The sequence below is a fragment of the Ascaphus truei genome, chromosome 8 (genome assembly GCF_040206685.1).
Source record: "Ascaphus truei isolate aAscTru1 chromosome 8, aAscTru1.hap1, whole genome shotgun sequence".
In the NCBI taxonomy this organism is placed as follows: domain Eukaryota; kingdom Metazoa; phylum Chordata; class Amphibia; order Anura; family Ascaphidae; genus Ascaphus; species Ascaphus truei.
Window position 1 is genome coordinate 41,454,400 of NC_134490.1, and position 288,358 is coordinate 41,742,757.

At 44.4% G+C, this 288,358-nt stretch overlaps 5 protein-coding genes across 8 annotated transcripts in view; 3 read left to right on the forward strand and 2 right to left on the reverse strand.

The window, feature by feature from the left end:
* Window positions 1-15,332: 15,332 nt before the first annotated feature.
* SPPL2B (signal peptide peptidase like 2B) lies at window positions 15,333-51,714 on the reverse strand. Of its 2 annotated transcripts, none has more exons than XM_075611653.1 (15): window positions 51,509-51,711; window positions 34,033-34,158; window positions 32,559-32,741; window positions 30,420-30,509; window positions 26,724-26,863; window positions 25,313-25,458; window positions 25,036-25,132; window positions 24,729-24,845; window positions 24,242-24,323; window positions 21,208-21,282; window positions 20,827-20,889; window positions 19,419-19,518; window positions 18,377-18,454; window positions 17,571-17,731; window positions 15,333-16,111 (listed from the first exon to the last, which is right to left on the reverse strand). In XM_075611653.1, the coding sequence occupies exons 1-15, from the start codon at window positions 51,554-51,556 to the stop codon at window positions 15,878-15,880; spliced, it is 1,740 nt and encodes a 579-aa protein (XP_075467768.1). In that variant the 5' UTR covers window positions 51,557-51,711; the 3' UTR covers window positions 15,333-15,877. The 2 variants fall into 2 exon arrangements, with proteins under 2 accessions (XP_075467768.1, XP_075467769.1); XM_075611654.1 differs by having other exon boundaries at window positions 15,972-16,111; window positions 17,504-17,731; window positions 51,509-51,714.
* A 595-nt stretch (window positions 51,715-52,309) lies between these two features.
* Window positions 52,310-60,743, forward strand: LSM7 (LSM7 homolog, U6 small nuclear RNA and mRNA degradation associated). Its single transcript, XM_075611660.1, has 4 exons — window positions 52,310-52,557; window positions 54,716-54,806; window positions 56,128-56,199; window positions 60,372-60,743. Exons 1-4 carry the CDS (start codon window positions 52,552-52,554, stop codon window positions 60,512-60,514), a joined length of 312 nt encoding a protein of 103 aa, XP_075467775.1. The 5' UTR covers window positions 52,310-52,551; the 3' UTR covers window positions 60,515-60,743.
* Window positions 60,744-60,882: 139 nt separating this feature from the next.
* On the forward strand, window positions 60,883-78,111 carry LOC142501589 (kelch-like protein 23). The gene is made up of 4 exons (XM_075611655.1): window positions 60,883-61,822; window positions 68,402-69,372; window positions 70,532-70,943; window positions 72,381-78,111. The coding sequence occupies exons 2-4, from the start codon at window positions 68,487-68,489 to the stop codon at window positions 72,697-72,699; spliced, it is 1,617 nt and encodes a 538-aa protein (XP_075467770.1). The 5' UTR covers window positions 60,883-61,822; window positions 68,402-68,486; the 3' UTR covers window positions 72,700-78,111.
* CERS4 (ceramide synthase 4) lies at window positions 74,897-124,316 on the reverse strand. Of its 3 annotated transcripts, none has more exons than XM_075611659.1 (11): window positions 124,012-124,316; window positions 109,596-109,775; window positions 102,311-102,428; window positions 97,225-97,343; window positions 95,883-95,940; window positions 90,341-90,391; window positions 88,183-88,275; window positions 86,173-86,301; window positions 82,335-82,441; window positions 77,113-77,269; window positions 74,897-75,950 (listed from the first exon to the last, which is right to left on the reverse strand). In XM_075611659.1, exons 2-11 carry the CDS (start codon window positions 109,766-109,768, stop codon window positions 75,771-75,773), a joined length of 1,185 nt encoding a protein of 394 aa, XP_075467774.1. In that variant the 5' UTR covers window positions 109,769-109,775; window positions 124,012-124,316; the 3' UTR covers window positions 74,897-75,770. The 3 variants fall into 3 exon arrangements, with proteins under 3 accessions (XP_075467774.1, XP_075467771.1, XP_075467772.1); XM_075611656.1 differs by lacking the exon at window positions 124,012-124,316 and adding an exon at window positions 122,769-122,818; XM_075611657.1 differs by lacking the exon at window positions 124,012-124,316 and adding an exon at window positions 119,191-119,370.
* A 163,861-nt stretch (window positions 124,317-288,177) lies between these two features.
* Window positions 288,178-288,358, forward strand: part of FBN3 (fibrillin 3) — a 181,428-nt gene continuing 181,247 nt past the window's right edge. The window contains exon 1 of the mRNA XM_075611661.1: window positions 288,178-288,318. The gene's annotated coding sequence lies outside the window, so the exon portion shown is untranslated. The remainder of the gene's footprint in view (window positions 288,319-288,358) is intronic.

The following is a 288,358-nucleotide window of genomic DNA, read 5'->3' on the forward strand; positions in this document are numbered from 1 at the left end:
CAATCATTCTCAGTGCTAGAATACTTAAAGGTAAAGAGTATTTTTTAACACCAATTTAATCAGTGAACACTTTCTGCTGACATTTCCTTGGGAGGGCCCCATAGGCAACTAACTGATGAATAGCCTTTATAATGTCAACTAGGTTTATGGGGAGTTTAAGATTCGAAGTTTCTCCGTATCCACGGGTCAATTTAGTCTGTCATTTTAGTAGGTGAAAGCAGCAAACCGCCAGGCCTCCGCCAGGCCTCCACCCGGGCCCCTATCGGCCTATTTCAACATTTCGCCCTCAGCGCCTCAGGTTTTGTTGGGAGTTACTGTAGCAGAGAGGTCTCTTTAGTTGACCCTACAACTCTTTTTAGGGTCCTATCTCCCTCCCGAGATATATGGGGGAATTCCTCTTACAGCCTGGTATTGTTTCTGGGTATAAACATTACAGACTTCCTTATTATACCTTAAGGTTAGTTGTCACTGGCGAGTTTAACAAGTGTGAAGGAACTCTCCTTATACCAATAACATTAGGGGTATGTGTATTGTCACAACTTACATGACTCCAGCCCCACGAAAACTATCTGCAAAGACAAACCATTTTTAGTAAACATTTTTTGCAGATGAATGTTCAGTGGGAACCTTTTTTGCCATCATTTCAGTCACTGAACACAGTTTATAATTCCCCGGGAGGGCTCCTGCAGGCAACTAATAAAAGGTTAGTCTTTAAAACTCCCACTATACTTATGGGTAGCTTAAAGTTGAAAGATTTCAGCGTCTATGAGAAATGTTAAGCTACCACTTTATTGGTGTGGGGAGTATATAGTCAGGTCACCACTCAGGCCCCTTTTTTGTTATTTCAAAATGTATCCCGCTGCGCCGCGAGTTTTATCGAGTGATAGAATGGCCTCTAGTCACTCTCAGGGTCTCACCTTTCTCTCGTAGTTTATGAAAAACTCCTCATCTAGTCCGGGGTCTTTCCATATTGTTTTTGGGCTAGACCGCCGTAGATTCCGATACAAACGTGTGCAGATTGTTGTTATTGGTTAAACTTGCAAGTGGGGTGAAACTCTCGCTACTTCGAAAAATAACTTAGCTGGTAAAAGCCGCCTAGTCTGTGAGGGCTTGGTCAATTCTGACAGCATAGGGACAGTGGTCCAACACTGGAGCTTTGACCGACCTTTCCGAGGGAACTTCATCGTTTGGCCTCTGCAGGAATTATGTTGGGTGAGACTCCTTCGGGGCTGGCGTCCGCGGTATCAAGTCTCTCTTCGGCTGCTGAGACATTGTTACGCTGTGCTCACCACGGACAAGGAGGGACCCCGAAACTGAGGTGAGATGGGTAACAAACTGCACCCACAGCTACGGGGACACGCCTGGAAAGTGGAAAATAGGTGTCTGGGACCGTCTGGGAGTATAAGATAAAGTAAGATACTCGCCAGACGAGAAGGGAGATTCCAGAAGATAGGTGGTACCGAGGGCCTGGGGTCCAGAGCCGGGAGGTAGGTCGGAATCCGCAAACCGAGGTAAAGGGGTCAGGGTGTCCAGGAGGTCAGGATACAGACCAGGGGTGTCCAGGAGGTCAGGATACAGACCAGGGATGTCCAGGAGGTCAGGATACAGACCAGGGGTAGAAGACCAGAGCGGATCCACAGCCAGGGCGGTTCTGTACGCAAGGGATCACTGAGGAGACAAAGAGTCAGGAACTGAGGCAGGCACGACCATGGTTAACACAGGTCATACAAAGCTATGCTCAGCCAAAGAATGAATGGCTGAGCAAGGCATAAGTAGGAGGAAGGACCAATAGGGAGAGGGGGAGTAACGAGGGAGCGGCCCCAGGGAAGATAGGGATTGGTAGGGAGACTTACCACAGCTGTGTTGGATGTGCAGCTTGTGAGCGGTGCACGCGCATCAGGCGTGTGCGCCGCGCAGGAGAGACGCGCGCGGCCTCAGCTGGGGGCGGGAACTCCCCCCAAGGGATGACGCAAAGGTCCCCTGCCGTGCGCGAGATCAGCAGCCGCCGCGGGAAGCGGAGGAGAGGGGAGATCCCGCGGCGGCGTGGAGGCACAGCAGGAGCGGCGGTGAGTACAGTCGCGGTGGGAACCCCTTTAGAGGAAGGTATTCCCCCGGACCTCGCAGACATCCAGCTTGGTTGTAAGTCCGGGAGGCTTGTTGGAAGTGCCTGAGAAGATGGAGGGGCTATGCTTAGTTTATTTAGAAAGGTCTGGCCCTCTTCCAGATACCTTATGGAGAAGATAATACCTTCTTTACTCACTTGGAGCCTGAAAGGGAAGGTCCAATGGTATTTAATACCGGCCGATCGTAAACTTGCAGGTTTCTTCTGCGGTTCAGGGTGATAGGAGAAAGGTCCTTGAAGACTTGGAGGGGAGTATTTTCAAAGCTCAGGTCACTTCTTAGTCTGTAAATAATGGAATCTGGTGATCACATCACAAGGTCTTTCCTATGGTTGAGGTTTAGCCCTTAGGGCCCTGTGGCATCTTTCCAGCCTTCAGGATTCTTCTGTGGAATCCGGTACAGTTTTTTTCAGTGAACATCCCATAAAGTCTTCTACATTATATATCGATTCAGGGACTCCTCTGATCCTAACATTATTCAGACGTTCCCTATTTTCTGCATCTCCTTGTCTTTCTTGCAGTTCCGCAATCGGCGCCTTTACCTCCCTCATGTTGGCTCCCGCTCATCTCTGATGAACTATTGTGTCGTCCATTTTATTTTCGAGCGTGTCGGTGCGTTCACCCAGCCCGGTGGTATCTCTTCTCATTTCAGAGACCGCGTTGTCTAAGAGAAGTTTGATGTTGCTGTAGAGGTCGATTATCTCCTTTTTAGTGGAGGGCAGGGTATCTACCTCCGTTTCTGAGTCGGAATCCGACTGCAGGTTTGATGGCTCGGAATGGCCATCAGCCGCTTGTTTTTTTTAAGTAGTCCTCTAATTCGCTTTGGATGTTCTTTTTTTTCCTTTGATTTATCCATTTTTGGGGCCATGGTGCTTTAGGAAAGCTAACCCTCTTCTTTTGGGGGAGTTGATGGCGAATTTCCTCCTTTTAATCGCTTTTAGAGCCCAGGCTATGCTGCCATTTTGGCTCGCGCCATGCATGCGCCCCTTACTAAAAATAATTTTGTGTAAAAGTATGTTTTTCTGTGTATCTTAATTGTTTATTTCTGTGTTGTAATGTTATTGTTTAAGGCTAGTAAATCCAATAAAAAAAAACTTTTAAAAAGTTGTTTTAATGACGTTACCATTTCACCAGATTTTGATTTGATTGCTAATCCAAAGGAGCTCTTCCCTTGCCCCTGCAAGGATTTGTTCTCTATGTTTATTACGCCCCTTCTAGCCTGCACCAGCAGCAGGTAGCGCAGCTCTGTTTCCGGAAGGCCCAGGCAGAGTGCATTGCAGTAGTCCAAGCGTGAGGACACAAAGGCATAGACAAGCGTAGTAAGATACTCTGTAGGGGGATCAAGTGCTTAATCCTAGTATGTTCTTTAGGTGGAAGAATGAAGATTTGATTGTGACTGACACCTGATGTTTAAGGATCATGTCACAGTCAAGGACAACACCAAGATTCCGCTAACGGACAGAGTTTAGCAGCTGGGAACGCCCAAGCTTAAAGCCAGTGTCTTGACCTAGCTGCAGTCTTTTGGTCTTCTGATGGTGAGCATCCACCACAAGCACTTCTGTCTTATGATTCAACCTCAACCAACTGGAACTCATCCACCCCAGGAGCTCAGATAAACAATAATTGAAGACTGATAATGGCTTCTTAGTGACTGGTGCACTAATAAATGGTCCTCTGTGGATCTGGGCCGTAGACACTTCTGGAGGGATTGCTACTTTAAATGAGATTAACGAACCTTAATTGTATTTATTTTTTGCTAGCTGTTTAATTTAATTTTAATTTCTAAAGGACCAAAGCCTACAGTGAATTGTCCACATGGCAAATTGTGCTGTTTATTCTCCCTATCTCCACTCCCATCATGGAGCAGAGCTCGTACCCAAACCTGCCTTACCCCCATAATTACACACAATACATTACTTCAAAATCCACTTTAACGCGTATGCCTTTATGCTTATGCCTTATGTTAAAATGATCTATAGTATGTTAAATTTGATTGCAGGTTTGGTGGACGTCTGAGACATGTGAATGTGCTCATTAGTGTTGGTTATCATTACTGTAATCTGTACGGGGAAGGTGTTTTGTCACTTTTTTTTTTTTTAACTCACCACGATTTTCTTGTGTAAAAAGTGGAACAAATACCAGCCCAAAGAAAAATTCAAGGAGGAATGTTTAATGGTATCCTTGATCGAGAAGTAATTAGGAGTGTATGTAGACAGCAGGCTTAGCCATAGTGCTCAATGTCAGGCAGTAGCTGCAAAGGCTTATATGATTTTATTTTGCATAAAATGGGGTATGCATAATTTTGCCACTGTAAACTCTTAGTAAGACCACACTTTGATTATGGAGTACAGTTTTGGGCATCACTTCATAAAAAACATAATGGAGCTGATAAAAGTGCAGAGAAGAGCCACCACATTAATACATTAATAATAGGTGCTCTGATTTATGAGGACAGGAAATCCACATTAGTCTGAGAGAGGCTATAACTACTTACAACTTTTAAGGTAATTTTTCATCCCAAGAACAGTAAAAATGACACAAGGTCATACCTTGACATTAGGGGTAAGACGATGTCACCAGCAGCAAAGGAAAGGGTTATTTACAGTAAGATTAAAGTTAAACACTGTAGTTTACTACTGATGGAGACTGATGGCAAATACAATAGCTATCTTCAAGAAAAAGTTGGGCATCTTCTTAGAAATTAAAGGGATACAGGGATATCTATATCTGTAAAAATAAAAACATTGTTTGCTGAAAACGTATATTTGCTGTGCCTCAGGGCAATCTGATTGGTCCGTCGGTCTGTCACTCAGCCTCTGGCCAATCTGATTGGTTCGTGGCCCGCTCCCGTCCCCGCCCGCCTCATTGGCCTGCGTGGTTCTATGACCTCACATACCCAACTGCCACAGCAACGTCTCCATCAGCCGCTTCCCCTGTTTGTGATACCACTGCACTGGATCCCCCCTCTCCCCCAGACACTACAGGATCCAATCCCACCTCTGCTACTGTCAGGTCTGGACCAGACCCCCCTGCTGTGAGTAGCGATCCCAGGGAGGGGAAGTGTGATCCCGCTGCTGACCTGACCATTCCCAGCACTGCTTCCATTCCTCCCACTGGTGTCTGGGGGGTGGGGGCGAGCAGCAGCGGAGCTGACAAGCCCCCCACTCTTCCAAAGCGCAAACGTGGCCGGCCCCCAAAATCGCAATCCCTGCCCAAGAAGGGCTCCAGCCCGACACTGCATAATGACCGAGGGGATAGCTCCCTGGATGAGTCCCCTAGCCCCCAAATCACAAGGCCCCATCCCCGGTGGAAGAAGAGGCAGTCCCAGCCTACAGCTGTCCCCCTTACTGACAGACTCCTCCCCTGGGGCGGAGCAGGACGTGGGCACATGGACCCCGCTCACCCGCAGTGCTAAGACACGGCTTCAGTCCTATGGCCAAGGGATGCCACTTCTACCTACTTCAAACTCTACTCTTGTTCCCAACCCCCTCCGAGGGCGCTCCCCCCCGCCCTGCCCCCCACCACGAAAGACCATTCGCCAAACGGCGCAAGTCTCTCAGTGGTAGCTCTGCCAGCCCCCTCTCCTCCTCTCCCCACGACAGCTCCAGCGAGAGGCAGGCAGGGAGCAGGAAGCGTCAGTGTCACTCCGCAGAGCGCGTTAGGAGGAGCACATTCACAGCCACACCCGCCAGTAACACACGCTCCTCCCGCCCCCCAATACTCACAGCAGCCACAGAGCAGGAAGGCCAAAACGTGAGGAGTGTGCACTCACACCAGAGCTGGCTGCATTTAACCCCATGGGGAGAGCCCCCCCTCACAGACTGGAGGGAGCCAGAGACAGCACAGGCAAGAGACTCCAACTGACTGCACTGTGTGTGTGTGTGACACTGTGCTGCGCAGGGGGGCCAGAGCTGCGCAGGGGACGACGACCAGAGCTGCGCAGTGGGGGGGGGGTTGGGACGACCGGTGCTGCGCAAGGGGAGGGGGGGGGAGCGGAGAGAGAGGGGAGCAGAGAAAGACAGGGGGAGTGGAGAAAGGAGGGAGCAGGAAATGTTAATCCCGGGCAACGCCGAGTATCTCAGCTAGTACCAAATAAGTGAAACATAGGAAGGGTGTTGGCCACAGAGAAATCTGATTGCCATTACTGCAGTCAGGAAGAAATGAATATTTTCCCCTTAAGGAGACATAATTGCGAATGTATAACTGGGTTTTTTGTTTGCCTTCCCCTGGATCAATATAGAATGAGTATCTCGACTAAATTCTGCATCTTCAAGGTGGGAGAAAATCATCGAAAAGGCAAACAGAATCAGCGCAACCTCCACGGTCCAATATTATTATTATTTTTTTTAAAAGAGATTAAAAAATATGTATATAGAGATGCACTTGCTTACAAAAAAACATCAGCAAGAGAGGGGAAGGATCGATGGTCCAGCCGCTCCAAAAAAGAAGTGGAACTCACCAGCAAGGAGGTTAAAAATACAAATTTATTAAACTACATAAAAACAAAATAACGAACAGTACAAAAACTCTTTCCCACGCGTTTCACGCCTACTGTGGCGCTTTTACAAGGAGCGGCTGGACCATCGATCCTTCCCCTCTCTTGCTGTCACGTGACGGGATCAGCGTTCACCACCGGATGCGGATGCAGCAGCAGACACGGAGGGAGATGCTTCCGCATTCATAGCGTCAGGACCGGAGCAGCAAGCAGGCAAAGCGGAGCGGTGATCTGGTGAGTCGCGTGGACTCCACACCGGGCTTAACGTGGCCAGGGCTTGGGACGGAGTAAGTACCTCTTGTTCCATTCAAACTCACAGCCCTCTCTTGCTTGTACTGCCAACCAGTCCCCTTTTTCCTCATCCCGGTGTCAACTCCATTTACTCTTCATTATTGATTTTGCCCTGCCTGGCAATCATTACACGTGCTCATAGAGCTTTTACACGGTTTGTTGCTTTCTAGTACAAAAAAACATCAGACAGCTTATCAGTGTTTAACGAGGCACCTCCATTCCCCATTCCCATGCTCCCAACAGGACTAGGCTCAACACAAGTGGCATTGAAAGGGTCTCCTTGCGCATGTTCCTGTAACAGCAATAGGTCACTTTGGTCCTACGTGGGACTGACCCTTTAACCACGTCCCTGCCATTAGGTGACTTTGCTCCTAGATCCAGAAAACCCTATGATCTTATATGGGATAGCAGTTTTAAGGTCTCCTTCCATATTCGATAAGTTCTGAAGCCATGATCTAACGGCAGGGGAAGATTTTAGCTTCATTTAAATGAATGGGACTAAACTCCTCGTCTTCACAACATATTGAATATTGTCCTTCGTATCTTACAGAGGCTTTAAACAGCCAGAAAAAGAGCCGTGTCTGGCAGTGGGTTATCTTTAAATTCAGGGCCGCCAAGCTGCCTATTTGGGATCATTTACACAGATAGTATCTTATAAATAGTTCCTAGGCCTTACTGCACCCGTAGCAAACCCGATCAACCAGTTTTTTAGCCTCTCTGAATGTGGGAGCCAACCTTTCAATTTCCTTGGCAACAGTTTAAACGCAATTGTCTACAAGTGCTGATAGGGTTTTTTTGTGTGTGTGTGTGTCTTTATTCCCGTAGTATCCTGTAGGGACAAAGGGTTTTCCAAATATTTTAGAGGATTTTTTTATGAGTGAGAGAGAGTTTTATGTTGAGTTACATTTGCTACTTGGCTTCAGATAAAGAGAAAATTTCCAGCCAAAGCTTTTTTTTTTTTTTTTTTTAATCAATTGGATAGGAGATTTTACTGGCCAAAAAATGAATTGGGTTAAAAATCAAAAAGTAGAATTTACAACTAAGAGAAAAGTCGGCATTGTAAATAATCTTCTGTAGTAGTGTGTGATAGATGTCATTATTTCGTGTCATAACTCTTTGCTATAACCCTCTATTTGCAGCATATAACTGCTTCCTATAACTCCTCCTGTTGCTCTGTATAACCGCTCCTTAAAGCTCCATATAACCGTTTCCAATAACTCATGTTGCTTCAAATAATTCCTCCGGTTTCTCCATATAACTTCTCTCTATAACTCTGTAGAACCGATCCCTATAACTACTCATTGCTCCATATAACCACTCACTACAACTATTATTGTGCCATATACTGTACCTGCTCGCTATAACTCCCCCTATTGCGCCATATAACCACTCCCTAGAACTATTATTGTGCCATATACTGTACCTGCTCGCTATAACTCCCCCTATTGCGCCATATAACCACTCCCTAGAACTATTATTGTGCCATATACTGTACCTGCTCGCTATAACTCCCCCTATTGCGCCATATAACCACTCCCTAGAACTATTATTGTGCCATATACTGTACCTGCTCGCTATAACTCCTCCTATTGCACCATATAACCACTTTATATACCTCTTTTTTTTCTTAAATAAATCAGTTCTGTAGTATTAGATAACTTACTGTATTTTAATTTTTATTAATAAACTTTTAATGCAATTTTTAATGAGTTTAAAAGCATCTTTTGATTTCTATAACAGGTTTTAAGATCTTTACAACACTGTCCTGTTTGGGATAATTTGTTGCCAATACTCCCAGCAGTTTGACCTGCAAACTGTAACAATGTTACCTTAGTACAGGCAGTCCTCGGTTATCCGACACAATGCGTTACTCAAAATGGCGTTGGATAGCGAAACGTTGTAAAGCGAAACACGTTTTCCCATAGAAACACTGTTTAAATGAAAGGTTCCGTTCCTGAAGGCATTTTTAATGCTAAAATACACCAAATATTTTACGCAGACAATAAGATATGCAGCATACACAAATTATATAGTGTATATACTGTATTATATATATAATATAAAAATATAACATATTATATAGTATAATATATATTATATACACAAACAACTTTGCAAAGCGTCGTAAGAGTGTTGGATAAGCCGTTTTGGCGTTGTAAAAATGAATATAGGTATGCATTGCATAGCGTTGGATAAGCCATTCGTTGTAAAACGAGGACTGCCTGTAATTGAAGGATACCTTGTAGCTGCTGAGTTACACTGACTGAAGCAGCCATAATGGCACACAATTAGAATTTTTACAGATTTATAACAGGATTGCCAGCTTAGATAAGGATGTAGAATTATACATTGCCACATGCTTTATATATATGAAGGGGAGGGGGGGGGGAGAAGAGGGCGGAATGTAGAGTTGGTGCTTTAAATAGGGCTCAGGTCTTACCAAGCAAGTGACTACAGAGAATTTGTTTTAGTAGTGTCAACATGGGTTGGACGAATGATAGCAAACGTTCCATAAGAACACAGCTTCTCTACTGCCACACAGTGGACATTTGCAGCAATTTCTAATGCATAAGGCCTCGGACATGTGCTGCTGCTCGGCACTGAGCCCCTGCAGCCGAAATGAGAGCGGCTTTAGCAGGGGCTCGCGCACGCGTCCGCACGCTTGGGGAAGCGTGTCTCACCGAGTCTTCAGATTTTCCTGCTTGCGGGAGCGCAGGGCCGGTCACGTGAGCGGTTCGCCCAATGAGGGCGAACCAGCTCCGTGACGTCACTGGCCCGCCCCCAGACCCGCCCCCGACACGCCCACGGACGTGTAAGGCCAGGGAAAGCGGTGCTTTCCCTGAGCCTCAGCGCGCCTCCGCGCTCGGCAAACCACTATGTCCCAGGCCTAAGAATGGCATCTTCCATTCAAATGTATTTATAAAAATGTTTTACCAGGAATAATAAATACATTGAGAGTTACCTCTCGTTTCCAAGTATGTCCTGGGCACAGAGTTATAACAATACATGGTTACATTAAAAGAACAGAGGTTATTCAGTCATTTCAGACATTTCATGGACAGAGAGAGTTGGAAAATTGGGTATAGGAGATAAAAGGGCTGGTGATATTCAGATTGAAATAGAGAAGCTTTAACATTAACAAACAAATGAAGAAGAAAAAAGGAGCACAGCAAAAGAGAGAACTGGAGGCAAAAATAGAAAAATGAACAAAGTTTTATTGAGACATAACAGCCTAAGAAAATGTAAAAAAAATAAATAAAAAAAAGGGAACCTCTAAAAAGTTTTCTGCCGCTTTATCAAAGGCGTTCCAGCATATCTGAAATGTACTTTTCCCAGTGGGTTGATTACCTGGGAGAATGTTTTGCGGTTCTTCCGGTGGGGGAGTTCCTATCAAGAGACCCCATTTGGCTGAAAGAATCACTCTTTGATAAAGCGCCATCACGGCGGGGAACGCGTTAGAGATTTCCTTTGTTTAAACTTTCTAGGCTGTTATGCCTCAACTAAACTTTGTTAATTTTTTTATTTGTGCCTCTAGTTCTCTTTTGCTGTGCTCCTTTTTTCTTCTTCATTTGACATTTCATCACAAGAAGGAAGCCCGCCTGGATGCCGAGATGTACATACCCGGTATCACAGCTCCGTGAGTACTTTTAATTATTTTTGACAGTTGAAAATTTGCTGTGTTCTATCAGGATTGGACTTTTTTATATTTTCACTAGGGGTTCATTCTGATGTCGGGTTCTGCTGGCGGGGCCACGTTGTGGGGCTGCCGACTTTTCCCGTTCATCAGTCTGTCCCTTCAATTTGTGGATCATTTGCATATATCTCCTGCAGCAGCCTCAGTCCGTTTCACGGATTCTCGACACCTGCTTCATTCAAGGGTTTATTATTGTCTCTCCTGCCTTATTACTATAGTCCAGGGTCTTTGTAGCACCTTCTTTGGAGGCTCATGTCTCTTATTTGTGTGGTAACATCAACAAACGGCTCACACCCTTTAACTGCCTGCCTTTGAGGCGACACAGATGTACACTGAAGGGGCAGCTGTGAATTCAGAGTCCTTTGTCCTCTTGGCTCATTAACATTCCAGTGGGTGGGGTTGATGTTCAACATAGTACAAGCAAATGTTAACCCTTAACATGCTGGTCCTGTGCAGAGGAGAGTAGTTCTTGGGGAACCCCATCAGGTGTCCGGCTTTGGGGCGACACAGGTGTACACTGAAGGGGTTCAGATTTAATGCATCTGTAAACTCCTTAAGGAACCAAAGGGAACTACTGACAGACACGGGTAGAGATGCAGTCCCCCATTCATTCAGGTTTTAAAATCTTGTAGAATAGTGTCTGTTTTCTCCTCCATTTAAAAATCAGTGAGCAGGAAAACAGTGCGTTTATTCCTAAAAGAGCTCCAAATCTAAATTAAAATGGTTGCCAAGGCCCTCATAATTGGTGATATTTGACTACATAGACCATAGCCCTCCAACTGGCGGCCCAAGTGCCTTGATGTGGCCCTTGGACTAATGTAAATATATATGGTACACACGTTATAAATGCTGGCAACATTTTGAAATTTAATCACTTTCAAGTATTTCAATGCATCTAAAATTACATTGTAATAAACTTGTGGCCCTACCACTCCTAAATGTTTTCTGATCTGGAGAACTGGTTGAAGAGTCCTGACATATACCATTAATAAAAAAAAAAGCTCATGATAAGACAGATTCTCCAATAAGTCATCTGCTTTGAAAACAGCTCTGTGCTGCCTGCCAGAGTAAACGGTAGGAGTTGCCATGTGAACATGTTAGGCTCAAGGCCTTTTAAAATAAAACAAAAAAACGCAGCACCTGACAACTGTGGAAGGATCTCCCCCATGTGCTAGCCCGCCTACCAGCGCAATGATACGTATGGAGTCATCACGCCCCACCCGCGACAATGGGAATCGCATCATGACGCGCCGCTCAACCCCAGAAAGACATAATCCACCCATGTGAAGCATGGCAGAATGTGGATGTGATGGTAGGGGTAGATTTGGTTGCTTTTAAGTCCGCCATTACCCCTACCAGTCAACAATATATCTGTGTTGTATATATCTTTGTGTTGTGTAGCCTGGGTCAGGGACCAGTGAATAACAGTGTTCAGGAGGAAAGGTTGCAAGTTTCATGTAACTCTTTCATTTAACGAAACTTATGTTGCAGTTAACCCATCAATCAGGGGTCCAAGGAATATTGGAGGCATCTGTACCCTCCCTATGTGTATCCATGATGTGCCATGGGGTATAAAAGTTGGGGAGGGAGGCCTCTGTAACGGTAAGGGTAAATGTGACTGCTTTTAATAAAGGTCAAGACTGCCATTTCCTGTCAGTAATACATCTCTATTATGTATGTATATATCTGTATCGTAAGCCTGGTTCCAGCACTTATCAGGAACCAGGGGTTAATGTTATGTTCAGCTGGAATGTTGCAAAGTGGTCTGTGATCTTTACAAGTAACTCTTTGCATGTAACTGTTTGTTGTTGCATTTCTATCCACCAGTCAGGGGCTGGGTCATATTGCAAACACCTGGGGGGAGGGAGACCCTTAGCTAGATCAGATACGATCAGCTCAGCTTTAGCTGTCAGTTCAGAGTTCTTTAGCTGAGGCAGCCAGAAAGAAGCTGTAACTGGGAGAAGTTGCATGGGACCCTACAGGAAGAAAGAACAGGGGAAATCTCTTTAGGGTGGTCCCCGCACCTACATTTATAGAGTAGCCCCAGTTTCTCAGTTGCAAGTGTGTGTGGTTTTGCTGTAAATAATTGTGGATATTTTTTTTTCCAATTAATTTTTATAAACTCTGTGTTTGTCTGGCGAATTGATCCCTGGTGTGATAGTTCTGGTCTCCCATGACAGCCCCAGTTGGCTTTAGTCCCAGTACCTGTTTTAATTCCAATGAGGGTTCCAGGCATGAGTCCAGTCTGGTCCAAGGCCAGTCCAGTCCAGTTCGACACTGCATGGGGGTAGAATGAGGAAAATGGAGGTCCCCGCACCTAGGCCTGTAGAGTGCTCATGTTACCCAGTTGGGAGTGTATGTGACATTTTCCAATAAATTCATTTTTATTTACTCTGTCTGGCGAGTTGATCCCTGGTGTATTTGTCCTGGTCTCCTGTGACAGGCTATTTTCAGGTGGCAGCAGTGGAATCGCTAGGTTCAGCAACGATATTCTTCTGGGAATCTGTCCTGAGTAAGGCCTCCTTTTGAAGACCACAGAACTCAGTTACGACTGCTTCGGTACTCTGACACACGCCCTTTACCATTCTCTAGCTTAGTCAACGTACGGACAAGACTACACCGATGTCGGACAGTGGTGATGATGGCAGTGTGTATCCGACCATCAGGAGATATGGCGAGCAGAGCTCTGCCCAATCTCCTAGGGCAGGCTAGGCAGGGAGGCTTTGTGGAGGACATGGGGATCGGGTCCCAGCTTGTGACTCCCCAACGGGAGCAACCGCGAGAGTTGTCAGGAAGATAAGGGTGTCTGTTCATGGACAAGCCTGGATGGACTCACCTCACTGATCATCCTGTCAATACTGGTGATCAGAAGCCCCTCTGTAAGTCCATGTATCGATTGTCTGTGGAGGTAAAGTGGAGCCTGAAGGAGATTGCAGAGATGTTGGAGATGGAGGTGATCTCCAGGTTGCATTGCAGAGTTCCTGGGCCTCGCCGGTAGTCCTTGTCCCCAAAAGGGACAGAACCACCCCGTTCTGCGTGGACTACTGGCAGTTAAATGCCCAGACCGTGTCACATGCATATCCATGTCCTAGATGGATGAACTGTTAGCCGAGCCCGCCAGGGCAAGGTATCTGACCACCATGGATCTGAATCGGGGGTACTGGTAGATCCCATTGGCCCAGGAGCAGCAGCCGAAGTCAGCTTTCATCACCCTGAGTGACTTGTACGAATTTTCAGTCATGCCATTTGGGGTGAAGTACGCGCCAGCTACCTTCCAGCATCTGGTCAATCGCCTGCTGGAGGGAATAACGGGCGTACTTGGACGACCTGGTAGTTTTTAGTAACTCCTGGGATGACCACCAAACCCTTGAAGCTGCGGTCCTAGCCCGCATCGAGGAGGCCAGGCTCACGCTAAAGCCAGCCAAGTGCCAAATTGGTTTGACAGAGGTTATATACCTCAGGCACTGGGTAGGTGGGGGCATCTGAAGCTTGAGTCCGCCAAGGTGGAAGCTATTGTTGGGTGGCCTTTTTCCAAGACCCAGAAACAAGTGCTAGCATTTTAAGGGACCGCCGGGTCTTACTGCATAAATAGTAAAATGTGTAAAAAATAGTAAAAATAATCAACTCCCTTGCACGGTAATCTGGTCTCCAGATTGTGAGAGTACTTTCTCCGCTCTCAAGGCTGCCCTGTCAAACGCTCCGATCGTGCCAGCTACCAACAGTAACAAGCGGTTCCTGATTCAGACCGATGCTTCTAACTTTGGCATCAGTGTTGAGTCAGGTGGGTGCCGATGGGGTTGAATACCAAATCGTGTACCTGAGCCGCAAGATACTAGATTGGGAGGTTGCTTATGCTACAATTGGGAAGTATTGCTTGCCCATAGTATGGGCTCTCTGGAATCTCCAGACATGTGTACAGCCAGTAATTACGGACCACAATCCCCTGCGCTAGTTGCAGTGGGTCTCAGCTGATAATGCCAAGCTGCTGCGGTGGAGTTTGACCCTACAGGAGTATGACTTCACCGTACATCACAAGAAGGGAAGTGAGCACAGCAATGCCGATGGACTTTCCCTGCCGGACAATCAGGGGCCGGCTAAGCTCAGACCTTCTAGCGTCAATCTTGGGGTTGCTACCCCCAGAGCGATCAACCCATTGGGGTTGCTAGCCCAGAGCTCTGCACTTAAGGGGGGAGGAGTGATTGCAAGGGTAGCTTTGGCTGCTTTTAATAAAGGTTAAGCCTTATGTTGCAAGTTTCATGTAACTCTTTCATGTAAGAAAACTTATGTGTCAGTTAAACTACCAATCAGGGGGCCAAATAATATTGGAGGCACCTGCTATGGACCCTTCCTCTCTGTATCCATGATGTGCCATGGGGTATAAAAGGTGGGTAGGGAGGCCCCAGTTAGTTTTAGTCCCAGGCGTGAGTGCCAGTGCCTGTTTTAGTCCCAGCGTCTAAATATTGTAAAACCCTCAAGCCTTGGTTTACCATTGAAACGTTACGTTTTAAGAATAAAAAAAAAAAAGACAAAAATAGAAATAGGTGTCGGGCATCTCTATTTAACCAATAAGACGGTCACGGTCCTTAGCTGACTTCTGCGCAGGTCAGGACTGCGCCTTTAACCTTTTCACTGCAGGAGGGGATCTTGCAAGGTGCTCCAGGCTCCCTCAGGCAGAAAAAAGGGTTTACATCCAATTCAAGATGAACACAGAAAGAATATAAAGAAAGGGAGAAAAAATAAATGACTGCCTTTATTCAGACACTTCGCCTCTTGCAACCGACATAGCTGGCGTCTCTCCAAGGCAATGTTACAATAATTAAAAAAAGAATAATCATAATAAAGTACAACAGCCACAGTGTGGGTATAATAAAAAATATATATATTATTATACACACACTGTGTGTACACTGTGTGTATACTGTATTATACACACACTCACATACACTGTTCTGTCCTGATATATTACAGAACAGAAAAAGAAAATATTAAAGGCTTCCACTACATTTTATCGCTGAAGTCCGTATATAGAATTATTTTTTAAACATTTTTTTTTTTTTTTTTTAAAGCACCAAGTTTTCTAAATAGGATCGCTAACAATTTATTTTATTTCTCCCGAGGCAGAGAAAGTCACTTTAATTGAAGTATGTGGATAAAAGTCCCGGGTAAAGTTACGCAGTCTGCACATACACGTGCAAAAACGGGGCTTTCTTCTTAACCTCCTTGGTGCCAGAGGAGCTGGCAATGGTCTGGCACGGAAGAGGTTAAATTGCAGCTAACTCATTCTTTTGGCTTGTTTTGTTGCTGGCCACTCTGCTTTGGGCTGGTTGGCACTTCACTCTTCAACGGTGAGGTAGCTGGTAGCTCGGTTTGTCCTGCGGGATCTGATGTGTCCCTGGCATCTTGGTTGTTTTCTGGTTCTGCCGCTTGCTCCTCTTCCTCAGTGTTTTGTCCCCCACAGGGCTCAGGGCAGCTGGGGCCAATCACCAGAGGAGGGTGAGGTATGTCTTTTTGCTAAGGTAGAGAGGAATATATACACACACACACATTATATAGATAGATACATACAAACAAACAAACAATGCGTGCATACACACGATGTTACGGTGTATCATGTCTATGTACATTTACAATAAATATTAAATCATTTGCCTGCACTTCTGGTTTTGGGGGTATTTATGTCACTTGTACTGTCCATGTTTCTGCACCACTCTGAGGAAGGTCTTGTTTTGAGGACACACACAAATAGAAGATGTCACGGTGTAGAATGTCTATGCACATTTATAAGAAGTTTAAAATCATTTACACATACTCAAAGTCTGTCATTGTTCTCCTGTTTACCTTGTTAACTGAAGGTTCCGAGCTTTAATAAATGGGAGTAGTGGAAAGAGAACTCACACAGCAGTGTAAATGCCAACACACATACACCAGTTACTAACCAAACCTGTTGCTTCAGGTGCACTATAGAACTTGCAGTGTCTGATTTAAAGCAGTTCATCTTTATTGGGAAACCCTGTATCTTGAAATTAAACCGTATGCACTGCACTAGAATACTCTACATCAATATACAACCCCAGTGTCTGAAACTCCCTCAGCATAAAGGAAATTGCATATAAACCTTTGCCAAATGCATTTTATACTGCAGTGCACTCATATTCATGAAATCATTTGCTGCTGTATATAGAAGGAAATATCTCAGAACTTGTGTGCAATACCGCTTCAGTGCATTTTCCTGGTTTATCAACAACCTGATTGGCGCTAATATTTTCTGTCGATTAGGTCAAGAGGACAAGGTGACCAATTGGTATGTCCTTACCGGAGATACATAAGGTGACGTTTGGCGCATCATTAAGTGAAGATATTAGGTACTAATAAAAGGTAACGATATATCAAAATGACCTATGGTTCATCCCAGGTCAAGAGATACCAAGGGGACTTATGGCCCATTCCAGGACAAGATTACGTATTGCTCATCGTTTATCTGACTAAGATGCCAAGGTGACACAAGTCCCATCCCTCAATCAAGAGATGCAACGGTCCTATTGCCAATCCATAGGTCAAAAGATGCCAGGGTTATCATCTATTTTTTCAAAAGATAGCAAGGTGTCCCATTTGTCACTCATCTGGATAAGAGAGATTTGGGTATCTCTTGTTGTAATGAACTAGAGTTTGCTGACAAGCTTTAAGGAACTAATCTTCTCGGTCATCTAATGAGAAGCCATCACAACAGAAGGGCTGATACATTTTCTTCTATACATGTGCCTGGATTAACACCACTATCTTTGTTTATATGCAAGGATAAAACACAACATAACGGTTTCAAAATAGTTAGTTTGGAGAATTTACACAACACATAAAATATATAACATTATCCCCTTTGGTAATTACTGCAAGGGTTTACTCAACTTTAATCTGAGTTAGGGTTTAAAATATTAGTATTTCTCGGAGACAGTCATATCAAACTGGTATTCACCACAAAGCCGCTGCCCGTCCAGAACATGGTCAGCTCCTTGCGCCAGAGGGCTACTGCCAGGCTGGTGAGGAGGGTGCAGGGAACTAGGTAGAGCAGAGCGGGTTGACCCATTTGCATTAGGGCCAGTGCTACAAAAGTCACCAGGAGACCTATTCCATAAGCTGGGAGGGAGAGGGGAGTGAGAAAGCAAGAGAGGGAGGGAGAGAGACAAACAATAAATCCCAGTTACAAAAAGAGCTCACACTTTTCTGCATTGAAAAAGCAAACGTGACAATCAACAGACCCCTTCTATCTGTGTTACTCTGGGGTGAAAGGTACAGGCATAATGGGTCATAGGCATCTTCTGTTTGAGTCACCTGCAACTGGTCATAGAACAGGATGCTATAGCTTATTTGTCCCTTCTGGCTGTCACGGTGTAGAACAGACTCCGTAGGCCATAGGATAAGTCTGTCCATGTTACTATAACCTTTTGGTTGTAGTTACAGAATTAACGGATCATAGGTCCCCGATACCCGTATGTCACTCTGCCACTGTGTGTGTGGGGGAAGGGTGGACGATGTCATGGATCATTAAACTTTCCTGTAACCCAGCACCAGCAGAAGGAGGGGCAGCCTACATATGCCATAAGTCTACATGCCCCCATTGCAGTCATCAGTGGCCACAAATTAAAGATGTCACTGCTCCCTATAAGAAGGACCACTGAGGTAGATCAACTCACAGACTTTTTACACATCACATTTTACACATCACAATAAATTAGGAGTTCATAGACCATGTAGTCACTACTTGGTAACACTGACACTTACCTATAGTGCAGGCTACAAAATAGATCCTGGATGACTGCATCTGAATGTCAAATCTATGACAGTAAGCAACCAGCAAGCCTGAGGAAGGAACACCGAGAGGCAATATATAGGACATCATTGTAAAACCTGATAAACATGTACACAAACACATAGATGTATCCAAGCAAGTCTGCTGCTTCTTATCCACATTGAGTAGTAACCTCCCTCTAACACACTCCTCTCCCCAACCCCCCGGGTGGAAACCAAGGGGTGTCCGGAGTCAAATCGCATTAATGTTGGCTCCGGGACCTCTTGTTCCCAAGATACATACTGGAAAAGATGCCGGCCATACTTCCTTGTATTTAAATCTCCCTCATCAAGCTGGGCAATAAGGAAGCCATGACAGATGATGTGGCTTTTGATTGATGCGCATGACATGGGAGATTTAAAACCCCATTTAGTTGCATCTGGATGGGATGCATGGGCGCTAAGTTTTTGGCAAGAATCGATATATAGAGTAGGGGCAAACTGCACCTTTAAAAGATGGTTGCCTACAGGGCAATTCCCCCATCCCTTGTAAAGCCCAGCATGCACCCACATACATCTTCATCATCCTAGAGAAAATCGAACTTACAGTGCTAAACAACTTTGCCAAATGCAACACTGATGATCGAATAAACTGAGGGGTATTTAACAGAAATAGGCTGATAGAACACACCTCCGATGTTTTAAGAGGGCTTCTCACCCGTGGCATTCCTACAACTGAGGACCGCACAATGAAGCAGAGCAACTGTATCGTCCAGGAATCCCATCAACTATCTTTTAAAGCATATTGAAGTCAAACAATTAAAAATACAGTTGCCACTTTGGTGATGTTACTTATGGCTGCAAACCGGCAAACCATAAGGACCATTGTCTGGATGATTTAGCTAGATTATTTGATATTTAGTCCTTCCTTGATGTATTAAATAAACAAAGTTATTACCTGGAAACATTCAGATATAAGGACCAAGTTTTGCCGAAACATACATGTGCTGTGGCACAAAGATAACTTTGTCCATACCTGGCACCAAGATGTCCCCAAACCCAAGGAGAGAGAAGGGCCTGTCACAGAGAGCCAGGGGTGAGGAGTTTAATCGTGGTACCTTCAAAACCATTGGAAGCTAGAAGAAAGAGAGAACTCTATTCACGAGTTTGATAACCATTACTGATTGTTAAATGCCCACTGACGTAAATGATTGAGACTGCTGACCAAGGTCTGTTTACACTTGAGCGAAGAGAACACTAACCAACACAAACTGAGTATGTATGTCTATTTATATAGCACCCACAATGTACTTACTCAGCACTTTATAAAGACAGTACAGGAAATTATAATACAATAAATGCAAACAAAATAAGACAATAGGAAAGGAAATCCCTTCCCCCGGAGAGTTTACAAACCCAACCTGGTATCCAACGTCACTCGGTGCCGTCGGAGAGCAGGTAAGCGAGGTAGAGGCCTTGCGCCCTTCCTGGTATTTCATTTAAAATGCTTTGGGGAAGAGCGCAGGACCTCTGTAACCTCCCCCTCCTATAAAATCCCTGGCTTTTCCCAGATGTAGGATGCCCTTGTGCGTATTCTAACAATGACTTCAGACTAAGAATCAATAGCTTAGCCGAACTATGCTGTGTATTTTTTTATGTTCATTTTTATTTTAAAAGGCCCCGAGCCTGGAACTGGACATTTGGCCACGACCAAACTGCCCATGGCGCTTCGCCGCCACAACACACCGTCGGCCACCTCACTGCTTCACATTTGGCCGCGACCCATACGTCATCTTTAAATGTCCCACGTCGTGCCGGCCATGTCAATGTCCCGGATGGCCGCTAGTCCGAGTTCCGCGACCCGGCCCCATGCATCATCTTTACGCATGGGACATTTAAAAGATGGCGCGCAGGAACTCCGGGTGAGCGAGACAGTGACGTGATGCCAAATTTCAAGAGGTGAGGTGTCTGGCGGCGAGTTGTGGTGGAGGCAGAGCACCACGGGTGGTCTGGTCGTGGCCAAAAGGCCGCTGCCAAACGTCCTACACCACGCAGAGCCTGCAGTAAAAGGTTCACATGGCAACTCCTGCAGCCCCAGCCGGCAGCACAGAGCTGTTTTCCATGCAGACATCAGAAAGGCCCATTAGTGAATCTGTCGGATGCAGCGTTCCTCTGATAACATTCTTTGAAGTCTACTAATGTTACCAAGTGAGACATGCTTAGCAGATATTTTCATGTGGGCTAATTTTTTTAGGAATAAAACACAGTTCAAAAACAGTGAGCAGGAAAAAAATAATAAAAAATAAATAAATGAACACGCCCCTTCCAATAAAAAAAAGTTAGTGCTGTAGACAGCAGGAGGTTTACATTTATGGACAGGTTTGGGAGGGGGAAATCAGAAAGTGAATGCGCTCAACAATGGGCATTTCAGAGCACCCTCCTACCTTTTCGTGAGTAAGAGAGTCAGATGGGCCAGCAGCGACCTCCACCATGATACTTTCCCCGCTCTGTAGGTCAAATGCAAAGTATCAAAAGTCAAGGGAAGTCAAAGGAGATGCATACAGCTACTACGGTTTTGTTTTACACTAGTAATGTCATTAGGGCAGACTGTCCCAAACGTAGGTATCCCTGAAAACAAATTGTTTTGTCTTTGGGACCAGTGGTTAAATTTTGAAGCTACTACAGGGTACCATTATATGCTTCTACACCCACAGTACTTTGTGCCCATCTAGTATTTTCACACTTTGACCACTGTCCATCCAACCCTTGCCTTCTTTCATTAAAAGGTTGGGTGTGGGGGAGTTTCTGACATGCTAGACACGTACCTTTGTAAGAAATGGCGTGATAAAGACGAAAAAGACGTCGTAGATGAACAAAACGAGCAGGAGTAAAGTGCAGCCCTGGGAAAGGAGAGAGAGAGTGCAGATTAACGCACCACAAGGCGGCTGTTCCAGTTTTAAGCATCATTTATTTTTATCTTTTAAAACATGCCTCCACTTAAGGGGGCACCGCAATACTTTACAGTCAATTTAAGAGCAACTAAAATGATATCTGGGAAATTAGACAGGACTCTAAGGAATTAGCTCACCTCCTGATCCTTCACTGTGCAGGTTCCGATTTGGGACAACCTAGTGTAGATCAGTGTAAGGTCACTGCTTTGTCATTGCCTTAAAGGGGAGTAAACTGTTCAAATCTCAGGGTAAACGCTCCTTGGGAAAGCCACTTTTCCCCTATTTACCAAATCTTCTGCCTTAAGACACCTTTCACTTGAATAGGCTGTAAGGAGTCTTCCAGAAGACTTCTTATTAAATATGGTCCTTTAGCTCTCTCTGCCTCAAGCACCAAAATAAGATTACAGGCATACCCCGTTTTAAGTACACTCGTTTTACGTACACTCACAAGTACGTACATTTTTTTTAAATTGCACCTTACCCCCTGTGTACGTACACATGCTTCACGAGTACGGACACCAGGGGGCAGCGTGCGCATGCTGCGGCGGTGTGCCCTCTCTTCCTCTCCCCGGCGCTTCCTTTACCCGGCTCCCCTAGCTCTTCAGTTCCCCAGCTTCCTCCTGGCTCTTCCTATCCCCGGCTCTTCCGAACACCCCCCACCTCCCCCGGCTCTTCAAATCACCTCCCTGGCTCTTCCGATCACCCCCCCCACCCCCCCCTGGCTCTTTCCGATCACCCCCCCCCCACCCCCCCTGGCTCTTTCCGATCACACCCCCCCTGGCTCTTTCCGATCACCCCCCACCCCCCCTGGCTCTTTCCGATCACCCCCCCACCCCCCCTGGCTCTTTCCGATCACCCCCCCTCCACCCCCCCTGGCTCTTTCCATCACCCCACCTCCCCTGGCTCTTTCCATCACCCCCCCACCCCCCCAGGCTCTTTCCATCACCCCCCCCCCACCCCCCTGGCTCTTTCCATCATCCCCCCCACCCCCCCTGGGCTCTTTCGATCACCCCCCACCCCCCCTGGCTCTTCCGTTCACCCCACCCCCACTGGCTCTTCTGATCACCCACCACCCAGCCTGGCTCTTCCGATCACCCCCCCCCCCCCCCCCGAGCCCGCTCAGAGCCTCCGCTTACTGCCGCCCGCAACCTGCACGCTGCTTCAGGTAGGGGAAGAAAGGAAGGAGGGACATGGGGGGGTTGATGTGAGGGACATGGGGGGGTGATGTGAGGGACATGCAGGGAGGGGGGTGATGTGAGGGACATGCAGGGAGGGGGGTGATGTGAGGGACATGCAGGGAGGGGGTGATGTGAAGGACATGCGGGAGGGGATGATGTGAGGGACTTGCAGGGAGGGGGGTGATGTGAAGGACATGCAGGGGGGGGGGTGATGTGAAGGACATGCGGGGGGGGGGTGATGTGAGGGACATGCAGGGGGGTGATGTGAGGGACATGCGGGGGGGATGATGTGAGGGACATGCAGGGGGGGATGATGTGAGGGACATGCAGGGGGGGGATGATGTGAGGGACATGCAGGGGGGGGGATGATGTGAGGGACATACAGGGGGGGATGATGTGAGGGACATGCAGGGGGGGGATGATGTGAGGGACATGCAGGGGGGGGATGATGTGAGGGACATGCAGGGGGGGGATGATGTGAGGGACATACAGGGGGGGGATGATGTGAGGGACATACAGGGGGGGATGATGTGAGGGACATACAGGGGGGGGATGATGTGAGGGACATACAGGGGGGGATGATGTGAGGGACATACAGGGGGGGGATGATGTGAGGGACATGCAGGGGGGGTGATGTGAGGGACATGCGGGGGGGGGGGGGTGATGTGCGGGACATGCAGGGGGGGTGATATATGGGAGACGCAGGGTGGTGATATGAGGGGTGTTGGAGGAGATGTGATGATTTTACCCGTGCGACCCGATTTTTGTATGGGGGGGAGGGGGGATCTTTTAAAAATGTATTGAGGCGGTGGGGGTCTTTTAAAAATGTATAGGCGGGAGCGGGTATTTTTATTATGTATTGCGGAGTGGGGTTACATGTATTTAGAGGGGTGGGGGGTTTTGGTATGTATTTTGTGGGGGGGATTGAGTGAGTGGGGTAATTGACAATTTTTACATAATTTTCTGTTCATCCATTTTGCATCTGTCAGCACTAGTAAGAAAAAAAATCAGCTGACATTAAAGATTTTCTTTCTATAAAGCCTACTGTATTTATTTTGGTTACAAATGCGTTATTTACATCAGTTATGCATGTATATGATGTTTGCAGTACAGTACATGCATCGTAAAGTGGAAAAAAAGTAGTGCTTCACTAAGTACATTTTCACTTTACATACATGCTCAGGTCCCATTGCGTATGTTAAAGCGGGGTATGCCTGTATAAACTCTTTGGTGCAGGGACTCCCTGTGGCTGCAAAATTCTATGTACAGCACTGTGCACACAGTCAGTGCTATATAAAAAAAACTATACAACTATCAAAAGATGCAGTATACCTCCCCCCCTCAAAGGACTTTGAAAGTTCGAGCTCTGTGGGATGTACTTTAAAGCAGATGAACCAATTCCCCCCTGTCCAATTGTATTTTTGTTCATAAAGGCCCAAAACCTGCAGTAAAGTGTCCACATGGCAACATCTGTTGCTTATTTGCACTTGTCCAATCCCAGCAGACAGCACCGGTTTCCATGCAGGCTTCATAGAGACTTATCAGAGACACAGTCATATCCTAAACTTCTCGGATAAGACTTTGTCATTAAGTAAAAGGGGATTAGCAGCAGGGTTAATTTAATGTTTGGGCTAATTTTTTTTAGGGATAAAACAATTAACAAAATGGTGAGGAAGGGAAAAAAAACGAGATGTGAAAACAGACTACTGCACGGTACCGTGAAAACATACCTTAAATGTAGGAAGGCGGATGGTTTTCAACATGTAAAGGCAGAACGCAATTCCTAGGATGTCTTGGAGAACCCAAGCCCACCTGAGAAAGGAAAGATGTAACAATGTGTGCTGGAACTGAAAGTGAGCACCTATAGATCAGGGGTGGCCAACTCCAGCCCTCACAGCCACCAACAGGTCAGGTTTTAAGGATATCCCTGCTTCAGCACAGGTGGCTCAGTAAACGACTGAGTCACCTGTGCTGAAGCAAGGATATCCTTAAAACCCGAGCTGTTGGTGGCCCCTGAGGACTGGAGTTGGCCACCCCTGATCTATAGGCACCAAGTTGGTGCCTAGCAGTAAACAGAGTCTGGAAGCAGAGAACTTGCCTAACCCGCCAGCCACACCTGCTGAGGGTCCTCTGTTTAGGATCCCCTCGTGTATATCCCAAGGTCAGCTTTCAATCCCCTTTGCCCTGATAGCCTCCCTGCCTTATAGCGTTACTTACTGGTCTTCATTTCTGAACACTCCCCATGTTATGCTGACGCCAATGCAGAAAGCCGCCAACAGCAGCGTCCGGACCTGCGGTCGCTTGTGGAAATATGGCAAGTTGTTATCTGGAACCCTAATGGGCAAAAAAAGGTTATTTGGCCAGGGTAAAGCAGCAGTGCCACATAGCATCATACTGGAGCCGCCGCGGCGGCAGGAGAGCGCCATGCACACCCTCAGTACTGAAAATACATCAAATTCACTTCGTGTCGGAAGAGACTGGATTACCTCATTGCCCCTCCCTCAGCATAGGACAGCGTTCTTACCTGCATTTTCCATATGGTAATCTGCGAACAAATGGTGACAGGCAGCTGTACAGACCGATGGATGCAGCCAAGCAGAATATCCCTATGATTGCATACACTGCAAGGAGGACAGAGAGAAAGGCGGACATAAAATGGGTGAAGTGTGCTCAACACACACACACACACACACACACACACACACACACACACACACACACACACACACACACACACACACACACACACACACACACACACTCACTATCTCGTGAGAGACCCTTGGGGATCATCTCTGTACCTAAATAATCATAGAAGTAGTAGAGGAGGACCAGCATGGTGCAGCACATCACAACGAAGACGCAGATCATGATCGGGGTTACGTCTACCGTCTCATCATCGTGTTTTTTGTCAGCCCCATCATCCCGTTTGTGTTTCATGTACCGTCTGAGAGAGACAGAGAGACAGTTATGGAAAGAAATACTACAATATTGTGAAAGGAGTATTTGCAGAGTATTGCCTTGCTGAGGACACTAAAAAACCCCATTTTTTTTTGTTGTTTTTTAGTGCAAACCCTGGCTCAGTCTTTCTGAACACAGATCTGCCAGGACTCGCTCATTAATAGCATGAGTGGCATCAAACACTTCAATGGAGTTTCACCATCAGAAATGTCAAGACTGCGCTCTACTGATCCACACGTAGAGTAAATGAAAGGGTCAGTCCTTCCTAGTAACAAAGTAAACGAATGGCAGTTACATGATATACGGGTTAAATGTAGCCAACTAAGTCACTTAAAAAGAAAAACTAAAATGAGTAGAAATATTTTTCAATTATTTAGGAAACGTAGTGTTTCCGTTGTAACCAATTGATTTAAAAGGATTTTACAAACTTTACCCAATCTCATTAAAAGTGCAAGTCTTAGAATTTAAAGGAATCTTTCCCCCCCCCCTTCTTCGCTATGTGGGAAAACCACTTTAAAGCAGCACTCCAGGTTGTATTTCTTGCTTTATTTTAGTTCTAGGATTGAACTATGTTAATTAACTATGTTAATTTCGGCTCTGGGACCCTCTGCTGCACGAGCTGTAGTACGGTTGGCGGTTTCGGCATCTTTGGAGGTAGCAGCTCCAACGGGTCCTGTTGGGGCCAACAATGGCGGCTTTAAATGTCCAGCATCTTGCGGGCCAATTGGAAGTCATGACCTTATCACTTATGGCTTCCTATTGGCCTGCGTGATGAGGGACATTTAAACATGAAAGAGGCACCCCCTGTGGATGCACGTATCTCGGGAAGCAGGGGGACCACGGAGCTGAAATTAGCGCAGTTCTGCTGCGGAGACCCCATGCTTGAATCCTATAACAAAAAAAATAAAATAAACAAAGCAAACAAGTAATGCAACCTTGAGTGCCGCTTTTAAATGATAATCACTTATAAAAAGACAAATGTAAATGGGGAATGACATGTTTAAACAGGCAGAGGAAATAAAATCCCTCCTAAAAAATAATAATGCATTCATTAACAAGATGAACCCCCTTAAATAGGTGACTGGAATTGGTTCACTTTAGTCCAAGGATGGATTGCCCCTTTAAAGGGGATTGAATCCTAAGGAAGCAGATTAGATACTTTTTTTCTTTTTTCGATCTGCTACATGGGTCTGAATTTTAAAAATGAATTTCCGAAGTCAATATTGCTAGGCGGATTTTAACAATACCTACTTCTTCACGTCTCTGCTTCCTGCCCAGTAGCCACCGATAGCTACTGTCCCCACGGCCATCACGAAGATAATGACCATGTTGTAGTCCAGCACGGGCTCGTTGGGAGCGTACATGGCCACCTTCACTGACCGTCCAAACGTCTGATACAAGAACACAAAAAGGGAGTCAGACACTTATGGTGAACCGTCACAATCTGATGCGCATGCAGTCTTTCCCCTGCCAAGCCAGCCAACGCGTACTACAATTGGCACGCCCAGAATACAAGGTTCAGTGTGCCGTGCAGACACCCACATCACGGAAGAAGCATTCAATGGCATCGCACACACAAAGTCTCTTTATTAAATGTATTCAAGACGTTTAATGGATACAAATCCATTTACAGAGTGGAGGGTGCTAATGGAATGCAAACCTGAACGTAGACAAGTCAACAGGCCACACGGGATACATCCAAGTGTACTAAAAACAGTATCCTAGGGTGCGTTTAATATTAATAGAACTATTTAAAAATCAGTCAAATCTCAACAGGTGCAGTTCACAGAAGGAAAAAAAAACGTAGTCCCAATTCAAAAAAGTGGATGTAGAGTAGAGGCGAGTTAGTGTAGGTCAGTGAACTGGATGTCAGTAGTAGGGAAATGAATGGAAACAATATTTAAAGGATTGTGGAATATCTAAAATCCAGGAATTTACAAGACATCAAGCAGCACTAATGTACTGACGGGAAAATCATGCGAAACAAATCCAATAGATTTCTTTGTACTGGGTGACTAGGGGTAAAGATCAGGGTAGTTAGTAGAAGTAGCATACCCATTTTTTAGCAAGTTCTTTGATACTGTCCCACACAGAAGACTGCTAACAATATGCAATGCTAGGGATTGGATTCTAGGGTGGTTGAATGGATAAGACATTGATTGAAAGATAGGCAACAGAACAATGGGAAATGGATTGCATTCCGGGGGAGAAAATGTTACCCGTGAAGTACCTCAGGAACCTGTACTGGGACTGGTGCTCTTTAAGATTTAATTAGCATTTTTGCATGTGACACAAACGATAAGCAAACAGGGTTGGCACACCAGGGGAATAACCAAAATAATTCATGACTTAGGTAAATTAGAATAGTCAAAATGCTAAATCATGCACGTGGGCCACAAAATACAGGGCAGAATACCCGATTATGGGCACTATAATGTCAACCACTACAGAGGAAAGACTTAAAAAGTAGGCATGCAATGTAACAAAGCAATGGGGAAACCAGTAGGATGCGAGTTGTAGCAGAAAGGAAGATGTAAAGATGCCACTTAATAGATCATTGGTGGAACCTCACCAAGAGAACAGTGTTTAATGTATGCCCTGGAGATATGGTCTCCAGAATGGGAGATTGTGAAAATAAGGGCTACTAAAAGGATGCATGGTGTCCATCATAAAACTTATTAGGGAAGGACCTCAATGCATACTGCTTGAATGAAAAGGAGAGGCGGGTATGATAGAAACCTTAAAATATATAAAAAAGGTTTCAACAAGGTACAGGAGGGAAGCATATTTCAGAGAATGTGTTAGAACCAGAAGTCATGCTCTGAAGCTGGAGGGTGGAATAGTGGGGGGGTAAAAGATGGTAGAGGCCAATACAGAAAGGGAATTCAAAAATGATTGAGAGACGGCTATCCTAAATATGAAAAAAATCCATGTATCAAATAGGGTCTGAGGTTTTACAGCAGAAAGTTAGGCAGACATTGTGGGCCAAGAGGTTCTCATCAGCCACCAAATTCTGTGTTTCTATGGCTATATGTTTTATATTCCGTAAATGCACCAAAAGAAACTACAGTATGCTGAAGAAACCAGTCAGGCCCTTCAGAGCAGGATGAATCACCACAAATTCACTATATATCAGTCACCAATACAACAACTGCTGTGGGACCGCACTTTTCTGAAGCAGAACATTCACTGTCAAAGTTATTCCCATCAAATCTCGAAGAAAATAAATAAATACAGAGCAGAGAAGAGCATGGCAATAAAAACATATCCAAAAAGGAATCTAGAATGTAAGGTTAGCACAAATGCATAACCAAGTCAAAAACTATTTCAATTAGGACATAATCTTGATAAAGCATCAAATTCATCTTGAAATACGTCGGATCATGTTTAGCTGTTCATATGTTTTTAAATATGTGTTTTTTTTAACCAAAATATGCTTAATTTTTCAATACTATCCTTGTTAAGTGTTTCCAGTTTGAGGTTGCTTTTGTTGATGCCATTTTAGCGAGATGCTTCCAGAGTGCCGTTTGAAGATTATTTTGTGGTGAATGCTGCTGTTAAACCTGGAGGTGGTGAAAGAGCTCTACAATGGTTGAGTCTGGTCAGAAAGATGGGACTGTGTGGAAAGAGTGATCCGATGGAGACCAGAAGTACAGAGCCGATCCCTGATAGTACCAGGATGGGACGCCAGTGAAAGATCCTGGTTAAACTTGTTGTTACAGACCTTCACCTACCAGGCACAAATTGCTGGCTATACACATGGTGAGGTGACGTTGTCCACATTCAAGTATGCAACTATTGGTCTAATGCAAGTTGTTTTTTACACTTATTTTGAGCGTATCTTAGATTCTTATGTTTTGCTATATGTGCATAGGTTTATAGCGCCTATACCACTGTTCTTTCTGGACAATGCAGCACCTTTTTTGGCAATTTCTTTTTTTTATACATGCATATTGGTGGACATTTATTAAACTATATCCAACATCTGGAAAACAATGGCTTGGATACTGGACTCTGGATATTATGCCACTATGTCACTTGATAAAGACCTCTGAGGTCGAAACGTTGTGTTGGCTCAATAAATGAGTTTAGATTTCCAAATCCGTTGTGCCCTGTGTTCCTTCCACTACTGATCTAGGACTGGCAACAGGCTTTCGTTCAAGCACGGGAGCACCAGTAATTGTATCATTGATATACTTTTCTAGGTGTGCAGCATTCACTTCATATGTCTGGATACTGGACTCTGGACACATTATGGCAACATTTAATCCACTTCCTGTTCAACATATTAGAGGTGTGATATACCAGCCTTTCACCTCGACACACCTTCCTTAATCATCTACCATAATGAGCTTCTTATTTATACCAATTCCCTCAACACTAAATGTAGACGGGCTGCAAAGTTTATATTCAGCCCTACATATCACCCTTGGGTGGATATGCTTCATTCCCTTTGTGCTGGCAACATCTGAGCTTTAGACAGCTGTGTACACCCGTTTTATTTATGAAGAACTTGAATGTCTCTCTGATCATCCCTGCTGCCTGGAGATAAAACAACGTGGCAAGATAGGAGCATTTTGGAGGCGATATGGAATTAAAATGGGAAGCAGAGAGGTCTTCGGAGAAAGGCAGAGCAGATCTCGGATAGATTAGAACAATCAGAGACATTGTTATAAATGTAGCCACAAAGTTTTGTATGGAGTGTAAGATGTGAGGCAGGAAGTCCACCTAACTGGTTGCACTAGTCAAGATGGGAGAGAGTGAGAGCATGGATAAGAGTGCAAGATGTACAGCCCTAGAGGAAAGGGTGGATTTTAGAAATATTGCAAAGAAAAAACAGCAACAGGGCGAATGTGAGAGAAGATTGTGTGGCTATGAAATATAAATATAGTTTACAATACACACAAAACAGTTGGATACAGGAATGTCAATGTTTAAGCCACTTACCTTGCCGATATCCAGCATGTCAATGTAGCTAAGTAAAGCCACGGGAATATCAATTTCTTCATACTGACTCCGATTACCTCCCGGAGGAACCTTGGAAAACCAAGAAAATGTCATGAAATTGGGGGCGAAAAACATAGTTCCTGCTTTAAATAGGGCCACTCCTGACTAGCTGACAAAAAATAAAGAAATAATAATTTGTGAAGCAGGCAACAATCTAATTGGCTTCATAAATGAATTGCTGACCCGTCAGCAAAAAAGGGTTAAAAACAATGTAAATGTGCTTAAAAGGAAAGATCTGGCTGCTTTAATTTATTTGAAAATGAATTACAGATTGTGCATCTTGTTTGACACAGTGTTATCAGACAACAGGATGCAGCCAGAGGAAAAAATAACATTTTGGTAAAAAAAAAAGAAGGCAATTAATCATCCAGGTTCGAGCCTTCAAAATGTATCTGCTAGTAGTACACTTTGGTCCTAAGAGACAGTCCCTTTAAGGCACGAGTGTGCAATCTTGTTTGCCCCCCCTCCTCTCCCATACCTTTTCTCCGGCGTCATCCGACATCGCGTTGCCATCCCATTTGATGCCGGAGACCAGATAAGAGGGAGTTATAAAGGCCTGGTGTGCTCCTCCGGCATTTAATTTAAATGTTGTGGGGAAAAGCGCGGGGCCTCTGTAAGCGCTACAGAAAATTTCACGCGCGTTCCCCCTGTCAAGAGAGAGGGGATTTGGCCCGGGATTAAAGGGGTTACATCCCATTTGGCCACCCTCTACTCTCACCTGGGAAGCAAGGGGTTAACTGGACTGGGGTCCAGTAATGTGTTTGTGCCTTGCTTCAGCCATCCAACTGTTTATTCCCCTGTATAAATGTATTGTTTCTGGGCCAGTGTCTGCATTACACACACACTGGGGCTTTAGGGGTTAATGAGCTGCAATTTAGGAAAATACATTAGGATGCGTGGTGCCTTTTCAGAAATATCTGGGCTTCAAAAGGCTTGATTGAAGTTGGGTGTGAAAAGTACAGAGGGGGTTTGGTGTATGTTAACACATATGGCTGGTAGAGACAGCTAGGACCCAGGCTGGGGCATTGGGTGTGAAATCTAGCACCTGTGACAAATGTTCTCTACACACGAGTCCCTGCTTCAAAGGATTTATTGACCAGGGGTTATGGGGGCCAGGGGTGCGGTTACCCAAGGAGAGATCAGAATGAGTGACCTTATTAAATATAAGAATATTATGAGATGTCCTCGGCTGAACGTGCTAAAAGCTACATATGTGTATTCGTGGGACTGATTCGCACATAAGGATTACAGACACATGATGTCTAGCAGGTACTAAGAGACAGATATTAATATCTCTCTTAATTTTAATATTACACGGTAATATTTAGTCTTATTGGGAGCGTCATGCGTGCCGGAATGTATTAATATGTCTTGCGTGCCAGTAAGTACTACTGAACTGAAGTTATGAAGTTATTTAGATAGGAAAAGCAGTTTTTAAACGTCCTTAGGTGGGAGTTTTACTCTGTGGAAAACTGTCAACCTCACCACTGATTTATGAGAGGGGCTGGGTTTAGGTTGTGTTCAATGGGAAATAATTGTATAAGAACCAGGCTCAGCCTATGGCTATTGTCTTTCGTGTCTTGGTGATTTTTGAAGATTGCTGTATGAACTGCCAGTCCAGAATTATGACTGTTTCATCATTTCCATCTTAAGTGAGTGTCCATATTTTGTCTGTTATTTGTATAATCTCGTGTGTTCACCTTTTTCAAGGAATAAATTAAATTTTATCATATCTAAGTCTCGTTCAGTTCAACCCAGTTATATTTGGTGTGTATTATTAATAGCCTGTCTCAAAGCTACCGTCACACCCCCCCCCCCCCCCAATTTGGCACCCCTGCTTTAAGGAATCCAGTTGGACAGCAAGATGAGTGGGATTTAGCCACATACTTTGCTGTCCACCCCCAGAAGCATTTTGGGACCCAATCAAACATCTGAAGGGGCAGAAATGCTGGCTATACACAGTGCTTAGGAACAATAAGAGACCTCTTTATCAGCCAAGCCTTAAATAAGGTGCCTTACTACCTTATTCATCCGAACCCAGGTGTGTCAACGCTCATATTCCTGTCCTATGCTACTCACCAGTCTCTCCCTGCTGACTATCAGCAACCCCCGTGCGCCATTGATCTGGGCTAGTCGCACTTTATCATAGAAGGTGCAGTTCCCTCGCATTACCATGGGAATTTGGTTGTTAAAACCCCCGTCGGGGACATCTGACGGAGAGCACAGGACTGATGCTGTCTGGTCCTGAAGCTGTAACAAGGCCTGGCGAAAGAGGGAAGCAGTGAAAACTGTCAGAAGACTACACTTACTAGCAATTATATTAATATTCCTTTTTGATCACAACTTATTCCTAATTATATATACTGTATTTTCAAGATACCAACATATTCCCGCTGTAAGCGTCGCAAACCACATTGGCGTTATATAAAAAGCGAAATTTACCCTCAACAGCCTTTTCTTCAAGTCTTTCCTTACCAGCAACTAACCTATGGGAATATTCTCCCCCTTCATCTGAGAGTACAACGGTTAGTTACTGACGAATGCATATCTAGGGGCGTTTCTCTTCTTTAATCAATCTTCAAATATCAAAGCTGAAGGGGAAGAAAATAAATCTTCCGAGGTTGGTAAAATGCTGCTGCCATGGAGGGAACTTGTTTAAGTTGGACAGAGGATATCCAGCTTGTATTATTCAAGGAAAAAGCATCAGGACATGTGGCTGCTCTAGATACTGTATTTCCTTGGGAGACGCCCAAGATCTCTTCCCCAACTTTGGCAGAGATAGAGAAGTATTTGTATCCCCTCTACAAACAGCATCTGATTTTGCTTACTACTGCCTACCACTGTCCCACAAAGAAGCACATAGACAATAAGTACCTAACATTTGTAATACTTTATTACCAATAGTGGTTTCTGCCTGGACTATAGAGTGTTTTTACTCCTGCTAGACAGACATCTCTTTGCTCTTGTTTTACTGCATTTCATTATTTAAAATGTGTTTATTTCTGTTTATTCTTACATTGTGGTCAGTGCATCTCAGAGTTATAGTATAACCACAGTACTTATTTAAGAGCATACCTTTCTACGGTCTCTATGCTCATCTCCTGCTTTTCTACTTAATATAGCCAACAATTACATGTTTAAGTACAGCTTACGGTTCCTCTACATCTATTTGTATACTAGTGTACCGTGTACTCATCTTCACCCTGAGATATAGAAAGCTCTGGCGCATATGTACAGACACACACATATGTACAGACTACTAGTGTATTGTTAATTATATATAGAGTAGGTGCATTTGCATGTGTATACACAAACAGAATATAGTATTGATGTGTTTACTATATCATTCATTTTAGAATATTTATGACATTTTCAGCATAAAATACTATATCATAACATTGCAAAATAGCACTGACAGGTAATATCTCCTCTTTATTTCAGCTAACTCCACTTGTGCCGAAGTGCCGAGATGCCCAATGCAGTTTCAGTGCCTTTCTTGCCCTTCTACTAATAACGGGGTTTTAATCTGGGAGTAGAAGAGAGTGGTACTTACAGCTTTAGCCAGGTCATGGGGCAGATGAGCCCACTGGGAATTGAAAAGAATACAGTAATCCTTCGGGCTGCTACTGCTGCTGCTCTTCTCCGATGTGACATGAACCATCCCATATTCACACAGCACCTGAAAGGACAAGAGGAGCGCGGTGTGAGACATAAGTGTCGTCCCAATTAGCTGGAGAAAGTCCCTTTATCATCATCCGGATCTCATGCATTATTTTAGGCCCGTAAATTAAAAAAAAAAAATGTATACTACTCCATTAAATAAATCCATTTATATACTTCAATAAAAGCAAATCACAACATTTTATGAAAATTTGAGAGATATTGGAAGGATGGTTAAACAATAATTATATTGTATACACTAAAATAAGTTCCCAGCACTCAGTAATGACTAGTAGATAACGGAATAAGCCAAAATGATTTCATATGTAAAGTAGAACAACAGAAGGTAATAAACCCAGAGGGGTGTATGTGATAATGAAAACAATGATAACCAAACCGCGTGGAGTGGATGACAAAGGGAGGGGAGGGATAAACAGGGAAAGGGAAGGGTGGGGGAAGTAAACGCCGGGGAAAAACAAAGGGGAGGCAAAAAAGGGGGTGATACAGGGGAAGGGGGCAACGTTTCGGGGATGAGCCCCTTTCTTCAAGCCCGTTCCCAAAGGTCAAGGATGACCGATGGTAGTTCCTTTAACCGTTACAAAAAAACTCCCTAAAAACAGTGAACTTAAGAAAAGATGCAGTGTAACAAAAACACGCCCTATTAATGTAGATCATAGCAATCCAAATAGGAAATATAACTAAGTGGGTACGGCACCTAAAGAAGTATACTGGGGGATAGTGGTCTCCTAACACACCAATGTACTATATATAACAGAGAGATACAGTTATACCGTGTCTACAGATGTTGGCTCTATCTCCGTTATCTACTTGTCATTATTGAGTGCTGGGAACTTATTTTAGTGAATACAGATATAGCCTGTCTGTATGTTTGGTTTTCCTCAAGTAAAGTCCGGACATCAATCGTTTGAGATGTAATCAATATACATCCTGTTTAGTTGTAGAAAACTGGCGTCAGCTCTTCGTGTTGTTCTTCACACCTGAATTAAACAGGATATGCCAGACGGATTTCAGATTTGTTTGTTTGAAATTCAGCGCCTGTCTGCCAGATGGCACAGTGAATGTGTTAAGTTAGTCAATGTAGTGTGCTGTAAATCTCAAGCAGGTGCAAGACTGATCCAGCAATATACTGTAATTTATTACAATTCCTCATTGTTTTATGGCCTTGACCATTCAAGACGTTATCAAAATTTGGATGTTTTAATATTTTGTTGCAAAAACGTAAATGTTCCATGTGTTCTACTTATAGTTATACTTTGTGGTCACTCACTCCTGACTTTTTCATGAGCCGCGAAAGAGTGCCAATGTCAATTGCTGTAGGGGAACCAGCTTGTAGTATAATCTCATTTATTCAGCAATAAATGATGCAGCAGATAAGAAAGCCCCTGTATCAGAAACATATGGCTATCTCATTGCCAATTATGAATATTTCAGGGACTCAGCTGACTCTAGTAAATGGAAAAATTCAGTGTGCTTTACTTTGTCAATTAATGATTGCTTCATTCGCATCACCCCCAATCCGGGTGTCCGAAGAGGTTTTTGGGTATTGGAACCATCCTTTGCGAATATGTTTGATCATGGCAACTTCAGAAGAAACAGGGACCAACAGATTGGGAAGTATGATTCAATCTCGCAAAGGGACACCATCTGAAAATCATCGTGAAAAGCAGCCCCAACCTGATTATACCTTGACAGGTCCATCTGGTAACCTGGTCCTACCCGACTACTACTATCTACAGCCGTCAAACCTTGATTTTACCTCTAATGCTCAGTATGGATACCTATCCGAATATGATCCAGCGAATATCGTCCGCATCAGCAAGGTTAGAAAGGTTGGCAAGAATTCTAACGAAGGTAGATACAGCTGAACCCCGTTATAGCACGATCCGCTATAAACGCAGTTTGAGCATGGACCCCGAATTTAAAAAAAAAAAACAAAAAAAAAAAAAAAGTTTTTTAAAAAAATAAAAATTTTGCACACTGCTCACACAGCCCCCCTACCTTTGGTGTCACAGCCCACCTTTGGGGGCATCGTGGGGTTGCTGGGGGGAGGGAGCGGAACAGTGCAAGGCTGGGGGGGCGCAGTGCAGGGATCAGCGTGAGGCTGGGGGGGGGGGGGCGGTGCGGGGCTCAGTGCGAGGCTGGGGGGAGAAATAGGCGAGGGGGGGGGGGAAATAGGTGCGAGATTGGAGGATGGTTGGCTGGTGCGGAACTGCTGAGGGAAGTGCGGAGACTGCTGGGAGAACTACAGTGGCTGCTAGGGGCCATGTAGGGCTGCCGGCGCCTCATTCCACCTACCTCCTCCCCCCGATCAGGCGCGCGGTGGCCATTTTTTTTTAAATTAGCGCGACTCCAGTTATAGCGAGGTCGGATCGGGTGGTTCCCAAGGACCGCGCTATAACTGAGTTGAGCTGTATAATATAAAATATGTTACATTTTTTGCCCTATGACACGAATAGCCGTAATACTGATCGTTGATTGATACGATAAAAATCCCATGTCCCCCAGTTTGCGTACCCCTGGTGTATAGTACCTGTATAGTTTAAGCATCCTGGGTCCCCCCCCCCCCAGAATCGCTATCGTGCTAATTCAACATCCAACATACACAGCACACAGCCATCAGATGATGAGGATGATGGCGTGAGATGTCAAAAAAACAATATATTACGGTCCCTTTTTACTTTTCTACACTTTATAAATATTCTAAATCAAGCTTGTTTTGCAATTGTACTTACTAGTCCACTGTATCTGATAGATACTGTGCATGAAATATCACGTGGAGTAAAAATTCACACTGAAATGTTTCCTGTTTCCCCTCACATAACTGTACTGTGAGTGGGTGTGTAAATACATATACTGCAGTCTGTGTACTTTACACATATATAATGTTTGTTTATTGCATCGTCTGTGCGCCACTTTTTTTGATGTTACGGTTAATGGATCAAGCTGTGCTTTGACTCCGCAGTGTCTCCTTCTGTGATGCCTACAGTACTGTAACCTCTGCAGACTGCATACACTATTAAATTACATCCACAAACACCCAAACCCCAATCACCAGCCAGCCTCCCTCGCCGTACCAGAGAGAACAGAATGTAATGTTTGTAACACAGCATACTTCGCACGCATAATAACTACCATCCCGCAACCGACCCCCATCACCAAGACAGGATTAGCCTCCGAAAACAAGATAACTATTCAATTGCGAAGTGAAAAAATTAGGAGAGAATTTTACACAGGTTTTATTTCTCACAACAGTACTGTAGGACTCAATAATAGAATACCACACGTTGTACATACAAACTTATTAGAGATACATTTTTTTTTGTTTCAATCTTTTTTTATTGTATTTTTTGAGACATACATATCTTTACATTGCAAGAGGAACATATTACACCAAATATTTTCAGACATTAAGTAATATAGTAATGGTTATGGTTCTATGTTGTTCCCGTTGTTTCTTAACAGTGAACTGCTGATCTGTAGTCTCAGGTGCGAGCTCAAAGTGGATAGAGAAGATAAGATAGAAAAAGGGTAGAGTTGAGAGGAGGGACGGGAGGGAAGGAACTTAGTAGTGATTGGCACTGGGACTAACTCTCCCCTTGCCTACTTATCCTTGGAGCCAAGGCTCCCATGTTCGGTAGAACTGATCCATGGTTTGGTTTAGTTGGGCAGCCAGCCTCTCCATGTACTTAACTTAGTTTATTCTTTTGTGCACCGTTCCTCTTGATAGGGCGTTAATCTTTTTCCACGCCACAGCTAAGTAACATCTCGCCGCGGTTAGAATGAAAGAGATCAGTTTCTTCATGGGGGACGGGATATTTTCCACTGGTTTGACACACACACACACACACACACACACACACACACACACACACACACACACACACACACACACACACACACACACACACACACACACACACACACACACACACACACAGTAAGGTTTGGATCTCACTTCACACTATTAACTGCCATCCCTCAGCCCCCATCGCCAATACAGTATTAGCCCCAAAAAATAGACACCAAATAAATGAAAAGTTAACCAAAATACAGAAGGATAGAATTTAACACGTGTTTAATTTCTCACAACAACAGGACTGAATACCAACACCACATTACAGTACGGTCACCATTATACGGTCCCTGCTTTGGGCATCTTTTAGCACTATTATTTTGACACTTCACAGCTACAGTACAGGATCTCAATTTTTTCACCAGTGCAAGCAACAATAATTACATATATTCACTTTAAGGCCTATTTTTAGAAATAATCTGATTGATACATTCTTACTACATGCCAGTAGCATGTTCATTTCGCTGTAACACAATGGGCAAAACACTGGCAATGTAATTTATATAGTTGTTGCATTTTTGCACATTAAGAGTAGAAAGCTCGTATTCCCTTTACTAGTTGTTCCTTGTTGGCAGGTTTGATGACGTTCCTCAGGTGATGTTTCAACTCATGCCACACCAGTTCTATGGGGTTTAAAATCAGGTGATCTGCAACATCAGGACAAAAAAAAAGGGGATGTAAGAGCAAATATCCATTCAGTAGAAATCAAAAAGAAACCAGTTACAGTTCAGCACTTACTCCAGGGGAGTCTTCACCCACTTAATTCTGCGTGCGCGAATATGGGCAGCCAAGGCACTATGTTTTAGGTTATTATCCTGGAAGAACCGATGACCAGAAGGGAACCGAGCCTGAATATGGTCAGCAATGGAGTCTATAATCTCTTCTTGAATTTTTTTTTTATCCATGATTCCTGTAAAGAAAAAGGGATATAATGTCATATAGTATATTACAGCACATAAAATTTCATTACCAAAAATGACAAACTGAGAAATACCGTCAAATATTATTATGCACCCTGGTCCTAGTCTAGAGATAGCACCCCACACATGGACCTCGAGTGGGTGCTTGGGACGTGGCTTCAGGGATAGACTTTTTTTTTTTGTAAAAGGCAAAAGTGGCAAATCTTTCTAGGGCAACTGACGTCTCATCTGAAAATATTACATTGTCAAAAGTTTCCCCACCATCGATCCAAGCTTGCGCTTGCTGTACTCTTAATCTTCTTGGGCTCCTTATCATTGGATACAATCTGTAATGACAAGATAGAATTGTACAGGTACGGTTAACTTGCACATGTGCATACTGAACAACAACACTATTGCATTATACAATATTGCAGCAAAACACTTTACTTGACACGTCTGTACTTCCAGCCCAATTCACGTCTCATTCTCCTGATGCTGGCCTCGGACATTGTCAGGTTATGATCCTGCTGCAGAACTTCTTTAACTGCGGCAGCACAACGTTCATCATTTGAATTGCTGATCTCATCCACAAGCCGTTTTGCCACCCTACAAACGTACTAAAATGTGAACGATTACAAGTGTGCATACGAATTTGTCACACGACTGAAGTTAAATATGACAATGGATAAACATTTTTTATTTCTATATAATTGTCCCAAAAATTGTTACCAGAAAGGAGGGAGAAGGGGAAGAGGGGATGAGTGAGAAGGGATAATGGAGAAAGGAGAGAACAGAAACAATAATATTCGCATTCAATAAGATACAGTTAGACTGTCTATACAGCACAGTACTTTGTTCTGAACGAGCGAATCCGCTTTATAACTTTAGTCTTTGCATGGGCATGATAGCAGACACAGCTATGAGTGACGTCGAGGCACAAGCTATTTAACCAGGCCTGGATATGGCTTATTTATTGTCCTTTCAGGTACATCTGCCGTATTCTCATGTTCATCTCCTTTGAAATAACTGTTCTGGGCATTGCGGCTTTTGAAAAGAAATTAAACGAAGCACAGTGAACGTACAGTAGGAATAGCATTTGTCATGTAACGTTAATGTTTACACCCTTTTTTTAAACACCTGTACCATCGAGTCGGGGATACAGTGCATAAAAAAGGTCAACCAAAATGGATCTCCTCCACAATGGCTGGTCTATGAAACAACTGCTTTCTGTCCAAATACTGTATTGTGCTTAATCTTCCGACATGGATCAGTCCCAATTCTACACACGCAACAAGCGGCTAACTGCTCAGGCCCCGAGAATAGAAAGAGAAATGCAGCCGCTGTCTCCGTGCCAAAGGCAAAGATGGCCAGAAAGCGTACAGTGCCTAAAGAAAAGGCACTAAAAGTTACCAAAGCAAAACATCCTGGACCGGGCTTTTGGAGAAAGAAAATTGGAACTGTCATACATAAGGACATTGAATGGGTTCAAGCGAACGTTGCCGAACAAGACGACCCTCGGTCTACCCAAACTGAAGATGACCAAGAAGTCCCCAGCATCTCCTATGCCCAGCCAGACGTCCACCTGACAACAGACGCTGAACCAGACGTCCCCTGCTGCACTTATGCGCAAGCAGGTAGCCCTCTGACAACTGAAGCAGAACAACACTTCCCCTGTCCCACCGACGTCCCCCTCCGATCACCCAGCCTCTTAGAGAGAAGACGATTCCACCCTCACACCTTTTGTGAGCCCGAGTTCCATAGTTCGCATACTGGAATCTTTAAGTGACAACGGAAGAATTTGCAGCAACACAGCAATACAGGGAAAGAATGGAAGTAAAGTTGGATCAACTTTTGGAGAATGGAGGTGATGGAGAGGGGCATGGGTAACATTGACAATGACATTGCTGGGCTCTATTTGGTTTCTGTCCCTTCCCCTGTATGTCCGACGCAGGAGCAGGAGGGTGACCTGGAGGAACGCCATCCACCACCTGCACGCCGCCAAGACAACGCACAGCAACGGAGGAAAGCATCCTACCAGACACTCTACCCTCACCCACTGACAGAAGCACATTTCTTCCACCAACACCCAGAGGTGAACTGGTGCAAATGCAAAGCCCCATAGACCATCTGTCCTCGCCCAGTGAATTAAGCACACCTGCTGCATGACACGCAGCACCCAGGAGTGTACAGCTTCAAATGCAACTCAATCTGGGCACGATCCCAGACATGACGCTAACAAACCTCCTGCAGAGCATACGGGAAAAATACTTTGAGAAGTTCTGGAAAAGTTACCATACTAGCCCTTCTCATAATGAAACACCATACCAGTTATGAGCTGTATCTTCAGTGGTTTAAGGTTGTTAATCATGATGGCAATAGGGGCAAGAAAGCGCTGCCTTCGAATTTGCGAAGAAATATTATGGACGAAATAAAAAGGCATTTCATTATGATCCCGGTTCTTTTCCAAGCTGTGAAAGACAACATAAATGCCTTTTTAAGGGCATAAAAGGCATCTTTCCTGGAACACCCACGGCTATGGGGACGAACACTTGTTTCATTCAATTCACAATAATCAACTAAATGAACTGGGATTGTTTTTCATATACTGTAATAAAAAATAAGTTTTGTTTTATAAAGTGTTCACTGGTTTCATTGTTTTAATACGTTTTTACTCTTTTTAGCAGTAAATTTAATACACTTACAGCAGTACTGTACATAAAGTACTAAGGTTTTCTAGCCCTTGTCAGCATGAAACATTCATTTTACACACACAGCCTAGCCCTTGTCCTCATGTAACATGCAGTACACATTCAGCCTAGCCTTTGTCAGCATGTTTTTCCTACAGCGAGACTGGAGGGGACACAATAACTCCTGATCACCGACTTGAGATTCTGGCTGGTATTGCAGAAAGGGGGGGTGGTCCCTACCCAGCTCTTACATTTACAGTACGTACCGGAGGGGTGCTATCAGGGCTAAAGAAAAAGAACCCCTAGCGATGCACTTACCTCCACTGAAATTTGAAAAGAAATAAAAATGTAATTGCATATCAAAGAAAACACTAACTAGTAATAAGATATCAAAAGTAAGCGCCTATAAATCGGCAGTGTCATTTCTTCTTTTTTCACATTATTAGCTAGGGAATAGGTAAAGAGAGAACAGGAATCCTCTTTGTTGGTGCACACTCTAAAAAAGTAAGGAAGGTGGCCAAATAGGCCAACAACATCAAATTAGAAGAAAGCCATATTGGTGGTCTCTAGAGGCAGATAACGTCTAGATTTAAAGCCTAACCAGTAGCAAAATAGAGCTAATAAGGGCTAGCACCAAATTGTGAGACCTGATGATGAAATGGTAGCAGGCACTTGGAATTATAGGTGCTGCTAATAACTAGCTATAAAAACTATTTTAATGATCCATAGGGTAAAACTATTAACGTCAACTCAAGAATAGTTCTTCTTCCGAAGAAGCCACTAGGTGGTGAAACACGCGTGTTGGGTTATTCTGTAGTCAGACTTCACTACTACTGCTGGTCGCATTTGTGAGAGGTCAGAGTGCAGCATTTGCTGCCTGAACTCCTTGGGAAACACCTGATGCAGCGATCTTGTCCTAGGAACAGATCGAATGTTACCAGGCTCCCTGTACTTCACTTGAGGGTGTATTTATTTCTGCATTGGTTGAGTGGCATATTTTACAGGGTGACTAATCAAACTGTACCAGCAATAATATTGATGGGGTGTGGAGTATTCCAATATTATGATTAGGAGGGGTTCTGACCAAGTTACTCTATTGCCCATTAGCTTCCTGGGCATTTTTTGGTTAACCATCTCACCACTGACATCAGTGGACACTTTTGCATAAAGGTATTACACTATGATAGCTTAAAACAGGATTTTGCTGATTAACAATACCATTTTTACAGTGATACAAGCATCTTAAAGTTGTGTTAACCAATTTACTTTATTGCCATTCATCACTTTGGGCAGACTCTGCCTCCTATTAAGCCACCGACACAATAAAGACACTGCTGGAATAAATGATACAGGCAGTGTGGGCTGAATATAGGCTTTATTTGCGGTTTATCTCATTTACACCCTCATGGTTACCATTAGCAATCATTTCCAATTACACTTACTAGTTCGCTACAAGAAATTAAGTCAAATTGCCTAAATGCACACACCATTGGCAGTTTATGCACTCATATGCCCTCCTCACATTGTTTTAACCACGTCTGCTCACGGCAGCTGTTTTTATTCTTTAGTTGACGTTAATAGTTTTACCCTATGGATCATTAAAATAGTTTTTATAGCTAGTTATTAGCAGCGCCTATAATTCCAAGTGCCTGCTACCATTTCATCACTAGGTCTCACAATTTGGTACTAGCCCTTATTAGCTCTATTTTGCTACTGGTTAGGCTTTACGTCTACGTCTAGACGTTATCTGCCTCTAGACATATGGCTTTCTTCTAATATGACGTTGTTGGCCTATGTGGCCACCTTCCTTACTTTTAAAGAGTGTGCACCAACAAAGAGGATTCCTGTTCTCTCTTTACCTATTCCCTAGCCAATTGCATTTTGATCCTCAGGTGGCACCTCGACTCAATTCTAAAAAGTTTTATACTACATTCATAGTTGGAGCAAAGCCTCTCTCCTCCCCCTTCAGCTACCCTTTTTTACATTATTACCAGAAAACATTAAAGACTGTAAAAAAATTTAAAAAAAAAACCTCCAAAGCTTTTGCCTACAATGGAATATAAAGTTTAAAAAAATATATTTACAAGTACTTAGAATTGTCTTTGTGTGCCAAATAGCTCGATGAAACCTAAAGCTAGGTCCCCGCTGCCGACGCGCACACCTCTCATTAGTCCCTCTCCTCCTTCCTACCTGGCCCCGGTGTCTCCTTGCTTGTTGTCCCACTTCGCACTGTGACGCGTCAGCCAGCAGGGGAAGCAACAAGATTGTGTTCCCGTGCAGCGACGCGTCATATGGTGCGCTGTGAGCCAATGAAGAGGGGATGATCGGCAGCAGTCTGGCATGAACAGGGGAGGGGGTGGATATATCCAGGCACACAAAAACACCATGAAAACATTATATTGGTGACTTACAGTTTGATAAATCTCTTTTATTCAATAGGATTGTTTCCTTGATACTCCCAGGTGAAAGTTTGTTGCAAGAACTGCAGCACATTTGGCTGCATACGGTACACAGACCATGTAAGACATGGAACAGTAGGAGGGGTCTCTCGTCCGTTGAGGTCACGTGTACACACACGCACACCATCTCCTTGAACCAATTGGAGCCTATCAAGTTAATGGATTAGCCCCCCCCCCCCCGCTCATCCGATCGCTGCAGAAATCTGCCTACAGTTTAGCGCTGTGAGTGCCACCAGGCGCGCGTGCAGCGGGACCTTAGCCTTGCAAAACATGTCACTGTCCATCTAAGCAGGCATGTCCCTTAAACTCCCCCTGCCCTCCCACCCCCCCCCCCCCCCGGAGGTGCTGAGTAGCTTCCCAGCTCTAGAAAAGAGATCAGCTTTTATTCACAGCATACAGAATAAGGGCATTATTTTCAATACCATCCTGCGTGCAGCGTGGGCGAAATGTCAAGGGGCAGGATACAAAGTACAAAACTCATTTTTTTCAGGACAGTTCTACTCTAACCCTGTATAGTGGTCCCCCTAAAGGTATTGTCATAGAAAGTGTGGCCTCAGCTCAAAATGAGTCTGGTCACTTCATTCTGCTGACCAAGGCTTCTGGTTTGCTTGTTACTGAATAACTGGTGTGGTGTTCGTTAACGTCACATGGGTACTGAGCATTATTACAGCCCTACCGTGACTTAGACAGATAATTTGTTACTCTGCTGTCAGGCCCATAATTTCTTATATTGAATAAAGTCCTCCAACAAAGTGGTGACCTGTGTCACCTCTGCCAGGAATGCACAAGTGATCATTCAGGACTGATACAGTTTTCTTTGAGGCTGATAGCCCAGGTTCTGGCTATCGTCCTAGCTTTCTAATCTATACATTTCACTTTTGGTGACCCCCTCCCCCCAATTTAGCCCTCTTTTGTAGATCAGCACAGACATATGAAGGGTTTTTACCTGTCAAACACAATAGCTTGTATTTAAGAAACTGCAGCCACATTAGCCCCTGAAGCACCAGATTCATTCAAATACTTAATATTCCCCGCCATTTTTATTACAACCCTATTTAGAGGCCCCAAATAAATTAAATTTGTAAATAAAAAAAAATAAAGCAGACAAAGATTTTCTATGGATACAGAAATATTAGTTTAATCTGAAACAACGGGTCTCTGGAGCTGAACTGCATTCATTTCAGCTGCGGGGACCACCTGCTTCCAGAGATACTTACCTCTGTAGGTGCTGCCGGTATGAGCCCCGGTGGGGCGATCAATATGCCATTTGAAAGTCCCACAGGTGATTGGAAGATGCAACGCCATCCCTTGTGACTTCCTATTGATGCAAGACCTTTAAACAGATCAGAGATACCGGCAGCGCCTTCCGATTTAAGTAACTCGGAAAGCAGGAGATCCCCAGGGCTGAAATGAACGCAGTTCAGCTCAGATGACCCCCTGCTTAACCTAGGGAATTTAAAAATGTTTTAACGTGGAATGCTGTTTTAAAGGGTTAGTTGCTCCTAGGACCAATGTGTACAAATAGTAGTGGCATGCTTAAATGAATAGGATCCACATTTAAAAATAAATAAATCATATTTTAAACTGAATGTCTCCAAAGTAAACAAATGCTCTGGATTTTTTTGTATTTTATTATTATAATTTTTTTTTAATCTTAATCCAATCTCTTATAATAAGGCTGTTTTGCATTTTTTTTAATGTAAATGCACATTTGTGAGCTAACTTCTCCTTTTCAGGATTTGTTTTTAATTATTCTCCCATCATTAGCCAATGAGATAAAGGGGAAGAACATTCATTACCAGAGAAGCATAAAATGACAGACCACCTAAAAACAAAATTACATTTTATATGCCAGCACTTGATGCTCATTAAGGCCTGAGACCTATCCAATGAGAGCGGCTTTAGCAGGGGCTCGCGCACGCTTCCGCACGCTTGCGGAAGCGTGTCTTACCAAAATTTTAGATTTGGTGCTCGCCGGAGCGCAGGGCCGGTCACGTGAGCGGTTCGCTCAATGAGGGCGAACCAGCTCCGTGACGTCACTGGCCCGCCCCCAGACGGCGCGCGCTCTAAGGCCGGGGAAAGCGGTGCTTTCCCTGAGCCTCAGCACGCCTCCGCACGGGCAAAGTGTCTATGCCCGAGGCCTTACTCTGCTACACATGCAGAGACAAATGTTTGCTGACACACAAACATACCACACACACATTCTATGAACAGCCACACTTACACAAAATGATGTACACATTTGCACATGCACACTGTCACTGGTATATAATCCTAAAACTGGAAGCCTGAGCTTTTTATCCTAAATGGCTGCTACACCCGTCAGTAGTTTGAAGTACTTTGTTTACCTTACTCAGAGTTGTGGTTTTCTACTAATATACTAGACTATGTGGTTCTCCGTTTTCCATTAATAATTCATTGGGATCATTGATTTACGCTCGGCCTCCCACTGATGCTGCCTAAATATTGTCCTCTGTTGCTTATTTCACATTTTCATAAAACATGACTTCCTTGCCTTCGGAATAATGTTGCTGTGCTTGTGACAGTGGAGGTTAAGGCCAGTAATATAGTGGCTGCGTGCGTGCCTGTGCGCGACAGGCTTGGAAGTTAGTGCGCGCGTGCGTGTGTGTATGTGTGCGTGTATGTGTGTGTGTGTGTGTATGTGTGTATATATTACAATAAAAAAAAAAGACATGCTGTGAGAATACTTTTTTTATTAATAACACACACACACACACACACACACACACACACACACACACACACACACACACACACACACACACACACACACACACACACACACACACACACACACACACTTCGGAGTCTTCCCTGCTATCACCCGGCTCCACGCTGACTACCGTGCGCGGCCCTAGCATACAATGTCTGGCTAACCACAGCCAACTTTAACTGCCGCGCGCTATATTACGGGCCCAAGACATGAAGGGGAGGAGGACCTGCTCACGATAAGAATTGGCAGCGAAAATGACATGTACTTTAAAAATCTGATTCTTCCCTGAAAAATATGCAAAACCAACCATTTATAATAACCCTGGCGAGATTCACGCACACCTGCACAGGATTATGGCGCCCGAGAAACCGCCCCCATTTCATCCCAATCACAAGACAATAAGGGAGTGGGGGCTGGGGGGGAAATTTGGCCATAGAATGGACTAGCTCAACACACAGGGAAAAGGCCATAGGAAATCAAACCCTAGTGTTATATCTTTCCCTGTTTACAAAGTTAGTTTACAATCCAACTTAAAAAAAAATTTTCTTTAAATCTGCGTGATTGACACTGGTTTTATTTTTTCAAGTAGCAATACCGTTTAGGTTGAAAGTGAAAAAAATAAATAAAAAATTCTGTGTTCGACAAAAAGCCACAATTTCATTTTTCACCAGAAACAATGAATTAATTGACCTGTACCACGTCCATTGCAGCTCTGGGGACCCCATGCTTCCAAATATTCCGGCAGCCGCTCCAGCTGAGCGGCTGGGGCTTAAAGTTTAAAGCTCCCACGTCACATGAGCCAATAGGAAACCCGATGTCATGGCTTCCTATAGGCCTGCAGGGTGGAGGAGCTTTGAAACGCCGCCATAACGTGAACCCTGGAAGACTAGTGGCTACCGGCATCTCCTACAGAGGAAAGAATCTCTGGAAGCATGAGGTCCCGGAGCTGAAATTAATGGGGGTTCAGCGCCCGAGACCCCCTGCTTCAAACCTATGTAAAAAAAAAAATTCAAGGGAGATTGAATTGTTCCAAGGAAGAACTGACCCTTTAACTGCTTACACATCACTGGCTTATTTTGGTCCTAGAAGATCTACACATTTAAGGTATAGTCACCTTCGCAGTTTAACCACTTAGCTGCTGGTAACAAAGATGTTTAAGCTAAGTGATGGAGGAGCTTGGTACACAGTAATGCTTCTGGTTTCCATGCCAAGTTTCTGCAGATCTGGATTACACAACCATCTGCGGTAGACACAGGCCATTACAAAACTCTGCAGTGAAAACACCCTCAGTGTTGTGAAGCATTAACAACTTAGCTGCTGAAACAGCAGCTACTGCTGTAGGATGCTCATTCTTGCAAACACGAACAATGCAAGTACATTTTTAGGTGGGTCTCAGGGGTAAAAGATTGTTATGACCACTTTCTATTATAGGGGTAATCCCCACCCAGATATAGATATATGTTATAACTCAACAATCAGTGTAATATGCTTCTGTAGAAAAGGTTAAAATCACCTTTGAAAGCATTATCATCATCGTTTATTTGTAAAGCGCCAACACATTCCATAGCGCGGTACAATGAGGTATTACCAAAGAAAAGTAAAACATTTTCAATTATTTGCTTTCTTTGTCAAAATGAACACATTCTATTTTTTGCGTTTTTCTATTCTTATCAGGTATTTATGATTTTTCCATGTCCGAAAGAAAGGGCCTTTTGGCTGGAAACGCATTGGTGGGGCGACGCCATCGCCATTTTGTCCTAGGACCAATAAATCATTTTTTATGGAAACGCATTTTCCTCTTCATAACTTTTTTTCAAGTTTGGATGCTTTTGAGTAGTGCTGTTACTTGCATCATTTTTTCATCCCTGTATTTATGTATAACAGGAATAATACATTGAGAGTTACTTCTCGTTTTCAAGTATGTCCTGGACATACTTACATATCCAAACTGTCTTAACATGAAAAAAGATTAAAGATTGTAAAAATACATCCAGAGCGTTTGGATACTATGTAGACTTTAAATTATTGTTTAAAAAAATAAAAAAAAATAAAAAACAGAAAAAGGTATTTTTCAATATTTTTTGGGTGTCGATTAGTGTCGACATAGATATATAACATTAAAAAAAAATATTGAAGTATTATTGTATTAAAAGTATATTAAAACTAATTAAAATGGCATTACAAGTTGAATAAAAAAATTAAATGTATTATCTATTACTACAGAACTGATTAAAAAAAAAATACAAACACATGAAGGGTATTGCTTGGATTGCTCCTTTAAGGCAATTAAGGAGTGTTGAAACATACTGTAATTTAAACAGGAGCAAGCACAAGATAATGATCTCCTTTACAGTACCACATACAGCCCTGTCAATGGGCCTACACTATTTTCTATATTCAACTCACCACTTTATCCTATACACAAACTGACGATTTGCAGATATTTTCTTATCTTTATTTCATTATTTACCCCTCCCAGGATTATTGGATGAGCGCTGTAGCAATCACCAACACATTAGGAGATTACTATATGGTCCAGATAGAGCACTTAACCTAGTTATTTCCATCCCCAGGAACTATCCATCCAGTATACAGAAACTAGATCACTAAACAAATGTATCGGAGGTCACAGCTCTAGGAGTTTTTGATATATTTTAATTCGTATCTCCCCCATGGTTGTCGCTTTATCCCAATTACTTACATTAAAAGTTATATATTTTATAGGGGTGCATCATATTGGGAATCTTTTGTATATAATTTCCGTTCCGAGATAGCACCCCTCTTCTGACTACATTAGTACACGAATTTGGGAAAAATGTAATCGGGCGCTCAATATTATCTGATTAAATGGCATAAAATTCCAAAGTGCAAGTGCCACAAATATTTTGTGAAAAAGTGTGTGTGTGTGTGTGTGTGTGTATACACACACACACACACACACACACACACACACACACACACACACACACACACACACACACACACACACACACACACACACACACACACACACACACACACACACACACGTGAATAAAGTGATCAATTATAACACAATAATACCAACATACAAAGTGACAAAATGTGTATAAACTATCCAAACAGAAATTAAATACCACCACCAAGTTATGTATTGTGAATAAAGTGATAAATAATTGAAAAGCAGCTTAAAACCCCCTCATAAGACCGTTCTTTGGTCTCTGCAGTACTTGGTGATTTTCCAGGTGGGGGAGCGCAGGATTTCAGTCAGAATATGAAAAAGATAGAAAACACACAATAGTGCAGACAATAACACATACATACATACATACATACATACATACATACATACATACATACATACATACATACCAATTCCACTCTCAGATTGACAAAAAGTATAGGGCGTATCAGAGATCAAATTTCTCTCTGATGGGAGCTTATGATGACTGGAACTCAGGTCAGAATACGCAGATTGTGCAAGGAACTTCCAAATCATTATTTCTGTGAATGGATTTGGAAGTTCCTTGCACAATCTGCAGATACTGACCTGAGTTCCAGTCATCATAAGCTCCCATCAGTGAGAGATTGGATCTCTGATACACCCTATACTTTTTGTGGAACTGACATTTTTTGGAGATCTCAATATTTTATTGGTCGCGCTATTGTGTGTTTTCTTTTTCATATTCTGACTGAAATCCTGCGCTCCCCCCACCTGGAAAACCTACATTAGTACACAGCTGAGCAGGCACCCCAATTGTCTTCTATGTAATTTTGGTGTCTGAGGCAAAGCGACTTGCACACAGGTCAATGATAGGAGTGGTCTAGTGTCAATTGTCTCTGAATTGCCTCAAGTAGATGAACCTGGTCTGCACCCCAGCACCAAATGCTTATGACCTTAGTCAAAACCCTATATCAGGCACCAAGAAAATGTAGATTGTAAGCTCTATGGGGTAAGGACACATTGTGCCAGAAAATCACAATATATAGTGCCGTGTACACTGTCATACTAAGATGCATTATATCAACGGGAATGTTTACTGATCTACACCCGTTAATATGCTTATACGTGTATTGTATGTATTAGTTAGATTTATAGGCTTTAGAGGGGTGTTGGTTACAGTGACATGCAGACAGGAGATAACAGGGTGGCATTAGGATTGGAGAGGGGCATTTAGTATAATTAGTGGCAGAGAATGCCTAAAGTATATGGCACCAGGGAAAGAGGGGAGAGACAGATGTAGCCAGAGTACCTTTTCCCACAGATACCTCAAAACACTGAGGCAGGTCTGAAGATTTTCCATAGGATCAAAGTCATGTTGCAACAGAAAAATCGGAACGTTATGTAGAGGGTAGTAGGGAGGTTAAAGTAACTGGGCAATAACGGGAAAGGGGTGGATAATAGACATAGTGCAGGGATAAACAACTGGGTGAATGATGGGGGCAGGGGCAAATAACCTGGTGGAAGGAAAGGCAAGGTGAGCAAATAGTGTGGGGAGGTGAGCAAATAGTGTGGGGGGGGGGGGGGGTGAGGGGGGAAACAGGTTGGGGCAATGGATAGGCCAGAACAGGGGCACGAGGTAGGGGTGCAAAAGGGGAGGCAGATAGAGAAGAAAAAATGGGGATCACAGATGTAGCAGAGGCCTGAGGGGGGGTTAGATTTAAAAGCACAATGAAGGCCTCTCAAAGTTAGCGCTCCTTCTACCTCCCCGTGACAGAGCCTCATAAACTCACCTCGGATACCAGGAGCATCCAGGGGAGCAAGAGACTGAGAGGTGTCATCTTGCCGGCTCTGTCTCACGATCCCCGGGATGGGAGAGTAGGCACGCACCGCGTACAAGGCCTGTCAGCTGTTACTCAGCGCCATACTTCGCGCATGCGCACGTTGCGGGAACCCGGGCCCGGCCCAGTCCGGGGTGCGAGGTTTAGGCCCCACCCTCTCGTCACCCGTGGCAACCAGCGGAGACCACACCTATCGTATCATCCCAACACAGAGGGGGGCGTGATCACCAATGGCAATAATGAGGCGGTCTTTAACGTGACGTTACCCCCGGGATGCAGTAGCGGCCATGTTTGTTTTGGGTATCTGAATTGTCTTTGGGAAAGAGGCTAAAGACAGACTACAAACAGACTAACCTCACAAACATGTGGAATGAAAAGGGACCACAATCCCAATGTTTAAGATATACAAAACGATATTGTTGAACACTTGATAAATATAAACATGTTTATTTCTGTGTTGTATACAAAATGAAAGCTACCCTCCCACCCAGATGAGACTAGAACCCAGCGTTCAATGGCGTGAAGGCTGCGGCGGCCATCTTGACTCCTGGCTAAGTACTTTTGAAGGCTGCTTGTCCAATGAATGGTGTATATGGAGTATTTTCGTTAAGTGTTTACGTGCTTGCCATTTTAACGCTGTTTTATGTCGTAATTGATGGAGAACAAAACATATTAATAGTAAAACACAGACCCTTCCCTCGCGGTGACATCACCCGTCACTCAAAGGTGGGAGGGACAGTGGGAAATATGACTCTACCAACCCGGCGGCGCCGCAGGGGGGGCGATTCCAAGAAGATAAAGGGAAACGTGATGCAAGCGCCTGTTAAAACCTCCCACTGCACGGGGTTAGTAAATAGTAGTATGTGTGAAGGGAATAAAAAGAGCTAAGCAGGCCGCTTCAACAGCAGGAGTGTGTTGCGCGAGGAATAGTCGTGACCCCTCCCGGGCCTGGTTAAAGTGGGCGGATCCAGTGCTGTTGGAAGCAGCGAGGAAAGATGGCGGTAAGTATGCGCGTGGTGTTATGTGGCTTACCGCTCTCACCCCTTTTTATTTCATAGACATCAGGGACACACATCTAATCCCCTCTTAATGACCAGACTTCAGTGGCACGTACCTCTCACCTTCTCCTAATACACGGCAATCGGGGACACGTACCTCGCACTTAATACACAGCAATCGGGGACACGTACCTCTCACCTCCTCCTAATACACAGCAATCGGGGACACATACCTCTCACCACCTCCTAATACACGGCAATCGGGGACACGTACCTCTCACCTCCTCCTAATACACGGCAATCGGGGACACGTACCTCTCACCTCTTCCTAATACACGGCAATCGGGGACACGTACCTCTCACCTTCTCCTAATACACGGCAATCGGGGACACGTACCTCTCACCTTCTCCTAATACACGGCAATCGGGGACACGTACCTCTCACCTTCTCCTAATACACGGCAATCGGGGACACGTACCTCTCACCTTCTCCTAATACACGGCAATCGGGGACACGTACCTCTCACCTTCTCCTAATACACGGCAATCGGGGACACGTACCTCTCACCTTCTCCTAATACACGGCAATCGGGGACACGTACCTCTCACCTTCTCCTAATACGCGGCAATCGGGGATACGTACCTCTCACCTCCTCCTAATACGCGGCAATCGGGGACACGTACCTCTCACCTTCTCCTAATACGCGGCAATCGGGGACACGTACCTCTCACCTTCTCCTAATACGCGGCAATCGGGGACACGTACCTCTCACCTACTCCTAATACGCGGCAATCGGGGACACGTACCTCTCACCTTCTCCTAATACGCGGCAATCGGGGACACGTACCTCTCACCTTCTCCTAATACGCGGCAATCGGGGATACGTACCTCTCACCTCCTCCTAATACGCGGCAATCGGGGACACGTACCTCTCACCACCTCCTAATACGCGGCAATCGGGGACACGTACCTCTCACCACCTCCTAATACGCGGCAATCGGGGACACGTACCTCTCACCACCTCCTAATACGCGGCAATCGGGGACACGTACCTCTCACCACCTCCTAATACGCGGCAATCGGGGACACGTACCTCTCACCACCTCCTAATACGCGGCAATCGGGGACACGTACCTCTCACCACCTCCTAATGCGCCCGCATTGGGGGCGCTCACCTCGCCCACCTCCTCCTAATGCGCCCGAATCGGGGGCGCTCACCTCGCCCACCTCCTCCCAATGCGCCCGCATTGGGGGCGCTCACCTCGCCCACCTCCTCCTAATGCGCCCGCATTGGGGGCGCTCACCTCGCCCACCTCCTCCTAATGCGCCCGCATTGGGGGCGCTCACCTCGCCCACCTCCTCCTAATGCGCCCGAATCGGGGGCGCTCACCTCGCCCACCTCCTAATGTGCCCGAATCGGGGGCACGCACCCCGGCCTAAGGCCTCGGTCCCGCTGCGCTCGGTGGCGCGGGCGGCCACACGCGAGTTCCCCACCAGCAGGGGAATCCTCCCGAGCCGGTCCCGGTCCCCCCTGGCTGCACAGCGCACTACACGCTGTGACGCGTCAGCCGCTATGGAACACAAGAGAATGGTGATCCCTAGCGTTGACGCGTCACGTGGTGTGGCTGTAAGCCAATGGGGAGGGGAGGCTTCGGGAGGAGGAGAGGCTTCGGGGAGCGGTGTGGAGTGAAAGCAGCGTGCGTGTGTGTGTGTGTGTGTGTGTGTGTGTGTGTGTGTGTGTGTGTGTGTGTGTGTGTGTGTGTGTGTGTGTGTGTGTGTGTGTGTGCCTGCCTGAGTGCGTGAGTGCCTGCGTCTGTCTGTGTGTGTGTATGAGTGCCTGCGTGTGTGTGTGTTGCTTACTTATCTTTAATCAGCAGCCCGAGCCCGTGGAGGGAGGGGGGGGAGTAGCGGGTCCCTCCGCTCAAGCCACGCCCCCACTCCCTGTCAAGCCTCCCATTCCCGCCCACCTCCTGCTCCCTACAGACCGCATATCGCGGTCTGTGTATGTCAGCGCCCCGCCTGTCTGCAGTGCGGGTGCGCTGACTCTGGGAGCGGGGCCTTAGCCTAATGCGCAGGTGGACATGTACCTCTCGCCAGCCTCCTTCACATAGATTTTAATATTGTATCCCTTAACGCAAAATTAAATGTTTCTTGTTGCAGGATAAGGAAAAGAAGAAAAAGGAAAGCATCCTTGATCTCTCCAAATACATTGACAAGACGATTCGGGTGAAATTCCAGGGAGGGAGAGAAGGTACGTGCCCCAGGAGGGTGCAAAATATTTCATTTACTTATCAAGGCAACATGGCTTGAGGAATACTGGACACCAGAGTGGTAATTCATTTGAGGCGTACTGGATCATATTCAGAAATGTGTTTACATTTTTTTTTTATATATCTATATCTCTCAAATAAAAAGATCACTTGTGAGCACATTCACATGTCTTAGACAGGTCTTCAACCCTGACTTTCAACCATTATCACTTCGCATACAGTGCTCCCACTGCAGCAAGGGATTCTGGGAAATGACATGCAAATGAGAATACCGTGCCACTTTTTGCATGAAATTAATTTTTACATGGAACCCTTATAAGCTAATGCTCGCTGTTCACACAGCTTTTAAGCTCAGCATGGGATTGGATGCAAAGCCAGTGAAACCACTCACAGACAGCTGTTTCAACCTTTTGGGTCTCATCAGTGTGAGGTTGGTTGTACACATAATATAAATCTATCTTTACTTTCCGCCTCATCATCCACGGATGGGTATAGGCGACTTCCACGGAAAACGTCACTTTAAAAAGATCCATGGACAGAGCCCATTTTGTTAGAAACGAGGGGCGCCACGTGAAGACAGGGTTGTCAATTGATAATGAGGTTCTATATTTGCATCAATTATTCTTGCCCCCTCTATCTCTATCACACTTGTATCCGACAAAAAGACGTTAATGTCGATTTTTCGCGAGATACAAAGGAATAAAGCTGCCCTGTGTGCTCCCTCTCAACCTATCTGGAGGCATTCGTAGTGGTTTTATTCATTTTTACCTTTTTTTTTTGTGTCCCTTTTGACACAACCTACAAATATGGCGACAGGGTTGCCATAGAGCTACAACGTGCATGGAACAGCCCTACAGAAATCTTGGTTCAGGTAAGATTTAATCGAAGAAGAAAAACTGTATGGGATTCTGCTTTAACCCTTTGGGTGCTTCAGGACATGGTCACTACATCATTGGGGCTGGCACTGTATGTGCCCTGTGACCGTGACTACATCATGCCGAAAGAGATGTATTTTCCCTGCTTGGATCGTGTCCTGATTTCCCATGGAGCACAGGATACGATCTGCCCAGTAGGAGCTCTTGCGTTTCATGGAAAATGGTTAATAGTTAAGTGACGACTCTGTGCTGGAGGGCCACTCTGGTACCATAACCACTCGGGCACGCAAGGGGGCTTTGAATTTTTATAAGGAAGCCAATTATACAGATGAGACCTTTTTCATGTGGGACTGGACAGCTGTGTGTGTTGGATGTTCCCCCTCCCAAATCTGATTTTATATATAATATATATATTTTTTTTTTATAGCAAGTGGGGTCTTGAAAGGCTTTGACCCGCTACTGAATCTTGTGCTTGACGGCACCATAGAGTATATGAGAGGTAAGTGCAAGTTCTGCAAAGCTTGATTAGAATTTTACATTCTTTGGAAACTGCTCTTCTAACAAATATTGCGGTAGAAACGCTGTGGGTACAAGCACTGAGGGTAATGTTACATACCCCCAAACAAGTGTGTTTAGATGCACGTGTTAAACACTGCAGTCAGATCTAAGAAACCTGGCAACCCCTTGTTTTTTTTCCGCTGTTGTGGGTTCGTATTGTAGCAAAAGGGTTAAGTGTCCTACATGGAACCCGTTTAAAAACATTCTAAGTCCTGTTTTCGTTGGTTACAAGGAAGGAAACTTTCCCAGGGGAAATACTCGCCTGTCTGCTGAGAATGTGGTATGAATAGCCCTTTATCTTTCCCTGATGCTGGTCAGCAAAACTTTTTTTCAACCTTCGAATCCTTAGACCCAGCATTTCAGCTGTCTTTAGCAGTGTACCTCCAGGCTTGCATAAGATACCAATAAATACTTCATGAATTTGCATTACCGCTAAAGAATGGTAAGGCATGATCGGGAAAGTCTACAAAAGTAAAGGTAGAATCAAAACCAAGGGAGCATGTAATGTTTTACCTTTCTAGTCTGTTGGTGAGCTGCAGAGCAAAGGCTGCAGGGGATTTAAATAGTTTTTTACTGGAGCTCCCAATGTATCACCTATTTAAAAACATGAGGGTAAGGCTAAGGCCCCGCTCCCAGAGTCAGCGCGCCCGCACTGCAGACAGGCGGGGCGCTGGCATACACAGACCGCGATATGCGGTCTGTAGGGAGTGGGAGGGAGAGGGAGGGGGGCGTGGCTTGAGTGGAGGAACCCGCTACTCTCCCCTCCCTCCCTCCACGGCTCGTGCTGGAGCTGCTGATGGTAAGCAACACACACACACACACACAAGCACTCATATACACACACACAGGCACACACATACACACAGAGGCAGGCACTCACGCACTCATACACACACACACACACACAGACAGAGACAGCCACAGACACATACACACACAGACAGGCACTCACGCTGCTGTCACTCCACACTCCTCCCCGCTCCCCGAAGCCTCTCCTCCTCCCGAAGCCTCCCCTCCCCATTGGCTCACAGCCAAACCACGTGACGCGTCAACGCTAGGGATCACCATTTTCTTGTGTCCCATAGCGGCTGACGCGCCACAGCGTGTAGTGCGCTGTGCCGCCAGGGGGGACCGGGACCGGCTCGGGAGGATTCCCCTGCTGGTGGGGAACTCGCGTGTGGCCGCCCGCGCCAACGAGCGCAGTGGGACCGAGGCCTAAAGGAGGAATGAGACACTGTGTGTAGATTGTAAGACTTTACCTGGAGTAAGCCAGTGTGTATATTGTTTTTGCAATGGAGTATTTAGAACACAAAGGTACCTGTTCCCTTTTTAAAGCAAGGCATGGATCGGCTTCTATTGAGTCACTTATATACGTCTAGGTACACTTCCTTTTATTTTTTTTAAATTTATTTCGATTTTGTAACACATATTACTGGCTCAATAAGTAACCTCAAATGCTATTCTGAGCTAATAGAAATGTAAATTATGAATAACATCAATGCATCAACCTGATGTTTTGTGCAACATTGGGGTGTCCCCCCCCCTATTATGATGAAAAACTTAATAAGTAGTGTGTGCCAAGCACGCGCATTTGAAGTGAAACTTCTTTGTCTTTGGTCACTGTTTTGTCACAGATATTGTATTTGTGATGGTGATAGTTTTAATTAAAATTCAAAACTGTCAGGCAAACCGCAAAGAAGTTTGACTTAGAACGTGCGTGCTGGGCACACCCCTGTTTTTAGCTATTTGCACTTACTGTATATAGTTATACTAAGTGTGTGTGTCCCAAGCGCCAGAGTCCAGTCGCCATTGCGCATGTGTGCCGAGACCCAGCAGTTTTTTTTTGCGTGACGGGGCGCGCCTATTAGTATTGTGACGTTACAACGCAAGGATTGTTCCCCATGAATACCCTGTAGGCGCCAGCAAAGAAGTTTCACTTCAAATATGTTTGTTACTTAAACTGTAGCCCTCTAAGCCTCTAAATAAAATGTAACATTTATTGGGTATAAATAAAATAATGCAGGAATCTAATTGTATAAAGAAGAAAAGCCAAGGTGCTCTCTTGTAGTGAATAGCAAATGTTGGTAAATATTCAATAAATGATATGCTGCTCAACCGATGAGGTTCCAACTTTGATCCTTAGGGAATGTTGTTGGTTGGATAAGGGGAGCGCAGGATCATGAAAGAAATGCACTATATACATATTTTAATATTGTATTTACTAAATAGTCTTGAGAAATATTGCTAGTTGTATACGTGATCAATGCCACTAGTCGCATGGCCCAGAGTGTAGGCACAAAGGTTTCTTTAGAAGAATAGTCCTAGTCTATCACAGTCACTGGGAATCTTGAAACTGGGGTTTTTAACCGTGGGGACATCAACCCGTATGTGGAACTGGAACAGATAACCCTTCTTGGGATGTGGTGCCTTCCCTCGTATTGATTTTCAGTACACAGAGAAAATACGTGTTTAAAAATCGATGTATTGGCATAAAAGTAATTGTACAGCACTCTGTACTTGCATATAAAACAACATCAGCGGCCTGAACCTGAGCACAGCAGCAGCCTGGAGAGCGCGTCGCCCGGCTTCCCCAGCTCGTGTCTCTCTTCGCTTCCGTGTTCTTTGCGGAATGCTGGCACTCCCTCAGCGTCCCTCAGCGGCTGAGATGGCTCCAAAAGGTCACGGATTCTCGTCATTAGAAGGCATCTTGAGGACTATATAAGGACCTCTATGTACATAGTTTGGCATATGTTTAACCCTCTCAGCACCCCTCTACTTAGTAAATGCACTAGAGGTTTGAGCAGGTGACTTTCTTTCTTGTATCTTTAAACTGTAGCTTTGAACAACATTGACGTTAATTTCTTCTGGCAAGCCAGTCAAAATCCCAGGCTGGAAACTGGGAGTTTCTGGAGTGGAATATTTAGCTCCGACAACCCCATGCTTTCAGAGATCTAGAACATTTGGTTGCAGCCGTTTCGCTGCGACCATATGGCTGCCAGCACTTCACCACGATTTGCCCCTCTGACCACTTTGCTGCTGTAGTAAGTGCCTTACCCTAAAACCCCTTAAATTAAGCCCATACCCAAATCTCTAAACCCTTAAATAACCCCCTACCCTAAACAGTAATAAAACTTAACTTAGAAGCAGTGGAGCGGGTTGAGTCACGGTGCAGCGGGGTGAGTGACGGTTGCAGCGACCTAATGTCCCATTCCGTCCAGAGATGCCTACCAGTGACCGTACTAGCATTTTAATCCCCTCCGGGGGAAGCAGAATGGGGGTTTAAATCTTCCGTCCCTTGTGGCTTCCTATTGGCCTTTTATGATGGGATACTTAAAACCCAGCGCAAAACCAGTATATACCTTTACCGGTATATCTCTGGAGTTGACAATCTGGTTCATCTCGGTGGACCCACTTGTTCCCATCCTGTAAAGGTATAGGGGGGGGGAGCAGGGTTTGCTACATTTACCATTTTTCCAAATCCTAACTTGTACTGCAGTTTTCCTTCTTTGTGTGTTTTTTTTTTTTTTTTAATATACAATTATTTTTTTTAAATTATTTTTCCCTCACCAGGTGATATCCAGCCCCAAATTCACTGTATTTACAAACCTGTTTTTTGTGTAGAGCCTATTACAACCTGGAAAAGAATGCAGCGGTTTTATGCAAAAATCTTAGTGCGGCAATAACTGGGGTGACATACAGCCATGTTTTTTGGGAGTTTGTCCTAGAATGTACTAGGAAAAGTCAAAACAAAAACATAATAATCTTTGCATTCGGGACATCCCAGGATCTTTGTCCAGCTTCAGCCCCAGAAGACCCCCTGCTTCATGTAGAATAAAAAAAAAGACCTCTTTTAATGTTCTAATGTCCCGGCTATTTGAGAGATGATGAATAAACAATGAACCTCAAAAGTGAATCCATACTAAGCGGTTTTATTAAACTATTGAAATGCATAAAACGTTTAAGGGATGTTTAATCTTCCTACATACTCCAGTTGAAAGCCTCCAACTGGTACATGTGAGACAGCTGCAATATCTCTTGATACATGGTCTGTCTTTGCACCAAGTTAATGGTGATATCATATTTGCACTAGAACCTCTTCCTTTTCCTTTCCAGACCCAGATGATCAGTACAAGTTAACAGAGGATACGCGGCAGCTCGGGCTGGTGGTCTGCAGGGGGACGTCCGTGGTACTAATATGCCCTCATGATGGCATGGAGGCGATCCCCAACCCATTCGTTCAGCAGCAGGATGGATAACTCCGCCACTGTCTCGCCCACTCCACACCTCAGGTCCAATCTGCCCGGCCAGATTCCCTTGGGATTTACCAAACTTCAAGTTGAAGATCATGTTTTTGTCTTTTCTTTTCTTTCTTTTTACATGCAACATGAATGCAGACTTTTTTTTTTTATAGCAGAAATATGCTATTTTAGTCAAGTCGTAATTTCCTTGATATAATAAATATTCTAATTTTTTTGTTCACACCTTTTTCGGGTATGTTCAAATTCCTTTGTGCTGTATTGAAATTCTTGGTTCTTGTAAGTTACAAATAATAGGTATTTTGGGTCACACTTAATAAACGCTGGAAAACCCACTTCAGACCATGGTGGGCTACTGGTACTGGTGGCTATTAAACCTGCTGTAGGTGATTTCTTTAAACTTTATTTTGATTTAAAAAAATAATCATATGGTAACCAGATGCTTGTCAGAATTTATATCTGATATTGGGAGATATTGCTTTTAATTTCCTATTTACTGAGTCCCCCCCCCTCTGATATATTGGGATATTTTTCAAGATGGCCCCCTTTTGTGTTCAGACTGAATTGTCCCAGCCCCCTGGTTATGCTTTGGTTTGAAACTGCTTATGTGACAATAAGTGATTAATAACATGTGTAAACATTTTTAAAACAAAACCATATACATACATGCAAGTGTGCGTGCAATACAGGCTTATTCTTCTGTATGATCCAGAGCTGCCACTTGGGGTTTTTTTTCTTCTTCGGGGGAGTGGACGGGGATGAAATTTCCCTGTGGACTTCAATGGGAAAGTTTGTCCGAAAACAGCCCAATTGGCCGCTTTGGATCATGTACATTGTACAAGAAGTCCTATAATCGGCCGGGGAAGTTTTTTGTCAATTAAGTATTTTTTTTCTTACCCTTATCCCACCTCGTCCTTATCAGAGAGCCAATAAAGTTGGGGGAGGGGCACAATGGCTGTACAAGCACTTGCTGAACACTGACATAAAAAAAAAAGGCAGCAGCTAGAGGTAATCAAACGCCCTAACCGTAAATACTTAACCACTGCATTGGAATTGGTTTACTTTGGTCCTAGGAGGGATTGCCCATTTAAATGGGCACTTAAACCTTCTGGCTCAATTTTTAAAATAACATTTGTTTAATTATCTTCCTTTTAGATTGAATCACTCAACGTAATCGTCTAACTTTTTTTTTTCTCTTGTGAAAAAATGAATATGACTTGCATTTTGTTGGGCATATTGTAACCAAACCTATCGGCTACTTGTGCCTGTTTGACTAGTGATGGCACCATAATTACTTTGTGAACAAAGGTAAGCTAATAATCTTAAAAAATAATAATTTAATTGATCAGATAATTTGTAAAACAGATTGTTTACCATGGAAATGTTATTTTGAACATACTCTTACTAAAAAGACATTAAAATAGTTAAGAGTATCTGTTACATTTAACTTACCACTGTCTTTAGTTCACTTACGTCCTCGATTTGACTGCCCGTTTAAAGCAGCAATCTGTACTGATATATACACACACACACACACTTACACTCTATTGTAGGCACTGATAGTGAATCACCGCCATGGTGCCATGGTCAGAAGAAGATATAAATAGTACTTGGAGTCCTGCACACGAGGCGTCGATCATTAGTATAAATATTTAATTGAACAAGATTCAAGTGCGCAGGACTCAAAGTAATATACTGTATATTTATCTTATTTGAGACCGGGTCCCCTGGAGTAGAACCTCATCACTGCAAGCTACAGGGACCTCGCAGCTGCTGAGAGATTAATTTTGAAATTCCCTTACAAGGATTTTTGCCCGGAAGAAACTGGGTCAGTATCACTGGCAGTCAGTACCAAGCCATAACATTGTGAGATGGACCCATGTTTATTTTTCATTGCAAATGCTGACAAAAGTTAAAAAAAAAAAAAAAAAAAAATCTTAGTCGGGCACTTGGGTTTGCTCCATTTTAGCTCCCCTCTGTTTGGGGGCTTATAATTGCTTCTTTAAGGTAGCAGATTGCATTGGGAATATTTTTTTTTTATCCGTTGGGTCAGTCGGACTATCCCTCTAGCTGTGAATTTGTTTTAACATTCATTTTTTTTTTTTTAAAGAATTTGTGTTTAATGTTTCCAAGCTCCAGCCCCTCCTTCTCCCTGAACTCGTCTCTAAGGTTTAGAACAAATTAATATAGCACCCACATAGGAGACAGGTGATTTCAAGACTCCAATAGCGTTCACTCTAAACCCGTAATAAAATAGATAGTAATATATGCAGGACACCAAGGTGATTTGAACGGCGCTTAAACCTACTTGAACTAAGCGTGAAAATCAATCAAATAGTGAAAAGATCACAAGTGAAATAAATAAGTGTTAGGTGATTTGACAAAATCTCAACCTCTTGTGGGAACTGTTAAGGATCCCCTTTTTGAATATAGGTTTGTCCAGGGACTAGAGGGATCATATATATCAGGATCACCCCAAAGAAAGGAAGAAAACACTAATCGTGTAATATAGTCAAGTACTCTTGGTGAGGGTAGGGATCTTGACTCTTACAGAGTGCCTACTTACAGTGTATACACGATATATGAGCAGGAAGAATAATAGCCAAGCATCTAGGTCAGGATCTGTTGTTCGTAGGAGATTGTCAGGAAAAAGAAGACCGATAGTGCAGACCAATCTGAACATTTATCTTTCAAGCAAAGTATATGTATTAACATTGTGTACATATAAAATGAACACATAAATGTGTTGAACGCTCAAGGTTATCCTGCGCCGTGGAGATGCTATTTCGCACCTTTTTCCTGTCCCCACACTCTTCCCCCCCATCACGATCGCTGGTTGAACTTTCGGTTTGCTGCTTCACAGGGGTCAGTGTCGCGTCTGGTCTTCCAGGGGGATAGAGACGAGATCTCGGGTCGGCGGGTCCTCCCAGCACAACCTACTTGCGTCCTAGTATCAGCCAATAGCTCTACGCGTTTCGCAGAGTCAAGTCAGCTTCTCATGACGAAGCTGACGACTCAGCGAAACGCCTAGAGCTATTGGCTGGTACTAGGACGCAAGGAGGCTGTGCTGGGAGGACCCGCTATTAATAATTACACTATTAGGAAGAAAACCCTTTCTTTGGGATGATCCTGATATACACGCTCCCTCTGGACCCTGGACAATAGTACATGCAGAGTTAAGAAAAGGCCAGAAAATCCTGCATGAATATCCTGGGATCACATGTAGGTAAAGTATAATGAATGGGAATATCCCCTAATCCTGGCTTTGTCCACCTACCGATCCTTTCACGTTCACACCCTACCCCAAAGTCTCCTTTTCACCACACACTACCAACGCTTCCAACCTCATCTCAATTTAACCTTTCCCTTCTCTTGTGCTCTATGGAATGCATAATCTGTCTGCAACAAACTTACTGCAATCCATGATTTATTAATTTCCAACTACCTTCTAGCCATTACACCAACCTGGCTTGTCCCTTCAGACACCACCTCCTGCTGCACTTTCCTATGGGGGGTCTTTCCCGTAGCCACACCCTCAGACCAGGGAATAGACAGGACAGAGGAGTTGGCATACTCCTTTCCACACGCTGCACATTTTAACATCTTGCTCCCTTTCCTTTCTGCTCTTTCTTGTCCTTCGAAATCCACACTGTCTGCCTCTCTTCCCTGTGTTGCATAATCCATCGTCATCCTAGACCTACATCTCAATTTCTTAACAACTTTGCTGCCTTCTTTCCTCACTTCCTTTTTTCTGACACTACTACTAATGTCATCCTGGAATACTTTAACATTCCTGTTCACAATCCCAATGTTACTTCAGCCACCCATTTTCTCTCCTTAACCACTTGTTATGATCTCTCCCAATGGACCACCTCTCCTACTCACAACAATGGATACTTCCTTGGCCTGGTTCTCTCCCACTTCCCTCCCCTCTCTCTGATCATCACATCCTAGCCTTTAATCTTGCTCTACTGTCTGCAACCACCACAAAACCTACTTGCACACTCGCATACTGAAATCTACATGCTCTAGACTCCCGTCATTACAACCTTTTACTCTTTTCCATCTCTACCATTTCCAGCCCTGACCTATTAACCTCTATATACGACAGTGCAGACGGCTTCTGCCACCACACTTCACCACTGACCACATCTAAGCCACAACCATGGCACTCAAACATTACCCACTACTTCCAAAAGTGCTCACATACTACTGAACGTTACTGGAGAAAATTGCGCTCTAAAGTCGATTTACTCCTCTGAATTCATAATCTCCTCCTGTAACATTTCCCTGGCTAATGTCCTCTTACCCTCAATGCCTATTTGCCTCCTTTAACTCCCTTCTCTGCTCAATTAAACAATCGCAGCCCTTCTACCCTCATGGCCCAAAACCTTGCCACCTACTTCACAGACACAATTAAGTCAACCAGACATGACATCTCTTCATGTCAAGCTCCACATGTACCTCTTAACTCCCCTCACATAACTAAAACTAAAATCTACCGTCTGCTTATTTTCCCCAGTGACTGAGGACGAAATCTCTGCTCGTCTCAACATCCCACCCTACAACCTTTCCTCTTGGTCTTATTCCCTCACATCTCCACTCCCTCTCTGGCACACCAAGCCCCACCTGAACACCTTTTCAACATCTCTCTCTCATCTCCTGCACCCATCTTCGTTTAAACATGCCCTCATCATGCCCATTTTAAAGAAACCCTCTCTTGACCCAGCCTCCCTCTCTAACTACCGCCTTCTCTCTTCTCCCCTTTGCCTCCAAGTTACTTGAGCGACTTATATACAACCGCTTGACACACTTTCCTCCGACTCTGCTTGATTCTTTGGAATCTGGTTTCCGTCCTTTATACTCTACTGAGTCAGCACTAACAAAAGTAGCTAATAACCTACTCACAGCTAAGTCTAAGGGTCAATTCTTACTTATTCTCCTTCATATCTCTGCTTCCTTCAAAACTGTTAATCACCCCTTTCTGCTATACACATACTGCACCGACACACTTTATTCGAGCAAATACCCAGTATGTACCTGGCAGATACCTGGAATGCGCCGCTCCTCACCTCTGACAAGCCCCGTTGTGTTTGCCTTCCCAGCCTGGGTTCATGCCTGGCTGACGGGCGGCTGATCTGTTAAATGATTAGGATTTAATAGGCTGCAATGCTTCGCGTGTCTACCAGATGGCATAAATTCATGAATTGTAATGCAGTATATATATATACTGTGCAGTATTGCAGCCAGCGGGAATAAAATGCTTCAATCCCTGCCTGGAAAATACCTCAATGCACTCGGGCAGAAAACAGTCACAAACCTCAATACACCCGAGTATACCCGAATTCGTGGGACTAGCCGAGCTCGAATAAAGTGTGTCGCCAGTGTACAACTTCATTGGCCTCTGTGATGCAGCCCTCTCCTAGTTCATGTCCTACAGTACCTATCCAACGGCTCCTTCAGTGTTTCCTTCTCTTTTATCTCCTCTTCACTCCCTCTTTCTGTTGGGATTCCACAAGGCTCTGTCCTTGACACTCTGCTCTTTTTCTTCTACACCTCTTCTGTTGGGTAACTAATACAATCCTTTGACTTTCAGTATCATCTCTATGCTGATGACACCCAAATTTACCTTTCCCCCTCCACAAATTCTCGCCCTGCAATCTCCTCCAGAATATCCCACCATTACCTGAAGCTTAACATGTCTAAAACAAAACTAATACTCTTTCCCTCTTCCATTACACCTAAACTCTCCCTCAATGTCAATAATTCCACAATCTCATGAACACCCCAAGCCTGCTGTATAGGTCATCTTTGATTTTGCCCTCTCCTTCATTCCTCACATTCAGTGCCCCACTAAGTCATGCCGTCTTCACCTTTTAAATATCACCAAGATACACCCCTTTCTCTTCCATGATGCAACTAAAATCCTAATTCACTCATCTTGTCTTGACTACTTGACTACCTACTAGTTGAAATTCCCCTTGTCCTCCTGTCCCAACTTCAATCCATCCAAAATGCTGCCAGACTCATCTACCTCACTCACCGCTCCACTTCTGCTACAGTACAGTCCTACAGTACATTGGACTTGCCCGTTAACCCATTAAACATTTCACTGTAATTTGGACACTTTGGTCCTACATGGGACTGACCCTTTAACCCATTAAACATGTGACTGCAAAGGACCCTTCTCTACTCATGACAAGTGAAGGACAGGAGCAAACGTTAAACATAGTAAGAAAAGTCAGCTATTTTTGGAACTGCTGAGTATCCAATATGCAAACTCTGCTACAGACAGACTTCGGGTGAGCTGGAAACCATTATGAATCCAGAACAGTGGCAGCAGGTTGGATTAGTAGTAACCTTAATGTCGTATATCAAGAAAGTCTGCACCCGCTTTCAAGAGAAGAACAGAATATTAGGGAGATTTTAACACGATTAAGGACCATGATAAACTGTGAGTGCTGTGTGTAACGGAGCGATATACAGTAGGAATGTGTTACTTTAAATAGCGTCAGGACAGGGAAAACTTTAGTACACCAATGTCTCTTATTAAAAAGAGCACGTTTTTGGTTAATATAAGCTTTTTGAATGCAGCTTTTCCTACTTTACATCATTCTCATTTGCATATTTTACGTAACCTGTAGCACACTGAAAATATCAGATTGTAATTATCTGAATTTAATAACCATCTGCACTCTATAGGCAATAATTGTTGTAATAATTTTTTTTGCAGTGCATTAAAGAGAGTCTGCAGGGCACTTTCAAAAAAACTTTCTTTTTTTGTTTTAATATATGCAGCCTTTGATTACTTTTAAAGCTGTTGATTGATTAGTTCTCCTGTGATTTATCAGCAATGATCCTGCACCCTTAATAAAGAGGCAATCTAAGCGACACCTTAAAAAAAAAAATATATATATATATATATTTTAATATATGCAGCCTTTAATTACCTTTATTGAAGTCTAATTACCTAAGCTACTGATTGATTCATTCTCCTGTGATCGATCAGCAGAGATCCTGCTTCCAAGGGTTCACTAAATGGCTTCCTTTCAGTTTTAATCAATCCTGTCAAAATCAAAGTTTAACTCAGCAGCTACAATGTATTCGGAAATTACTACGGTAACATTATCTATTGTTACAGTTTGCAGCTCAAACTGCTGGGAATATTGGCAATAAATTATAAGGAAAGTGTCAATAAACAGGAACGTGTTGCAAATATTTTGCACTGCTGGGGAGGTGGGCTAAAATCTGCTATAGAAATCAAAGGATGCTCAGTTTATTAAAACGCATTCAAAATGGCATTAAGAGATGAATTAGAAGATAAATAAATTGTAGTAAGTATTAACTAATACTACAGAACTGATTTATTTAAAAAAAACACACGTAGGATAATACATGGATTTCACTTTTTTTTAAATATACACACACACACACACATATCAATATTTTACATCTGCTTTATGCACCCACAGCTGTAGATGCTTTTTTAAATGCAAGCGATTAACATTATTCCTTTTTGGAATACAAGAGTTGTTACACATATACTTCCTTTTTTTATTTAGTATTTCCTTATTTGACTATAAACTGAAGTACAATATGTTTCTAATTGGTTTTGTATTTTTAGTGCTGCCAGCTCGCCCTGTCCCGGTTAGAGCCAAATAAAGATAAGAACAGAGGAGAGAGGGCCGCTTTGCCTGTGCAAACTCCTGTTCAGCACATAGTCACCTCAAACAAAAGGGAGCGGCCAGAGATCAAACCGCTCCCAAGTCTCTGCTCATCGCGTTTACGTTAAATAATGATTTTTTTTTAACGATGTAACAAAGGTGTCAATTTCCTATATTTAACCACTTATACGTGTCACTACAACTGGTTCATTTTGATCCTCAGAGTATCTATAAATTATTCCGAAGGAGGATTTAAACACAGGCCTGATATAGCTTGTGCAACTGGAAATTTTGAAGAAGATTGTATAATGGACCCATTGAATAACACAGTTCTTAAGGTTGGACAGAGATTGTTTCACGTGGACAGATCTGCCCTAGCTGCTCACAGTAGGTATTTTGAGGTCCTATTTAATGGAGGATTCAAGGAAAGTGCTCAGCGTCGCATTATCTTAAGAGGAGTAGCTGAGGGATCTTTCAAGACCCTCCTGGACTTCACCAAAGAGGGTACAATGGACTTAAACAAGGGAAACATTACAGATCTCCTGGAGGTTGCTGATTTCCTAGACTTACAGCGGGCTAAGAGTCTGTGTGTGGGATTCCTAGAGCGTGAGCTACGAGTATCCAACTGCTTGGGCATGATGACCTACTCCCAACAGTATGACTGTCCGAAGCTTTACAAGTCTGCTTTAAACGTGGCTCTCACCCACTTCTCGGACCTGGTGCACCACGAAGAATATGAATTTGACGAGCTTACCAAGGAAACTCTTATGGAACTACTGCAGATGGATGATCTTTTTGTCCCCAAGGAAGACCTTGTATTTGAAGCTGTGATGAAGTGGGTTATGGTGGACTCCAGTAGAGAGAAGGACTTCGAAGAGCTGGTGGCACTGGTGAGACCCACCTTCCTTAGCCTCTCCTTCCTTGATGTCCTAGTCAAGCATATCCAGCACCCAGGAGGGCAGGACACGTACTCGAGGATGGTACAGACCCTGGACACCAGACCACCTCAGACGTGGAGAACTATGGATAAGTTGACGCCCACCAGCAGGACTTATGAGACCTTGTATGTCCTAGGGGGGAAGCACGAGCAGGAGCAACAGGAACTGTTTGTCTATCTGCCTAAAACCTTCACGTGGAGAGCCTGCTCCCCTCTCCAGCGTAAAAATCTCACCCAGTATGCGGTGGCAACAGTAGGTAACGCTTACTATATACTGTGTAGGGGTAGTAGCTTTCTTGGTGAGGAAACAATAGATACAAGGAAGATAGAAGTAGGCAAATACGATGGATGCAATAATTTATACGGGGCTGTTCCTACACTAAAGTCTGTAAGACGCAATAGCTAAAAATGTGTTAGATGGACTCCAAATCATTGAATCACAGAAAATTTGTGGGACAGGTGTGGTGGTCTGTTTCCACCACTGGTCTTTTAAACAGTGCTGTTCTTACAACACTAGCACACAACCAAAGTTAAAATGGTGGCATTTTATAAAGAGAGAAATAATACATGTGCAGATTTATGAACGTGCACATATATAAGTGCATGTATAATTTCCCTCTCTCTAGCAATCTTTCACTCTATACACAGGCACAAGCACACTATGAAGAGGGTTAATACTTGTGCAGATTATATATATATATATATATATATATATATATATATATATTCTCTCTTACAGGGACCCATGTTAAAACGGATTTGAAGCAAAAGGTGACACTGAGTGCTCATTTGCATGTAATTTCTCAGAATCAATAGCTGCAGCTGCAGATTATATATACCATCCTAGCCAGTATATCCATCCTCACACTGATGAGACCCAAAGGGTAATTTCCCAGAATCCTTTGCTGCAGTGGAAGCACTGAATGCCAGGAGATAATGATGAAAAGCATTTGAATATGCTCACAAGTGATATTCTTATTTTCTCTCTCTATGTATATATATGTGTGTGTGTATATATATATATATATATATATATATATATATATATATATATACATACATGTGTATCATCATATACAGTCAGTAGATGTGGATTTTCTATTGAAAGATTTAGGCCGTATTTACTAAACACCTTAAAGCCACATTCACTTGAATAAACTTGGTGGTGTTTTGTGGAATAGCACTGCTTAGTAAACATGGGCCTTATGGTGATGCTTGTAATTCGCTTTGATAGCTGAAAGCGGATTTTTTGTGAAATGAATGTCTTCACTACCAGTCCTGGGTTTATATCTAATGAAGGGTGACCTCCTGATTCCCATTATCAGGTAAAGGCTCAGACAGTCCTGGTTTTATATTAATTGTAGAGATTAGCACTTTACCTGCATACAACCTTTTACCTGTCTTCCCTTATTACAGGCAACCTGGTCATTGTGACAGGTGGATATTTCCGGGGGGACTTTGTATGGTATAGTGTAGACTGGGTGCTCATTTATGATTCTCTGCAAGACTCCTGGTCGGATGGACCACCCATGAAGATGTCCCGGAATTGCCACTGCTCTGTGGGGGTCGGACTCCGCCTCTACGCTCTGGGAGGGAGCACAGACGAAGGAGTGATTGCGGACGTAGAGAATATGGACCTGGCCAGCCTGCAGTGGGAGAGTCGGAGCCCCCTAGTTAGACCCGTCGAGAGAGCAGCAGCTGCCAGCATGGGCACCAAACTATACGTTGTGTGTGGGCGTGATGAGAACGGAGACGTGTACAGTGGGGTGCAGAGACTGAACACAGAGACAGACCAATGGGATGTCATCTCTTACTCCCCTATGGCCAGGTAAGCTGAATATGCTGTAGTTCAGTGGTTAGAACACCAGCCTTTGAAGTGTCTGTAAATTATCATAATTTTAATTCATATTATTTAAAACTACCATAATATGTATATCTATACCCGCCAACATTTCCCATATTACTATAGGTACACATGCGTCTTTTACAGACCACGCCCCTCATATATACCCTACAACCCATAAACCCCCAAACCACTCAATTAGGCCCCACACTCCATTTTCCCCCCTCCACTCATATATACCCCCGCCTCTCTAATAGATACCCCCTCATTATACCCTACACTCCTTATACTCACCTCATATATAATATAATAAACCCCACCCCACTTATTTTATTTACATTTTTCCATTCCCTGCCACAAAGTTGCAGCTTCGTTACCTCCAGGGACTTACCCCTCACTGAAGTCTGTCCCAGGCTGCACCTACAGAGGAAGCACTGCAGAGGGGGACCTGAGCAAAGAGCAGTCTACAGTGCTCTCTGCGGTCCCTGTTGAGTTCAGGTTTCCCCTGCTGCATGTCAGCTCGCTGCAACCACAGGATTCTGATTGAGCCACGATCGCAGCAAGGAGTGTGCGTAGCAAGGGAAACCGGTACACTGCTTGGTGGCCTGTACCGCACTGGCCAAATTGATACAGTTGGAGGGTCCGGTATAACCAAGGTTGTCACCACTCTGGGTTTGACCCAGAGACTACGGGTTTCGGCCATGTATCTCCGAGCTACAGGTTTACCTTGTAAACCTCTGGGTGGCGCCTCCCAGTATCCTCCGGTATCCTTGGCGTCCTCCCGGCATCTCCCCCTGCAACTCCTGTCAATGTTGGCTGTGCGGCATCAAATGGAGTCAAGTTCCCATGACAACGGGACTGCTACGCGATGTCATCTCATGACGGCATTTCCATGACAACGGGACGCTATGTGACATCAAGATGTCACACGCCGCAGCGTTGCTTTGACAACGTGATGTCACGTGATGCCTCGGCGCCATAAGGCGCCCCGTTATCATGGTGCAATTTGACACAGTGCAGCCATATTGACAGGAGTTGTAGGGGGAGATGCCAGACGTTGGAAGGATGCCAGAGGATTCCGGGAGCCGCCGCCGAAGGTAAGCGCTAAATGTAAAAATGTTATCTCCGGGTTAGCCTTCAGTAGAAGGTGACAACCCTGGGTATATCTCTAGATCCACAGTGTAATACTGATCCAATCCTCGTTTTTGTATACTAAGATTTAATGCAGGAGAGCAATGCATTGAAGGCTCCTTAACTCCTTCACTACTCCGCACTGTCCCTATCAGAGACCCGATAGAGAGGGGGAATATTTGCGATTAGATTTGTTTATGGGATTCTATGTGACTGTTGGTCTTTACAAAATGTTGTTTTTGCCAGGTATGTGGTTTTGTACAGTCAAGTTGATTCTTAATGTTTCCCTAGGTATGATCTATGCGCCACAGTCCTTAACGGAGCCATATACACCATTGGTGGGCAGGTGTTCCGGTTTGACCTTGACACAGAGGAGTGGTCGGCACTTGATGAGGATTGTGTGAACAGAAAGTTCTTTATGGGATGTGGCACTGCCAACGGGCGTATCTACCTCCTGGGGCAGAGGAGGGCCAGTGTAATTCAGGATGTCCCCAACTTCGTCCTGTTTGACCCTTACACGGATACCTGCCAAGTGGAGGATGCCAGCCTCCCGTGCCCACTGCCCATCCGGGGCTGTGTAGCAATGAGGCGCGACAATGTTTGGTCTTGAGAACAACCAACTTCACTTGTGTCCTTCAAACGGGTAACAGAGCCCTTTTTTTGCTGGGTATCCAAGGAGTTAACTTCAGCCTGGATAGAACTAGGTTGCTCGATCTTCTGTTCCAAGGATAGGACGCACTGTCTTTGAAGTGGGAAAGACAGATTTGAGTCCCAGTGTAAGTTTCTTGGAAAAATAACAGGCCGTTTAATAATATTGACAGCTATTTGGGTCAGGGATCCCCGTGCTTGTGAGCTCTACACAGGGCTGTCTGCTCTTTATGATGGGCTTACTGTACTAATTATTTTATTTATTTATTATTAGTTTCCTTCACTAAATGGCACTTACTCATTGGGAAGTTAATATTACTTATTGTTAAAGCAGTCTCACTCCTATAAAGTAAATATTACTCACAGGGCTGTCAAACTCATTGAGAAGGCAGTTTTGTTCACTGGGAAGGCAGTCATACTCACTGGGAAGGCAGTCATACTCACTGGGAAGGCAGTCATACTCACTGGGAAGGCAGTCATACTCACTGGGAAGGCAGTCATACTCACTGGGAAGGCAGTCATACTCACAGGGAAGGCAGTCACACTAACTGGGAAGGCAGTATCACTCGCAGTTTCCATCATTAGAAGGCAGTCTCACTCATTGTTATCACCAGTGGTGCATCGGACCTCGACAGAGACTCCCACTACTCAAAACAGAAGAGCTAATTCCCAATACAACTGGAGATCTGTGCTGCACACTCTCACTTCCTTCCCACATCAAGCATGACAGCCCTGGCAAAAGTGCACGCTGTCAACTTTTTATTCAGAACAGTGATGACAAACTTGCCCATGTAGGTGGCTTGTGAGCCTCCACTTCCCTCTTCCCTGCTCCCATGCGGACTTCCACCTGCCACTAAGGCCCAGATCCACAGAGGTCCATTAAGTCAGAGTTCATAACCTCATGTTATCAAAATGAGTAATGGACGTTATGTTCCCTGAAGTAACGCCAACCCACAAAGCTATTTGTATGCAAAAACAACAGGCGTTAGCTATCTCATTAGAATAGGCGTTATGCTACGTTAGGTTAGCACTGCCTTGCGTTAGTTTAACACGATCCACATTACTCCTATCTTAACTAAAGGTGGCATTAGCTCCGTCCAGACATTTTTTTTTAAATATAATACAACCATTATATAAAGTGCTGCTCCATTGAAAAGACTTTCCAAGAGCTCTCAATATCGCAGTGCAGTTTTTATGCGTTTGCACACATGGTGACCCTTTTAAATATATATATATAATTAATTTTTATAGGACCTTATTGTATTTAGATGATGATGTCATTAGCATGCAAATATAAAACCAAGGATTGTAGCAATAGCATTTATAACCTGAGGAAGCAGCAAACACAGGGAGACGCATAGGGCATTTGGTGAGAGAGGAAGGAGAGGAGGGAGTGTACAAGTCAACCCCAGAAGTGACAGCACTCATCCCGTCGGGGATTGTACAACCAAGACGGAGGAACGCTGAAGGATCCCGGAGGCACCCGGGGGTCTAATCTTCTGTGTGGGGAATTGGCAGAGTACACAAACTTCTTCAAATGAACTCTTCTACGTGCTTGAAACTGATATTTTTTTTTTTTTTTTGCGAGTGTTCTTAAATGTTGTTTTTAATCTGCTGAAAGTAAACTGTTTTGACAATGTATGTTCCTTTGTATTCTGAGGCACAATGAGAAGATCATACCAGACTATCAGTATTATTGTGAAGAGCCTGAACACTACTTACCCATGTGAGTACATTGGTAACCTTTTAAAACATTTTTTTTTTTAATTTAAGACATATTACAGTATATACTATTTTTTTTCTCTCTCTTAACATACCCTGGAAGAAGCTGCAGCCCTGTTTGTTTTGGGAATCGATATTGAGACCTAGTAGAAAGTATTTTCAATGGAGCAGCACTTTGGGGGTTGTATTATATAAAAAAATTGTCCCGATTCACTAAATCCTTTTACACTTTTATGTGAAGTTGTTTGCGCTTTGTCTTTTCTGTGTAGTCACTTGCGATTAGGATTACACCTTCTCTCGCTCTCCTTCACACACACACATGTTCAGCATCGTCGGATTGTGTTACCGAAAAGCAAGGCGAAATAATTTCCAGACAGCGTGACGTGCACGTCTACATTACAGAATGATCACATTAGTCGGAAAAAAAGAAGATAATATAAAATATAGACATTTTAAGTGAAAAAAAGGCATAAGAAGTGGTTATAATAGGGGAAAAACACATACAAAATAATATGTAATGTACATTTACAATAATAAACGGTCAGTCCAAAGTGCCCCGACAGTGATGTTTAATGGGTTAAAGGGTTATTATATTTTATAAATTAAAAGAAAGGAATGCATTAATTTACAAAAATTATTTAAAAATACTTGTCTTTTTTTTAAAATGCATTCAGCAAAATGTAACCCATTAAACTAGATCTTTTTGGGACTACATGGAACTGACCCTTTCATTCTTTATACATGTCACTGTCATTAGGTCACTTTGCTCCTATCTGGGACTGATTTTTGACCCAATAAACATGTCGCTGTCATCAGATCACTTTGGTGCTACATGGAACTTACCCTTTAATTCCCTAAACATGTCACTGTCATCAGCCCTATGAGGGACTGACTATTTAACCTCTTAAATACGTCACTGTCATTAGGTCACTTGGATATATTTCTGCTTATCTATACTGTTTTCTAGGCTAATTTTAAAGGAAAGGTGTTAGCGTGAAGGGTTTTAAGGGGGTTAATACATTTTTGCCATAAAGAAGGTGTGGCTTAGTGGTAAGGATAGTGGGCAAATCTCCCCAGGCAAGTACTCTGTTAGATTGTAAGCTGTGCAGGGGGTCATGGTGCCCAAAATGTGTATGCACATCATAGCACTATGTAGGGATAATTTATATTATATTGTGCAGTCTACTCCAGCAAAGTAGGGGGTTAACAGGAGTGCATGATTGGTAGGTTCTATGGACCAAGATGGCAGAGCTTATGTCAAGCTCTTTCTGTATGGCCACTTGTAGCACAGTCCATTGGTAGCCACTGGGGCTAGCTGGCCTTGGAGTGACCGTTGGAGAGCTGAGCCACCCCATTCTCTGCAGCCTTGCGGGGGACACAGTTGTTGTTGCTGGCCCAGTGGCCGGTCCTGTTCTCTCGCTCACAAGGCTTTGAGTTTTCTTGCCCGCTCCCCTCGCTTTCCTCCATGTCGCTTCTCACGTCATTTTCAACCTGTGAGTCCAATTAACAAGAGTGTGGGATTAAATAATTAACCAGCATGCAGCTTTCCACAAAACTCATAAACTCTAATTTTACCCCCCTACAGGAGTATTGCACATGGAATTTAGCAGAAATGATTGGCTCCGGGTGTTGTCAGGGATACACTGAACCTATCCCGCTCCCTCAGCTCTTGTAATATTTCATTACTCACAATCAATGGGGGAGTTCAGATTACATTGTAAAGTTCCAGTTTAATTTAGCACAGCAGGAGATGCAGAACACTGAACATGGAAGCACACAGAGGGAAACCATAAAGTCCATTACTTGGGATTATTTAATTTATTTCATTACCTTTAAGACCTTTATTCATATATAAAACATACACAGAGTGTGGGATGCAACCAGCCTTTAACCACTTAAACATGCTGTTAGGGGTAACATGCTCTATTTGAAAGTGAGAGTTATGTGACATCCTTTAAAACAGCTTAACCAACCTTATATTTATGTTTTCTTAGCTGTCATTGTAATTTATACAGTATTTAGGTATTGAGAAAGGCCCAAAGCCTGCAGTAGAGGGTCCACATGGCAACTCTTGCTATTTATTCTCACTTTCTCAACTCCATCAGGCAACACCGAACAGTTTTCCATGAAGACTACAAAGGGTCCCGTCAGAAAAATGGTTTTATCAGATCCTCAGATCTACTAATTAGGGTGACTATATTTGTCCAGGCAAAAACCAGGACAAATATAGCGAATGCGCAGTCGTGATTGCCGACTGCACATGCACGATGAGTGCTTGCGGGGCGCTTATGTGCATGCGCGATCGGCACTTGCCGACCGCTTGTGCGCATGCGCAGCTGGCAAGCAGCGGTCGCACACGAGCGGCTGGATGGTAGCCCAAAAGTCGGGACAGAGGCCTAAAAACTGGGATGTCTGGTCACCCTACTACTGTTGTTCCTAAGTGAGAGGGGATTACCAGCTATTTCAATTTAGGGAGTGGGTTCATATTTTAAAGAAAAACACAGTTTAAAAAAGCCAGTGAGCAGGGAAATGGTGAAAAAAAGAGAGGTGAAAACAGATGCTGTATTGTACAGTATGGGAAATAGATCTTAAACAAATAACCATGGAGGGGGCACTGCCCCTTTTAATTATGACTCGTAATAGTGACTCTCACCGTGCCCACAAAGGTGAACCTATAAGCCACGTGTAGGATCAGGTATGCCCAGAAAACGTGGAGTATCTGCAGGACCATCAGGAGAACGTTGAAAAAGTAGTATCCAAAGAACGGCTGGAACATTTCCATGGAGTAGTAATAAGTGCTGTAGATGACCCTGAAATAAAAAGGAGTGAGGGTTCTGATATCACAAAGCCAGGTTTACTGTGCATCAATGAAAGGGTCAGTCCCTCCTAGTACTAAAGTGTACTAATGGTAGTGACATGCTTAAAGGGTTAGTCCCTCCACGGACCAGTGTAGTAAAGACAGTGACATGTTTAAGAGCTATAGAAACAAAGGGGACCACACACTCAATTTGCAGACTCGTAGTCTTAACAGCATTATTTCATAAGATGACAAAACACTAACTAAAACCTCACCTCTGCGCTAGACCTAAAATGTGCAGTGTTAAATATATTATAACCCGCAGACTAAATAAAATTAAACAAATAGATACCAAAAATAACCACCTAATGACCCAATTAATGAATAATTAAACTTGGTGGAGCAGCCCAGGGGATCAAAATTTCAAGTTGTCCCCTACAACTTGTTAAACGATAACGCACACTTACAAAAAGAAATCCCCGGCACTGGTACCTCACAATAACAATGAAATAGCAATGGAAAAACTACTTATAAGCATAAGTCCACCGCAACAGTCCACAAGTGGGTTCCAATTGGAACACTGCCAATCCTGGATCTTCGCTGGTAGAAAATCTTAGTAGGAGCAATCCATCCTAGAACAAATCACACAAAAAGAGAACACACTTCATAGTGTAATATGTAACAGTACAACAAAAAAGGCTTGATGAACTGTAGAAATGCCTACTTACAAGATGTACTTGTATCAGGTTCAGTTGATAGAATCTGTGCTTTAGCTCACGTCACTCGTTCCTCCACGACCCCCACGTGTTGTTGAATTTTGAGCTCCGTCGCTGCACTCCCGCACTCGGCACAAATCAGTGTTCCCCAAAAAATGAACAGAAGGGGAAGATAGTGCAAAAGTATTTCCCAGCCCGAGCTCTGGTTCTTGCTCTTCAGACGTATTTCCCAGCCTGAGCTCTGGTTCTTGCTCTTCAGACGTATTTCCCAGCCCGAGCTCTGGTTCTTGCTCTTCAGACGTATTTCCCAGCCCGAGCTCTGGTTCTTGCTCTTCAGACGTATTTCCCAGCCCGAGCTCTGGTTCTTGCTCTTCAGACGTTTATCCCAGCCCGAGCTCTGGTTCTTGCTCTTCAGACGTATTTCCCAGCCCGAGCTCTGGTTCTTGCTCTTCAGACGTATTTCCCAGCCCGAGCTCTGGTTCTTGCTCTTCAGACGTATTTCCCAGCCCGAGCTCTGGTTCTTGCTCTTCAGACGTATTTCCCAGCCTGAGCTCTGGTTCTTGCTCTTCAGACGTATTTCCCAGCCTGAGCTCTGGTTCTTGCTCTTCAGACGTATTTCCCAGCCTGAGCTCTGGTTCTTGCTCTTCAGACGTATTTCCCAGCCCGAACTCTGGTTCTTGCTCTTCAGATGTATTTCCCAGCCCGAGCTCTGGTTCTTGCTCTTCAGACGTATTTCCCAGCCCGAGCTCTGGTTCTTGCTCTTCAGACGTATTTCCCAGCCCGAGCTCTGGTTCTTGCTCTTCAGACTTATTTCTCAAGGTGACTTGTCTTGACCTTTCTCCTTCCCCTTCAGCCTTGTCTTCAGACCAGCAATAGCCTCCCTCTTAGGAGACTGGCATCCGTGGTGTCCCACGATGTGGAGCCTCCAAATAAACTCCCCTCGCTCCTTAACACCGGCAGCCGCTCACTTTGTCTCTGGGCCTGAGGTGTTCCTTCCTGAAGTCTGTTCCGCTCTGCAGCTGGTATCACTACAGTGAAGGGTCCCTAATTTATGGGCAGCCCTACAACAATCAAGACTACCGTGGCTGGGGTCTAACTGGGCCCTTAGTGGAAACCACTAATCTAATCCCAGGCGGCATCACTGGCTCCCAGGACACTCCTAACACCTTGCGTGCTCTGACAGCACTGACTGCGCATCAACCTATTTCATAAGGATCACTTGTTAGAAAGCATCTTCTGGTGAATATCAATTGCCTTTTATTTTCAAAGGAGCAGGCAATATATAAATAAAGCGACGTTTCAGGCCCATAGAGACCTTTCATCAGGTAGGTGATCACAATATATTAAACTAATTTAAGTTTAAATACATGCCCACGGCGTCCTCGGCTGCACCGGAAATGACATCCTCCATTTTCCGGTCCTGGGAGTGGACTGTCATCATGTATTTAAATTGCATTTGTTTGATATATTGGGATCGCCTTCCTGATGAAAGGCCGCCGTGGGCCTGGAACGTCGCTTTATTTATATATTGCCTGCTCCTTAAAAAACACCTTCTGGTGAAAATCAATTGCTTTTTATTTTCAAAGAAGTGTTCCTTATGAATTAATGCTGTTAAGACCACGAGCCTGCAAATTGAGTGTGTGGTCTCCTTTTATTCTACATTTAAATGTTTATGGCTCATAGCTGAGTGATTGACACCTTTTATTACCTAAACCTGACGCCTAAAAGAATTTTAAATCATGTTTTAAAGTCAGTTTGTAAACATGGTGAGCTGAGACTTGGGAGGAGTTTGATTTAGTCTGGTTGCTGCCTTTTCCTGATATCACTGTGAGTTCAACAGGAGTTTGCACAGGCAAAGCCCCTCTCTTCCACTCCCCTTATATTTATTGGGTCTCAGATAACGACATGGTGGACTAAGGCCAGGTCCACGCTGGCTACTGCAGCGCCCGCTGGTCTTTCCCACTGCAGCTCACTGCAGACCGGGGGACTCGGCTGCACCCGCCGCCAGCCTCGCAGGCACACGTGCAGTGCAGGCAGCGGGGCCGTAGCCTAAGGCAGTCAGCGCGCCCGCACTGCAGACAGGCGGGGCGCTGACAGACACAGACCGCGATATGCGGTCTGTAGGGAGCCGGGAGGGGGGCGGGAGTGGGAGGGAGGGGGGCGGGAGTGGGAGGGAGGGGGGCGGGAGTGGGAGGGAGGGGGGCGGGCTCTGATCGTGGTGCCGTCCACACACACATACACACATTAACACATACACACATACACTCACACACTTTAATAACCCGCAGCTCCTTCCCTGCTCCCCGCCAAAGGCTCCTCCCATCTAGCTCCTTCCCTCCCCTCCTCCCCATTGGCTGACTCGCTTACTACGTGACGCGTCAACGCCGAAAATCACTAGATTCTTGCAGCATCGGCCGGCTGACGCGTCACAGTACGTAGTCAGCCCTGCCGGAAGGAGGCAGCGGGGGCAGGGACCATTCGGGCAAGGGTCTGGTGGTTCGCGGCTGCGCGCCTTGCCGGCTGCAGCGGGTTCGCAGCCTTAGGCCTCGGTCCCGCTGCGCTCGTTGGCGCGGGCGGCCACACGCGAGTTCCCCACCAGCAGGGGAATCCTGCGGAGCCGGTCCCGGTCCCCCCTGGCGGCACAGAGCACTACACGCTGTGGCGCGTCAGCCGCTATGGGACACAAGAAAATGGTATTCCCTAGCGTTGACGCATCACGTGGTGTGGCTGTGAGCCAATGGGGAGGGGAGGCTTCGGGAGGAGGAGAGGCTTCGGGGAGCGGGGAGGAGTGTGGAGTGAAAGCGTGAGTGCCTGTCTGTGTGTGTGTCTGAGTGCGTGAGTGCCTGTCTGTGTGTGTGTATGTGTGTGCCTGAGTGCGTGAGTGCCTGCCTCTGTCTGTGTGTGTGTGTGTATGAGTGCGTGAGTGCCTGCCTCTGTCTCTGTGTGTGTGTATGTGTGTGCCTGTGTGTGCCTGTGTGTGTGTGTATGTGTTTGTTTTACTTACCCTCAGCAGCTCCAGCCCGAGTCCGTGGAGGGAGGGGGGGGAGAGTAGCGGGTCCCTCCACTCAAGCCACGCCCCCCTCCCTGTCAAACCTCCCCCTCCCGCCCACCTCCCGCTCCGGCTCCCTACAGACCGCATATCGCGGTCTGTGTATGTCAGCGCACCGCCTGTCTGCAGTGTGGGCGCGCTGACTCTGGGAGCGGGGCCTTAGCCTTAGGGTAACGAAAACAGTTGATTGACAAACACTTCCCCATTCAGAGGCCCCTAAGGATAGTGTGATCAAATCAATTTGATTGTTAAATTGTTTACAAAGGGTTGTTTATAGACGTTTATGTGGGATCACACTGTTAATGGGTTAAATATAGGTGATTTAAATTTTTTTTTACACTTTCAATGTCTTGATAGTAAATAAATGTTTTAGAGGTTTTAAAAGGCTTTACCTAATCTCTGTTTGGAAACTGTTACAAATACAGGAACATTGTTGATCAAATTTGTCACCCTTTATCAATTAGTTGAATCTAATTAAGCTGCCATAGTTTGCCAAAGAACAAATAGAAACATATAACTTTTACGCAGAAAGCAAATGAGCGCAAGTTTTCATTTAAGGATGATTGAATCTACTGAAGAAAGTCTATTACATTGGTACGTTAATTAGTAAATCAGTAGAGTTGAGGGTTGCCCCTTTCTACTGAAGGCCGACCCGGAGAAAAATGGAAAAAAATATTCGCTCTTACCTGCAGCTGCGTGGTGCGATGGTGCCTCCCGGCATCCCCCCACATCTCCCCCTACAACTCCTATGAACTTGGCTGCGCGGCATCAAATGACACCGCGTTGCCATGACAGCGGGACGCTACGTAACGTCATATTGCGATGCGTCTAGTTGCCGTGGCACCGTGACGTCGCTGCTTGAGCTTCACAGATCTTCCCTAAGACAACGAGCATTTTTTGGGGGGTGTAGCTACTACATCCTGGGGCCAGAACCCATGACATTGTAGCTACGTTGTGGGGCACTCAAAGCGTTAAACATGTCAATCTTTTCAGGTCACTTTGCTCCTACATGGGACAAAGCCTGTAACTCGGCCTCTGTAAGCGCCGTGCCCCTCCACCCCCCGAAAATCTCGCACCCCCAGTTTGCGCACCCCTGATTTAACTCTTCAAACGTGTCACTGTTATTAGGTCACTTTGGTCCTACATTTGACTGACCCTTAAAGCGAAGGAAAAAATGAGTGTGGGTAAGGATGTGTCTGTCCAATCGTTTCATTTTCAGTAGAGATGATCTGGCAGGAAGTATATAAGTGTAAGAACTAGACAAGCACGTGACTTCCACATAGGGGAAGTGAAGAGTAAATTCTAGGACTCACCTTGTGGGGAGCAGATACAGGCGGGTGACAATGAAAACCGCAGCGAAGACAATGAACAGGACGTCACACACTCTCTTCCACTTGGTGTAATTAAACATCTTCGCTAACTGGGAAGGAAAGAGAATATCCTGTTGTGAACAAGGTCAAAAAACTTTTACTGACAGAGGCTCCCAGCAAATTTCAAGTCATCACCACCATCACTAGTCCATCACCAATATCACCAGCCCATCCTAAATCATCACCAACCCATCCCAGGCCATCCCCAACATCACTAGCCAATCCTAAATCATTACCAAGATTAGAAGCCACTTCCAGGTCTTTACAAACAGCACTAGTATCACAACCAATCACAGGTCGTTACCAACAGCACTACCATCACCAGCCAATCCCAGGTCGTTACCAACAGCATTAGTATCACCAGCCAATCCCAGGTCTTTACCAACAGCACTAGCATCACCAGCCAATCCCAGGGCGTTACCAACAGCACTAGTATCACCAACCAATCCCAGGTCGTTACCAACAGCACTAGCATCACCAGCCAATCCCAGGTCGTTACCAACAGCACTAGCATCACCAGCCAATCCCAGGTCGTTACCAACAGCACTAGTATCACCAGCTAATCCCAGGTCGTTACCAACAGCACTAGTATCACCAGCCAATCCCAGGTCGTAACCAACAGCACTAGTATCACCAGCCAATCCCAGGTCGTTACCATGGTCGCTGTGTGCTCAGTGCCTGAAGTGGTGGCCTAAAGGTACAATCCCACCAAGCCAGCCAAAAAAACAACCATTGTAAAGAATGTTATCGAATTAGCCTCCTTAAACTAATGCAACTGTGCTAATAGCAAATATTTGGCTACTTTTCTTTCTTTAGAAATTAATTACACATTTAATTGATTTTGGGCTTCTGGATGGAAGCTATTTGTCAATCAAGTGTTTTCATTACCCTTCTCCCACCCTGTCCTTATCAGATAGCCAATAAAGATAAGAGGAAGTAGGGGCAGGGGTATGCCTTTGCAAACTCTTGTTGAACACACAGTGATATCAGACAAAAGGGAGCAGCCAGAGGAAATCAAACCCCTCCCACGTCTAAAATCACCATGTTTACAAACAAAATAATAATAATTAAAAAATACTTTTAAAGTGTCTGAATTGGGTAAAAAAGGTATCACAGAGAGGAGACCCTGTCACTGCCATTGGTACACTTTGTTTCTAGGAGGGACCGTCCCCTTAATTAGTAACAGAGAAGCAGTTACATGGTATAGTTTATTAACTTTGCATGTCACAGTGAGGGCACCTTTAACTGTGGACGCAAATTATTCTTTTGCTTGTCCGATAGTCCCATACATCTGTAACCCATTTATATGGCAGCTGGAGTCCAATGTATAAGGTTTCCATATCTATATCATGTACTATTTAACTTTATCACTTTAGTGAACATATAAGATAGGGGGCTGAGGGACTCTGATGATGTTATCATCATTTCTAATAATAACCTCTGGATTTCTGTCATTGTCCCCTCTGCTCCTTCTTACTGTGACTGTCACATTTCTCTATCACTGTCATTGTGCCTCTGTCCCCACTGCTCCCTCTTACTATATCTTTTTTTTAGCCTTACACGGGATTGACAATATTATCCATTATACATATCACTGTCATTAGGTCACTTTGATCTTGTGAGGCTGGCCTTTCAACCTATTAAATATGTCACTGTTATGTCACATTGCTCCTACATGGTCCTGATTCCTTTAAACAGGTCACTTTCATTAGGTCACTTTGCTTCTATATGGGACTGACCATTTAACACATCACTGTTTTTAGGTCACTTTGCTGACCCTGTAATATTCTGGCAATATCATGCTGCACTGCACTTTATTCATTGGGTTATCTTTACACTTTGCCTTAAACATAAGTCTCGTGCTCTTGTTCTCTCCCCCTTCCCACATGGAAGACGGATGGTGAAGTAGGATGGGGGCCATAATACGGCTTTGTTCTGTCTGCACATGTCGCAGCTCTATCTCAAAGGACCTTTTTTCCCTGAGCACAGTGAGTGGTTTGAGATGCTGATTCTGCAGGGGCCTGATCTGCATTTCACTATAAGAAGAACCTTTGTTCTCCCTACTATGTGGTTTGAAATTCGAAATACCTTTCTATTGTACTGGAGGGGGTGAAAAACGATGGCATTTTCCGTGCCAGGCTCACGCTCCTCCTTTTTTTTTTTTTTAATCGCCGTATTTAAAAGTAGGAGAAAAGGGAGCTAACGACAGTGACGTGTTTAATGGGTTAAAGAGTCAGTCCCATGGCATAGAGAGAGAGGCAGGGAGAGAGATAGAGGCCAGGAGAGAGTGATAGAGGCAGGAAGAGATAGATAGAGGCAGGGAGAGATAAATAGAGGCAGGGAGAAAGAGATAGAGGCAGGGGGAGAGATAGAGGCCAGGAGAGTGAGAGGTAGAGGCAGGAAGAGATAGAGGCAGGGAGAGATAAATAGAGGCATGGGGAGGGAGGCAGGAAGAGATAGATAGAGGCGCAGGGAGAGAGAGGCGCAGGGAGAGAGAGAGGCAGGGAGAACGAGATAGAGGCAGGGAGAGGGTGATAGAGGCAGGGAGAGGGTGATAGAGGCAGAGAGAGCAATAGAGGCAGGGAGAGAGAGAGAGGCACAGGGAGAGAGAGAGATAGAGGCAGGGAGAGAGAGATAGAGGCAGGGAGAGAGATAGAGGCAGGGAGAGAGAGATAGAGGCAGGGAGAGAGAGAGGCAAGGAGAACGAGATAGAGGCAGGGAGAGGGTGATAGAGGCAGGGAGAGGGTGATAGAGGCAGAGAGAGCAATAGAGGCAGGGAGAGAGAGGCACAGGGAGAGAGAGATAGAGGCAGGAAGAGATAAATAGAGGCAGGAAGAGAGAGATAAAGGCAGGGAGAGAGAGAGGCACAGGGAGAGAGAGATAGAGGCAGTGAGAGCGTGATTGGGACAGGGAGAGAAAGAGAGATAGAGGGAGAGAGAGGCAGAGAGAGACAGGGAGAAAGAGATAGAGGCCAGGAGAGAGAATTAGAGGCCGGGAGAGAGAATTAGAGGCCGGGAGAGAGAATTAGAGGCCGGGAGAGAGAATTAGAGGCAGGGAGAGAGAAAGAGGAGGGCGAGAGATAGAGGCATGGAGTGAGAGAGAGAGGAAGGGACAGAGAGAGGAAGGGACAGAGAGAGAGAGGAAGGGACAGAGAGAGAGAGGCAGGGACAGAGAGAGAGAGGCAGGGACAGAGAGAGAGAGAGGCAGGGACAGAGAGAGAGAGAGGCAGGGACAGAGAGAGAGAGAGGCAGGGACAGAGAGAGGGAGAGGCAGGGACAGAGAGATAGAGAGAGGCAGGGACAGAGAGAGAGAGAGAGAGAGGCAGGGACAGAGAGAGAGAGAGGCAGGGACAGAGAGAGAGAGAGGCAGGGACAGAGAGAGAGAGAGGCAGGGACAGAGAGAGAGAGAGGCAGGGACAGAGAGATAGAGGCAGAGACAGAGAGATAGAGGCAGAGACAGAGAGAGAGAGAGACGTAGAGGCAGGGCAAGAGGTAGAGGCAGGGAGTGAGTTATAGGGCAGGACGAACATGATAGAGGCAGAGAGAACACGAAAGAAGCAGGGAGCGAGATATAGAGGAGAGACGGAGAGAGAGATAGAGGCAGGGAGAGAGATAAGAGGCTGGAAGTGAGAGATAAGAGGCAGAGAGAGAGAGAGAGACAAGGAGAGACAGAGACAAGGAGAGAGAGATAAGAAGAATTCATGCTTCCTAGCTCTTTCATGTCCTCACTCTGCAGAGCTCTATCACATTTCCTTAATTGTTCCCAGCACATGCCTCCTTACCTCCAAAATGTGGTCAGCAGCATCATGCAGAAGCATCACCAACGTCCCTGCACGGATGTAGTTAGCACAGTATGAGAACATGATCAGGAAGATCGTGGCAAAGTGATGGACTATCTGCTCCTTCAGATCCTAGAAGGCACAAACAGATCTTATTGTGCTGATAGTATATACAGGAAAGTTTGTGTGCGTGTTTATGTGATTGAGTATTTTTCAATATGTAGCTATTTAATATGTGCATGTGCTCTTAAGTGGTATTTTTATTTGCTATTTAATATGTGAAACGATGTATCATTCTATCTAATAATATATTTATGTATATATGACAAACAAATATGCATAATCTGCGCTCCTCCCAAATTGGCTTGTCATTTATTAGTGAAAATCAAAATGTTGATCCTATGTCTAATAACAAAGGAGTCATTTAGCTGCATCTTTTGATAAAAAAAATGATTCAAGCCTGGTAACTCAGTCAATGTAAACTTAATATATTGTAATAAAAATGGCGGGGAATATTAAATATTTTAATCGATCATGTATTTCAGGGGTTAGAAATTGTGTTTATGACAGATCAAGACCCTTCCTGTGTCTGTGCTAACCTACAAAGAGGGCTTAATTGAGGGGCTATCACTGATCGCCCACGAAAAGTGAAATGTGTGTAGTTTAGAAGACTATTGACGATAGCCAGATACTGGGCTTTCAGCTTCAAAGAAAACTGTAACATTCTTGAATGATCCCTTGTTCATCACAAAGAGAGGTGACAAACAGGTCACCACTTAGTTGGAGGACTTTATTAAAAATGAGGATATCATGTGACGACATCTATTCTGAACTATAATAGGTATATATTTGGCATTGTTGCAATTATATTAATCAAATCATACCACACACTTCATGGGTAAGACGTGCAAAAGACAGATAACTGTTTCTCCTGCAAAAAATAGATGTAAATGCTATCAATTTTATATGCAGGCATGTATGTGAAGTACACAAACAACGGTGAAGATGCGTCTGTCTAAGTATTAGAGAAATTAAGATATGAGGCCTTTCATATATTTAGGCAGACTGTAAACATCAAGAAACTTCGTCTTTTTCTTCTAAGTGGTAAAACTGTCAACCCAGTAGCTGATTTATGACAGGGTGGAATTATGTTGTTTCAATGGGGAAGAGATAGTACAAAAGTCTCACCAAGGTAATATTAAAATCAGAATTTAACAGAGGTGTGTTTTGGTATCGGGACACGTGAATTCTCTTCTACTCTAGTGACCTCTCTGAGACAGGACCCCTGACATATTGTAACTTACCGTTTAGGGATTTCTGTTTGTTTTATCCTTTTATTTTAAGAAACTGTTCTGCATTTATTGTAACTGTATGTTCTTGTAATTAATTTGTATGTAATCTAAGCACTGTCTTTTTGTATATTAAAGCCAAACTTTAATAAGTGATACTTTGGGCTCTGATTGAACTGGTTGCACGCTTTGTAGAGAGTATTTAAATTTTCGGACACATTATGCTACAACAGATTTTTGTGTGTTAAGTGCATAGTTTTTCTTTAATAAACAGACCTGAGACCCTGGCAGATATATATTAATGACATATTTTTGCATATTTCTTGGGTGGTGGAAGCAGGTAGATATGATTGTAATCTAGTAAGGGGTGAATATTAACTTATTAAAAGTACCTTGCGCAGGAGAAAGGTGAGTTGGCTAGAGTAGCCATGTGTATTAACCCTGGTTGCATATCTAAGTCACATGCTCACAAGTGTGCTGGTCGTGACAGATGGTATTTTGGGAAAGACTGAGGGGAGATATTTTTCATTTTAGGGACCTTTGCGGAAGGTGTAAAGTGGGCCAGCTAGAGAGTTGTGTATTAACCCTTGTCCCGTATGCAGGTCATGTGCTCACAGGAGGGCCCTATGTGACACACACACATGACGGAAAGACTGCGTGGGCTATAGGCCCCTTTTCACTGTGTCACCCTGCGGTGGGAGGGACAGACAGGGCAAGGTCTCACCTTCCTCTTCACATCAAATGCTACGGTGAGAAGCAGTGACCAGTAGAATCCCAATTGCAGCATATAATACCAGTACAGAGACAGGATTAAAGGCTGCGGCAGAGAAAAGGGGAACAACAGTATGAGGATAGATATCCTTTGTATCTAAAGCCCTCTCCCGCCTTAAACCTTTCTCACTGACTGCCCCACACCTCTGGAATGCACTTCCCCTCAATACCCGACTAGCACCCTCTCTATCCACCTTTAAGACCTACCTTAAGACACACCTGCTTAACGAAGCAGATGGGTAGCACCGTGGCTAACACTATACACCTGACACACTTATCAGTATGCCCTCCTACTGTATCTGTATGTTCCTCCGACCAATTAGATTGTAAACTCTTCAGAGCAAGAACTCCTTTTCCTAAGTGTTACTTTTATGTCTGAAGCACTTATTCCCATGATCTGTTATTTGTATTATTTGTTATTTATATGATTGTCACGTGTATTACTGCTGTGAAGCGCTATGTACATTAATGGAGCTATATACATAAAGTCATACATACATACTGTACCTATAAATAGTGTGGATAAGTGATAAAGCAAGGGAGAGGGTCCTTCCCATCTCCCTGCGCATACTCCCTTCCCATCTCCCTGCGCACACTCCCTTCCCATCTCCCTGTGCACACTCCCTTCCCATCTCCCTTCGCACACACTCTCTTCCCATCTCCCTGCGTACACTCCTTTCTCATCTCTCTGCGCACACTACCTCCTTATCCACTACCTTCCTATCTTCTCGCTCACACCTCCTTCGGATCTCCCTGTTCACAGTTCCCACTCTTCTCACTACTCACACTCCCATCCCATCTCCCTGCTCACATTCACCTCTGTAACTTCTCCCTCCTAACCAGTCTATATTTACTGCATATTCAATTACAAGTATTATTCTGTTTTCATAGCAAGGCTTCCTGGAGCCAAAATCAGCAAACCTACTAGATTATTCAATTACAAAGTCTAAAGGGGATATGTATCAAGTGTCACGAACTGCAGCATTACTTCAGAATCAGGCGCAGTTTGGAAAGGATTAATAGGGAGCGGTTATAGGAGCAGTTAGGGGAGTAGTTATAGTAAGAGGTTATATTAGCTGTTAGAGGAGGAGTTATATAGGGATCAGTTAGGGGAGAAGTTATAGGGAGAGACTATAGGGGCAGTTAGGGGAGGAGTTATAGGAAGTGACTACAGGAGTCGTTAGGTAAGCCGTTATAGGGAGCTGTTATAAGAATAGTTAGATGATGTGTTATAGGAGCAGTTAGGGGAGGAGTTATAGAGAGCGGTTATAGGACTAGTTGGGGGAAGAGTTATAGGGCGAGGTTCTGAAAGAAGTTAGAGGAGTTATAGGGAGCGGTTATAGGAGCATTTAGGGGAGAGGTTATAGGCAGGGACATTTTTTTAAATTTTCCCGCCCATAGGCACTTACATTTTTGCCACCCTGGCCTCCTCCTCTTGTAGCGTCCCGACGTCACGTGGTGATGCGTTTCCATGACAATGGGACGCCATGTTGTCATAGCAACGCATCGCCACGTGACATCTGCTGCAGAAGGAGGTAAGAGACCTTTACGAAGGCACCACGCTCTCCCCCGGCAATCAGTTTAATTGTTGTGGCTAAGAGAGCGGGGCCCAATAGGCCTATGCCTAAATATGGGTCTGGTTATAGGGGAAGCTAGGAGGTTGTTATAGAGAGTGATCATAGAAGCAGTTAGGGGAGAACTTATATGAAGTGATTATAGGGAGCAGAGGAGGAGTTATTGGAAGCGGTTACGGGAGGCGTTACAGGAGCAGTTATTGGGAGTGGTTAGGGGAGGGGTTATTTATAACAGTTATAGAAGCAGTTAAGGAGGATATATAGGGAGTGGTTATAGGAGCAGTTATAGGAACGGTTGTAGTATGCGTTTAGGGGAGCAGTGTGCAGACTGCTGCATATGAATATTTTGACGTTTCTGAGAACATGTCACCATTTGACACCTATGCTTTCAATGGCGTCACTTCCCTGCAGCTCTAACAGACATTTCCACTTGAGCACCGATTGCATGGAGAGATAAGGAAGTTCTGATCTCAAGCAGTTCTTATATATTTAGGATGTGGCTTTGTTTTCACACTGCCTGCTGCTCTTGATACTCACTTGATAAGGATATTCTGTCCAGAACTCGCGCTGGTTCCAAAGCCACGGCTTCTGTAACAACAAAAATCCCCAGAGGTGTAGTGGTTGAAGTATGATGTACCACTACTTTTTAATTTACATACCCAGATTATTACTGCTGTTATATTTAGCATTACTTTTTATTTTCTCACCCAAAGTACAGCTTTTTAATTGTCACACCAGAGGACCATTTTTTAATTTTCCCAAACCAGATTACCACTTTTACATTTTTTGCACCCAGAGTACCACTACTTTTTTTATGTTTACACATGCAAATTACCACTACTTTACTGACACACACAGTGCAACTCGGTTTTTATTTACAGTACTTTCTAATTGACTCACCCAGAGTACCAGTGTTTTTTTATTCACAGGCCCACAGCACAGCTCCTTTTTTTATTTACTAATTTACACTTCTACGTTCTTATTTAAGAAATGTTTGAATTCATCTACTAATTCATCTACTTTAGGAAGACCTTCTCTGATCCCAAGGAGGCAGTATCAGCATACTAGGTCCCAAAAATCTTTTTTCTATCACTGGCTCCTTAGAAATATTCAATCACTTGAAGATACAAAAACATTTCGGTAAAATTCAATATGGCCGACGGTACCATCCAATAGGAAGCCACACCTTCCTATTAGCCATCAGAAACTGCCAGATTGGGCAGCCATATTGTATCCCCAGGAGGGAACCATGTAAAAAAAGAATAGACAGGATTGCTGCTTTAACCCCTTTGGGTCCCCCAGGACATAGCTACTACGTCATTGGGTCTGGCACTCCAGGGGGCCCATGATCTAGCTGCAACGTCATACAATTTTTGTGCTCATTTTATGGAGCGCAATGACATGATCGCTCACAGAAGCAGTCACGCAAAGGGTTAAAGTGACCGATTTCCTTAATTGCATCTTGTGATAAATAAATATGTTTTGCTTTTCTTCAGGAACACTAAAATGCAGCATATCAGCTACTTCTGTTCATCAGTTTGACCATTGATGGCTTCATATTTCCTTTGTAAACAAAGAAGGGAACAAAACAATGAATCTGTGTCTTTGAGGACTGACAAACATTCTTATCTACAAAGGATGTTAGAGAAAGATGAAAAAAAAACCCTAAACATTTTGTTTGCAATAGAAAAGCTCAATGTTTCACAAATGATGTTTAGCAAAAAGTGTCCATCAGCTTCTCCTCTATTTAACCAATTAAAAATGTCACTGTTTTTGGACCAAGAAAGGACTGACCATTTAAAGCCGCAGTCCCCAATGTTCTCCCTTTTATTTCTTATCGTTCCTCCCGATTCCTGAGATATTTGCAAATAATCTACAAATATTGCCACAGTGTCACCAATACAAAGTCACTATGTCCTCTCGTGGTGTCACATCTCCAGGTGATGTTGCAGCTTTCTATTATCCATTGGAGCAAGCGAGCCTGACCCCACGACGATATTTTGTCCACCGGGCAAGTATTCACGCCTGCTGGACAAAACCAGTTATATCTCGGAGTGACAGGGCTTCCAGCAATGTGTTGTCATGGTAACGTGGCATCAAATGACGCAGGGGGGTCACATGATGTCAGAAGAGGCCGGCCACCAGGTAACAGGGGGGGGGAGCAGGCAGGGGGGGCGCACACTGAAAAGTTTGCACACCCCTGCTCCAGCACATGGGAGGTGAATGCTGGCAGAGAGGGGTCCCAGGGAACCAGCCCCTCTATTCCATGACACAGCGGCCACTGGAACTCGCCAGGAGGTGCACCTCATGGACCCCAACCCAGAGCGAGGGAAAAAGCCCAATATCACCTCCTTGGACATTGGGTGAGAGGTTGGTAAGAGGCATATTCTCCCAGCCCTGCATATAGGGACTGGGAAGTATTAGTTAGCCCTTACAAAGGATAAGGCTGATTGTGTGTGCTGCCTTAAAGCTGTATTGTTTGAAGCTACGGACTGAAAAAAGCCAAGGTTTATTTTCCCAATCTATATCTCCCTGGTTGTACCGCTGCACTCGTCTTCTACACTCGGGAACAAGGTTGGGGGACCCGGTTTAGGTTATAAAAAATTAAATGCCCCCACCACAAAAAAGTCAAGCAGTGCAGACTGCTGCTTTAAAACAATCCAGGTTTTTAGAAATGCACTTTATACCGGTAAAAAATGATGGGTTGTGATGGTGAATTCATAAAAAGCCTGAGTATTTTTACCCTTTGAGTGCCCCAAGACATAGTCACTTTGTCATGGGGTCTGGTAGTTCTTGGGCTCCGTGATGTAATGACCACGTCACGCTCAAGGAATTTTTATTTTTCAGGTTAGATCGTGTCCGGCGTTACCATGGAGCCCAGGTCATGATCTGTAGTGAAGGGGATTGGAAGAGGAGGGCTCCTCATTGCCCATTCCCAGGTTAAGGGCCACGGCAGTTACGTGACCACTTTCAACTGTGACCACTGTGCCGGCACACAAAAGGATAATGTCAAAGTCCTTAGTTCACTTAAGTCCTAGGAGGGATTGACCTGTTTAAGAACAAATAGTGGATTGCACAAGGAGGGCTTGACCGAAGTCTTCCACCATGGTTGTGTAGAACCGTCCCATCATGCACTTTTGCCTAACTGCAATTACAATGTAAGATTTCAACGGCAGAAAAAGGAAAGATTTTTTTTGTGTTGTTGTTGCCTTTTATTGCTACACGGGACGCTCCTGAAAATTGTCTCACTGCTTTCTCCTCCCCCCTCGCTCCTATATCCCCAGGGCGTCATTCCCATCCCATGCATTATCTCCCATATCATTTTACAGCTATGTGCCAAGGTCTCTTTATCTAATCTGCTAATCTGTAGTTACTCAATACAACAATGTGGGATAAGAGAGCAGGAGAGGCCCTGGTAAAGACTCAATATGTTGCATGCCCCTCTGGCACTGAAGGGGGTTAAAAAAATGAGGACATATCTGTGGACCCTATATTTACACGCTACACTAACAGTAGCTATACACAGTGCATGAGACATCCTTTTAACCCTTTCTCTGATGGAGAGGCCACAAACGCATTCAATTAAATAATAATTATTATTTATAATATTATAATTAAATAATTGATTAAACACGTTGACCACACCCACATATATGTGTGAGAAAAAGTGTTTCAGCGCAAAAACTTATTTCAAGTGATAATTGTGACTTGATGTTGGTGATAAAATATACGAAGGGGTAAAATAAAATACAACCCGTTTAATAAATGCGAGGTGCTGCTCCAAAATCCTGCCCGGGGTCAAAAACACGGTAGAGAACAAAACAGGAGCAGAGCTCTCGTGGGATATGAGAGAAAAAACACTAAATAGTGCCACACAGTGTGACAAAAAGGTTCCATTTTACATCGGAGAAGACTGGCGAGCTTTTAAACATTAAGGAATTTATCAACTGTAAATCTGATTTTGTAATTTATCTCCTTTATTGCCCTTCTGGCAAGCATATAGTGGTAGAACAACTAGGATGTTGCGTGTTAGGATCTTGGAACATAGGGCTAGAAAGCCATAGGGACCCACTTGACTATAAACAAGTATTGTACATAACTCTGATCCCACAGGAACTACATTTATTTCACTCAAACATTTTCCTTTAAATTGGGGGGAGTGATTGAGTCAGAACTTTATCCCAAAGGGAAACCTTTTGGATATTTAGACTTGGGACTTTGTCACCTGTAGGTCTAAATGTTGATATTGACTTTTATAAGTTTGGCCTCAATTGGAATTGGATTTGTACATATTTATTTATGGTTTTATATATATATATATATATATATATATATCAAATGGAAATATTACTGTATGTTCACTTGCATGTCTTAGACAAGTCTGCAACCCTGTCTTTCACCATTATCGCCCAGCATACAGCACTTCCACTGCAGCAAGGGATTCTGGGAAATGATATGCAAATGAGCACACAGTGCCACCTTTTGTCTAAAGCTCATATTACACGAGCAACCCTTAAGCCAATGCATGCTGTTTTAAACACAGCTTTTAAGCATAGGCTGGGGTGAGATGCAAAGCCAGTAAACCCACTCACAGACATGTTTCAACCTTGATGGGTATCATCAGTGTGAGGTTGGTTGTGCTGGCTATGCTGGTTTGAGACTAAGAGTCGGTATTCACCACACTTATTAAGGTTATGGTGGGTAAAAAAAGTGACAAAAACCCTCCACAGTAAAGCATATAGCAAATGGAAATATTGCTGTATGTTCACTTGCATGTCTTAGACAGGTCTGCAACCCTATCTTTCACCATTATCGCACAGCACTTCCACTGCAGCAAGGGATTCTGGGAAATGACATGCAAATGAGCACAAAGTGCCACCTTTTCATTTCCCAGAATCCCTTGCTGCAGTGGAAGTGCTGTGTGCTGGGCGATAATGGTGAAAGACAGGGTTGCAGACCTGTCTAAGGCATGCATGCAAGTGAACATACAGTAATATTTCCATTTGCTATATGCTTTACTGTGGAGGGTTTTTGTCACTTTTATTTTACCCACCATAACCTTAATAAGTGTGGTATATATATAGTTCTTGATTTTACTACTAGCTTTTTGCTATTCTACTATGTTTTAGCCTAGTTTTTGCCCTTTCTATCATGTTCTGTATCTAACCTCTCTCTCATTGATACAGATTGTCACTCCTGAACGTCATTCCATGTCCACTGTTTATTACTTTATTGTATTAAAGTTCTGTTGTCAGTGGAAGTGTAATTCTATCCATCATGATGTATCTGATGTCACGGATTGTACAACGGCGCGCAAATTGGCTGTTATTTAAAAACAGACTTTGTAGACTTGGATATTGTGCCCTCAAGGAAGCTGGTTGCCAGGTGAAACGCATTTTTTGCGTTTTTTGCGTTATTCCACTGAGCCTAAGAGGACCTTGTCCAGCTTGCACATATATCCTTTGAGGACTACCCAAGAATAGAACTGATTCCACGTGGAGGTGACTGCGTGGGGAGACTATTTGTGTTCATGCTGGTGGAGTCTGTAAGCTCAATACGCTCTTAACAATTTGTATCTACGTTGATTTTATTCTTTCCTGCTTACATAAAGTGTTTTACAGAATTATGCTATGTTGGCATTTTATCTTTTTCATACTTAAAACATCCTGGAGTGTGTCTCTGATCATTGCCTATACTCAGACCATCGCCATATATTCCACCATTGGTTCATAATGCTGAATTTTTTTTGGTGTGTGAATGTGTTTGACACTGGTTAATTGATCCTCCATGATTTTTTGCCATACTGTGTTGCATATGTTTGTGTGTGTTTCGGTTTTAGTACTGGTTTTTGTTTAAAAAAAAAAGTGTTAAACCAACTGGAGCTGTTTGGCTGGTTTGTATACTAGCAGAATAAATATTGTGCTCTCTGTATGCCAAACACTGTACCTGACATTGGCAATGCAATGGTGTTAAACTAACTGGCACTGATTGGCTATTATAGTAGCAGAGAAAAATCACCAATATATAATATATTTTTCAAGCACACTGTTAGTAATGAATAATCAGAGTGTATACTCACGTCGTACAAAACCGTGAGGCCAGTGATGAATGAAAAAAGGTAGAAAACAAACCTCCAGCTTAAGGAAAAAAAGAGATATTTTATTAAACCGTGTTGTAATCAACCCCTTCACTGCATGTTATTACATTGCTCTGCATGTTATTATGTCGCTCTCCACGTTATAACATCGCTCTGAGGTGTTAGCAAATGAGACACTGAAAGTACGATGAGGGAGGTAAGAGGAAATCCAGGCTAGAGCTTTGTTATGGATACTGTAGAGGGAGAGGGGGTTTGGCCCGATATTAAAGGGGTTGCACCCCATATGGCCACCTCCCGACCTCACCAGGGAGGCAAGGGGTTAACTGGACTGCGGTCCAGGAATGTGGCTTACACCTTGTCATGTCAGGAAAATGTATGTTCCCCTGTTCCCATGTTTCATTATAATCCTGTATTTTAAAAATGTTTTAAAGTGCATTTCTGTATCTCCGGTTCTGGAGGTCGCAGAGAGTTGAAATTTGGCCAATATGTAGTCACTGTAGGCATTAGAAACTGGCAAAATTTTGACCCACTGGGCCCACCAGAACGGAACTTATTAATATGTGAAGATATTAAAGTGTATATGGTATTTTGGATCTGCTCTGAAAATGCAGACTCCATCTGCTATGCTAATAGGTCAGGAAGGGCAGCCGGATGATTTAGCATAAGCCCTGTGATCAAAAGTTAACTGCCCTGATTGTTTACACTAGGAACCAAGTACTCATCAAAAGACTCTGCCACTCTAACTGTTTACCTGAGGGCAGAGAAGCATCAAACTGGAGTGGTTTGTAAGTGTAATATCTACACCTACAAACAATGAAGATCCTGCCAGATACTTTATCTGGTAGACTGGTCGTCGCCCCTGATTTAATTATGGGGCTACAGAAATAAGACCCTCAGAGTCCCAGTACGCATGGGCTAACTAGCTGGGGGGCATGGGTTAAACTGTGTTTCCACGTTAGGGATTGGATACAGAAAATTGTTCACCAATAGTCTGTATTCAATGTTAAGAATAGGGTTACAAAGGTATATAAACTGTGTCAACCCTACAGTTGTGGTTCTTCTGATTTCACCTTGAATGTCACCGGATTGCTGGAGAATTGCTAGCTGATACTTCTCCATTCCCCAACCCTAATTAAGTGTTACCTTCTTGCCTGTTAATTGTACTATATTACTGTGTTCACCTTTTTAAGGAATAAATATATTTTATTATATCTAAGCCTTGTTCAGTTCAACCCAGATATTTGGTGTTTGTTATATCTTGTCATAAGTTACCGTGACAGATACCAAGCATTGAAGAAGTGAAGGAGCACTGCTACCCACTCACCTGGCCTCACAGAATTTCTTGCTCGTGGTGGGCCTGTCTTGGTTTCTGCGGCATCTGAACCATTTCTCAACTTGGCGACTCAGCATATTACACTGCACAGATAAGCTGCAAACTTCAGCCTGCAACACAACCCAGAAAACAGGGTCGTAAATAAGACTAAGAGTCAACGTGACAAAGAAAAGACCAATGCTGTTATTTATTGGCTCGTGTCATTAGGTCACTTTGGTCCTACATTGGACTGACCTTTTTAACCCATTAAACTTGTCACTGTCATAAAGTCACTCTGGTCTACCGGAGACTGGCCCTTTAACCCATTATACTTGTTATTGTCATTAGGTCAATATGGCCTGGATCAGGGGTGTACAAACTTTTTTTGCTGCGCACCCCCTGCCTGCTCTACTGTTGCCGCGCCCCCCGTCACGTTGCCATGGTCACGCATCCTGAAGCCAGCTGAATCTCGGTAAGTACAGGTTGCAGAGGTCTCGCGTGGTCCCCCAGTATTTAAATGCCTTGGGGAAGAGTGTGGGACCTCTGCAACCACCAGCGCCCCCCTTAAAAAAAAAAATCTTGCGCGCCCCCCAGTTTGCACACCCCTGGTCTGGATGGAACTGACCATTTAACCCATTAAATACTTCACTATAACCAGATCTCAATGGTCTTAGGCAGAACTGACTCTAAAAATGATCCTATAATCTCATTCAACTGACATTTCCTTGAGGTAAAAAAAAAGTTGCTAAACATCCACAACAGCACTAGGTTTAGACACAAAAATACATTATTAAAGTAGCAATCCACCATAAATGGGGGCTACAAAAACCCAAGAAAGAGGAAATGCTCCGGTAAAAGAAATGTGTTTCTTAACACAGCTGGTGCCTTATTAGTTATAAAGCTGGGAGTTTTTGATACTGTATGTAGGGCCCTAGAAAAGTCACCTGCGTCATAAATTTCCCATCTAAGGTTCTGAAAAGCTAAAGGCAGCTACAACCCAAGTAAGAAGGAGAGTAGGCGACAGAGAGAGACAGGAGGCGACAGAGAGAGAGACTGCAGGAAGAGGAGGAGACAGAGGGATGACAAGGAGGAGGGAATGGAGAGTCGTGTGCACATGAGGCACGAGGGAGTGCAAAGAGAGGGGAGGAAGAAACAGAGAGACAGCAAGGAAAGGAGACAGATGAGAGAAGTAGGAGGGGAGTGTTTAGTGTGTGCAGAAAGGAGTAGACACAGTAAGCCAGGGACTGCAAAAAGAGGGGAGGAAAGAGTGCAAAAGAGGAGCAGAGCATGATGGTGGGGACAAGAGTCGGCATTATCGGGAGGGGTGAAAAGAAAGAGTAATGTTTCATTAATAACCTTTCAGATCTCCTAGATCGGCGTATGTTATGCTGGGTACGGCTAGATTTTAATATAAAGCTCTCATTTCATTCTGAGTTTCTTTAGTAGTGATGTGTTCCCAGTGTTAGATATATCTCTGTTGCTGGATCATTTGTTACATTGTATCTTTCTGTTACATGGGGGAGCTGACAGTTATGGGAAATTACATTGCTATCTGTCATACCTGCAAGTTCCTCAAAGTGGCAATATAGAGACTTTAAAAATGGTGACCGTGTGTTAATTGGTGTAATAGAAGGAGTAATAAGGAGCGGTTATATAGAACAATACGAGGCGTTATAGGAAGTGGTAATATGGGGCAATAGGAGGAGATGGGGAAGGGTTATAGGGGGCAATAGGAGTTACAGGGATGGGTTATAATCGAGCAAAAAGATGAGTTATAGTGAGTGGTTATATGGAGTAATGGGGTGCGGTAATATGGAGTAATACAGTAGGAGGAATTATATGAATGGTCATTCAGAGCAATAGCAGGAGTTATAGACGGAATTATAGGGAGCGGTTTTATGGAGCAATAGTAACAATTTGCATTAAATAAAGAAAACATAATTATTAGCTTCTAACATCTATCGTGATCTACATCTAAAAGGTGATCTCAAAGCAACACCAGTCTGTACATTTACATATAGCACCCAATATACAAATGAAGATGGCCTAATGTTCCCGTGAGCCGTGGAATTTCCCTCAGCTCCGGGAAAGCACCCGCTGCCGCTGCTGCTCCGCTATTGCAGTCTAGATGCAGTTTCTTCCGCGGCTGTATTGCAGTCTACATGCAGCTCCTCCCGCGGCTGTATTGCAGTGTACATGCAGCTCCTCCCGCGGCTGTATTGCAGTGTACATGCAGCTCCTCCCGCGGCTGTATTGCAGTGTACATGCAGCTTCTCCCGCGGCTGTATTGCAGTGTACATGCAGCTCCTCCCGCGGCTGTATTGCAGTGTACATGCAGCTTCTCCCGCGACTGTCTTGCAGTGTACATGCAGCTCCTCCCGCGGCTGTATTGCAGTGTACATGCAGCTCCTCCCGCGGCTGTATTGCAGTGTACATGCAGCTCTTCCCGCGACTGTATTGCAGTGTACATGCAGCTTCTCCCGCGGCTGTATTGCAGTGTACATGCAGCTTCTCCCGCGGCTGTATTGCAGTGTACATGCAGCTTCTCCCGCGGCTGTATTGCAGTGTACATGCAGCTTCTGCCGCGGCTGTATTGCAGTGTACATGCAGCTCCTCCCGCGACTGTATTGCAGTGTACATGCAGCTGCTCCCACGGCTGTATTGCAGTGTACATGCAGCTACTCCCACGGCTGTATTGCAGTGTACATGCAGCTGCTCCCACGACTGTATTGCAGTGTACATGCAGCTCCTCCCGCGGCTGTATTGCAGTGTACATGCAGCTCCTCCCGCGGCTGTATTGCAGTGTACATGCAGCTCCTCCCGCGGCTGTATTGCAGTGTACATGCAGCTCCTCCCGCGGCTGTATTGCAGTGTACATGCAGCTTCTCCCGCGACTGTCTTGCAGTGTACATGCAGCTCCTCCCGCGGCTGTATTGCAGTGTACATGCAGCTCCTCCCGCGACTGTATTGCAGTGTACATGCAGCTTCTCCCGCGGCTGTATTGCAGTGTACATGCAGCTTCTCCCGCGGCTGTATTGCAGTGTACATGCAGCTCCTCCCGCGACTGTATTGCAGTGTACATGCAGCTGCTCCCACGGCTGTATTGCAGTGTACATGCAGCTGCTCCCACGGCTGTATTGCAGTGTACATGCAGCTGCTCCCACGACTGTATTGCAGTGTACATGCAGCTGCTCCCGCGGCTGTATTGCAGTGTACATGCAGCTCCTCCCGCGACTGTATTGCAGTGTACATGCAGCTCCTCCCGCGACTGTATTGCAGTGTACATGCAGCTGCTCCCGCGGCTGTATTGCAGTGTACATGCAGCTCCTCCCGCGACTGTATTGCAGTGTACATGCAGCTTCTCCCGCGGCTGTATTGCAGTGTACATGCAGCTTCTCCTGTGACTGTATTGTAGTGTGCATGCAGCTTCTCCTGCGGCTATATTGCCGTGTACATGCAGCTTCTCCTGCGACTGTATTGCAGTGTACATGCAGCTTCTCCTGCGACTGTATTGCAGTGTACATGCAGCTTCTCCCGCGGCTGTATTGCAGTGTACATGCAGCTTCTCCCGCGGCTGTATTGCAGTGTACATGCAGCTTCTCCCGCGGCTGTATTGCAGTGTACATGCAGCTTCTCCCGCGGCTGTATTGCAGTGTACATGCAGCTTCTCCCGCGACTGTATTGCAGTGTACATGCAGCTTCTCCCGCGGCTGTATTGCAGTATACATGCAGCTTCTCCCTCGGCTGTATTGCAGTGTACATGCAGCTTCTCCCGCGACTGTATTGCAGTGTACATGCAGCTTCTCCCGCGGCTGTATTGCAGTGTACATGCATCTTCTCCCGCGGCTGTATTGCAGTGTACATGCAGCTTCTCCCGCGACTGTATTGCAGTGTACATGCAGCTGCTCCCGCGACTGTATTGCAGTGTACATGCAGCTGCTCACACGGCTGTATTGCAGAGTACATGCAGCTTCTCCCGCGGCTGTATTGCAGTGTACATGCATCTTCTCCCTCGGCTGTATTGCAGTGTACATGCATCTTCTCCCGCGGCTGTATTGCAGTGTACATGCAGCTTCTCCCGCGACTGTATTGCAGTGTACATGCAGCTGCTCCCGCGACTGTATTGCAGTGTACATGCAGCTGCTCACACGGCTGTATTGCAGAGTACATGCAGCTTCTCCCGCGGCTGTATTGCAGTGTACATGCAGCTTCTCCCGCGGCTGTATTGCAGTGTACATGCAGCTGCTCACGCGGCTGTATTGCAGTGTACATGCAGCTTCTCCCGCGGCTGTATTGCAGTGTACATGCAGCTTCTCCCGCGGCTGTATTGCAGTGTACATGCAGCTGCTCCCGCGGCTGTATTGCAGTGTACATGCAGCTGCTCCCGCGGCTGTATTGCAGTGTACATGCAGCTGCTCACGCGGCTGTATTGCAGTGTACATGCAGCTGCTCACACGGCTGTATTGCAGTTTACATGCAGGTGCTCCCGCGGCTGTATTGCAGTTTACATGCAGCTGCTCCCGCGGCTGTATTGCAGTTTACATGCAGCTGCTCCCGCGGCTGTATTGCAGTTTACATGCAGCTGCTCCCGCGGCTGTATTGCAGTTTACATGCAGCTGCTCCCGCGGCTGTATTGCAGTTTACATGCAGCTGCTCCCGCGGCTGTATTGCAGTTTACATGCAGCTGCTCCCGCGGCTGTATTGCAGTTTACATGCAGCTGCTCACACGGCTGTATTGCGGTTTACATGCAGCTGCTCCCGCGGCTGTATTGCAGTTTACATGCAGCTGCTCCCGCGGCTGTATTGCAGTTTACATGCAGCTGCTCCCGCGGCTGTATTGCAGTTTACATGCAGCTGCTCCCGCGGCTGTATTGCAGTTTACATGCAGCTGCTCCCGCGGCTGTATTGCAGTTTACATGCAGCTGCTCCCGCGGCTGTATTGCAGTTTACATGCAGCTGCTCCCGCGGCTGTATTGCAGTTTACATGCAGCTGCTCCCGCGGCTGTATTGCAGTTTACATGCAGCTGCTCCCGCGGCTGTATTGCGGTTTACATGCAGCTGCGCCTGCGGTTGGCTCAGGCTCTTACACTAAACTTGCCTCTGTAGGTTTCTTTCTTTGCTTAGCATAAAAGGCTTCCAGCACTGGTATAGCAGGGGGCTTCCTCCCATACTTCTCCCTTATACCCAGCTGCCTGCTCAGCGGTAAGGCCACAAACCTGCAAACAGAGTAATAATAGGATGAGGCCTGATCTGTTTGCAAACAGCAGAGTTAACCCCATAAACATGTTATTGACTTGTTTTGGTCCTACATGAGACTGTCCGTTTAACCCATTAAACATGTCACTTTGGTACTACAGGTGACTAACACTTTAACCTATTAAAGCAGCAATTCCGCCAATTGACCTACCTTTTTTGGGATCCAGGGGGTCTCCCGGACAGAACCACACTATATTCAGCTCTGGGGACCCCTCGGTTCCTATGATACTTAGCGGTAAAGGTACCAGCGTTCCCTCCTGTGCGAAGCCTCAATGTATGACAGTGGCTGGTGCGAAGCCTCAATGTATGACAGTGGCTGGTGCGAAGCCTCAATGTATGACAGTGGCTGGTGCGAAGCCTCAATGACATCACAACTTTCTACTGGCCCATGAGACACACAAAATGTAAGTCCCCATCTTATTTTCTACACAGGGGACTGAACGCTGCCACCTTTACCAATATGTATCTCTGAAACCAAGGGGTCCAAGAGCTGAAATTAGAGCGGTTCAGCTCCGGGGACGCCCTGGCCCCCATCCAGTAAAAAAAGGCGTGGTTCTTAAAAAATAAAAGAGAGAGAAGCTGGAATTGCTGCTTTACACTTTGCTGCCATATACAATGTGTGTGTGTATATTACACACGCACACACGTACATAGATTACCTGTTCAAATAGAATTATATCATTAATACACTATAAATGTATTATTATACATATTTATAGACATTTATTTGAATGTTATACTTCTACAGTATATAATTTTTTCATGCATTATAAAGTATGTGTATGTATCATCGTTATAGAGGTAGACCTCCAAGTGCATTTTTGGTAAAAACTCACTAAAAGCCCTTCCTGACTTGGAATTTCTTGATATTTCTATTGAAAAGCTCATTCCTTAAGTGCCTATTTAGTTACACTTCAGAGTTACCAAAACATAAAACTCATTAAGTATGATTTCGAAATAATGTCAAAGAGTACATTTAGTCGCCTTTTCCTCAGTACTCAAATAATGTAGTTAATGATTTTTACATCTACAATGAGATAGATAGATAGACATATATATACACACACACACACACACACACACACACACACACACACACACACACACACGAGACAGACAATATTTTTAGTAGCTGAGAGTTTGGTGGGGGAGAGGGTGGCTGTCCCAGCACATCCCCACCCCCTTAACACCCCAATTGGCGATGGCTGGGAGTCTCCATGAGTATTTGTTACACACACACACACACACACACACACACACACACACACACACACACACACACACACACACACACACACACACACACACACACACACACACACACACACACACACACACACACACACACTGCTGAAACTTATAGTATAGTTTTCACTGATTGAAACATAGGGGCCTATGCAGAGAGCAGCGCTTTTTAAAATTGGAGAGGGGAATAAAAAGTAGGTTTAATGGAGAGTTTTATTCTCCATATGCAGAAATGGGCGAAATCCGCTATTTTTAGCATTACTGCACGTGGAGAATTGTAAATGAGGCGATGCGCGCAGCTGAAAGGGAAGAAAAAAAATCGCGCATTTTTTTTCTCCCCTATAGCCGGCGAGCTCCTGCTTCTTGCCAAAATTGAAGAAAATCGCGCTAAAAACAGCCGCTAGATGGCGAGCGCGCCTTTCTGAATTCGGATATTTTTCAGACTGGCGAGATGTAGTTTCTCGCCAGCCGCGCGGCGAGATTTTCAAATAGAAAAAAAAAATGGCGCGTTTTTCCTACCTCGCCATTTTCAGCTGTTTTTTGCGCGATTTTCTCCGGAAAATGGCGAGATTTTAAATAGCGCTGCTCTCTGCATGAGGCCCATAGTTACATGTGTCAGATTTCGTTACAATAGGCTCAGTCACCTAGACCAGCGGTGCGCAAACTGGGGGGGCGTAGGAATTGTAAGGGGAGCACGGGCGGTTACAGTGGCCCCGCGCTCTTCCCCACGGCATTTATATTAAATGCCGGGGGAGGCGTGAGGCCTCTGTAACTCACTTACCTGCTGCCACTTGGGCCTTCGGCGATGCGTTGCCATGGCAACGCGCATCAAATGACGCGGTAGGGTCATGTGACGTCACATGACCCGCGACGTCATTTAACGCCGAGCCATCAGGAGAGGGCGGGGCCGTAGCTCAAAATGTTTGCACACCGCTGACCTAGACTGAACCTAATAAACAAGTCAGTGTCATTGTGAGACTTTGGTCTTGAGTGGGACTACAGCTTTAATGTTCTTACTCCCTGAATATGAACAGCAGATGAGACAGGGAATAAGAGGATTAATTTAGTGCTGCCTTTTAAATGATCCACATCACAGCTGCCCAGGGCTGTTGTAAAGGGCACAGCCACTTAGCATTGCATGCGATATACTGAAAGCGCTTAGTCATTTAACACTTTCTGTTCTATTTTTAGCAGCTGCTTTACAAGTATCTGTTTGTCTCTGTTTGCTGTTATTATCGCACTGTGTGGGCTTCGAGTGAAGGCCTGTCAGTGCGTGAGAGTGTGTGAGACACACTCGGAAGGAGTGAGGTGTATTGCTAGTGAGGGGGACACTGCTGAGGGGTGAGACTGCTTTTCATTGAGAGACAGCTTCTCAATGAGAGACAGCCTTTTATAAGCGAGGTTGCCATTCAATATGTGAGACTTCTCTTCAATGCATTAAACTGCCTGTCAACCAGTGAGTACGCTCCCTTCAAGCATCAAGACTGTACCCAAGCAGTGGTAACCCCCTAACAAGTGACACCACCTCCAAAATCGGCAAGACCACTCTCCCCAACTGGCGAGGCTGCCCTACTATCCAACGAAAGACCATCTCTCTAACCATTTGCCCTAACCTAGCCCTTCAGTTAGTAAGATCAACCCCTCCCCCACACACTTTCCAATGAGCGAGACCACCCTACTCTCAAATGAGCGGGACTTAATACTCTCGAATGAGTGAGACCGCCATACTCTCGAATGAGTGAGACCGCCATACTCTCGAATGAGTGAGAACGCCATACTCTCGAATGAGTGAGACCGCCATACTCTCCACTGAGCAGGACTGCCACACATAATAAATCCCAAACCACTCTGTACAGACAGTGCATTGGTGGCCCCTGAGAGCAGTGAATGGTCAATATCCAGCACCAGGGATATGGGTGGGAGGGGTAAGTAACCAGTGACCATTTTTGGCAGAGTTGGAGGTCTCCTTGTCTCATGCAGGAGGAAATACCTCACTCCACCAGTTACATTTAATTCTGGCTCACGGTGTCCAAGTTAAATATTGACACACAGAAAAGTATAAAATGCGCTGCTGAGGCTTATAGAAGCGTGAAGACTGACCTGACAATCAGTTCCCACAGACAATGTTGCACACACACAGCAATCCCTCCTAGAACCAAAGTGTATAAATAGTGAAATGTTTAAGGGGTCACATCTGGGTCATTGAGATATTTCTTACATAAATCTGACTCGTAGCAATATTTTGAAACCCTTTTTAAAATCCATTTGTAAACATTGTAAGCTGAGACTTGGGAAGGATTTGATCTCCTCTGGCTGCGTCCTTTGTCTGACATAACTGTGTGTTCAACAAGAGTTTGCCCAGTTAAAGCCACCCCCTTTTGCCCCGTCTTCTTATCTTTATTGGCTCACTGATGAAGACAGGTTAGGATTAGGGTAAAGAAAACATGGTTAACAAACACTCATACAGAGGTCACAAAGAAAGGCAATTAGCAATTAATTTCCAGAGAAACAAACGCAACCAAATATTTGCCTTTAACACGCTTAGATTCCTTTAAAAAAAGCCACTTACCTTGGGTAAATAATTTACAAATGATTGTTCCAGTGGCTGGCTTTGTGTGATTGCACCTTAACCCATAGTGTGCCCTTAAGATGTTCTCCAAACATATCACTTTGACCCTACATGGGACTAGCCCATTATACCCTTTAACCAAGTACAGCTGAACCCCGTTATAACGCGGTGCTTAGGGTCCACATAATGAGACAGCGTTATAACCGGGATCGCGAAATGGTCACCGCGCGAGGACTTGCCAGCATCTGCAGCTCTCTCCACTCTGCAGGTCTGTCCTCTCTGCAGCTCCCTCCTTGTTTTTTTTAAAATTATATAACATAAGGCAGTCTCTCTTGGCTGTGAGCCATATGGCTGTGTGTAACATCAAAGTGTCACATTGAAAGTGTCTGGAGTTAATTTTGGAGTTGAAATTGGAGGTGAAGTTTAGAGGAAGATCTGGACCCTGCACAACAACAACATATTTGCAACTGTGAGAACTTGACTTTCTAAATGCTGTGATTATTTGAAATCTTCCTATCCTCCAATACCTGGACTGTCCCTCCTCCTGCATCTCACTATGCCCTCCCTATTGCCTTTTCTGCTTACTTTTTCCTCACTCCTTTGTGAACGTCTCTGTTCTCTCCAACTTCTCCACTCCCCACTGCACCATTATTTATACACCTCCCTCCCAACGTTACCCCGCAATAAAAAGCACACACACACAAATCCTCTATTCACCCCATCTATCTACTTATTCCTGCTGCTGGGGATCTCCCCTATGCCTGAACCCAGACATATACACCTGATCTCACCCACGTCTCCTTGCTATCACTTCCCCAGTAACTGGTGTTAACCCAGGGGTGAGCAAACTTTTAATGCCGAGCCCCCCTTTTCATCCATAAAATTTCTCGGGCCCCCCCTGCCTGATGTAATCAAAATCACATGAAAAAAAAAAAAACCTTTATTAAACGGTATACAATATAAATCCAAATATGTTTAAATACTTATATATTTCAACAGCTCGTGCTTGCAAAATTAGGCTGAGTCCACGCTGCCGCTGAGAGCGGTGGCATCACCAACTCTCCAAGCATGAGCACAGGGTGTCCTGCATAATTTTGCAAGCGTGGATCGGGGCTATTTGTGTGTGGCTGTGTGTATTGACTGCTGCTGAGTGCACTTCAAAGTCAATTTTGTTTGTCTCCCCAAGCGCCAAGCTTGGGAGAGCGTACGTGCACAAAGGCAATCCTTTGGGGGGGCATTCATCCACCTCTTTGCTTCCTCCCTTCCCCCCTTTTTTTCTTCCTTCCCCTCCATGCTTTTTGTCTTGCTATCCCCATTGTCATCCAAACTCCTACCTACAGTATTATTTATTTTTTTCCGTTTTCAAAGTTTTTTTTTTAATTATTTCTGTACATTCATAGTATGAGTGATATAGTGCAGCCTACCCTTACACTTGCAGAGGATCGCAGCGAAGCAGGTTGCCAGCGGAGGAGAGCAGGAACACAGCGCTATTGCAGGGCAGACACCGAAGGAGGGGCGTTTGACTTCACCGTGCTCGGGCGTGCTCCTCCCTGTACGTCCGAAGCCCCCGCCACCTGCACTATCCTGTTCAGCCACCCGCACACATCTTCGCCTACCCGCCCGTGCACATCTTCTTGGCCGCCCCTCGCGCACAGCGTCTGCTGGCCCGCGCACACCCAGTTTTCGTCGCACGCCGCCTGCGCCCCCCTAAATAATCTTGCGCCTCATTGCCCCCCCAGTTTGCGCACCACTGCATTACAACACACACTCTCTCTCAATCAATCAATCACCACACACACACACACACACAGCCCCCCCCACACACACAAACACAAACTCAATCCCCACACAAACACTCAATACACACACACACACTCAATACACACACACACAAACTCAATCCCCACACAAACACAAACTCAATCCCCACACAAACACTCAATACACACACACACACACACACACACACACACACACACACACACACACGCTGCTGAAAACTGGTGCGGGAAGCAGACAGGAAGAGAAGGAGGGGCTGTGTGTGTGCCGAGAGAAGCCCCGCCCCCTCTGCAAGAAACAGACACATAGAAGCAGCAGCACGGAGCTTCTGGCCGCCCGTTTCCCTGCAAGCAGCCCGCGTCCCCCCTACATAATCTTGCGCCCCCCCAAGGGGGCGCGCCCCACAGTTTGCGCACCGCTGTGTTAACCTTCTTATTTAATACTGACTAACCTTAAATCTCACCCCACAAATTAAGCATCCCCATAGCCTGCACTCATGGCTATTGTTCCACAGTCACTCCTACCACCCATTGTGGCAAAGCACTGCCATCTACAGCACTTATTCCCTCACTTGCTGTCTCTGTAAGTCTCCCATCATACCTCTTAGATTGTAAGATCTTCCAGCAGGAATTTCCTTTTCTTTCCTATTGTCTGATTTTCTACACTTAATGTATTATTATAATTCTTGTATTCTTTGTGAAGCGCTGAGTACACTTTTGGCGCTATATAAATAAAGACATACAATACAACACTTTATTGCTAACGGACACACACACCTCTCCCCCCACCACTAATAATATTAGCATAATATGCAGGAATCAAACCCATGACCCTTCATACACTGGGAGCTATGCTTTACCTGTTACACAATAGGATTCGTGTCATGTCATTGACTCTATTATCAAACTTAACTTCTCATGACACTGTCATGAGATCATTTTGGTCCTATATGGGACTGACCCGATTACCCATTAAACATATCACTGTCTTTAGGTCGTTTTGCTCATACATGGGACTGACCCTTTCAGTGATTCCCAAACCTTTTGGAGGCAACCACCCCCATTCTATTCATATATAAATTTGGTGCATTCACCTGTGAGCACATGCATTTATTATTCCTAAAACTTGTTGTGGCATGTGGTCCCTGGGAGAAGTTTGGGAAAAACTGAACCCATAACCCTTTGCGTGTCCAATGATGTTGGAGAAACGTCATATTAAGTGGCACCATGGAGGCCTTATGACTTTGCCCCAACGTCATTTAAGTTTTGCTAGTTTCTATAGGAGATCCCAATCCCAGCTCTCAGTGAGCTGAGATTGCGATTGGAACTGAAGAGGATGACCTTTCCTTCCATTCCTGACTTTGGGTAGATCGAGGTCATGAGATCCCCACACTAGAGATCCCATGACTCAGGAGCCGGAAAATCCACAGCATGGTGTGCCGCAAAGGGATAAACATGTCACCCGCTTCAGGTCACTTATGTCCTACACGGAACTGTGAAGGCCGTTAACCATTTCGCTGCCAGAGTGATCTTACCTCTCAAACAGGAATCTGACCGCAGTAAAGATCAGTGTACAGGGGATGGTGAGCAGCAGGTCCCGAGGCCGAGGGTACCGAATCTCCTCTGTGTCCTTCATATCCTCCCAGGTGACCCCGGCGGGAAGCCAGTACTCGTGTCTCCAGAGCCACTGATTGAGAAGAGCCTCCATCTTGAGGCTGAAGAAAGAGCATACAGTTGGGTTATATTAAAACATATCTCCCACTTCCCATCAACAGTGTATCTACTCTTACCATTGTCTGTGTCTAACTGACCTCACATATATCCTATATGTATATGTGCATGCAAATTCATAGATATGTCTAAATATATGTACACACCTACAGTATACATATACTGTATATAGTGCCTATATATTGTACTTATCTATTCTTACCAATATATGTACCCACACACATATATACAGTGTTCGACAAACCTATACATTTGCTCGCCTCGGGCGAGTGGATTTAACATTGTGGCGAGCTCCTATTGGCCCAAGCAGCACACGTTTGGTACTAGGTGGCGAGTAGATTTTTTTGTGTGGCGAGTAGATTTTTTGGTGATTTGTCGACCACTGCATATATACATATAAAAGGAAAAAATAACCAACGCTAAGAGGGTATAAAAATAAATGTAAATGTGATAAATAAAAACCATCATGTGAATTAAGACAAGTAATGATCTGGTAAATGAAAAACTATAAAGGTATGCAGCTCAAATGAGGATAAATCCAATCCACAAAATATGCAAAAGAGAAAAAAAGCGCAAACCTCTATAGAAAAATACCAATGTGGACAATTTATTAAAAAAAACAGATGAACACATGGTGCCTGCAATATACAGGTATAACAGACAATATATACATATAAAAGGACAAAGTACAAATAAGTATGTATTATAACCAATGAGTGTCCGATCAAAAACTAATGAGAGGAGGATTCACAGTGTAGATTGAGATAATAACTGCAGCCTGTGGCCATGGAAGTGCAGTCAGCTGATAGAAGCAATACAATGTAAAGCAGCAAATAGTACTTTTCAATCTTGAATGAAGACAATAAAAGAGTTAAGGCAATGTATAGCCAATTCTTGGTGGTAGAGGCAAACAGATGCAGGAAGTAGGAGTGTAAGGACGATCTCACTAGTAACACGTAGGCAGGTAATCCCAGCACTAATCTGTTCTGCGCAAAACTGGAAAGTGACTTTCTTTCCACCTGTCACTTGAAACCCCTTACATACCTTTGGTACATCGATGACATCCTCCTGATTTGGACCTCTGGTGAACAGGACCTTATACAGTTCCATGAGAACTTCAATACGTTTCACCTGACCATCAACCTCAAACTCACCCATTCCCCGGACGAAGTACATGTCCTAGACACCACCAGTACTATAAAGAACAACCAACTACAGACTTCTGTATACCGCAAACCTACAGACAGAGCCAGCTATTAGAGGGACAACAGCTTCCACCCCACACACTAAGCATGCAACCATCTACAGTCAAGCCATACGATACAACCGGATTTGCTCTGACACAGCAGACAAAGGCCAGCGAATTACAGCCTTGAGATCGGATTTCATAAACCGTGGTTATAACCACAGAATTGTAGACCAGCAAATCCACAAAGCCATCAGAATACCAAGAAGTGATCTCCTTGAATACAGACAGAAAGAGACAAGCGACAGGGTACCTCTGGTTGTCCCATATAACCCACACCTAGAAGCCCTACGCAAGATCGCCAGGGAACTACAACCCATTCTCCAGGAAGATACAAGACTGCAAAAGGTCTTCCCTGAAACACCCTTATTCTCATACAGACAACCTCATAATCTCAAGAAAACTATGGTGAAGAGTAAAGTATTCAACAGTACAATTGAATGCGGGACAAGACCATGCCAGGACGCAAGATGCAAAACCTGCGCATTGCTCCACACAGCAGGCACAATACAAATACCACACAGGAATTTGGAGTACAAAATCAGAGGAAGGTTCACCTGTTCCTGCAGCAATGTTGTGTACCTCATCATGTGCATGAAATGCCCAGGGGGCTGCTACTCCATAGTTGAGATGGGACTGGGGCTAAACAAGCTAATGAATCTGCATTGCCACAGCATCAGTCGCGGAACAAGAGACAGTCCTGTCAGCGAACATTTCTCTGACTCTGGCCATAAGATGAACGATCTGAAGGTGGCCATACTCAAAGGTAATCTTAGAACACCGAAAGAGAGATGGTTGCATGAATACAAAGTTATGAAACGGTTCGGGACACTCACCGGAGGCCTAAACCGAGACCGCAGTTTCATGAGTCACTATTGACACAAGAGAACTCTCTTCCCATGAGTGCTAATGGCCATGTCTATACAGCTTACGCTATATGAATGAACACACAGCTGTCTCTTACACATACAAATGTACAATGTAATTCTATCCCTATATACCAATAGGGACCACATAGTATCTACACACATTAATAGTAGTAATGCAACACCCTCTTACATTTCTACACCTACTCACACCATTGGTATACTCCCACTCCACACCTTTTGTAAAGCGCTGTATACACTGTGGGCGCTTTATAAATGTATATATATTTATACACACACACACATCACTAACATTCAGGGACCATTTAACACCTTAAGTCAGGGGTGCGCAAAGTGGGGGGCGCTGGCGAATTTCCACGGGGGGGGGGGGGGGGTGCGGCGGCCACAGAGGTCCCGCGCTCTCCCCCAAGGCACTTAAATTAAGGGTAGGGGGGACCTTGTGAGACCTCTGCAGCTTCTCCTACCTGATCTTCGGCAACACCACGCTAGGGTAACCGGCGTCAAACGCCGCAGGGTCACGTGACATCACTTTGCCATGGCAACGTGACATCACATGACACAGCTGCGTCATTTGACATCGGAGCCTTGCAGGAGGGGGAGGCACGAACTGAGAGGTGAGAAGGCAGGGGGCGTAGGGTCAACTTTGCGCACTCCTGCCTTAAGGCTAGGTCCCCGCTGCCTACTGCAGTGCCCGCTATGGCATGCGCTGCAGGGACAAGAGCCGCCCCTGTCACGGTAACTTATGACAGGATATAATATACACCAAATAACTGGGTTGAACTGAACACGGCTTAGATATAATAAAAATAATTTATTCCTTAGAAAGGTGAACACGGCAGATAGTACAAATAACAGACAAGGAATAGCACTTACTTAGGGGGTTGGGATGAAGAAGTAATCAGGAAAACGATTAGCAATTCAACAGCAATCAGGCATCAATCAGTTGGTAAAAATGAAGACAAAGGATATAGGCTGACACCAGTTTATATATAATTTCAGCCCTATATCTATCATTGAGTGCAGGCTATTGGAGAACAATTACCTGCACCCAATCTCTAACGTGGGAACATTGATAACCCATGCCCCCCAGCTAGTTGGTACATGCGTACTTTGGGCCCTGGGGGTCTCATTTCTTTAACCCCACACAAAAGTCAGGGCGCCGACAAGTCTACCAGATGTGGGACCTGGTCAGGAAACTCTTTGTTTGTAGGTGTGAGTTATAGCACTTACAGACCACTCAAGCCCTGCATTTCTCTGCCCTAATGTATACAGCTAGGGTGGCTGAGCCTTTGATCAGGGGATCTGTTGTAGACAATAGGTCTCCCCCCTCAGCATTTACATTCCACAGATGGCAGGAATCTTCGCGGGCTTTTATCCCCGCTTTGAAATTCAATACAGTTTTTAATATTAAGACATATTAAAATAATCCGTTATGTTGGGCCCAGCAGGCCGAAACCGGCCAGTCTCTCATGCCGGGAGTGACTCTCCATGGTGGCCAAGTTTCAGCTCGCTGCGACCTTCCAGACTGGAGATACACAAATGCAGTTTAAAACTTTTATTTCTTTAACACAGGATTCTCCGCTTTAAAATGAATCTCTGCTTTTCACTCTTTTCCCATTGAAATCAACTGGCTCTGCCACCATGGGCTTTCAATGGAGCAACTCCACCGTTGAAGTCAATGGGTTCCGCCGCCATAGACTTTCAATGGGGCAACTCCGCCATTGGAGTCTATGGGACTTCTCTGCCATAGCCGTTCAATGGAGTAACGCCGCCATTGGAGTCTATGGGGGAAATTACCAATCTTTACAGTTGCCCACACTCCGTCTGGTTGGTCGGAGAGGGCTGGGAATGGCCATGCAGTCATGCCGGAACAGGGACTACAGGTGACCCAACTCCCAGCCCTCGGGTCCTCCCAGAACCGGAGATATGGGCTTACACTTTTTATGGTTTCGGACTTAGCCGTTTTCTCGCGCTGTTCTTTTCTCCGCCATTGGAATCAATGGCGCAACCCTCTTAGCACGCGCGACCCTTTATGGGGGTCCTGGATTCTCGGACCCGGTGGTGGTCGAGTGTGGGGAGGCCTAGGAGCTAGGGGCAAAAATAATTTTATTTCTAGGTGCCCTAGAACCTAAGGTTCCCACGCCAATTGCAGTTGAACTTGAACTGATAGTGATTAAAGCTCTTTTTTAGACATTGTATCCGCTTCTGCGGTTTCGCGGTTTGGATGGCTGCCAACCCGTTCCTGGAGATCGGCGTCGAGGAATCCCCATTGAAGTCAATGGGCCCATTGACTTACAATGGGAAACCGCCGCTCCTCCTCTCGGACGCCACCTGCTGGTCTTCGATGGAAATGGGCCAAAACCGCCAGATCTGCCATTGGAATGAATGGAGCTGCAATGGCGACCTATGGGGCACTGCAAAATGGAGCCTGAAAAGGCGGGAACATGGAACAAAGGGCTATAATCACTTCCTAACTATTAACCCTTCTCCTCCCGGATGGATCCCAGTGTGTGTGGTGCAGACACTGACATGATGACAATACATGATAACGGGAATACACGTTTGGATGTTGCAGCAAGGTAAAAACCACACTCCTGGACCGCAGTCCAGTTAACCCCTTGCCTCCCTAGTGAGGTCAGGGGGTGGCCATATGGGGTGCAACCCCTTTAATACCGGGCCAATCCCCCTCTCCCTCTACAGCCCCTCAATGGAGCCGGGCTCGCTACCCACCTTGCCCGCCTCACGACCAGATGTCTCTGAAGACAGGAAATCTGTACTCGGAACTTGAGACGGAGTGCTGGCCATGCCCCTGGCAGTTCAGCCAATGAGGGCGAACCTGCTGGGTGACGTCATGGCCTCGCTGGGGCGTATTGGCGGGGAATGTCTCCCACCGCGTCCACGTGGCGGGAACTATTGTGAAGCCCCAAGGCCCAGTCACGGACCTCTTGTTTTGAGGGCACAAACATGGTTATGGCTTGGTTTAATGTAGCTGCTGGTTTGGGCACCCCAGGTCTGAATCTCAGCAATGCCTCCAAATGTAGCTCCCTTTCCCCCATGTCTAGGGTGACTACGTGTGGTGCGCTGCTACCTGAAGGCTCACAGGAGGCCTGATCCTCCGCTGCAGGGAGCCTGTGGTGTACCTGGTTCGACCCGTGACAGCGCCTTCACCTGTGAACGATCCTAGCACTGCTGGATATCCCTTACACAGGACCCAATGCAATACACACACTTCTGTGTATATACAGTCATTTGAAAAAGAAAGTACACACTCTTTGAGAATATAAGAATATTACAGTTTCCATAGGAGTCGATTAATATGAGTGCAGAATATCCCAACAGAGGGAAAGATGAAATTGCTGTGTGTGTTTGTGTATGCAAATGAGCATATAGTAATATTTCCATTTGCTATATATATATATATATATATAAAAATATATATATAGACACTGTTTTTAAGTATACCTTTTGCTTGCTTCATTCATTGTAACATCGCCGGAAGAAGAGATCAGTGTATCTCGAAAGCTCGCACAAATAAAAGCATTTCGTTAGCCACAGAACGGTATCATCTATTTATTTTTTGATTATTGAAGCTCGGCTAACACTGTACTGATACCTCTACATGTGTGTGTGTATGTATATATATATACAGTGTTCGACAAACCTATACATTTGCTCGCCCCGGGCGAGTGGATTTAACCCCCGGGCGAGTAAATATTGGCCCAAGCAGCACACGTTTGGTACTAGGTGGCGAGTAGATTTTTTTGTGTGGCGATTAGATTTTTTGGTGATTTGTCAACCACTGTATATATATATATATATATATATATATATATATATATATATATATATATATATATATATATATATATATATATATACACATATATATGCATCTATGTACACACACAGCTGTGAACAGGTTGTGCAGTAGAACCTCACACTGTACCTATTGTGTATCAATTGTAGTGCTGTAACTTTATAACTAGAAGCCCCTCCCTACCCCTAAGATGTTCATATGCTATATGAAACAAATTGGTTCTTGTAGACGGATATTCTGCTTTGTGAACATGTTACTGATATTTTATCAGTACTGTGGTTTGTGTTATCTGCACAATGATACAGTTACATATCACAAGTACTGTGAAAACTTCCCACTGCAAATACGAAGGGAGCTAAAATCTTCTCCAGCACCAGGTAAATCACTAGACCGCATACTCAATATGGGGCAAGGAGATAAGGGCTATTCTGCATCCACATAGTCAACGTACACTAATCAAATATATATATATATATATATATATATATATATATATATATATATATATATATATATATATACAGGCATACCCCGGTTTAAGGACACTCACTTTAAGTACACTCGCGAGTAAGGACATATCGCCCAATAGGCAAACAGCAGCTCACGCATGCGCCTGTCAGCACGTCCTGAACAGCAATACCGGCTCCCTACCTGTACCGAAGCTGTGCGCAAACGGGGAGACTATAGAGCATGTTACAAATGTGTTATTTACATCAGTTATGCACGTATATGACGATTGCAGTACAGTACATGCATCAATAAGTGCAGAAAAGGTAGTGCTTCACTTTAAGTACATTTTCGCTTTACATACATGCTCCGGTCCCATTGCGTACGTTATTGCGGGGTATGCCTGTGTATATATAGCAAGGGTACTCTCAAGGATTTATTTATAAAAGAGCAACGTTTCTGTCCTGCGCAGAGGAAGTTTCTCAAAATGCCTGAAATGTTGCTATATATCTACATACACACACACATCTACAGTATATACAGTATATTATTATAAAAGGTGTATGTGTGTATGTAGAGATAGATACATATATGAATATCCTAATATTCAAATATATACCCAAAAACATTAGTCTGTATATATGCACACACACACGTGTGTGTGTGTGTGTGTGTGTGTGTGTGTGTGTGTGTGTGTGTGTGTGTGTGTGTACAAATATTCAAACACAAATATATAAATAAATAAATACTGTAGTTAAACACATATGTATATTCAAATATACATATATATTAAAATATGTAAATATATACATATATTTCTCCCAGATCAGTATTTGCATATGTGTGTGTTAAATTATATATGCCACATGTGTAGTTATTATCACATTACATGCAGACCCTTACGTAGTGATGAAGTAATATTGCTGAAATAAATATACTGTTGATATGACTGAAATGGAGTGGGGGGGCTGGGGGGTGTCTCTGGCGAAGGATTGAAGGGGTTGTTCTGATTCCATTTTGTCTGTTATGTTTTCAGTCCCCATTTTGTGTGTAAGAATGTGTGTGTGTGGTGTGAATGTGTTTTGCTCACAGTAGATTTACGACTGTGTCTGATGTAACGCCCACAGTCCTGGTAACATGAAATGTCTGGTTCCTAGAGAGAACTGTTTTAAGCCAGTTTTAACCCGGTTTTAATGATCTGTAAGGCCAGGTCCATAGTGACTTCGCCCTTGCGGAGGCGCGCGCAGCCGTGACATCACCCACTTACAGCGGGTGCATTTTTTGGGCATGGTACGCGCGCTGTCCGTGGGCATGTCTGGAGGCGTGCCAGTTACATCACAGAGCTGGCTCATGTGACCTGTCTGTCGCGCTGAGAAACCAGTTTAACCGATTTATCACGCAACGCACGCCCCCTTCTGCTTCCGCGCGGATGCGCCCGCACGCAGCATGGACGCGAACACTGCCTTAACCCAGTCTGTTTGCTCAGCGTGCGGACGCCTCCGCACGGTCTGCTGTGCCATGGCCCCAGCCTCTGATGATTGGATTAAGGAGTGGTTAGTATATTCTGCCTGGTAACCTATTTTGAACACAGGAATCAAAAATGTATAAAAACCCTGTTTGGATACTCCCTGCAGAGATTCTTATAGACTTTTGAATGTGTATGATCATATATTTTACAATAAACTTCTCATTATCAACGAACCCCGTTTGTGAGTTTGCAAACATTGACAGTAGAGATACAGTCAGTATTATAAGGATACAGCCGCTGGGGTATGTATTGGCTGTGCAAACTCACAATGTATGTGATTTCCCACAAACCTGCACAGGGGCTGAGAAGTTTCACAAGGGGGAGGCTGCTAATCACATCCTTCCTCTCAGGGCCAAAAACTCATCGCATTGCAGAGGGAGGCTACAACCGCAGTGTAGCAGAGGTAGTTTCCATTAACCCCACTCCTGCCAGAATGGGACTGCACCGCATTGCCAGTCCCAAAGTAGGACCATTGTGACTTTGTTTAAAGGGTTGAATTGGTGCTTAAACTTGTCACGGTCATTGTGAGACTGAACCTTTAACCTATGCTTCTTAATAATTATCAATATTAGGAATGTGGTATGCCAAATATTACCCTGTTATTAATCCCCATCATGTAGTACCCAGAATAATACCTTTGTATTAGTCCCCATTTTACAGCACCTCAAATATTTCCCTAGTAGTAATCATCTTGAGCTACAGTGCCCCAATATTACCCTAGTAATAGCTGATGTATGTATATTTTTATTGATATAGTGCCAACAATGTATGCAGCGCTTTACAAAGAGCTGATACCCCAAAGTACAACAAATATCAACCTAGTACTGATAACCATCAACTATATTTAATACTAGTGAGGTACTAGTCGCCCAGTCTATAACACTGTGATTGTACTCTAACACCGTAGTAAAGTAACCCAAAATGTTCTTGTAATACTTATTACCACTGTATTTACCAAATAATTCCTCCTTAGTAGTATTCAAATCACACAATACTCAAAATCATACCCTAGTACTAATGAGCAGATGCAATACAGAATCACAGACATTACCCCAGTACTTGTGAAAATTCCTAACACTAATTATACTATCACCCCCTAAAGGCAATCCCTTTTAAATACACCAAACCTTTACACTTTGAATGCTCCTAAATATAACCCGTTAATCTTCTGCAATATCTCAAAATTTACCGAAACCCCTGATAGTACCTTAGTACTGAGTCCAACCTGAGAGCACTCCCTATTATACCCAAATACCCCCCCCCTCCCAACCCCCCGGGTTGATGCCCCTCCTGGATGATAACCAAGTACTAAAACTCTCTCCCCTGATAAATCCCCAGTACGGAGCCCTTAATCTGAGACCCTCTGGATTACTGCAGTACTCCCACCTCTACTGCTAATACTCTCACCTCTACTGCTAATACTCTAGTACTGAGTGTATTTTTTTTATTATTAAATCAGGTGTCTGTCTCTCACCTGACTCGGGTAACGGGGCCCGGGAGCAGCTGAGCTTGAGAGGTGAAGGAGGGAGAGAGAGAGGAGAGGAAAGAGGGGAGGGGACGGGGCACAGGGGGAGGTGACAGAGAGGAGGGGGAGGAAGAGGGAAAGAGAGGGGGGCAGCAAAGAGAGAGAGAGAGAACGAAGAGGAAGGGACATGGTGAAGAGGAAGGGACATGGTGAAAAGGACAGGGAGAGAGAGAATGAAGAGCATCGCATATAGGGGACAGGAGAGGGGGGGGGACAGGAGAGGGGGGGGACAGGAGATGGGGGGGCAGGGGAGGAGGGGACAGGAGAAGGGGGGGGCAGGGGAGGAGGGGACAGGAGAGGGGGGCGGGGAAGAGGGGACAGGAGAGGGGGGGCGGGGAGGAGGGGACAGGAGAGGGGAGGAGGGGAGGAGGGGACAGGAGAGGGGGGGCGGGGAGGAGGGGACAGGAGAGGGGAGGAGGGGACAGGAGAAAGGGAGGAGGGGACAGGAGAAAGGGAGGCGGGGACAGGAAAAAGGGAAGAGGGGACAGGATGGAGGGGGGACAGCAGAGAGGGATAAGGGGACGGGAGAGGAAGGGATAGGGGAGAGAGAGGAGGGGACAGGGGAGAGGGAGGAGGGGACAGGGGAGAGGGAGGAGGGGACAGGGGAGAGAGAGAAAATTAAGGGACAGAAGAAAGGGGAGGATGGGACCTGAGTGAGAGAGAAAGGAAGGGGAGAGGGGGCATGTGAGAGGGACAATAAGAAAAGCCAATATTTCTTGGAATATTTAAACACCTTTTTACAACTAAACTCTTATTGCCCCATAATATACAAGTATTAGGGTATCGGGTTTAAGGATTCATTACAGTAACCCACTGGCAGAAAATGCATTTAGCTAATGTTTGTACTGTGTATATGGTCAGTCCTTCCTTGGATCAAAATTACCTTGTTTAATAGGTTAAATGGAACTGGTTGACACAATATTTAAAACAAGTGGACACGTTTAAGTATTTTAATTTTATTTTTAAACTAACATTTCCCTGTTAAACAATTTTTTTTTTAGAATATGTATATAATGTATTTGGGTAATAAGACTGTTTGTCAGTTTTCAAAATCCTGTATAGTTTGTTCCTTTTTCTCTTTTCTCTGCAAAGTAACTACGAAGCCATTAATCAAACGGGCGCACAAGCAGCTGATATCCTGGAATTCAGTGTTCCCGTGGAAAAGCAAAACATTGATTTTTCACAGGATACAAATAAATACAATTCGGAACTGTGAATAAAGACAGAATTGTTTATAATAATAGCGTGATCGTAGCAGTTAGCGGAAAGTAAGGCCGCGTCCATGGTGAACTCACGCGCGACCGTACTCGTGGCGTCACTCGCGCCTGTACATGCAGTGATTTGTGGCCTAGGGGTAGACGCGACCGGGAGGCGTGGTCGTGACGTCACGGAGCTGGTTCGCCATCAATGGGTGAACCGCTCACGTGACCAGGCCATCGTGCGACAGAAACAAATGTATTTGTCTGCTCATGGATCGCAGGCGCCGGGTCTTCTCATCGCGCGCGTTGTCGCGCACTCTATGGCCTGCCTCGTAGAGGCAAAGCATTTTGATCACGCCGCGTGCGCGGTCGAACTCACCATGGATGCGGTGTTATAGGAGTAGTTAGGCGAGACGTTATAGGGCGAGGTTATAGCAGTGATTTTCAACCAGGGTTCTGTGGGCACCCCCTCAAGGGTTTCGCGCCTGTCTGGGGGGAAAGGAGGGGGGAGCTGGGACAAGTGTCCCAACTACCCCAGGCCTGGTGGCAACAACCCGACGGTGGCGATCCTGCAGCTCCCCAGCAGCAGCGGTGTCCCAGCATTCACCTCCCTCCTCCAGTCTGCGCCAGAAGTTGGGTCCAATTTCTGCCTGACTGGAAGAGGGAGCTGCGGACCGGCGGAACACGAGAAGCCTCCTCGCCCAAGGCAAGATTGGGGGGCAGTGTGTGTATGGGCAGGGGGAGGGGAAGAGAGGCGGGGGGAGAGGGGGGGAGGAGGGGAGAGAGGCATGGAGGGAGGGGAAGGAAGGAGGGGGAGGGGAAGACAGACGGAAAGAGAGAGGTGGGGGAGGGGGAAGAGAGGGTGTAAGAGAGGAGTGAGAGGGGAAGAAAGAAGGAATTAGGGAGGGGAAGTGAGACGGATGGAGGGGAGAGAGAGATGGGGGAGGGGGAAAGAGAAAGATGGGGTGGGGGAAGAGAGGGTTGGGGTTCCCCACAATTTCACAAAATAATTCTACGATTTTTAATCAAAAGGAGGTTAAAAACGACTGGGTTATAGGAGCAGTTAGAGGAGGTGATTATAGGAGCAGTTAGGGGAGGAGGTATAGGAAATGGTTATAGGAGCCGTTATAGGAGGAGTTACAGGAGCAGTTAGGGAGGGTTTTTATGAGCACTTAGGGGAGGAGTTATAGAGAAGATATAGGAGTAGTAGGGAGAGGAGTTATATGGAGCGGTTAAAGGAGAAGTTGGGGGAGGAGTTATATGGAGCGGTTAAAGGAGAAGTTAGGGGAGGAGTTATATGGAGTGGTTAAAGGAGAAGTTAGGGGAGGAGTTATATGGAGCAGTTGGGGGAGGAGTTATATGGAGCAGTTAGGGGAGGAGTTATATGGAGCAGTTAGGGGAGGAGTTATAGGTAGTGGTTATAGAAGCAGTTGGAGAAATTATAGGAAGCATTTATAAGAGCAGTTAGAGAAGGTGTTATAGGCAGTAGAGATGAGTGAACTTGTTCAAGTTCGGTTTTCTAATTTTTAATTTTAGCATTTTAGAAAGTTTGAAAATAAGTCAAAAAGTTTCATAGAGCTTTTAAAGACACCAAAAACTTGTGCCAAAAAAATATCGAATTTTGGATGAACTTTGTGCCTGAAGGATTCATTCTAAGGCTGCGTCTATGGTAATTTCAGCCGTGCAGAGGCGCACGGAGGTACGCGCGCTGTCCGTGGGCGTGTCTAGGGGCATTCCAGTGACGCCAAGGAGCTGGCGAACCGCTCACGTGACCGGCCTGTCGCGCCAAGAAATCAGTTTCAACTGATTTCTTGCGCAACGCAAACCTCCTGCTTCCGCGAGCACGCGCCCACACGCCGCATAGACCCGAACACTGCCTTTAGACAGTCTGTTCGCTGGGCATGCGGACGCATCCGTGCGGTCTGCCATACCATGGACGCAGCCTAACGCAGTGCATGAAATACAGCTTGTGAAGGAACGAGATCCATTGACTTGTGTAACTCCCAACACTATACAACACGTGGAGAGAGATCATCAGGAAGCGCAAACATGTGAAAACAAAAAACAAATACTGATGGTGCAGTATAGTAATAATAATGGCGTGGGTGATATATTAGCAGGTCTATGTGCAGAATACTCACAAACGTGAGGTGATTATGGACACGTAAAGGTATCTTTGGGTGGTGTGCTGCAAACAGTGCAATCAGAATGGCAATCTGTCACCAACCAGATGGATCACTCCAATGGACCTTAGTATAAAATAAATCCGGACATTGTGCAGACTGTACAGGATAATTTATAAGGGTAGATAAAATCCAATACACTCACATGGTCAAAGGTTTAAAAAAGCATTCAGATCTCATGCAGTGGATCTCTGCAACCGGATGAGTGGTGTCTCTGCTATCCCTCTGTGCTGGCGTGCGTGTCACGGATGCATCTCACCGAAGACCGGAAGTGACGACATCGGCCCCCAAGATCAGATGTAACTTCTTGTGTTTCATAATAAGCAGGAAGGCTTTCTCAAAGAATTTAGTTTGGATTTCTGACGAATGTTACCTTCCTCATACCTATCTTAACCACAACTATTAGAATCTTTCCTTCTCTGTCAGTTTTGATAAGGTCCAATGAAAAAGAGACGTTTGTTCCTATGAGTATGGCTAACCGACGCACCCCAAACCTACCCGCCCTGAATGACCAAACCACTCTCACATCCCAAGTCAACACCACAGCTAAAACTTCAGTCAATGCTCTGAGAATGATAAAGAGGATTGCCCATCTCCTGACAAAAAAAGACCTCACCACCATTACAGTCGTTCTGGTCCTTTCTCGACAGGACAGTAATAACTCTATGTAGGAAGGCCAACCTACCGAGTTTTTCTCCTCTGTAAGCGATCCAGAACTCCGCAGCCAAACCTATCAATGGCACCAGGAAGTTTGACCATATCACCCCTCAATTGAGAAACCTTCACTGGTTGCCCACCAAGTAAAGAGCAAAGTTTAAATTCTTCACTAGTGGACACAGAGCTCTCCATGACCCCTGTACCTTCAAACAAAATGTAAGTTCCACAGACCCACCTCGCATCTACGATATGAAAACCTTCAACTTATAAAAGTGCCCAGATTCAAACGCATTAGACGAGCTGGTTGTGCCCCTTCAGTACAATTAGCCAGGGAATGGAATACTCTCCCCATATCCATCAGAAACATCAAAGACCCTCCCACTTTCAGAAAATGGCTCTTCGAAATCGCCTTTCAGAACCCCAATTGATTCTTCACTTCACCTTTGGCGTTTTCTAAAAGCGCATAGGAACAGGCTTTGCTCTGTATATGGGCTATATACAAGACATTGAAACAGATAGATTTAGATAGAAATCCATAACCCTGGCACAAGGGATTAATGAACCTTTGTACAAAAGCATATAATTGTAGCCCTTATACCCACCCCCTAAGTGAGATTGGGGTGGGTATGCTCTTTTAGCTACTACTTGCTAGGTGTTGTACCTGTTGGTAAACAGGAGGGCTGAGTGCTCCGCGGTGTTGTGGGGAGAACCAGGACAGGGGTACAGATTACCTTTATCTTCCTTGGTGCAGCGCCTCCAGACAATATGGATCCTCTGTGATGAGCAAGGGATGGCCCATACTGACAACTCTCCTTGCACAGCAGCAGACAGTAAACACACTCTTTGTCTTTTCTGAGTTTTATTGCATGCAGATGATATTCACCGAGTTATTACATTTCTGGCATCAGCTTCCTCAATGATAGTGACCTACTTCAGGCTTTAGGCCTAGAGCAGGCCTGGTGTACCCCTCCTCCATCTCCTTATGAAGTGGATGGCTGATGGTGTCCTCTCTCCACAGAGGTAGGAGGGAGAATGAGGCAGGGCAAGCCCAGAATTTAGGAGAGTGCCCCTATTAATAATCTGAGATTAGTGGCTGTAACCCTGCCCCTTAACAGAGCAGGTTGAATACTGATTGGTGATCACTCACTTTAGATGAACCAATTAGTATCCTTCTTTCAGGCTGACACTCTTTGGTAGTTGCTAGGCCCGCCCTTGGATATATGTGACACAATCCAAGGATGCAAAACACACACAGACCTTATTGAAGGAATTAACCCCTCCACTGCCTGCACCTAACAGGACTTACACTGGATAGGCCCAGGCAGAGAAGTAGCGGCCAGGAGGCTAGGCTACATAATAATTCTGGACATAGTTTTATTTGTTTGAGTAGCTGCTGCCATCTAGTGGACAGTGAAGAAAACATTAAAAAAATTATTATTATGAAATATTAACGAGACCCTAAGGAGGAACAATATAAAATACATGTAGGGTACACTTTTGCAGAGAGACTGGGACTGCAGCATCACTCAACATGTGACTCATCTCCCAGATAGACAGACTTGCCACTATTAAAGAAGACCTAGTGGAAGGTTGGAAGGCCGTCATCTACACCCAAATCTCCTCTGGAAAACGTCAAGGACTGTGCAATAAGCATATCAAGAACCAAGTAATATCACTACTACCATCATTACTCTGACAAATCCCACTGACATTGCAAATGCATTCAATGATTACTTTGTGGGGTGTGCTACTAATTTATTAGTGAAACATAACCCAAACCACAAACTTGAACCTCATCCCGGGAGTACCCCTATAGCCCCACCCTCTCGCAACACTGCTCACAATTTTCAATTTGGTCCAGTATCCGAAGAGGAGATTACACAAGTGCTACTCAAATTAAAACTAAGCAGCCAATGTGGACCTGACTTACTGCAATCTAAGTTCCTAAGACTTGGTGCCCCAGCCATTGCCAAACCAACTGCTTCCATAGTCAACTCTATACTGTCTGCAGGCCATATCCCTAGGACCTGGAAAACTGCCAGAGTTGTCCCAATCTTCAAACATGGGGACAAAAACACTGTCTCGATCTACAGGCTAATCTCTCTTCTCCCAATATTATCCAAAGTCATGGAAAAATGTGTTCACTCCCAATTAAGCGATTACTATACCAAGACAAATTTCCCTAGCCAATTCCAAGCTGTCTTTCGCCTCAAATACTCCACGGTAACTAACCAGTTAAAAGTTTGCAATGAGATCCAGTGTGGAATGGAACGGGGACAACTCACTGGTGCAGTATTCCTAGATTTTGCAAAGGCTTTTGATACTGTTGATCATGATATCCTGCTTAACAAACTTCAGAGCTCTGGAATAGGGAAGCATGCTTTAAACTGGTTTAATTCCTACCTATCAGGTAGATCCCAACATTTGTTAATTTCAGGCTCTAACTCCAACCCCTTGGATATCACCTGTGGTGTCCTGCAAGGCTCTGTTCTGGGGCCCATACTTTTCTCAGTGTTCATCAATGATCTTCCTACAGCTTGTAAGGGAGCTTCAATACACATGTATGCAGATGACACAATCCTATATGCACACAGCCATGGCCTTTCCGACCTTCAACACATACTTCAATCTGACTTTTTGAGACTTGAAAATTGGATTTCCCAAAAAAACTGTTTTAAAACACTGACAAGACTGTAACAATGGTATTTGGGACCACGGCTAAATTTTTAAAGCTCAAAATGATTGATCTCCAGATCAGAACCTATGATAACACCACCCTAACTCCTGTTACAAGTTTTAAATACTTGGGCATATGGTTTGACTCCCATTTAACATTTGGGATGCACATTCATACCCTGACATCCAAAACCTATGTCAAACTAGGTGTACTTTACAGGAACAAATCCTCCCTAAGGGCCTCATGCAGTAAGCGCCGATAAGCCCCTTATCGCCAGCTTCTCGCCAAAAAAGCCTACTGCAGTTCATTAAGCCCCGAGAAGCTGGCGATAAGAGCAAAAATCGCCGTGTTTTTTTGCCGTAAAAAATAAATAAATAAAAAAACGGCAGACGCGCAGCAATAAGCCAATTTGACACTGATTGACAGTTTTTCAAACACGCTCAATTCTATAAGCCCCGATCAGCTTATCGCGGCTGATCACCACTTTAGAATTTGCAATTTCTTCTCCAAATCGTCCCGCCACAAAAAGTTGGCAAGAAGGTAGGAGGAAGCTGTGGATAAGCGGCGAGACGGCACTTAGAAAATAAAATACATATCAGTTTTGATTGGTACCTATGCTTCTGCTCGTCTCATGCGCTCTACCCATAACTGTCTCCTTTCAATCCTTTCACCTCTACTGCCCTTGCCTGCCGCCAGCCGCGACCCCGGAACCGGACCTGACTACCCCTGCATCCCAGGCCTCAGATCCCAGGCCAAGGTGTAAGGGTTCTGGTCCAGGGTTTTGCAAGAGCTTGCCCTTACTTAGCTGTTGTGGTCGTCTTGTTCCTGGCAAGCTTCTTCCTGAATTGGCTGCACCTGTTCCATGGCTTAAAATAGCAGTCAGTGACTCCAAGCCCCTGCCTGAGCATTGTATGTATTTCCTTGTGTGCCTGCCCCCCTTCTGTTCTGTATCCTGAGCCTGCCCTCTTCCTGAGCCCTCCCTGTTCTTTTGGATTCCCTGTTGCCGACCTCAGCCTCTTACACCAACTACCGCTCCTATGCCGCCTGCCTTGACCCCAGCTTGTACCCGGACTTCCACCTTTGCCACCTGCCTTGACCAGGCAGAGGCCTGGATAAGGACTACTCTAACTGGACTCTGTCCCCTGGCTCTGGTCGGTGATCTTATACCCTTACCTCAGCCCTGTGGGTCCGCTACTTATTCAGAGACGAGCAACGTTACACAAGGTCGGTGTATCAATCCCTACCTCTGCCCGTCGGGTCCGTATCCTGTCCTACAGTCAGCAACTTTACATAGACGTAGTCACAACAAACCTATCACAATACATTGGTCAATTTTTACAACAGTTTGTGACTAAACTCCCTTCCAACCTTAAAGATACTACTCAAGTTATCAACATTTTGGAAGGTTTAGGTTGGGAGGAAAATTATATTTGGTGTACATGTTCTGGGACCTCTCCTTTTCTCTCTACACACTATCACTTGGTGACCTCATCAACTCTTTTAGCCTTAGGTATCATCTCTATGCAGATGATACGCAGCTATATCTATCCACCCCTACCCTCACTTCTGCAAACTAGTCCCAAGTCTTGTGTTGCCTCCTGGCTATATCCTCGTGGATGGCACTCAGTCGCCTTAAGCTTAGCATTTCTAAAACTGAGCTCCTCATATTTCCCCCATAATCTGTAATTATACCCTCCTTTTCCATCACAGCAAGTGGTACTTCCATCTATATCTATCCTGTCTCCAAAGCACATTACCTAGGAGTGACATTTTACTCTTTCCTTTTCCATTCACATTCATGGCATCGTCAAAATGTAGCCTTAAACCGGTTTCCCTCACTGCCCCTTACCTGTGGAACTCCCTCACACTCAGTATACGCCAGTATATGCCAAGCACCTTCTCTCCCCACCTTCAAGACAAACTTGAAAACCCACCTCAAATGAAGCATCCCAATAGCCTGGACTCATGGCTATTGTCCCACAGTCACTCCTGCCAAGCACTGCCTATTACGGCACTTATTGCCTCACCTGCTGCCTCTGTAAATTTTTCAACATACCACTTAGATTGTAAGCTCTCCGGGGCACGTATTTCCTTTCCCATTGTCTGATTTTGTTGTGCTTACTGTATTAAAATTCCATATACTGTATTCTCTTTGTAAAGCACGTGACAGCAGGGCCAACGAGACTCTTATAACAAAGCTTAAGCCGTGTGATTGCCCCCATCTGTCTAAATGGATGTACAGTATTTCCCTGTAAATCCATCCTTCAGTGGCTCATCAGGCCAAATGTATATGAAACCCTTTATACCTATGTAAAATGTGCTGTGTTTAACTGTAACTGTTTAGCTCTTTGTTCCCTGAGCATGATAGGCTAGTAATACACTTCCCCTGTCTGCACGCCCAGGGATCTGGGTTTAGTGGGTTCCACAAGGAGTTTAGGGAAGGAGAGTCTGCCCCAGGCAGAGAGGCACCTACAGTATCTCATCAAGAGATAGCAAGTCAGCATTGAGAACATGGGCAGGTAGACGCTTTTCTTATTGGCTGGTTTGTAACTCCCATTCGCCTTACCTCATCTTCCCTGTCACACCCCCAGCACAGATTGGCCAACAAAGTTGAGACCTCACGCTGTGATTGGCCCACACGCAGCATCCACGCTGTGATTGGTCACCACCCATTCTCCATGATTTCCTATGATGACGGGAACCTAGAGGAGGTACGGACGATCTTTGTTCCACAGACCTTGCTGAGGCTAGCATGGAGATAGATTAAGCAGTGTACTCTGAGGTTGTGCCAAGGTGGCCCCTGCGCCAGAGGATTACTGATGCGTGGGGGTCCGGTCTTGAAGTGTGGACCCCCACAGCACGACCCTAGACACTTTCTCCATAGCTGCCGCCTTTTGATTTTTTGCCCACTGATCCAGAGACAGTAAGTCTTGCTACAACTGTAGCTACCATGGAAGAGCAGGCAAACCACTCGGCTATTTTACCTCCAATAGGTAGCGCTCTAACACAAATTAAAAGTGCTACACACAGATACACATCTTCAAGCACTGAGACTAAAAGTTACTTCTCTCTGGAAACAGTTCACATCTGCAACTAAGAATTTCTTGTCTTGGTTTTAATATGATCCCTTTAAACTCAACAGGTTTATTGGATGTTATGTTTCGTTCATATTGTACGATCTCTTACTAGACTTGATTTTCAGATTGACACCAGTTTCCAGTCCCATTGTCCGATGGAGCCCCCTTTTCGTTAGTTAGTACTGTACGCTTACCCGCGTTTATATCTTGCTCTTATCTTCCCTTTATTCCACAGCAGAAAGGCCCTCAATTTGGAACAAGTTAATTCAACAGATTTCACCATCCCTCATAATGTTGTTTTTCCCCTAACGTTAACTACTTCCTATTCCTTTTATTTTTTATCTTCCTACTTCCAGCAGATGGGCACTCCTCAAATTAACTCACTCTATTTTAGATAGCCATGACTTACCCCTACAGTATAGCTGGACAGATTTAAGTTGACTTGTTTGGACCACTGGGAATATTGCTGAAAAGACGCATGGTGTTGGAAGATTAGCTGGGCATATCGATTCAGCTGTTTGCGTGATATCTTTCCAAAGCTTCCATTGGTATTACCAAAAGCAGGATGCCCCCTATGGCATTCCCACAGATCACTTTGGGTCTTTGCTTCCGTGGTGTTGCAGGTGTGCTTTAAAGCAAACTTAACTGCTTAACTGCTCCAGAATGCCAGTTTCCTGCATGTCTGTCCCTACATCCCGGGGGCTCGTAGCCACAATTGCCTCATCACTGTCTGGGATGTTGGGTAATATCTGGATATGGCACAGAGATACGGGGGGGGGGGGTTCCTCCAGATGTCTTGCTCTCTCCTGCTGCAGGACCGCCAACAGCAGGAGAAAAAGGGTACTGGCGTCCCGGGCCCCGTGAGTCAGGGGGGCCCGGCCGTCCGGGCCCTCTGCGCGGCCGGGCGCCAGTTCATTAAATTTAAAAAAAAAAAACGCTGTGCCGGGTCTCCCTATCGGCAGCGCCGGAAGTCAGCAGCTGGGCTATGCTTCCGGCACGCCGGCGTTAGAGGGCGGCCCGGCGCGTGCGGGAGCAGCATGGTGGGGCAGGTGCCTGCAGCGGGGACGGCGGCAACTGCTGTGACCAGCCGCCGGGCCCCCGCAGCACCCGGCAAATCACCCCCCCCCCCCGCACCCGGCAAATCCCCCCCCCCCACTGTAGAAAATCCTAACAAATGGTAATGTAATGTATAGGGATTTCTGTTTTATCCTGTTATTTTAAGAAACTGTTTTGCATTTACTGTAATTGTTTGTTCTTGTAGTCCTTTAATGTAATCTAAGCACTGCATTTTTATATAGTAAAACATTTAATGTGATGCTTTGGAGCTCTGAATGAATTGTTGCACGCTATGGAGAGAATATATAAATATTCGGACACATTTTGCAACAACAGATTTTTGTGTTAAGTGCATAGTTTTTTCTATAATAAACAGGGACCTGAGACCCTGGCAGATATATTCATTTACATATTTTTGCATAATTCTTTGGTGGTAGAAGTAGATAGATCTGATTGCAATTGAGTAAGTGATTAATATTGACTTATTGAAAGTACCTTGCGCAGGAGGGTGAGTGGTTAGGCCTCGGGTTTAACCCCTTCATTAACTTAGCAGCTAGCCGCTAAGGTAATAAAGCTGCTTTTATTTTGATAACATACTATCGAAGCAGGGGGTACGCGGAGCTGAACAGCATTAATTTCAGCCTCGGGGAACCCCTGCTTCCTGAGTTACAGGCATCGGTACGGGCTGCCGGTATCTCTCTGCATTGTTTAAATGTCCCGGTCACGTGACCGGGACATTAAACATAAGAGAAATTAGATTAGCCATGGTTTAGAAATGTAAGATTGAAAAATTGTGATACCACCCACTTTCCCACGGTGGGGGTCATCATTTATAATTAGCTCTACCGAAGGGGCTTGGGGAATATGCCAGATAAAATTTCTTGTTGGGTATTTAATGTGCGGGAGGTCCAATAATATCATTGTGTTAGGACATCGATCTCTAGTTTAAGGCCACTCACTGCCCTTTTCAGATCTTCCTGAAAAGAGAGTCACATCTTCAGGAATAGGTCTTCCATATATTGTTTCGTGAGTTCATCTCCTCCTGAGGCTGTAGGCATTAACGCCCTTTCTTTGTCGGGGATCGTACTTTAAAAACTCCATTTTGAGTTTCCCCGCAAGGCCCTGCAGTTTGCTGAGCTGCACCGAAATAACGGGAAACGTCCTGCGACTGCAGCCTTTCTTGCTTTCCAGCCAAGCCTGGTTAACTGGTGGGGATGAGACACCTGAAAGGTTCAGCAAAATTAGTTGGAAAATGTATTATTTGATTGTTTTCTTTGTGAGGGACTGAGGGGTTCCCTCACTACACAACCATCCCTAGTGACATCTTCAGATGTCTCTGGTCTCCCTCAATTTTGATGATCCTCCTATGCACTCCGTGCGGACCCGGCAGCCATATTGGAATTTCTGGGCTTGACTCGATTTTTGTGCGTTGCCGGAGGCCCCAGGGTTAAGACCGCTGCACCGTTTTTTGGTTAATTGATTAATTATTTTATTGCGTGCCGGGTGAAGGGAGGATGGCGTGGGGTCCGTGGCGATTGTGGCGCTATTGCTGTGCCCCCGACTTACCAGATATCTCCTATTGTGGCAGGAGGGTATTTTTACTTCTCGAATGTTTAATGAAATTTTAATGAAATTTGATGGTACCTCAGTCACTCCCTGTTGCAGGGCCTCTTACTCTCCTCCTCCCCCCACTCATTACTTCTCTCTCCTCTCCTAGTTGTTACCAAGGCTCCAGCGGACCCTTCTCCCACCGTGGACATGTGGGGCTCTTCCTATCACTCTTAGAGGCCTCCGTTATTCTCCCCCTCTGTCTCGGCATACAATTCAGCCACCTTAGGGGTCTAGCAGCTTTGAATCCCCCCTCGCCCCCTTTTTATGTGCTTCTTGCAGACCCGCCGGCCATTTTGTGCACTCTTGTTTCACTCGATTTAAGTAGTCTCCATGGGCTCCCCTGGACTCATTTGGAGGGGTGGTGGTAACCCGGTACCGGGGTGAAGAGGTGAGTGTGTTGCCTGCGGCCTCAGGAGGGGGGGGGGGGTATAGGCGTTATCGTCTGTCTCCGGTTTTCTCAGATCCCCAACGGCCATTTTGTCTCAGCACTAATATATATTGCAAGTTTTTAAAGTACGATATGGTTATTACTGCTGAGTGAATAGCAGTTTCTGGCAAAAAATGCAATTTTGGTCATTTTTTGGCTTATTGTATGGCCTTTTGTTTGCCAGAGTGTTATAGTACTATGAAAAGCCGTTTCAGTGTGATATTGCCCTGTTATCAGAGCTGTGTGAATAGCAACACAGGCAATATCACACTATAAGGGCATTTATAGTGCTATAAGCCACTTATCGAAGTTTAGTGAATGAGCCCCTAAGTGTTTTTTTTTATCTTTTGTAGCAGTAAAAGTGACATTTTATGATTTTTTTTCATGATATAATATTTGGAGTGCTTAGAGTGCTACACCTGGGGGTTGTCTTTTTGTTCTTCACTGGTATAAAGTACTTATTTCCCCCAAATGGGCACCAGCCTGTGAATTGGGGCCCACCTGGCAGCGAAATGGTTAATAATGCCAGGCCAGGTGTTCCATGGCTGAGTTATTTTACTTTATTGCACATCCGGTATATGTGCTCTGAGGGATTAGGGTTTTAATGGGGTGAGAGGTCACTGCCGGGAGTAGGATGCTATTTATGGCATTTCCTATACTAAACCTTCAATTTAGAGTCAGATCTCTTGCATCAGGGGACCAGATGAGAGGGCAGGAGAGAGATATAGAGCGGGAGATGAGGAAGAAAGAGGGAGAGGGGGAACAGGAGAGAGATGGGGGAAATGGAAAAGTGAGAGAGCGCAGCGAAAGAGGCAGTGAGAGAGAGTGAGGAGAAAGAAAGCCAGGGGACAGAGAGAGAGAGCAGGGAGGGTGGCCCTCATTGATTTAAATCAGATCATTATTTTAAAATTCAGGATCACATACACACATCAGTTGCCCCCATAGATTTCAATAGGATCACACTCTTACACACACGTTGTCCCCATAGACTTCAATGGGATCACACTTACACACACAGCAGTTGTTTCCTCCTCCCCCAAGACTTCATTAGGATTATCCTTTTTAAATGTAAGATCGCCTCTTCCATCTGTGGCTCTCTTAGACTTTGAGATCACATAAAAGTCACCAACCTCCATCCCCCTCTTCTCTCTGTATTTTCCCAGCCCCCATCTCTCTGATCAACACCTGCCTCCTAACAGCTGCCCAAACCCTACTGTAGGTCCCATGTTTTCATGCTGCTTCACGGGTCAACCTCTGTCAGGAAGTCTCATCCCCCCTCCCCATTCTCATATCTACTAACCCCCCTTTTTGACTCTCAGGAAGTTTTACAAACACAGATGGTAGCTCCCTGCAATGTTTGGGATCAAACAAAGTGAGTTGTCCCCTCTGATGCTTCTTTTAGCTTATATGGTCAAATAGGTGAAATCTAAACCTTTTAGTCATGTGGACCTTAACCCTTTTGCTGCTTGACATTGCAGGTCCCTCTGGCAGTAATTACCCTTTAAGCACAGTGGCTACACTGGAGAATTCTAGACAGAGAAGGAGAAGAGCTAGCAATGACCTGCCCCTGACTTCAGATGATGTATAACATATAAAAACAAAGCACCCATGTCACTCTTCCTGATAATAATTTTTGGACGTATCTTCATAGATATGTGTAACCCACTTAAATATATATTTGCAATCACAATATCAATTGTAAAGAAGCAGCACAAAGTGAAAAGTGGATATTATTCCATATTATGTTATATGATTCCTATATAACCGAGGTGGGCAGCCTTGTCACCCATCACCACAAGTGGTGAATTGGCCATGAAAGTGTCGGTGAATGTGAGTTTGCCAGCTCCCACAGTAAAATAAACTTTTTCCTGACTGTGTGCTGGTTTCCGCTTTCTGAATGAGCCAACGAAGTGAACCAGCCTATTTTGATCTGGTTTAATACTGATTGGCCGGCGAAGCCGGCCAATTCAGTTAAACAGCAATTCTACTTGTTGCCAAGTAGAACAAAGAAAAACCAGTCAAACAAATATATAAGGGAACCAACAAGTGCACTGTAAAAAGTGCACTTAAAAAAGAAGGGTTAACTCAAAAGAACCCATGATGGGGGATACCGAGCAGAGCACCCCGCCTAACGCCCACTGGGAGGCAAACTCCGAAACCGTCCCAGCGGACTCAGCGTACATGAACTCTGCCCGAATACGGGAGTGCACCAGCGCCCGGAATACTGCCACGATGTTCGTTGGGACCCCCCTCTCCAAACACTGCTTCCTGGTCTTGTAAATGGCTACCTTAGCCACTGCCAGGAGCAGGTTGACTAGGAGATCCCTAGGCTTATTGTCTCGGGACACTGGGCACCCAAAAATAAAAAGATGAGGGGAAAAACCCAGCCAGAACTGCAGAAGAAGGCTCCTCAAGGTGGATAAGAGGGGCTGCAGTCTGGCGCAGCTCAGATAAATGTGGAATACGGACTCCCGCTCGCCACAGAAGGCACAGGCGGCGGGGGAGTCCGTGAAGTGTGCCAAGTACTCTCCTGTGCTCAGTGCACCGTGGAGGACCCTCCAACTCAAATCCCCGGCGGGACGGGGAACCAAAGCTGAATAGAGCTCTCTCCACCGGGGTCTCTCGCCCTCGTTCCCAAGAAATACCCGCCTCCAGATGGTATCTGGGCGGGTGACAAGGGCGAGGCAGTGCACTATATGGAGCACCAGAGAATACAGGACTTTCCTCGGCATGCCGCGGAAACATGCCGGGGACATATCCCCCAACCTGCTGAGGTTGGGAGAGATAGGAGCCCGAGGGGGTTGCCGTGGTTTGGGTTCTACGCAAAGATCCGGAGAGCTGAAGTTGATAGGTTGACAAGGCTCTCCGGTCTGCAAAACCCCCTCGATGAAGGTGCGTGAGTCGGGGTGGATTGCATCTTTAATCTCCCGGATCAAACGACGAGGGACACGGGCAGTAAGCATACCCATACGGGGTGCAAGCACCTCTGCGCTTACCGACTCTGGTCACTTGCGCCAGGATTAGCCGGCGGCAAATAGAGGGTGAATCCAACATCCGAGCCCCCACTGCCGGATTATACAGCAGGGGCTCGGCGAGGAAATCAACCCCCACAGCCTGTTCCTTCCTGGTCGCGGAGACCAGTTTCCAGGCCTTTAATAAGTCCCGGTAGTATGCCGGCAGCTCCGAGAGGTTTCTTCCTAAACCCTCGGGCCTGATGATAAACAGTTGCCGGTCATACCTCATACTGCGCAGCTGGCGAAAGAAACTGGTCGCCAGCTGGCACCACTGCGGAGACGGATCCGCGAATAGGTATCTCTGCAGGTATTGGAGGCGGAAAGTGTGTAACTGGGAGCGGACACACACCACTCCCTTTCCACCCTCCTCCAAAGGAAGGCACGCAACCCCCACAGAGACCCAATGCCTCCCAATCCAGAGAAAATCCATCAATCTCCTCTGGATCTTGTTGATAAATTCGGGGGGCGGACCCATGGCTATCAGCCGGTGCCAAAGCTGACTGTCCACCAGCTGGTTGATCACCAGGGTTCTTCCCCTAAGGGAAAGCATTCTCGACAGATACACCCATGACCCCAGACGAGCAATGACTCGTTCTTCAAGTTCACTGAAGTTTTCTGGGGCTGGGTCCTCCGCAGCAGACAGGTAGACTCCCAGATATTTGAGAGTATCGCTCCCCCACGAGATATTATGAAACGCGGGGGGCAAAGAGTCCACCTGTAAGGGACCCACCAAAATGCCGGAGCACTTGGACCAGTTGATCCGAGCAGAAGAGGCCGCGGTGTAGACCTCTTGGCACACTTGTGCCCACTCCAGATCATCTAGGTCCTGGGCCACGAGGAGCACGTCATCGGCATAAGCCGACAGGACTACCGCTCCGCTCCGCAGTTTACTGGTTGCCTTACCTTGCAGACCTGTGCAGTCCTGGAGCACCTCTCCTGATGTTTGCTGCAGCCTGGATTCACTCACCAAAGCAATACACACTCCTCTGGTATCTACTGCAGCTGTGCAGCCTATCACTGCAACCTAGACTTGCATTCATTCATTGGAGCAGTACCTTCACACCCCCCTCCGGGGATTGGCCCGCTGGCCTTTAAGTATTGTCTTCCCATAATGCTCCCTGCCGAGCATAGTCCTTCCTGGATGTCACTATCTGTTCTGCCACAATCCCTCGCTTGTTCCTGTCTCTCATGCTGAAGCGGAGTATTCTCCTTGTTGTCTGCAGCTCCAGGTTTCCTAAGGCCGGCTGCTATATTCACGCAGCGGTCTGCTCCAGTCTCCTGTGTTGTAGCTGAGTACTCTTCTTGTTCACTTCAGCTCCTTGTTTCCTGTGACCGGCTGCTATATTCACGCAGCGGTCCACTCCTGTTCTCCTGTGCTGAAGCAGAGGTTTTCGTCCCTGCGTCCCTCAGCCTCCTGGATTCCTGCACTGAAGCGGAGGTTTCCCTGTGTATCTTCAGCTTCCTGGTTCCTACTCTTTCCCTAATCTAGAGAGGCCGTGTCCTGGTTCCTGCGCTGAGACAGAGGATTCCCTAGCCCGCTCAGGACTCTTGCGCTGTAGCACTGGTGCACCCGTGCAGCAAAGCGGTGTGCTACTCTGGTCTGCCTACCATCTCCTGTGACCAGTACCATGGGCCATGGTCGTCGCTCGCGCAGAGGCCAACCCCGCGCTCCTAAGCTGAAGCGGGGCTCTCCTGACTACCTGTTGCCGAACTCTTGCCTGAACAATGTTTATCCTGATGTCTCCTGTCCTGACTGTGGCTTCTGTCTTCTCCAATCCTGATCCTGCGACATATGACTACGAACTGCGCAATCCGGATCAGCCTGCGCGGTCTCAGGTCGGTGCTTTTACAACCCCACCTCAGCCTCGCGGTCCGGTCCTGGTTTGTGGCGAGCAGAACCCTGACACCCGCATGCTGGGCTCCCGCAGCACCAGCCCGGTGAGCCTCCTCCTCAGTAGGCAGAGGAAGGGCTCGATGGCCAGCGCGTATAGTTGCCCAGACAGGGGACACCCCTGACGTACTCCCCGACCAAACACAAAAGGTGCCGTCAAGGATCAATTAATTTTTACCAGACACTTTGCAGAGGCGTACAGCATCCGGAGAAAGCCCACAAATTGTGGGCCAAAGCCAAACTCCCGATCTAGGGACAGGAGGGTGAGTGACAGACCAGTCCTCTGCGCGTGGTGTAGCAGGTCCCGGACCAGAAAAATGTTGTCATGAATGCTCCGGCCCGGGACAGTATAGGACTGGTCGGGGTGAATCACCTCTGCCAGCACGGACTTGAGCCTCAGCGAGAGCGCTTTGGCTACGATCTTATAATCCGTGAGCAGTGAGACCGGTCGCCAGGTAGAGATCAGCAGCAGAGACAGTATTGCCCGCCGACATGAAAGGGGCATCTCACCAGTCTCCAGGGCTTCGGCCAGGACCTCGGTGAAATCAGGTCCCAGCATCTCCCAAAAAAACCGGAAGAACTCCACAGTCAGCCCGTCTAGCCCCGGCGCTTTTCCGTGGGACATGAGATTAAGAGCTTCAGAGAGCTCGGCCAGAGTCAAAGGTAACTCAAGCCGCTCTCTTCCACCCTCGCCGACCGTGGGAAGCTCCTCCCATAAGACCCTGCACGCATCCGGCTGGATGGACTCCGGAGAGAAAAGATCTACGTAAAACCTCCGGGTTCTGTCCCGGATGCTCTCCGGGTCAGTCAGAGGGGTACCGTCCTCTGCTAGCAAGCAGGTGATATGTTTACGGTTTCCCCTCTTTTTCTCCAGTGCGTAGAAGAGGCGCGACCCGCGACCCTCTTCCCGAAGGAAGTGGATGCGGGATCGCACATACGCCCCCCGAGCTCTCCGATCTTCCAAGTCCCGGAAAGCGCACTTCCGCTCCACGTACGCACACTGCAGGAATTGGTCTCCTGCCACAGACAGCTGCCTATCGAGATCGAGCACCTCTTCCCTAAGGGTCTCGATCTCAGCATCGCGCCGCCTGCTGGCACCTTTAGTGTGCTCTTGACAAACGAGGCGCAGATGAACCTTGCCCACGTCCCACCACTGCTCTAACGTGGCAAAGTCTGACCTGCAACCTCTCCAGGCCATCCAAAAGTCTCGGACCGATGTCGCAAACCCCTTGTCCTCCAACAACGTATTGTTGAAATGCCAATAGGCGGCCGAGGGCGCTGCTGGTATTAGCGCCACCGTCACGGACACACAATTGTGGTCCGAAAACGGCGCTAGCCTAATGGTACTGGACTGAGCTCGCGACAGGCTATGGCTGGATATGTACAGCCTATCAATCCGGGACCAGGATATCCGTCCACCTCTAAACACTCTAACATAGGTGAACTCAGTGGATACCCCGGGATGTTGTTCTCGCCAGACGTCTACCAAGGAGTAGCGGGTGATGACCTCCCGCAAGGCCGACACAGAACTCGGATGTGGCTCCGGACCATTCCGGTCCCTCAGAGCCTCGAGGGTGCAGTTAAAATCACCCCCGAGCACCACATGTGCGTCCGCGTCGACTGTCTCCAGGTATTCGGACAATCTGACGAAGAACTGCCTTCTCAGGGGTCCGGTGGCAGGAGCATACACGTTCAAGAAATTAAACGTGTAGTCCTCGAGCCGGACCCTGAGATGCAACAGGCGACCTGGAACAACTGTTTTGGCAAACAGCAGCTCAGGTTGAAAGGATTCAGAGAACAGGGTCACCACCCCACAAGATGTCAAAGTGAGGTGGCTGAAAAAGACCTTGCCTCGCCACTCCAGATGCCAGCTGGCTTCAGCCTCTGGAGTGTTATGGGTTTCCTGCAGGAAACTCACAGAATACTTTCCCTTTTGTAAAAAGGAGAGTACCTGGAACCTGCGAAACCCGTCCTTACATCTATTTACGTTTAGCGTACCGATGCTCAAAGCCATTGGTAATCAAGAGTCTTGCTTCCCATAGGCGCTCAGGGTACTATACCCTGAGAAGCCTTTACGTGCTCTCGCAACACTTTGTTAAATTTTAGGACCCGAACATGTTCGATAGTCCCGGAAAGTTTGGCCTTGTGGTTAGCCTTGATATATACTCTGAGAGAGTGGAGAATGACCGAAGCATCCTTCCACCTCTCAAGGGCCAAATGCACCTTCGTATGTCCGTGTCTACAGAGGGTATCATCCAGGAAACTATCTAGCTCCCGGGCAGGGATAACAGGGATCGAGGAGTCCACCGACTCCATGGTGCCAGAGGACTCCCCTCTGAGCCCCAACTCCCCAGGCTCCTCTTGCCTGGAGAATTCAAGACCCCCGTCCTTCTCTGCGGGGGCCTCTCTCAGCCCTAGATTGGATCCCCTCCTCGGTGTTTCCACGAGTGGGTCCACTGTGCTCTCCACCTCCATCCCCGAGTCAGGATGTTCAGGGGCAGCTGGTGGCGACATGGCAGAGGCAGTGGTCTCCCGAGAGTCCTCGGGGGCCACAGAAGCACACAATGCCCTACTAATAGATAAAGGGAAATGGCAGTGGGAACAGCGCTAATGCTAAATTTACAAAAATTAGTGTCAATTAAATAACTAATAAATATATATAAACTCCTAAAATATTAGGCAAAGGCTGCCAGGAACAATAGGTGACACAAACCAAAAAATACACAATTAATAAAAATAAACCGGCGCCAAAAGGAATTAAATTCTGACCAAATATAGTCCAATTCAAAGGGTTGGGATGAGTTCCATAGAAGTGTCCTCAATGCAATCTCAAACAAACAAACATATAAGACCACAACATAAAAGAGAAGAAAAAAAGAGAAAAAGATCATAGTGCAACTAAATACAAACAACAAATCACTGATATAGTGTACAAATACAGACAGTAATTTAATATATAATTAAAAAATACACATAAAAACAACAAACAATTGCTTGTTGGGCAGGGAACACACTCATAAAGTGATGGCGTCCAGTGGGGCTAAAACTGAAACCCTACTTACAGCAATGCTGAATGGTATAAGCCTGAATAGCAATCACACAACCCTCCGTGGCCTGGGTAGAGAAAGGAGGTTTCACCACACCGTCAATGTGCTGCTGCACCGCAGGGAAGCGCCTCTCCCGTGGTGACACACCGCCAGCTACCTCACTAGTCCTCGGACATGTAGGCTCATAGATGGAGGAGCACCAGAGCTCAAAACCGCCGAGGCCTCACTGTGACAGTCACGCGGACCTCGGGTCTCGTGATACCACGTGACGTCACCGCTGTGAGCCGGGACAAGGGAGGGAAGCTCGCAAGTGCCAGGCACTGAGACAGCCAAAGTGATATTAAAGATGTTTGACACTTCTACATCTCGTCTTCTAGCTCTAGTTCGCCTATTAATACCTCCTCTCTGTCCTCTACGTCGTTTTTTCTTTTTTTCTTCTTGCTGCTTAGGAGCACTAAATCTAAAGGGGGTTTGGATATAGTGGTGACTTTGACCTCCGGAAAGATGTGCTCCCTTTCTTTGCGCCACTCAAATATAGTCCAATTCAAAGGGTTGGGATGAGTTCCATAGAAGTGTCCTCAATGCAATTGTGTCACCTTGTAGCATTCCTTAAGAACTGGAGCACAGCAGGACTGCTTCACCGTTTAAGACCTTGCATTGAGGACACTTCTATGGAACTCATCCCAACCCTTTGAATTGGACTATATTTGGTCAGAATTTCATTCCTTTTGGCGCCGGTTTATTTTTATTAATTACACAATGCCCTACTAGTTTCCTCAAGCGCATACAGATGAATGGCATGCCACGGGTGTTCGCATCACCTGCCGGAGGGCACTCACCAACCGCGGGAGGGCCCTCACAATCCGCGTGAGGGCCCTCACCAACCGTGAGAGAGCACTCACTAGCAAGGACCTCAAAGGGAGGGTCTATCCCAGCATTCGCTCCAAACTCCGCACTAAGAGGGTTCAGGTCAGACAACTCCCAGATGTAATCGGAAGTGCTCACCAAAACACCCTCCAAACCCCCACCCACGGGGGTCAGCCCTAACCCATCTCCTTCCTCTGGTGACGCAAACCGGGGCCTTTTATCCCTATGTGCATCACCGAAGGTGGTACAACCAGAAGGTGATCCCGGTCGACCCCTGGGTCCCCGAAGACAGGTATCTTTTTTGTGTCTGGTGGGGTAAATTCACCGAAACACAAGTCTCCGGGGGATGCTCTCCAACCCAGAGGGGCGTTGGGAGGCTCCCCAATGTCTATCTCTAGGGGTAAGGCCTCATGCTGTTGAGCACTTTGGCCTTCCACCCCAGAGACGTCGGTTACCTCCTCTTGCATTCCCTCCAGATCTTCGAGGGGGGGGGGCTGTTCATTTATGGGATCCGGCTCACACTGATTAATCTCAACCAGTGGGCCGGATGGAGCCACCTTGTGCGGAAACTATGTTGCGTTCCCTTTTGAAGACATCCGCGGGTGAACGTAATCCGTTTCACCCTTCTCAACCTCCTCAAACGCCCTCTTGTTTTTATTTTTAAATTTGCTCTTCCTGGGGATTGATTCCCCAGGAGAGGGTGCCGCTGCCTCCCCAGCAGGAGCTTCCTCCTGCTCCCCCGCACCCTGTACGGTGCTTACAATGGGGGTAAGCTGATCTTGGGGGCGGGGGGGCAGCGACAACAGAGGGTGACTGTTGTGGGGTGGCTTTTACATTCTCTCTCTGATCTTTAGGGAGAGGTGCAGATGTTGCCGCCCGAGATGGGGCAGCGACATCTTCTGCAGTCCCAGGGGGGACCTGGGCCCTCGAGGGCTTTACCTTCTCCCTCTGTTCTTTTGGGAGAGGTGCAGACGTCACCGCCCGAGATGGGGCAGCGACATCTCCTACGGTCCCAGGGGGGACCTGGGCTCTCGAGGGCCCCACTGTGGTAGGCACAGCGGTACCAGGTGTCTTGGCAGAGGGAGGGGCGGGTGCAGGAGCTGAGGTTGGATTCCTTTTCCTTTTGGGGCAACTCCTACGAGTGTGCCCCAGCTCCTTGCACAGATAACACCTAACCCCCTCCGTACCATAGAAAAAAGTATATTGAATGCCCTCGTAGGGCACCCTAAAGGAACCCTCCACAGATTCTGTGCTCCCCGGCAGCAACAGTTGTACCTGCCGCCTAAATGAGAGCACATGCCTCAGCGCCCTATCCCTGCAGCCCAAAGGCAATTTTGTTATAGGAGACTTAATGTCTCCCAGGGTTTGCAGGTGTGGCCTCATGAGGCTGTCTGGGATGAAGGGGGGCACATTTAAAAGAATGACCTTTGTGCCTAACCCCTCCATGGGTTCTATAGGGATGTAGATCCCCCCTACATTGATGCCTTTCTGCACCAGGGTGTTGGTGGCAGCCAGCGTACGGAGGAAGAAAATACCCCTCCCATACATCTTGCTGGCTGCCACCACAGCAGAGGGACCCACAACGTCTGCCACAGCCCTTACATAGATCTCCATGTTAAGGCCAGGTGACATTGGGCATCTCACCCCAAGCTTCCTGCTCACACCGGGCGTGGCCCCAGTATTGTTGTTGCTGGGGTCGATGCCTGCAGCTGTTATCTGTGCCCATGTTTGAACTGGGGCCGCAGGGGCCACGCTGCTAACAGGCGCTGGGGGAGGCGTGGCCAGGGCACTGGAAGGACCAGGCCTAGGGCTGTGACTAAGAGTGTTGCTCCTAGGGGCCACAGTTTTTGGTGTCCTGTATCCGGGTGTGGTCCCCGTTGCCACACTACTCCTACCTCCCTTAGGCATGATAATATTAAGCCTTTTAGTCAGGGGAGGAGGTAGTGTTTAGAGAGAAAGGTGCAAAGAGGAACTGTCCTTTTAAGAACCAATTAACCTCTCTGCAAAGGGAGGGGGGAAAAAGCAGCTTTTAAAACCTGCTGCAGTTTTAAATCTTTCCCCCCTTATTAGTTACTCTCTCTCTGTTGTAATAGGCAACACCACAATTTTAACAAGTCTTTGAAGAAAAGACACAGAGCTCTTAATTGCAGGTGAGAAAAGAGGAATCAGGCTTAAGAAATAAAGTGAAAATAGAAGTAAAACAACCAGGGGTGTGGGAGAGGAGAGGGGTTGAAAGCTACAGTACCAGGCAGCCAAAGTGCAGCTTGTGCTGGGTTGAAAAATACTGCAGTCCCTGGGTGAAAAACCAAAAACGTTTTTTAAACCCCAAAAACAACCTTTAAACCTCTACAAAACACACAATCCCCCACAGTTTCACTCCAAAATAACACAAATGAAAAGAAGAATACAACCTGATTCCACAATGCCTAGGAGCTCTGTACATACACTTCTGAGGGAAGCAGCAGCAGGCGATAGTGCTGAGGTGAGGGAAGTAGACAAACAGTGTGTGTTTTAAATGTTCGATTGAGCAACCTAATTTAAAAAATACAATAAAATAAACTGAAAAATAAAAAAAAATAACATACATTCAATGGTTTTTCTTACCTTTCGATGTCTTCACCCTTCGATTCCAGGGGTCACAGGAAGCTCTCGACCAAAGAGGCACTGATCCTCAGCTTCAGGTAAGTTGCTTTTTTTTCTTCTCTTTTCTTCTTTATTGATACATGTAATCCATTCCGGGGGGGGGGGGGGGGAGGGGAGGGAAGACGTAGTCCCGTCGGCTTCTTGAGGTCAAATGAGATGGAATAGGCCTTATATAAGGCCTGTGATGTCACATTTTACTGTCAAATGACACATCTACAATCCTATTGGACGATGTACCATGTGACAACCTCTTTTTTGATTCCTGATTCCTGACCATAGCAGAACTGGCTGCACACTATATCAGTGAAAAATAACAAAAAGTGCGCAACCCAAAAAACAACTTAAATGTGTAAAAGACTGTGTCTAATAGTGTACCATAAAATAGAATCCTTATATATTCTTGCTCTATTAAACAAAATGTGAAACTATATAAGGCACAGTACTACTGTGCAGGTGAAAAAATATTTAGACCATACAAAACCGTTGGTGTCGGCGTGTGCTGCTTTAATAAAAGAGTGGCTCGGCACTCCCACGAACTAAAAGATAAAAAACAAGAAAAAAGCGCAAAACGCAAATCGTGAAGTATATCAAAATCAATATATTAATAAAATAAGGGTGAGTATTGTGCGTACATCAGATAAGAACAATCATCGCATTTACGTGTGATATCACACGAATTTACCACACAGCAATCATCGGAGTTAGTAATCTTGGAGGTGTAGCACCAATGGATCGTCTCCTGCTGTCAATCGGATGTCATCTAGGCCCGTCGGGATGGCGGTATTCTGTGGTCAGCCTCCACTGCATCTACTGCATCTACTGCATCCAAAGGGTCAGGAGCAGGAAAACGCTCACAGAAAGTCTTTCCTCTGTGGTGCACCGTGTGCTTGATGTGCACCGGGTGCTCCTTATCAGTCTTAGAGTTCCAAGAGCGGGTAACGCTGGTGTGCAGAGGTGTATTATAACACAGGAAAGACTTTCTGCGAGCGTTTTCCTGCTCCTGACCCTTTGGATACAGTAGATGCAGTGGAGGCTGACCACAGAATACCGCCGTCCCGACGGGCCTAGATGACATCCGATTGACAGCAGGAGACGATCCATTGGTGCTACACCTCCAAGATTACCAACTCCGATGATTGCTGTGTGGTAAATTCGTGTGATATCACACGTAAATGCGATGATTGTTCTTACCTGATGTACGCACAATACTCACCATTATTTTATTAATATATTGATTTTGATATACTTCACGATTTGCGTTTTGCGCTTTTTTCTTGTTTTTTATCTTGTTTTTTTACACTATATCAGTACCTGTCACAGTACCTGTCACAGGCACACTAAACCCACATACCTGTGTGTAACTGTTACCCATGTACTGTGTAATCATTATACCCTACCCTGTGTTATTCATGTACTGGGTAATCATTATACCCTACCCTCTGTTAGTCATGCTTTGGCAATACTGAAATGTTCTTTTGTCATGCCAATAAAGCTTATTTGATTTCATTTGATTTGAGAGAGAGGTGGGGATATGGTAGAGAGATGAAGGTGTGGGAGGGAGAGTGAAAGAGAGAAGTGGGAGAGGGGGAGAGGTGTGGGTGTGGGAGAGAGGTAGAGAGGGAGAGCGAGAAAGAGTTAGGGGGTGAGAGAGAGGTATGTGTAGGAGAGAGAGAGTTGGGGCTCTGGGTGTGGGAGAGAGAGATAAATAGAGAGGTGTGGGGTGTAGGAGAGAGAGGTGGAGGTTCTAGAGGGAGAGAGGTGGGGTTGTGGGGGAGAGAGAGGGAGAGGTGGGAAAGGGAAAGAGGTGGTGGTGTTGGAGAGAGAGGTGGTGGTGTGGTTGAGGGAGAGAAAAAGAGAAGGAGAGGGAGAGAGAGATGTGGATGTGGGAGAGAGAGAGTTGGGGGTGTAAGAGAGAGGTGAGTGTGGGAGAGAGGTGGAGGTGTGGAAGAGAGGTGGGGGTGTGGGAGTGAGAGCTGGGGGTGTGGGAGGGAGGGAGAGAGAGAGAGGTTAGAGAGATAGAGAGGAGGGGCGTGGATGTGGGTGTGGGAGAGAGGTGGGTGTGTGGCAGAGAGAGATATAGAGAGGTGGGGGTGTGGTAGAGAGAGAGAGTTGTATGGGAGAGAGAGGGTATGGTGTGGTAGAGAGAGGAGTGGCAGTGTGGGAGAGAGAAGGCGGGGGGAGTGGCAGTGTGGTAGAGAGAGAAAGAGAGAGGGGTGGGGTGTGTCAGAGAGAGAGGTGGGGGTGTGGGAGGGAGAGAGAGGTGGAGAGGGAGAGATAGATAGATAGAGAGAGACAGAGAAAGGTGGGGTTTGGGAGAGTGAGGGGTAGAAGTGTGGGATAGAAAGAAGGGGGGGTTGGGAGAGAGAAGTGGGGGTGTGGGAGGGAGAGAGAGAGCTTGGGGTGTGGGAGGGAGAGACAGGTTTAGAGGAAGAAAGAGAGATAGAAAGAGAGAGAGAAATAGTGAGGGGTGGGGTGTGTGAGAGAGAGAAGGGGGTGTGGGAGAGAGAGGTGGAGGTGTGGGAGAGAGAAAGATGGGGCAATGGGAGAGAGAGAGGTGGGGATGTGGGAGAATGGAAGGTTGGGTGTATGAGACAGAGAAAGTTGGGGTTGTGGGAGAGAGAAAGATAGGCGAGGGTGTGGAAGAGACCGATGGGGGTGTGGGAGGGAGATTTGGGGGTGTGAGAGAGAGAGGTGGGTATGTGTAGAGAAAGAGAGGTGTGGAAGAAACAGAAATGGGGGTGTGGGAAAGAGAGAGGTGGGGGTGTAGGAGGGAAAGAGAGAGGTGGGGGTATGGAAGAGAGAGAGGAGGGGGGGGGGAGGTGAGAGAGAGAGGTGGGGTGTGGGAGAGAGAGAGGTGGGGGTGTGGGAGAGAGATGGGGGTATGGAAAATAGAGGTGGGGTTGTGGGAGAGAGGTGGGGGTATGGGATAGAGAGATGTGGAGGTGTGTGAGAAAGATATGTGTGGGTGTTAGAGAGGGGATGGAGGAGGGAGAGGATGCAGGAGAGGGGAGAGATGGGGGTGTGAGTTATAGAGGTGGGGTCTTGCAAGGCCACCAACATTATTAGGGGGTGGGGGGAGGCAGTGGAAACTCTGAGCCCTTGTAAACTGTCTGTAGCCATGCAAGCTGTTGTATTGTTAGCTGCTTTCTCTCTATTGGATATCCAATACATGTTGCCAATTTCGACCACACTGGTCTAAAGCATAATTCACATTTTGGCTGATGCCATACAAAGTCTATCTGGAATTTGTTTAAATCAACACTCAAATGACATAAAGAGACCATTCATCGTTGCCCCTTTCCAGATGTCATGGACTGTTTACAATGGCAGGGACAGAACAAGAGAACTGTTGGCCCCAGAGCAAAAACATTTCTGGGCTCCCCATTCCCTCCACGCCCCCCACATGTCCCTTCCACCATAGTGCACTGCTGCAGGGCAATAGATGCTGGAGCGAGATTCTTTCCTTGCTCAGTGGTGATTGACAGCCTTCGGGGTGTGAAAAATTACGGTCCCAGAATTATTAGCACATAATACCCACCTTCCGTACTACTTCAAAGGCAATGGTTTATCATACCAAGGCATTATGAGATGGAAAGGCTGCATACGTTATATACTACTCAACAGAGACATTAGTTGCTCTGTACATTTTGCAGATTGGACCTTAAAAGAGCCATCTTTAATATGTAGGTTATATGGTATATGGAGCAATAGAATGAGTCAGCGGGAGTTATGGGGGTCAGTTATATGGAGGAATAGGAGGAGTTATGGGGGAGTTAACGGGAGCAATAGGAGGACTTATAGGAAGCGGGTATATTGAGCAATAGGAGGAGTTAAGGGTCAGTAATACGAAGCAATAGGAGGACTTATAGGGAGAAGAAATATGGAGTAATAGGAGTGATTAGGAAGAAGTTCTATTGGGCAACTTATATAAAGCAATAGGAGTTAGGGATAAGTTATAAGGCGCTGTCATATGGAGCAAGAGGAAGAGTTGGGGAGGAGTTATATGACTCATTAAAATATGATATATCACATTTTGTGCATGTCTTTCATTGCTGGCCCCCCTGGCACGAAATGGGTTCATATTTTCTGATAGACTGTAAATGATATAGGGGTATTGTGGTGTACAGTATGTTGCAGAAGTAATGTATTATACCAGGACTCCTCAACTGGTGACCATACGCCACGCAAAGGGCTTTAGATTTCTGCTCATGCTGATTTCATACTAGTTGCTTTGGCAAATTGTAAATGAAGGTACTGTAAATATATATATATGGTACAGATGATATAAACTTGCAGCCCTTCTACTCCTAAATGTTTTCTGATCAGGCCCATTTGGATAACTAGTTGAATAGCCCACTAATATATACATCCATTTTCTAGACATATTCCACCAGAGGGGGATACATAGCCAGGATACAGCTATAGAGTTGTCTCTAATCTCCAGTGTTTAAATCATGGATTTGTGTCTCTACTGTTAATTTGCACACTAGGCTACCAGTTTCTACCTTATCTTATCCCCCACTTCCTCTCACCATCCATTGCAACCAGATATCCCTTTTACAAACACTGTATATTATATTTTGTTTCTGTATTTATGCCAAACCCGACGAAGGACCCTGAGATATTCAATTGCTTGTAACATAAAACTACTTGTTGGTCCAATAAAAGGTATCATACCACCTACTCCCTCTCTCTCCTTTGTTACTACATGGAAGAAAGGATCAACACAGCTACCCACCCTTCTTTGTCTAATCATGGATTGTAATTTGTAACACACACATTCCCAGCTAGCTCAAACTCCTACACCCACCACATCATGAATATATATTTATGTCAAAAAGAGGGCTGCTGAGCGTGGCAAATGTATACAACAAAAGACAGGGGTGCCCAATGCTACATCCAATTGACAAAACATATATGGTAATAAGTATAAAGTTTAAATACTTCAATAATAATAATGACTTGGTTATTTAGTTAAACAGCACCAAGCTAGAGATTAAGGGTTCTGTTCTTTAAGTCACCATCCCACTTTGAAAAAAATACCTTACAGCCCTTTGACTTGAAAGGACCATACTGTACAATATCTTTTGGTGTTGGAAGGTGTCTTAAGGAGTAGCATCGCTTAGTAAATATGGGTCTTACTTAATTATAACACAAAGTTGAACTGGCGAGCTAACAATAAGCGTCCCAGCTAAGGTATCACTAGTTTTTTAAAGTTTGAGTGTAATAATTATTTGATGTGTTCTCACCAATATCCAATACATCTAGATATTTGGGTCCAAAACTGTACCCATCATTAACTACAGTAGTTTCATCTTTGGTAGTTCTAGGGATACTGGTTAACTTTAACTGTACAAAGTGATACTTTAGCTGGGACATTATTGTTAGCTCACCTGTTCAAATTTGGGTTATTTTAGGAGTGTCCCCATCCAAAGGATATTTCTCTCCTTCCCCTGCCCCATTTCCCCAACGTTTCTGTTATCATTAAGCTTTCTAGTAAGCTTATATATCCTGGGCGAGCACCCTACAGGTAGAGCGAGCTTCCTTTATTTATCTGTTAATTATAACACTATCCAAACAACTCCTCCTCTAAGTGCTTCTATAATCACTCATATAAATTCAATCTTCCTAAGGAATGGTCTTAATTATTTCAGAACAGGAGAGATGAGGCAGATGTTCCCCACCCCCCAAAAAAGGTACTGACCCTCCCCCCACCAGACCATAATATTCCCCTGCCTTCTCAACCCAATTCCTGATCCCCTGAATCTCATCCCTGACTCCTCTGCTCCTCCAATCCAGTCCCTGACTCCCTTCCTCCCCACAAGCCTGTCACCGTATTCCCCTGCCCCGCAATCCCAGTCTCTGATAGCCCAGCTCCCTCCCCGCCAGTCCCCTAATCCTTTGGACCCTACATGCCAGTCCCTGACTACCCTTCCATATGGCATTGATTTTTGTGTCCCTCTATGAATTAAAGACCCATGGGTAGAGCAACAGGAGCATGTTTCCAGTTGCGACACAATTTTCTTCTTCTTGGCGGTGTTGTCAATCACAGCCAAAAGGGGAATGTTGCACTCGCACCATATGGTACCTGCGCTCATGCTATGCATTCTGGGGCATGACTTTCCTCTTCTCAATGCTGGTTACAGTGCTGTCCAAAAGACTAGGGTCCCGCACAACAGGTGGCATCAAAATGGAATTTAGCCCACACTACCAAAAAGCATTGAGCTGGACCTTCCCTAACTACCCATATAACTGCTCCTTATAACACTTCCTCTAACTGCTCCTATAACCACTCCCTATAACGCGTCCCCTAACTGTTCCAATAACTCCTCCCTATATCACCTCCTCTAACCTCTCCTTATAACGCCTTCCTTAACTTCTTCCATAAACCAGTAGTAGGCAACCAAAAGGTCACATGTGAGGACCTTGAGCCCTCAAAAAGGGACGCACATTGCCTATATACTGTATATTATTCTTTTTATATGTGTATGTATGTGTGTGTATATATATATATATATATATATATATATATATATATATATATATATATATATATATATATATATATATATATATATATATATATATACGTAGTTAAGGTTATGGTGGGTAAAAAAAGTGACAAAAACCCTCCACAGTAAAGCATAAAGCAAATGGAAATATTACTGTATGCTCATTTGCATGTCTTAGACAGGTCTGCAACCCCGCCTTTCACCACTATCACCCAGCACACAGCACTTCCACTGCAGCAAGGGATTCTGGGAAATGACATGCAAATGAGCACACAGTGCCACCTTTTGCTTCAAAACCATAAACATGGTTCCCTATAGGCTTACGCTTATATATATTACACACACATATACACCATCTTTGTGTTGGGCTAAATTAAGAAAAAACAGTACCACGCAGATCTTCAAAGACTTTATTAATTGTGAAATCAAGTATGTTGTGTACTTCAGGTGTCCATGTGGATTTTACTATGTGGGCAAAATGTTGTGTTGACATAGCCTGGCTACACTGTGCTGTATCCAAATTGTGCACATACAGTAGAGCCATGAGCCATAGAGCCATGGTGGCGATCATCACAAGATGCTTCTCCAACTTGAGGCCCATTTGATCTACAAATGAAACCCAGGTATGCTATCCCCAAGGGGGTTAAATGAGGACCTGAAACTTGGCTGCTTCATGGACTAATGTTTAATTGATGTCTGCCATTTTATGGAACATTTCCCTGATTAAAGGCACTCTAATACCCACATATGGGCATTAATAACAAACAAGGCATACACTTTGATCCACAGCCCTGGATCTCTCTGCAGCCTGTGATTCACAGAGGTGCCACTCAGCGTAACTCCTGCGAGGATGGTTGTCGTTCAGGATGTATAACCGTGCACTCAGGGCATTAGTTACGCTTTGGAGACGAGATCTGGAGCATGGATCTACCCCCATCAGGATCTTTAATAAGAGTTTAATGGCTCTAAGTACTGCCCCTTATGAGGGACCACATATAATTAGTTAATTAACGGGATCAAAAATCTTTTGTATGAAACATGCTGTAAACTGGATAAGCTCACAGAGAGTGGATAGCACCTCTACCTGGCCAGTACTGTCATTTTGAGCTATACGCTCCAGGATCCAAGTTACTTCTACATGAGTTGCTATAATACTGTATGAACAAACTTGGCTGCTTTAATTTCCGCTGACCTGGTTGCATGTTGGTGCTTCTACTTATATGCATGACATGACGGGTTGAATTTGAAGTAATAGCATCTTAATACACTTCTTCCACAATTCGGTTCTGTGGATAGTTGCGCTTTGCATGCCTCAGAAACTCTATATGGATGTGCAGAGGGAAGCACGGGATATTGTTTGCATAGGTTCTAGGAGGATATCTTTGCAACAATGACGTGCCTCATTACGTGACTCAGTGGAAAATTCCGACTTCTCCACTTCAATTAATTACATTAGACCAGGGATTGGCAATTATTTTGGCTGGGGGGTCACTTACTGAGCTTTGGTAAACTTTGGGGGCCGCACACTTAATTTATATTAAGCGCGTCCCCACTTGCATCATCCCTACATGCCCCCTTTCTCTCACTCCCTTCACTCTCCCCTCCCTTTCTCTCTACCCCCATCCTCTCACTCGCCCCCCTTTCTTTCACTCTCACTTCCCCCTTCTTTCTCTCACTCTCCTCACCCTTGCCTCTTATCTTTTATCTTTGATAAAGTACCCAGGAGGCGGGAAACGCGTCGGAGGATTTCTGTGCTATTTTATATTTTGGCTATTATGCCTAATAAAGAAGATTAATTTCTATACCTACGACCAGCCTCACCTTTTTTCATTCAGCAGTGCCCATCTCTCCTTTTTTAATATAGGAGAGATTACCACACACAGACAGAGGATCACACCTACCTCTCATATGCTGTTCATGGATGAGTCAAAGAGACAAAACTCCAAACAGACAATCAAGATCGATGACCTGGAGAACAGGTCAAGGAGAAACAACATAAGAATTGTAGGCATCTCAGAAGAGGTCAAAACAAATGATCTACTCTTGTTCGCCTCAGAGGATCTTCCCGACTCCTAAAGATGGACAACAAGCACATCCCAATCAAAATCGAGAGAGTACCCAGGTTGGGCCCAGATGATGACTGCTCCAATACTATGAGACCCAAGCTGGTACTGATTAAGATGCTGGACTTTCAGGATAAGGTGGCCATGCTGAGAGCCTAAAGAAAAGCGTGTGAACTGTTGTTTAAGGGGGAAAAAAACTCTCCTCTTCCAGGACTTCTCGGTAGACCTCAGTAAGAGACGAAGGGAGTTCACTCTTATTTGTTCCGCTCTTTTCAAAAACGGAATAAAGTCCGCCCTAATATAGCCAGCGATCTTGAAAGTTTTCCGAGATGATAGGGTTCAAGCCTTTGATTCACAAGAAAAGGCGGAGCATCTGACTCGAGAAACGCATGACAAAGCTGAAGGAGCGAATTCTTGGAAGACTCATTGATACTCCTGAGCTCCTCTAAGCTCTGTATACTTGCATTATGTTGGTGGGAAGTGGTCGCACTGCCCAATGTTCTTGGATTTAACAATGTTTTGTAGCCATAGTTTAAGAAAGTATATTAATGATGTATAGACCTGTTGAGTAGATTTTTTCTGACTAGTGATAAGCTGGCTGGGACAGGGGGGTAAGGGGGGGAGACTCCCAGGTCTCCAGGTAGCAGCAACAATCTGAGTTAACATGCTTAATATAAGACATAGGGGCCTTATATTTTCGCCAAAAAGGCCTACTGCTATTCAGAAATCCCCGATAAGTCGCCGCTTAAAGTACTTTTCGGCATATTTTTTGTCGAGAAAAAAATCATCAAACGAGCGGTGAGAAGCCACTTATCGCCAGGTTTTCACATTTGTGCAATTCTAGTAGCCACAAGTAGGTTATTGGGGCCTATCGCAGCTCTAGAATGGCGATTTCCTCTCAAAATCCTCCCGCCAGTAAAATTTGCTATGAGGGTGGTGAGAACCTGGCGAGAAGTGCCAAGAGAGGACTATGAAAAAAAATTAATTTTTCCTGCCTTGGATTGATGCCGGGAGTCTCTGGAGCTGATACACATTAATATCAGCACCGGAGACCCCCCGGCATGAATCAGATGCAATAAAAATGAATTTAGAGGCAACTTCATTACCTTAGCGGCTAACCACTAAGGCAATGAAGGGGTTAAGGAACAACAGCAGGTTTATTGGGGGCATAGCGGGTGAGTGAAGGGGGTATGGGTATGAGGTTCCACTGTGCCAATTAATTGTTTTCTTGGCATTTGTAATGTGTATATTTTGAATGTAATGCGTTTTATTTTGGGCCTGTTTATTTTTAGCTTCCCCATTTATTGCTATAGTGGCAAAGCATGCACATATTATATGGGCATGCTTTAACACTGTGCCAATTAATGGGTAGTGAGGATAGTAGGGTCCTGGGTGGATGGGTGGTAAGGCCTCCAGGATGGGTATTGGTCGAGGGTGGGTTAACCCCTTAATTGCCATAGTGGTTAATAACCGTTAAGGTGGTTAAGGGGTTAGGGGCCATTAGATTGTATTTTTTATTGTATTATTTCTGGCAATGGAGGACATGGACGGTGATGAGGATGAGGACGCCCTTCATCCTGGCAGGCTGGCAGGGGTGAGTGCAAGTTTTAGCTACTTTATGCTTCTGGTTGATGGTTTATTTTAAATGGGCAAATGCACTATTGTCCATATGTGGTTAATAGTAATTTTGCCCATTACTGTACTGTATTCATTGGTGGGGGGGTTGGGGGGGGATGTATTTATATTCATGTATTGCACTTTTAATTTTTTCGGAACAGGATTTGTACCACAGGCCATCGGGGACTCCCAGACACCCGCAGGGATCACCGTGGGACCCCCAGATACCCGCAGGTTACAGGGGGTGGGTTGTGTATTGGTCGGTGGGTTGTGTATTGGTGGATAGTAGGTATTGTAATGTTTATTGGGGTTAGAGGGATTGGGTGAAGAAGGTAATTGCCCCAGGATGGGTTATTAGGCCTACCGGCTGGGTCGCAGGGGTGGGGCGGTTAACCCCTTCATTGCCATAGCGGTTATTACTGCTGTGTTAATGAAGGGGTTAACTCCTCCAATAACCTTTCTTGGTAGGCCTAATAACCCACCCTGGGCCAAGTACCCCCTTCACTCACCCCCTCTGTCCCTAATAAAGCTGCTATTGTGCATTAACCCCTTCTTGCCTTAGCAGATAGCCACTAAGGTAATGAATCTGCTTTAATGTAATTTGTATTACTAGTGTGCGGGAGCAGGGGGTCTCCTGAGCTGAACTGCTTTGATTTCAGCTTCAGGGACCCCCTGCATCCCAAGTAAGGCTAGGTCCCCCGTGCCTGTTGCAGTGCGCACTATGGCGTGCGCGGCAGGGACAAAAAACGTCCCTCAATGGGGCCGGGCCCACTAGCTGCCTTGGCCGCCACGTTGCACCACCGGGTGATATCTTGGCCACACCCACCGCCACGCCCCCCGCCTTTGCCCCTGCAGCACTGCACAGACCGGGGAACACAGCTGCACATGCCGCCAGCTTGACAGGCGCGCGTGCAGCGCCGACACTGGGGCGGTAGTCTTACAGGCTGGTATGGGGCATCCGGTGCCAGTACCGCCACCATTTTTAAATCGTCCGCATCATGTGAATGGGGGATTTAAATACCAAGGCCTGTAACTGGGGAAGCAGGGGGTCCCTGAGGCTGAAATCAATGCGGTTCATCTCAGGAGACCCCCTGCTGCCGCAGACTATTAGTGAAAATATAATTTAAGCATTTTCATTACCATAGCCATACCATACGGTAACAAATAGTTTTGATTTCTAATTGTAATGTTAATACTACTGTATTGTAACAGGGGGTCTCCAGAGCAGATCCTTGTTGATTTGAGGCCCTGGGACCCCCTGCTTCCCTGATACAGGCTCCGTTATGGGGTGCCAGTATCTTCTATGCATTTAAATCCCACGGTCATGGGAGACGAGACATTTCAATGCATAGGAGATACCGGCACCCCATAACAGGGCCTATATCTCGGGAACAAAGGGGTCCCCAGACCTGAAATCAACGCGGTTCTGCTCCGGAGACCCCCTGCTCATCTACACTAGTATTAACATTTCTATTAAAAACTTTTGATTGCTGGTGAGATGTGCGCAGGGAGAAGCATCTCTCTCTGTGCAGCTGAAGGAAATCGCTGGGTAAGCCTTTTCAGAGAGGCGATCATCACGCCGCCGGTTACTCGCCAGTTTTGGGACTTTTGCTATCACAGGTAATCGAGGCTTTCTGAATATCATGATAGCAACGCTGTCAAAACTGGCGGTGTAAACGGCACAGCTAATTTTTTTATCAGGTGTTCAATATGATAACCTGGCGTCACCTATTTCAAACCTACAGAGGTTTGGGCTCAAAGAGAAATTTACAGAATCCCTTAAAACAGTGTCCAATCGAGTGCCTCAATTTCTTTCAGTGGTAAATCATCAGAACCGTTCAAACTGTAGAGAGGAATTAGACAGGGTTACCCGCGTTTGCCACTGCTATTTGATATGGCTATAGATTATAGAACCTCTAGCTATTGCTTTGAGAGAATCAATTAAATGGTTAAACATTGGGAACCAAGGCTCAGGTGAGAGGGAAGGGAACACACCCTGGAAGGTGCTGGGTCCTAGGTACCTCCCCTCAAACACCTTCTGCTTGAGCACATCACAATATATATATGTCACAACCACTAGTACAATTTGGTCCAAAGGGGGACAGACCCCCTTAACATGTCACTGCCGTTTGGACACTTTGGTCCTATAAGGAATTCACCCTTTAATCTTCTTATCGAGTATCCATACGAATTACAACACTATCAAGGGTGTAACATGGTAGCCTATTCCCATCATACTTAAAATTAGGAGGAGGTACTGGTAACAGTGGCAACGTCATGCAAATATTTATTCACCTGTGTCTCTTCCCCAGAAAAAGACAATATAGACAGCTGGAGCAAACTAGCAGAGAAGTGTCCAAGCTCTGAAAATGCCATGTGTTTATCCATCGAAGTGTCCAAGCTCTCTACTGACAATGCCTTGTGTTTATCCAGCCAAGGAACTGCCGAATGATTGGCAAACAGGGGACTTCAAAAGCATCCTCAAGACCCACCTTGGAAGGACCCAATGCTGTCTCTATGCTGACATTACACATTACATTCAAAGTCAACAGAATCCAGGGAGCTATTCTCTTTAAAGGCAGGAATCCAATTAGCATGTACACAAAGAAGACAGAGTCAAAGCTTCCCATGCTAACAAAGTTTCCTTAATGACAACTGCAGAGTAGTGGTATTGTTATGGGGTTAATTTGGGACAATGGGATGAGAGGTGGCCTTGGTGCTACAGACACTGCACTTGACACGGTAGAAGTCTCACTATACAGCTTTTACACTGGTCGTTTCATTTTAACCATTTCGGTGCCATGGCCCTCTAGAAGCGAAATGGTTAAGCGATTACTATGGTCAATTAAGCGATTACTATAACAAGACAAATTTCCCTAGCCAATTCCAATCTGGCTTTCGCCCCAAACACTCCACCGTAACTACCCTGCTAAAAGTTTGCAATGAAATCCAGTGTGGAATGGAACGGGGTCAACTCACTGGTGCAGTATTCCTAGATTTTGCAAAGGCTTTTGATACTGTTGATCATGTTATCCTGCTTAACAAACTCCAGAGCTCTGGAATAGGGAAGCATGCTTTAAACTGGTTTCAGTCCTACCTATCATGTAGATCCCAATATGTGTCCATCTCTGGCTCTAACTCTAACCCCCTGGATATTACCTGTGGCGTCCCACAAGGCTCTGTTCTGGGGCCCCTACTCTTCTCAGTGTTCATCAATGATCTCCCCACAGCTTGTAAGGAAGCCTCAATACACATGTATGCAGATGACACAATCCTATATGCACACAGCCATAGCCTCTCTGACCTTCAACACATACTTCAGTCTGACTTTTTGAGACTTGAAAACTGGATTTCCCAAAACAAACTGTTTTTAAACACTGACAAGACTGTAACAATGGTATTTGGGACCAAGACTACATTTTTAAAACTTCCAGCGACTGAGCTCCACATTAGAACCAACACTAACACCACCCTAACTCCTGTTATTAGTTTTAAATACCTGGGCATATGGCTTGACTCCCACTTAACATTCGGGATGCACATTGATACCCTGACAACCAAGACCTATGCCAAACTAGGGAACAAATCCTCCCTAAGTCTCCTGGTCAGAAAACATATCGCACAGCAGATGCTAATGCCAATTATTGACTATGGAGACATAGTATATGGCTCGGCAACTCAATCCCACCTTAGCAAACTTGACACCCTCTACAATTCAATTTGCCGTTTTGTTCTCCAATGCAACTATAACACACATCACTGCGAAATGCTCAAAGAACTAGATTGGTCATCACTCGAGTCTAGCTGCAAAGTTCACCTTTCCTGTCTTGCCTTCAAATACTTTCTGGGCAAACTACCCACCTATCTGAACAAGCTCCTCACCCCTACCACATGCACCACTTATCATCTGAGATCTGACTCCAAAAGACTGTTCATGGTCCCAAGGCTCAACAAAGTATCCGGCCGCTCCTCCTTCTCTTACCGTGCACCCCAAAACTGGAACAACCTACCGGAGACTCACAGCCACCACCAGTTTAAGTTCTTTCAAAACTAAAGCTGTCTCACATTTTAATCTGGTCTGTAACTGTTACATAAGCCTATAATATACATCTTCTCTAACTGTGCATGCAATGTATTGTATATAATGTATACCCTGTTCATTTATGTAACTGTATTTGTAACCATGTATTATTTGTTTTAACTCTGTGCCCAGGACATACTTGAAAACGAGAGGTAACTCTCAATGTATTACTTCCTGGTAAAACATTTTTATAAATAAATAAATAAATAAAGTTAAAGATGCAGTTGTATTGTATTTTATGTCTTTATTTATATAGCGCCAAAAGTGTACTCAGCGCTTCACAAAGAATACAGTACAGGTAATAAAAATGATACAATAAGTGCAGTAAAAACAGACAATAGGAAAGGAAAACGCTGCCCCGAAGAGCTTACAATCTAAGGGCTGGGACCCGCTGCACTCGGCGGCGCGGGCGGCCACGTGAGCGTTCCCCACCAGCAGGGGAATCCTCCCGAGCTGGTCCCAGTGCCCCCCCGCCAGGGGATTCAAGAAAATTGTGATCCCGAGCGGCGACGCGTTACGTGGTGCGCTGATGAGCCAATCAGCGGTGGGGGCGGGAGCTGTCAGGAAGCAAGGTAGGGTGTGTGTGTGTGTGTGTGTTTTTGTTGCTTACCTTCCAGCAGCAGCTCCATCCTGCAGCCCGAGCCCGTGGAGGGAGGGGGGGGAGTAGCGGGTCCCTCCGCTCAAGCCACGCCCCCCTCCCACTCCCGCCCACCTCCCGCTCCGGCTCCCACTGCCTACAGACCGCATATCGCGGTCTGTGTCTGTCAGCGCCCCGCCTGTCTGCCGTACGGGCGCGCTGACTGAGGGAGCGGGGCCATAGCCTAAGAGGCATGATGGAAGACTTACAGAGACAGCAGGTGAGGGAATAAGTGCTGTGTATGTTCCCATCTAAAAAGTGAGCTCAGCGTGATGCCATTTAAAGAAACAATCTTTGCAGCTAATGTTTAAAAAAAAGTAGGTTTGATGCTATTTTAATTTATTTAAACAGGCCCCAACGCCTGCAGTATAGTGTCAACACAGAAACCCTGTTGTGTATTGTCACTTGTTTATTGCCACCAGGCAGCACAGAGCTATTTTCCATGCAGACTTCAAGGGTCTTATCAGTGATGTATTCTTATCCTGACTTTGGCAGACAAGTCTAATGGTGTCACTAAGTGAGAGGGACTTGGTAGCCATAATAATTTAGATTTTGAGCTAATTATTTAGGAATAAAATAGAAAATCAGCAAGCAGAGAGAAATCAGAAATCAGAAATCCTAATGCATATGATAGTACTGTATATTGCGGGGATCTTTAAAAAAAAAATATGTATATATATACATGCAGGGAGAACTGTTTCTCCTAAGTAAAAAGTTATTCACCATATTTCTATACAAAAGTGTTCTCTATCCTACTATCCGTTCCACGATAGAGGGAATTCATTATTTTACCCACTATAACCTTTTTCCAGTGGTTGCTAAACGGTTTATGCTGCCACCATTCGCCAAATAAATAAAGGGACAGAACAATGAATACCAGATAAGAATTCCCCCTCCCACCCCCCAAGAAAATAGAAACCTATTTATGTTAATACCGGAAGCAAAAGAGGAAATATTTTACTTTGAAGGTGTAATCTCAACTAGCTGGCCAAAAATAACCTTTGATAAACAATGTAACAATCTAATTGGCTTCCTTAGGCCTCGTCCAGGTTGGCGCTGAGCGGGCGCGCTCACGCTGGCCGCGATGAAACACATTGCGGCAATGTGTGTCGCCAGCGTGAGCAAGCGCTTACGCCCGCTCGGTGCTCAGAGCAAGCAAATTTGAATTTGCCGCTTGCAAGCGCGTCACGTGAGCGGTTCGCCCAATGAGTGCGAACCAGCTGTGACGTCGTTGCCACGCCCCCAGGTGAGCGTACACTTAGACGGCCACAAATCGCCTGGCCGAGCAGGGCGCAGCGCACGAGCGTCAGCGCGCCCGTTCCCTGCCTGGCCGAGGCCTGGGACTAATCTAACATGGGCTGATCCTTTAACCTATTAAGCATCTCACGGTTATTGGATTACAGTACTTTGCACCTACATAGGACTAACTCTCTCACACATTTAACATGTTACTGTTATTAATTCACTTTGGTCCTACATGAGACTGACCTTTTAATGCAATAAACATGTCGCCATCATTAGGTCATTTTGGTTCTACATGGGACGGACCCTTTCTACCCTTGAACTTTAACTACTCTATTATCCCAGATTTTTGACTGGGTCTGTTCCTCTTGCCCTGTGATATTAATACCATTTAGTACTCAGCCTCAAAGCTTTTCCTAAGCTCCAGCTTTGCTAAATACCAACCATAAAAGCATCACTCACCCGATTTACATTTCAACAGTGAATTGGGTTTACATCTTTAGAAATGATCCCCTTAATTCTGCCAGGAGTGACAGGATCCAAGTTAAGCAAGTCTACTTAATCCTAGAACAGAAAAAAACAGGGTATACATTCCGACACGTTCACTATGTGTGGTCCTACAGTACATATGGACTTGATGTGTTTAACCCCATTCACTGCCAGAGGGGCCTGCAACAGATTTTGAGTGCAGAAGTGAGAGAGAGAGAGAGAGAGAGAGAGAGAGAGATTATAGCTGGCTGTTATAGCAGCATCAAGGGGAGGAGTTATAGGCAGCAGTTATAAGAGCAGTATAGGAGCAGTTAGGAAGGAGTCATATTGGAGCAGTTAGGGGAGGAGTTATAGAGAATGGTTATAGGAGCAGTTAGGGAAGAAGTTACAGCAGTTGGGGAGGAGTTATAGGGAGAATTTAGAGGAGAATTGATAGCGAGAGGGTATAGGAGAAGTTAGGGAAGGAGTTATAGGGAGCGATTATAAGAGCCGTCGGGAAGCAGTTAGAAGAGCAGATAGGAAGGAATTATAAGGAGCGGCTATTGGAGCAGTTTGAGGAGTTATAGGGAATGGTTACAGGAGCAGTTCGGGTAGAAGTTAGAAGAGCTGTTAGGAAGGAGTTATATGGAGTGGTTTTAGGAGTAGTTAGGAGAGGAATTATAGGAGCAGTCAAGAGAGCAGTTAAGGGAGCAGGTAGAAAGGAGTTATAGGAAGCGGCTATTGGAGCAGTTAGGGGAGGAGTTATAGGTAATGATTACAGGAGCAGTTAGGGAAGAAGTTAGAGGAGCATTTAGGGGAGGAGTTATAGGGAGCTTTGATAGGTGCAGTTAGGGGATGAGTTATTGATAGCGGTTATAGGAGTAATTAGAGGAGGCATTGTAGAGAGCGGTTATAGGAGCAGTTAGGGGAGCAGTTAAGAGAGCAGTTATAGGAGCAGGTAGGAAGCGTTTATTGGAGCAGTTAGGGGAGGAGTTATGGGAGCAGTTAAGGGAGGAGTTATAGAGAGCGGTTATAGGAGCAGGTAGGAAGCAGTTAGGGGAGGAGTTAGGGGAGGAGTTATGGGAGCAGGTAGGGGAGGAGTTATGGGAGCAGGTAAGAAGGCGTTATAAGGAGTGATTATAGGAGTGGATATAGGGAACAGTTACAGAAGAAATTTTGTATAATGCCAAGAGATGCAGGATAAAAATACCTGTCTCCCTTTTCTATACACCTTGGAGCCACGTTCCCCTTTTTTCTGGAAGATTCTTCTGAATGGAGCTGAACCTCAAAGCATATTGAATAGGATCCTTATAGTTACCTACATATTGAATAGTGATCCTTATCATAGCTACTGACAGACCGAAGTGGGATGCAGACTATATGGACCCAAAGTCCCTAGTGTGTCTATTTACTCTATGGCACAGAGTTACATTTTGAGCTTATTCAAAGCCTGCTGAATAGCTGAGGTCATGTTCTCCATGACTACAACATGGGTGGAACAATGACAGGTCTCTGCCCTTAAATACAGCCCCTGTTCACAGCACTTACATAGGCCTTTGTTGAACTGCCAAATTTATCCGTGAGACTCACCTCTCTGGAGAAGGAACATCATTTCCATGCTAATTGTAAAAGTGGCCTTTCCTCCCTCTGCCTTAGACCTTTCTTATTCATATACAACAAATACGTTCCAGTGCCCGACTCATAAATGACTCATTCACAGCCTGACATTGGGGTTTCATTAATCCATAATATCTAGGAAGAAGGGATGAAATGAAAGGATAAAAATGAAGGATGGTTATATGAACACCAGCCCCCACTATATACTATATGCTGACAGATTTCCTGGACCCCTCAAGCCACCCTGTGAGAATTACATCTCTGATAATAGATATAGGAGGAGCAAAGGTAATCCAACATACCTTGATACATTGACCCAAAGTGGTGGAACATAACCTTGAATATATTTGTACTAAGTTACCATTTTAATGTACATTAGTCTACATGTGTCTCTGTCATCTGTCTGAGGTCAGTGAGAACTCATATTTTATACTGTACATATTGATTTTTTTTGGAGTTCTGGCAACTTTTATTTAGAGATCAACTGGAAACTGCATAAAGTTATAATGAAATTATTAGGAATTAATATTGGGAGTGGGATAAATATATGTTTTCTTCCCCGGAGCAGACTGTTCCCTCTCAACCTCTTGCTTCACACTACAGATAACCCCCAGAAGCGCTTAATGTGAGAAAGTGCCGTTCGAGGTTTCCCGTGAAATTACCTTTGTTGGTTTTCCTGTCACATTTCTAAAAAAAAAAAAAAAAAATTCAATTTTTTTTTTAAATCACTGAATTTCATTAGGACGAACCACATAAATAGTGAAATGTAAGCGTCCTCCCCCCGCCCCCTAAAGCTTCGCTTCCCTGTACCAGTCCTGCCAAGAAAATTCTTCCAAGCTCAAGCCACAGCCTTGGCATCCCCTCCACGCCATGACTTCAAACCTTTCCCAAACGTAACACCACCCCTTCCCATACACATTACCGTGTTTCAAGTGAATAACTATCTGTTACACTGTACTGACGTATATTTCCTTTATGGCAGTCAAAATGTTTCAGGGATCGGTAACTTCATATGCCTTCAATACTTTAACACATGGCGCCAATTAGCCTGAGCGCAGAAAATGTACATTTTTTCGCTATTAATTACTTTTGTTTTTCCAGCAATAAGGCTCTGGTTTTATTATAAGGTATTAGGGTGGCACAGGAATGCCTTAACCCCTGTGTACTGCAACTTTCCCTGTTACTAGTGCCCCCTGCTACTTGTAGATGCTTATACCCTAAAGCAGCTTCTAATGCGATTTAACTATTGCACAAATTCATTGACACACTGAGACATGCACTGATACGCTGACACATACACAGACACACTGAGACATGCACTGACACACTGACATACACAGACACACAGACACATACACAGACACATACACACTGACACATACACAGACACACTGACACATACACAGACACACTGACACATACACAGACACACTGAGACATGCACTGACACACTGACATACACAGACACACAGACACATACACAGACACATACACACTGACACATACACACTGACATATACACAGACACACTGACACATACACAGACACACTGACACATACACAGACACACTGACACATACACAGACACACTGCCACATACACAGACACACTGACACATACAAAGACACTTACACTGACACATACGCAGACACACTGACACATACACAGAAACACTGACACATACAAAGACACTGACACATACAAAGACACTGGCACTGACACACTGACACACTGACACACTGACAGACACCACTGACACTGACACACTGACACACTGACACACTGACACACTGACACACTGACATTGACATGGAAACACTGACACTGACACTGACAGACACTGACACGGAAACACTGACACTGACAGACACCACTGACACGGAAACACTGACACAAACACACTGAGACATACAGTACACAGACACACTGCTACACACACAGACACAGTGATATTCAAAAACAGTCTGTGATGCAGTTTAACCATTGCACAAATTCAGTAACACAATGATACATACATGGACACACTGAAATTCACACAGACACTCTGATATTCAAACACACACCCTTTGATCTGGTTTAACCATTGCACAAATTCAGTGACACACTGATATATATACGAACACACTGATATTCACACTGATCCATAGACAGACAGATACACACGGACACACTGATACACACAGACCCACTGTTATTCACACAGACACACAGATTATATATCTGAAGAAGAGATCAGTGTATCTCGAAAGCTCGCACAAATAAAAGCATTCCGTTAGCCACAGAACGGTATCATCTATTTATTTTTTGATTATTGAAGCTCAGCTAACACGGTACTGATACCTCTACATGTATATATATATATATATATATATATATATATATATATATATATATATATGAGAGAGGAGAAAAATAATAAGACCTAAAAATTTAAGAAATATCCAAATATGGTGAAGTAATGTTAGTATCATTGACCACCGATACAATCCTACTTACAATGTAGCAGCTGAAAATAGGCATTTCAGGATAAAATCCTACTCTTGACTGCCGAACTGGAAACAATGACGCCAGGGTCTGTCGCAAGCTCTTTGGAAGATGCCGTCTCCTCTCCGACGCTTGTGCTTCAGACTCCCTCCTCCGAATTTCGCGATGGCTGGTATGATGTTTACCGGATCGTGACATGGGTGTCCAAAAGTAACCCCACCCTGTCAGTATGATCGGAGTGACAAATGTTATCAACAGTTCAAGTTGCCTATCAAAGGCTTATAACTTGCAGTAGGATTAGGTTAATAAAATTCAGCAAAAGGACTACCATAGCCCTACGCGTTTCATCAATAGAGTTTATCAAAGGGTATGCAGTCTCACCTGAGTGAAGCTCCTAAATAGGCATTGCATCACTATGATTGGTTATAATCTAAACCAATAGCAACCTACATAGGTGCTTAACGCATGTGACAAATAAGGACATAATTATAAAGTTAAGAACCCATGAATAATTATACATATAATAACACTTGATTACATTTAATATAATAATACTATGAAGAAAAATAATAAATAAATATAATAAAAAAAGGCAACAACTTGGCTATGACAAAAATTAAACTCTATAGTGGATAAGGAGAGACACTGATGTACTTAACCAGAGGAAATAGGAGAGTCCAGATAGACAAATACATTTTAACATTAAGAGAGGAATGCACCCAAATCTATATCAACATTGTGACCAAAGGGAACTAGTGTTTTGACTGTGTGTATCCATCTGGTTTCTAGTTTGGAAATAGCATTAATTGTAACCCCTCCTCTCCAGTTATTAGGTAGCTTGTCAATCCCTCTACATATAATACCTGCAGGGTTGCAATTGCGACATTCTAGAAAATGCTTGGATAAATTATGTTGTGTAAATCCCTTTTGGATGTTAGTGATATGTTCAGCAAATCTTAATTTTAATTTCCTTGTAGTGCATCCTATATATTGTTTTTTTACAGGGGCACTGAACAAGGTATATAATGTTATGGAACAGCAATTAATGAAATGATCAATAGTATGGGTAACCTCTGTGTGAGTGGAATTAAAACATTCAACATTTTTAGACCCGTGTGGATCCAATTTGCACATCTTACATTTAAGGCTGCGGTCCCAGTAATGTCTGTGACACGTGCGCTAACCGCGATCTGCGGTCTGACAGGGAGAGAGGAGCTTGCGATGGGAGGGGGCGTGGTCGGGGATTTGCGGGGGCGTGGCCATTTCGTCACGCGGCTGGTTCGCCCTCATTGGGTGAACCGCCGGTGGGGGCGTGGCCACGTCTCCGTCGCTAGGACTAAACTCAATTTTATTGAGTTGTGAAAAACCCTGCCGCACGGCGCGGCTGCACCTTCTGCGTGACGGTGCGTAGTGGGCCCAGCCCCATTGAGGGGCGGTGCTTACACGCACAGTGCACGCCGCGCCATGCGCACAGGGTGTACTGGGACCGCAGCCTAAGACTGTCAGGAATCCACTCCTGGCTTTTCTTGTAGCCTTGCAGGGTGCTGTTGTTCTCACTACAGCAGGGCCCCGCTTCTTGGCACTCCGCTTTTCGGCGATCCGCTGATACGGCGGCACCAAGAAGGGGGCTGCCGTGTTGAATTTGAATTCGCGCATGCGCAGAACGGCGAAAATGCCGGTTTGCGCATGTGGAGCACTGAAAATCGCCGGATCCGCTTTCCGGCGATTTTCACTCTGGAACGGAACCCGCCGTATACCCGGGGCCCTGCTGTAATTCCCTCTTTGCAATCAAGAGCAGCTGTGTGGGCTATCACTGCAACCTAGCCTTGTACTCAGTCATTGGAGTGGTGCCCTCATACCCTCCTCCGGGGATTGGCCCGCTGGCCTTTAAATACTGCATTCACAAAATACTGCATTCACAAAATGCTTCTCCGCCGAACATAACCCTTCTTGGATGTTAACCGTGTTCTGCCACAAGCCCATGGCTTGTTATCTCTAGTACTAATCTCTGTGTATTGTGTTCTAGAGTTAGTTCCTGTTTTCACTCATGACTTCGCTGTTGATGTGTTCCAGCTCTTTGCTTTCTTCCTGTGTTCCAGTATCCTTCAGCAGCTACTACGCTGAAGCCTGTGTCCAAGCACCCCGGAGACCTGCGGTGTGCTATCTCCCTGGAGGCTGCAACCTGCTGCTTCTACCCTTAGCAGAGGTTGCTGTTTGGACCCCGTGGCCTGCTGCTCTTTCTCCCTTCACAGAGGCCAGCTGAACTCCTGCACTGAAGCATTGGTTTTCCAGTGCTGTTTGGCGGTGTGCCCTCTCCGGTCAGCCTTCTCTCTGCTGAACTCTGGTCAGCCTTCTCCTCGCTGAGACCGGTACCATGGGCCGTGGACACCACTCGCGTAGACCCCGCTCCCGCCCCGCAGCTACTAAGCTGAAGCAGGAGGACCTGCTTGATTTCCTGTTGCCGATTCCTTGCTACGACTACGACTACCCGGATGTCTTCTATCCCGACCCTGATTCGGCCATCGACTGTCCTGTCTTCTCCTACCCCGACTTTGGCTCGTCCAACGACTATGCTGACCTCTCCAGTCCTGAACCCGGTCTGTTTGATTATGAACTTCGCACTCTGGACCAGTCTGCGCGGTCTAAGGTCGGTGATTTCATAACCCAACCTCAGCCCTGCGGTCCGGCCCCGGTTTGTGGTGAGCACAGTCGTAACAAAGACATAGAGATATAGTATATATATATATATATATATATACACACAGTATGTGTGTGTGTGTGTGTGTGTGTGTGTATGTAACACCCCTTCCCTTCCCCCAAGGGAAACACAGGCATTATGCGCTATGGTGCTACCTGTTAGGTGTACAGGAAGCCTAAGCCTCCATGCTTGGGTAGCCTGGGGTGACTGGTGCAGTGCATCCACCCATGAGGATCCCTGCATTGGCTGGATAGGCCCTCATGGGAACCGGTATACCTATCTATAGTGTATACCCCAGAAATCACACTAACACAGGTTATGCAATCTTTACTGTGGTCCCACAGTCTACCAAGAGAAACACATATGCAACACAGCAATACAATAAAACACAATAACTGTCCAGTAATAGTCCCAGGGTAGCTAACCCCAATAGTACCTAGGGTGCTCAGGCACCTGTAGCCCAGTTTCCCACAAGCAATCCCTCCCAGTGGATGTGAGGGCAGTGCTACCCTCTCCCCTTGCGTTGGTGCACAATACCTTCCTGGCTTAGGATACAGCCAGGCACACTACCCAGCAAGGGCAAAATAGCAGCAGTGTCCCATGCTGCGGGGTCTTCAACACATGCCCCTCACACCTCAGGGTCACGTGAGCCCAGGGCTTCACATCCGTCACCAGGTATATTTTCCCCAACTCCTGATTGTAGTCCAACTGGACAGGGGGTAGGGAGATGTTTTGTATGAACACAGCAAATAGGGAGGGGAACATAGACTTCCGCTCCTTTACCTATGGTACCATCTTCCAGACCCTCTTCAGGCGCAGACTCCAGCGCGAAGTACCAGTCACTTCCATTATCACTGGGGTAGTATGCTTCGGCTAGCATATGCTGTATTCCCCCTGGCATAATCTCGGTCACTCACTTCTCCCTACTGAAGAATCGCCTGTGTCGCTCTTGGTCAGAGGTCCAGTGGCATTCTTCCATGAAAGCAGGGATCGCACAATATCGGCAACTGTGCCCAATATAATGGGTGAATTCAGATGTACCCTGTGTTCGAGAGTGCTTCCACCTCCATGGGGTGAGTCCGAATTGTATTCAGTTGAGGTATGTCCATCTGTAGCTTGATTACTCCATCTATCGGGTAATCCTGGCTGCTGAGCCCCCATAGAGTCATAGTTTCAGCCCATTCCAATGGCAGATGCTGCAGGTGATCATCGTAAAAGGACCTGTAACAATTATTACCTGAGACCCGGTGTCCAATAGAGCAGATGTGTATATTCCTTCTATCAAAACTCGGACCAACGAGGTGGGGTCGATATGGCTTGAATGGTAGTCTCGAGCTCCTTCCTGGGGCTGTTAGATACCAGACTTTTCCTGTCTTGGGGCGACTGTGTTTTAAGGTGACTTACAAAAATTAGCGCTACCGCCTTCTGAGGACAGTCCCTCCTCACCTGACCTTCTTCCCCACATTCCAAACAGCGGGGAGGGCATTTGGGTCTTTCACGGAATACAGGGGCTAGGCTCCTTGCCACCCGCGTCGGTGGTCAGGGAGTTGACTGCGGTGGTTCTGGAGTCATCGCCTCAGTAGGCTCCTTCACCGGAGTCCCCCGGGCAGAGTTGCCTGCCTCCTTGGTGCGTTTGGCCACCTGGTTCTTCTTAGGCGTATAGAACCGCAGGGATACTTCCTGATCTTGCACTCGGCTCATTATTTCCTTGAACCTAGGGGGGTTTTTCTGGGAAGAGAGTACATCTGAGCGTAATGGCAACGGGAAGTGTACGCAAGAATCCCTGCAGCAACTATTTAAAACGATAGCTGTCTACCTCAGATAGTTCAATAGTATCTAGGGTGCTCGGACACCTATCGCCCACTGTCCCATGAGGAATCCCTCCCAGTGTATGTGAGGGCAGCGCTACCCTCTCCCCTTGCATTGGTGCACAATCCCTTCCTGGCTTAGGATCCAGCCAGGTCACGCTTCCTAGCAAGGGCAAAATAGCAGCAGAGTCCTACGCTTTAAGGTCTCCAACACAAGCCCCTCACACCTCAGGGTCTGGGTGATGGCTGATCCTCAGGCCACAGGGGGAAGCCTCCGTCTGCACTCCGGTCTACTCAGCTGTGCTCCCTCACTATCAGGAGCAACCTATACCTAGGGCCAGCCCTGCACACGTCTCTATAGTGAGGGGGAACTATCTGGGGCCTGGGGGGTAAAGTCTGGCCTAGTCCAGAAAGCCTTACTAGCTCATAGGACAGTCCTAGCACCTCATGTGCTCTGGCAGCTCTGACTCCACATGTCACAGACACCATGTTTCATTCCCTGCTCAGTGTCAGAGTTCAAGGACATAGAGTTTCTTTTATTCCAACCCTGCCTCTTCAGCATTAGCCTGAGGAACAGTGTAAATGCCCCCAGTGGCCAGGAGCAATACCCTGATATATATAATCAAAAACGAATAGACGATACCGTTCTGTGGCTAATGAAATGCTTTTATTTGTGTGAGCTTTTGAGATACACTGATCTCTTCTTTCAGCGGTGTTACAATGAATAAAGCAAGAAAGGTTTAACTTACAAACAGTGCATCTTGGAATGTATCTGTGACTGAAACCTATCCCTCCCCCTTGTGCAGTATGCGGTTTATGACTTGAGGTGTTAAATGGTCCCTGAATGTTAGTGATGTAAGAGTGTGTGTATGTATGTATGTAAATATAAATGTATAAAGCGCCCACAGTGTATACAGCGCTTTACCAAAGGTGTGTGTGGAGTGGAAGTGTATACCAATGGTGTGGGTAGGTATGGAAATGTAAGAGGGTGTTGCATTACTATAAGTGTGTGGAGATACTATGCGGTCCCTATTGGTATATAGGGATGGAATTACGTTGATTATTTGTATGTGTAAGAGACAGCTGTGTGTGCATTCATATAGCGCAGTATGTATAGACATGGCCTTTAGCATTCATGGGAAGAGAGTTCTCTTGTGTCAGTAGTGACTCATGAAACTGCGGTCTCAGTTTATTCCCCCGCTAAGTGTCCCATCTCTCTTTTGGTGTTCTAAGATTACCTTTGAGTACAGCCACCTTCAGATCGTTCATCCTATGGCCAGAGTCAGAGAAATGTTCGCCAACAGGGCTATGTCTTGTTCCACGTCTGATGCTGTGGCGATGCAGATTCATTCTCTTGTTTAGCCCCTGTCCCGTCTCACCTATGTAGTAGCAGCCCCCTGGGCATTTCATGCACATGATGAGGTACACAACATTGCTTGAGGAACATAGTTACATAGTTACATATAGTTACATAGTTGATGAGGTTGAAAAAAGACGTACGTCCATCAAGTTCAACCTATGCTAAATTTAGTCAAAAGATACTTTATCCTATATCTATACTTACTTATTGATCCAGAGGAAGGCAAACAAAAAACCCCATTAAGGGGAAAAATTAATTCCTTCCTGACTCCAAGAATTGGCAATCGGATTAATCCCTAGATCAACATCCTTCCCATGTATACTTATTTGGTATATCCCTGTATACCTTTCCCATCTAAAAAGATGTCCAACCTTTTTTTGAACAATTCTATTGTATCTGCCATCACAGTCTCCATGGGTAATGAATTCCCCATTTTAACTGCCCTTACTGTAAAGAACCCTTTCCTTTGTTGCTGGTGAAATTTCCTTTCCTCCAACCTTAAGGGATGGCCCTGTACTTTGTACTGCCCGTGGGATGAATAGTTCTTTTGAAAGCTCCTTGTATTGTCCCTGAATATATTTGTATATAGTTATCATATCCCCTCTTAGATGCCTCTTTTCTAATGTAAATAAATCTAATTTAGCTAGCCTCTCCTCATAAGTTAGAATGTCCATCCCCTTTATTAATTTGGTTGTAAGGGTTCCGGTCCTGGCTTTTTCTGGAACTCACCCTTAGAGGGCTATAGAGTTTCCAGGCAAAGCCCTCCCTGTACTGGGCAATTGGAATCACCTGTTTCTGGACTTACACTTCAGTCTGCTTCAAGCAGCCTGCTATGCAGCTCTGTCCCTATTGGCTGCCCTTGCTATTTAGGTTCAGCCCTTCCATCAGGAAGGGGCTGAGCATAATTCTGGAATCACTGTTTCCTGGTAACCTGTGCTTGCTACAAACATCTCTGCTCTGGCCTACCTTGGGCCTTCCTGCTCCTGTGCTAAAGCGCAGCACCAAAGCTTCAGTGTTTTCTGTGTCCTGTCTGCATACTCTGCTTCCTGAGGCCTTCAACACTTTCTGCTCTGTATCTGTGCTTGTCACAAGCCCCCCAGCTTGGTCTGTCTGGCCTTCTTGTGCTGAAGTGCCTACGCTGAAGCTTCCAGTCTCCTTGTCTCCTGTTCCTCAGGTCCTCCCATGCTGGTGCATCTGTGCTGGATCCCCTGCACTGTAGCTGCTCTGTTCTGGAGACTTTTCTTTGCGCTGAAGTGCCTTTGCTGAAGCGCCTATGCTGAAGCATCTGCTGAAGCTCTATGCTGAAGTCTTCCTGATGCCGACCCCAGCCTGTGACCTCGACCATCCTCCTGTGCCGCCTACCTTGACCCCAGCCTGTGACCTCTACCATCACTCCTGTGCCGCCTGCCTTGACCCCAGCCTGGATAACGTTTTCCCTGCCTTCTCCAACCCCGCTCCGGCTTCCCACGACGATGGAATCCGCAATCCGGAACCGGCTTCGTGGGCTCAGGTCGGTGCTTTCATATCCCCACCTCAGCCCGGCGATCCGGTCCTGGTTTGTGGCGAGCACGCCCGTTACACAGGTGAACCTTCCTCTGATTTTGTACTCCAGATTCCTGTGTGGTATTATTATTGTGCACGCTGTGTTGAGCATTGCGCAGGTTTCACATCTTGTGTCCTGGCATGGTCTTGTCCCGCATTCAGTTGTACTTTTGAATACTTTACTCCTCACCGTAATTTTCTTGAGATTATGAGGTTGTCTGTATGATAAGGTTGTTTCAGGGAAGAACTGTTGCAGTCTTGTATCTTCCTGGAAAATGGGTTGTAGTTCCCTGGTGATCTGCGTAGAGCTTCTAGGTGTGGGTTATATGTGACCACCGAAGGTACCCTGTCGCTTGTCTCTTTCTGTCTGTATTCAAGGAGATCACTTCTTGATATTCTAGTGGCTACGTGGATTTACTGGTCTACAATTCTGTGGTTATATCCACGGTTTATGAAATCCGATCTCATAGCTGTAATCCGCTGGCTTCTGTCTGCTGTGTCAGAGCATATCCAGTTGTGCTGTATAGCTTGAATGTTGATGGTTGCATGTTTCGTGTGTGTCGGGTGGAAGCTGTTGTCCCTCAAATTGCTGGCTCTGTCTGTAGGTTTGCAGTATACAGTTTTGTGTAGAACAGATTGGCATACTGTGTCGCCATCCGAGTACCCATAGCGGTCCCGGTTGTCTGGAGGTATGTGTCATTTCCAAACATGAAGTAGTTATGGGTCAGAATACATTCGATGCATTTAGTCACTGTCTCTGTGAGTGGCTCCTGCGGTCCCAGAAAGTATCTGCAGGCTGAAATCCCATCTTTGTGGGGAATGTTTGTGTAAAGTGATCTAACATCCATGGTTGCTAGTACTGTTCCTGTTGGGAGGGGGCCAATGGCATTAAGTTTGTTTAGCAGGTCGGTGGTGTCCTGGGTATAGCTGGGTGTGTTCCTGACAAGTGGTTTTAGAATGCCCCCCACCCAGCCAGAAATATTCTCAGTCAGTGTGCTAGATCCAGAGATAATAGGGCGCCCAGGGTTACCCTCTTTGTCAATTTTAGGGAGCATGTAGAATGTGCCAGGTTTTGGGTTAGCTGGTATCAGGTCCAGAATTTGTTCTCTTGTGTGGAACGGGAGTGTTTCAATGATCCTGTTGAGTTCTCTCATGTATTTTATATATATTTTATATATTTACCGGTATGTATATGTGTATATATATATGTGTGTGTGTGTGTGTGTGTGTATATATATATATATATATATATATATATATATATATATATATATATATATATATATATATATATATGTGTGTATATATATATATGTGTGTGTGTGTGTCTATCTATCTATCTATCTGATAGATAGATATATCCTCTGACTGGGGGGACAGCCAGGACTGCTGTCCTGGGCCTAGTGTGTTTAGGAGCGTGCCCCTGCTGCCCACACATTCATTTTCTGCAGCGGCCCTGAGATACAGGAAGCACAGCCGCCCTTCCTCTGCAGAGCCTCCCTAGGTGGGCGGCGCCTATGTCTAGGGCGGGGCCTCAAGTAGAGCAGCTACAAGAGAGAAACACATCAAAGGGGAAAGAAAGACATGAGGGGGGGAGAAAACAGAGACACATGAGGGGGGGAAGAGAGAGAGAGAGAGAGACAAGGGGGAGAAAAGAGAGAGAGACACAAGGGAGAGAAAAGAGACGAGGGGAGAAAAGAGAGAGATATGAGGAAGAGAATAGAGAAAGAGACATGCGGGTGAGAAAAGAGAGAGGCATGAGGGGGAGAAAAGAGAGACATGCAGGGCAGGGGGGAGAGAGAGACGTGAGAGGGCAAGGAATAGAGAAAAGATCCTGGGAAAATATACATCAGATTGTTAGAGATAGGATGACATAGGGGAAAAATACATGAGGGATTAAAAAAAGAGAATGGCATGTGTGAGAAAAGAGAAGAGGGAGAAAAAACGTCAGGAAGGGGAAATAAGATAAATACATGAGGAGAGAAAAGAGAGAATGAGATGAGTAGTGTAAGAAGAGAGACATGCTGGGGGGCAGGGGGATGAGAGAGTCATGATGGGGTGGGCAGAGACATTTGGGGGGGAAAGAAGAGAAATAGATCAAAGGAGGGGAGAACAGAGACATGACGGGACAAAGTACACCAAATGTGAATATGTTGTAACATTCGCAAGGGCCCCATTCTTCAAGTTTGTCCTGGGCCCCGAAATTCTGTTGGCGGCCCTGCACACACAGACACACTGATACACATACAGACCGCTGATACATACAAAGACACACTGATACATACACGCACAGATACATGCACAGACACACTGACACGGCTCAGCTTTCCCTGACCTATCATCTACAGGAACACATGTTTTTTACAGATTATGTTAATTTAAATTGTAAAGTCTACTCACTGTAAAATATTATTTTAGATAAATTCACACTGCTATTGTGACGGCCTGTTTTATCTGCGACTATCCCCTCTGCTCCTTCTCATTGTCACAGTCCCCTTTTCTCTGTCACTGTCCTTTTCCCTAATTCTCATTGTTACAGTCCCTTTCTCTCTGTTACTATTCCCTCTACTCCTTGCCACTGTCCCTTTGTCTGTGTCACTCTCTCTGCCCCTTTTCTTCCAAACACAGATAAAAAGAACCCCACACATCCTACTGCAAATTCATGACTTATTATGCCTCTCTATTAAGCATTAGTAAGACCACACCTTGAATATGGAGTACAGTTTTAGGCAGTACTCCATAAAAAAAGACATTATGGAACTTGAAAAATTGCAGAGAAGAGCCATCAAATTAATAAAGGGGATAGAAATTTTAATTGATCAGGATAGGCTAGCTAAATTAGATTTGTCTACATTAGAAAAGAGGCGTCTAAGAGGGGATATGATAACTATATACACATTTATTGGGTGACAATACAAGGAGCTTTCAAAATAACTATTCATCCCAAAAGCAGTACAAAGGACACAGGGTCATCCCTTATGTTCGGAGGAAAGGAGCTGGCAGATACAATAGATATCTTCCAAAAAAGGTTGGGCGTCTTTTTATAAAGGAAAGGTATACAGGGATATACCAAATATCTAAATATGGGAAGGATGTTGGTCACGGGAGAAATCTGTCATTATTTGGAGTTAGGAAGGAATTTATTTTTCCCTTTATGAGGCAGCATTGGATGATGTTTCACAATTTGTTTTTTGTTTGCCTTCCTCTGGATCAAAATACTGTAAGTACGGATATAGGATAAAGTATCTGTCCTCTAAATTTAACATAGGTAGAACTTGATGGACATACGTCTTTTTTCAACCTCATCTACTATGTAACTATGTAACTTCCCATCAAACTTCAGGACGGCTCCCAACTACGAAGCAGGACAGGTTAACCATTGCCTGCAGTTCATGGCATCATTAGAAAGGAAAGCGCCGTGTTAACTGTCTGCGCGGTTTTCTGTGACCCCTGACCTCTCCCAGGGGACATAACCACGTTCCTATGAGTATCCCTCTTGCTAACATTATTTATTGCATCGTCCCTCCATACGCCTGTATGTTTCCCATATGCTCCCCACATCTTGGAATAGTTAGAGTTCCATAATTTGTTTTGTTTTTTTAATCGTCTCATGGCATTTTGGCTGAATACCAAGATTCTTACGCAGATAACATCTTAAACCTTGGGGGGATAGACTTCTGACTGCATTTTAACCCCTGCACTTCCACTTGGTTAGAGGCGATGTAGGATGTAGGCTAGACTTTTGTAAAAACTCCAATTGTTCAGACTTCTGCCATCATGTATTCAAAGTAATTGTTTGGAGTGTAGGAAAAGGGGTTTGCGTAGGGATGAAAGGGAGTGGAGTGGTGTATAACACTGAGATATCTTCATATAAACATCAGGGATATTTCCCCCTCAACATATGTCAACCCCATTCAGTGTCAGTAGGGTCCAGCGATATATTAGTGGTTCTGGCCCTGTAGGGCTTAACTACAAAACTCAACATTAAAGTAATGCGCATCCTCACTGCCATTGTCTTGTCCCTATCCTCCTCCTCCTCTGTCTCTGTCCCCTCAAACTCAGCAGTTTGCATGTATGCAGTGAAGATGAGGGGGCCCTATTAGTGAGTAAAGGATACACCCATCTGGAATTAAACATACTCGAATTGCTCAAAGAACTAGATTGGTCATCACTCGAGTCTAGGCGCAAAGTTCATCTTTCCTGTCTTGCCTTCAAATACTTTCTCGGCAAGCTACCTGTCTACCTGAACAAGCTCCTCACCCCTACCACATGCAGCACTTATCATCTGAAATAAGACTCCAAATGACTGTTTATGGTCCCAAGGCTCAACAAAGTATCCGGCCGCTCCTCCTTCTCTTACCGTGCACCCCAAAACTGGAACAACTTACCGGAGACTCTCACCAGTTTAAGTTCTTTCAAAACCAAAGCTGTCTCACAGTTTAAGCTGGTCTGTAACTGTTACATACTGTATGCCTATAATATATATTTTCTTTAACTGTGCATGCAGTGTCTTGCATATAATGTATACCGTGCTCATTTATGTAACTGTATTTGTACCATGTATTATTTGTCTTAACTCTATGCCCAGGACATACTTGAAAACGAGAGGCAACTCCCAATGTATTACTTCATGGTAAAATATTTTATAAATAAATAAATAACACTATTTAGATATCGTGGCCATGGTAACAGATTTTTGGCCTAAATCCATGAGGGGCAACATTAAGAAGCCCACTATCTGTCGCAGACAAGCCCTGCTCTTTAGAGGCATAAAGAGGGCCCTTCACATCGTCTGCGAGATTCTCATTATCACACTTCTGCGATCTTAAACCTGTTCCAGGCCCACATAATCCTGCCTGCTGAGCCTAAATTGTAATGTCTGCAGAAAGCAGGAGGCAACATTACTCACAAACCTGTCAACCCTCATTCATTTTCTGTAAGTCTCAGGCAATTTGGAGTTGGTATTTCTGATCTTTAGTATCAGCATTTCATAGCGTTTAAGGGAGTCTCGCTCATACTTCTCTATTCAAATCCCACTTAGTTTGTTATGACCAGAACCCCTTAATCACACATTTTTTCAATCCTTGAAGATTGACATATGTGTTAGATGCAGAATTAACACTTAAGGGTTAGGCTTTGTCCATAGTGCTGGATACGGCGCGAGCTACATAGCTTGCGTAAAAACAAACACTAGGACGCCAATGCACGTGCACTACAGGGAGAGCAGCGCTTCACAATACAAACATGCTTGTATTTCTAGCGTGATGCTGGGTGACGGAGGAGCTTGGAAGCTGGCGCGTTCTACTATGTACGTGTGCCTAGTCCCTCCTAGAGCCAAAGTATACTAATGGCAGTGACCTGTTTAAAAGGTCAGTCCCTCCTAGGGCCAAAGTGTATTGGAATGTTTAAGGGGTCCCATCTGGGTGCCATTTAATGAGCGAGACTGCCATCGAATGAGTGAGACTGCCATCGAATGAGTGAGGCAGCCATCTAATGAGTGAGGCAGCCATCTAATGAGTGAAGCAGCCATCTAATGAGTGAGGCAGCCATCTAATGAGTGAGGCAGCCATCTGAGTGAGACTGCCATCTAATGAGTGAGCTGCCATCTAATGAGAGAGACTGCCATCTAATGAGTGAGACTGCCATCTGATGAGCGAGACTGCCATCTAATGAGTGAGACTGCCATCTAATGAGCGAGGCAACCATCTGAGCGAGGCAGCCATCTAATGAGCGAGGCAGCCATCTGAGCAATCTAATGAGTGAGGCAGCCATCTAATGAGTGATGCAACCATCTAATGAGTGAGACTGCCATTTAATGAGTGAGGCTGCCATCTAATGAGTGAGGCTGCCATCTAATGAGCGAGGCTGCCATCTAATGAGCGAGACTGCCATCTGATGAGCGAGACTGCCATCTAATGAGCGAGACTGCCATCTAATGAGCGAGACTGCCATCTAATGAGCGAGACTGCCATCTAATGAGCGAGACTGCCATCTAATGAGCGGGACTGCCATCTAATGAGCGAGACTGCCATCTAATGAGTGAGGCAGCCATCTAATGAGTGAGGCAACCACATAATGAGCGAGGCAGCCATCTAATGAGTGAGGCAGCCATCTAATGAGCGAGACTGCCATCTAATGAGTGAAAGAGCCCTGTATAATTTTATCCTGCAATAACAGCTCCAACATTCCTTATGATTTAGAACTTCTTGAACTCCAGGTCTGAAGCAGGAGGATGCAGATGAAGTTACTTAGCTTCACACGTCATACTGTCTGCATTTCCAAGACATTAAAGTCCCACTCCCGATGAAGCCGATAGGTGAAACATTCGTTGGGTGCGTCTGACGTCACCCACAGGTGACGTCGGCTCCATAGTGGTTGTGCGCCCAATCGGCTCGCTGCCTGCCCTAGCTGACTGATCCAAATTACAGACAGCATTGTTCTAATTCTGGTGGGATTTATTTATTTATTTATAAAATGTTTTACCAGGAAGTAATACATTGAGAGTTACCTCTCATTTTCAAGTATGTCCTGGGCATAGTTAATATGACAAATAATACATGGTTACAAATTCAGTTACATACATGAACAGGGTATACATTATACAGTATACAATACATTGCATGCACAGTTAGAGAACATGTATATTATAGGCTTATGTAACAGTTACAGACCAGATTATGTGTAAGTCAGCCTTAGTTTTGAAAGAACTTAAACTGGTGGTGGATGTGAGAGTCTCTGGTAGGTTGTTCCGGTTTCGGGTGCACGGTAAGAGAAGGAGCGGCCAGATACTTTGTTGAGCCTTGGGACCATGAACAGTCTTTTGGAGTCAGATCTCAGATGATAAGTGGTGCATGTGGTAGGGGTGAGGAGCTTGTTCAGATAGGTAGGTAGCTTGCCCAGAAAGTATTTGGAGGCAAGACAGGAAAGGTGAACTTTGCGCCTAGACTCGAGTGATGACCAATCTAGTTCTTTGAGCATTTCGCAGTGATGTTTGTTGTAGTTGCATTGGAGAACGAAACGACAAATTGACTTGTAGAGGGTGTTAAGTTTGTCAAGGTGGGTTTGGGGTGCCGAGCCATATACTATGTCTCCATAGTCGATAATTGGTATTAGCATCTGCTGTGCAATACGCTTTCTGACCAGCAGGCTTAGGGAGGATTTGTTCCTGTAATGTACACCTAATTTGGCATAGGTTTTGATGTCAGGGTATCAATGTGCATTCCGAATGTTAAGTGGGAGTTAAACCATATGCCCAGGTATTTAAAACTAGTAACAGGAGTTAGGGTGGTGTTAGCGTTGGTTCTGATCTGGAGCTTAGTCACTGGAAGCTTTCAAAATTTAGTCTTGGTCCCAAATACCATTGTTACAGTCTTGTCAGTGTTTAAAAACAGTTTGTTTTGGGAAATCCAGTTTTCGAGTTTCAAAAAGTCAGTATGTGTTCAAGGTCAGAGAGGCTATGGCTGTGTGCATATAGGATTGTGTCATCTGCATACATGTGTATTGAGGCTTCCTTACAAGCTGTGGGAAGATCATTGATGAAAACTGAGAAGAGTAGGGGCCCCAGAACAGAGCCTTGCGGGACACCACAGGTGATATCCAGGAGGTTGGATTTAGAGCCTGAGCATGCTTCCCTATTCCAGAGCTCTGGAGTTTGTTAAGCAGGATAGCATGATCAACAGTATCAAAAGCCTTTGCAAAATCTAGGAATATTGCACCAGTGAGTTGACCCCGTTCCATTCCACACTGGATTTCATTGCAAACTTTTAGCAGGGTAATTACGGTGGAGTATTTGGGGGGAAAGCCAGATTGGAATTGGCTAGGGAAATTTGTCTTGTTATAGTAATCGCTTAATTGGGAGTGGACACATTTTTCCATGGCTTTGGATAGGATTGGGAGAAGGGAGATTGGCCTGCAGTTTGAGACAGTGTTTTTGTGCCCACTTTTGAAGATTGGGACAACTCTGGCAGTTTTCCAGGTCTTAGGGATATGGCCTGCAGACAGGATAGAGTTGACTATGGAAGCAATTGGTTTGGCAATTGCTGGGGCACCAAGTCTTAGGAACCTAGAATGTAGTAGGTCAGGTCCACATTGGCTGCTTAGTTTTAATTTGAGGAGCGCTTGTGTAATCTCCTCTTCGGATACTGGGCCAAATTGAAAATTGTGGGCAGTGTTGGGAGGGGGTGGGCCGATATGGGTACTCCAAGGATGAGATTCAGGTTTGTGGTTTGGGTTGCGTATCGCTAATAAGTTAGTAGCACACCCCACAAAGTAATCATTGAATGCATTTGCAATGTCGGTGGGGTTTGTCAGAGTAATATCCCCCTTAGTAATATTACTTGGCTGTTGATGGTTAGAAGGTTGGAATATGTTGTTCATAACCTTCCATAAGTTAGCTGGGTTTGATGTATTCTGGAGGAGATTGTCAGAGTACTATTGTGCTTTTGCATGTCTTGTTTGCCTTGTGAACATGTTCCGCAGGCATCTGTAGTGATTGAGATCCTTGGTGTGCCAGTTACTTTGTAGCTTTTCCACAAGGCATCCCATAACTGGTAGAGTGCTATAAGGTCAGGTGTAACCCATGGAAGGTGGGCACCCATACCCTTTTCTGCGTCGTGGAGCATGGGTATCACAGAGTTTTAAGAACTCTGATTGGAAATAGTCGAGCGCAAAATCAGGGTCGGGAATTAAATCGATTCTGTGCCATGGGCAGTTGGTAAGGTCATCCAGAAACTGTTTTGGGTTAAAGTTTCTAAATGTTCTAATGAGGAGAACTTTAGGGCTTGATTGGGGCGGTTTAATTTTCTTTACACAGTACACTATTGCATGGTCACTGAAAATGTCAGAAAGGATGCCAGAGGATTGGATTCTGCTGGGATTTGAGGAGAGAATCCAGTCAAGCAATGAATGATTGTGAGATTTCAGGTTTGTCCGTGTGGGTTGGGAAATGAGTTGCGATAGGTTAAGCGATTTGATTTGTATCTGGATTTTGTGGTTTTTCGGGTCAAGCCAATTGAATGGAGGGATGGAGGTATCTTTGCCCAATATTAGCAAGTAAGAGACTGGGGTTATAAGAAAGTCGAGTTTGGTGACCCTTTGAATGGTGCATGGTCCATTAGACCAGTATACTGCTACCAGTTTGTACTCTTTAGGGATTACAGCTGCAGTAGATTTCTTCCCTGTTCCCTGCTCAGAGATAGCCAGTAACAATTAGCTTTCTGTTGTTTTTGCACCTACTATACTAACAAGCCAGTTACCTAGGGGTATAAGTATACTCCCGCTAATGTTACCAAGAAGATAGTATTTACCACACACTATACTCTTCACCTACCGGACATGGGGCCTCATGCTCTAAAGGCCGATAGAAAAAATCGCCAGGGTTTTTAATTCTCCATTTTTTACACTGTTGCTATCACGGTATGCAGAAAGCCCCGAATACCTGTGATAGTAACAGTTCCAAAAATGGCGAGTAGCCGGCGACGAGATGATCTGCCCTCCGAAAAGGGTTCACCTGGCAAATCTTGCCGGAAAAAAATTATTTTTAATTTAAATTTTCTGACTAGTGTAGATGAGCAGGGGGTCTCCGGAGCAGAACCGTGTTTATTTGAGGTCCGGGGACCCCCTGCTTCCTGAGATACAGGCCCCGTTATGGGGTTCCGGTATTTCCTATGCATTGAAATGTCCCAATCACGTGACGCGTGACATTTCAATGCATAGGAGATACCGGCACCCCATAATGGGGCCTGTATCTCAGGAAGCAGGGGTCTCCGGACCCCAAATCAACGCGGTTCTGCTCCGGAGACCCCTGCTCATCACAATACTATTAAAATGTATATTAAAATATGTAGTAAGCACCAATACACAACCCACCCCCTGTGCCCCCACATAAAACCATTATTTTTTTAGACACAGGATTAATACCACAGGGCCGGCAGGGGTCCCCGGGTGGTCCCCACGGGTGTCCGCAGGCCCCATAGTGTACTCCGGTGGGTTCCCATGGGTGTATGGGGGCCCTTAGGTGGTCCCCGCTAGGCTCCGTGGGCCTCCAGGTGTCCATGGGCCCCAAAAGGGGTCCACGGGTGGTCCCTGCGGGTGTCTGGAGGTTCCTGGGTCATCCCCACGGGTGTCTGGGGGCCCTTGGGTGGTTCCCACGGGTGTCTGCGGGCCCCACATGGATACCCAGGTGCTCCCAGCAGGGTTCATGGATCTCAGGTGGTCCCTGTGGGCGTCCGGGGGTCCTCGGGTGCCCGTGGGTGTCCGGGGGTCCTCAAGTGGTCCCCTTGGGTCCCGCTGGCCTGCGGTACCATTCCTGTTCTAAAAAAATAAACATGGCCTACATTTCAATAAATACACCTCCCTCCCCCCCCCCCAACCAAACACATACAGTACTGTAATGAACAAAATAACTATTATCCAGATATGGATAATAGATTATTTGCCCATTATTAAACACATTAGCCAGCCAGCGTAAATAAATAACGTTTCACATACTGCAGGGCAATGCCCTCTGTTGCCAGAAAGAATACATAAAAAATACAATCTAATGGCCCCAGCCACTTAATCACCTTAGCGGTTAATAACCGCTATAGTAATTAAGGGGTTAACCCACCCTCCCCCGCTACCCAACTGGGAGTCCTAACCACCCACCCCTGACCCACTATACCCACCCTGTACCCACTGATTGCCATAGTAGTACATCATACCCATATAATATGGGCATGATAAGCTACTGTAGCAGTCAATGGTCACCCTAAAACAAAAGCATGAATGTCAAAAATACACAATAATAACACAGATCCAACAAGCACCTAAACATCCATAAACAACATTTAAAAGCACTAGCAAACCAATCAATTAACTAAATATAACCACTAGGCATTCAATAAAATAATTAAAACCGCTAAGGTAATGAAGGGGTTAAGTCCAACCGCAAACCCCCCCCCCCAGCAAGGCCTAACCACCCCCCAAGGGCCAAATACCACCTTCACCCACCCCACTACCCACAATAAACCTGGCACTGGTGGTTAACCGTTTCATTGCCTTAGCGGTTAGCCGCTAAGGTAATGAAGTTGCCTGTAAATGATATGAATGTGTTTCAGCTCCGGAGTCTCCCGGCATCAATTCGATGCAGGAAAAATGCATTTTTTTTCCAAAGTGCCGTCTTGCCGCTTCTTATTTATTATTTATTTATTTATAAAATATTTTACCAGGAAGTGATACATTGAGAGTTACCTCTCGTTTTCAAGTATGTCCTGGGCACAGAGTAAAACAAATAATACATGGTTACAAGTAGAGTTACATAAATGAACAAGGTATACATTATATACAGAGATCTTGGCAGCTTCTCCCCACCTTCTTGCCAACTTTTTGTGGTGAGACGATTTGGAGAGGAAAACTCCATTCTAGAGCGCCGATCAGCCTCAATAAGCTGATCGGGGCTACTAGAATACCGCAAGTTTGAGAAACTGCCGATAAGTGGCGATAAGTAGCTTATCGCCATGCGTCTTGCGATTTTTTTTTTGCCCCCCTCGGCCAAAAAAATAAGCAATTTTTGCTCTTATCGCCAGCTTATCGGGGCTTACTGAATCACTGTAGACTTTTTTGACAATAAGTCCCTTATCGCCAGCTTATCGCTGCTTATAGCATGAGACCCATGATGTTCAGCTCATTCACCTACAGCAGGTATTTAAGGGTTTATATGTTCAGATTTTACCACAACACCCTTGAAAGTTTTCCAGAGGTAATACCAGCCCCTCCAGTACTAGACCTATTATACTATCTTTTAGTCTATAATTATCTATATAGCCTGACATTTATATTATAAATCAGGACAGGCTTTTTCTGCCATTTTTTGGCAGGATTTTGAGACCTTTTTAGGTTTAGAATTGTATGTTTATGTTAATGTTTATTCAAAGTTAATTTTTAAACAGTTTTTTTGGGGGTGGGGGGGGGGGTCTATTTGTAGCGCAGCTATAGGGAAACACTTCCTTTATTTTCCCTCCCTGTATAAACTGAAGCAGGAGGATGCATGAAGTTACTGAACTTCACGCATCATACTGTCTGCATTTCTGTGACATTATAGGTCAGGTCAGAAAGGAAATGGAAATATGGACAGTGTCAGAGAAACATCTGGAAGAATAGCATTTATTGCTTACTGATCCCTATAGTACCACAGGGACCTGCAGCTGGTATCGTCATAAACTGTGTGTGTGTGAGTCAGACTGTCTTGCAACGAGTGAGACATCCTTCTAAGGCATGAGATGGCCTTCTACTGAGTATGACTCTACTGAATGAGGAAATGAGACTGCCATCTAATGAGCAAAAGGCCATCTAATGAGCAAGACTGCCATCCAATGAGTGAGACTGCCATCCAATGAGTGAGACTGCCATCCAATGAGTGAGACTGCCATCCTATGAGCGAGACTGCCATCCTATGAGCGAGACTGCCATCCAATGAGCGAGACTGCCATCCAATGAGCGAGACTGCCATCCAATGAGCGAGACTGCCATCCAATGAGCGAGACTGCCATCTAATCATAATCATCATCATGATCACCATTTATTTTTTACGTAAATACGCGCCTCCACTTAAGGGGGCATCGCAATACTTTACAGTCAGTTTGCGAATAACTACAATAAAATACAATTATTTTGTTTCGCATGTGACAGACAGGCAAAGCCAGAATTATTATTATTATTATAACACGCCAACATATTGCGAAGCGCTGTACAATGGGATTGGAGGAGGAAAACCATAAAATAACAAAGGTAAACTTACTATGTTACCATAGGCAAGGACTGCCCTGCCCCAAGGAGCTTACATTCTATAAGGAGGGTAAGTGGAAACATATGGTACAGGGGGGGTGCATTAAATGAACAGAGGTTACACATTCAGTTTACAGACATTTCATGGGCAGTTAGAGATAATAAATGATTATAGGAATTGAAAGCGCATCTCTAACATCAGTGAACGGCAGCAAATGGCTGACGCCCTTTCGGGAGACTCGTATGGTCTCATATCAAATAAGCCCTGAGGTGAAGTGGTAGCAGCTGGAAGAAAACAGTCCCTCCCAGCAAAAATGGAGGGGGGGAGTAGGGGAAGGGGACGATCTCCAGGTTTTTCAAGCCATGTCTGTCCTTTCTTCATGAAATTAACCCTGTCCATGCTGGCTTAGTAGGCAGGAGTGTAAGGAATCGGGGAACATGTCCCCTGCGGCGTGTTCCCTCCTTACCTCATGCTGCACAGCATCCCGCTGCAGGAAATCAGAGAGCGCGTCCCCCGCGGTGTGCTTCCTCCTTTCCCTCTGCAGTACAGCCTCCTGCGCACCTTACAAAGCGTTCCCATGGAGCTTGGCTCCGCCCCTCTGCTTGTGCCACGCAGCCGCCCCACGTGGCGCGCTCATGTGACATGCGAGCACCGCTCCCCAGCTGCGCGTCAACTCTAATTTCTCTCGCACCTGTCTCCTGCATAGTTCAGCCTGTTTCTGCCTCCGCAGAGGCCGCTCCTCCATTCATCCCCCCTTCTCTCGTTGGACTCTGGTTACTACTGTATATATGCTCAGCTCTGTGGCCTCTTTGGATGAGCATAGTTATTGGTAGCCGTGTGTTCCCACATCTCTATTCCTGGTTCGTTCCTGTCTGTGTACTAACCTTGTTGCTGCTTGCCTTCCTGTGTACCGACCCGGCTAGACTTTGGACCATTCTCTGGATTACCGACCCCGGCTTGCTTCTGACCTTCCGCTCTTCTCCATCCCTGACCATGGCAAACAGACTATCTACTTCTCTACTGGCTCCAACCCTTGACCTCGGCACCTCAGACTCTGACCACTCTCCTGGCACCCACCTACAACCTCAGCAAGTATCAAGTCTAACCCACTCTCTCCAACCCAGACCCGGCAATCTTGACTATCCACCCTCATGGCGTGCCTCCGCTGCTTTGGGTGCTCAGTTCTATACTTTCCCACCTCAATACCGGGGTCCCGCCTTGTTCGTGGTGAGCACAAGCGTTACAAGGAGAAGTGAAGGGGAATCATTGTAGGGAGACTTGCGTGGTCTCATATCAAAGGAGTTCTGAGGTGAAGTGAGGCAGCCATCTAATGCCATATAATAAGTCAGCAAGCCATCTAATGCGTGAGGCAGCAATGTAATGAGTGAGACTGCCATGTAATGAGTGAGACTGCCATGTAATGAGTGAGACTGCCATGTAATGAGTGAGACTGCCATGTAATGAGTGAGACTGCCATGTAATGAGTGAGACTGCCATCTAATGAGCGAGGCAGCCATGTAATCAGTAAGGGAATATAACGGAAGGAATGCCTAATGGAGAGTAACATCATACTAATTCTAAGTGAAATGAGGACTAATTAAAGGTCTACAGCTGATACAACTTGACGGTAACAAGTGAGGAGGGTATTTAAACCACAATACGGACATCAAGCTAATCCATTGAGCTTGAGGAAGCCGTTCATACGACGAAACACGTTGCTCTGTTCTACGGGACTATTTTGAACCTTGGCAGCCACCGTAGTAGTCTGTCCCGTCTGCGTGCTAGCAGTGTTCCCCAGTGGATGATCGGGCGCGGTAACGGGGAGCTGTGTGTAACGCGGAAGAGTCGAACGCAGAAGTGACTACCAAGGAGTTTTTATATGTGAGTGTTGTAGAGGGAGAGGGGGTTGGCCCGGTATTAAAGGGGTTGCACCCCATATGGCCACCCCCTGACCTCACAAGGGAGGCAAGGGGTTAACTGGACTGCGGTCCAGGAATGTGGCTTACACCGTGTCATGTCAGGAAAATGTATGCCCCCCTGTTCCTATGTTTCATTATAATCCTGTATTTTAATGTTTTAAAGTGCATTTCTGTATCTCCAGTTCTGGAGGTCGCAGAGAGTTGATATTTGGCCAATGTGTGGAGTCACTGTAGGCATTAAGAACTGGCAAATTTCGACCCACTGAGCCCACCAGAATGGAACTTATCAATATGTGTAGATATTAAAGTGTATATGTATGGTATTTTGAATCTGTTCTGAAAATGCAGACCCCATCTGCTATGCTAATAGGTCATGAAGGGCAGCCGGCTGATTGAGCCTAAGCACTGTGATCAAAAGTTAACTGCCTGATTGTTTACACTAAGTACTAATCAACAGACCAAGTACTAATCAACAGACTCTGCCACTCTAACTGTTACCTGAGGGTGGAGAATCATCAAACTGGAGTGGTTTGTAAGTGTTATGTCTACACCTACAAACAATGCAGATACTTCATTTGGTAGACTGGTTGTTGCCCCTGATTTAATTATGGGGCTACCCATAGAGTCCCAGTACACATGGGCTAATTAGCTGGGGGGCATGGGTTAATCTGTGTCTCCACGTTAGGGATTGGATACAGATAATTGTTCACCAATCGTCTGTATTCAATGTTAAGAATAGGGTTACACAGGTATATAAACTGTGTCAACCCTACTGTTTTTAGTTGTTCTTCTGATTCCACCTGGGATGTCACCGGATTGCTGGAGAATTGCTAGCCGATACTTCTCCATCCCTGTCATGGAACAAGGATCACATTTCTGCCCGACCCCCCTTCTGCTTGTCAGCTCCTTAAGTTCAGCTGCAGGCATTTGTTCCACATACACACACCGTGCCTGTGTGATGTATCAATATGTTGCCCTTTCTGCCTGTGAGCAGGCAGCCAGTGAGTTGCTACGCAACCTCTGAGCTTCTTCTCAGTATGGGCAAGTCTGCCCCCCCTCCCGTTTGTTCTAAGATAGTCTGTCCCAAGACTATTCCCTTTACCCACACTGCCCCTCACTTCCTTTTCCACCCTGGAGACAGTGAGTACAGCACCCTTCTCTGTTAATCTCCCATGGTGAGGCCATCTGTTTTTACCTGTTTTCAACTATAAATCACCACTACATACCATCCACAAGTATCTGTATTCTGCTGCTTTCCCCAATAAAGTGGAGGAAATATTATAGGACTTGGAGTGATTAAAAGGGAGCTGAGTTAATGCTATCTGGGGCCATTCACACATCACTCGTGACCCTGGCTTCAGAAAAATCCCCCAACCGTAAGTAAGTGTTACCTTCTTGTCTGTTAATTGTACTATATTGCTGTGTTCACCTTTTTTAAGGAATAAATTATATTTTATTATATCTAAGCCTCGTTCAGTTCAACCCAGATATTTGGTGTTCATTATATCTTGTCATAAGCTACCGTGACAAGTGTGTATATGTATTTTGTTAATAAATGTATGTTATTTTATCCTAATACACTCTCCATACTTACTTACCGACTGGGGGTACTCACCTTCGACGAGGAGGCTGTTGATCCAGGACTGGGAGAAACAGCCATCTGGGGACTACACAGAAGTTCCAACCATCAGTAAAAGATAAAGGTACCATTTGAAGATCATCACTTACACAGGGCTGTGTAAGTAGCTTTCATTTACCTTCATATTATATGCAATCACCCCCTATCTGTTTGTATGACTGAGTTTGTGCATTGATGGTTGCCAATTGGGCACCTGTGCATTCCTCAGCGCTGAGTGGTGTTTGAGCCAATTGGTAGGTTGTTTTCATGTTTGTTTTTTTCTTTCATGTTTTTTATATAAATTTTACTGTATTTGTATACTGTGCAGCTTAGGGTTTAGTCACCATCAGGTGTTCTCCTTGGTAGTACTTAGCCGTCCAGCTGCACAGCTGTTCTGAGGTGGGGTTGGATCCCCTCAGTTTTTGTGTATTTTTAATAAATTACCTTCCACTAATCCCTGGTGCGCATTTGTGCATTTTTTATTATCTTGTATTTCAGGGTGCCTTCCCCCCTTTTTAAGGGGGGTTCACCTAGATTTGAGAGTTTCTGGGGAGACGCTTTATGTACATGCTGCAAAGGGATCATCCACACCATCACACAGCACGAGCGCTGAATATCCTGTTTTTCTACCTCCAATTGGCTCTATCTGTCTGCATTATTTTCTGCGCTCCCTTATATTCTTCTACAGCCATGTAATAAGTGAGACTGCCATCTAATGAGCGAGACTGCCATCTAATGAGCGAGACTGCCATCTAATGAGCGAGGCTGCCATCTAATGAGTGAGGCTGCCATCTAATGAGCGAGGCTGCCATCTAATGAGCGAGACTGCCATCTAATGAGTGAGACTGCCATCTAATGAGTGAGACTGCCATCTAATGAGTGACACTGCCATCTAATGAGTGAGACTGTCATCTAATGAGTGAGTGTCATCTAATGAGTGAGACTGTCATCTAATGAGTGGGACTGCCATCTAACGAGCGAGACTGCCATCTAACGAGCGAGACTGCCATCTAACGAGCGAGACTGCCATCTAACGAGCGAGACTGCCATCTAACGAGCGAGACTGCCATCTAACGAGCGAGACTGTCATCTAACGAGCGAGACTGTCATCTAACGAGCGAGACTGTCATCTAACGAGCGAGACTGCCATCTAACGAGCGAGACTGCCATCTAACGAGCAGGACTGCCATCTAACGAGTGAGACTGCCATCTAATGAGTGAAACTTAACAACCCTGTATATTTGTATTCTGTAGTAACAGCTCCAACATTCCTTATGATTTGTAACATCTTGAACTCGAGGTCTGAAGCAGGAAGATGCAGATGAAGTTACTGAACTTCACGCATCATACTGTCTGCATTTCCGGGACATTCAAGATCAGGTCAGAAAGGAAACAGAAATATGGACAGTGTCAAAGAAACAGCTGGAAGAATAACATTTATTGCTTACTGACCCCTATAGTACCACAGGGACCTACAGCTGGTCATAAACTGTGAGATTTATTTACAATATTTTGCTGGCCTCTCTCTGGCAGTGAAGGACTTAAAAATTAGTTGGATTTTCACTAAGGTAAAAAATCTATGTTTTACAACATCCCTCCCTTAATCTTTTGTGGTTCTTTCTGTCCTTCTTAAAATCCCCGCTGACTGGGGATAGAACAACATGGAGAATCAGATGAAGCTTTTCATTCCAGTCTCATGATGTCACTGCCCTCACTTGGGAGGGAGAAGCTAATATAACAGGATGAGACAAGCAGTGGATTCTGGGAGAAGAAAGAGCAACCACATACTTTCCCTGATACAGCATCTAATTCTCAAAACTACAATTGTTTGAAATTGAAAAGTGTTTGCAATTGTGTCCTGGTTTAGTAACACCTTCGATCTTACATGGACATCCTACAAACTTGTGAGCTATAAGCTTATCACATACGGTACATCTGTGAGCATATGAATTGCATACGGGACAAGAGTTAATATACAGCTCTCTACCATCAGTCACAAACAACACACTTGTTACCACATGACTTAGATATGCAAGGAGGGTTAACACACACGGCTACTCTAGCCAACTCACTTTGCTACTGCGCAAGGTACTTTCAATGAGTTAATATTAACCCTTTACTAGATTGCAATCATATCTATACGGTGTCGCCACCCAAGAAATATGAAATAAAATTATTTACAGAGTCTAAGGTCCCTGTTTATTAAAAAAAACTATGCACTTAAAGCTGCAGACCAAGCAATATCGTACATGTATTTTTTAATCAATCCGTTCTGTACTATGAGAAAATACTTGTAGCATTTTTTTTTAAATACAACAACTCTGAATTACATTTTTAATGTATTATAATGTAACAAGCCTTTTCTGTTTCTATAGCAACCTTTTACAAAGTCACATCCCCTTCCTCTTCTGAAACAGGCTCTGGCACACCCCTTTTTGAGCCCTATCTAGCAGTGACTGCCTGGTTACATTATCTTCCCCACAGAACTTTGCATCTTTGGTTCTCTTCTACTGCACTAACAGCATTTTGTGAACCCCTGAGCTGAATATTCGTCGATCGATCACAGGAGAACAGATTGATCGGCAACCTAGCGAATTACTTATCATTGTGTGGATTGTATTGATGCACATATTCAAGGGGAAAAAAATAAAATAAATCTGTTAGTCTCGTGCAATTTTTACTCTGGAATACCCCTAAATGTCACTGGGTTTAGTCTCCGGAAGCTGACGTCTGTGCACCCCAAAATCTCCCTCACTTCCACCCCTGAATTTTTTAACAAACCTCCATAATCTGTTTATAATTTAATCCCAAAGTGAAAAAGGATTCCCTGGCGCAAACTCTCACTTACTAACCTTTTCCCCCACCCCCTTAAAATTGGCAAGGTGCAGATCCTCTAACCCCAAATCACCTCGGCTATCAGGACTCGATGAAAAATATTTTCTTTAAGCATCAGGAAAATAAGACTCGGTCTTTATCATTCCTCCAGCAGTTGCCAAATCTTATCTCATCACACATTGGCCAAAAATAGACAAAAGCAATATAAGAAGAGGCCAAATTGTTATTGTTAATAACTTGTAGTTGGGTTTTTTGTAGCTCTACTATGTTAGTGCTCTTTGTCCTCACGGGAGCTGTATTTTGAGCTGATTTAAAGCGAATTTGAGCAAGGCGACCTCATAAATAAGAATGATGTAAAACACCTGGGCCCATATTTACTAAGCACTGCTATGACATAAAACACAATGACTGATGCTGCCATAAGATTCCTTACAGCCCATTAACTGGAATGGATAAGATGTCTTGTGGAAGAGCAGTGCTTAGTAAACATGGGCCATGGAATCTTGGAGGAACTGCTATTGATGCACAAGTTAAAGGGTCAGTCCCACATAGGCGATTTTGACTTAGAGCTAGGACAAGAGACGTTTAAAAAAAAAAAAAAAACAGGACAGACTGCCTTCCAGTGAGTAAGACTGCCATCTAATGAGTGAGACTGCCTCCTAATGAGAGAGACTGCCTGCTAATGAGTGAGACTGCCTCCTAATGAGTGAGACTGCCTCCTAATGAGAGAGACTGCCTTCCAATGAATAAGACTGCCTTCTAATGAGTGAAGCTGCCTTCCAATGACTGAAGCTGCCTTCAATGAGGCTGCCTCGTAATGCGTGAAACTGCCTCCTAATGCGTGAAACTGCCTCCCAATGCGTGAAACTGCCTCCTAAGGCCTTGCCCCCGCTGCCTACTACAGCGTCCGCTGTGGCGGACGCTGCACGCACGAGAGCCCTCCCCTCAATGGCGCCGGGCCCGCTGCGAGGGGGGGCCGCAGCGCTCGGGCGAGAGCTGCTCCTGCTCTCAATAGAATTGAGAGCAGGACTCGCGTCGAGCGATTAGGCACGCCCCCTGGCGGTTCAGCCAATGAGGGCGAACCTGCCGGGTGACATCATGGCCACGCCCCCGTCACTCCCCGTCACGCCCTCCCGGTCTCTCCTCCTGCAGTGAGCTGTAGACCGGGGAATCGGCTGAACGCGCCGCCAATATCGCGGGCGCGCGTTACAGCGGCGTGACCGGGGCCTTAGCCTAATGCGTGAAGCTGCCTTCCAATGAGTGACACTGCCTCCTAATAAGTGACACTGTCTCCATATTAGTGACACTGCCTCCAAATGTGTGATACTGCCTCCAAATGTGTGACACTGCCTCCTAATGAGTGACACTGCCTCTAAATGTGTGACAATGCCTCTAAATGTGTGACCCTGCCTCCAAATGTGTGACACTGCATCCTAATAAGTGACACTGCCTTCTAATGAGTGAGAATGCTGCCTGGATCAAGCATTCCTGGAGCAATAATGCAGCCATAAATTACAGGAAGTCAACACAAGTGAACTCACACAATGGCAAAGTACAGCTGACTTATACTGTTGCCCTATATAATGTTGAAGCCATAGCTCAGTGGTCATTTCACAACTTTGCAGCAGATAAACCTGGGTTGAATCCCATTGCCCAGGAAAGTCACTTTGGGGCTGATCTATGGTTGGCTAATGACAGTGGCGTGGTAGCGCAAACTCATTGCTTGGATGTAAATGGCCGGTTTTCAGCTCGTAAAAATAAGACCCCAATCTAGATGGGCCAAAATAGACAGTTTGTGTGGGGGTTGTTAATGTAACGACTCGATAGGCGGAGCAGGGGCATGTCTAATTTTAATTTATTTAATTGAGCTCAACATGTTAAATAGCACCTGTCATATGTTAGCGTCCAATTTAGACTTTAAATAACAGCTATGCTTAATTTAAAACAGGCGCACAGGGAGTGATCTCCCTTAAGGGAGAGGTGATCCAACTCCATTGGGAGGGCAGATTCTTCTGAAGGAGAGTGCTGTAAGAGAATGAGCGGCTAAGCTGTTTGCTGCGAGGGGCAGTCTGCCTGAACCGTCAATAAAGATGCCCTTGTTCACAAGAACCCCCATGTGGTAGTGTGAAGTTACTCCACAAAGGAAGGCACCACAGAGGAGTTCCTCATCAGAACCATCTCCTTGCGGACGCAGAGATCCTGATGAGGTGGAGGCGCTGCACTGTATGTAGGTAGGACTCAAGCACACTACCTCAGCTGCCTGTCTGGCTGACATTCTCCATACCAACATCATGCGGGAGACGCAGGAGTCCTGTAGCCAACAGGTGCACCACCAGACACAACCATGTAATGGGGACCGGGTAGACCACAGGGGCCAATCTGAGATTGGGTGGGTAAGGAGGGTCCAGAAAATCCGTTACACCTATATGAGTTTAACTCATATAATGTTAATATCTCGCACCCTGAGCATGTTCTGCTATTTAAAATAAAATAAAACCCTTTATTTATTTTTTTGGTGTTAAAAATCATGATTTGTTTTTACTCTCCAGCTTTCATGGTTACCATGGTAACCTTGAGACCGCACTGCGTTCTGCAGAGAGCTCCATTTTAACCTCCCAGACACTTAATATACCAAACGTTTATATTTCCTGCACATCCGATTGAAAAAAATAAGAAAAACGGTGTTGGGAAAGGCAGCAAGAGATCTTTGAAAGCAAATAAAAAATAAAATGCCAAGACAAAAATGGCAATCAGGGCGGGCTGCTGTTTAAAACATCTTCTTACAGGACTTATTCGCTCATCGGGACCAGGTGTTAATCAGACTACCATATAAGAACCCAGCATTTGCAACGTGTATTTTCTGGATCATTGGCTGCTATTGCTGCTCTGTTGATACACAGATGCTAACGGGCATTGCTTGATACTCTTGATACACGCTCATTGTGCTGCAGATCTTCCTTCTGCTAGTATCAGTTGTTGCTCACCAAGGACAGCCCCCCAAAAGTAACGATTTTCTTTGCGTGTGCTGATGCAGTTTTGTTCAAACGTCGCGCAGATGTCATTGTCCCGCACAGACGTATGATTGCGAAAAGACGTCAAAATTACTCAGAGCAAACGGCGCTTATCCAAGACCTCATTATCTTATGTTAACACCAACTGCGTAATGCTGTAATGCCTAGCTCTAAATCGGGGTGGCATTCCAGGAATATCGGTGGCTCCGCGCTACACTTTCAGATATGTCGCTAGTTTTGCGATGATGTAAAAACTCTAAATCAGGTCTCGTATTTCTCTGTGCGTGCAAAATTCTGTGTATAATATCTATATCCAGGTCGCCTAAGGGACTGTGTCTGATGCCTAAATAAATCCTTATCAAATACAATTTTTTTTATTCTCTCTTACCCTGATTTTAGTGGCCGAGTCATGAAAGATGTGCCAGGAACTGTCACTTTCTCTGACTTTTTTAAAAAGATATGATTCGGCGTGGCAGGGTCTCTATTTTTTTTTAAGATATTGTTTTCACATGAGGAATAGGACTGGGAGCCAAACACATCTTGTCTCTTTGGACTGAAACTTACCATAAAACAAAAAAAAAACCCACGGCTCACAAAACACATCCTCCCATATTATGGCTTCAAAACTCATTCAAAGAGCTGGCCCTACTCCCTTTAACACAGTTATCCACATAGCCTTACCCATAAACCTTTTCTGAAACACAGACATGTCAACTCTCACTCATATTCCTGCCAGTCTCACTGCTTTGGAATCAGCGTTACTCATTTTTTTTTAGCACTTTTCCACTAAAGTTGAATTTTTTGGTCCAGAACACCCAATCTTTACTGATTTCAGGTCTTGTAGGTTGAGAGAAGCATTAAATCCTTCACTGCGTTGCGGGCCCCTTTGGCAGCAAATAAGTTACGTGTTATGCTTGTTAGTTTTCAGGGGAAAAAATGAAATCAAATGTAATCAGACTTGAAGCAAAGATTTGACTGTTTGGGTTCCTTTCTTTTCACTGGGTCCTCTGAAAAGGGGGGGGGGGGTGCATGTCAAGCAAGTGTGCATTCAATCTCTAGCCTACACTGTCCCTGTTATAGCCAATAAAGATAAGATGGGGGATGGGGGGTGTTTGCCTGCACAAACTCTTGTTCAGCACACCGTGATATCACACAAAAGGGAGCAACCAAAGGAAATCAAACCCACCCGGGCCTCAGCTCAACATGTTTACAAACTAACTATAAACATTGATTTAAACATACTAATAGGTGTCTGATTTTTGTAAGAAAGATGTCAATGACCCAGATTTTACTTCTTAAACATGCCACTGCTCTTGGTTGATTTTGGTTAATGGTAGGGTTTGCACCTCAAAATATTCAATGTACATTGCTGGGTACAACAGGATGTCTAATCTAAGACCCTCAACTACTCTCCAGGAGATAGTGTGGAGACAGTCTGCTCTATATGGGGTGTGCCCCATATGAATGAACGCAGACTGGCACCGAGCCACCAACAATGACGATTTCAGACCTCAGCTAGCAGATAAGTGTAAAGCGTAATATCTTTATACCAGACGCCAGGCAAATCGGCAAGGAAACCGCGTCAGAATATATGCTTAGTAATGAATCATTCTGTAACAGAGAAGCTGTTAAAAGGGTAAGTTCCATGCAGGACCAAACTGACCTATTGACAGTGATATGTTTAATGGTTTAAAGGGTGAGTCCATGTAGGACCAGTGACCTAATCACAGGGACATATTTAATTACTTTAACATCCTGTCCCATGAAGGACCGATGTGACCCAATGACAGTGACATATTTAATTACTTTAAGGGCCCGTCCCATGAAGGACCTTAGTGACCTAATGACACTGACATGTTTAATTACTTTAAGGGTCAGTCCCGTGTAGGATCAGTGACCCAATGACAGTGACATGTTTAATGGTTTAATGGGTTAAACGGTTCGTACCATGAAGGACTGATGTGATGTAGTGACAGTGACATGTTTAATGGGTCAGTCATATATAGAAGCAGTGACATGTTTAATGGCTTAAAGGGTCAGCCCCATGTAGCACCTGTGACTTAATGACAGTGACATGTTTATTGGTTTAAAGGGCCAAAAGTGATCTTTAAAATACAGATACAGTTGAGCAGTTTGTCATCATGATAACTTTACAAACAACAGATTGATAATTTACCAATAAGTGCTAATATTCAAATGTTACCATCATACAACAAGTTTAGATAAAGATTGTAAAAACCCTCCAAAGCATATGGTTATACATTCCTACAAATATTTAAAACCCTAATACGTGCCTTTTTTTCTTAATTAACAAAAAGGTGATAGTGACCTATTGAACCCATTAAACATGTAATTAGTTCACTTTGATCACCAGTGGTACTGCAGTAAGTTACAGGATAAAACCTGCAGTGGAATGCACTGAATTTTCAGGATTTCCACCCTGTACCTCTCCTGGGTCCCCAGGCAAAGCGCATAAGCCTTTTATTGGCCCCAGCATGACCTCACGTCTATGATTGTAAAGCGATCTTTGGAAGCAGGGAGTAGGGGCTTTGAATTGGAGCACCCAGAAATAAGAATTGTGGCTAATAAAAGACCAAAGTCTCAGACTTCCAATAACCTTAAATCTGCCCATTCAGCAGTCAGTAACCTAAATGCCACCTTTTTAACCTCTTTGCTGCCAGCGGGGGCCAGCAACGTATTGAAAAGCATATAATATTTTTTTCTTATAAAGTGCTGACAGTGTACAAAGTGATGTACATAGAATTTTGCAGGCACAAGGAGTGTGTTCCCCATAGAGCTTACAATGTAGGTGCCTGAGGCTTGTCCAAGGTTACAAGGAGGACTGACACTGGGATTTGACACTAGACTCACCCACAACAAAGGCAGTGTGATTCCCATTGAGCTGGTCCTTCAGTGACACAGAAAAGAGGCAGCCCCAGGGAGCAGAGGTAGACAGATACATGGGATAGTCACAGGGAAAGGTGACACAGTCACAGCAGATGATGTAAACTGGAGAAAGACAGGGGGCAGCGAAAAGCCAACCTTTTTTTGAGGCGTACCAATAAATGGGTACACATTTTTGGGCGGGACGCTGTAATACTGCCCCCTACATCCGGTTTAAATGAATAGCTAAACCTAAAATACATGGCGCCAAAAGTAAACAAGGATAATAAAACATTAAAATATTACAAACAAATATGAAATCCTAATTTAAAAAAAAAGCGAATCTGAATGTAAAATGCCTGAATGTGATTTCTGAACTTGCATTTGTCAACAGTTTCTCAATATTAGGATTGATTGTCGAGGTCGATAAACAGGAGCAGGCTGTGCACCCACACAAGTATCTGTCAATACAGATCTGTACGTTCATCGTCGGAAACGTCCGATCACAAAACAAATACGGGGAATAATTTACACTTAATGTGATTATTGAAATTGATTTTATTTATTTTGTTTTTAAGCCTTAAAGATGTTATTAAAATTGTATTCATTTTCCAAATGTATGTCAGTATTCATGTTTCTTTCTCCAACGTAGAGTGAGCGCAATATTACACATCAAAAGGAAAGACAAAAACACAAAATAGTGTAATACGTTCTTAAATGGAAAGGGAGTTCTATAGAAACAGTTATATAAGGGGTTGAGCAGCAGTATTAGTGCACTTTCTTTATTCATTTTGTAATTTTTTATTCATTTTGTATTTTTTATTTATTCACTATTTTGCCCACTTAAATGTACTGAAATTATTGCATTTCATTTGTTCTAATGTTGATTCACTACTAAGATTAGTGCACTTTATAATATTGACTATTAAAGCCAACCTCACTTTACATATTGGTTCACAAAAATTAGAACTAATATTATTTGCACTTATACGTTTTATTAAGAGGAGCGCCGATTTGTATACTTTGTTTTGTTTATAATATTCATGTTTCCCCTGTCCATGTTTTTTAATTCTAAGAATTTTGTATTGTTCCTTTGCCTAATTGATGTTCTTTTTTGCTCCTTCATCAGGCAGCCATTCCAAATGCCATCACGGACCACAGGTTGACCACCCCTGGGTTAAGTGATAGTGAGGAGAAGCAGAGGAGACAAAGCAGAGGAAAAGTCACATTGGGAAGCAGCACAGATGACAGTGACAGAGAGGATACTGGGTACGGTCACCACTCACCAACTTGTTCCATTTAACGGTATAAATCAGTTACTTCATTCTCAATGGATCCTGGGACGGTTTTGTCCTATTTTTAAAGGTCTAATCCCCGACAGGTGAACACCAATTTGTAGAGACTGCAATAATCGTATTGTCCTCATAAAATAAATATAACTGTGCTAAAAGTAAATATTTCTCTGCTTTTATTTCTCTGGAATTTATTGCAAATTGCCTTTTTGGGGGTCTCTGAAAGGGTGAGTTTGTCAACCAAGTGTGAGACTTTAGCTTTGCACCGTGAACACACAGTGTCATCATACAAAAGGGAGAAACCGGAGGAAATCAAACCGCAACCAAGTCTCAGCTCACCGTGTTTACAAACTAACTGTAAAAGGATTTAAAAATATTTATAGGTGTCAGATATGTGGTACAAAAAAGGCCTCAATCCTCCAGATGTGACACCTTAAACATGTTACTGCCTTTAGTACAAACTGGTCCTATGAATGACTTAAACCTTTGAGTCCCGGAGGGGCCGTGGTGGCTCCGACACTCACAGCAACGTGACCGCTTGTGATCACTCCATCACTGACCAAGGAAAGGTATGGGAGTCCTCACTTCCGTTCCACTTAGTAATTGATCATGTTCTGCGATTTCCAATAGGAAATATAGCAGGATTATTATGACTTCGCTACCACGTCATGGAGTCCCCGGAGTGCCAGATCCCATATGAGATAGTAGCTACGTCCAAAGGGTACCCAAAGTGTTAAACATGTCACTGCCATTAGTACAATGTGGTCGTAGGAGGGACTGACCCCTAAACATGTCACTGCCATTAGTGCACGTTGGTCCTAAGAGGGACTGACCCCATAACATGTGATTGCCATATGTGCACATTAGGGTTGCCAGGTGTACTGTACTGAACCGGACTGTCCTATATTTGGACACTCTGTCCAGTAAAATATTAGAGGTAACACTGGACATGTATGTGTATACCAGTATTACCTCTTTAGACATAGTGACCTGACCGGCTTGGGGGGCCACAGCATTTCCCTGAGCAGGGAGAGAGCAGGGCTGTTGCTAGGGGGCTGAGCAGCTTGCTCCATGCTGATTGGCTGATGCTGGGTAATGCAGCCAATCAGGAGGAGGTGTCAGGAGCCTAGGGGTGCGGCCAACGAGAGGAGGAAACAGCTCGGTGCGGAGAGAGGTGTGTGTGTCTCGAGCACGTCACACCTTTCACCGTTGTGCCCAGTATTTTTTGGAGAAGCCACCTGGCAACCCTAAGTGCACTTTGGTCTTAGGAGGGACTGGCCCCTAAACATGTCCATGCCATTAGTGTACTTTGGTCCTTAGAGGGACAGACCCCTTAAATAAAAGAGAACATTCCCTTAATTTGCCCTAAATGAGAAAGGCTGCCCTGGGAGGAATGTAGCAGTTAACCCAAACAAATGATTAATTACCTTCAATACCCAGGGTGACCCTAAAGCTTCTTTTGTCGTCATAAAACAATTCAGCAACAATGAGAGATTTGGCTTGAACACCTGCCCTTCCTTGGGGTGAATCCCAGCTGCACTGCATGTCTATGAGGAATAGTTATACAGTATGCAGTGATCTGTCAAGAGTGGGCTGAAATAAAAGTAGCGATCCTGTGCCCAACCTACAAAGAAATTCCGCATTTATTAAACACATAGCAACTTGGACAATGTATTAAAATGAAGTCTCCAATATTTATGCTTAAAATACAAAAAAAAGCAGGGCGGCTTCCCAAGAAAAAAACTAAATTTCTTTAAATAAAACTGCTTTTTTTTTTTTTTTTTACATTTTATTGACCATTGGGGTCAATGCTCATTGCTCTGTTTTTTCCTTTTTAGAAAGATCTATACAACAGTTATGCTGGGAAAATAGCAACGGGGGTAGCATACCGTAAGAAATCTATTGTCATGAAAAATAAACTGGAATTGTAAGTAAAAATGTAGACCTTTTGGGTAAATTATGCAGTAATTGTACTGTGGGTGTGAAAATAAACAAATTGTGGTGTCCCGTAAAAACCCTTGTACCATCACCATTTGATTATTTACCCAAGGTATCCAGCTCTTTAATTACAGAGATTATTAAAATTAAAAGCAGCGGGATAAATAATTAGATGAGTGAAACTCGCAGGAAATTAGTGAGACCTGAAAGTTCTGTAGGATTTGGTATCAAACTGAAATGTGTTGTAAGTTTTGCTAGATTTGTGAAACTTTTCTATATAATGTGTTTCAAATATAAAATCCCTAACTCCAGTTGCTTGATTAAACCGCTCCTTATAACTCCTCCTGTTGCTCCATACAACTGCTCCCTATACCTCTTCTCGAACCTCTCCTATTGCTCCTTAGAACTCCTCCTGTTTACTAATGCTATGACACATGTCTTCAAAAAAATAATCACATTTATTTCCAGACTAACTAGATTAATTTGGGTCTGACTTATAGAGCCTCTGTGTGTGTCTGTAATTTGCTGGCTTTTGCTAGTTAAAACATACAGATTCTGTTACATACATACATTGCAATGCTGTGATTTCTGGGAGCAGACACACATATAGGACAGAAGAAATAATGCAGACTTATGGGACTCTTCGCAGTGCTGTTTTATTGTATGACTTCACTCTATCCCCTCTCTGTCATAACACTAACGTCTTTATATGTAAGGGTTATAGCAAAACCCAGACTTCCAATGCCAGCAGTGCACATTACAGTATATATGTCTGTGTGAGTGTCCATGTGTATATTATTGTATATATCTGTGTGTGTGTGTGTGTATTAGTGCCTTTGTGTATGCATCAGAGTATCTTTGAGTGTATCAGCATGTCTGTGTGTGTTTCAGTATGTCTGAGTGTAGACTGTGTATCAGTGTGCCTGTGTGTGCATCAGTGAGTCTGTGTGTGTACCAGTGTGTCTATGTGTGTATCAGTGTGTATCTGTGTCTGTATGTATATCATTAGGACCAGCTTACAAAATCATGGGGCTCGGTGCAAACTGCAGGGCCTCTTACGCTCCCCGGAGCCCTACCGGTGGGGTGGTTGTGGTGGTGCTGGAGGGAATACAGGGGGGCCTTACAGGGAAGTTGGGCCCCACGGAAGCTGGACATGGCTTGTGCGATCTCCACTTGGGTGGGCTCCATCGCTGCCTCTGCACCCACTCCACAGATGGGGTCCCGCGGGAGAGCACGGGGCCTCGGTAAGCGCGGGCCGGGTGCATTCCTACTGATAGCACCATCAAGCCGGCCTTGCCTCGGTGTGTGTATCAGTGTGTCTGCGTACGTATCAATGTGTCTGTATGTGTTTCAATGTTGCTGTGTATCACTGTGTCTGTGTACAGTATGTACTGTACATCATTGTGTCTATACCTGTACCAATATGTCTGTGTATATCAGTGTATCTGTGTATGCAGGAGTGTGTCTGTTTGTGTATTAGTGTGTTTGTGTGTGTATCAGTGTCTAGACATGTATCAGTGTGCCTGTATGTGAAATAGTGTGTATCAGTGTGTGTATGTGTGAATGTGTATCAGTGTGTTTGCATGTGTATGTATCACTGTGTCTGTTAATGTATCATTATCTGCATTCATAATAATGTGTCTGTATATGTATTACTGTGTCATTATGTGTAGCAAGGTGTCTGTGTGTGTGTCTGTTTGTGCAACAGTGTTGGTTTGTGTATTCGTATGTTTGTGCGTGTATCAGTGTGTCTGTATGTGTATCAGTGTGTCTATATATGTATCAGTGTGTCTGTACAGTATGTGTAGCAGTGTGTCTGTGTGTGCATGAATCTATCTGTATGTGTATCCAGCATGCCTGTATGTATCAGTGTGTCTGTATGTGTATCAGTGTGTCTATATATGTATCAGTGTGTCTGTACAGTATGTGTAGCAGTGTGTCTGTGTGTGCATGAATCTATCTGTATGTGTATCCAGCATGCCTGTATGTATCAGTGTGTCTGTATGTGTATCCAGTGTGTCTGTATGTGTCCGTACAATGTGTGTCTGGCCAGTGTGTCTGTATGTGTCCGTACAATGTGTGTCTGGTCAGTGTGTCTGTATGTGTATCAGTGTGTCTGTATGTGTATCAGTGTGTCTGTATGTGTATCAGTGTGTCTGTATGTGTATCAGTGTGTCTGTATGTGTATCAGTGTGTCTGTATGTGTATCAGTGTGTCTGTATGTGTATCAGTGTGTCTGTATATGTATCAGTGTGTCTGTACAGTATGTGTAGCAGTGTGTCTGTGTGTGTATCAATCTATCTGTATGTGTATAAGCGTGTTTGGGTGTGTAGCAGGTTATCTGTATGTGTATCAGTGGATCTGTATGTGTATGAGTGTGTATGAGTGTGTCTGTACAATGTGTGTATGGTCAGCGTATCTGTGTGTGTATCAGCGTGTTTGTGTGTGTATCAGTGTGTTTGTGTGTGTATCAGCGTGTCTGTATGTGTATTAGCATATCTGTGGGTTTGTGTCCAGTATGTCTGTACAGCATATGTATGAGTGTGTCTGATCAGTGTGTGTGTATGTGTAGCAGCATGTCTATATATGTATCAGCAGGTCTGTATGTGTATGAGTGTGTCTGTATGTGTATGAGTGCGTCTGTACAATGTGTGTCTGTATGTGTATCAATGTGGTATGTGTATCAGTGTGTCTGTATGTGTATCAGTGTGTCTGTACAGTATGTGTAGCAGTGTGTCTGTGTGTGTATCAATCTATCTGTATGTGTATAAGCGTGTTTGGGTGTGTAGCAGGTTATCTGTATGTGTATCAGTGGATCTGTATGTGTATGAGTGTGTATGAGTGTGTCTGTACAATGTGTGTATGGTCAGCGTGTTTGTGTGTGTATCAGCGTGTTTGTGTGTGTATCAGCGTGTCTGTATGTGTATTAGCATATCTGTGGGTTTGTGTCCAGTATGTCTGTACAGCATATGTATGAGTGTGTCTGATCAGTGTGTGTGTATGTGTAGCAGCATGTCTATATATGTATCAGCAGGTCTGTATGTGTATGAGTGTGTCTGTATGTGTATGAGTGCGTCTGTACAATGTGTGTCTGTGTGTGTATCAGCGTGTTTGTGTGTGTATTGGCATATCTGAGGGTTTGTATTCAGTGTGTCTGTATGGTATGTGTATCAGTATGTCTGTATGTGTATGAATGTGTCTGTATGTATGTGTATAATGTGTGTCTGATCAGGGTCTGAATGTGTATGACTATATCTGTACAATGTGTGTATGGTTAGTGTGTCTGTCTGTGTATCAGCGAGTCTGTATGTGTATTAGTATGTTTGTGTGTGTATCAGCGTGTCTGTATGTGTATCAGTATGTTTGTGTGTGTATCAGCGTGTCTGTATGTGTATTAGCATATCGGTGGGTTTGTATCCGAGTGTGTCTGTACGGTATGTGTATCAGTATGTCTGTATGTGTATGAGTGTGTCTGTATGTATGTGTACAATGTGTGTCTGTTCAGGGTGTGTGTGTATGTGTAGCAGTGTATCTATATATGTATCAGTGTGTTTGTATGTGTATCAGAGTGTTTGTATGTGTATCAGCGGGTCTGTATGTGTATGAGGGTGTCTGTTTGTGTATGAGTGTGTATGAGGGTGTCTGTTTGTGTATGAGTGTGTGTTTGTGTATGAGTGTGTCTGTATGTGTATGAGTGTGTCTGTACAGTGTGTGCATGGTCAGTGTGTCTGTGTGTGTATCAGCGTGTTTGTGTGTGTATCAGCGTGTCTGTATGTGTATTAGCATATCTGAGGGGTTGTATCCAGTGTGTCTGTATGGTATGTGTATCAGTATGTCTGTACTGCATGTGTATGAGTGTGTCTGTATGTATGTGTATAATGTGTGTCTGATCAGGGTGTGTGTACAGTATGTGTAGCAGCGTGTCTATATATGTATCAGTGTGTCCGTATGTGTATGACTCATGAGTGTGTCTGTACAAAGTGTGTATGGTCAGTGTGTCTGTATGTGTATCAGTGTCTGTATGTGTATCAGTATGCTTGTGTGTGTGTATCAGCATGTCTGTATGTGTATCAGCGTGTTTGTGTGTGTATCAGCATGTCTGTATGTGAATCAGTATGTTTGTGTGTGTATCAGTGTGTTTGTGTGTGTATTCGCATGTCTGTATGTGTATCAGCGTGTTTGTGTGTGTATCAGCGTGTCTGTATGTTTATTAGCATATCTGTGGGTTTGTATCCAGTGTGTCTGTATGGTATGTGTATCAGTATGTCTGTACTGCATGTGTATGAGTGTGTCTGTATGTATGTGTATAATGTGTGTCTGATCAGGGTGTATGTGTAGCAGCGTATCTACATATGTATCAGTGTGTGTGTATGTGTATCAGTATGTTTGTGTGTGTATCAGCGTGTCTGTATGTGTATCAGCGTGTTTGTGTGTGTATCAGCGTGTCTGTATGTGTATTAGCATATCGGTGGGTTTGTATCCAGTGTCTGTATGGTATTTGTATCAGTATGTCTGTACTGCATGTGTATGAGTGTGTCTGTATGTATCTGTATAATGTGTCTGATCAGTGTGTGTATGTGTAGCAGCGTTTCTATATATGTATCAGTGTGTCTATATGTGTATCAGCATTTCTGTGGGTTTGTATCAGTACAGTATGTCTATATGTGTATCAGTGGGTCTGTATGTGTATCAACATATCTGTATGTGTTACTGTGTGTGTACAGTGTGTGTACAGTGTGTGTACAATGTGTGTACAGTGTGTGTACGTGTACGTGTACGTGTGTGTGTGTGTGATCAGTGTGTCTGTAAATGGAATATTGTGTTAATGTGTTTATCAATGTGGCTGTGTATCAGTGTAGCAGTGTATCAATATGTTAATGTGCATATGTATTATTGTATCAGCGAATTTGTACAATGGCGTTAAAGAGCATCGGGTGCTGGTATTAATGAAATCCTAAATAATGTTTAGTAAATCTGTTCATGTACTCCGACCACTGCCTAACAGTTAACCCTTTCATTGCTGAAGGGGTTACAGGCGTCTAGTTGATTGCTATAAGAGGCATGTTTTTTCCCATGTCTAAATGCAACGTTATCTTTATCAGACTCCCAAGAGTCCGGCTTCTTTAGTAAGAGAAAAAAATTCTGTGTTGACAGCGGGGTTCTGATTGGATGTTTAGTCTATCAACAGCTGGATCGGAGCTACATTATGGTTAATTATCGCTTACTTCAGCTCCCAAGAATTCAAATCTCCTCCCCAAAAATGCAGAGACACTGTCTGATGTCAGTCACACATAGCGGGCAGAATATTTTGTTAATGATTTATCTACATAATCAGCATCCTCAGAAAGATATAGGGGCATATTTACTTAACAGTCTTCAGCCATAAGACGCCTTCCAGTGCTGGAAGATACCCAACTACCTATTCCCTCCTGGAAAACAAGCGCCTCCCTATGATGTACCTGGCACATCATTAGGCGTCTGACATGCCAGGGCCCAAGCCGTACCTGTTATGTGATAAACATTAAACTCCAATACTGCAGATCGGTGCACAACTCACAAACTACCATTGAAGTCAAGGAGAGGTTTCCATGCGATATTGCTCCGATCGACACTATCGCAGTTTAATAAATAACCCCCTAAGAGTGTATAGAGGGATTCAGCAGTACATATTGTACCGTGAACATGAGTGCATGAAATGTTCAGCCAAACCCAGTAATCTGATTGGCCGTACACTCTTTGGCTTCTTACCGCTCCCTTCAGGGTCTTGAAATATACAAGCATATCATTGTGTTTCAATTTAATTCAATGACTTAGAGGTACCGGGATTTAACACACCTCTTTGGCAGGCCAGCACAGCCTAGAACAGAATCGAAATTTAACTCCCACAGGGGCGGAAAAGTTAAACGGGACCCAGAAAGCAGAGCAAGGATGAAAAATCCCTGCAAATTCGTTCCTTCAACTCTAATTATAATAAATGGCTGTATAAGGAGCGTGGGCTGGGAGCCAACGGGGCTAATGTTTTACAAACAGTAACACAAGTATGAGGTCATTTTTTAAATGAATTATTGGCAGCGCAGATTGGATTTGAGAGAAAAAGGAAAAAAAAAAGGAGAATGTGTTCGGATCGTCTGGCCAGTATGCCCGTGAATGTGATGTGTTGTGATGAAAAAGGGAAATGTGTTTCCAATGGTTTAAAGAAGTAGTGGTACTGTGAAAAAAAATATATATTATTTAATAAATGTTAGGGCAAGTGGAAGATTTTGTGTTAGGTTTAAGCACTATTTATAGCAGGGGTGCGCAAACTGGGGGGCGCGGCGGTTACAGAGGCCCCGCGCTTCCCCAAAGGCATTTAAATTAAATGCTGGAGTTCGCGCGAGGCTTCTGTAACTTTACTTACCTTAACTTTCCAGCGACGCGTTGCCATGGCAACCCGGCGTCAAATGATGCCGTGGGGTCACGTGACAACGTGACTTCACATGACCCAGCGGCGTCATAAGATGCCAGAGCCAAGCGGGGGGTGTGTGAGCAGGGGGTGAGATCAGGCAGGGGGCACAGGGAGTTTGTGCATAAACTCTGATTTATGGCATAAAAAAAGAAAGAAAATCGTAAAATGTACTTCTCACCATAACTGTCCTCTCTCTGCCCTATGCTAATTATCACCACAACTGTCCCCTCTCTCTCTCTCTGCCCTATGCTACTTCCCATAACTGTCCCCTCTCTCTGCCCTATGCTAATTATCACCACAACTGTCCCCTCTCTCTCTCTCTGCCCTATGCTACTTCCCATAACTGTCCCCTCTCTCTCTCTCTGCCCTATGCTAATTATCACCACAACTGTGCTCTCTCTCTCTCTGCCCTATGCTACTTCCCATAACGGTCCCTTCTCTCTCTGCCCTACTGTATGCTACTTATCACTATAACTGTCCCTTCTCTCTCTGCTACTTCCCATAACTGTCCCCTCTCTCTGCCCTACAGTATGTTGCTTATCATAAATGCCCCCTCTCTCTCTGCCCTATGCTACAATTCACCCTAGCTCCCCCTTTTCCCATGTTACTGTCCCCACTGCTCTTTCTATGTTCCCTTTCTTTGTTACTCAAAAAAAACCTGCAGAGATGCCAGTGGCCACCATCTACTGTATGTGTCCCCTCTGAAGGAGTTAATATCGATAAGGCCATAAAAGGCCATAAAAGTATCATCTCTTCCTAGCTACTTGTACACAGAAGGTGAGGGCCTGGTGTTAATGTTTACACTGTTGTCCCCCTTGGGACAGCTGATGTTAAACAGCTGTCAGTCATCTGTTCCCAGCAAACATTTAGGTTTTTGCGGCAGGTAAACTGCAGACCACATTAAACAAGCCCTTTCACAGCTGGGTCCTGTCATCCGCCCATAAAGTGGCCCGCTCACATTACACACATACATCCAACCACCTCTGTTTACACAGCAGCCCCAACCGAGGTGTGATCTTCTTTATTAGCTGCGTTCCTGATTATATCAGGTGTGTGTCTGTGCTTGTGCTTGTGCATGTGTGCAAACTAGGGTACCGTCCATCTTTATGGCAGGGTAAGGAAAATAACCGGGTTACGTGTTAAAGGTGCTGTTCCCCACAATATCACATATTAGAAAGTAAGCTGCATGCAGTAAGATGACTTTTAACCCTTTGAACAAGAGAGCCACAGTCCTTCTGGCACTTTGCGATCACGTGACCGCTCCACGATCTTGTTTCTGCTGTGGCCAGATCATGTTCCATGCTCTCCCATAGTAAAACAAGCTGAAAACCTTAGACGTATCCACTACGTCAGGGGTGATCAACTCCAGTGCAAGGGCCACCAACAGGTCAGGTTTTCAGGATATCCCTGCTTCAGCACAGGTGATTCAATCAGTGGCTTAGTCATTCTGACTGAGCCACTAATTGAGCCACCTGTGCTGAAGCAGAGATATCCTGATAACCTGACCTGTTGGTGGCCCTTCAGGACTGGAGTTGTCAACCCCTCTACTTCATTATGGAGACCCTGGAGAGCAGAACTCCATGAGCTGGTGGCTACGACATGGGACACTCAACGTTTTTTGTTTTTTGTTCCTCGCTGTTTTTAATTTAATTTCAACATTTATCTGTCCATTCAAGCGAAATAATTAAAATTTCACGTTACAAAACTTTGCAGCTTTTCAACTGAATTACCATTCAGTAAATCATCCCTTGGAGTTGTAAGATCTGAGTCTCTCATATGCATTCCTCCAGTCGAATAATAGACTCAGTTCCAACCAGGTGTATTTAAAATGGTAATTTTCAGCGTCTTAATTAGCTTGCATTTTAGATAAAGAGGTACAGATGTGTGTTGATCACTATCATATTTGGAAAAATAATTATTTTTTAAGTAAATTCCCAACAGATGTTTAATTTTCTTTCCACTACCCCCTTTTAAATGTATTAGAAGAAAAAAAAGATTTCTTACTCAATTAATTATGCTTTAAAACTTAAATCCTGCATTTGAAAGTAGTCCTCATGGAAAAAGTAGCAGTGCTCTGGGTATGTAAGTAAAAGTAGAAGTATTCTGGGTTTCTAAATAAAAAGTAGTGTACTCTGGGTATGTAAGTAAAAGTTGCATTCTCTGTGTTTGTCATTAAAAAGTAATGGTACTTGGCGTCTCCTTTTACCATCACTTTTAGGCCGCGCTTATAGTGCTGGCGACAGCAACGTGACGCTGACGCTGACATCACGCTACAGTCGCTGAAAAAATCAAATTAAATTGATTTCCAGCGATCGCGACCAAGCCGTGGCGCCGTCATGTCGCTCCTACTATAAGCGCACGCGATTCAATGCATTTGCTTTGACGCGCCGTCACGTCGCCTGTCGCCGGCACTATAAGCGCGGCCTTTGGCCTCGTTTATAGTGCCTGCTCGCGTGACCGCGTAACGTCATGCGCGAAACATGCACTGCAGGCATCGGGAGGCGACAGGTAAGCATGGCGAAGGCGTGGCCATGACATCACGTGAGCGATTCGCCCTCATTGGCTAAACCACTCACGTGATGCGCTCGTCGCCCAGAAAAATCAATTTCTGATATCTGTTTAAAATTTGCGCGTTTAGACGCGTCTGTCGCACGCTCAGTTGACATTACTTTGTTTTGGCAGCACGCGGTGGCGCGCGCACGCTCAACGCCATTATACTCACGACCTTAGACCACTGGCTGACAGGCTTACCAATTTCCCTCTACAATGTACTTAGAGTTAAGTTCCAAAAAGATTTGGGGATTCTGTGCCAAAAAAATAGCACTGTATTGGAAAAATGCACATTTAAAAAAAAAATCAGTGACAATCCATTAAATTCTATGAGAGGCTGATGGTTAAACCAGAATTCCATTGAGCTCCTGGGTTGTCCCGTGACATTCGTCGGCACCAGCCACCCTTTCCCCAGTCAGGATCTGGGGAACCAAGGAGTCGCTGTATGTTGAAGTCCATCAATGAGCTCTGGGGAAGGTTGAAATATATATGTCCATTTCGGGGAAACGGCTAATCAGTGGGACTGACTCCTAATCAGCGAGACCCACTACAGCCATCAGACTTGGACCTCTGGAGGAGATGCCCTTTTTTTCCACTCTCACAGCAGAGCCTGGCACTGGTTAGATGTCTAAGTTGTGTCACCACTTAATAGTTAAAGGATTCCAGATGAGGCCACTTTCTAACCGTCCCCATCCTTGGGTGGAATCCATCGGGCTGGTAATGATGAACATTAGAATCACATGGATACCCAGGCCCTGGTGGGTTTGCTGTCTTGAGCATTTGTAACATAACATTCAGAGAAGACACAGATCTTGGAATGAGACAATTCCTTCCCAGCATATAAAAATATAATTAGCAGTGAAATAGAAGAAACTAGACATGCTAATGCAATTTAGTTTAGCAAAAATCAGTGGTTGAAGCGCAATAGTAGTAGGGGGTAAGGCGTACGCAATGCACTTTACATGAGAAAACATAACTCAATGTTACGTTATGGTCCTTTGAAGATGCCTTAAGTTAGACTTAATGTGACACTAAGTTACATTAATATTACATTAAGTCACTTAACAGAGCTTTGTGGATCTGGGCCTTAACGTCATCGTATCAAGGAATTTCTCGTCTACCCGTCCCCAGATGTGCATGCACAGGGGATTTGGTGACAGGTTATAAGAGGAGTGAGGATGGTGATTACTAACCATGTGCAGCACCCATATATGCAAAAGCAAACAATCTCAGTATATCTAAAAGCATAGAAGCATGTGTAGGTCTGAGTGTATCTGTGCACGTGCGAGTGTGCCTCTGCTTCCTTGCTTGTATGGGTGCTACATGCTTGTCTATGTCATTCTTTGGGCCAGATCCACAAGGCTCTGTCAAGTGACCTAACCGGACATTGACCTACATAACCGTCACGTTAAGCCTTACTTTGTTGGTAAAAAGTACTGGCGTTCTGAACTTCATAGTTCCACTGCGCTGCAAGTTCTTCTCTTTCTTTCGGTTAATCAAGTTTTTGCAACGCGCAAGGACTGAGGGGTATAATCCAAGAAGTTTTCCCATGCATATCGTGCGTTATTCTGCAAGTGCTTAACATTCCACATTAACTGTGTTGACTAAATACTCCAGAACTCCTTCCAGACTGCTTCATCTGTAAAACCTCTTGGAAAAGAAAAAAAAAAGAAAAAAAAAAAAAAAAAGCACGCCAGACATCTGAAACCCATTAACTTTCGAAAATTTAAGAATTCAGGAATCCAGGTTTTTTTTTTTTAGGGGGTGGGGGGGATTGAAAAATATGTATTGTACCTAAGGCTTTCATGTTGAATCCAGTTTTGTTTTTTTTTTAAACTGATGTCAAGGTTATATTTACATGCTTGTTCTCTCCGAAATGCAGACTAGGAATTTTAGATGAAGCAAAGACAATTTTTTTTTAAAGGTTGTTCACAGGGCTGCAGTCAGGGGTGGGGGGAGGAATACTTCAAGGGCTACATTTCCCATTGAGTGATAATCTCACATAGTGGAGCCGTTTACATGGGAAAATCTGCAAATGAATTGACTGTGTTTTACAATCCTGCCGAGTACCAAACTACAACCAAAAAATGGTATTCTTTGGAACAAAGTACAAACCCTTACCAGATCTGCCATCTTGATTTTCTTATAAATGGTCTGGCTATTTGCTGCCTTATCACTTTAGCGCTGTGAAGTCAACAGCACTGAAAGGGCAGTCTTTCCTAGGACCAAAGTGAACTTAAGCTGTTTACTGAAAACAAAAATGTACAGTATGTATGTATATCTTTATTTACATAGTGAAAATAATGTACATAGCACTTTACAGCAGTGACATAATAATATAAATAACAAATAATACCAATACTGCAACACATGATGGGAAGAAGTGCTTCAGACATAAAAGAAACATTTAGGAAAAGGAGTCCCTGCCCTGATGAGCTTAGTCATTTTTTCTTAGTCTTTATCTAATGTCTTTTGATGAAAACAAAGTCCCTAAATTCACACGTACATTTTTGTTTTGTTCCTTGTTTGCAAAATAATTATGAAGATGTCATTAGTTAAACAGAATAATGATATACTTGAATTCAGTGGACCTGGAGAAAAGGAAAATATATTTATTTTCGAAGGATATGAATGAGTAAAATGATTTGACGCACCGAGAATGGAATCAGCGCTAGACACACCTTAAAAAAAGTAGTTGTACTGTGCAGGGTTGAAAAAAGATTAACACTTATCAGTGTTATTGGAAGAAACTTATTAAACAGTACTTCAGAAAAAATAAGCAAAATTTATGCTAAAAAAAGAGGCTTAAACAAAATAACACTCATTTTGTTTAAAAAGTAAGCAGAATTGTGAGTATGTAAATAGAGAAAGTAGTGGTGCTCTGCATGTTAAGATGAAAAATAGTGATACTGTATGTACCCCATACAATGATCATCCTTGGAATATTGAATAGATCAAAGTGGCAACATAAAATGCAGAAATTGATACATCACTTCATATGTATATATCATATGTAGAGCGGTTACATGAAGCAATAGGAGGAGTTATAGGGAGAGGTTATATATATTATAACATGTTTTACCAGGAATTAATACATTAAGAGTTACCTCTCATTTTCAAGTATGAAGCAATAGAAGGAGTTATAGGGAGCGGTTATATGGAGCAATAGGAGTTATAGGGAACAGTTATATGGAGCAGAAGGAAATATAGGTAGCGGTTGTATGGAGCAATAGGGGCTATAGGTACTGATTATATGGAGCAATAAGAGATATAGGGAGTGGTTGTATGGAGCAATAAGAATTATAGATAGTGATTATATGGAGCAATAGGAGCTACAGAGAGTGGTTGTATGGAGCCATAGGAGGAGTTATAGGGAGCGGTTATATCGAGCAATTAAAGGAATTATAGGGAGCAATAGGAGGAGTTATAGGGAGGGGTTATTTGCAGGGCCGTCTTAAAAGCATTATAGGCCCCCGGGCAAAGCAGTGCACTGGGCGCAGCCTACACAGCAATTATTGTCCCCAGCCGTTAATTGCCTCACGCAAATCCGTTACAATATTCTGCTTCCATAACATTGCAAGCAATAAAAACGGCAAAATGTCTCTTGCGAATGCAGACATGCCAACTCTCCGCTACAAGTCGTAATTTTTCTCCTTCTACCGAGTTAGCGGGAGATTTGAATGTTGAGGCGGGTGATCGGAAAATTAGTGTTACATTCTGGTCTGTGCATAGATTAGCAATCGTGGGGCCCCCAGGCAACTGCCCAGCGTGCCCATGCGTTAAGACGGCAGTGGTTATATGGACCAATAGGAGGAGTTACTGTATAGGAGGAGATTGTATGGAGCAATAGGAGGAGTTATAGGGAGAGGTTATTTTTATTTTATTTATTTATAAAATGTTTTACAAGGAAGTAATACATTGAGAGTTACCACTCGTTTTCAAGTATTTCCTGGGCACAGAGTTATGATGACAAATAACACATGGTTACAAATACAGTTACATAAGTGAACAGGGTATACATTATATACAAGACATTGCATGCACAGTTAGAGATAATATATATTATAGGCGTATGTAACATTTACAGGCCAGATTAAAATGTGACACAGCTTTAGTTTTGAAAGAACATAGGTTGCGCTTATACAGTCGGCGATGCGACCGATGACGTCACCCGTCGCCATTGTGATGAGTTGTATTTGGAAGTTTAGGTGACGTCGCTGGATGATGTCAGAAAAGGGGAGGGCAGAGGCACGGAGAAGCTCCTGATTGGCCGCAAGGGGAGACCGTTGTCGTAAAAAATCAAATATCAGTGACTACCAGATTTCTGGTAGCACTTTCGCTCCGTCGCTTTGTTACCGTCACGTGCACTATAAGCACACACGATTGTGACAATGCATTTGTTTTGCCGTGACACGATGGCAACGTCGCGTCGCCGGCACTATAAGCATAGCCTAAGACTGGTGGTGGCTGTGAGAGTCTCCGGTAGACTGTTCCGGTTTTGGGGTGCACGGTAAGAGAAGGAGGAGCGGCCGGATACTTTGTTGAGCCTTGGGACCATGAACAGTCTTTTGGAGTCAGATCTCAGGTGATAAGTGCTGCATGTGGTAGTGGTGAGGAGCTTGTGGTATCTTGCCCAGAAAGTAGTTGAAGGCAAGACAGGAAAGATGAACTTTGCGCCTAGTCTCAAGTGATGACCAATCTAGTTCTTTGAGATTTTCGCAGTGATGTGTGTTGTAGTTGCATTGGAGAACAAAACGGCATATAGCATTGTAGAGGGTGTCAAGTTTGCTAAGGTGGGTTTGGGGTGCCGAGCCGTATACTATGTCCCCATAGTCGATAATTGGCATTAGCATCTGCTATGCAACACGCTTTCTGACCAGCAGACTTAGGGAGGATTTGTTCCTGTAAAGTACACCTAGTGTGGCATAGGTTTTAGATGTCAGGGTATCAATGTGCATCCCAAATGTTAAATGGGAGTCAAACCATATGCCCAAGTATTTAAAACTAGTAGCAGGAGTTAGGGTGGTGTTAGTGTTGGTTCTGATCTGGAGCTCAGTTACTGGATGGTTTAAAAATTTAGTGTTGGTCCCAAATACCATTGTTATAGTCTTGTTTTGAGAAATCCAATTTTCGAGTCTCAAAAAGTCAGATTCAAGTATGTGTTCAAGGTTGGAGAGCCTAGGGCTGTGTTCATATAAGATTGTGTCACCTGCATACATGTGTTTTGAAGCTCCCGTAGGCTGCGATCAATTTACCCGCAACGCCCTCCCCACCCCCCTGCGAACGCTTGTGAAATAGGCAGGACACCCGGCGCTCATGCTTCGAGACTGGTGACGTCATCGATCTCAAGCATGAGCGCGGTCAGCGCTAGCGTGGCCGCAGCCTTACAAGCTATAGGAAGATCGTTGATGAACACTGAGAAGAGTAGGGGCCCCAGAACAGAGCCTTGTGGTACACCACAGGATATATCCAAGGGGTTGGAGTTAGAGCCCGAGATTAACACATGTTGGGATCTACCTGACAGCTAGGACTGAAACCAGTTTAAAGCATGCTTCTGTATTCCAGAGCACTGGAGTTTGTTTCGCAGGATAGCATGATCAATAGTATCAAAAGCCTTTGCAAAATCTAGGAATATTGCACCAGTGAGTTATCCCTGTTCCATTCCACACTGGATTTCATTGCCAACTTTTAGCAGGGTAGTTACGGTGGAGTGTTTGGGGCAAAAGCCAGATTGGAATTGGCTAGGGAAATTTGTCTTGGTATGGTAATCGCTTAATTGTGAGTGAACACCTTTTTCCATGACTTTGGATAGTATTGGGAGAATAGAGATTGGCCTGTAGTTTGAGACAGTGTTTTTGTCCCCACTTTTGAAGATTGGGATAACTCTGGCAGTTTTCCAGGTCTTAGGGATATGGCCTGTAGACAGAATAGAGTTGACTATGGAAGCAATTGGTTTGGCAATGGCTGGGGCACCAAGTCTTAGGAACTTAGATTGCAGTAAGTCAGGTCCACATTGGCTGCTTAGTTTTAATTGGAGAAGCGCTTGTGTAATCTCCTCTTCGGATACTGGGCCAAATTGAAAATAGTGGGCATTGTTGGGAGGGGGTGGGGCTATATGGGTACTCCCAGGATGAGATTCATGTTTGTGGTTAGTTAGTTAGTTACACACCCCACAAAGTTGTCATTGAATGCATTTGCAATATCAGTGGGGTTTGTCAGAGTATTATCCTCCTTAGTGATATTACTTGGTTGTTGATGGTTAGAAGGCTGGAATATGTTGTTGATAACCTTCCAGAAGTTAGCTGGGTTTGATGTATTCTGGGAGAAGATTGTCAGAGTAATATTGTGCTTTTGCATGTCTGGTTTGCCTTGTGCACATATTCCGCAGGCATCTGTAGTGATTGAGATCCTTGGTAGTGCTAGTTACTTTGTAGCTTTTCCACAAGGCATCCATGAACTGGTAGAGTGCTATAAGGCCAGTTGTAACCCATGGAAGGTGGGCCCCCCATATTCTTATTCTGCGTCGTGGAGCATGGATATCACAGAGTTTTAAGAACTCGGATTGGAAATAGTCGAGAGCAGAATTGGGGTCGGTAATTAAGTCGATTCTGTGCCAAGGGCAGTTGGTAAGGTCAGCTAGAAACTGCTGTGGGTTATTAAAGTTTTTAAATGTTCTAGTGAGGAGAACTTTAGGGCTTGATTGGGGTGGTTTAATTTTCCTTACACAGTACACTATTGCATGGTCACTGAAAATGTCAGGAAGGATGCCAGAGGATTGGATTCTGCTGGGATTTGAGGAGAGAATCCAGTCTAGCAACGAATGGTTGTGTGATTTCAGGTTTGTCCGTGTGGGTTGGGAAATGAGTTATGTTAGGTTAAGTGACTTGAGTTGTATCTGAATTTTGTGGTTTTTAGGGTCGAGCCAATTGAAGTTGATGGAGCAATTGGAGGAGTTATATAGGGAGAGACTATATGGAGCAATAGAAAGAGTTATAGGAAGCGGTTATATGGAGCAATAGGAGGAGGTATAGGGAGCAGTTATATGGAGCAATAGGTTGAGTTATAGGGAGAGGTTAAATGGAGTAATAGGAGGAGTTATAGGTAGCAGCTGTATGGAGCAATAGGAGGAGTTATACGGAGAAGGTATATGGAGCATTTGGAGGAGTTATAAGGAGAGGTTATATGGAGCAATAAGATGAGTTATATGGAGCAATAGAATAAGTTATAGGGAGCAGCTTGTAAGGAATCGGGGGCCACGTCCCTTGCGGCGTGACCCCTCCTTACCCACTACCAGTACTGCTGCCCCTGCCCCCCGTCGCTACCCATGCTGCCGCCCAGTGCATACCTTGAACTCTGCCGTCGCCATCTTGGATTCTGGCACTGGTGTTACAGACTCTCAGCTGGGCTCTACTATTTCCTGGTCTCTCAGCCACTCACGAGCAGCTCCTGGACACGCCTCCGCCATGCCCCTCGTTCGGATTGGTCACTGTCGCTTTAAATATCCTGCTTTGCCTTCACTTCCTTGCTCTGCATAGCTCCTTGCTTCCTGTGTAGCCTGGAAACTGTGTCGTTCTCCTGTTTGTCTTTTCTCCTACAGATTTGAACCGGCTTGTCTGACTTACCTCTCTGGCTCCCGACTTCGGCTTACCCATCACGATTCTTACCTCTCAGACCCTTGGACACGGAAACGGATTTAGCTATGGGACTCTCTATACTCCTGAACTCGGCAAGTACGACGACTATTCTAAATCTTAATCCAGGCCTGGCCATGCTACAACCACATCACGGACCCGCTCCCTCTGCTGTCGGTGTGTATATTCAACATCCCACCTCAGTACAGGGGACTGGCCTGGTCTGCGGGCTGCACAGCGTGACATTGTGCAGAGCCCAACAGAAACAGACCTGACTGAGGTGGGCCAACTAATCAGGGGACTTGCGCATTGCATTGATACTTTGGGAACTCAGATCACTAGACTGGTACAACAGCTTTCCCAGCTTTCACTACAGCCTATTCCGGCCCCAGCCGCGCAGGGTGGCGACCGGCCATCAGAACTCAGGATTCCTACGCCTAAAGCATATGCGGGTGACCCTCTAGCCTGTCGTGGGTTTTTGAACCAATGTGAAATACAGTTTGAGATTTCTCCCAGCCTGTTCCCCACCGGACGCACCAAGGTAGCCTATGTTTACTCTCTTTTAACAGGGGACACCTTGGCATGGGCCTCTCCCATCTGGGAGTTGCGTGCGGAAGTCACCCAGGATTACCAGCTCTTTCGCCAAGAATTCCAGCAGGTATTCGATATTCCCGCCCGCAGAGATACTGCCGTTGCTGCTCTTGTTGAATTGTCTCAAGGTCGTAGGTCCGTAGCCAAATACGCATTGGAATTCCGAACTGTTGCGGCGGAGACGCATTGGAACCAAGAAGCCCTTAATGCTGTGTTTTGGCAAGGTTTGTACGACTCTGTAAAGGGTGAACTTGCAGTTCAGCCCAGGCCCCAGGGATTGGAGGAATTGATCGCACTATGCATACGAGTGGATCAGCGCCTTCAACAGCACCGTCATGAACGCCAGCGTCCCAGAATTTTCTCTTCTGACCCTATTCTTCCCAGATCCTTCCCAGCTATTCGTCCTGTTCTAGATACTGTGGAACCCATGCAGATTGCCAGTCAAGAGTTCCGTAATACCGACAGGACTGCCGATAGAACCCCTGACCGGACTGCCGAAAGGGCTCGTCGCCGGAATGAGGGCCTTTGCTACTGCTGTGGATCTCCTGAGCATACGGTACGTTTTTGTCCTTTAAGGCCCAAAGAACAAACACGACCAATGGAGCAAGAGGGACTCATTTTGGGGTCAATATCTTCTTACCCTATCTCTGAAGAGGAACTCCCTAAGAGAATTATGCTTCCAGTCTTGCTTGAAGGTCCGAATTTTCTCGTAACCACCACTGCTTTTCTTGATTCAGGATCCGGTGGTAACTTTGTGGATCAAGATTTTGCTACTCATAACAAGATTCCGCTCATCGCTAAGAAATCGCTGATTGGCCTCGAGGCTATTGATGGTCGTCCTTTGCAACCTGCCTTCATCATGTTAGAGACTCTTCCTCTCACCCTTTCTGCCGGTACTCATACCGAAATCATATCCTTTGACATGATGCACTCTCCTGACGTTCCAGTTATCCTAGGATTACCCTGGCTACAGCAGCACAACCCACGCATTGATTGGAGGGATGGCAAAACAATTCAGTGGGAGCTAGAATCAGACGCCTCACCATTGCCGGTCATTTCTCCTACCACAGTCCTCGCGGGAGTGGAAACGCCCCCGGCTAATGATTCCGCTCTTCCTGAAGCATATGCGGATTTCATCAATGTGTTTAGCAAGACACAATCGGAGATTCTACCTCCTCACAGACCTTATGATTGCCCCATTGATCTGGTTCTCGGCGCTGTTCTTCCGAAATGTAAGTCCTACCCCTTGTCTCTCCCTAAAACTGAAGCCATGGCAACATACATCAAAGAAAACCTTGAAAAAGGATTCATTCGTAATTCTTCGTCCCCCGCTGGTGCCGATTTCTTTTTTGTCAAAAAGAAAGATGGTTCCCTGAGACCATGCATTGATTACCGAGGGCTCAATCTCATCACAGTCAAGAATCGATACCCCCTTCCGCTGATCTGATTCAAGGGGCAAAATTTTTTTCCAAGCTAGACCTCCGAGGAGCTTACAATCTTGTTCGCATCCGAGAAGGCGATGAATGGAAGACTGCCTTCAATACCAGAAGCGGCCACTACGAGTATCTTGTAATGCCCTTCGGCTTATGCAATGCTCCTGCTGTTTTTCAGGATTTTATGAATTATGTCTTCCATGATGTTCTCAACTCTTTCGGAATCGTCTATCTGGACGATATCCTAATTTTTTCTAAAAATCTTCACGATCATGTCCAGCATACCAGGCTCGTTCTCGCTCGCCTTCGTGTCAATAATCTTTACGCTTAGCTCGAGAAATGTCTTTTTCATCAAACCTCTACTGCCTTCTTAGGCTATATAATTTCAGATAAAGGATTTTCAATGGACCCTGAAAAACTTAAGGCTGTTTTGGATTGGCCTCAGCCCAACTCTCTCAGCGTTTTTTGGGCTTCTCCAATTACTATAGGAAATTCATCCGAAATGTTTCCACCACTGTGGCTCCCATTACGGCCCTTACCAAGAAGGGAGCTGACCCGTCTGTATGGCCTCCGCAGGCCGTCTCGTCCTTCGAAACCCTGAAACAAGCTTTCGTCTCGGCACCCATTCTGCGACATCCCGATGTTAGTCTTCCTTTTACTTTAGAAGTTGATGCGTCTGATTGTGGTGCAGGCGCCATCCTGTCCCAGAGATTCTTCCCTCAAGATAAGCTTCATCCATGTGGTTTTTTTCCAAAGAAGTTTTCGCCCGCTGAAAAGAACTATGATGTTGGCAATAGAGAGCTCTTGGCTATCAAGATGGCCTTACAAAAATGGCGACATCTCCTGGAAGGTTCCCGCGAACCTATTTCTATATTGACCGATCATAAAAATCTTCTTTATATCGAAAATGCACGTCGTCTGGGGTCTCGTCAAGCCCGTTGGGCTCTATTTTTCTCAAGATTTAATTATACTCTGTCTTATATTCCCGGTTCTAAGAACACAAAAGCTGATGCCTTGTCCCGACAATTTTCTCCTGAGGAAAGATCCGAAGAAACCCCTGAAACTATCGTACCCTCTAAGTTTATAATTTCCGCCAACTCATTTGACATTCTTGAAAAGATCGTTGAAGCTCAAACACAAATTCCGAGTGGTCTAGAGGTACTGGAAGGAACTCTTTATGCCGCACCCAGGTTTCATCAAAAGATATTAGAATGGGGCCACTCTGTCCGTTCAGCCGGCCATCCCGGCTTCAAAAGAACTTTGGATCTTATCAAGCGTACTTTTTGGTGGCCTAATATGGCAAAGATGGTTCATGAAATTTACTTGTGCTTGTCCAGTATGCGCACAAAACAAGACTCTTCATCAAAGACCCTCAGGCTTGCTCATGCCCTTGCCAGTACCTGAACGTCCATGGTCACATATTTTAATGGATTTCATTGTGGATCTACCCCCTTCCAGAGGGATGAATACCATTTTGGTCATCGTTGACCGTTTTTCAAAACAGGCCCACTTTGTTCCACTCAAAGGACTTCCCTCCTCGCCCACCCTAGCTGATATCTTCACCAAGAAGGTGTTTCGCATCCATGGGATACCTACATCCATAGTCTCGGACCGAGGCACGCAATTTATATCGAAATTTTGGCGGGCTTTCTCCAAGAGGCTTGGCATGGCGCTATCCTTCTCGTCAGGCTATCACCCCCAGACTAATGGGCAAACAGAAAGACTAAATCAAACGCTGGAACAATACCTACGGTGTTTTATTTCCGATTCCAAGGATAATTGGGTTGACCTGCTACCTTGGGCAGAATTTGCAACCAATTCACTTCGTAATGAATCCACGCACGAAACCCCGTTCTTCGTGAATTATGGTTTCCACCCAAGTCGACGGCCAATCTCAAACATTCCGATAGGAGTGCCGGCGGCTGATGAACGGGTAACTACTCTTCAGAAGTCATGGATCAAGATTCAGTCCGCGCTTCTTAGCGCCGCTCAGAAATTCAAGTCTCAGGCAGACCACCGTCGTCAACAGGCCCCTAATTACAAGCCAGGGGACCGAGTTTGGCTTTCGTTCAAGAACATCAAGTTGAAGTCTCCGACCCCGAAATTGGCACCCCGATTCTTAGGGCCTTTTCTGATCCAGGAACAAATCAATCCTGTGGCATTTCGTCTGCAACTTCCGTCTTCCATGAGGATTCCAAACGTATTCCACGTTTCCTTGCTCAAGCCATTCGTCCAGAGCAAACGGTTCCCTGCTAAGACCCATAGACCCAAACCAGTCACGGTCCAAGCACAACCTGAATTCGAAATCCAGACAATCATGGATTCTCGTGTATCCAGAGGAAAGATACAATTCCTTGTTCACTGGAAGGGTTATGGCCCAGAGGAACGCTCTTGGGTACCCAAGGAGGACATCCATGCTCCAGTTCCCTTGGACCGCTTCCACAAGAAATTTCCACAGAAGCCTTGGATGGATCGTCCTGAGGTCGATCCTGAAGAGGGGGGGGGGGTACTGTAAGGAATCGGGGACCACGTCCCTTGCGGCGTGACCCGTCCTTACCCACTACCAGTACTGCAGCGGCTGCTGCCCCTGCCCTCCGTTGCTACCCATGCCGCCGCCAGTGCATACCTTGAACTCTGCCGTCGCCATCTTGGATTCTGGCACTGGTGTTACAGACTCTCAGCTGGACTCTACTATTTCCTGGTCTCTCAGCCACTCACGAGCAGCTCCTCGACACGCCTCCGCCATGCCCCTCGTCCGGATTGGTCACTGACGCTTTAAATATCCTGCTTTGCCTTCACTTCCTTGCTCTGCATAGCTCCTTGCTTCCTGTGTAGCCTGGAAACTGTGTCGTTCTCCTGTTTGTCTTTACTCCTACAGATTTGAACCGGCTTGTCTGACTTACCTCTCTGGCTCCCGACTTCGGCTTACCCATCACGATTCTTACCTCTCAGACCCTTGGACACGGAAACGGATTTAACTATGGAACTCTCTATACTCCTGAACTCGGCAAGTACAACGACTATTCTAAATCTTAATCCAGGCCTGGCCACGCTACAACCACATCCCGGACCCGCTCCCTCTGCTGTTGGTGTGTATATTCAACATCCCACCTCAGTACAGGGGACTGGCCTGGTCTGCGGGCTGCACAGCGTGACACAGCTATATGGAGTAATAGGAGGAGTTATAGGGAGAAGGTATATGGACCAAAAGGAGGCGTTATAGGGAGGAGGTATATGGAGAAATATTCCCTCTTTTTTTTTAAAGTAGTGGATGATGGATCAATGGAACAGTCTACCAGAAGAGGTGAGGGAGGTCGCATCAATTTCTGTGGCTCTGTACTGTATATGTATACAGATGCCTAGATGCATTTTGCAAGAGCTCACATACATAGACCCCTCTAAAGGCAGTGTCCACAAAGCTCAGTCAAATGAGGGCTCACGAATTTAGGTTACCTAAAACAGGAAGAGACATTAACTTTGCGAGTTCACATGGTATTTTGAAAGCCAATTATATAGAAAAACAACATCCGACTGCATCTCATTAGCATAGACATAACGTCACATTATAGTAGCATAACATTGCGTTATCTTCCAAAAGCGTGATGTCAGACTCAGGCCAGTCTTGGTGTCACTCCAATCCATCTGCAGAAATAGGGCTTTTTCTGAAGTAGAGAGAGAGTTAGGAAATTTTATTTAAATGATGCCTAACTCTGACTTTACACCCATCCAGACACTGCAAAAGCAGTATTTCATGGTCTAGATGTGAGTAATGCCAAGTTTAGGTATGACCTAACCAATATAAAGTTTAAGGGCCTCATGCAGTAAGCGTCGATTATGTGAAATCGGCAATCTTACCGATTAGTCATGTTATTGGCGTTTTTTCCTCTCCGTATGCAGTAAGTGCCGAATACATTCAAAATCAACCCGAAAACAAATCCGCCCACTCTCACGATGATTAGCCGATCACACACAGGTGTATCGGCGTGCGTGGCGCGGTGCTGATAGGTTGCCCAATCACAAATCTTGCTGAATCAGGCGAAACAAGCATGTTTTGGATTGCGCGCCATATTTAAAGGCAACGTGTACTGCTAATCATTCTCTGTGTTGTTGGGAGTGAGAGAGAGAGAGACGCACAGAGCTGGCTGTTTGAAGATTTGCATATTGACTGAGAGACTTGTTGTGTATTGGGTGAGCTTTGTCCATTGTTGTTTTGTTTACATCTTTGTCTTGTTTTATATGTGGAAGTGTTTCGTGTGATTGGCTGTACATTTATTGTCTGTTTTTTGTGAGTGCTGGAAGTATGCCCGCAAAGCGTGGGAAGAGTGATGCTGGTGGGAGTGGGAGTGCTACTCGTGGGAGTACGCGTCGGAGTGAACGTACTGTTCAGGGGAGTGATGTTGCTGAGAGTGAGAGTGGTGTTGCAGGGAGTGGGAGTGCTGGTGCTGCGAGTGGTGTTGCTGGGAGTGGGAGTGCTGTTGCTGGGAGTGGGAGTGCTGTTGCTGGGAGTGGGAGTGCTGTTGCTGGGAGTGGGAGTGCTGTTGCTGGGAGTGGGAGTGCTGGTGCTGGGAGTGGGAGTGCTGTTGCTGGGAGTGGGAGTGCTGGTGCTGGGAGTGCTGGTGCTAGGAGTGTGAGTGCTGGTGCTAGGAGTGTGAGTGCTGGTGCTAGGAGTGGGAGTGCTGGTGCTAGGAGTGTGAGTGCTGGTGCTAGGAGTGGGAGTGCTGGTGCTGGGAGTGCTGCTGGTGGCGCAGTTGCTGATGGGGTGGATGGTGGTGGCGTGCTTGCTGGTGGGCAGCTTTTGGAGGCTCTTCCATTGGAAGAAGGAGAGTCCAGTCAGCACCAGCCAAGCTCTGACCCTAAACCTGCTCGGAAGAAACGTGTGGAGAAGCCACGTAATCCTCGCTTCAATGACCAGGAAAATACAGCTCTTGTCACTGGCATTCTGGAGCACTATGACAGTATATATGGACATTTACTAGGTAAGTGTACATTTACATTTATTATTCAAATACATGTGATCCTAGGTCATCTGAGTTTTGTTCATATGCAAATATGGCTTCACAATATCTTTCTATGTTAATTAGTCTGGAAACACAGCTTTTTAGCATGCCTTACAAGGACAACTAAACACAGGCGGTCAATTTGCCATAACTGCATACAATATGAATGCAACCTTGCTTACATGTATAGGTTTAGTAGTGAATGCTCATGTGCTTCACATATTACACATAAAACAGCATGTTTGCTATCTCTTGGAACAGCTAGCAGTGTAGGAAACTGGTGCTTATATTATTATTCATTTACCTCATATATTTGATATGTTTTTCAAGGGCGGACAAGTTCAGCAAGCAGAAAAGAAATGTGGGACACAATAGTCATTGGTGTCAATGCGTGTGGGAATCATGTGAGGGACAAGCGGAATTGTCACAAGAGATTTGATGATATTAGGTCCAAATTGAAAAAGAAAATACAACACCAACGCGTGCATGCTACTGGCACTGGAGGTGGGCCCACACCACAACGTCTCATATTAAGTCCATTGGAGGAGCTGCTTCGGGCAAAATTACTTCCCGTCGTCGTGGAAGGCTTACCTGGTGACCGTGATATAGGAATTTACCCCTCACAATTTCCACCAGGTGAGAAATATTACTGTACTAGGCGTGTCGTTGCTTACAGTTATTTTGCATAGTTACACTGCTTTTTATACTGTCTTCACAATATAAGCATACCTGCATCTATATATGTATATGTCTGATTCTGTATATATATATATATCTAAATAGACATATATGTTGTAGTCCTACTAAAAGCAGTAACTAATATAGCACGTGCCATTGCGTGCTCATTTACATGTGAATTCCCAAAATGCATTGCTGCAGTGGAAGCAATTGATGGTGGGCGAAGATGGGGAACAACAGGGTAGTACACATGTGTAACACATGTTAATCAGAAATTATTACTAGCTACAGGTACAGAACAGAAATATGTAGAATATTATTGTGTATTTATTTATTTTACTCCGACAAACATGACATTACTGCCTATTTTAAGCATGCATCAAATATATTGCATGCAACGGCCTACAAACATCACTTGCACTAACACATCTATAGTTGTTTATGAAAAGGTCCATTTTTGCTTTAAGTCATATACAGACAGCATAATGAGGCACACGTATCATATTTTATGTCATTGTTTTCATAACTTCAAAACTGCACACGACTATTTAGCTCATCTACCATTGTGTTAAAGCAGCTGCAATTAATATCTCATCACAGCATACACTTCAACAGAGGGGGTGGGGTTCAGCACACACACTAATTACAGCCTCATTTTAGGGGCAACTTAGTTCACACCATTTTCACCTGTTTCAAGTAATTGAAAGGTGTGGCTCATTAGGCTTTTTGGGGAAGGGAAAACCGTTCTTACAACCTCACTAGCACAACTGAAGTTAATCACACTCATTTGAAAGCTTCACTTTAGCTACTAAATGCCCCAACAACTCATTACTTATCAAACCGTACGTCACACATTAGTTCACTCATATCTATAGTTGAACTACTATCAACGACACATTATCACACACTGCATGTCTTGTCTTGTTTAGTCACAGCCACATTCATGTGTGCCACATCTTATATTAATGTACCACACATATCCTCTACCAAAAACAACACTTTTTGCAATATGACCACCTTCATGATAACCATTGTGAATGGTCATCTCATGATAGTTATGTACATTATGATACTGATATCACTACACAACATATGATTTTTATGTACTAATTTAATGTATTTTTCCTCACGCATTACTGCAGAACCATAGTATGTTGTATGTTAGGGAACTCAAAACTTCTAAGTACACAGGCATGTACATTGTTATTACAACTATTTATGTTCACTTTCACACACACATTTTGGGTTAAGGAAATGATGCTGTTAGATACTCATAAATACAGAACATACAATAACTGTTTGTTCAATATTTACACATGTAAATGTAAAACTTATGTTATTGTTATATATAGTTGCCCCTGAAGGACATGTGTCACCTGAGACTGAACAAGTGTCTTCACCTGGGTCAGCCAGCTCAACACACCTAGAAGGTGAGTGTATCAGTTGGTGGCCATATAATATGTGCTCTTCTATATGTTATGTTGTCATGTTCATTATTTGTTTTGCACATCTTCTTTAAATAGGATTACTTAGTGTCAGTGAAAATGAAGTGTAAGGCAACTTGTATTGTGTTAGTGATGTTAACTATCATGTAGGAGTTTTGAGTTTACAGCAAGTTTTCATTCACTCATATTTCATACTGAGTCCAAACATTATTCTTAAGTCAAGGTAGTTTTTAATGTGAGGTTATAAAACGTATGGAAACATGTTAGTTGTTACTTATGACACAGTACAATTACATAGTAACACAGCAGAGATTAACATGACATTTAATAATTTGTACATTTATTTGTAGAACATGATGAAGAGGATTATGATGATGATGATGATGACGCCACCGCCATACACACACAAATAGAAGCAAGTGACCATGAAGACGTTCCAATTGAAACTGTTTTACCGGCAAATCGTCCAGCAAATACGACATACGATGCAATTGTAGCTTCTGAGGGAAAAATTGTGAAAGCAGAAAATCGTCGCCATTCTGACTTCATGACAGTGCTGGAAAGGATGATTGCACTGCAGGAAGAAACAGTTTCACAATTGGCACATCTCCACAGAGTCTTCATTGAAGTGCCGAAACAGTTGCAAAAAATCAACACCTCATTCGAAGCATTAGTTGTTCAGCAAACACAAGCTAATTACTGGAGAATTTGTAGTGTGGTACTCGGGCGCTTGCTCTAACCGTTGTTTATTATTAGATATATATATCTTATTGGGAATAAGAAATAAGAAGGGTATGGTACAACCTTTTTGATGTTCTCTTAAAGGATCCTCGTGTGACTCAAAATACCCCAAAAAAAGGTCTATCCTTGACCCTTGATAGATATGGAACACAAGAAGAGATGGGGGAGCACAATGTGAGAGGAATAAGCTTTCTTTCGCTGATGGTCAATGTGGTATTTAAACCTCCATTGATCCCTCAGAGGAAGATCGGACAACTCCTTGGATGAGGAGCTTACATATGTGTGTATTGTCACAGGGGTGAATATGTAAATAACTAAATAAATAAATAACTTACACGGCCTTGTGTAAGTTGTATCCCATCAAGGTTTCTTTCTTTCTTGCTTCTGGATGGTAGAACTTCTTCCTTCCTGGTCTTTTTTCCTTCTTTACTTCTCTCTGCGTCCTTGATGCTTCTTGTTTCGATAGGTGGACTCTTCACTGTGATTCGCCTCTCATGTGGATGTGAATACAAATAATAAAGGAAGGCAGTTAGGTATATATAAACACAGGTCAGCTGCTGGATAAAGCAATATAATACTGCTTGTGACAAATATTGATGGGTAGTGCTCCACTCACACGGCCTAATGTGAGTGATCTCCTATCTCCGTATCTTTTCAACTCCCGTCTTAATAACAGGTCATCAGGCGGGTAAGCGTACAACCACTAACCAGAGGTTAAACATACAAAAATGGTGGAAGGGAAAATGGTGGGATATATTAAAATACTCACACGGGCCAGTGTGAGTACACACTAATAAAGGTATCTTTGATGCTCCAGTGTCTGAGGGCTGATGACAATCTAAAATTGAGTGACACTAAGCAGTAAGGGTGATGGTAACTTTATTTGAACTTTATTTGACTTTCCATGAGCCTGAGGAAGCCCTGTTCAGGGCGAAACGCGTAGCTCTTCGTCACTGGAATTGTGCAGCATTGAGAGAGGAACAAGAGGTGCTGTGGAAACACTCTTCAACCGGACGCGGAGATAAGAGACTTTGTTCCCACCAACCACCAAGACTTTCCTCTTGCTGCTATATCTTCCCCTATAGAAGCACTATCAGCTTCTTTGATTTTATTTCCCATCCCCTCACCCCTTTATTAGTGTTTATTGCTGATTTATATGTATACTAGTTCAAATAAAGTTACCATCACCCTTACTGCTTAGTGTCACTCAATTTTAGATTGTCATCAATATTTGTCACAAGCAGTATTATATTGCTTTATCCAGCAGCTGACCTGTGTTTATATATACCTAACTGCCTTCCTTTATTATTTGTATTCACATCCACATGAGAGGCGAATCACAGTGAAGAGTCCACCTATCGAAACAAGAAGCATCAAGGACGCAGAGAGAAGTAAAGAAGGAAAAAAGACCAGGAAGGAAGAAGTTCTACCATCCAGAAGCAAGAAAGAAAGAAACCTTGATGGGATACAACTTACACAAGGCCGTGTAAGTTATTTATTTATTTAGTTATTTACATATTCACCCCTGTGACAATACACACATATGTAAGCTCCTCATCCAAGGAGTTGTCCGATCTTCCTCTGAGGGATCAATGGAGGTTTAAATACCACATTGACCATCAGCGAAAGAAAGCTTATTCCTCTCACATTGTGCTCCCCCATCTCTTCTTGTGTTCCAATTACTGGAGAATGACTAATGTACCACAATTCAACACCTCCCAGCCAGGATCTGTTCATGCAGGTCAGTTTTCACCACATTCATCTGATATTCATTCACCAGGCCCAAATGTTACCGGTCAAGTAGCAGAGATTGCCGTGCAGGTTCCTGACGACATACTACCACTGCCATCTGTACAAAATCAGCAGCTGACACCTACAAAGGAGCCCACAAAAACAAAATACAAGCAGTTACTACTGACCAGTTTTTGGTCAAAAACAACAAAAGACACACATGAAACAGACCAACCATCACTTGTGCAGTGTCTACCAACTTGCTCACAGTCACTACCCAAAAGCCCTGTAGGTGAATCACTGCCCAAAAGCCCTGTAGGTGAATCACTGCCCAAAAGCCCTGTAGGTGAATCACTGGCCACAAGCCCTGTAGGTGAGTCACTGGCCACAAGCCCCGTAGGTGAACAGTCACTGCCCAAAAGCCCTGTAGGTGAGTCACTGCCCACAAGCCCTGCCCGTGAAGTTCCAGAGGCCACTCAAAGTGGCTCTGCTGTGCCTAAAGTTGGTGGCAAAAGAAAAAGGAAAATTCAAGAGACAACAAGCAGGCCTGTTACTCGCTCGCAAAAGGAACAAAAAAAATAAATGTTATAATTCAGAAAATATGTCTTTGGCCTTGTTTTGTTGACTTCACATTATCTAATTACTATTGTATGTATGCTGAAGACTGTGTTGTTTCCAAACTTTCAAGTATGTTCTTGTACACGTGAAGTTTTGGAAATGTTAACACTCAATTAATGAATAGTGTTATAAATATTTATGTATTAATCGTCTGTTCAGTAATGGTCCACCTGGAACCAGTTGCAAAGTTTAGAGAAGCTGCCATTGACTTTGCAGCAAAACATTGCATTTGGGTGTGTTAATTGATGTAAGAATTGCATATGCATATTAGTCACATGCATTTATAAAAACACCTAAGTAACTGCAAACATCTTTCTTGTACGTGTACAGCAGGATTATGTGTAAATTATTACTTACCTTTGCCTTGCTTGGGCATTCTAATTTTGTCCTTTAATCATTTGTGTGTTCTTGTTTCAATAACATCTCAGAATGTATAAAAATATATATACACACACTGAGTGTGTGTGTGTGTGTGTGTGTGTGTGTGTGTATATCTATATATATATATATATATATATATATATATATATATATATATATATAGTACTATATAAACTGGTATACATGTATTTTACAAACTAATACACTTCATGCTTCCTTGTGAAAGCACACTATTTTAATAATACAGGCATAATGTTTGAGAAATATCCTAAGTATGAGACTCTAACAGTATTGTGCTTAAACAAATGTTTATTACTTCATTCAATCATGTTTCTCACCATTTAAATAGGTTTCATACAAGGTATACTTACTGCCATCAATGTTGTGTGTACTCCTGCAATATTAAAAAAAATAAAATATAATATATAAATATATATATTTTTATAAGAGAGATATATTTAGATATATATATATACACACGTATTTAAACTCGTGCAGACAGGGAGTTAACCAGACTTTCACATACACACAGAAATGTAAGCGGGGAAAAAACATTTCTTTTTGCAGGTGTGTGTTTGTACTGATATGCCTGGCTAAGAAATATTTTCACACAGTGGTCTTTGTTAGTGTTCAAAAAAACACTATGTGAACGCATTCAAATTCTAGGGATGTTTTTCACAAACGAGATAAAAGAAGGAGAAATGTTTCTCCCACAGTCCCATATCACAAACCACAACTGTTAACCCAATTAGACAAACAAATCCAATTGGCGTTTGAAATAAGGAGTCAAAGTAGTTAGTTTTGTTGACCTTGACAAGGAAAAACAGGAGTTTGTTAGCCATTCAGCACATTCATTTTGATGAGCAAATAACACAGACCTGCACACAGCTTTTGTGCTACTCAGACATGGCTGATGAATTCGTTAACAATATTAATCCCCTTTTAGGGTATAAGTACATGATCTGTGAAGCCATCTTGAACAGTCGCGGACAGAAAGCAAGCACACGCCAAATCGATGATTTCATTCGAGCAAAATATCCTTATTACCAAGACCGTAAGCATGCACGGAATTTTAATTCCTCAATAAGATTCACTTTATCAAGTAATGACTTTTTTGAACGTGACCAGGATAAGCTACAACACACCTATGGTTTCTGGAAGATTGCCCCGGAAAAACAATTTCTCCTGAAAGACGGCACTTATATTGTCGTGAAAGGCATATTTATTCCTAATGGCAATAGCAATGTATCCGCTACTACTGATCCGTTTGAATCGATACGTGCTGCAATATCTGCAGCCTCCATTCCTGAAACCCACATTGTACAAGAACAAAAGTACTATGATTATGTACCAAGCCTTTCAGCTGAAAATGCATTGGAATGGGAACCCGAAGAAATGAACCTACCTCCCGACCAATTATTTGAAGAAAGCAGTGGCGATTCCTACGAGCGCATCCTGGAGGAGATATGTGTCATACTGGATTCAGCGGTTGGGTCAAGCGTGGATGAAAATGCCTTGCATTTCTGGAGCGACCAGTTGCAGCCAGGCGAAGAGTTAATTCTAGAAGAATGGTAAATATAACAATCGTTATGCGTTGACTCTGCGTTTAAATTTTTTTTTTTTTTGTAACCACCATTTTCACTTTCAATGCGTGGATACAGCGTAACATTGCAGACTGCATAACATGTAGCGATCACAAACAAATTGTTTCCTAATACAATATAGTAGAACCTGAAAGAGTAGTACACATTGCTGACGGTATACATATATGTACTTTCCTATCCCTTTAAACATATTAGCAACATTTTTCCATAACTCTAACACATACCTGTTTTGTTATCATGCAACATCTACAACATTGAAAACCGGGTCCACCACGTATGACGTGGGACCCTTGTCATGGGCCAAGGCGTCCTTAAAAAGGATTACGGATGTAAGTCCCGCCCCCAAGCGACGTGCGCGCCTCAAAGCCTATTGGCTGTCATGTTTTGTTATAGTAACGGTAACTGCAGTGTGTGATGCGTGCGGCTCAGTGTTTGTAGGCGTACCCTGGGCGTTAGCCGAATGTTAATTGAGTGGGAGGAGTGTTAGCGTGCATTTCACGCTGGCTTAACATGACGTCACACGTATTGCATTTGCGCATTGTGTTATCGGCCGTCCTTTCTGTCCAAACACGTCTGGTTTAAAAGAATACAGATGTACTCGTTTAGAATGATTTTAGTTTCATCTTCATTGTATTTGAAATACTGCACCGACACACTTTATTCGAGCAAATACCCGGTATGTACCTGGCAGATACCTGGAATGCGCCACTCCTCACCTCTGACAAGCCCCGTTGCATTTGCCTTCCCAGCCTGGGTTCATGCCTGGCTGATGGGCGGCTGATCTGTTAAATGATAATGATTAGGATTTAATAGGCTGCAATGCTTCGCGTGTCTACCAGATGGCATAAATTCATGAATTGTAATGCAGTATATATATATATACTGTGCAGTATTGCAGCCAGCGGGAATAAAATGCTTCAATCCCTGCTTGGAAAATAACTCAATGCACTCGGGCAGAAAACAGTCACAAACCTCAATACACCCGGGTATACCCGAATTCGTAGGACTAGCCAAGCTCGAATAAAGTGTGTCGCCAGTGTAAAGATGTGATGTTTACTGGTATTTTCTACATGTATTGAACGCACAACGTTCGCTTTGTTTTGCGCATGCGCTAACAGTTAGTGGAGCCAAGCGTGAAGTGCGTGCGCACACTAAGATGTGCGCGCACATTTTTCAGTATACAGGCAACGTTCACTTCATATACATAGTTATGGCTGCTACAAATGATAATAAAAATTACATACTGATGTACACTTGTAGTTGTAACATATAAATGAGTGACGTGTGTATGTACACAATCATATAGAGCTGTGTAACGCGTTGTCACGGATACATATATAGTAAGGTGCCATATTTGACCATCATGTGTTTGCTGTATTTCAGAGATGTCGGGGAAGATACAATCGGATCAATGTATGATTTCAGAAGAGTCTACCTTTATATGAGATGATTGTGAGGAGGAGCCACCGACTACTATACTACATATGGAACTAATTTTATATTGCTTGCAGCGCTTATTAACAAACAATTAAAAAAGTGATACCCTTATGCCTATATTGCATAAGCACTTAATTAACATAATGATGTTGCAAAATAGTGCCTCTTGAATTTTTCTTGAGTGTTCTTTAATGACTACTAACATTTTATGACATGGTGTGTTTTTTATATAACAACCATTCCCACTCTGCTAACACATTTGTGTATTCTATTGTGTAATGGAACGTATGACTGTCGAAACTATGTAACAATAATAATAATAATAATATGAGCATGTTCATGTATAGGGCTGCTAGTTGTACGCAGCGATTTACAGACACATGTTTCAGGCTGAGGTCCCTGGCCCGTGGAACGTACAAATGTTTTTTTGCCGCATGAGGCACAGGGAGATAAAGTGACTTGGCCAAGGTCACAAGGAGCCCACACCGGGAATTGAACCAGACTCCCCTGCTTCAAACTATCAGTGCCAGTGTGTGTCTTTACTCACTGAGCCACTCCTTCTCCCAATGTAAAGGACACTTACAACCAAGTAGCCATTTATATTTAAAATCTCTTGTTACATGGGTATGTAGATAAAATGGTTTGGGACTGTAGCAAATAATGTTACTGGCCAGATGTTATGGTCCCCTCCAATGCATGATGTTCTGAATATGACATCACCATCATGTTATGAAGTACGTTTCTGTGTATATTTCATTAACCTAACTAACTATAGTTTACGGTGTTTATTAATCGTTTAAAAATACATAGTATAGTCAATATGATGATATAAGCTACCATAATAAAGCTGGTGTTATCATTTGTCGGTGTTATACATGGATCCTACACCAATTGATAGAGACACAAACAGTTGTCTTAAAAAGTGTGTCTATGCTAGTGATGAATGTGCTCCCGTAAGTAAACAAATAAGTACAGTTATCCCCTTTTCTCCAAACACCTCTATATTACATTAATGGAAATTATAAGGAAACATACATAAAATGTGATGAAATGTGAGTAATCATTTTGTAATACAATGCACATGATACCTCAAGAGTAGCTAAATGCATATACATGATACAGAAAGTACATATATGTAACATTTGTGTTTAAACCAATATGTTGGGTTTTTAGTTCAAATAATTATAGGAAGATTGAGGTAGGCACATCTTATGAGAGATGTCAGCAAATATACATACCATGATCAGTCATACTGCAAATATACCTATAATGCAAAGGAACAATATATAAATTGCAAACATTGACATGCCATCTTCAGTACCGTAAACAACACATCAAAGTGTGTATTTGGTGTTAAATGTGCAACACCATGTATATTTAATGACATTCAAAATGTAAATGAGCCTGGTGTACACATCATATGGATGTACATGTTACACTGCACCAATAACATTGTATGTAAGCATACTAGAAGCATGAATGAGTATGGGCATAATATGTGTATTGTGTTAGCATAAGGAACAACACAATGCTAAAATATTAGTGCTTTGTTACCCCAGTTGTATTCACATACACACAACTAAAGTACAATTGAAGAGGGATTATATAACCTGTGCAACAATAACATACCGGTGCCACATCCCTTTGTGCACACAGCAGAGAAAAGAAAGGTGTGCAACCCATATTCATCTGTGTCCTAACAGAAGGTTATATAAAAAAAAATTATTGTTAAGATAACATAATGTAAGTATAAAAGTAGAACTTGGAACATATCTGTTTTTACTTACAAGAAAAAAATGAATTGATGAGATTCTGTCGTGTCTGGCCACCACTGGCTGTTTGTTCATTTTCAGCAGCTACATGGGTGGGATGCTCGTCTACCAAAGGCTCAGCTAGGTCTGATTGTACATTGTGCCTGAGTGCAACATTGTGCAAAATGCAACAGGCAAGGATAATATCAGAGACTTTTTGAGGCTTGTATAGAAGAGCCCCACCAGTTCTGTCCAGACACCTAAATCTGGTCTTGAGTAGGCCAAATGTCCTCTCTATAACAGATCTTGTAGATATATGGGCTGCATTGTACCTCTCCTCTGCTTCAGTTTGAGGGTTTAGCACCGGAGTCAAGAGCCACGGCCTAATTCCGTATCCTGAGTCACCTATAATGAATGGAGCACACATAAGCTTACATTAGTGATCAAATTCTACAATGCCAACATTCCTAAATAAAAATGTGTTTTGTGTTATAACATGTAAATGTGTACTCACCCAGCAGCCAACCATATTCAAAAGGTCCCTCTTCGAACGCATGGAAGACTGAAGAGTTCCTCAGGATAGAGGAATCGTGACTGGAACCAGGGAATTTGGGTACCACATGCATTATCCTCATCGTGGCATCACATACCACCTGTACATTGAGTGAATGGTAGTGCTTCCGATTGCGGTACACATGCTCACTCTGACTAGGTGCAATCAAAGCAACATCGATTGCACCCAGCACACATGGTATCCCTGCTATATTATAAAAGCCAGTCCTGACTTCCAGCCACTCTGTCGCCTCTGTAGGAAAATGAATATAATTCCTAGCGCGTCTATTGAGTGCATAGAGAAACTGGGTCAAGGCCCGCGAGAATGTAGATTGCGAGACCCCGCCCACTATGCCCACAGTTGTCTGGTATGACGCGGAAGCAAGATAATGTAATGAGCACAGCATTTTAACAAGCCCAGGGACTGCACGACCTCTGGCTGTGAAAAAATCTAAATCTCCCCTTATCTCCTGATAAAGAGCTAAGATTGCTGCTGAACTCAAACGATAGCGACTTACAATCTCCTCCTCACTCATCCCATCTAACAGGGTTCTCTCCCTGTACAGACGCGGACGAGGCACAACTTGTCTCCTCTGTCTTCTCCTCTGATCTCCTGTCCCTCTCCCTGTCCCTCGGCCTGTCCCTCTCCCTGTCCCTGTCGTATCCGCGTCACTGTCCCTGTCACTGTCCCTCGGTGTGTCCCTCCCTTGCCCTATATGATTGTCTTCATCATCAAGCATGTCATAGAAAAGAATGTTCCTCCGTCTCCTAAACAATCTCAACATTTTGAAATGAGTAGCTGTGAATGAGCAGGTAATGGGCGTCCTTTAAATAGGTATAATGATGTCAGGTGACATAGTAAAATGCAAGGTTTTACATGAACATAATAAAGTACTTGTGTGGCAAGCTGTGTGCAGTTGTTGTGTGTATTCTGCAGGGAATGATGATATTTGCCAATGATGTGACGTGATGCTTTGTAGAAACATTGCTTGCAAATAAATAGTTGCATGTGCAATGCATGTAAAACTTGTGAACGCAAGAGTCAGTCATGTAATGAGACAAAAAGGCTGAGATTGATGTGGGAAAAGTTTTGTGTAACATGTGTAATTAGGCATGTTATTGTGACATGTTGCCAACAATGAATAGTCGTGTGCATATGCATGCATTTCTGTAAGGAGGATAGTTGGTATAGAATGAGTTAACAAGGTGTCCCAATGCTGAATTACTGTACATGTGTGTATAAGTTAGGTTGAAGTGCTTGTAATGCTACGGTTATAATGTAAATATGCAATGTGATTGCGCGTCCAATAAGTGACGTCATGAAAATAGGGAGGACCAAACGTAGATGTAAACATGAGAATTTAGATGTACATGAACGTTTAAAGATGCGTGACACATTACAAGCATTGTGTAATGTAAAGGAACATGAATATACGGTGTATGTGTGACATGTGTGACATGTGTAACATCATGTAAACAATTGTCGATCAATGCAGTAAAATGTGTGCTATGATGTGAGGTTCTCCTTTAAGAGTTGAGTATAGTATTTTCCCTTGCCACATCATCACATGATGAGTAATGTGACCCGCAAATGCTGCAAACATGTAAAAGTAGAATGTTATGCAAATAATACACGTCAGCCGTGACACAATGCAGGGAATGCCCCCACACTGTAATGCAAATGACGTTTGTATTGTGAGCAATGAAACGTAAAGAGTACTATACTGTTATACGTCCCCGCTCCATTGACTCCATTGATGTACAGAAGATTTTTTTTTTCTAAGTGCCGTTCCGGCAGCCTTAGCGATCGTTCTCCCGTCCAAACTGCCAACTTTAGTTGGCGGGAGAAATCGGCCATAACATCTCAATTTCGTAGTGCCGATCAGCCCCGATAAGCTGTTTTTTTTTGTTGAATCCAGCCGATTTAAAAAAGTGGCGATCAGTGGCGAAAACAGGCTTATCGGCAGCCGACTGGCCATAACAAAATAATTGGCTCCGAAACCTGGCGAAATCAAGCACTTATCGGCGCTTACTGAATCTCAAACCCAATTTTGGCTATAAAATGGCCATATTTCCCTTATCAACGCTTACTGCATGAGGCCCATAGTCCGTGTTAACTGACTTTAGTGAATATGCAATGTTATGATATTGCCTCATATGCACATCATTATTCCTATCGCCCGTTATAGTCAACGATATGCTCATTACCGGAGAAAACAGAGCTTAACGTTATGTTATTGTCCATGGATAATACACCACTAGTCTTGATGTGGCGTTAATTTTGGATTACTCCACATTAAATGACAACCGAGCTTTGTATCTCTAGGCTTAAGGTTGTGTCCATACAGCCTTCGCCCGCGCGGAGGCGTGTGCGTCCGTGACGTCACCCGCGTGTAGCGGGTGCATTTTTTGGACAAGCTAGATGCACCGTCGGGGGGCGTGTCTAGGGGCATGTCTGTGGCATCACGGAGCTGTTTCGCCCTCATTGGGTGAACCACTCGTGACCTACCCATTGCCCGCCGAGAAATCAGTTTCTCGCATGGTCTATGGGTGCGATCAATGCCTTAAGGCAAAGTGAACGGGCCGTGCGGTTTTCGGCAGCATGGACTGCGCCTAAGACTCATCCCAGCTTGCTTTGGCATGTAAGGGTATATCTTAGCAACTCACATTTTTTCCATCGGATGGTATTATTATTATTATTTTTCATCTGAGAAACATGTTCTTTGTTGCTGCTTTCATGGTAGGATTCTGGAATCATTACACACAGCCCTGAGCATCATGTACATAGCCTGTAATATTGTTTATGTTAACACAGCAATACAAAGGAATCCATAGAGAACCGCAGCAGTGAATTGATTCCACATGGCTGCCTTGTGGGGCCAGTTTCAAGTTACTAGGAACAGTGTATGAAGGTCGGGAATATGGCAAAGTTTCACTTCACTTTCTCCTGGGTAATTTTTAAAAAAAAAATTGTACCATGAACAATGGGATATATTCATTTTTAAATCTTAAAGTGCATTCGAAAATAATGGTACTGTGCCTTGCTTAAAGAAATGATCAACCTGAAGAGGCAATCCAAGCGGGTGATTTTTTTTTAACATAGGATTGAAGCAGGGTGTCTCTGGAGCTGAAGCCCATTCATTTCAGCTCCAGGGACCCCCTGCTACCTGAGATACTTTCCTCCACAGGAGGTGCAGGTCCAGCTCCAGCTCGCTAGCAGGGATCACGTACTGGGCGCTTTTCAAAGCTCCCGCGTGGGCCAATAGGAAGCCATGATGTCATCCTGTGTGGCTTCCTATTGGCCCATGGGATGCGGAATAAATAACAATTAGAGAGATACCAGCACCACCTTCGGAGGTATCTCTGGAAACAGGGGGTATCTGGAGCTGAAAATTAATGAGGATCAAGACCCACTGCTTCAATTCTATGTTGAAAAGGTAAAAAAATTCACCCGCTTCGATTCCCCCATATTTTACAGGATATAAACCGAGGGGTCCACCAGGTCTGAAACACGTTATTTTTATCTCCCAGAACCCAACTGGTTTCCAAGATACTCTTTATTCGCCCATGTGTTCATCCTAGGTTTTTTAAAGATGCCCACCGCAGTCATCCACTTGGCAGCCAATGATGTTGCATCTACCATTTTTCCAGACAACCCTGACAACTATAAGGGCAAGTATATCAAGAAACAAGTGGTGGGAGGGGGATAAAAATAACCTGGTTCAGCTCCGGATGACCCCCAGGTTGGAATTTTGTAAAAAAAAAAAAAAAATTGCTGAAAAATAGAGTGAGTACTGGGGATTGCTACTTAAAACCTTGGGTCTTTGAATCTAATTTTAGTTATGTTTATACAGTGTTTATGCTCTAAAAACAGACAGTTGGGAGTGTTTTATTTTTATTTGATAAAACCTCTTATTCTTCTAACACTTTTTGTAAACAATACGTAGTGGTATTCAGTACCCCTCTAGCAGAGTTGTGTAAAACTGCGGGTTCATTCCATTTATCGCAGAATCTCACAGAATTCCCATTTGCAGAAGCACACTCTGGCCGAGATGTGTCAATATAAGCACAGTGCATGTAAAAGTTTGCTTTGACCCATCGCTCAATTTTTTGTTTGTGTTTGTGTGAAACGTAAGAATGTGTTTCTTACATATAATGCAAATTGTTACCCAGAAAAGTTGACTAAACCTCAGATCTGTCAACACCAAAAAAAACTTGTGATGGGCGCTTCTCTTATTACTTAATGATGTCAAGGGCACTTCAAAAGTCGTAGTGATGATCAAAAAATAAAAGTGCAATGTGCAATTAACTAAATATATGTGCAACATATACAAGAGACTTCACATACAATATCACAAATGAATTAACGTGATTAGTGATAAATACAGAAATGAGTGATGGGAAGAAAAAATAAAACATGCAGCTCACAACCCTTAAAAAACAGTTTCCGTTGTTCTTCTCAAGTGTAATTTCTCCAACCTCAGGGGAGCGCAATGATTCTTGACCGTAAAAAAAATAAATAAAGGACACAATAGGGTGTAGTATGTCCTTCCAGTGTGCAGTGTATGTGTGAATGTTTGTTCTTATACACTCACATTTTGTAGATATAACATCAGCATATCCCAAACAGTAGCAATTATCGTCTCTACAGGTACAGTCTACATGTACAAGACCGTGTTCAAGAGTGTATAAGAACAAACATTCACACATACACTACACACAGGAGAGACATACTACACCATACTGTGTCCTTTATTTATTTTTTACGGTTAGGAATCGTTGCGCTCCCTTAGGGTTGAAGAAATTGCTCCTCAGACCTGGCAGATTTTTTTACGCACATGCAGGATAATAAACTATGTAGACAAAAAATGTGATACTGTACATCTCATTGTAAAGTCCTGTAACTCTTCCCTAACTCCTACTGACACTCCCCAATTCACAAGCTGACCTAGAAAGAGCAAAACTTGCAGCAAAGGCCTTGATATATTGATGCAAAGAGATACAAGGTGAAAGACATAATTAGTGCCACATTTTCTCAAGATGTACTTTAATCCATCACCCTCCTTGAGCCAAATCCACAAAGCTCATTACATGCCAAACATCTCATTAGCATAGGCTTAACATCACGTAATTGTAGAATAATGTTGCATTATTATTCAATAAAGCAGGCATTCCCAACAGGGTGTTTGGGGACAGTGGCGTAACTGTGCCATAAGGGTCCCCCGGGTAACGATGCAGGGTCATGACGTCGCTGCGTCATGTATCGGCGCATTGTCATGCATGTGACAGAGTTGCCATGGTGATACAGCATCAAATGACTCCGCAACGTCAATGTAGGAAGGCTGCTCTGTTACAGAGGCCCCGCTCTCTCCCCCGGCAATCAGTTTCAGTGCTGTGGGGAAGATCGCTGGGCCTCAGTAACCGCTTTGGGTGGGAGGGGGGGTTCATTGAGTCCGGAGGGAGGGTCCTCTAACTACCTGCGGCCCCCCTTCCCCTGAGCTGGGGCCCCAGGGAGATATGTAATGGTGAATCCCGGGCATATTATAGTTTCTGAGCCCATGTGGGGACTGCGCACTAAGTAAGGCCCGCAAACTGCACCTTAGCATTGGTGGTGTAGCTGTCAATTATATCAGGAGCTTCCAAAGTCGCTCCCCACAATGTTTTGCATCCATATGGGCAAGGCATTATGGGACATGACTTTGGAAGCTCCAACAGTGATTGACAGCTATGCTACCCATACTCTCTGCACACACTGAGGTACAATTTGTAGCCTTATTGTTTTCCCTATATGAGCTCAGGACACTATACTGCCTTTGATCGGTCAAACTGTTTTTTTGGCAATAGTCTGATGAGTAGGTAATAAGATTTATTAATTAAGAGGTTCACAGAACAAATATTTTCTAGTAGGGGGTGCACAATGTAAAAAAAAGGCTGGGAACTACCGCAATAAAGTGATGTTATGCGTCAGTCTTTCCGTTACTCCGATCCAGACCCTGAAATAGGTTTCAAGCTCGAGTGGAGAAAGAGAGGAGAGGGAAATAATGCCGGTAAATACAGGCAGTCCTCGGTTATCCAACGGAATCTGTTCTGGAAGTAGCGTTGGATAGTGAAACCGTTGTAAAGTGAGTCCAATGTTAATCAGTGGGGGTGACTGTTGGCTAACGCATTCAGGCGTCGGATAACGCATTCCGGCATCGAAAAATGGCCCCTAGGGTTGCATTGTAAAGCGTTGGATATGCCATTCATTGTAAAGTGAAACGTTGGATAACAAGGACTACCCGTAACTGTATATTAGTTGTAAAATACCGAACCAGACCCTTCTAAAGTCTTATTTCAGAGTCTGGATAGGAGTAACGCCAAGTTTAGCTATATCTTAACTAACGTAATGTTAGGTCCCCGCATTACCCTTAATGAACAGGCGATGTTAGGATAACTCTGCAGTTGCATATAATGTGCATGTAATTATCCCTCATGTCTGGTATAGTAACCGCTATGCACTTTACCGGATAAAAATGGCTTCACGTTATGTTGTTGTCCTTTGAAGATACACTGCTCTTAAAGCAATGTTAAGTTAGGTTAACACCACGTTAAATGAGTAGTTCCCCATCCGGCCCCCCCTCCCTTTTTTTAAGTGGATTGGAATCAGGGGGTGGCTGAACCGTGTTCACTTCAGCTCCGGGGATTCCCTGGTTCCTGAGATAAAGTACATACTGGGAAAGGTGCCGCTAGTACTTTGGGGTCTATGGTTATTTAAATCCGCGGCGTCATCCAATGCGACTTCCTATTGGCCTGCTATTGGGCCATCCGACATGGAAGATTGAAAACTTCCTTTTCTTTCCGGCACTACCTTTGCCGGTAAGTATCTTGAGAACCAGAGGGTCCCCAGAGCTGAAAAAGGAGACCCACTGCTTCCTATCAATCCATCAATCCTATCTATGTAAAGAAAAGAAAAAAGGAGGGGGAACTGCACTTTTAAGTGACTTAAGCTTTTGTGACTCTGGGCCTTTGTGTTTTATGAATTCTTTTAAGTGTGCTAAATTTTGCTCATTTCGGAAACTCAGATGTGATTTTCCAGAAATTGCTAACTTTTAAGTCATCAAAAATCCCACACATAAGTCCCATTTACAGCATTGTGAATTTGATGTGAATAGCAATTTAAAGGGCACTTGTACACTCCAGAAACAGATAGATAGAGGCACTTGGATATTTTGGGGAAATGCTAATGTTTTTGTGACTTTTCTGTGGGTTGTAAGGGTCCAAAATGTGCTAAATTTGTAAGCGTACAAAACAATCACCGCTGCCACATGTATGGTTGCAAGGTGTTTTCTCCAAATATACTGGACACAATGGTGAAAGGTGTGATGCGCTAGAGACACACACACCTCTCTCCGCTCCATGCTCTTTCCTCCTCTCCTTGGCCCCAGGCTCCTGACACCTCCTCCTGATTAGCTGTTGCTGGGTAATGAAGCCAAGCAGGATGGAGGAAGCTGCCCAGTCCCCTAGCAACAGCCCTGCTCTCTCCCTGCTCGGGGAAATCCCGAGCCCCCCAAAGCCAGTCAGGTCACTATGTCCAGAGAGGTAATACCGGACACATACATGTCCAGTATTACCTCCATTTGTTTACTGGACAATGTCCAAATATAGGACAGTCTGGTTCAATTCTGGACACCTGGCAACCCTAGCCACATGGTACAATGACAGTTCATCCACTGGCTCTTAAGCAAAGCCCAATGGCCTATATATTTCCATCCATAGCCAAAAAAATCTCAGGAGCAATTTTTTTTGTCAAACAAATACATTTTTTTTTTCAAATAGTGGTTGAATCACTAAGCATTAATAGGGTCTGTCCCACGTAGGACCAACGTGACCTAATAACAGTATTGGCAGTCCTTGCTTTTCGAAATGTCACTTTCTGACAAACAGCATGCCTGACATTTTTTAACACAAACTAATGGGCAGTTTTCGAACGCCAAAATGCCTTACCCGACACTCATATCCGACATGACGCCATGCTGAAAATGGGTTTTGCTTTATGACAAGTCACCATCCGACTCTATTTTCAAGAATGCATTGTGTCGGATAGCTGAGGACCGTCTGTAATATGTGTAACCCCGTGTGTGTGTGTGTGTGTGAGCTCAAACACTGTCACACTGCCTCCTGGCAAGTTCCTTTCCAATGTGACTGTGATGGACATGAGAACGCACCAATAATAACGACTGTGGAAGAGGCGGGACTATGTGGTAGAGGAGACTTTAAGAAAAGGAAAGGCAGCCATGTTAGATTACTTCTGTGCGGACCTGAGCACAGCAGGTTCTTTCGAGGCCTGCAGAGAGAGTGCACGTGGTGGCAGGAGCTGAGAGCTACAGTTCCAGAGTGGTAAAGAGATCATGCGCTTCTGGAGGGGACGCTCAATGGCTATAATGAGACAGTGGTACCGAAACACCTTTTTGAAGAATAGGCCTGCAACAGGTTCAGTACAATATAAGCTCCCATGGTGTGCCGGCACCATCATAAGCCAACAGACCCAGGATTGGGTGGCTACAACCCCACTGATACTGACTCACTCCGCGCAGCGCTATTTGGTGATTGTGTTCTATATGTGTAGTGTGTAGTGATCCTCTGCTGAGGATCACAAGGTGCCTGAGTTTAATAAGTGTATAGTAAAGTAAGTGAATTACCCATACTGTATTTGTATTATTCCTGCTGTCTGCTCATAGGCCACGTGTGGTCCACTAAGTGGAGGCCCCAGCCTCAGCCATAGTTGTAAGTCTGAGGGCTAAAAGTTGAGGGGTTACATATGTTTACTGGATTAAAGGGTCAGTTCTACGTAGGACAAAAGTGACTTATTGGCAGTGACATGTTCAATGACTTAAACGGCCAGTCTCATATTGGACTAAAGTGACTTAAGAGCAGTGACATGTTAATTGAGTTAAAGAGTCAATCCCATGTAGGACCAGAGTGGCCTAATGACAGTAATGTTTAAGGGGTTAAAGGGTCAGTCCTACATATGACCAAAGTGACATAATGACAGTAACACATTTAATGGGTTAAAGGGTCACTCTTCTGTAGGTCAAAAGGGTGACAGTGATACAGTATATTACAGTAATATGTTTAGTGAATTGTTTCATTGGGGAAAATATGGCTAGTTATACTAGTTAGTTTACTACCTTCTTATTTCATAAACTAGGTTAATGAATTGGTTTAATCAGTACTTTTTTCAGTAAAATGTACTGCTCTCTCTCTCTCTCTCCCTAGTTTTCTCTGGTTAATGTCAGACATGATTATCCAACAGAGCCAGTCAATGATTCACTACGTCAGGACTGAGAAATGCATAATAAAGAGTGCACAGAGAGGCAAGCCTATTTATTTTAAGTGCGGGTGTCTGTCTTAGCGTTACAGTATTTTCAGACTGCAGACTTTAGCTGAGTGTTTATGTTGGGTTTAGTGTTGGTGTGTTGGGGTGTTTCAATGCATGATTGCTCCGAGAGGTACAGAGACAAAGGCTGTATTCATTCATCTCTATAGCCAGGTGGAATCCATGTTCATTACAAGTCACTGTTTGTAACTGAACTCCAGTGGAGTGCGCTGGGTACATTGTTGGATGCAGATAAATAAATATATACATATGTACAAGTTGAGAGAGTTGGTTTACATCAAATATTACAGGTTGGATACCGACCAGCAGTGGTGATTATTATAATGCTCACAGTCAAATGTTATGCTTATATAGAAAAGGGTTTTTCTTTTATGCACAATACTTTTCCTTAATTCTCTTGTCGCTAAATCTAAATACTTTGTTAATCAGGTTTTTTACATTTGACACAGAATGTTAACCAGGAATGTTTACACCACCTCAAACTTGATTTGCTTTTTTGCTCAACACAAAAAGTTAAAAATGAGGGACATATGCAAATATGGTACATCCCATTAACTCCTCCAATTGTTCCACATAACTTCTCTTATTGCTCTAAATAAGCGCTCAATATAATTAATTCTAGAACTAATTCTATTGCTCCATATGAACCCCTCCGTAATGTCTCGTATAACTGCTCCCAAAACTCTTGCTATTGCTACATATAACTGCTCCAGGTAACTCCTCCTAGGGCTCCATATATATCTTCCCTAAGTCGTCCTATTGCTCAATATTATCGTTCCCTATAACGTCTCCTTAACTACTCCTACTGCTACATATAACTCCTCCTAGCAATTCATATAGCCACTCCATATAGCTCCTCCTATTGCTGCATATAACTGCTCCCTATAACTCCTCCTAGCGCTCCACATATATCCTGCCTAAGTCGTTCTATTGCTCAATATTATCATTCTCTATAACGTCTCCTTAACTACTCCTGCTGCTCCATATAACTCCTCCCAATAACTGCTCCTCTTGCTTCATACAACCTCTTCCTATAACTCCTCCTGTTGCTACCTATAACCGTTGCTAATAACTCCTCCTATTGCTCCTTATAACTCCTCCTGTTGACACTTCCTAAATTACAAGCTGTAGCACAAAATAGAAAGCAAATCACATTAATAAATTGAACCTAAGAGTTGCATGTTTGAAATAACTTTTTCTCAATTTGACCTTAAAAGCACACCCAGTGAAAAGCGCACCCTTATACAGATGAAGCTAACATCACCCTTATACAGATGTAAAATTGCTAGCAAAGATATTGGTGGAAGACTCAACAAAATATTACCTCAGTAGATATATCCAGATAAAGTGAAGTTCATCTCTAAGAGGCAATCTACAGATAACATGAGAAGAGTCATAAACGTAATCCACCATGCAGAGTGCACCAAAAACCCTAAAATGTCTTTTCATTAGATTTTGAAAAGACCTTCAACAGAGTGAATTGGAGATACCTTTTTAATACATTACAAGTTGACCCACGCGATGGGGCAAAAGAAGGGTAGTACACACACTCAATAAACTGGTATAGAGGTGGGGTACTTAGCTGCCGGTGCACTTGAAAAAGGCAGCACAGCTCTACCGAAACGTTGGTTTCACTGGCACAATAAATTTTGATGAAGATTAAGACAGTGTGCCTGCATCCTTCTTCTACCCATGTGATGGGGACAGCGGCTCCATGGCGAGTAAGCCCGCTAGCCAGCCTCGGTTCCCTCTCCACCCCTTAAGGTAGCTGGGAGAGGGTTGATGGAGTGATGCAGCAGACGTCGGGTATGGGGAGGGGATAGTTAAGGTAGGATAATGCAGGAGATGCTTTCTCTTTCCTCATGCTCTCACCCAAGTAACGTGCCCACCCCCTGCCCTATTGTTTTGTTCATGGGAATGTTTCTGTATTTTGCATGTTTTTGTTTTGTTTGTTATATATACTTGTTATAAAAGTTTTCATTAATAATTGTGGTAAGTGTTCCTTTATTGTCACAGCGGCTGATGGGGTGTGCCTGCCAGGCTTTGGAGCCCCTGAAGTAAGGCCTGTTATATACAGGATGCGGCCGTGCCTTCCTATGCGGACGCGCGTGCACGTGCCGCATGCTTTTCCTGTATATAGTGCCGGGAGCTGCAGGTAAGGTATATCTGTGTATATGTGTGTGTATGTGTATGTATGCGTGAGTATATGTGTGTGCATGGGTTGTGTGAGTGAATGCAAGTCCTAGATAGATTTTTTAAAGAAAAAAAAAACATTAATATTTTTTTTTTAACTTCTGCAATCATTCACACATACATACACAAATACACACACATTTGAGCGCAGGCAGCGGCGCAAAAAGATGAATTTCTTCATCTTCGCCGCTGTCTGTCGGCTCCCCTCTCCCTGCCGTGCGCGCGCGCGGCCCTTCTATAGAAAGGCTGACTAACGTCAGCCAACTAAAAATCCGCGCACGGCGCAGCACGCGCCCGGCACTATATAACGTGCCTTAGAAGGTGGTTTGATGAGAATACGCCCTTAGTTGGAGCTGGTTTGTAACTCTGCTATCACATATGGTAGCAGTGAGAGTCATAAGCCACGTCTATGCCCTTGGGCTATGTACTATGGACGAGCAGCCTGGCAGAGGGTGAAAAAAGGATGTAATATATCAGATTAATATTCAATAAAAACTGTGGCCTTGTTCATCCAAAAATCAGTGGTCCTTATCTTTATGGGTTGGGGGGAGAGTGTGGGTGATAGCTCATGAAGATTTCTCATTTGACAGGAACATCTTAACTCCCATCAGGGCTCTTTCTGACTCTCCCTCTGCCATTATATGGAGCTCCGGCTTTTTGCCAAAATGTTTACCAATTAAAAATAGCACCAGACAGGGCTACCTCCTCGCTTTGATGCGCTCTTTCAATTCAAACCCTAGACTGTAAGAATAAGTAAAAACTTGAATATAACTGTGATCCACACAATCTAACATGAGTATGTTAGTCAATTACATGTTATTAACCTTATCGAGACCCATAACCACTTTACCTAGCCTGTATAGCTTATTAGATCAGTTTGAAAAAAAATCTGGATTCAGGGTAAACAGCAAAAAGTCAGAAGCATTGAACATAAATCTCCCATCCCCCCCCCCCCACCCCGAGACTCTCAAATTAACCTCTATACATTTTTACTTGAAATGGCAAAAAGAACATATTAGAACAATTAGATTGTAAGCTCTTCGGAGCAGGGAATCCTCTTCCTAAATGTTAATTTTTAAGTCTGAAGCACTTATTTCCATGATCTGTTATTTATATGATTCACGTGTATTACTACTGTGAAGTGCTATGTACATTAATGGCGCTATATAAATAAAGACATACATACACACATACATCTACATAGGAATTAAAATACCCAAATCCTATAACACTCTATATCAAGCAAACTACTCTATCCTTATCTATTCAAATCACTCAAGAAGGATTTAATGAGCTGGCCAAAGTATATTAAATCCTGAATAGGAAAGATCTATTCAATCAAAATAACTTTGCTGCCCAAGATACTATACTTGTTCAAATAATTCCCTATCCCAGTAAACTTTAAAGAATTAAACACAGGACAGCCTTCATATGTCTCAGAAAGAAACCCAGAGTTAAATAAAAATCCTGTTTTCATCCATCAGGGAGGGAGGCCTCTCCCCTGCCTCCGATCTTATTATACATGAGCCCGAATAGCACAACTAGTCCTATGTCATCACCCCCCCACCATTATATGGGTTGAGATAGAGGAATCATTGGAGGCACGTCAATACTTAGATTCTTTATTACAGATTTCAAAAGAGGGGCAACTTCAGGGTTCACTGTTAAACCCAATCATGCACCCTTCCCTGAGGCTTTTGGATTCAGTGAAATGTGGATATAACTTTAAAACCTCGAACTCCCATATGACTCCGTTATTTAATAATCCAGCCTTTACATCGGGTCTTAATGAGGACTATTTTTTGTGGTAGAAGCAGAGTGGAATCAGGAGAGTGGGTAGTCTAATTAGCATTGGACAAATAAAGTATTTTGATTCCTCGAAGAAGAAATATCAGATCCCTGGAATATAAATATTCCATTACTTACAACTAAAGCATTTTACTTTATAATATTTCACTAAAATAAAAAGGTAAACAAACGTGTACTCTATGCTGATACTCTCTTGTATAAAAAAAATACATGAAACAATGTTGATCTCTAAGAAACACTACATGCACAAGCTTGAGATGACATCTGGGAATCTATATCAAAAGCCTAGATAAACACATTAATTAAGCAAAATAATTGCACACTTTGATATTAATGGTACTGCCCACCTTAAAGGCTCCACAACATTTAGAAGGAACCCTTCCCTCTGTGCTATCGGGCATGTGGCATCTGAGGGTACCTTCCTACATTGTTGGTGGAGAGGCCTGAATATAAGTAGTCTCTGGAAGCAGGTCTTCTCTTTAATCAACCATGTTCCCAATCTATCTCTTAAACCAGCATTACTGAATAGACTGATGAAAGTAAATCTCAGGAAGTGAGTATAAGCGCATAACCCATGTGTTTTCATCTGTGAGGTGTTGTTTAGTGGCTACTGTATGTGGAGGAAGCCGACTCCTTGCCTGGCAGTGGTCCAAAACAACATTTGTCAAAAAATGATATTAAAAATGTAACAAGCATCCTTAATAATAGCATGTTCTTGTATAGCGCTGCTAATTGTACGCAGTGCTTTACAGAGACATTTTGCAGGCACAGGTCCCTGCCCCGTAGAGCTTACAATCTATGTTTTTGGTTCCTGAGGCACAGGGAGATAAAGTGACTTGCCCAAGGTCACAAGGAGCCAACACCGGGAATTGAACCAGGCTCCCCTGCAGCAATCTCAGTGTCAGTCAGTGTCTTTACTCACTGAGCCACTCCTTCTCCATTAATGGTGAGGGTCCTAACTACAACAAAGCTTAACTAATGATTTAAATAAATGGTCTTCGTTATTCTACTACATATTGGCTGCGATAGATTGATACTGGGTCTGGCTGCCTCCTCGTGTCTTGTACTGTATATTATAGCATGAAAAATTGAAGTGCCCTTGTGACCACCGGGGGACCTACCTATTTCTGTCCAGCATCATCGATACCAAATTATTTATTTTATTTTCTCCCTTGTTAAACTTCTGAATTATTCGCCTGAACTTTAATATCATGTTCCCTCTTGTCCCCATTTATTTTCTGTATCCCTATGAATCATACTTTGATAGTTAATAAATACATGTTTTGGAACTTGACAAATAGATGCAAAACATCAAAGCAGTCATTTTTGGAACATGATACAGAGCCCTTTTATTGCAAATGAAAAGGTTTTCTAATTGTAACCACAGTGATGGAACCAGACACAAGTAACTTACTGTATGTTCTAAGAATATTTCCCTGATAAAGACAGATTTCAAACCTTACAATATCTCACTTCCCCTCCATGAAACCACTCTGCTCCTAATTGCACTTTATCTGGTCTCAGGAGTGGTTTGATAAGAAAAATCCCAGGACAGTTTAATTCATGACATGGATTTTCTTTATGCTCCAAAATAGTTCTTATCTGCTAGGCTTGTCCCTGCTCAAAATCAATGAGACGTGTAATTTGTATTGAGGTGTGGATGTTGCTATTAACTGCTGACTTAGTTCTTGGGACTTAATGGTGCTATAAAAAAAAATCTTTGTTACTATAACTATTATTTTATAAACATGAGTTTTGAGAGAGACAGAGATGAGCAAAATATTCTTTCCCTGTTCCTCTATAATTCTATTACATTCTTACACGCTCACGTCTTCTTTAATGAGAGAGGGATTTCGAACAATGTAAAGGTATTAAAAAAAAGGGGATGGGGGGGGATTTTACCAGAGGATATCAGTCAGTAAACCGTTTTGTAAATGGGGTATATGTTTGCTGTAAAGACTCTACCTATTTTAAAATAATTTCCTACTGTATTTCTTAACACCTACCAGAGTGTTTGTAATGTGTAGCGACGTGTCCCCTGTATATGTTTGTAATGTATTACAGGGCAAACATGACCACAACATTTGCAAAAACTTAAACCCAGAGAAAAATATTGTCATTTGGTAACTTGCCATTTTTGAGCCTTCTCTAAGATTTGGTAGACCAACAATTGGTCACTCTGAATTTGCCCTGACCTGGTTTAATGAGGGAGATGTCATTATCTGGAAAATGTATAATTTTTCTGCTTTTCACCCTGAAATAAATACCCTCCATCAAATGTAAGATTCCTATTGAATAACCCTGAAAATAATTTCCTTATTCTGGTCGGTGTGAGTCAAACAAAATGACTATGAGGTGGCCAAACAAGGCTGACAATGGAATTCAAACTGGATTACCTACAATATCTTGCCCACAAAATCAGTACCATTACCACCAGGTCAATCCTTTTCCTCTAGCCTTTTATGCTCTGGGGTACATTATAAAACAAGCAACGTGCTGCTCCAGGAATGCTTCCACCAAGTAATTAATCCCCCTTATGCAGAAGTAGAGTTTCTACGAAACTTGTCTTTTGCTCTTGAACTCAATCCAAATTCCTTGGATCTTAATTTCTTCATGTATCTAGATACTTACTGTTTTTACATAACACGTAATGCGATCTGGAAGAGAGCAACACTACTTTTCTACTTTATACTTGTAACCCCTCCTTGCCCGGCTCATAAAGAAGTCACATCTGTTACAAAGTGTAATTATTTATGTTCAGGGGGTGCTCAATGTCTCTTTATCTTCTCAGGGCTTGGATATCCATGCAGGCTTCTGTAGTAAGCATTGAAGTAGAATGAAGGGCGCCAGAAACTTTTATAGTACAAACAGGACAGGCTTTATTGATAAGTCAATAGCTACAACCTCTTCTACAGGTGCATTACTGCATCCCTGGAGAGGCACACCTCTTGAACTGGTTACATGGACATACGTTTAGGACAGCTCTTCTTGTAGTACTGTATAACCATTTATTTCAGGGAGCCTGCTTGGGCTACCCTGAATATCCGATCTGAGGATACAGTGCTTGTACCTTGGGAGTACAGACCTCAGGTATAGGCTTCTCTACCAGAATAGTTCTTGAGCTACAGATTAGGCAATTCCTAAGGCTGCGCGTATAGTGCCCGCGACCGGCGACGCGTGTCGTCACCGGTCGCCGCTAGCGAAAATTATATTTCGCTTTGCGGCGGCGGCGGCGCATGCTTCCGGGCATTTGATTTGTTCAGGGGCTGTCACATCAAATAAAATAAAAAATCATATATTCCCGTCTTCCAAATTTGGCGACACTCCGTCGCTCCGTCGCAATGCCGCCGTCATGCTTACTATAAGCGCAATGTATTTGTTTTTGGTCGCCGTCGCCCGTCGTAGGCACTATACGCGAGGCTTTAGGGACACAGGCCTCCCATCTGGCAGCCTGTACTGCTATGGCTCCTACATTTCTAGGGAGCCGATCTTCAAGGGCACTTCCCTATCTATCAAAACAACAAAGGAGCTACTACCCTAAACAAACTTATTACATAACTGTCCACTTAAATATTTACAGGTGAGATTCCCTCTTCTCCGACTCTCCTCCTGGGATCTGACTCCAGAACATTCCACACCCACTATTTTTTACCTACTAGTGACATCATGGGGTCACCATGCCCACAGGGGGAGTGGTTTGAATTGTTATCCTATATGTCATCCTATACCAGGTGACGGCTAGACACCTTCTAGAAGGTTGGTGGAGCTAAAAGGCATACTTAGTGTCCTATACTAATTGACAGGATGAACACCTCCTGCAAGTAGGGCGTGGCTAAGCCTCTACGAAGCTACTTTGCATACAAATATGGGAAAGAGCACAGTACTTTGCAACAACCCATGCAGTTAACCCTTTAGAGGCCTTAACTCTGTAACTGCCCATAGTAATCCCAGAGGGGGGCGGGGGGTTACACACTTTTACTCCTTCAACAAAAGAGGAATTTATTTATAGTCTTTGGCTTACAGGACTTTCTTTCCCTACTTCATAAACAAAGGCTGTGATGAGGTTCGGAGTATGGAGTACTGTTGCTTTTAATTAAGATTTCCAGAGTATTGCTACTTTTTCATTTAGAATCCAGGAGTACTGCTGCTTTCTTTTTCGTTGCAAACTCAAAGTTTTTAAAGAAAAGAGTAATTATTTTAACATGATTCTCTTCCATTTTATGCTTTTGGAGCATAAATATTGCATTAAACCCTTTAAAAATAAGGTCCTAGGGGACAGATCCACAGAGCTCCATTAAATCTGGGCTATTAAAGTGACATTCCCTAAATAGGTAACGTCCATTAGTTTTCCTCAGTTCAACCGCTATCCAACTCCACTGATTCACCTCCGCGCCGCCGGGTCAACCCCTCGCCTCACCATCAAATACACAGGGCAGTAACCACTCTGGACCATGCTGCCTCTTCCTGTAGCTCCCGCATCCATGATTCTCCTCTGCCGTCATCTCCGCTGGGCCATCTGAACTCGTCTGTCTACGCGCAGCCATCAAGGAACAGGAGAACAGGAACCAGGACACTCAAACAGGGAACCTCTCTTCAGTCAATCCTGCAAAAAGAAGGAGCTAAGATCCCTTCCCCGTCCCTTAAATACCCCTGGAGACTCCTCACCTCCAACTTGACTTCACAGCTCCTTAGGTGAGCCCTCCCCCCCTCACCTCATGCCGACCCTCTCCCCCTCACCTCATGCCGACCCTCTCCTTACACGTCCAGGGCTTTCTTTACAGGCAGTTCTGTCACAAAAAAAGAGGAGATTAGTTTCTGTAAATATTGTTCATATTTGACCTGCACATTTTTTCTCCCTTTATTGTTCTCACACAGTGGAGTAACTGTATGGGAGTACACGTTTTGTTCACTACTTCTGTCTTTTGGTAATTATTGTTATAATATGTAGACACATTATTGTACGCCCATACTTAATACAGTCAAGATTATATACCAGAAAAAATTAGGGTGCTCAACCCAGATGAAATCCATCCAGCTCGGTGGACTATAAATGAAAACCCTGGAGATACCAGTGGGAGTGGGTGGGTACAATATAGACTTTTGTAAGCATAATGACAGTTGTCCAACTTAACTATGACAGTCTAAACCCATAAAGAAACCCACTCACGTCATCTCCAGGGGTGTAGAACAGGCGTGCCAGCCATGAAGGAATCCACAGTCCAGGTGAAGGCAAAAGAAAGACGAATGGCGCACAGCCAGGGAGCCAGGTGTAGGATAAAACTGCTATTCTTTATTCGTGCATGCAGGAGGACAGGCAACCCCCTTGGGGAACAAACAGGAACCTCCTACGCGTTTCGGACCTGGGGGTCCTTTATCAAGGAGTATGGGATATGTTTGGATAAGGCCCCTTATGTACCTGCTTCATAATTGGTAAATTTCAAAAGTCTGTGCAAAATCGCCGCCGCCACCTAGTGCGCATGCGCGTGACGTCACCCGAGGCGCCGCACCACCAAGCCGAAGGATTGTGGGTAAGTACCGCCCCCTGTGTCTGCCCGCGCATGCTCACATCGGGGCGTGAGGCTGGCAAGACTTCTCTAGTCAGTGTCTCCGCTCCTGCCAGTAGTGACGTCATCGCGGGTCTCCCATAGGATTATATACCATATTAGGTCATTCCCTACATACCCTGCATTCCATTTAATCACTAAAAACCATACTGTAGTATAGTTTTTTTTTACATGAACTTCATGACACATTATTAGAGTTGCATCTCTTGATGTGTTTCAGACATTTATATGATCCATAATATAGATCTTTTTATGACACGTGTACCTTGTTTGTAATGAAAGGGTTAAGTCCTATACTTAGTACCACTTAAAACCACTTAAAACCTGCACTTTATGCTTGTAGGTTGTTCCCTGATAATCATGGTCTGGATGTGAGTAACGACTGGTTTTGTGTGACCTAATTTAGTAACGTTATTTTCTTGTGCTAACATTAACGGAGGTTTGTGGATATGCGATATTAGGTTAACGGCTCAATAGCATATAGTTTGCATATAGTTTGCAGATGAGTAAGCCAGACTTCCATTAAAAGTTAGCGTTCCAATATTTCTCTGTTTAACTCGGGGGCATCGTAACGCTAATCACCTTTGTGGACATGCGTTACAAGTAGCAGTACTTTAATTGGGGGTAACGTCACGGTTAAAGATTTAACGGAGCTTTGAAGTTCTATCCCATGGAGCTCTGTCCTATTATGTTTAAGGACAACAATACTTTGAGATCTGCCTCATTACTTCTCCTTTTTTTTAAAGGTTCAGTCCCTCCTAGCTATTACCAAAGTGAACAAAAGCCATGGCATGTGTAACCCCTTGTGTACCCCATGAGATCGCTGCCATTTCATGTTGTCTAGGGGACCCATGACGTAGAAGCTATGTCATATGATATTTGCTCGTTTTCTAGGAGAGATCCCGCCCTCCTGTGGAGAGATGAACAGGATCTGGCCGGCTGACAGTCGAAAGAGGAGGACTCCTTCTGTTCCGTGATCAGTGACAGGGAGGAGTGCTCACATGATCGTTAAGTGCCGGATGTGGTGTGGCACTCTGGTGCTGCTGCATCTCCGGCACTTAAAGGATAAATACGGTAGGTCAAAAAAGCTAATCGATTCCTTTTTTTAAATGCTTAGGATAAGAATAAGTGTTTTTGTAACTTTTCACATTTGGAGACTAAACCTGGGCCCACAAAGCTGTAGGTGACCCTGACAACTTTACTCTGATTCACATGAATGGTAGCTGAGGCGTGATTAAGTTTAGCACCATTTTGTGGATCTGGACCTTAACTGAAAACGTTATATTAAAATCCCGCCCCTTTCATACACCCCCCTACTGCTGTCACCAAATGGTCCCTCTCGCAAGTAGAGTCATAAATTACACCACAGGAGGGGACAGTGGGACAGCAGAGAGATGCAGAACACTGAACACCGCAGCACACAGAGGGACACTATGAAGGCCATTACTTGGGATGCATTATTTTATTGGTATTTCGTCCTTTCTTGATTTATTAAACACACACAGTTATTACCTGACATGAGAACATCTAGATGACATATTTTCTTAATTGGGGGCTGTAGCCACTTATAACTTTTTCCAAAAGCATTACTCTCACAGTTTAGGGGTTAAGCAGACTATTTCTTGAGTAGTCTGGTAGAAGGGCAGTCCTATTGTGCTACAGATCATATATCACTATGACTCAGCCCTTCCTATATAGGAATTTTTTTCCACATGTGAAAGGGAGGAAAAATCCACAGGGGTTTCCCTTGTAGGAGTTTGTTGACAGAAAACAATTCGGACCTTGTCAGGAAGGGCGTAACCTGCATTCAAGAGTTGACTTAATCTAGTGGACATCTAGGGGCTCCCATATTGCACCTCTACTAAAGGGGTTTGGGTATTGATGAGGTTTGAAGAAGCAATAAGGATTAGAAAAGAGATTAGAGGCAATGTGGATTGTGTCATATATATATATATATATATAAATATATATATATATATATATGTATGTATCGCACACGCGAAAACACAAAACTCGATAATACAAACATCTGCTGTCTCGGGAACTTAATATGGTGACTTTTTTTTTAATTCATCAACATTTTGGTCCTCAGAAGGTCCCTTATGATGGCTGAAGTGTTGAGGCATTACATAGAACTTTTTTTATAAGGTGTTCCCGAGAGTTCTTCTTTTTTGTATTAAGTTTACATATGCACATTTAATTCCTTTATGTGGAGTATTCAAATTGATAATGTTAAAGGTGGTTTTTTTCCACACACATACATATATATATATATATATATATATATATATATATATATATATATATATATATATAAATAAAAAGGGACAAGCATTCCAAAAGAATAAAGTGATGTTTAGTGACTCAACGTTTTGGCTCGCTTACGAGTGCCTGTCCCTTTTTTTTGTTCTTGTACCTATCCCCTTGGACACTGTTACACTTGTGATTAAGTGAGCGCCCTGTTGCTAGACTCTCTCTCTCTCTCTCTCTCTCTCTCTCTCTCTCTCTCTCTCTCTCTCTCTCTCTATATATATATATATATATATATATATGTAGCACTGTTTCTGCCCCCAGTGGGAGATACACAGCTTCTGCTACCTAGGGTGGGATGCGAGTACCTGCTAGGGTCAGGAGAGCTGAGCTGATCTGCGGTGGTATGGAGATCAGGACAGGCTTAGGTTCTTTCTCTGAGCTTCTTCTCAGGGTGCTTAGCGCCTTCAGCAGTAGTGGGCTCCAGGGTGTTGGGAGATCAGTCCCCACTATTGCATACTTCTTCCTTCCTGCCCGGGGACTGACACTTAGACAGGAGTATGATGAACAAGGATCTTTATTCTGGCAATCACTCCAGATGTTCTTCATACAGCGGTGCAGGGTCTCAGAGGTTTCAGGCCTCTGGATGATGCTTGCCCCAGATAGTACAGGGCATCTGCTGGATTCCAATCAGACGTTCCCCCAGCCACAAGGGCTGGGGGTGAGCACGCACATCCTGGATGGGAGAGACTCACAGCTCTACTGCTCTCATCCTCCTCCAGAGCAGGACTGACTACATTTGGCACTGCCCCTCGTCAGGAAGCAGAAGGGGTGGGCTCATGGTCTATACCTATCCCTGATAGGCTTACACAGGCCATGAGTCACCACCTTACTTCTGTCCATCAGAGAGGAGCATGTAGGGGGGTCACAAGCCCACATAATTAATCTGTCACAGCCTGCAGCTAGCAGGAACTTACATAAAAGGGGGAAAGACAGGCAGAATAGATATACCCTGTTACATATATATATAGATGCCACACGGTGATTGCGGCCTGTGCTCTGGGACCAGACTACCTCCCTATGAGAGACTGCAAGGTGATATTATCCACGCCGGAATTCACCCCACATGGAGGCGGATGTTATCGCGGATGACAACGTCAGATCAGACGGATCCTCTGTGTTAATCTGCATCACCCAGGTGCTGGAGCTCCCGGGCAGGAACCCAACTAAGTGCACCAACACTTCCGGGATAGCGCTATCTCTTACACTTTGGCTGGGCCTTGACATTAGGAAAGGGACATCAGGGTATTGGTGCCTGGCACCCAATGTACTTTGAGGACACTCACTGGTGGTATCAGGTTGGGGCCAGGTACCGATATTACTGTGTTCAGTAAAGGTTGTTAGTATTTACCTGAGTGTGTGTATTATTGGTATTGTTCCTGTAAGGGGCTTATCCCACCCCGTTGGGATTCCTTGCAGGTGGAGGCGCTGTCACCAGACGAATCAGGTACACCCAGGCTCCCAGCAGCGGAGGTTCAGGTGTCCTGTGAGCCACAAGTAACGCACCACACACCGTAGCCGACATATCTCCCATAGGGTGGGGGAAAGTGCGCTACACATATATACAACATTCCTGGATGTGCAGCAGTATGATCCTTTAACATTGAGTGTTCCATGGTTTGACTGGCTGTGGGATCCCATATGTTTGCAGAGTTTGCAACGTGTGTTGTTGCACGGTTTTGTGCAATTATCAGTGTCTTTAAGTTCATTATGAAGTTTTCTGTTGACTAATTTATGTTTGAGGTTTGGTGATTGCCGGAACGCAAGAATGGGAGGTTTGGGGAAGATTTATTTTAATGTCACATCCTCTGCCAGCATGGGTTGCAGATCTTTGATTATTTTTCATATTCCCTCTAAAGTAGGGTTGTATGTGGCCATTAGTGGTATGCGTTCTTTCTGTCTGTATTGTAGCAGGTGTTCTCGTGGGGCTTTTAGTGCAGATGTAATAGTTATGTCAATGGTCTTTGGCTTGTATCCCTTCTGTCTGAACGATTCGGTCAGGGTTGTGAGATGCCTGTTTCTGTCTTCAGTGTCAGAGCATATGCGGTGGTATCTTATAGCCTGGCTGTGTGTATGATACCTTGTTTTGTATGAGTGGGATGGAAGCTGGAGTTGTGGCGGTAACTGCATCTGTTTGTTGGTTTCTTGTATACAGATGTGTGTACTTTGTCATTTTTCAGTGTTACTGTTGTATCTAGAAAGTTTACTAGGTTTGCCGAATAATCAATTTTGAGTTTAATTGATGGATTGAATGAGTTCAGGGACTTGTGGAATTGTTTTAGGTTTCCTTCACTCTCTGTCTATATTATAAACAGGTCATCAATGTATCTGTAATATTTGTATGGTTTGTGGGGAAATCTTCAAGATTTGCCATGAAAAGATTGGCATATTGCGGTGCCATCTTGGTACCCATTGCAGTCCCCATTAGTTGTAGGTACATTTCCTTGTTGAAGCTGAAGTAGTTGTGTGTGAGAATGTATTCTATCAGTTTGGTAATTACGTCAGCGCTGTATTTCTGATCCATGGGAGATGTTGTAAGGAATTGCAAGCATGCCTCAATACCATCCTTGTGTGGGATGTTGCTGTATAGGGATTCTACATCCATGGTAACTAGCAGTGTGTTAGTCCAAGGGACTAACATTCTATCCCACCAACAAACTGGATCAAATCCAATTATATTCAGACCTAGAAGAATTCTTCAGGAGACTACGACTGAAAGAATATTTCCACAAAAAAGAGAGCACCCCCATAATGACGGAGTACAAGAAGAAGAAGAACACCTATTTCACGCCACCAACAGGACGCAATGTCAAACTAAATTACATTTTTAATCTATTATAATGTAACAAGCCTTTTTTGTCCCTATAGCAAGCAATTACAAGGTCACATCCCCTTCCTCTTCTGAAACAGGCTCTGGCACACCCCCTTTTGAGCCCTGTTGCTCCATATAACTCCTCCTGTTGCTCCATATAACTCCTCCTGTTGCTCCATATAACCGTTCCCTATAACTTCTCCTACTGCTATAACTAATGCTATAGTTGTATTAATTAAAAAGGGTGTACGCTACCTGAAGATTCAATATTTAGGGTCTAGGACAGGGGTGACCAACCCGTGGCCCGCAACGGCAGTTGAAGTTGCCCGCATGAGCAGCCTCTTCTCACGCCAGCATCTTCTCATGCCGCTCTGCTGGCATTTGCAGCGTGAATGGAGGGAAGCTGGGGTATCGTGGCAGATGTGGAGCTGGGACAGGCCCTACTTCCGGTGCGGGCAGGTGTAAAGAGGTAGGTTCAAATAAAAGTAAGTTCAGTTTACCGTCATTTTATTAAAGTATTCTTCATAATTAAAGAGAAGAGAGGGTGCAGTGATTTCAGTCCTTTGCTCGCTTTTTATTTTCATATGACTCATTCGTTGTACTTAAACAAAACTACACGTAAAATGTGGGAGAGATTGTAGCTCCCCCCCCCCCCCCAGACAGTATATGGCATTGTTTCTCATAAAGCAGAGGGTATATGCTCTTCATTCAAAAATAACAGAGGATGTACGGTGTATACCCTCCACTACAGCACTGCCTATAACTCCTCATATTGCTCCGTATAACACGCACTATAGCCCCTCCTACTGGTCCATATAAATCCTCTCTATAACTCTTATTCTAAAGACCTGCGCTGTATAATTCCTGCTATTGCTCCACATAACCAATCCCTATAACACGTCTAGTTGCTCTATATAACTCCTATTGCTCCTACAACATCTCTCTATAACTCCGCCTATTGCTCCATATATCAACTGTCTATAACCTCTTCCTTACTTTTCCTTTTGTTCCATATAACTTCTATTGCTGATGCACAAAGCATTCAAAATAGGGGAAAATCAAAATGGATACATAGTACGTTTAACATTATTATCTCATATTAATTTAATGCCCAAAATGCCATTTTTGAATCTTAGTAAATAACTATAAATGTGTCAATACATTTAACACCAAAACAGTCATATTGATACAAAGCCCTTTCACTGTCTAAGAAGAATTTCCTTAGTCATCTTATAACTGGATAGATTCATCCAGACACCAGTAATGCATGTTATGTGTTGAAGGATAAAAAATACTTTTAAAGTGGGTGAAGAATCCGTTTAGAAACCTGTGTCAATTCACCTTGTGACCTTGTGCAATGTCATTTCATCTCCCTGTGCCTCAGGCACCGAAATTAGATTGTAAGCTCTTCGGGGCACGCACTGAACGCGCCTGCAAAATTCTACATACAGCGCTGTGTACACTGTCAGCACAATATAAAAACAAAATCTATTTTTCCAATATGATTGCGTTGCGGCGCCCCGGCTGGCACTGAAAGGGTTAACCGGGCTGCCTTCCTTCACCTCCGGGGCCCATCTGTAATTTAGCTTTCCTTGTATGGGCATGGAGAGACAGGCCTGTTCTTACAAGATGTCCATATTTGATTTTCACACAGGAAATGGAGTGATTGCCTTAACCTTGCCAACATATGGTCAGCGTAATGAGGCTATTTTTCTTTTTTCAGTCCCTCCCATAAAAGCAGGAATCGCACATACATTCCTCTTGCGCGCTCTCTTGTTTGAGTTTTTAAACTGGCTGGGATTTTTAAATCAGACATGGCGTGGCTGTTGTTTTTGTAACTAGTATGGGGCCTGTTAAATAGTTTTCAAATTGCCGCAGGCTGAAGTGTCTGCCAATCTAAAGAGAACGTGAGTTAAAGGGGCAGTAAACTTTTGACGTTGTTGTTTGTTGCGAAAAGTAAATATGTTCTTTCTACTGTATGTTCTAGTGATCCGTGTAGTTATAATAGGGAATTTTTTATTTGGACTAACAATTGATACTATAAAACAAGCTTCCGAGAGTTCTCCTCTCTTCCTGAGGACAGCAAAACCGGACTTTGGAAACAAACTTTCGAATCTAAGCGAAATAGTTTCAGGTTTTGCTTTTATTAGAAATTCGGTGAAGTTTCAAGTTTGTAAACTAAAAAAACTGCAATCCTTTTGATTAAAATTCAAAGCTCCAAATAATCAAAAATATTTTCCTGCTTATTGTCGAGATTTGCACCACAATAAAAAAAAAAAAACATCCCAAATCAAAAAACAATCAATATCCAGCAAAATCAAAACACAAGTTTTTTTTTATTTTAGAACCAAAACACCAACAAAAGTGCCCATCCCCAAAGTCTAATCTTATCTGGTATTTATTATTTTCTCTTATCTCTTTAGCTAATGATGGCAGCACAATTAGTTTATACAAACAATAAAGAAAGGAAAGACAAGTGTGGATTAATAATATAAATACTTATTACCATATATGTTTTATCAATTGGATGTAGCATTGGGCACCTCTGTCTTTTGTTGGATTAATAATATACCTACAAAGATGAAATAAAAATGGTAATACCAATCAGAAAAGCTGGTTGTTATGCAAACATTTAAAGTCCCCTACATTTAACCCATTAACCCTCAGATTCAACAAGCCCAGAATGGGTGTAAACAATGTGAACCCTTTTGTGACAGAGAGAAGGGAAGAGAAATGAGGGGCAGCGGAGACATATGCTCTTAGATGGGAATATATAAATAATCACAATATTTACCCACCACCTCTACTGGTGCAGTCCCACTGAACAGCATATGTCGAAGGGGTTATAACGAATGAATGAAGTATGTGATCGGGAAGAAGAACCACTGAGGTGTTGCACATAAACACGAGTAATACTTGTTCTCATTGAATTAATTTAAAAAAAAAAATTGTGACTGCATCTTTTTATTGTCACTGTCCCATCTTTGTTAGCCCTGCTCTTGCCACTCTCCCCTTGACCCCCAGGCTTGTTGTCACCATGACTGTCCCTTCCACCCCCTTCACTGTTTCTGACCTCCCCTCGCCTGTTTCTGTACAACATGTAGTAAAAAAAAAAAAAAAACAGGATAGCTATGCAGTGCTTCTCAGACCCTTGTGGCAGTGCACTAGTTTAACGATCCACAAGTAAAAAAGGCATTGTGTTTTGTGTTACTCATGCTCAGTGAGGCCATTCTCATACGTTTCCTGCCTAGACAGATGGGAACAATCTGTGGTTACCCTCCTGAGCGGAATCAGATTCTTAGAAATCCCAGAGCCAAATCGCGGAGAAACCTCATCAGCCTGTTTTTCTTGCATTGTGCTGTAGAAATATTGGTGCTGATGTGAAAATTGCAGGCAGACTACACCCTCTTTTGTACAGTCTAGCCTGATGTCTAAAAATTTTTTTTACTTGTATTCTGCTCATGAGGCTACTGTATTGGGTTTGTTATGTCATCTAAGATGGTGGGAAGGCTGCAGTGTGTTGAGATTCATTACCAATCCCTCTTCCTTCTGATTTACTAGGAAAGCACAAAACATCTCCGTGCTACTGTACATCTGCATCAGCTCCATGATCCACTTCTCCTCCCTCCTCTCATCTTTTCTGAGCATTCATTCCACAATCATGCAGGAATGATCTCCTTCAACTACCCCTGATAACTGCTCCTTATAGCTCCTCCTATTGCTAAATATAACCGCTCCCTATAACTCCTCCTATTGCTCCATATAACTTCTCCCTACAGCTCCTCTTATTGCTTCATATAACCGCTCCCCATAACTCCTCCTATTTTTCCATACAACCGCTCGCTATAACACCTATTGCTCTATATAACCGCTCCCAATAACTTCTATTACGCCATATACTCCATATAATACTCCTTCCCATTTAGTCTACATCTACGTCGCCCCAAAAGTGTAGCGCCTTTGACACAGCCAAAGGGTGTGAGCTGTTTGCTGCCATTCGCTGGTGTTTGGTGATGTTAAAGCTGCTCTATTTCAATCTGAAACTCACCAGCCCTTTTACACCTATACCCAATTTACATGGCATTATAGATTATATGCTCCTGGTGGCAGGGCTTCTTCTAAAAAAAATTCAGGCTTATCCTACCTCTTTTCACATAATTTTAATCTTGTCTATAAATATTACATACCCCAATAATCATATCTGTAACTGTCCATGAAATGTCTGTGAATTGACTGTATAACCTCATTCATTTAATGTAACCACGTATTGATATCATAACTCTGTGCCCAGGACATACTTGAAAACGAGAGGTAATTCTCAATGTATTAGTTCCCGGTAAAACATTTTATAAATAAATAAGTTATGTTAATAGAGATCATGGGAAGTCAGCTTCACAGCATGTTAAACAGGGGCAATTATCAGTAAAACAGTTGTAAGTAATAATATCCTCATGATTTACTGCTACTGTATATGCTTGTATGCATATGAGGTGTCTGTGAACGTGTGAATAATGAGATTAATTAGGATGTGTAGTGGGCATTGATATGTTAATGCAGGGTGGGTGTTTATCAGCTGTTCACTATTGAATACAGGACAGGGTGTATTTACAGACACCCCATGCCTGCCTTCGAATTACCTGCTGTTGCACAGTTGCTGTTGACAAAGGGCCCATTCTGTGTGTACCGGAGACGTGGAGCTGATATATATTTTTTGTCAAAAAGATATAGCAATCAGTTGCCTCTTTGTTTTACTAAATGCTACACTTTTAAAGATGCTTTTATTACTGCTGCCCCATCCTGGAACTGAAAATGTTGTAATAGAGCTATAATTATAAATGATATTTAAAAAAAAATAATAAAGCTACCAAATGTCCCAGGTTGCACAGGTGGTGTCTGTAGAGTCAAGAATGACTGTAAACAGCATAAACTACTAATAAAGTTTCAAAAACCCTTTTGCTTTATATATTGTATTTAATTTATATATATATCAACAAAAAAGAAGAAAGCGCACGGCCCATAGCGTAAAAACGTTTCACATTTAATAAAGGAAATGGGAAGGGAGGGATTAAGCTCACTCACAAAGGAAGCCTAAAAACAAGCAATGTGTGATCAATATTGTCACCGCCAACTAGAGACGTTCTCCGGTGAAGTCCACAGTGTGTATATCCGTAATAGACTTGTCAGCACAGGAACGGTCTCAGCTGCCCCTCAATGGTGGTACACGTGGAGCTGAAGCTAGTATGCGGCGGTGAATCCTGGGTCCTTGAATCCCAATGAACAGAGCAGCTGCGGTATATTACTGCCACTGTTAGTCTCAAGCAGCAGGGACGCGGTCCGGCCACGATCCAGCAGTCCCAAGATGATGACACAATGACGCTGATACGTCCTGACGTGTTTCGTCACTCTGCGACGACTTTATAAAAGGGATATACACACTGTGGACTTCACCGGAGGATAATAGCAACCTTGGTGGTAGGCAAGGTATCCCTCTGCTTCTTTTCCTCCTGTGACGCAAACGACCCCAAAAAAGGATCTACCCAGGATCCTTCAACGTAAAGGAGACAAGAGAAAGGGATGGGGGAGCACTGGTGGAAGGATGGAATATAACCTGAAATAGGTGTACAATACTCTGAGGCAATATAATGGGATTTATAGGTGTAAAATAATTTTTAACACTCACACGGCCTTGTGCAAATGCTGTCGCATCAAGGTATCTTTAGGACTTCTTTTTCTGTCTTCTAGATTCTTTCGCCGCTTTGCGTCTGCGTTCTTCTTCTCCTTCTTCTTTGGTGTGGTCTCACCCTCGGAATAAATACATATAAATGTGAACAGAATATATAGGCAATCGATGATACTATCAGGAATAGAATCAGGGTAGGGATATAAATAGTTGGAATATAAAACACTCACACGGGCATGTGTGCGTGCACTCTAAGAGATGGTATCTTGGTCTCCAGGGGGCAGTTCCGCTTCTCTAATATTGAGTTAAAGATCTAAAATCAAAAGCATAACTTAGTGTCAGGTGAAGGCAAATAAAAATCACGTATTACTACTCACACGGCCAAGTGTGAGTGCACACTTGGAAAAGGTATCTTTTGTTGCTCCTTCTGTCGTCCCCAGCTGGGAAACGTCAACTGGTTCTGATGGTGATTTCTCACCCCCCAATGGGTAAAAAAGATTCTAAGCCCAAAAAGTCAAGGCCAAGGTCTTTATTCAAGTTGAAAAATAAAAAGAACTACAAAACACAGCTAACTCAACCAGTGAGTTACGCTGTGGATAGGTTAAAAAGCCAGTCTTTAGGGAATATAATGCAGGACTCGTGGTACTGCAGCTGAACTCCCTCCCCGTCCGGATGTAGCGCTGCACTTCCCGTGTCCCACTCCCGACGGTGGCTGGAAAAGGTCAACATTTCTGGGGGATTTTGAGCTACGCGTTTCGCCCTATGGGCTTCCTCAGGCTCCGTAGTTAGAATGGATTTGGCTCGCGGCTCCTGCTTTATATACTGCGGCCGGCCGTTCTACTACACCCCCTCATCATGCTAATTCTTAACTGGGAGATCAAAATCAGCTGTTCTAAATCAATCATGCGGGCAATATAGCCCCATTATGTGGTCCTTAAATCGACATACAACTGACATATCATGAACCCTAACTTGGTGCTAAGTGAGGGAACACTGTGAACACAATAATAGGTTTCCTCATTGTGGAACATATGTTTCTTGAACTCTCTAAATACTCCCCTTCATGGCTAGAAATACTTGAACTCAAACATTGAAAAACTCATAGGTGTAATAAATATAGGGAATAACACCTGCATACCTTTAACCCTTCCCATTTCAAACATCATTGGCTAAGGGTAGACAATAAAACTGGTAAAATGACAATGTAATCAATTGCCTGATTAGTAAGTAGTGAGAATGTACAATCCAATCTTACGCAGAGAATGGTGTAAAATCTCCTAATTTAAGTTAACAAAAATCATTTAACAAACAACATATATATCAATTTTATACACAGAATTCATAAAATCAAGTTAAAATTTCTAGTAAAAAAATACTTATAAAAAATGCCATTCATAAATGTATATATTGAGCATTGATTCATGGTATATATATGAACCCATCTCCTTAAAGATGGTGTATAGGATGAACCAGATCTGCAAGGGAAAGCAAACATGCAATCAGTACCCTAAATAGTTCAATAAAATAAGCTTAAAAATGTATAGTGGAAATCTAAAGTCAAAGCAAGGACCTCCTTGCTCCTAGTCTTAAGGGGGACGGGGGGACCTGGGGAGGGGGGGGAGGTGGGGGAGGGAGGGGAAAGGTAGGGGTCGGGAGGTGGAGGGTAACGGGAAAGATGTAGGCAACTGTAATAGTGGGAGGGATGATGCGGCATATTGGATACTCAGTAAAAAGCTCCCAGGTCTATGTCTATGTTTAGACCCTTGGGGGCTAAAGTCTGTAGTCTGTAGATCCAATAAGTCTCGCGTTGTCCAAGTTTGGTGAGCTGATCTCCACCCCTCCAATGTGCCTCTACCTTCTCTATTCCCTTGTAGGAAAGCCCTTCTGGGTTCCCTCCGTGAGACATGCTGAAATGTCTGGAGACACTATGGGTCATGACCTGCTTGCGTATATTGCCTACTTGTTCCAACACGCGGACCCTCAGGGGTCTCGATGTCCGGCCCACGTATTGGAGGCCACACGGGCACGCAAGCAGGTATACCACATATTCCGTCCGACACGTGATGAGATGTTTTATTTTAAAATTTTCTTTCGTGGTATGTGAGGTAAACTCCGTCCTATCTCCTTTCACTGCCTGTTTGCAGGCTTTGCAACTGAAGCAGCCAAAAAAGCCTACTGGAGGGGGTAACCAATGTTGGGTCCTTTGCTGTGTTTCCCTCCTGAATACACAAGGTGCTAATTTAGCTTTAATCGTAGGTGCCCTTTTGAAAATCACCCTTGGTGCAGATGGAATGTGTTCCTTTAAAATGGGATCCATCTGGACTATATGCCAATGTTTTTTTTATGATTTTGGTTATTTAACCGGCATCCGTGCTGTAATTTGTAATAAAGGCTGATGTAAAACTTGTGTCTTTAGTTTTATTTTTAGATTGTAATAGTTGTTCTCTAGGAACTAGTTCTGTTCTTTTGAGCGCTGTTTCTATTATTTTAGGTTCATACCCTCTTTCTAAAAATTTGTCTTTTAAAATTAGGGCCTGTTCCTTGTAAATCTCTGGATCTGTACAGTTTCTTTCGATCCTGCGTAGTTGTCCATACGGAATGTTTTTAAGCCACTTAGGGTGGTGGCAACTCGAGTTTAATAAATAGTTGTTGGCATCAGTGGGTTTAAAAAACGTCTTTGTTTTTAGTGTACTGTTTTCCAAAAAAATTGTGAGATCTAAAAAGTGTAAGGAGGTTTTACTGTGTTCGGAAGTGAACTCCAAATTGACTTGGTTGGTGTTAATATGTGTGATAAAAAGGTCTAAATCTTTTTCGTTTCCCCTCCATATGAGCAGCACATCATCGATGTAGCGATGCCAGGAGACAAGATTCGCGCCAAACGGATGGTCGGACCAGATGTAACTATCCTCCCAATCCGCCATGAAGATGTTTGCAAAGCTGGGCGCAAATCTTGTCCCCATCGCAGTGCCGCACAGCTGGAGAAAAATGTCACCATTGAACCAGAATGATTTGTGGCACAAAATGAAGCCTATGCTTTCCAGAATAAACTTATGTTGTTCATCTGGAATGGATTGGTCTTTTGATATTACTCGCTCTATTGCTCCTTCCCCATCTTTGTGTTTTATGCAGGTGTAGAGAGATTTAACATCGCAGGTGACCAAGATATAGTCCTCCTGCCATTTAATGTCATTTAAAATGTTTAGAACCTGTGTGGTGTCTTTAAGGTAGGATCTGCTTGTGGTGGCGTATTTTTGGAGAAAGGTATCTACGTACTCAGATAGATTCTGAGTGAGGGAGCCTATACCCGATATAATCGGTCTCCCAGGGGGAGTCTCTAGGCACTTATGAATTTTAGGGGTCGTTTGAGTCACAGGAGGAAAAGAAGCAGAGGGATACCTTGCCTACCACCAAGGTTGCTATTATACCCATATCCCTTACTTACCACCCCTACAGGTAGCGCCCGGGTATTTTGTTCTCTAGTAACGTCCCCTTACCCTATCACCTGAGGCAGCACCACTTACCATAGATATTAATCACTGACTGAGAGTTGATCTTCTAGGATCACCGATCCCTCTTCAAATACATTATGGAAATGGAGACAACAGAAATGACCATTAATGTATTTGAAAAAAGACTGCTGAGAGGGAAAGACATGGAAATAAGGATGCAAAACACAGAGAAGAAAGAGGATAAGGATATTATCAATGAAGAATTTGAAAAACTAGACAAACTACTTAAAAAAGAAACTAGGAAAATAATAGATATGGCCTACTTGGAGGAGTATCTGAAAGTAAAAAGAATTCCGAGGGGCCTAAGAACTAATAAAAAACCATCTTTCGATCTAGAGGAGATTGAATTTACCGTCATGTGGGAAAATATACTCGACACATGCGGTAAAGATTTAATGGAACTATTGATAAAACACCATAAACACTCCCTAGTAAAAATAGATGAAGAGGTGAATAGTATTAAACACAAACTTGAGTCCTTAATGGAACACCAAACATTTCTAGATAGAAACAAAAAACTTTCGGATGAGTTAGACTCCCTTGAAAAAAGTCTAGAGATAAGCAAAAATATAAAATTTCAGAGAGACAGAGAGGACTACGAGGAAGGTCTTAGTAAGAGGTGGGATAAAAGTGGCTTTAATAAACCTCAGGACCGGGGCAGGGATGATAGTGCCCATACACCGAAAAGATTTAAGACCTCTTCTAATGATAGAAAGGTCAAACAAGAAACTTACAAGAGGGACCCCCCTCCCCCTCCCCCATCTTTACCTCCACCGATCAGGAAGGAGACAGAAAATAGAACAGAAGGGAACAGAGGGGATAGAGAAAATAGATACTATGAAAGAGAGTATACTCAACATTACAAACCATACCACTCCTATAAACCCTATCACCCTAGGGGGATAGGGGATATGATTATAGTGACAGGGGATTCCATCATAGAAGGGACCATAGGAGTCGAGAGAGATCCAGAGGCTGGGAGACGCGACAGAATTATGAGAGGGATCACAGGAGAGAGAGAGAGGATAGAGGTCAAAAACCTTATCGGAGAGAGGAGAGGGAAGACCACTACGCTGGGAGCAAGAGAGAGACATCTAGGGATAGGGAGGGCGACAGGGGAAGAAAGAGATATGCGAGCCGTTCTCCCATTAAAAGTCCTGTATGGGATAGGCCCAAGCAAAACACAGCGGTGAGTTTTTTAGAGCAAAGTCTCCCGCATCCACTACCGACACAGAACCGATTCGAACCACTAATAGAGAAAGACAAAGAAGGGAAACACCACCCAAAAAAACGAGAAAGAGAGGAAAAAGAGGAGGAAGGAGGCCTCCCAAGGAAACAAATAAAATAAAGGGAGTGTTTAATATAAGCAAAACCGTGCTCATAGACACACAATTAGGGTTAATAGAGAGAGGCTTAAACTTCGCCCCAACAACGAAGTCTAGTGGCTTCAATATGTTCCTCGACGCCAATAAATTTTTTTTTTTTTTTCAAAATTTTTATTAGGCATTTAGATAATTCACAGTATGCATGAAACAAACGATAATACAGCCTAATACAGATTTTCTCCTTTTGTTGGTTAGAGAAACCGGAAATAAAAGAGGAAAGCTCACCGCTCCCCTGACCCTCCAGGGGCTATGTGGGGAGCGCGAGTATGGAAACAGAGAGTAAGAGTGGGAATAGGAAGGGGAGGGTGGGTGGGGGGGGGGGAGATACCCATTGTTTCCCGTGTCCTCAGTCTATTTTCATTGGTGCCCCTGACCTGGTTTTCCTTTCTCTCTCTCTTTTTTTTTTTTTTTCCCATATGTGGATTAGTGGCGTAGAGGTGCCATATGGGATAGCCACGGATCCCATGTTTTGTTAAAGGAGTCAGTGGATCTTTTCAAGAAGGCAGATAGTTTCTCCATATTCATCACCTCTTGCACCCTATTTTTTACCGTTTGTTTTGAGGGGGGAGACACCTTCTTCCAGGCGGCTGCCACCGCACATCTAGCCGCTGTAAGAATGAAGGAGATTAATTTACTTGTTGGTCGGTCCAAATTTTCTAAGGGCCTGGCCAACAGGTAGGTCAACGGGTCAATAGGGATTTTGAGGACGCCAATAAATTTTTAAGGCAACTTACTGTGAAACGTTTCTTTTTAAATAAAGATGCCCAATCTAGAGAAACATTGGGAGGGAGCCAAGTTGCATTACAAAGCACACTGGGAGCCCCAGCGTCGGAGGATAACTTCATCCACTCAGGATTACGCGATAGATCGAAATTCTACCCAAGCAATAGTAAGGGACACCATTTAGAGGTCTACACACAGTTGGTACTAGAAGACCTAGAAAAGATTGCAGGACAGAAAAAAGGAAAACAGGACAATCGCAGTAGAGAAGAAAAAGAAGCCCTGAAAGCATTAGCAGACGACAGGTCCATCACCATCAAACCAGCGGATAAGGGTGGAGGTGTGGTGGTGATGGACACTGAATACTACCTCAAGCAGGCAGGTCGGATACTAGGAGATGCAGGGACTTATCAAAAACTGAATGGAGATCCCACTACCAAAGATAAGAAAGTTATAGATGCAATCCTAGAGAGGGGGAAGTCCCTGGGCATTTTGAATCAAAAGGAATGGAGTTATTTAAAACGTGACAAACCCATTTTACCTGTCTTTTATTTTTTACCTAAAATTCATAAGTGCCTAGAGACTCCCCCTGGGAGACCGATTATATCGGGTATAGGCTCCCTCACTCAGAATCTATCTGAGTACGTAGATACCTTTCTCCAAAAATACGCCACCACAAGCAGATCCTACCTTAAAGACACCACACAGGTTTAAATGACATTAAATGGCAGGAGGACTATATCTTGGTCACCTGCGATGTTAAATCTCTCTACACCTGCATAAAACACAAAGATGGGGAAGGCGCAATAGAGCGAGTAATATCAAAAGACCAATCCATTCCAGATGAACAACATAAGTTTATTCTGGAAAGCACAGGCTTCATTTTACGCCACAACTCATTCTGGTTCAATGGTGACATTTTTCTCCAGTTGTGCAGCACTGCGATGGGGACAAGATTTGCGCCCAGCTTTGCAAACATCTTCATGGCAGATTGGGAGGATAGTTACATCTGGTCCGACCATCCGTTTGGCGTGAAACATGTCTCCTGGCATCGCTACATCGATGATGTGCTGCTCATATGGAGGGGAAACAAAAAAGATTTAGACCTTTTTATCACACATATTAACACCAACCAAGTCAATTTGGAGTTCACTTCCGAACACAGTAAAACCTCCTTACACTTTTTAGATCTCACAATTTTTGTGGAAAACAGTACACTAAAAACAAAGACGTTTTTTAAACCCACTGATGCCAACAACTATTTATTAAACTCGAGTTGCCACCACCCTAAGTGGCTTAAAAACATTCCGTATGGACAACTACGCAGGATCAAAAGAAACTGTACAGATCCAGAGATTTACAAGGAACAGGCCCTAATTTTAAAAGACAAATTTTTAGAAAGAGGGTATGAACCTAAAATAATAGAAACAGCGCTCAAAACTATTACAATCTAAAAATAAAACTAAAGACACAAGTTTTACAACAGCCTTTATTACAAATTACAGCACGGATGCCGGTAAAATAACCGAAATCATAAAAAAACATTGGCATATAGTCCAGATGGATCCCATTTTAAAGGAACACATGCCATCTGCACCAAGGGTGATTTTCAAAAGGGCACCTACGATTAAAGCTAAATTAGCACCTAGTGTATTCAGGAGGGAAACACAGCAAAGGACCCAACATTGGTTACCCCCTCCAGTAGGCTTTTTTGGCTGCTTCAGTTGCAAAGCCTGCAAACAGGCAGTGAAAGGAGATAGGACGGAGTTTACCTCACATACCACGAAAGAAAATTTTAAAATAAAACATCTCATCACGTGTCGGACGGAATATGTGGTATACCTGCTTGCGTGCCCGTGTGGCCTCCAATACGTGGGCCGGACATCGAGACCCCTGAGGGTCCGCGTGTTGGAACACGTAGGCAATATACGCAAGCAGGTCATGACCCATAGTGTCTCCAGACATTTCAGCATGTCTCACGGAGGGAACCCAGAAGGGCTTTCCTACAAGGGAATAGAGAAGGTAGAGGCACATTGGAGGGGTGGAGATCAGCTCACCAAACTTGGACAACGCGAGACTTATTGGATCTACAGACTACAGACTTTAGCCCCCAAGGGTCTAAACATAGACATAGACCTGGGAGCTTTTTACTGAGTATCCAATATGCCGCATCATCCCTCCCACTATTACAGTTGCCCACATCTTTCCCGTCACCCTCCACCTCCCGACCCCTACCTTTCCCCTCCCTCCCCCACCTCCCCCCCTCCCCAGGTCCCCCCGTCCCCCTTAAGACTGGGAGCAAGGAGGTCCTTGCTTTGACTTTAGATTTCCACTGTACATTTTTAAGCTTATTTTATTGAACTATTTAGGGTACTGATTGCATGTTTGCTTTCCCTTGCAGATCTGGTTCATCCTATACACCATCTTTAAGGAGATGGGTTCATATATATACCATGAATCAATGCTCAATTTATACATTTATGAATGGCATTTTTTATAAGTAATTTTTTACTAGAAATTTTAACTTGATTTTATGAATTCTGTGTATAAAATTGATATATATGTTGTTTGTTAAATGATTTTTGTTAACTTAAATTAGGAGATTTTACACCATTCTCTGCGTAAGATTGGATTGTTTTTAGTTCAAGTATTTCTAGCCATAAAGGGGAATATTTAGAGAGTTCAAGAAACATATGTTCCACAATGAGGAAACCTATTATTGTGTTCACAGTGTTCCCTCACTTAGCACCAAGTTAGGGTTCATGATATGTCAGTTGTATGTCGATTTAAGGACCACATAATGGGGCTATATTGCCCGCATGATTGATTTAGAACAGCTGATTTTGATCTCCCAGTTAAGAATTAGCATGATGAGGGGGTGTAGTAGAACGGCCGGCCGCAGTATATAAAGCAGGAGCCGCGAGCCAAATCCATTCTAACTACGGAGCCTGAGGAAGCCCATAGGGCGAAACGCGTAGCTCAAAATCCCCCAGAAATGTTGACCTTTTCCAGCCACCGTCGGGAGTGGGACACGGGAAGTGCAGCGCTACATCCGGACGTGGAGGGAGTTCAGCTGCAGTACCACGAGTCCTGCATTATATTCCCTAAAGACTGGCTTTTTAACCTATCCACAGCGTAACTCACTGGTTGAGTTAGCTGTGTTTTGTAGTTCTTTTTATTTTTCAACTTGAATAAAGACCTTGGCCTTGACTTTCTGGGCTTAGAATCTTTTTTACCCATTGGGGGGTGAGAAATCACCATCAGAACCAGTTGACGTTTCCCAGCTGGGGACGACAGGAGGAGCAACAAAAGATACCTTTTCCAAGTGTGCACTCACACTTGGCCGTGTGAGTAGTAATACGTGATTTTTATTTGCCTTCACCTGACACTAAGTTATGCTTTTGATTTTAGATCTTTAACTCAATATTAGAGAAGCGGAACTGCCCCCTGGAGACCAAGATACCATCTCTTAGAGTGCACGCACACATGCCCGTGTGAGTGTTTTATATTCCAACTATTTATATCCCTACCCTGATTCTATTCCTGATAGTATCATCGATTGCCTATATATTCTGTTCACATTTATATGTATTTATTCCGAGGGTGAGACCACACCAAAGAAGAAGGAGAAGAAGAACGCAGACGCAAAGCGGCGAAAGAATCTAGAAGACAGAAAAAGAAGTCCGAAAGATACCTTGATGCGACAGCATTTGCACAAGGCCGTGTGAGTGTTAAAAATTATTTTACACCTATAAATCCCATTATATTGCCTCAGAGTATTGTACACCTATTTCAGGTTATATTCCATCCTTCCACCAGTGCTCCCCCATCCCTTTCTCTTGTCTCCTTTATATATATTTCACACATGCATGTATTGCTTTTACTGCGATAAGACATAATACAGGAAAGAATAATACAATACCATTAAAAAAAAAATACACATTTAGGGTGCTCAACTCACACCCAACGGTTGCAGTTAAAGTGGTACCAAAGTATTTGGTACAAGTACAGGCCTGCTACACTTTGTTACATTAAAGGGCTCCAATGGGAGACTTCCAGTTATGGTGCCGACAGGGAGAGAGATGCAATGCAGAGCTCCGCTTAGCCCTGGAGGAAATAATCCTGAAACCGGCCATAATCAACTGCAAAAAGCACTGAAAATTACATGCAACATCTCACAGACCACAGCAGCCCCCGTGACACACCTCAGACACCAATAGATGTCTCACACCGCTGCTAATGGAAATTCACAACTTTTCGGAGCAACCTGCAACTGCCCATGGCTGTCCACGGCACATCAGAGCCCTCCGCAATCGCTCACGGACATCAGTGGAGTACCGGAGCCCTCTACAGTTACTCATGGCCTTCCACAGCACGTTGGAGGTCCCTGTATCCGCTGACGGATATCTGCGCCGAATCGGAGGTCTCTATAGCTGCTAACAGATATATGCATCAAATCAGAGCCTTTTACAGCCACCCACAAATATCCGCGGCACACCGGGGCCCCCTGCAGACACTCACGGAAATCTGCGGTGCGCCGGAGCCCCTTACAACCACCCAGACACCAGACAGTTTACCAGAACTCCCCTGCTGCCGCTCACGAATATCCGCAGCAATCAAAAGCCCCCTGCAACTGCTCCCAGATATCCGCGGTGCGCCAAAGCCACCTACAGCTGCTCACAGTCATTCGTGACATACCGGGCCCCCTGCAGCCGCTTACAGATCTCCACAACACAGCGGAGCCCCTGAGGCTTCTCGCGGCCGCCTACGGACCTCTGCAGCGTGTCGGAATCCCCAGCGTTTCCCTGCAGCTTCCAACAGACCTACCAATCAGATGTAACCAGCTAGCCACAACCAATACAGTTCTCTGGGACCCTGACTTGTCTGGAGCAAGGTAAAAAAAAAAAAAACAACAACATAAAAACACTTGCTGCGGACCCGCGCTGAACCCATAGCCTCCTGCATCCAATCTCAAACATCTGTAAACACCTTGTTGCCAGAAGAGACCAGGTAGCTAATGGGTCTATGGAAAAATACTTTGGTAAACATCAATTAATGGCACCGAAACAGAGGCAGAAGAAAGATGGAATGAAAGTTCCAAGATGACGGAAGAAAGCCACAAAGCATGTATGTCTGACACACAACCTGTGACACGGGATCCCGATGTACAAAACAACATGATAGATAGATTGAAATAACGCAGACTTTTTTTCAGGTCACTACTGCGAAAATCCTAAACAGTAAAAATAATAACTTGATCGAAGGAGGCGATATGAACCCAATACAAGATTCTTGCTTAGACAGATCAGGTTCTAGCATAAACAATACAAGAAACAACACACAGATTAAGAATATGCAACTATTAAGGGAAACCCTGGGGGTAATAGATAGCTGGAGAACTCTAATCCCAACTGAAAGAGAATATACATTTAATATCCATTTTATTCAAATGTACACAATTATTTTTCCAGAATAGACTGTATATTAATTAGCATATGTGCCACCTTAGGCAAGCACTATTAAAGCCGGCCTCCTCCCCCCCCCCCCCCTCCCAAAAAACATTCCCCTCCAAATCAAACAAATCCAAATAAATAATAATTCCCCCAAAATAGTTTTCCTCCCCCTAGGTAGGAAGAAGGGGGTCTCCGGAGGCTGAACCACATTCATTTTGGCTCCAGCACTCCCTGATTCCTGAGATACATACCTGCATAGGGGATGCAGGTATGTCATGCTCAGGTACCAGTCACAAGGGCCAATAGAAAGCTGCAAGGCAAGGGATGGTGTCACGGCTTTCTATTGGCCCATTTAAACCTCTTAGATATGTATACTATATATGCAGAAGAAATTATTTATATTTTATTCACCAGATGTAACGTCAGATTTAGCAGCATTATTGTAATCAAAGACCAGGCCCCCCCTGCCTGATGTAATCCAAATCACATGGAAAAAAAACTTTACTAAATCGGTATACATTATAAATGTGAATACAAATATAGCATATTTCAACATTTTTAAATCAGCAAAACATGACAAATGTTATATGGGTAATTTAAATAAATCAGTATAATACGATAATACTGATTGCAATTTTTTTCTCAACCTACTCATCCTCTCTCACACCCCCCCTCTCTCTCTCACCACCACCCCCCTCATCCTCTCTCTCACTCCCACCCTCCTCATCCTCTCTCACCTCCTCATCCTCTATCTCTCACACACCCTACTCATCCTCTCGCTCTCGGCCCCCCTCCTCATAATCTCTCTCACCCCCTCCTCCTCATCCTCTCTCATCACCTTTCCTTCTCTCTCATCACCTCTCCTGCTCTCACCCCCTGTCCTCATCTCTCACCCCCTCCTACTCCTATCACCCCCTTAAGGATGTAGCTTCAGCACTGCCTAGTTGGCTTTGGTGGAGGAGGACAGCAGCAAGGAGTGGAGCAGGGCGGTGGCAGAGGAGTGCGACGGGAGAAGAGGTTGGAGGACCGCCAGAGCGGTGAGTAGAGTATGGCGGCACAGGAGTTAGATGGCGGGAGCGAAGCAGGGTCAGAGCGAGGAGGAGGATGGCAGGAGAGGAGCGCACTGTAACTGGCCAATGTATACAAAAAAAAGACAGGGGTGCCCAATGCTACTTCCAATTGACAAAACATATAAAGTAATATGTATAAAGTTTAAAAGGAAAGGGCAGTGGGAACAGCGCTAATGCAAAAAATAACAATTAGTGACAGTTACGTGACTAGCATAATATAAGTACACACTTTAATATTAAAGCGGGGGCTGCCAGGAAAAAAAAGGTCCACACAGACCAATACAGACAAAAAAAACACATAAACCGGCGCCTCCAAAAGAAAATAAAAATATAGTCTGACCGAATAGAGTCCAATGCGGCTGGGATGAGATTCAAGGCAGTATCTTCAATGAAGTCTCATAGAACGACAAACAAACAGATAAGACAAAGCACAGCTGATAAAAGTAAGCCCGCAGCACAATGTCACTGTCCGAAACCAAAGCCTGGTAGATGGATAACGCAGCTCTGCCTCTGGAGCTCCACGATACCGGATAGCGCTGGCCACACACTCACGAATCAACAGGTGTGCAGGGGATGAAGCAGGCAACAGCCTGAACCCAGTGCTGCCGAGGGACGCAGACCACGCAGACCACGACGAAGTGACTGACGTCACGAAACGCGTAGGGTGGACTTTATTGGCAGAGACTTTGGCGTTCTCCCCCGATAGCCCGTTTGTCCTTCTACACCTAGCCTGAGCTCTCTGAGCCCCCCGGTACTTGTCCGGTACTTCTCCTGCTTCTGTGCCAAGCGGTGACGTCACCGGGTTATCGCGAGACCTCGTGGTCTGCGTGTATTAACTAAATAACTAAGTAAATATTATTATTATTGAAGTATTAAAACTTTATACTTATTACTTTATATGTTTTGTCAATTGGATGTAGCATTGGGCACCCCTGTCTTTTGTTTGTAATGTTTGCGGATAACATATTAATGTTTATCTCACAACCAGACAAAAGTCTTCCCGGCAATACTAGAAACAATTGAAACATTTGGTTTGTTTGCTGGATTCTAAATAAACGTAACCAAAACGGAACTAATGTATCTGGCCAACCCAGAAAACACCAAAGTAACAAAGAAAATACTTCTGTCACGCACAACCAACCCCCTAAGATATTTAGGAATAATGTTTGAGTCAGAATTGGGGAAACTATATCAAAATAACTTTAGACCTATTATAAAAAAAGATTGTAAAAGAACTACAGAAATGGATGGAGCTTCCACTATCCTTATTTGGTAGGGGCTGCATGATAAAGATGATGTAATTGCAAGACTATTATACCCCATGCATAGTTACATAGTTTCATAGTAGATGAGGTTAAAAAAAAAAGACATCCATCCATCAAATTCAACCTATGCTAAATTTAGGCGACAGATACTTTATCCTATATCCGTACTTACAGTATACTGATCCAGAGGAAGGCAAACAAAAACCCCAGTGAAATATCATCCAATGATATCTCCTAAGGGGAAACATAAATTCCTTCCTGACTCCAAGAATTGTCAATCAGATTACTTCCTGGATCAACATCCTTCCCATGTTTACTTGTACTTATTTGCTATATCCCTTTATTCCTTTCCTTTCTAAAAAGATGTTTAACTTTTTTTTGAACAAATATTTTGTATCTGGCATCACAGTCTCCATGGGTGAGGAATTGCACATTGTAACAGCCCTTACTGTAAAGAACCCTTTCCTTTGTTGCTGGTGAAATCTCCTATCCTCCATCCTAAAGGCAGGGGTGCGCAAAGTTTTCCCCCTGCCTGCGCCTCCCCCCCCCCCCCACCTGCTCGGCTCCGGCATCAAATGACACAGCGGGGTCATGTGACTTCACGTTACCATGGTGACGTGTCACCGAAAACACCACCATGCTGTCTGAATCAAGGTGGGAAAAGTTACAAAGGCCTTGCGTGGTCCCCCAGCATTTAATTTAAATGCCTTGGGGAAGAGCATGGGACCTTTGTAACTGCCGCGCCCACCAGTTTGCGCACCCCTGCCTTAAGGGATGAGCCCCTGTCCTTTGTACTGCCCTTTGGATGAATAATTTGTATGTCGTCTATTTATTCTTGTTTCCCAAATGCATAACCTTATATTTATCTGTATTAAAACTCCTCTGCCATTTACCTGCCCAAGTTTCAAGTCTCTCCAAGTCCCTCTGGAGAGAAATTAGATCCTGATCTGATTCTACTACTTTACACAATTTAGTGTAATCAGCAAAGATGGAGACTTTGCTCTCTATGCCAACCTCAAAGTCATTAATAAATAAATTAAAAAGCAGGGGTCCCAGAACCGATCCCTGAAGTACTCCACTCTCAACTTTATCCCAACCTGAAAAAGTTCCATTTATTACAACTCTCTGTTGTCTATCCTTCAACCAGTTTTCAATCCAGATGTATATATTTTTAATGAGTCCAATAAACTCTTGTGCGGAACCATATCAAAAGCCTTTGCAAAATCTAAGTAGACTATATCAACTGCATTATCCTTGCTAACAGACCGGAACAATTCCACCTGCCTAATGTCCTCCTTGGCCCATCGGCCCGAGTAGAAGCAAAGTGTAACGCTCGGCCTGCCCACAAGCCAGACGATACCCCGGGACTGAGGTGGAAAGGGATAATACCACACACCTAACAGTAAACGGGGGCACGGCCGGAGTGTGGAAGTAGCGTAGATGGTCCGGGTAATAACAATAGAAAGAGTACCGTATTTGCCAACTCCAGCGGTGGTAGGTATAGTCCGTAAGCCAATGGTCGTGGAATGGAGAGAGCAGCGTAGTTGAGTGTCCGTAAGCCTGGGTCGTGGAGTGGAGAGAGCAGCGAAGTAGATTGTCCGTAAGCCGTGTCCAAGGGATATAGAAATCTGCAAGGTAAAGAGTCCAACGCCAAGTCCAAGGGTACCAGAGAGCAGCATAAACGAAGTCCAAAGCCAAAGGTCACTATCCAGGGAGGTCAGCAGAATATCCAGGGACAGGAACAGGGACTGAAAGACAAAAGGGGCCAGGCAACAGCAGACAGCACCAAGGTACAGAAGCTATGCAGAGCAAGGAGGTAATGGTGAGGGGAGACTAAATAGGGGTTTGGGACCTATCAGAGGAAGGGGAGGAATGGAAGAGTGGTACAGTAAGAGGAAGGACCTGATAGGAGGGAAGTGTTTGGGAAGCTGGGGCCTATTGGAGCAGGGGGAGGAACGGAGGAGCGGCCCGGGGGAGGACCTGATAGGGGAAAAGTGTCTGGGTAGCTGGGGCCTGTCACAGCAAGGGAGGAGCGGAGGAGCGGCCCGGAGAGGAGCCTGATGGGAGAGAAGGGCCTGGGGGGTGGACCTGATGGGGAAGAGACAGGGAAGCGCGTGGAGTGTGCGCCGCATCATCGGGGCGGAGTCAGGCGCCCGGCACCAGAAAATGGCAGCCTGGGTCCGCGTGCGCCCGTAGGGGTGATGCGCGCGACCCGGAAGTGTGGGGGAGAGGGAGCCGCAAGGAGCGAGGTACGCCGCCGGGGAGCCTGGGCGGCATGTAAGAGAGGTAAGGAGGCGCTGGCAGCGGGTATGCCCGCAGCGCGGATCCTTACACAAAGATAGAGGGGAAGAAAGGTGACATCCTTTTGGACAGTGGATCCCAAGTATCCATTATCTTTAAGCCATGGTTCGATAAATAACGGAAGCACCTGCCATTACAGCCATTGGAGGGGCTTGTCATGTGGTGTCTCAGTGATGCCAGCAACCCATACCTGGGGTATGTAGTGGTGGAACTGGAATTCCCAAAGAAGATTAGAGGAGTATTGGGACCCCTGTTGGTGGTTGCCTTAATATGTCCGGAGGTCCAAAGTAAGGAGGGGACTGGAGCCATCATGGGACCAATGGCAATATCTTTGGGCAGCTGGTGAAATGTTGCCAGAGAGTAGACGGGAGCGACTATGGTGGGACCTTTACCATTCATCCACTGTACTTGAAGTCCTACCAAAGAATAGAGAAGAAAACCATGGTTCAGGACAAGGGGCCCCTAGGGGAGGTCAGATGGACAGGTCAACATCCAGTCAGGGTACCCCCCAACATTATACAGAAGATACATGGAAAGGGGACTCTTCTACAGGACAAAGATGGGCCCACCATTATGATAGATAGTCCTCCTCATGGAGGATACCCAGGATGGCAGTTGGTAAAGAGTTGTGTACTGTCTATACCCATGAACAAAATGGAAAGGGCTGTGGTAGAAGTAAGAAATGAGACGCCAATGATGTGCTGGTACAAAGAGGCACTGTGATGGCCCACCTTGCGGCACTGTGATGGCCCACCTGTAAAGTGCTGAAGTAATGGCCCCAGCCCCGGCAGAACAGAACGGGCCGGGATAAATTGACCCCAGATATGTTTAACTTCGGAGACAGCACTGCTCCAGAACATTGGAAGAAGCTTAGACGGGAAGATATTGCTCGAAGGCCTGAAGTATCCTCCACCAATGAGTGGAATGTTGGAAAGGCAAAGGGAGTGGAGCACCAGATTCGCCTTCATGATACCCACCCGTTCAGAGAAAGGTCGTGGAGATTGGCCCCGGCTGATGTGGAAGATGTGAAGCGCCACCTACAAGAATTAATAGGGGCCGGTATAATCTCAACTCCCTCAGACCATATGTATCACCTATAGTTGTGGTCAGAAAGAAAAGCGGAGCAGTGGGAATGCGTATTGATTACCGCACTTTAAACAAACAGACCACGCCGGACCAATATACCATGCCCCGCATAGAAGATGCACTAGACTGTCTCACAGGGAGCAAATGTTTCTCGGTCCTCAACTTACATAGTGGGTACAATCAAATTCCAATGTGTGAACAAGACAAAGAGAAGACAACCTTCATTTGCATGTTGGGATTTCATTAATTTGAGCGCATACCACAAGGAATGTCCGTCGCCCCAGCCACTTTCCAGAGAATGATGGAACTTGTTGTGGGTGATTGGAACTTACTGGAAGTGCTAGTATATTTGGACGTAATTGTTTTTGGGAAGACCTTGGAAGAGCATGATGCCTGCCTGATGAAGGTACTGGATCGACTAAATGAGAGTGGACTAAAGCTGTCCCGGGACAAATGTAAGTTCTGCCGGACATCTGTCACTTATGTGGGGCACATCGTGTCTGAAGAAGGGGTGGCTACGGATCCCTCTAAATTAGAAGCCATTGTATCCTGGCCTTGGCCCAGACAGCTGTCAAAGCTACAATCCTTCTTAGGTTTTTGTGGATATTATAGACGCTTCGTGAATAACTTCTCAGCTATAGTGCAGCCTTTGACCCAACTGACTAAAGGCTACCTGCCGCCGTGGGTTCGCAGTATCGCAGCTGGGGCCACTAGCCAGGACTACTTCAAGATGAATGAACCATTTGGAGATAGATGGTGTAAGAAATCCAGTTCAATTATATAATTATATTGTAATATGCAGGGCTCAACAAATGCGGTCACCCAGGGCGACTGCATTGTGGCCACTGTCGACTGCTTACCTGCGGCGGTGTCCCCTGGCGTCTCCCGGTATTCTCTGTCTTGATCTTTAAAATCATGTTTTTCTCCTGCAGCACTATTCAAAATGGCCATGTGGCGTCATATCACTCATCCCCAAATATATCCCTAAACACCCACGACATCTGCCTCTACTCCTGCCTTATTACCTCCTCTCACTCCCGCTTACTAGGCTTCTCCCGTGCTTCCCCCTCTCTCTGAAATTCCCTACAAAGTACTTTCAGACTCTCTTCCAGATTTTAGACATTCAAAAACTCTCTAAAGACTTTTTCTACCCACCAACCCTATTGGTACCAGCTGTGCGGCTGGACTAAACTTCATGCTATCTAACATCCCCTAACATGCACACCCCCATATCGTAATAGATTCAGCAGTGCAGCTACATCAGGCCAGTCAAACTCAGAATAGCTTGGGGGCCAATTCTTAAATTCAGGAAAATGTAGGAAAAAGATCCCACAACCAGTGCTCAAGAGCTAATAGATGTACGTATATCCTTCTTAGAAAATGAAAGGTCTCTGACCTAAATAAACCACACAGGTAAGGAACGTGTTAAGACTTAATCCCAAAGGCGAAGCGGACTATTATGCAGGTTAGGGGGAGGGGTGATGAATCGGGTGTAGAGGGGAATCGCCGACCATCCTGCCTGAGAACAATCAGGCCAACCCCTGACACAGCCCTCAGCCCACTACCCCACAGAGTACCTGCTGTCACGCTGGGACCACCATTGCGGCTTGAATGAGTTACCCCGCTAAATCGATGCGTCCTCAATCCTAGTGAGTATGCGTGCTGCCAGCTGAAGAGAATCCAAAAGAAATCCAAAGAGCAAAAAGTGGTGCACTGCAACAAAATATGTAGCCAAACGCAGCTTCTTGAAAAACGGCTTTTTTAATGAAAAAACGAACAAACATTCACAAAGTCAGATCCACTCTGACGCGTTTCATCCCGCTCGGGTCATTGAGAAAGTCCCGAGCGGGACGAAACGCGTCAGAGTGGATCTGACTTTGTGAATGTTTGTTCGTTTTTTAATTAAATAAGCCGTTTTTCAAGAAGCTGCGTTTGGCTACATATTTTGTTGCAGTGCACCACTTTTTGCTCTTTGGATTTCTTTTCAATTCTTAAATTCAACTGCAAGATTCAGGCCGCATCATCAGAGGGGCCGAAGCAAAAAACTAAAATAAATAGTAATTATAACCTTTGCGTACACTTTTTTCTTGTACTTTCCTTATAACAAATAGGTAAACAAATATCTCTCTCCATTTTGCCACTGTTGCACATGCACTGTGAACCATGCGCATTCGCAGAGAGGCCCTGAGGTGTGTTGGCCATTACCAGAGATAGGCGCGCATGCGCAGAAAGGCTTCACAGTGGCGGCCATCTTCGTAATAGGATCCACAAGGGACTACGATCCCCAGCAGCCCCCTGGGCTGCTAGATCAGGTGCCACAGATCAGTCAATAGGGCTGCAGAGATCCCCTGCACTAAGGCTGATACATTTGGCCCGCTATAGGCCACGTCAGTCAGAGCTGGGACACGGAAGGGTGAGGGTGTGCTCAGGGTGTCAATGGCCCCTGAGCTAGGCCAGAGCCCTTTTTATAGGCCCCAGCCAGGCCCCGACTCCCCCATAAGTTTGTGGTTGCTACAGGGACAGGCCCATCACCTAGGGATACTGCCCCTGTAGTTGAATAGTGCCAGGGACACAGACTTGCGGCCTGTGGTTTGGGCTCAGACCACCACCGCAAGGCAGAGACTATTAAGGTGGGACACTCCAGCTGGAGTCCACCCCACGTAGAGGCGGACGCCATTGCTGACGGCGACGAAGTGGGACCAGACGGATCCATTTCCTCAGTTGGTGGTACCAGGTGCTGGAGCACCTGGCAGGTATCATACAGTCAACAAATGTACCAACTACACTCTCTTACTGTGGGCAGCGCTGTCACACACACTTGGGTTGGTAGAGACAATTGGGGCTGGACACTGGTGCCCCCTGCACCCGAGTATTGCAGAGGTACTGCATATCAGTCTACATATATGTGTGGTGTAATCGTATTACTGGCTCTGAGTATAAGTTGCATGTTCAGTAACCAGGTACACCCCAGGCTCCCAGCAGCGAAGGTTCAGGCCTCCTGTGAGCCTACAGGTAAAACGCACCACACTACTCTCAGCAGCAGGCTCATCTCCCAGAGGGTGGGGGAAACAGCGTTACATAAAGTTATAGGGAGCGTTATATGGAGCAATAGGAGGAGTTATAGAAAGAGATTATATGGCACAAAAGTCTGAGTTATGTGGAGCAAAAAGAGGAGTTGGGTAGAGGTTTTGTAGCAACTTGAGGAGTTATATAGAGCAATTTGGAAAAATTATAGGGAGAGGTTATATGGAGCAATAACTAGGAGTTCTAGGGAGCAGTTATATGGAGCAATTGGAGGAGTTATAGGGAGCGGTTTTATGGAGCAATTAGAGTTAGGGAGAGGTTTGGGTCAATATGAGGAGTTATAGGGAGCAGTTATAAGGAGCAATAGGTGGAGTTAAAGAGTTATAGGGCGTGGTTTTATGGAGTAATAGGAGGAGTTAGGTAGGAGTCGTAGGGAGTGGTTAATAACAGAAAGTGGTACCGTGCCTTAATGTGGGATGGAGATAGTGCTGTTAGGTTGTGGGAAATGTTCTTAGAGAATGGACATTAAGTATTAGAGATGAGCCACAGGGAGTGATTATATAGAACAAATGGAGGAGCAATATGGAATTACAGAAAATTAGTGAGAGTTTCCGTTTGGTAAACAGGAAGGATAAAAGATCTGCAGCTGGGGAAGGTTTCTCTAGGAATGCCACACTTTGCATGTGAATCCTGATCTATTACGTGCATCTAAATTCTGGAATCCTATCCGTCACTTAGCAATGCAGATCAGGGTCAGATGTTCTTCTGTAATAACTGTAAAGCCGGCTGCCCATTTAAAGGCGCAATCCCACCCAAATCATCTTATTTTGAGAAATAACACGCAAATTACTCATAAAGACAAATTAGAACTCCATTGATCTTATCATTTTTTTTTCTCAAGAGGAGTCACATTCTGTATTTAGTGATCAGGAATTACTGGGTATAAAATCTTACTTAGCAGAACATAGAATGCATTGCAGACTCTTTAACAATAACCAACATCCATCTTGTGGGGTACAGCTCCCTGGTTGCTTCACATTTGATAACTCCCCCGCTACCTCATTACTAGGGATCCTGTTTAAATTCCCTTCTTAGAAATACTGTTTAACCCTTTGGGTGCCCAAGAACGTAGTCACTACGTCATGGGAACTGACACTCAGGGAGCGCTATGATGTAGTGACTATGTCATGTCCAACTGATGGCTTTTTTGCCGCTTAGATCGCGTCCTGCGTTCCCATGGAGCACAGGACGCGATCTGCCGAGGGAGGAAACGGAGGACTCCTCCTCTTTCGTTTCCTGCCGCTTAGCTCCCGTGGTCATGTGACCGCTATTGAAATCGGTCACATGACTTCAATATGGCGAAGGGAACATCTATAAATTATATTATCGCATACAACGTACACTCCACAGCAGCTAACGGGTTAGGCTGCGTCCATAGGACTGCAGCCGTGCTGAGGCGCATGGAGGCTGAGGGAAAGCGGGTGCTTTCCCTGGCCTTGGTCCGCGCGTCGTCCGGGGGCGTGTCGGGGGGGGGAGGCCTGTGATGTCACGGAGCTGGTTCGCCCTCATTGGGCGAACCGCTCACGTGACCGGCCTGCGCTTGAATTTAACATTTTGCTAAGACTTACGCTTCCGCACGGGTCAGCAAATAAGCGCTGACCATGCCCGAGGCCTTATGCTTGTCGGATTTTAGTTTAAAAAAAAAAAAAAATTTAATTTGCTTCTTGCCCTGTAAATTGTATACTGACGAGCAGCTTAACCATCAGGAAAAAGGTTAACATATACCCGGCTCCAGATTAAATAAACAATGCCCCTTTGTATGACCAAAGACATTACCTCATGCTCTCGAAAAGAAAAATATTACCATAGCAGCCACTTTAGAAAGGTGCAGCAATGGAGGTGATTTATCAAAAATTCAAAACTGCTACAGATTTATCGAAGAAAAAGTATGTCATTGCAATAAGGTACTTGATTTAGTAACTGACGTAGAGTAATTAAAGGAAATTGTACTATTCTTGAATGTAGGATGCAGATACCTGCTTTTAAACCAAAAGTTTCGTAGGCCGCGCTTATAGTGCTGGCGACGGCAACGCGACCGATGACGTCAGCTGTTGCCACCCGCGAAAGTTATAATTTAACTTTCAGCGACGTCGCTAGCGATGGGGTCATTGATTGGTTCAGAGACAGTCACATGTGGCGACAGTCTCTGAAAAATGAAATTTTCCCGGCTTCCAAATTTTTGGTCGCTCCGTCGCGCTTACTATAAGCGCTCATGACGGAGTCCATTGTTTCGTTTTGGACCGACATCGTGTCGCCGTTGCGGGCACTATAAGTGCAGCCTTAGAGAATGGGGGGGGGGGGAGAGAGGATCATATCAATTTTCTCGAATCAGAGATTAACTAAAAATCCGTCTTCATGCTTTCCATTATAAATATATGTCCTTTTATTCTCACTTTCATTTGCTATATTTCATTTTTTGTTCTTAATTTTCTTTTCAAATGTAGCCTTTTTGTAGTTATGTATAGATACATATATTAGATGTAATGTTTGTTTCTGTACTATTGTTTCTTAATGTTTGGAATTTAAAAAAAAAACACAAAAAAAGATTAAAGTGTCTGATAGTAGATGCAAAAAGGAAGGATTGGAAAGAGATTGGGGTCTTTGCATGAAGTCCATTTTGGTAAAGTGTGTTTCGACGCATGCTAAGTTTTCCAGTATATAGTTGCGTTAAATGTAGAAAACGTTTCTTACATCTGGTACACTGTCAGAAGCCAAATAACGCCACCTTAGACCTGGTGGATTTTTTTATGCAGATTGAATAGAGAAAAAGTGACGCATAATTTGATACATCCAGGACTATTTTTGTGGAAGAATTTAGAGAAACTGAGTTCTGAGTTATTTTTTTCGTTTCTGCACCTTTTATTAAGATGACAAAAAACTATATCTAGTAATATTTAAATGATTATGAATGCATCAGGAATGCTAACTAACGGTGTATAAATGCTTCTTCGACCATATTTTCTTACTTTAAGATCAATTATTTATTGTATTTTAGATATAAATCACATTCTCTCGGTTTAGGGTCCTGGCACATTTTTGCCAACACAACAACACTTCATAATAATATATAATGTGCATCATGTAACTCCAACCCAATTCCAGTTTTTTTAATTCCCAAATTTGAAGCTGACGCAAATGGGGAGATAAATGGAGCTAAAACCTTCATGCATTGATGCAAACAGGCATGACATGAAAACTACACTCTTTTCATCAATTTTTCTACATAATCTCCTTACTACATGGACCATATTGACAGAGAAGGAAGAGCAAGTCACTTACGGGGTAAGCCTATATTATTCGTTTTCGGCAAGAAAAATTCTACAGAAATCTGCGGGGATATTCGGCCAAAAAAATGGCCCTGGGCGCCCATTTCACCATTTGCCCATTAGTTAGTTCCCTATAAAGTACGGCTACACCATTTCTGGGAGACTCAACCACAAGAGGTTGATGTGAGCCAGTAACATATTACTGTATATCTAGAGTAGGGAGCTTCTCCTAAAAAAGTAATCCACGATTTTATCAACCTTATGTTGTCTACAGTTATTCTTGACCTTTGCAAAGCGAGATTGTCCTGAGGTAAACCCGCTTTTACTAAAGAATAGATTTCTCAGAGAGGAAAAAGTAGTGCGCTAGCCACTCAACATCACTCCAAAGTATTGGACAACATTTTGTGAAAATAATGGCTACTTTAAGTACAACCCTTTATGTTCTTCCCATAAACGGTCTCAGGCAACACTTTAAAAGAAAACACAGCTGCATTGTCCCTAGCAAGCTTGAAGGTGGCTAAACAGTATGGGTTTATAACGCTTGTGTTGGATCTAGTTAAATAGAAAGCATTTAGCAATTATTTGAACTGAGCATAGAGCGAATCTTTAGGTGCTAATGTCTTACAGCTCCAAACCCAACCCCCTCCTTTACGCTCCCCTCTACTTGAAGTTAAAAACTTTTGGCTGAAGAATGTGGGAGGTTTGTACTCCTTTCTGCACCCACTGCAAGACCCTCCCCCTGCCCAATTTGAATGAAGCTCTACCTTTTTTTGCTTTCCTCCCAGGGATAGTACTTTATTCCTTTCTTTTCTGCCCAGTCTCCACTAAACAAAAGAACCTCTGGGCACTTTACCACTCGCCAGGACCTGAAGGTATATATTTTTATTCCGTACCCTTTGTCTATATTTAAAT

What these genes read in the sequence shown, in the direction of transcription:
- LSM7 (XM_075611660.1), top strand. An exon ending in ATTCCAGGGAGGGAGAGAAG is followed by an intron (nt 54,807 to 56,127) that starts GTACGTGCCCCA and finishes TTTTTTTTATAG; the next exon opens with CAAGTGGGGTCTTGAAAGGC. An exon ending in CACCATAGAGTATATGAGAG is followed by an intron (nt 56,200 to 60,371) that starts GTAAGTGCAAGT and finishes TTTCCTTTCCAG; the next exon opens with ACCCAGATGATCAGTACAAG.
- CERS4 (XM_075611656.1), bottom strand. Translation starts at nt 122,803, where the DNA reads ATGAGATCTGAATGCTTTTTTAAACCTTTGACCAT. An exon ending in TTTTTTAAACCTTTGACCAT is followed by an intron (nt 109,776 to 122,768) that starts GTGAGTGTATTG and finishes CTCTTTCTTCAG; the next exon opens with CCTCAAGATGGAGGCTCTTC. An exon ending in GGACAGAATATCCTTATCAA is followed by an intron (nt 88,276 to 90,340) that starts GTGAGTATCAAG and finishes TCTCTGCCGCAG; the next exon opens with CCTTTAATCCTGTCTCTGTA.
- LOC142501589 (XM_075611655.1), top strand. Translation starts at nt 68,487, where the DNA reads ATGGACCCATTGAATAACACAGTTCTTAAGGTTGGACAGAGATTGTTT. An exon ending in GTATGCGGTGGCAACAGTAG is followed by an intron (nt 69,373 to 70,531) that starts GTAACGCTTACT and finishes CCCTTATTACAG; the next exon opens with GCAACCTGGTCATTGTGACA. An exon ending in TCTTACTCCCCTATGGCCAG is followed by an intron (nt 70,944 to 72,380) that starts GTAAGCTGAATA and finishes ATGTTTCCCTAG; the next exon opens with GTATGATCTATGCGCCACAG.
- SPPL2B (XM_075611653.1), bottom strand. Translation starts at nt 51,556, where the DNA reads ATGACACCTCTCAGTCTCTTGCTCCCCTGGATGCTCCTGGTATCCGAG. An exon ending in TTACCATATGGAAAATGCAG is followed by an intron (nt 24,846 to 25,035) that starts GTAAGAACGCTG and finishes TTTGCCCATTAG; the next exon opens with GGTTCCAGATAACAACTTGC. An exon ending in GTGTTCAGAAATGAAGACCA is followed by an intron (nt 24,324 to 24,728) that starts GTAAGTAACGCT and finishes TTCCTTTCTCAG; the next exon opens with GTGGGCTTGGGTTCTCCAAG.